This window comes from Triturus cristatus, chromosome 7 (genome assembly GCF_964204655.1).
Source record: "Triturus cristatus chromosome 7, aTriCri1.1, whole genome shotgun sequence".
NCBI classification, from domain to species: domain Eukaryota; kingdom Metazoa; phylum Chordata; class Amphibia; order Caudata; family Salamandridae; genus Triturus; species Triturus cristatus.
Window position 1 is genome coordinate 333,326,940 of NC_140590.1, and position 288,358 is coordinate 333,615,297.

Here is a 288,358-nt window from a genome sequence, read left to right on the forward strand (position 1 = left end):
AGCCTGTTGCTTGCGCGGGCTGTGGGGTGTTCTCGGTCCTCCCCCGGCTGTTTGCGGCCCAGCGGCTGGGCCCCGGGGGCTGAGGAGAGCTCCGGCGGCCGCACAGGACGGAGTGTTGGCGGGACTGGAGAGCCCACGCCTGGCTGTGCCTACGACGCCTGGGGCCCAACTGTGAATGCCGTCCGCCCAGCAGTACGTGATGGGCCGGCTTCGCGACAAATTGCAGCAAGGACAGCTGCGCGCCGGGAGTCTGGATCTTCCGCAGGGGCGCTCGGAGGGAGGCGCGGAACCGCAAACGTCGGCCCTCTCCGCTAAAATGGACACCATGCTCGTGGCGGTGGAGAGACTTAGCACCACCCTGAACCAAACACGGGAGTCCCTCGAAACGAGGATTGACAAGGTCGCATCGGACTTCACGCTGACCATCGCAAACTGGCCGAGAGGGTAGCGACACACGACCAAACGCTTCAGGAGCTCCCACCTGTTGTCCAGAGTCACAGCGCAGCATTGCAGGATGTGCTAGACCGGGTCCATGCGCTTGAAGAACGGGTGGACGATGCGGAGGAACGCTCCCGGCGCAATAATATCCGCGCGGTGGGCCTTCCGGAAGGAGTGGAGGGTAGGCACCCGGAGCGCTATGTGGAAACCTGGCTGCGAGATATCCTGCCTCCAGGGGTACTGTCTCAGCACTTCGTGCCAGCGCAGAAGCCCAAGCCGGGGGCTCGGCCCCGACCGTTTCTCTTCAAGCTCCTCAACTACCGGGACAGGGATGCAGTCCTGAGTGAAACCAGGGAGTCTGGCGACCTGACCGTGGGCAGCAGCCGAGTCATGTTATTCCCGGACTACACTGCAGCCGTGCAGCGGCGCAGAAGCAACTACATGGCGGTGAAGAGGCAGCTCAGGGAGCTGGCGCTACCTTACTCCCTGCTGTTCCCGGCCCGCCTCCGAGTGGTGGCAAAGGAGGGGACCCGCTTCTTCGACTCCCCGGCGGACGTGTGGGACTGGCTGGAGGAGACGGGGCAGTGGACGGGGGTGAGGCCCGATAGTCCGGATATCGAAGGCCGCCCTGGGAAACGATCCAGAAGACGTGGGCGCAGAGGGGCACGGCAGCTGGCACGTCCGGGACCGGTGGCGCCTAGCCCGGAGAGAATGCGGATGGAGCGGCAGGAGGCACTTGAGGCAGTGGCGACGCTTGGTGCATCGCCTGCCAGTGGGCCAATGGAGACTGGTGTGCACAGTGCCCCGGGCACGAGCGGGGCGTCGTCCCCATCCACGGTGGTCTCGGAAGACTTGATTTTGCCAGTGGTGACCCCACAGACTGCCGACCTGATGGTGTGATCAGATGTTGCAATGTTATGGTCTGGGCAGGGGCCATGCATGCGCCTGCCATGGCACTGTGCTGGGTGGCTCTGGGACCCCGGGACCTGTTGGGGGGGAGAGGGACTAGCGCTGGGAGCGACTGGCCTCGCGGGGGCGGGTGGCATATGGCGCGCCCCACCAGATGTCACAGCTGCGGGCTCCCTCCGCCGTGCCTTGCGCTGGGCCTGCGCGGCAGTTTAGTCCCTGCCACGATGCTGCTCCTCCTTCTTTCAGCGGAGACAGGGGAGGGGAACTAGTACCAGCGCGTAGCTACACTCACACGAACCCCATCAGGCACCACCCTGCAATAGCCTAATCTTGCTTAGCGTCTCAGAAGTTTGGACGGATGCTCCGTTGGGAATACGCCTCATTTGTTAAATTGTTCATGGTAGTTACACTGTTTCCATGGCAGCGCATTAACATGCTCCCTCCGGACTGTGGCCCCTGGCGCGGACGCTTTGCCCCCAGCCCGGCTTGCTCGACCGGCTTCGCGATGGCGCACACCAACATTGTGACCTGGAACATACGGGGCATGCACACGCCGTCCAAGCGGTACTCCATCTTTTCCTACCTGCAGCGACATTCCGTTGGGATTGCCCTCCTACAGGAGATGCATATGACCCAGACGGAGCTGGGCAGACTCTCCAGGCGTTGGAGGGGGCAAACTTATGGCACTGTTTACTCGGCGCACGCACGGGGCACGCTGATCTGGGTGCGAACTGGCGTCCCCTTCGATTGCAAAGAGGTGGTGGTAGATCGGGAAGGCAGATACACGCTAGTGCGAGGGAAGCTGAATGGTCAAGAGATGTTGCTGGGCTCGTTATATGCGCCTAACGTGGATCAGGCCTCATTTTTAGTGCGCTTGACGCAGCTTCTACACCCTTATGCTGGGCTCCCCTGGATGTTGGGAGGAGACTTCAACATGGTGTTGGATGTCCAGTTGGATAGATCCTTCCCTCCCCTCCGTGCCACGGTAGCGGAGTCCGGCGCCCGGGCGCTGGGAGACTGGCTCACGCACTGGTCGCTGCAGGACTTGTGGCGCATACTACACCCGCAGGATAGGATATACTCTTACGATTCAGCAGTTCATGACCTGCATGTACGGTTGTATAGGATAGTGGGCTCCCGGTCCTTGCTCCCACTCATCGAGCAGTCGGAGTACCTGTGGCGGACGCACTCCGACCATAACCCCTTGTGGTTTAGGATTGGCTGGGTGGCGGATCGCCCGCCGTTGCCCACTTGGCGACTTCAGCCGAGCGCGCTGGAGGACTCGGAGTTCCGATCCTCCCTTGGCACGGCTGTGCTAGCATATTTCAACGCAAATGAGGGGACAGCAAGCAGTGCCTTGGTGGAATGGGACGCCCATAAGGTGGCCGTTCGGGGGCACTGCCTGGGGGCCCAATGGAACATACGTAAGACTCTTTCCGACTCTCTGGCGCGCCTTGAGGACGACCTCTTGCAGTATGAGAGGGAGGGAGAAGGAGGGGGTAGACACTCCCGTAGCCTGGATGATCTCCGTGGGAAACATGCAGAGCTCTTGGAGCGGCTCCGCTGCCACAACTATGCGGCGCACACAGCCAGAACACATGCTAGAGCAGATAGGGCGGGCCGACTGCTGGCCTGATTAATCCGCCAAGAGGATCGTCGGGACCCGATCGGGGCAATCCGCACGGAAGATGGAGTGGTGGTATACACGCAGCGCGAAATACATCGGGCCTTCACGGACCACTACAGGCGCCTGTACACGGCTAAGGGGACGGGTCCCCGGCACCTCCTTGGGGAGTTTATGGCTTCCATCCACTTGCCCGTGGCCTCCAGGGAACATAACGAAGCGCTTAGTGGGCCCCTCTCCCTGGAGGAAATTGGGGAGGCGATACAATCAATGGCGTCGGGGAAAACGCCGGGGCCGGACGGATTGCCTGCGGAGTATTACAAGGCATACCGTGAGTCTCTAGTGCCGCTGCTGCGAGTGCTCTACAACAAAGCGCTAGAGGACGGGTCGCCTCCCCCCTCCATGCGGGAGGCGTTCATGGTTCCCCTGCCCAAACCGGATCGTGACCGCACATCCCTGGGCTCATACCGACCCCTGGCGATGCTCAACGTGGATTACAAAATCCTAGCAAAGGCACTGGCGGACCGGCTGGCGCCAGTGGTCCCTCATTTGGTACATCCAGACCAAAACGGGTTTGTCCCTGCGAGGTCCACGTCATTGAACCTTAGGAGATACTTCAGGGTGGCCGGCGAGGCCGTGCACAGGTGGCCCAGAGCGGAGTGCCTTCTCCTTGATTTGGAGAAGGCGTTTGATTGCCTGGAATGGGGCTACCTGTCCACGGTATTGTTGCGGTACGGGTTGGATGGGGAATTCCTCAGAATGGTCGACCTGCTCTACAGGAACCCCACGGTCCGTGTCAGGCTGGGCCCCTATGTCTCGGAGGCGGTACCGGCGGGCCGGGGCACCCGGCAGGGATGCCCTCTGTCCCCGTTGCTGTTCGCCCTGGCAATGGAGCCCCTGGCGGCGGCCGTGCGGACGACCCTGGGAGATGGTATACCGCTGGGGGACGCTGTTCATCAGGTGTCGCTCTACGCCGACGACCTGTTAGTATACGTCAAGGATGTGGGATCCATCCCGGAGCAGTTGGCCCAGTTGATGCAATCCTTCGCCACTATCTCGGGGCTCCGCGTAAATGCAGTCAAATCTTGTCTATACGCTTTTAGCGCAGGGACGGAGGACCCGGGTTACCACCTGAATGGCACGCCGGTTCAATGGAGGGAGGGCACCTTTCGATACCTGGGGCTGCAAATATACCGCTGCCCGACTGACTTATTTGATGGCAACCTGGGAAGGGTGGTCACGGCGCTCAGGTCGCAGGTGCACTTTTGGAGCACACTCCCACTGACGACCACGGGCAGGGTGGCACTCGGCAAAATGGTCATGCTCCCCCGCCTCCTGTACTTCTTTGTTAATTTGCCGATGTATGTCCCCCCCGCCTTTTTTGGTAAGCTCACTAGGATGCTGCGGGACTTTATTTGGGGAACCGCCAGACACAGGCTGGCGCTCGCAAAACTATATCTGCCAACAGACAGGGGTGGTCTGGCGGCTCCTTGTTTTGAACACTACTACCTGGCCGCTCAGCTACAATGGGTAGCCCGCTGGCTGGCTGATAGAGGCAGGGACGACACGGCCACGGCAGAGGCACCCTATTCGCTGGAACGTGTGACCGGACTCTTTCACCCCCTAGCTACGGTCACGGGACCGCTGCCGCTCCTCCTAGCTGTGGCACACAGGTGCTTCTGGGGGGCTCTGTACCTCACTCGCACGGTAGTTCCGTACGCGCCGGCAATACCCCTGGAGGGCTCCCCCGGAGGCGGGGGGGTGCTTGCGGCCCCTGCACTGATGGGCTGGTGGGATGCAGATGTGCACACGCTGGGGGACCTATACAGAGACGGTGAGCTTATATCGTATGAGACCTTGGTGTCGGAGGAAGGGCTCCCACCCGGCAGGTTCCTTACACACCGCTCGCTCCTGGCGAGGTTGACCGCCAAATGGGGGAACATGACTACGGAGCCTCACCAGCACCTGACCATGCAATACCTGCACGTCATGGGGAGGGGCAGGCATCTGGTCCGCTGGTTCGTGGCTTCGTTGCGGGAGCACACGGCGGTTAGTCTGAGCCCGCTCCACGTCAAGTGGGAGCAGGACCTGGGGAGGCCACTCGCAGACAAGGAGTGGGAGAGGGTTCTTAAAGGCCCAGTGCGTGTCCCCAGAAATATGCGGTTCCGCCAAATCCAGCTGTTCATAGTACACAGGGCCTACCTCACACCTGAGTTGATTAACAGGTACTTTCGCCGTGATGACGCACTCTGCCCTAGGTGCGGAGAACTGGGGGTGGGGTTTTTGCACATGCTGTGGAGCTGCCCTGGGTTGAGCGCCTATTGGAGAGAGGTCAATGGGCTGCTGCAGGGGAGTGTGGGTCGCAACATCCCATTTGACTGGCCCGAGCACATTTTACACCACTTCAAAAGATCGCCCAAAGACAAGGCAACATCCCGATTCATGGACCTGGGGCTCGTAGTAGCAAAGCGCCTCATCACCAGGAGATGGAAGGCACATGACTCACCACACACACGGGCATGGAGCTCCTCATTCCAGGCGTGGGCTAGGGCGGAGGGGACGGCCATCCGCAGGGAGGAGACCCTGGGGCTGCGGAAGGAACCCATGGCGGATCGCTGGGAGCAGTTGCTTGCTGAGCTCCGGCGCCTAGAGGGGGAGGGTCACACAGCCCACGCGGGGATGGCTGGGAATGCCTGCGCGAGCGACGGCGTGCTATCGGCTGCCCCGTAGCCGGGATAGCATAGTCCCTGCTGCCTCTGACCCGCAGATGGGGGCGCCTGCGGCCACATGGGGACGGTTGCAATCGTGGGGGCTGGGGGGGGTGATCCCGGAAACGACCAGGGGGGGAGGGGAGTCGTGGGTGGGGCAGGGGGGGGAGCACTCTGTGTACAACTGTCCACGCTGCCACTGTTCTGAGTTTTTCTTTTGACTTGTTTGTGACTTATCTGTTCTCAATGCCTAAGTTGCTTGGGCGACATACATTTGCATGTACGGCTAAGTGGCTGATATATGGTGGCTGCTGCCCCTCTTTAAGAGACAACACCAGAACTGATGAGGTAAATGCAGCCGGCTCCCGGGCGGGAGGCGGTTGGCACATTACTTGATTGCGGGGGATATCCAGCTGGCTAGGCCGGGCACGGATCAGCAACCTGCATATGTTCATGTACTTCTGTGTGTAATGTATACTACCGAACCATGTATTTTTCTTTACTATACCTACAAAAGCAATAAAAACAGATTTGCAAAAAAAAAAAGTAAAGTTTCTTCTGTGAAGTTGAGTTGAAATTGTCAAGGCAATAATATTGTGTCCTTAATTATTACCTATGACAATCTCAAAATGTTCTTTAATTCATATATTCTTGAATTCATCTAACTCTACCCTAATAAACCCTTAGTAACTATTACCAATTTTCATCCCTGAACCCTTAAAACTCCGAACTATCTGTTAATGATAACCTTCCCTGAACCCCAATAAACCCTTACTACACTTTAACACTAATCTTCGATGACCATTAAAACACTTAAAGGACCACGTCCAAAACTTCTTTCACCAGATATGCTGGTCTAAGAGGACTTTAAAATACTGCTGGACTGCACTCAGAGGGTTTTCTCTGCCTTTCAGTTTAAACAGAAACTGGTGCTTAGTTTCAAATTAAAGAGAGAATAATGTGATTTGCCAGAGAATAGGAATTCAGGTTCAAAAGTTACATAATCGTACTGTTCCACACTATCTCAGCAGTAATGTTAGCCAAGCAAAATGTATTCAAAGATATCACACTGCATCTCCAAAGGGACAAACTAGCGTATAGTTGAGTATTCTCTATTCGCCTGATGGGAAGCCCCGTGCACTTAGAAGACCTGAAGAGGCACGAGAAGCTCTGCATCTCACCCCAAAACTCTCAGGGTAACACATAGCAGCGAAATACCCAAAGAAAAGATAGCAATCCAACAAGCAGTGATGAGCAGAATACAGACAGAGGTAACGCTGCAACAGAGAACTCCTAGCAAACTCCACAGGTCATGGATCGAAGTGATATCCAGGATGCATTGGAAAATTCTAAGTAAAATTAAACACTTTCCCTCCCTTTGACATAGGCCATAGGTCTCATGCCAAACCACAAAGAGTCAGTGTTATAAATTTTCTGTCTGAATCGCTCACTGTAGAAACCAAAATAAGTAATGACAGAAACTTCTGTGTTAATGTATGTGCCCATGGACACCTCCCGGAAATATCCCAGGAACAGTGGGCCGGGGCCTTGTATTAGCTAGAGGGGTTGCCCTTTCTTCAGTCAAGTACGACACAGTAGATATTTGAACTGCTTTTCTATCCTGAGCGCTTAAGGGTGCCAGATCAGTTTAGAAGATTGATGTTATGTCTGTCCAGAGAGGCAGTAGTTTATGAATATGATCTTGTAAGGTTGCTCAGTCTTTTTCTAAGTGTTCTTTTTGTACTTGTACTGACACAGATTTCAGTAGGCCAACTTAAAGGTGGGATTGGTGAAGACGCTCCATGCACAAACTTTCTTTTCATTGAAATATGCATGCTACGAAGATGGGCCATGGCCCGCCAACTGTCTACCGATACTAGGCAGACAAAAACACATTATTGAGGGACAGTTGACGCGGGGAGAACTAGGTATCAGGATAAGCACATATAATCATTGATTGTATGGCTGAGATTAAAGTAATCACTGTGAATATGCAAGACTTCAACTCACCAATTACAACACCAGCCCTTCTTAGATGGGTACACATTAAATAAGTTGATATAGCAATGCTATAGGTGACACATTTGAGACAGAAAGGCTTATCACAACAAACCTCCCTCAATTTCATGGTAATGCTGCCATCAGAAGGAAAAGGGTGTCCATTATAATTGATAGAGGAATCCTGTTTACAATAGAGGCAACACAACATGATGTGATGGAAGAGAATGTATGCTTCTAATGAAATGAAAGACAAATTCTACAACAAAGAGTTACTCCCACACTTTCCCACTTTAAGTGAAGTCATATTGTAATAGGGAGTGATTTCAATGTAACCCTGAATGCCAACAGAGATCGCTCAACAAACAGTGTTTATTCTCACATATCATGAACACATATGACACATGGCTCTCATTGTTATATGGAGGTCCCAACATTCTATCAAGTGGCACTATAAATTATGCTTAAATGTACCCACCAGCTACTCACGTATATATACCTTTTCCTCACCAATAATCCCTTAGTCTGTAATGTTGAAGAATAAGAAGTCGGTGTAAAAGTCCTATCGGATCAGTCTGCAGTTAGCCTCTGACAATTGCACTAAGTACTCCAAGAGTACCCTCAAGCTGGTAAATTCATGAAAAGAGGTTTCAAGACCCAACCATATGCAACCTGATTTGTGAAGCCTTAGATCACTTTTTTAATCAGAATGCAAAACGGACATGTCCTGGGACATGCCCTGAGATGCAGCTAAGGCAGTTGTAAGAGGTGGACTGATGTCAAATACAACCACCGTCCTGAGGACGTCCAGGTAGAGAACACGTGAGTTAGACAATCAAATACATTGTTTAGAAGCCCAGCTGAAGTAAGAAGGGCCGACAGACACCTAGAGGTTACTCTAAGAAGAATGCAGTGAAGTAACACAAGCATAATGACAAAGCAGATAAACTGCTCACAAACAAATTCAACAAACTCAGAACTACAAACCACATACTGCTTTAGAAAACAAAAGGGATGAGATATCCTACAAGATAAACAATATACAGTAGCTGGTTTCATGACTTCTAATCTTCACTCAGCACTACTCATGGGAGTAACAAACAATTAATTGAGGAGTACTTAGCAGACTTCATTTTCCTGACAATAGATCTTGATGGTTTACAGCAATCAGAAGACCTCATTTCTTCTTTGGAAGTGTAAATAGCCATTCTACAAATTTGCGAGGAGCTCTGTTCTGTCCCTGGCACCTCATCATCCTGTTTTTCTGCAACTTTCTGGATTGTTGGCACTTCTATTTGAATATCGCACAATATCTGGATCTGATTTATTTATCTTGCTAGTGCCGAACAGGATTTATTGCTTATAGAGTGTCTCACCGGCAACTCGGGATATATTTACTTTCCTGCTGCTTTGATGTTTCTCAGCATTTGGATTACAAACCAATTTATATCAGTTTGACTTAACATCAACCATGCACTGCACATCACATCCTGCAGATAGGTTTTCATTGCCAACAGCACAAGATTTATTTTGATAGTGGGAGGGGCACGTTGGTATTTCAATGCTCTATTTTCACAAGAAAATGACAGATTTGTTTTCCTGTTGACCTATGATGATGAGAATGTTTCATCTGAAGTTACCATTTCTATGCGTCTCTACTCTTGATATTGGCACTCTTGACTTCCACTGAGATGTTTTCCTCTGTATTTGTTTTTACTTTATTCACTGCACCCATTCAGCAAGTGTGCATAATGCAGGCATGCAGCCCCACACCACGCCCTCTGGAGAATCGAGGTGAGCTCACAATGAAGTAGGAGACATGGTTTGATTTATTTAAGAACTACTTATTAGCCAATGACGGCAAGGAGTTTCATATTGAAAGGGAAAAAGCTATACTTGTAAATTTGTTGGGCAAGGAAGCTCAAAACGCGTTTAAACATCAACTAAGACATCCTCCACCTGCTGGCCCTGTAGTTTAGGATTATAATGAATCTACAAAAGTAATTGACACACTGAAAGTTCATTTAAAGGATGACCCTTATATAGTCATGTGTCTATACCAGATATCAAATGTCAAATGAACCAATTGTGTTATTATATGTAGTAGTGCGTAGGATCCTAACCTAACAATGTGATTTTGATGGCACTATTTATTTATATGATTGTGACTAAATTGTGCTTCATAGCTTTAACAAGAAAACTTAAAAACAGCTATTAATGAACAGAAATCCTTTTTTGAAGGAAACTATGGGCATTGTTAAAAGCGTAAAAATCTTTATACGTTCTGTGAAAGAGATTACTGATACCAGAGGGAACAGCTAAGTTACTAATTTATGATCTAAAACCCTTATGGGAAGACTTGATGAGACACATAAGGATAAGGCTGAATACCTTACATTTGGTTATAGCAAATCCAAATTTTATAGGTGTATTTTAAAGTTGCATAATGCCAACTGTAATGGTTGTAGGAAAATAATCTATTTTTAAAATGTGTGCTACAGTTCCAACACTCACAGCAACAGAAAAAATAATATAATTCAGGTAAGAAACTAAAATATTACCAGTCTAGATGTTAGTGAGCTCACTTCTCACTATAACTAAAACCATTTGTCAGAATGAGTATGATATGACTGAAACATGTTGTGGTATAGGATGAGTGTAATATGACTCAAGATCTTTGTGGAGTGGATGAGGAAACATATGTTCCACCAGAATGTGACATCCATATTGATGGAATTTCCACAAGAGTTCTGGTTGCTTCAGGCTCTCCATTTCAATTATTTCAGACAATTGTTTTAAATTAAATGGAGGGACATGGATTTGCAGAAACCAAATGTTAAAACATATTCATATGGGGAAGATAGGTTTTCTATCCTATGATCCCACTAAGAATATAGAGAATATCAAAGTGCTGCCACCCACTGCGAAGTTGAGCCCACTTGGTGGTGAGTACCTCACCAGGGGCCATATGTAGGTAGCCTCACATTTACCGATTCATAAATACCGAATTTTACCGATTCGGTATTTATGAATCGGTAAATGTGATGTAGGTAATGATTCGGTAAAGTTTACCGAATCGGAAAAATTCGGTAATTATGAATCGGTATTTACCGATTCGGTGATGAGGCATACCTTCCCATTGATTCCTATGGGCCTGGAGGCCCATAGGAATCAATGGGAAGGTATGCCTCATTACCGAATCGGTAAATACCGATTCGGTAATGGGGGGAGCATATACAAGGGTGGCAGGGTGTCACATTGACACCCTGTTGCATCCCTGTATCTTGCATGTGTGCACATGTGGCGCACATACATGCCCTAAGGGCATGTATGTCTGCCACATGGCACTCTTAAATCAGCAAAATATTGCTTTTTGCAAGATATTCGTTATTTATCACCAACCTGTATTTGGTGGTGAATAACGAATTTCTAATACTAATTTTCACTCTTTAGAGTGCTCCCTACATCTGATTTCAGGATTCGGTATTTACCGAATCGGTATTTTACCGATTTCTTAATTTCCGATTCGGTAAATACCGAATCCAGAAATCAGCCCCCTACATCGCAAATGCCTAAATACCGGTCGGTAACGGGATATTTACCGAATTTCGGCCGTTACTGACCGGTATTTGGCTTCCTACATGAGGCCCCAGGTGAGGACCCAATGATGAAGAATGCCACATTATTAGCATGTGGGTGATGGTTCTATAATAACACAAGTAGTGTGTCCGGTGAGCACTTAGAAGCAGGGTAAAGTGACTGCTTGTTTTGGTAGAGGCCCTCTACTTTTGGTTTATATATATGTTGTGTTATGTCATGTTATATGGTATTTATAAAGTGCTACTTTCACTCCGAGGAGCATCATGACGCTGTCAGTTCATGGCGCTGTCAAATATCAGTTCGGCGAAACCGAGGGCCTTTCCTACATAACTGTTCCTATCCCCTCTCATTGGTTTTGATCTAAATTTCAGCACCCACATCGGAAGAGCACAATTAGAGAATGGAAGTGTTTTAAAAAAATGCAGGAAATTGGTATGACATGACACATTAATAAACTCAAGTTTTTACATTCTGAAGTGGAATATTTAGGGCATAGTATATCTGCTGATGGTATCAAGCCCAGAGAAACTTTGATTAGAACTATTAAAGAAGCTTTCATGCCTATAAAGAACAGCTGGCCTCTTTTTTATGTTTATGTGAGTACTATTCTAGGTTTGTGGATGGTTTTTCTTGGTTACAACTAACATGAAATTACTGATTAAAAAAATAGTAAATGTGTTTGGTCTTATAGTTCATTAAAGAATTTCAGCAATTTCGAAAAACCAGAATAATAGAAGAACCTGCCTTGACCCCATTTGATGCATCTGCAAAATTTACGTTCACTGTGGATGGCAGTAACATTGGTATCGGAGCAATTTTAGCACAACAACTCCAAGGGCATACAAAAAACTACAGCATTTACATATCATACACTTTCCTTAGCTGAACAAACATATTCTACTATGAAAAGGGAAGCTCTTGGCTGTATGTGGGCTATGGACTATTACAAGAACGTTTTGTCAGGTCATCACTTTGTATTAAATACTGATCACCAAAAAAATATTTTTCTAGTAACAGAAAACAAAAGCACTGGTAAAGCTTCTGCAAGACTAATAACAATTTTGTCAAAATTGGCTGCATTTAATTTTAAGTATATTGCTTGAAGGTTTAATTACAGGGTTGATATTCTTTCATGGTGGCCAGTTAAAGAAGATGAAAATAGCTTGCTGTCAGGTGATAAGGATTGAGTTGTAGCGTGCTTTTTGGATGCCATTCATGTGTTGTAGGAGTGCACTGGGAAGAAAGATTGGATTGAAGCAATGCAAAGGGATGATGTCTTAACAAGAGTTAAGAAGTTAATTCAAACAAAATTGGTGAGAGAAGGTGGGTTTCCATCAAAGATCTTCCCACTGAGAAAGTATTTTTGATCCTTTAATATTGTTTTTACAGATATGATTTTCCATTATCCATCACCACGCAAAACGGCGTGCAAATACATCTTAAAAATGAATGAGTTTTTACGTTATGGGAGAATTTCTCACAAGCGTTCACCATTATATTCATTTACTAACAGTGGATTAGTTGAGAGACTTTATTGTAGAACGTGTTCAGATATCAGGTTCAAATGGAATTTCTGCACAAATATTTTAGCAGGAGAGGATGTGTACTGATCATCGTACACCCCATTCTAGAACAGTAGTTTCTCCTTTTGCTTTATTGAAGAATTACTCTCCACATTCAGAGACATGTCCTAGTTGTTTAATACATACACATTATACAGGAGTTGATTAAAAAATTATTGAACTGGCAAGAAGAATTTTTCAGCGGAACAAAAGGAATCCAAGGTGTGGTATAGCAAGAAAAACAGTGGTAAAGAAGTTACTTTAAAAAAGGATGATTGTGTTAAAGTCAAGCAACCTAGGCATGTCTTCAAGGGTTTGTTAAAATATTCTAAAAGTTCCAAGCTAATTCACCTTTGTGAAGCTTGATAATGGCAAATGATAGAATCTCAACAGAGTTGTCAAAACACAAATGGTGAAAGATTACGAACAAGGGAAGTTTTCTGATTTGAGAACCATGACAATTTCTCTATATCTAAAGCATGGAAGGGTCGCCAACATTACAAGATTTGAATATTCCATCTCTGACCAATTTGATCAGGAGATATTGGAAGGATCAATAGTTAATGAGGCTGAAAAGAAGAGCACTGCTTCAGGGTGCAATGAGAATGCAAAAGAAAGTTTAGTGTTGTTAAGTTGCACAACACACAAGATTACTTGTCCCCAACACCCAGAGGACTGCGACTCATATCGATCCATCTCAAAGTTCTTGTTTCTATACTTTATGCACTGATGTGTTGTAATTCACACTTAGTTTAAAGAAATAAATGACTGCCATAGTTCTTTTTGTTTGATGTTCCCCTGTTGCTCATATCCTTTGTTGTGGTCTTTATTCCCATCCTGTTCCTTCCGCTGTTACCTGTGTCACTTGTGAATTCATGCCACTCCTTGTGTGTTTCTGTCATGTGCTGTGTTTACTTTTGTAATAGGCATCCAAACTCATCTGTGTTAGTTTCATGCTAATATGCAATTTGAAGAGCACATTTGGGAGCAGAATTTTCCTAGGCAGTTTGGCTGTCAGGGACTTTCAAAGAAAAAAACACTAACTTGTTTTGGAGAACACTGATTAAAGAAGCCTTGCTTTCTACAACTTTCTATAGGGCTAACTAAGATGTCTAAGCAGAAACCCTGACCAAAGTTTTCAATTGTTTGTTTCACCTGGAAAAAGTAGCTGCACCCTGCTGCTAAAAACAGACAAGGCCCCAACCAAAAGTAGATCTTAGAGGCCAATTGTACTATTAAATGGATATGTTAATCTACTTACCAAAATCCCAGTTAAACTCATTCTGGTCCGCTTTAATCTCGAGATACCAAATGAGATGTGTTCGAAATATATGCTTAGCAGTGGATTTTACAAGCATAGCAGAATATAGAAAACATAAATCCCTCGTCCTCTTATTAGATGATGAAAAGGCCTTTGATAGGAAGAATGGAGGTTTTTTACAAAGACTTTGGTCATGAGAGAGTTAGACAGACAGATGCAAACATATATCCTTGGTAATGTCAAAAACTCAGGGACCAGAACAGAATTAAATGGGGTTCTTTTCCCTTCTCTGACCCTGAGTAAAGGCACCAGACAAGGCTTCCCTTTTTCTACCCTCATTTTTACCTTATCTATCGAGCCGCTTGCCAAACTCATTCATTATAATCCTTACATTATATAAGTAGAGGTCATCACAAGTTGGCTATATTACAGACAATATCCTCTGTTGTATTACTCAGCTGCAAACGTGCATCCCAGCTTTGATTGATGAACTCCAGAGCTCCTCCAAGGTATCCGAGTTTAAGGTTTACTACTCAAAATACAATGGAATGAGCATTTGTGACCTTTCTGGGCTCAACACTAATCCCCTAGCTGAGGATAACTGCAAACATACTAATGATCCAATTAAGTATCTAGGGAAATAGCTCCCACGCCCGACTGACCAGTCTCTATGGTTGTAATGTACAACTAATATCAAAAACACTGAACAAAGATCTGCAAAGGTGGGGAAGCTGGAAATTTCCTGGATTGGGTGAATCTCATCAATTAAAATGAATTTCAACACAAGATTCATGTATATAGCACAGGCACCACTGTTGAGGTTCCTAAGGGAATACATAAGACTATACAGTGGAAATTAATAATTTTATGTGGCAGAGTCCTGAAGTCAAAGTCATTTAAAGCTACAAGAGAAAGCAGAATTGATTTGCTGAATGTGGAAACATATGTCACAGCTGCACAGATCAGATCAGCTTTAAAATGGAATGACAGACAATACTTAAAACCATGGTTATTGGTTGAGTAAGAATGTTTGGAAATGCCCCAACATTACCTTCAATGGATTCCCCATCCCAGATGTCCAGGTGCATATGTCCTCATTTCCACTAGGATTCATTTGGAATACAACAAGTAGTACAACAGAATGAGCCACAAAATACCCTTCTCCAATGTCACCAATAACCCAACAACCCTGATTTTCCACTAAGAATGATGGATGGTAGAGTCTGAGGATGTAGACGGAACTCATCTCTGTTTTTCACTGAGCTATTCAATAATGAGAGTATTAACAATAGAGATAATGTGTAATAGGCTTTGGCTTGTCTCCAGAGGATCCTTTCAGGCTACTCTAATGCTTCATTGGGCTGACTCAGAACCACATAAATCAGAGGGAGGGAGGCCAAGGAAAAAAATCTCTTGGAAAATGTTGTTTTTCTGAGTCTAATATATTGAGATGTATATCACATGTCCACAATGTTTTAATAAGAGCAAGTCAGACCATTAGACTCAAGTACATGGAAAAGTGGTAGCGAGAGCTGGAGGCAGAGATATCAGAAGGCACGTGGGATGTAGTCTGGATCCCAGCCGTAAAATTCTATATGCTCACAGCACAAGGACAACACATATAAAATATTATTGTGCTAGTATTTCACAGTCCTGGAGCATGGGAACCATGAATCCTAATTATTAGAGAAAGAACAACATTGGGTTAAAAATACACACTGAAGGCCTTAACGACAACATACCTTTGGGTCAGTTCACTGATTTATACTCCAATTACCATGTACCATACACACTATTGATAATAAGGACCATCTCCCAAAGTTACACTATACTTGATCAGAAAGGAAAAACACATTCAAGACTAATCATGTTTTCTGCGACGCCTCTATTATGTAATAATTTTAAAATATATTTTTAGGCATCGTTGTCGGACCACGCTCTGTAGTGGACACTGTCACTCTGCCACCCTCCCTGCCCCCCACACGGCAGTGGCGCCTTTGGGACTCTCTCCTGCAGCGCCCTGCCATGGTCGAGTAGATATAGCGGGCAATTGAGGACTATCTCTTGCACAATGTTAATCCTGACACTCTCCTGGCTACGCAATGGGAGGCACTTAAAGCTGTGATTAGGGGCGAGCTAATAGCTATCTCAGCGGCAGATAATGCGGAACACAGGCGAAAGAGGGAGGAACTCACACAAAAAACTAGGGAACTAGAACAAATACATCAGTGGACAGGAGCTCCTAGGATTTGGCGCCAGCTAACTAAAGCTCAGACACAATTAGCGTCTCTAGACCAGGACAGAGCAGAATGCGCGGCGCTATGGCTACGCCACTCATTGTATATGGGGGAGACAGATGCGGGCGGTTATTAGCGCACAAGCTCCGCGAGGGCCAACAGGCGCATGGGGTGCAGCAAATCCGCAACCAGACCTGGAGCCTGGCCACAGAGGACGCAGCTATAGCTGAGACATTTCAGAACTTCTATACCCAGCTGTAGGTGGGCAGAAGCTGGAGGACATGGATTGTGACGCATATTTAACAGAGGCGCACCTCCCTACCTTGGCCCCGTTACACTCAGAGCAACTTGAGGGGGATATCTGAATAGAGGAAGTCATAGCGGCCATATCGAGACTCCAGTTAGCCAAATCCCCCGGACCAGCTGGTTACACTGCATCCTTTTACAAACAATTCTGCTCTACACTGGCACCTCTTCTGATCAAGCTTTTTAATACCTTCACATCTCCGGGGCAAACCCCGAATCAATGCTCAGGGTAGCTATAGTGGTAATTTCTAAGCCTGGAAAGGACAAAACCAGTTGTGGGGCATACCGCCCCATCTCCCTCCTGAACATAGACCTACAATTATATACCGGGATCTTGGCGTGCCGATTAGCCACTCACATGCCAGGAATAACCCTGATCAGACGGGGTTTATCCCACACAGGCAGACAAGCGACAACACCAAAGGGGTCTTGCACCTAATCAAGAAGGCGTCATGGATTCCAGGAGGTTTTATGCTCCTCACCATCGATGCGGAGAATGCCTTCGACAGAGTCCACTGACCTTACTTAGAGCAGGTGTTGACTCACGCTGGACTCGGCGAGAAAATGAAGGCCTGAATTCTGAATTGTTATCACTTTCCTACAGCGTCCGTTAGAGTGAACGGGCACACCTCGACACCGTTCCCGAAAGGCAGAGGCACACGACAGGGGTATCCTTTGTCACCCCTGCTCTTTGCAATGTACATGGAGCCGATGGCCCAAAGGGTTAGGGAGCACCCACAGATCACTGGATCCAATTTGGAGGGGACGTACACTCCATCAGTTTATACGCGGTTGACGTGTTGGTCACCCTCTCGAACCCTGAGGTATCGTTGGGGGCCTTCCTGTCAGAACTTGACTCTTTTGCGTGTGCTTCAGGGCTTAAAGTCAATGTCGGGAAGTCGGTGGCACTCAACCTCTTGCTGTCACATCTGCAGGCCCGCATTCAATGGCAGCACTCCATACAGTGGACAAAGGATACGGTCCCATACCTGGGACTCCAGTTGGCGCCTACCCTCCAAACTACTGCGTTAATTACGCCAAGCTACACACTCAAATTCGCTCAGACCTGAAGCAGTGGAAGCACTACCCTATTTCGTGGCTAGGAAGGATAGCAGCTGTTAAAATGACCAATCTACCCAAGATCCTGTACTTGTTTCAGACGCTTCCCCTACAGCCTCCAGCGGGATGGCTAAATCGGGTACAGTCGGAACTCTCCCTCTTCATATGGCAGAGCCGTAAGCCACGGATGAAGAAGCTCATTAGCACTCGTCCACCTGCCGAAGGCGGGTTAGGGGTCCCTGACTTCCACCTCTACTACAAAGCTACGAAGGTACGGCACTTAGTTGAATGGAATCGCACTGAGTCCGAGAAACACTGGCTCTTGCAGGACAGAGCGGTGGCGGGTAAGTCCCTCAGAAAGATCCCCTTCCTGAAGAAGCAGCACAGGCCCCCTAATCTATATGCTTCCCTCATTACACGATCTATGCTAACGGTGTGCGACCAGGTCAACACAAGACATGGGTTGACTACATTTCCCTCTCCTCTCACTCCACTCTTTGACATTCCAGAGTTCGGACCGGGGCTGGGGGAGACCACCTTCACACACTGGCATGCTACGGAGTGTCATGCCTTAATCCATCTATATGATGAACAAGTGGTGATCTCCTTTCCCCAAGTTCGATCTGGATATTTAATCCCTGAATCAGAAAGGTTGCACTATTTGCAACTCGAACACTGGGTGTCACACCCCAACAACAAATCACAGAGACATCTTACCCCTTATAAACGTTCTCTCATCACACGAACATCGGACAAGAAACTAATCTCAGATCTCTATAAGATTCTCCTCACTCACAACACTTACACGTATAACGCTAGTCACATGCACTGGGAGAGGGACCTAGGTCGGACACTCAGTAGCAAGGAGTGGGAGGGGGCGTATTTTAGGGCACAGCACACGGCCAGCAACATGGGCCTCACCGAAACTAAAACTGTTTAACAATAACCAACAAAACTATACAAGCATTGAGTTTACTACTGTTATAGATATTGGTGTCCTAGACATGATTGTAGATCTCTAGTGCAAGACGGCTAATTTAATGTTACCTGATATTAAAACTTGATTTCTGTTGAATTCATACTCTTGGACGAATACTTCCTGTGAGTTGTCACATTGGTTTTTCTATATATTTTTTAGGCTTACAACCATAAACAAATAGAACTTTGAACTTGGAGAGTGCCGAGGTACAATCTTTTGTATTAATGGATCTAATATGGGAGTTCGGTTGAGCTTCTTTTAGGTGACATCCTGGGTAGTGGGGTGTTTCATTTGTTACCTTGAGGGGCACCTTAATTTAGGATCCAATATTGTCAATTTGTACCAAACTGAATATCTATAGGATTAATGTGTGACTACTTTGACCACCAGTACTGTGTATATTAATTCTGAAAATGTATTGGTTGGTTTGGAAGTGCACCATTTTGAATTTAATAGATACTAGTTTTCTGCCCACTGTGGATTGCACCACCTAATACAAATGTCCCAAAAACGTAAATAGACAAATGTCAATCCAGTAGTTGTCCGTTTTCAAATTTTCTTTATTCTTCTTTAATTTATGGAAAAAAAAACAGGCAGCCAACGCGTTTCGTTCTTGTAAAAAGAACTTCGTCAGAGCGATTCTTCTAGAGGTGATTGTATATTAGTAATCGAACGCGTGTTCAAAGATGGCTTGATTGCGAATTCTCCTGGCACTCCTTTATTATTTCAAGCCAGCTCAGGCGTCCTTACCTAAACTTCTTTTTGAGCACCTGAGAAGAGATATCGTTGTTCTTCGATAAACTTTGCCACGGGCACAGTAGCCAATTATTTGGAAGAAGTCACAAGTTTAAAGGGATACCAGAAATATTGGAATTATAGGCGTAATAGCTGGTAAGGACGCCTGAGGTGGCTTAAAATAATAAAGGAGTGCCAGGAGAATTCGCAATCGAGCCATCTTTGAACACGCGTTCGATTACTAATATACAATCACCTCTAGAAGAATCGCCCTGACAAAGTTCTTTTTACAAGAACAAAATGCGTTGGCTGCCCGGTGTTTTTTTCATAAATTAAAGAAGAATAAAGAAAATTTGAAAACGGACAACTACTGGATGGACATTTGTTTATTTAAGTTTTTGGGACATTTGTATTAGGTGGTGAAATCCACAGTGGGCAGAAGTCTATGTTGATCATTGGAATCGCCCCTTGGGAACAGCAGGGGCAGTGGAAGTGCACACCAAGAGAGCCAATAGCTCGTACACTAGTTTGACTTGGGGAGGGCAGGCGGGTAGTGCCTAGAGAGAGGTGCGTCACATACGCCTTGTTGTGAGTGTAGGGTTGTGTTGTTCCCTTTTGTTTTGTGAAATAGATACTAGTTTGTTTACATTCACAAGATCAGGTTAAAAGTTCTTTGAATTTGATTGGAAGTGCACAAGGTTAGGTTTGGATGGAAACATGTGGGACAGGGTAGATTGGAAATACACCAAACTGGATTGACTTCTGGTTAGATTAGGTTTGGTTTGTTTTGGTTACCTTACACTGAAAGTTCACCCAATGGAAACACATGTTCATGATTGGAGTGAAACAGCAGCAAGTACTGAAGGAAACTCATTGGATCAAGGTTTCAAATGCATAAAGGCCAGCTGGAACTGTATTAGGTTTTCAGAAGTGTATCTGGTTAGGTTTGAGCATCTTGGGTTGGGCTTAATACTTTTCAGGGTCATCAAATTAATTGAATTGTTACTATTGTTGAGGAGGGGCATGTGGTGAATCAGAGTGCGCTCCGAACTGTACAGTTTAGTCAGAAGTGCACCAGGCTAGATCAACGGTTTTCAAGGCAAGGTTAGAAGTGGATCAGAATGGGTTAGAAGTGCATCAGGGTGGGAGGGACATCTAAGACACTGAATTTTAGGAGCACAAGACATGTTGGAAGAGTATCAGTCTGGAATAAAAACTCATCAGTTAGGTTTGGAAAACACTAGTTGGGATGTATATGAATCTGGGTGTGTTTAAATTGCACTTGTTCTGGCTTGGGGTGCAACTGGGCAGACTCAATGTAAACTAGGGATTGTTGACTCTCCATTAGGGTGAATTTTAATGGCATCTCATCAGTCAGTTAGGTAGCTCACATTGTTGATAGTGGAACAGGCTGGGTTGAACAGGCTTGAGAGCTCATAGTTTGAGTTAGAGGTGCATTACATGGTGTAAGTAATTGACCAAGTGTTTGGAACAGTCTAAGAATTAGGCTATGAGAGTTGCAGGCTATGTGGAAAGCATTTAGGGCAAGGTTGAAGTGCAATAGGGAGCACTGGAATCTCACTGGATTGGAAGTGCTCATGGCTGGAAAGAATGCACTACATTGGGTATGACGCTCATCAGAGTTTTAGTATATCAGATTGATATGAAAGACCCTATATTAGACTAAAGATTCATAAAGTGAATTGAATACTCAAAATATTTGCTTAGAAGAGTAGCGGATTGAATAGATATAAGTAATTGGAATGTTGAAAGTGTTCCAGGTTGGGTTAGAGACTGGTATGCATTAGTTTGAATGGCCACACATTGGGTTTGAAATATAACAGGCTCATCTGCAAACACATCACAGATGACTGAGTTCATTGCCAGAGTGATAGCGTGAGTGAAAGAGTTGCTGTGGCTGCCTGTTTTAAATCTCACTTTGCCGAGAGGTGCTGCTCTCCCTTGTTTTTAATTGTTTATTGTCTGCCCTGATATTGTGTACTTTGCGTTTTAATAGTTTTGCCAAAACTGTCACACACACTGCCATTCCGCTTACCTGCACTGTAAAAAACGATATCTCACACGCTGGTTTAGCGTGGTAACACTCGCTATTACTGGAAGCGCCATCTTGGGTGTGGGAGCCTGACATTTTGCCATCCTCAGACGCCATCTTGGGAGGCGTCCTAGCTGCTGGGGAACATCTACACCGACCTATTTAAGTCGGTAAATGCAAGCGCGCGCGCGCGCAGCAGGCGCACCGTTGGCGCGCCGGAGGCGCGCCAGAGGCAAGCCCGTCTGCGCCCGTCCGCGCCCCGGACGCTCCCAGCGCTAGCAACGCTGCTAGCTTAGAAGGCCACCAAGGGCGGTTGACATATGGCAGAGAACAACTACTGCGGTTGAATATATCCGAAGGCTACAACCTCCAGACAATGTGTGCTGAGGTAATAACGGGAACTACCCTCACCTGCGGGGTGATAAATAGCCGTTCGCTTGTTAAGCATTCCTCGGAGATCTTGGGCCTCCTGGAAGACCTGGTGTTAGATGCACTCTTTATAACGGAAACGTGGACCACTGCAGAGTCGACTGTAGGAATGAGCAGTGCCTGCCCTAGTGGATATAAAATCATCCACAAACCTCGAATTACGGGTAGAGGAGGTGGAGTGGGATTGATTTTCAAAGAGACTCTAGACTTTATACCCTTTCAGATTGATGAGGTAGGCGGGATAGAAATAATGGGATTCTCATTACAGTCTCCTAGCGGGAGCATACTCACGGGGATGCTATGCTATAGGCCCCCGGGTGCGACCACACACTTACACCTTCTCGCTGACACTATCATTAACCTAAAACTTGCGCATTCTAATATGATTATACTAGGTGACTTTAACCTCAGAGAAGATGGATGTCTTTGTGGCCAACTGCGGGACCTTCAGTATACATGCACCAACCTGAATCTCCACCAATTGGTGGTAAATCCAACACATCAGAAGGGGCATATCCTGGACCTGGTATTCGCTAATCCAGCGACAACTAGGATACTAAATATAACACCCCTGAATTGGACAGACCATTCTCTTATACGCCTGAACATTATGATGCCTTGTTTGAAGAATAAGTCCAGCCAGCAGTTCTCCTATAGGAAGGATAGAGAATGGGCCAAACTGGCCAAAGTTGACTCCCTAACTACATCTCTGGAAGTCAGCTACTTCTCTTTCGCCAGGTCAGTGGATGAAAACTATAGATCATTCACTGGGCATATAACTGAGATCTTAGATCAAATTATCCCTGTAAAGCTACTAAAGAAGGGGAGAAAAAGGTCAGCACCCTGGTATAACGAGGGGTTGCAACAACTCAGACTTTCCCGAAGGAAAGCAGAGAGGAAATGGAGGAAAAACTATGCCGAGGACGATAAAAAAGATTTGAGACTGATTCAACAACAATACAAAGCTCTAATCTTGAGGTCCAAGGCAGATGTCTATGCCAGCTCAATTTCTCAGGCATCGAACAGGACTAAAGCCCTTTTTAGGATTGTCCGGGACCTCTCTACCCCGGCTTGCATGAATAATAGAGTAGCTCCCTCGCAAGCCCTATGTAATGAAATTGCCTCCTTTTTCCAGGAAAAAATCGCTAACATAGTCAACACGCTACAGGACAACACTCAGGATGGTACGGAGGAGATAGGTAGTTCGGGTGATGGAGATCTACCACTGACTGCGACCCTTGACAGCTTTCAAACTCTATCTCAAGTGGCCTTTGACAGCCTGGTACAAAGTGTGTCCTCTGGCTCCCCTTTAGATCCTTTCCCTCACAAAATATGGAAATCATATGGTCGTAATACCTTTCCATGGTTGAGGCTGATCTGTAACCAGTCCTTGGAGGCTGGATCTGTGCTGGATTGTTGGAAACTAGCAGTGGTGACCCCACTGATTAAGAAACCGAATCTGGACCCCTTGATACCAGCTAACTTTAGGCCTATCTCGCTTTTACCATATCCGGCGAAAATCCTTGAAAAAACAGTGAGCAAGACATTGTCCTGCTTTCTGGAGGAGAACCACCTGCTTGACAGTGACCAGTTTGGCTTTCGTCCTGGCCATGGAACTGAGACGGCTCTGACTACCATGCTGGACAACCTTCGAATGCATGCCGACAATGGGAATGCCATGATTTTAGTGCTTCTCAACATGTCGGCCGCGTTCGACACGGTGAGCCACCCAGTTCTAGTGGAGAGACTAAAGCTGATAGGTGTTAAAGGCAGGGCGCTGCAATGGCTTCAATCCTACCTAGAAGGTAGACAGCAGGTAGTCACCTTAACACCTTTCTTCTCCAGCAGGTCTCCAGTTGTGCACGGGGTGGCGCAGGGATCTGCGATTAGTCCCATTCTTTTTAACATCTATTTGCGGCCCCTGTTCCCTCTAATTAAATCTTTTGGAGTCAACCTGGTGAATTATGCTGATGACACGCAGCTGGCCTTCTCCTTAGAAGGGGATGACGCATTGTCTATGGATTTATTCTAGCAATGTATGCAGCAGACCACGGACTGGCTCAGAAGGAACTCTTTACACTTCAATAGTGGAAAAACGGAGGTGGTCTTCTGCTCGCCTTCCAGGATACCTAAACATCTTCCCTCTGAGTTCAGACTTACTCCAGAGGAAGAACCTCTAATTCCGGTCAGCAAGGTACGCAATCTCGGGGTGATTATTGATGATGACCTCCAGATGGTATCCCAGGCTAATAAGACCGCTAACGTTTGCTTTGCCCTTCTACGTCTGCTACGCAGCATTCTACCCTTACTTCCTAGGGAGTCGCGAGCTACGGTGGTACGCAGTACGGTGCTAAGCAGGCTGGACTATTGCAATTCCCTATATTTGGGGGCCCCGCAGTATATCTTCCAGGGATTGCAAAGGATCCAGTCAGCTGCAGCCAAATTAGTTCTTGATAGGCGACGCAGCTCCTCGGCTACTGGAGCACTGAGGGACCTACATTGGCTACCTGTCAAGGAAAGGGTCTCCTTTAAGTCCCTGTGTCTGGTTTTCAGAGCAGTGCATGGACTGCGTCCAGTCCCCCTACAGGCAAAGTTTGCTCGTCATCAACCCATCAGGCAGCTCCGTTCATCCACAGCTGGTCTATTGGTAGTCCCGAGATTTAAACGCTCCATGGTGGGCGGAAGGGCTTTCAGCATAGTGGTTTCTAGCATGTGGAATAAACTCCCTCAGAATCTAAGGCAGTGCAATTCCCTGCTCGAATTTCGCAAGGGGCTTAAAACCTGGCTGTATCCCAAAGTCTAAACCTGCGCCCTTCCCTTGATTCTCCCACTGTCCCTTGGTATGTTTCTCCAGTCTAAAGCGCCAGGATACCCGTAGGGCGACAGTTGCGCTATATAAGTTTCACATCAATCAATCAATCAACCAGTTTAGCTTAGAAACGCATCTATTTCTCTATTGCTCTCTTACTGTGTTAATAATACGTTGTACACAAAATATGGAGCTTGAGAACTTCTCCGCAATCCTCTCAGTAGAAGACCTTGTTTTAATGTTTTTGGTGAACATACACCCTTAATGAAAAAACATTGTTTTTTTAAATTCGCACTTCAGAACAGCAAATGTAATTATTTACAGACAAATTGTCAAAATACATCACATTTCAACCATGTAAAAATACCGTGAGATTCGGAGCAGTAATACTGCGACTTTAATGGTTTCAGTTTTACATATATTTATATATTTATATTTTTTTAAGTTTGCTTTTTTATTGAATGAAAGAACAAGAATAAACAAAGTCCTTTTTGAAACTTGTCAAATCTTGATATCCTAGAAACAAAGTATCAGCCATAAATTCCAGAGAAGGCTTTTGCCCAGGATTCAATGGGTCACATGTCAAATGTACGGAAAAGATTGAATCTGCAAAAACTGGCAAACACCATTGCTTAAAAGTGAGCTCAAGAAGTTGCTGTTGCATTGTTTCAATTACTTCTTTGGGGCTTGTCGTCTGTGTGTTTAGATTCTAGATCTTGAAATCATTCTCTTCTTGTGTTGGTTCCATATCTTAAAAGCAGTTCCACATTTATTTGTCAGGTTAGTCTCTTCACTGATTTCCTTCTTTCCACATAGTGTATTTAATCTATGGCCCACCCTCATTATGAGTTGACTGATAATTACCCATATGTGCAGTAGCTGCATCGGAATTATGGATTTTGTGTTTTTTATGCCACCCGATATATACCAGATGTGCTAGAAAAACAGATTCCCCCGTAAAATTTTGATAGGTTAAATCTTCCAGAATTAATGGGAGGAAAATACCCCGTAATTATGGGGATATGCGGATTTGGGGCAGTAAGCACCAAAATCCATGTCACCCTCTTTTTAGAGAAAACACTCATAATAGGTGCTATTTACCGCACCCTCCAGTATTGTTATTTATCAGGTGTGAAAAGTATGACACTTAACACCTGGCCACTCATAATGAGGGCTGATGTTGTCTAAGCATGATCTACCTTATATAGTGACTCAATATCTTCAACACAATATCTCTGTTGTGTGTTGCTCTCCTTCGTGGGTTAGCTGGATGTCTTCAAATACACCTTTGCTCTGTATTCATTTGATATTTTCAAAGCATTGTTTCCTTTCTGTGATGGACTAATACCGTAATATGTTATCTTCTCTGGGTGTTTCGTCTGCATCTTCAAAAAATTCTCTTCTTTGTTTGTTGGTTCCAATCTATAAACGACTACCTCAAAGTTAATTTCATTACATTTATCTAAAGCATTACTTTCCCACTGGTGGCTATACCTTCAGAGCATTACCTCTTTCATGTTTTGGCTCCATATCAGATCACTAATGAATGTTAGGTGAAAACATTACCTCTTACCTGTTTAAGGTGCTGACTCTATATCTTTAAAGAATTATGTTTTTGATGACCTGATATCTTTAAAGCATCAGCTTGGTTGTGCATTGATTTGATATCTTCAAAATATTACCTCTGTGTTATTTTATAGCTTTTTAGCATTCTCTTCAGGGCAGAGACTTTAAACCATTATTTCCTTTGGCCTTTGACTTGACATCTTCAAAACATTATCTTCTTTGTCTCTTTATAGAGAGCATCAAAAACATTAACACCTTTGTATATTTACTCAATATCATCACCTTGTTTGCCCTTTGTCTAGGTAATATCGACAACACATTGTCTCATATATTATAGGTAGATTATGTCTTCTGAGCATACTCACACTAGTCTTTATACCTGACTATCTTCTAAGCATCACTGATATGTCTCCGGTATTGGGTAACTACATGGCTCAATATCACAAGGACTCCACGTTGCCAGTCCTTGTATTTCCTTTTTTCATCTAATGTATCTGAATCGTATGGTGTTTGTTCACTTAAATGATCGTCTTGGCTACAGAGCTAAATCTCAATAGTCTATGGAGAAAACCCCAAGACTAGAGGCATAGTGCCTTTGGGAATGGCAATGAGCCGCATGTTCAGCTCTCTGGTATGGGACTTCAATCCCTTATTTGTTCTGTATGATTGATTATATTCTGTATAACCAAATATAAACTTAAGGTCTTGTCTAAGATGTATTTTTTCCACAATACATATGTGTGCTTCCTGCTTCCAGTTTTCACTCCCTCTGCCTACCTGCTCAAGTTGTTCAATGAATTCTCTCATCTGCTGATCTACCACAAAACCTATGTCTTCTAACTGTGTTTATTTGGTATATGCAAATCTTCTCTCATAAATGTCTGTGTGACAACTTAACTATCCCCATTTTGAGCTGTATAACATGTCTGGCATTTCTGTTTCTCCTCTATTAAGTGCATTATGCCTAATCCTTTATTTTAATTTCTAATGTGTTGTCTAACTGTTGGCCTGCAGGCTTTACATCTTATATAATTTGGTTTTATACCCAACGTGTTCCTGCACTGTGGCATAATATTGACATTTCTAATTTATTTTACAATCAAAGCTTTTTGTTTCAGCACATTACGACTGAAGCTCAGTGCTGTCTCCTGAGTGACACAGAAGGGTTGCTATAGGTCGAGTCTGACAGAATCTGAGGTATCCCTATTGATATTTCAGTAATATTACTGTGAGATATTCTACTATACCTATGGGCCAGGCTACCTCTGACCTTTAGATTATAACATGTGCTTAAAGTGCAAGCTTGTGCACCCTCTCCCACCCTCACTCATGGCTATCCCTTAAAGTCACTGGGCTTTTCATCAGATGTTGACAGGTTCTGGATTACTAGTAGTAGGGCTCTGTGCATAACCTATCAGCATAATGTATACAACTCTGGGGGCTTACATCTGGGCTCCTTTCTGCTCTCTTCCTAGACGCACTTCTCTAGAAATATATGTACTCTAATGGATAATCTTTCATAAATCCATCTCTAGAATGCAGATACTTCCAGTGATGCTTTTTCCACATACCACACCATCCTCTGTTTTGAAACTTTCTTGACAAGGCCTGGATGGGCCTATAGGGCAAAGACGCTTTGCTCACCATCAGAGGAGAACTTGATTGCAGTACAATCTGGAGATGCTAAGAGTGGCAGGACCATTAGTGCCACTAAAAAAACTGGCACGCCTTGGGTTTCTTAATGCTGGCAGAGATTACTATCTCCCTGTCAGCTCTCTCTTTCTCGGGCACTGTCTCTGTAGAGGTGTGGGTACTTTTTCACTATCACTCTCTCATTTCTCTCTCATTGACATCCATTCTGACCTTATTTTCTTTAGGTCTCTCTTGGAAAGCCAAGCCTAGAGTTTGTAATGGGAACTCTACTATGAACAAAGCAAGCTATTATGTCAACCACATACCTCTAATCTGAATTATTTCTTGGTAATTAAATAATGGCTGTTATTAATACATAACTTAATGATTCTATTTTAATTTAGGAGCAGAAGGAAGATTCGAACAATGCGTGAGTTCAACCCTTGAAACCTAGATTAAACAAAGATCAACATAGCAGAGGCTCAACATACTGAACAATCTTTCTTACATAATCCAATCAAGATGGGCAGTTTTCCATCTTTAACCCTTACCGAAGAGAAGATCTGACTTCTGGATCTTTGAATCAAAGTGGGGGCATCACTTTTCATATAGAGCTCAGAACTAGTCATAGTGGCATAGCAATGGTGCCATGGGCCATAATGAAATTGGCTCACCTACCTGCCCTACCTGGGTAGTAAAAGGCTGCCAGATTTGGAGTGAAATGGGCCCATCATACCCCTGGGAACTGGTGACACTGTACCTGCTATACTAATGATATCTACACCAAGCTGTACAGCACTAGGCCTCTTAACACATTGACTCCATGGTGGTTAGCTTTACATGCCGTAATCCAGGCTGTCATTATTCAGTTCACGCTTCAGATACCATTGTATGTTTTCCATCCAAAAGTAACCATGACCTTTCTACCACCTCATCTGACTTACTCAAGAAGGTAACAAGACATCCCAGCAGGCACAGGAAGTGTGTAACACAGACGTGTGTGACAGTTCGCGCTTCCTTCGGTGAAGTGTTGATTCAGCTACAATTGTCCAATTCCAAATATGTCAGGTTTGAAATAAAGTGCCAGCATTGTTTCATTAAAAGTATGGCAGGTTCGATGGGGAATGCCGGCATTGTCCTACTAAAAGCATTGCAGGCCTGCAGAGTAGTCCCACTAATGTCCAATGCAGAGCTTGGAGTACCACTGAAAGGTGGCGGTGCTCTGTTTTCTAAAAAGAGAAATGTTTGAAGAGAAAGGCAGACAGCGCCTGCTCACATAAAGGGCTGAGTATAAAGCTTACCACCACCATCAACAACCAGAACCGAGTAAGTGTGATCATGTCAAATACTGTGGTACTCCACTAGCGACCCAGCGATCACCACTATGGAAACCCCATTTCAGAAGGAGACCCCATTCCAGATGCAATTCATGATAGTTCTTTGTGTCTTTCTTGCCAGTGTGGGGCCACAGATATCTGATCCAACCCCAGTTCAACGACTCATAAAATGGCGACTGTTGCAGCATCTGGTGCTTTGTCCATTGTGAGGCACTCCTCAGAGAAAGCAAGGGGATGCACAGAAAACAAGTCACTTTCTGTAGTAAGGGCTTTAGTTTGAGAGTTCATTTGGCAACGAACAGTGGGTTTACATTCCCCAGTCATTGTGAAACATGAGGGATATAGGAAGAGGCTCAAGCAGGTGAGGGGGAAGAGAGATGAGGGAATTTCATGACAGGGACAAGACAGGGACAAGGCAACGCTGGCAGAAGTAGGGTTAGGCAATGGCTCCAGATGGTCATGATGCAGTTGGGTGCAGTCTCTCAACTTCCCTGCCCTGCTCCCACCTGCACTGAACATATCCTAAGATCTACCCAGTGTTTCTATTTCATGCATGACGCCATTCACCACTGATGGGGTTTTACGTAAAATTATGTTCCATTCTGGTCTTGCAGTTTAATTCTAAATGAGGGCTCAAAAATACCAAAAAGCAAAACATTTTTGACTAAAAGGCAATGTCTGGCTGACGGTGTCCCACATTGCACGGGCCACTTCGCAGTGATTTTTCCTAGGACACACAGAGCACTTCTGTCCTTGGGGGTTCTCAGTCACTCTCACTTCCCCAACCCTGACCCAACTTGCTTTCTCCCTATATGGTGATAAACTGAGTGCTTCACTCCTTGTTACAGTTAGTGGCTCTGTAATTTCTTGAGATCTGCTCCCTCCTCACTCTCCATGTGCTGTAATCCATAGAGCAATTGTTTTGCAAGGGCTGTCAGTCAGTCTCCTTTCCACAGCAGAGCAAGTAACCAAAAGAGTCCATGTAAAATTATGCATGCCCCATGTTGCACCATACAAAAATAGAGTATGTTTCTGGCACTCTGTAGTTGTGTTTGAAGGACATTCACCTACATTCTAAAAGTAGGGAAGTGGCATTGTGCACCCTTTGATTCTTAATGCCATCATGATTTAATTTCTTGTCCCACACTTCACCCCTCAATAACTTCAAATGTGTTGTGGAGGGACGAGTTTAATAGCAAAAACTGCAGTCACTAATGGGGTTTGTCAGACCACTTGTTTACTTTCTGTTCCTGATGGTCTCCATGCCTCCGGAGACCAGGACATGTGAGGGAAGTGGCTGGAGTACCAAAGAATAATCCAAGGGTAGCAGGAGAAACCCGTGGCGACCCTTGAGTGATGTCCATGTTGAGAGAGTGTGGTACCCAACACAAGCAAATACTACATTTTGCATCAGGAAGGATTATTTCTCTGCAATAGCAAAGCTACGCAACATTGTTTCATGGCTTGCCCTGTGACAAACCAAGGGCTTTGCCTCTACAAGGTCAGAATCTCTCACCTAGTCATGTACCAAGGCATTTCCATCAAGGGAATGAAGCAGAAAATCAATGATCGGATCACAACGTTTTTTACACTTGTGTGTGTGAGGAAATAAAACTGATCAAATGGTGGAAAAATTCATTATACAGATTCAGAGAATCAGCATCTATTTAGAGCAGATGACTGGAAGTACAATTATGTGTATTATGCCAGTTTGGAGATTTTATTTAAATATTTCTATGAATTTTCTACTGTGTGTGTAATGAGCCAGTTTGGTAGACTGTGGATTTTCTATAGATATATTTTCTATAGGAGAAATCATGTGGGAAATTATGGAGCATTCCTGGGTCATTGTCTAGCCAAGCGTTTGTTCACACTGACAAACATAATTTTCAGGGAATTAACAAAGGTTGTGCATGTTTTGTTCCCACCCTGTGAAAAGAAGTGGGTAAAAAGTAGTAGTAAATACCTTTTCAGACTGGGACAGCCCATATTTCATGAGGCCTGCTACAGTAGAGGTTATGTATCAGAATATCATCCAAAAAACGATCACCTGGGTATAGACTTTCTGTTATTGGCTCCTATGGGGCGATATTTATTAAGGACACAATATTGACGTCAAATCATATTCTAACAACAATAAATGTTAGTACTACACTTATAGTGGATGACTCACAAGGCAAATACTCACTGGACACTAGTATGCCTGGGTAGCTATAGTGTGCATAGATTTTCATGGAGTACTCATCAGTATTCTGCGAACCCCTGAAAATATGTTACTAAAGCAAATTATAAGTGTACATCAATGAAGAGACGATGTACACATTTTCTGCGATTATGGCCAAAAATGTACTTTTGAAAAGTTTGGATGTAGATTTACCATCTGTAATATGTTGCTTAGTTTTTGCAGATGCAAAAAACATCAATGCATTGGAGGTTTTTAGCCGCATGTGTGTTATGGCGCACTGCCATTAGTGACATAGTGCATTTCGTATGAAGTTGGTTCCATTGAGTTACCTTTTCAAGGACTTTGTGAAAAAGTAAAAATAAGAGAGAGAAAGTATGAGAGTATCCCTCGCTAAAAGGTACTTTTATACTTACTGGTAGTAGTACTTTAAAGGGTACGTAAAGTAACATTTGGACCCCTCACAGACAGGTTTTCGGCCCAATAATAGTCTACGTTCTGGCCATACTGGATGATATTGAGTCAGTTGTGGATCAGGGCAAAGCTACAGCCCTGATCCTACATGACCTGTCTGCAGCTTTTGACACTGTTTCCCACAGGCTGCTGATTGATACATTACATGAATTCGACCTACATTCTAGGGCTCTTAGGGTCTGGACTCTTTTCTAAAGGATAGATCACAGATAGTTCAGCTGGGCTCTTGCAGATCCCATGCATTTACATCTAAATGTGGAGTCCCTCAGGGCACACATAATCAGGGGCTTGAAGGCCTATTCAAAAACTGCATTTTTTAGTATGTCAAGTAGTAGCACAGTAGTACTGTTAACATATTGCAACGGGCTATTTACAAGGGTATGGCCAGAGACCTCTGCTCTGCCTCTCATATCTTTTCTGGTCAGCTATCTCTGCCATGGTAGTGGAGACCTCTGTGCAAGTAGGTATACTTTTCAGTATTAAGGGTAGGAGGGAGTAGCTGGAAAATGGAGCATATTTGCCTATTTACTACTAAATGGAAGGGTTTAAGGAAATTTAAGGAGAGGTTTTGCGAGGAACATGCTAATACAAAACACACCCACAAATGAGTAAGTCGATTTTATTCACAAACTACACTTCTAAAGCTACTACAGCTTTAAAGGTGTTCTAACAGGTGTAAATGTACTTCAGTCCAGCCTTTCTCAGATACTGCAACACACTCCCATAGAAAAGAAAGGTGGCAGGGAAATAAAATAATATTCCATAGGAGCTAATGTTAAAATAATGAAAATATTTCAACATTTAAACTATGTACATATGTATGTTATTAAGGTTACAAATAAATTCTGTGTAATTATTTATTATTTAAAGATAATAATAAAGTATTTTTAAAATATAAATAATTTAAATTATTTAAACAATTTGTAACAAATGTTGTTATATATTAAATACAAATCTTGCTGAGGGAGGGATTTGGAAAAAAGTATTTTTAAATTATATTTATAAATTAAATTGGTATATTTAAATGAATTACTTATATAAAATTATAAGTTAATGTGCTATAACATTTTATTTAATTAATTCTAGCTCAAAAATAAATATTTAAAATGTATATTTATATTTCACATTAAAATATTCAAAAACGTTTTTTAAATGAATGATAAACTTTGATAATTTCCATATATTTTACCCATCTGGGGATCTCTTCCAGAGTGCCAGAGAACACCACCTATGTATGCAAACTTACTTGAAGTAACTTGAAACGTAAATCCTGTTGTAGGAGGCTAGAGACATGCAAATCTACACTCGGAAATGATGAATGGCCAAAAAGTGTAGGGTTACACCTAGGTTTAATAGTAAATAAACGTGAGTAAATATACACATTAAAATGTACCTTTGTAAATAGGCCCCTTAGTATTTATCGATAAAAACATGAGTACAAGACTTTGGTGCCACGAAGCAGCAATGACCGCTGCAGAAAAAAATTGAACTAAATTACTCAGCCTTCCTATATGGGCCTATAGACAAATTGGCTTGTAGAGAGGGCCCTATCAAAAAATAAATAAATAGTATGCTATAGTTTAGCATCACTTGGGCACCTCATGCAATCCAGCGCTATTAGTTGTCTTAGAGAGCAGAAACAGAATGTAAGTCACAAACTGTTTCACAAAGCCTAAAAATGCAAAACACTTTGAGTACGACTCACTTTGCGTATGAGAGATTTTAGATCCCACAGCCCCAAATCAGTGACATACAGTGCTCAGTGTGCCCTATGAGAAAATAAAACGAAATAAATATGTGTTTTAAATAAATAAGTAAATGAATAGGTATGTAAAGGTCCCACCAATACTATGCATGCTGGAATGGGCTCTTCCTTGCTTTTGAGACTATTACAGACGGTTTTATGTCACAATAGCAAGTGACACTATATCGTCCTGCCAAAGTATCGAGTGCTGGATATCAATTACTATATTGTGAAAGTATGTATAAATAAGTATAGGTGTACTAGTCCACATCCACATCTTGAAGAATATATATATATATGTGTGTGTGTGTGTATATGTGTAGAAATATATATATATATATATATATAGACATATATATGTGTGTGTGTGTGTGGTGTGTGTATATATACATATATATGTACATAATATATATATATATATATACATACATAGAGAGAGAGTGTGTGTGTGTGTGTGAGAGAGGGAGAGAGTGTGAGTGTTAAGGCACGTAGATGTGAAATTTCATGATAATGTCCTAGGTAATTTTCTGGAAACGATATGCTGGCAGGTCGATATTTAAAACGCAATATTGTGTTAGAATACTTTTATGGATGACCATAATACTTGTGAAGGAGGTCCCTACATGAATCAAACCTCAGTAGGGTCATAGCACTGGGAGTGAAACAAGTGACGAAGGCCAGTGTGCACTGTAGCACGGGTCGGTACTCATTAGGAAGAGCTTCGTATCATTTGCAAATTATGCCATCCCGCCATTGGTACACCCTATGTGCAGAAATATCTTCAAGTGTAAATCACCTCCAAGGGTTTGATGAAGGGTATCCTCTCCCATTTCCCCTTGGTGTCTTCACCAGAAGGGTGCAAGCCTATATAAAAAGACATGCAATCAAGGCACAGACCCTTGCCAAGCCCCATACTGAAAGCCAAGGCAATAGTTTCAATACTGGCAACCCATACCTCCTCAGGCTGATCCAAAATGCAACCTTTCATAATATATACATGTATAAAAATATTATATACACATATATTTTGCCATATTGCTCAGATTAAAAAATCCTGATAAAGGCATCTTATTACGGCAGAATGTGTAAATAAATCTGACTATTGCCTTGTTTCTGGTTGGAACACCTGCGATGAACAGTATGCACCCCAACATGACTCGTGCACTCACTCAAGGCCCTCGTTTCACTGAGCTGTTTTGTCAATATAATGCTCACTGCTGGTGCAGGAGGAGTTTCAAAATGAATCTGTAGGCCTATAGATTGCTTGACATCTTATTTATTGCACTACTAAATGAGGGTGGTCGAAAGACACACGCGTGGCCTCAGCCATGAGACAACCTAAACCTCAATATTCAGCAGTGTAATAGATTTACTGTTATACTTTCTAATGGTGTGTACACTGTTCATGTTGCCATAATAAAAACATCTATCAGGGTGCCTTTCTAAGAGGCAGATACGTAATAGAGAAACAAAGAGACCTGACAAGCTCCGGGGATGTCGGTCACCAAAATGTTGATATCAAGTGCCCTTTGACATCTTATGACATCAAAGGCTACACTCCTTGTCCCACCATTTGTTCCTCAACAGCAGCCTGTTTGCTGCTGAGAGGCTGAGGAAGGGTAAGTTGTTTCCTACCGCTGCCAAGAGACCAGAGTTATCACCGGCAAGACCGCGAGTGCCAAACGGCAAGATGGAGATAGCATGCTACCCCTTGCTGCACCCAAAGGGTGTCGATTACCTCTTCTACATCAGCCATGAATGTCATTCATAGGCACTTATGTAGGCAGATAGCCAACTACGCCTTTCCAACTCTGAGCTTCATTCTCCCCAATATTTCAACACCCCGTATAGATACCTTGAGATGACCAACATTTCCACAGATCTGTGTGGTAACTCTCTTTGGGGTCTGTCTAGATGACCTATGCTGATTAAACCGAGAAACTGGACCCAACTGTTCACTGCTATCAACTGGAAAAATTGGAATTGAATTTGGTGTAAGGGTTGAGATGAAGGTGGGAGGCAAGAAAGAGAAGCGGCATTCTGCATGGTTTGTCAGCATGTTCCTAGAGGTGTGAGTTAAATATCTCCCGTGGGGCAGCAGAGAGGCAGCGGCACCGGTCCGGACAGAATCCTCAGCTTTCGATGGTGTCTGAAAGGCAGCATAGAGAACATGAAGTGAGAAATGAGACACAAATAATTGGATCAACAACTACAAGTAAATCTCACAAGTAATCCTTGGTATATTTTAGTGGAGAGATCTGTAGGAGTTTTCTTTCCACAGTTGCAAAGACAGATAAAGGTAAATGCATACATGAGAGGCGTAACTAGGAGAAATTTCTTCATTTCCCTTTGTTTTGTCCTCTTTCCGTAGAACATAGAAAGATGAATATGCCTATGAGGATTGTTTTTGAGCAGGAAGCTATCCCTTCCAACAAGAAACAAGCTGAACAGTGCCATAACTTTGTAAATATGGTGCTGTTAAGCCCTCTCCTGTTCATGTAGCCCAGCAACTTGCCTTGCTGTGCTATGTTGCATTAACTTTGAGTAATCTGCTCCTTAATTGGCACACCCCTGCTGATGTAACCTTTCACCATTCAGAATGACTGTATGTAGCTATTAATTCCTGTACTAATCTGCTACTGTTCCCATTGGGCGCAGGGTCAACACTGATTTGCATATGGCTGGGTCCAAACTGGAATGGCATGGTGAGCAAAAAAACGATTGATTTAGGCCCAGATCTCTGTACTGGGGTGAATGTGTGACATTGTTCTGCATTCTGTCCATCAATTGTTCTTTTTGCATTTGTCACCCCGAGTGGGACGGGTATGCCCAGACGTGGGCCCCGTGCTCTCCATGCCACTGGAGTCAAGCTATACTGGCTGATGAGGGCTGAAAGCCCGAAACCGGACCTAGGGTGCTTGTTTCCAGTCCAGGGAGGACCTGGCCTGGCAGTTCGGGCTGGACTGTTCCCACTGGGCGCAGGGTCAAGACTGATTTGCATATGGCTGGGTCCAAACTGGAATGGCATGGTGAGCAAAAAAACGATGGATTTAGGCCCAGATCCCTGTACTGGGGTGAATGTGTGACATTGTTCTGCATTCTGTCCATCAATTGTTCTTTTTGCATTTGTCACCCCGAGTGGGATGGGTATGCCCAGACGTGGGTCCCATGCTCTCCGTGCCACTGGAGTCAAGCTATACTGGCTGATGAGGACTGAAAATCCGAAACTGGTCCTAGGATGCTTGTTTCCAGTCCAGGGAGGACCTGGCCTGGCAGTTCGGGCTGGACTGTTCCCATTGGGTGCAGGGTCAAGACTGATTTGCATATTGCTGGGTCCAAACTGGAATGGCATGGTGAGCAAAAAGACGATGGATTTAGGTCCAAATCTCTGTACTCGGGTGAATCTGTGACATTGTTCTGCATTTTGTCCATCAATTGTTCTCTTTGCACTAATCTGCACCTACGCCTGCTTCCTAGTTCTTATCTGTTTCTCTTTCTACATAAACAATGCTTGTCCTTTTTTTGTAAAGTGTGTTTTATTTGCATTATTACAGCATGCAAAAGTAAAACAAAAACTCCCTCCCTCCATCCTGACAGCATACATGATCAACCCTTGAAGCAGGAAAATCTCCCCATCATATATCCCGGTCGTCACCATGGCTGTTGGATTGTTTGTCCAAATCTTTTGTAAATGTCAGAGTTAACTTCACATGGCCGTTGTATCTTGGCCCAGCCCTCACCTGACACACAAGATACCGGGCACTGCACCTAGGCCATGCAACACTCAACCCTCCTGTTTTCTCCACGGACCCCATAGTTTGAAAAGAATTTGGGGACAGACCCGGGCTATGTAAATCTGCTACTCTGTTCGCATACACCAATGCATGTTGGCTATCCATTGGCCCACTGTCAGGGGGTCTACCCTCCCCACCTTTGAATGATGTTCCGCATAGCCACCATCAATGCCATGTTGCAGAAGAGAATAGCAAATCTGTTTCAGTACCTCCCATAGTCCCAGCTTCAGCTGCTCTTCCAAAATTGAAGATAGCCTACTCTGTATCCCCAACCAGAACAGTCTTAGTTTGGGGCATTCCCACACTCTATGCAGTAGGGTTCCCTTTTGGCCACCACCTGGCAGACAGCGATCTGTTTCTATTCTACCCATGCCACACAATCGAGTTTAGTGTAATAAGCTCTATGTAGGAGTTCAAGTTGAAGCCCCAGGATTGCTACTTTCACAGCGTACCTGCAGGCTGTGTCCCAGTCGTCATCCTCCATTTTACCCAGATCTGCTTCCCATTTCTCTTTTAACTTTGCCATTGGCTGGAGACAGTTGGCCAATAATGAGTTATGAATAGTGGATATGGCCTGTTCATGCAAGGGAGCCCCCTGGACCTTATACTCAATAGGGCTCTCGTCAGGGACCTCTGATGAGGTGTCCATACATTGCTGCAGAATGTGACTAACCTGAAAATAGCACAGGTATTGACTACACATCAAATTATATTGTTCATGTAGGTCAATGAAAGTCGGCATGCCAGTGTTGTTCTAGATGTCCTCTAGTTTTGAGATGCCAAACCATCCCATTTTTTTGTAGCATTAAACCCCACGCAATGACGCCAGGGCCTCTGTGTCTCATAATGGTGTCTTTTGGGTTAATGTACCCCACCATCCCAAATTTTAGGTTGCCTTCCCCCAGGCCACCACTGCTGCTGCAGTAGGCATGGGCAGAGTCACAAGTTTGCCCCTTCCTTCTAGGTATCTAAGGAACCCTACTAGGCCTTTCTCGTCAGTTTGGGTAGCACTATTCTCGCCGCCCTCCTCCTCCCATCCATTCCACAGTAGGAGTCGCAATTCGTCATCTAGCCTTGAGAAAAAATGGCCTGAGACCTGAAAGGGAGAGTTCTGGAGTACATAGAGGAATTTGGGCAGGTATATCATTTTTAAAAGTGCTGCTCTGCCCAGCAGGGACAGAGGCAGGTTCCGCCATTGCTGTACTTCTCGTTAATACCTCTACCAGCCGCCCCAGATTCCTTTCATAGTACACCTGCTTATCCCTGGTTAGGCAGATCCCCAGATATGTGACACCCTCCTGCTAATGGGTCTCACTACCCTACTTCATACCCCTGGGAGAAGTTGGCCTGGAATATGCTGGTCACTAGTTAAAGTGGCCGCCTTGCACCAGTCCAATTCGACTCTTATGTTAGATAGGTTTAAGACAACCTTTTAAAGAAAGCTATCCTAGTGGTAGCTGTGGAGAGCAGCCTTCAGGCTAAGTCTCTGAGGAATGTAAAGCAGCTTGTTTTACCTTATAATCTCTTGAATTACCAAATGAAAGGACACCACACAGGTATATATATAAAATATATATGTATTTATTTCTAGACACACTCTACTAATCTCTTTATGAGATTAGAAGTCAGGAACATATGCACAAATCAATGTTTCACAACAAATTAAACACTTATATGGCTGGGACCATATACTAAAAAAGAGGTATAAGAAGAAAGACTTGAGGAGGCAGACGGCCTAAGGTCTTCAGAAGCGCTGGGGCCTAACTAATCCACCCAAGGCAGGTAAGTAAAGGACCCACGGGAGACGCATGCAGTGTGAGAACACAGCCGCGGATCCCAATAGACTTCAATGGAGCAAGTCGCGGTTGGAATTTTAAAGTTCTAGGTTACTTCGGGAGAGTCTACAAGCAAGTCACTCACAGGGTAAGTAGTTCGAGGGCCAACACACACAGGAGTACCGGAGTGCACAAGTTACCTCACCCAGGGAAGCCGGGTGCATAGGTGTCTTTTGGTGTCGGGTCGCGGTGTTGTTTTCAATGGGAGCCAAAGAAGACTTGCTGCTTGTGAAGACAAGAGAAGTGTCCGGTGGAATCCAGGGCTGGATTCTGAAGAAAGAAGACCTGAAAGCAGAGGAGACAGTGTTCAAAGTCACTAGCCAGTGACCAGGGGCCAGGAAGATGGATGCCCACAGTCGTCGGGTGATTTCATGTGATCACGGGTGTCTTGACTCTTCAGCCACGAGGTCCAGGAGGCGTCGATGACAACCAGGAGCTGGATTCGGAGTGTCCCACAAACTCTGCAACTTACTGAGGTGTCGGCAACCGGATTGGAGCCAACAAGCCTTGGCAACAGCAAGTCTAGTGGAATGTGAAGAAAGTCAGCGGTGCAGACCAGCAAGGTCTGAGGGACTCACCCAGCAAGGGTAAGTCAGGGCAGGCCTGGAGCAACCAGGGGAGCCCTTTGGTTTAATGAAAAAGTCTTCGGGGGACCCACAAGCCAACCGGCAAGGGATCGCAAAGATGCCTCGGGAGGATTCACTTCACAGGAGCCGACGGTCACTCGGGACGAGGTAGGCCTCTGATTTTCGGTGGAAATCCTGCTGGAGGCTTGGACCACACGTGGTCCAATGCACAAGTTCGTAGAACGTCGTGAAGTGGTTGCACTCGACAAAAGTGCACGGTACCCAGGTATTGCTGTTCCTCGTCACTCATGGGCTCCACTCGCCTAAGTTTTGCTGGGGACTCGAGAAGTCAGGAAATCCACTTCGGGGCTGCAGGGACTTTGAACTTCGGCGGGAGCGGGAAAGTTTGCAACCGTTGATGCAAAGTTTTGGTGCCTGCCAAGCAGGGGAGTCACTCCTTGACTCCAAGGGAGATTCTTCAGTCTTCCAAAGGTAGTGGTAGGAGGGATTAGCTCTATGACCACTCCTATGGGAGGGTCAGGGGAGTGGGTGGTTACACCCACTTGCCTTTGTCCAGTTCCGCGCCAGAGCAGGGGCCGGTAGCCCCTGAACCGGTTTGAGCTGGCATATGCACAGAGGAGCCTACTGCTCCCCCAGTGCAGGACTTCAAAGCACTCTAGGAGTGCACCCACCCAACCCCAATACACTAAATCCTGTCTGGAAGGTTGTTACACCTCCCTGTGACAGGATGCCTATTGTTGGGCCTCCTCCACTGCGAGTTTCGGTCAGCAGCAGGAGGGCAGCCCAGTGTCTGTGCTGGTGGCATCTATTTTGTGATGCCAGGGCTCTTTCAGGATTCTACCGTGTTTCCACAGCAGGTACATGTCTATCCCTCTAGAAGGGTGGGATCATATTCCCACACCAGTTACTGGTGTGGGGGTATGATTCCAAGGCATTTGACACCAAACACGACATGTTTTGATGCAGCCATCCCAAAGTTAGCATTTACCGCTCGGTTATAATGCACTTAAGAGTATAGGGTTTAACCGCATCCACAAACAGCTACAGAGAATAGACTCTGAGAGCTGCAGAGGGGCCCTGCTCAGGCAGAGGCACCCCCTCACATGGAAACCAAGCACCCTGCCCTCAGGATTGATAGGGCCTGCCTTAGGGGTGACTGATAGGTTTACACGTGTGTGTAAGGTGAGATATAGGGAACCTATACCTCAGTGAGGAGTGCTAACACTACCTCACCCAGGCTGCAGTAGCAGACCTGTGGTGTCAGATTTAGTCTGCTTCCCAGGGGTGGCATAATACATGCTTCAGCCCCTGGTAGGCCTGTGAAGTACCTATGCCCTTGGTACCTAAGGTACCATATACTAGGGGCTCATAAGGTACTACAGTATCCAATCACTAGTGCATCTAATATGCACTCCAAGTTGTTTAGAGAGAACAGAGAGGCTGGGGCACTGATTAGCAGGGACCCAGCCAGACTATAGCCAGAAACCAGTGTAATCATCAGAAAAAAGTGGGGGCAACATAAGTGCAGATCCTACTCTCCTACAACCCCTTTGAAAAACTCGGTGGCAAACCATTTGGGCCTTGGTCCTCCCACTCTACAGTTGAGTTAGGGCCACTGTAATTTCCCCATCCTGAAAGTCCCCCTGTAAAAATGGTACACCGTTGGACTTGTTCCCTCTTCGTCAGCCATGCTAGAAGCTTCTCATCCTCATGGTGCCTGTGTTGTTTCGCCCTGTAGAGCTGTTTCACCTCCTGATGTGTTAGACGCCTATATTCATCCTTCGTGTACACTATTCGGGCAGTGAGGTGTACGTCCGGGGAATGGGCATATTGTGCTTCCCACTGAATCAGCCGCTCTTCTAACTCTCTCCCCTTCCTTTCCTTCTCTCATTTAACCCCAATTCAATTGGCCCCTCACCACCTTTCCGTAGGCCTCCTAGAGAGTTGTTTTTGACTCTATGACCCTTCATTGTTCCTGAAATAGACACCTGTCACCTCCTGGATGAACCGTTTAATCATCTAGCCAGTCTAAGTCTCCAGCTTCCTGTGGGGCCCAGTGTTGGTTGTGACAGTTGACTACTGAGTGAACAGTATTTGGATATACCCCTTGGCAGGTACTTTGGCTCCCTGAATCTATTTATGTGCTGTAATGGTACCAGGAAATAATCCAGGCGCCATAGCGACAGCATTGAGTTGGCCACATAGGAATACTGCCCCATTCCGGGATGCATGGCTCAGCAAGAGCGCTGCACATCTTCTCTGGGGTGCCCTGATAATTCTATCAATGTCACTGTGTAGCATCAAATTGAAGTTGCCCACCACAAACAAAGGGACCTTTGGTATCTTGTTCATCCAATTCCCTAGCTCTGCCAGCCCTATGGACTGTAAGCCCAGTGGAAGGTACCTGGACGCTATTATGAGTTCCTCTCCTTGCTACGTACCCTGCACCGATGCCAAGCATCCGCGCATGTCGCACCATGACCTAAACACCTGAAATCGTAGAGATCTCCACACCAGTATGCCTAAGGGCCCCTGGCGAATGGACTAGAACCTTGTATTTGCCTCTACCAAGGAAGGTGCAGGCTTTGCCCTTTAGAAGCTTTTGCTGTAAGAGAACCACATCTGGAGATTGTCAAGTCAGGTAGGTCATAACAACCCCCTCTTTTCACTTTATCGCACAGCCCATTTACGTTCTATGACAGTACCTTCAGCCTTGTATCACCTCTCTTAACCATATCCAATGTGCCTGTCATGCATGGACCAGTTAGAGCATCCCGTCCATGACCATTTGCTTTCAATTCTTGAAATTCTGTCATATGATCCCCTAACTCCCACCCACCACCTCTTTCAATGGGTTCAGAACTACCCACCCTTCAATGCCCGAGATGCCTGTCACCCCACCCCCCTGCAAAAACGTACACATCACCTAATGTAGATGGGGAATCGTGCTGGGCCCCTCAAGGCTCCACCTCACAGACAGTCCAATCTACAGTCCCACCTGTAGCTCCTCTACAGACTCCCGAACCTTTCAAGACCAGAGAAGTCCTTTCAGCACATCATGTTCCAGGCTATCTTGTCTGCTGTCATTGGTGTTACTTTTGGCAGCTGTAGGTCCTTCCCCCCCCCCCGAGTTCCAGTGCTTTCCTCCAATGCCTTCGAGCCCTCATGTAGCGGCAACCACCTGTTGTTAGCCGACCATGGGCGTCCCTGCTGTACCTCGTCAACCACTCTTGCCCTTTCTGAAAGAGCCTGGTCCTTAGTAAAAGAGTTTGGACCCCCGGCAGCCACACCGTTTCACTTTTACACAAGCCAGGAAGTTGGTGGGTCTTGCACCGGTTTATACGACACTGGGTAACCTGCACTCTCCAGCCACACCCATACCGCCCTTACTGTATTAAAGAAATGCGTTTTCTCCTGGACAATAACCTTCAGCACTGCCGGGAAAAACAATGTATATTTCTGATTTAGAGTACATACATGTTTCCTTACAGCTATTTAGGTTTCAAATTGACACTGGACTGCCTTTGTATAATCTGGATAGATGTTTACTGCACTTCCCTCAATTTGCCAGGGATCGTGTGCCCATGTGACCTGGAGGATGTGATTGCGGTTGCATATATTAAGCAGCCGAGCAATGATTGGTTGTGGTGGTGTTCATGGCAGCAGCGGTCGTCCATGGATCCTGTGGACATGTTCAACAGTATATAGTTTTGAGGCTTGGCCTCCCAGCACCGTGTCCAGCAACCAGCACTCCATATATAGTTTTGTGCTGGGGCCTTCCACTTTTTTCGGGACTAAAACAATAAAAGGGCTTTAGGAGGTTTCATGGAAATAAGCTGAAATAAAAAGGCAAATGTGAAGAATAACACATTTTTAGATTATCTCTATAGGGAATAATCGGGTATATAAGTATGTGTGTGTGTGTGTGTGTGTACGGGGTACATAGATATAGTGGGAGATGCTTTAAGAGAAATCCAAGGAAATTTCATATACTGAATATTACAAGTAAAGCTGAAAATCTCAGAACTGAGTCTCACTCCTTATCCCCATACGCAGACATTGGCTCAGTAACCACAATACCTGATTCAGAATACTCATAGGAGTTTTCCTCAATGGCAAGGAGGCAGAGAGTGCACTCTAACCATGCTCTGGTCTACAATTATGATGGTCTAACAATGACTAGAGAGGCTAACTCTGTCACCATTGCATCCGCATCAGCCTGAGACATTAATGGCAAGGTGAGCTGACTCCTCATCACTCCTTACACACGTTCCCATCTCTGAGGTCTACAAGGAGGAAGACTGGTCAGCAGGAGAACCAGTAGATTTCCAGATAGAGCAAAGGTAGACATGTAACTGATTCTTTCTAGGCTAATGCATGTGAAAAATGGTAGGATTATTAGGAAACACCCACATCTCCAGAGAGGCCACTCTACCACTAAGGTGTTCAGTTTCAGATAACTGGAAGTCTTACATGATGAACAAAAAAGCCCGGAACATACCAGCAGAGGTCTCCAGGTCACCATCACAGGGAGAGAGATGGGGATCCAAGGCAGGGGACACGGTGAAGCGGGAGAATCTCAGGGTCTCCACTAGTCCAGAATCCATCATCTTCCCCTGCAGCGATGGGAGAGGCAAGGCAGGTGGTGGGCTAGGCAAGGGAAGCTGCAGCTTGGAAGAGATGGGATCTGTTACCATGGGCACGAAGGAAGAGTTCTGGGTCATCAGGGGAAAGTCGTCATCCCACTCGAAGCTTCCACCTATGAAAAAGTGAACAAATAAGTACATTGCAATATCCAGTCAAGAGGTCAAAAGCACATAGTGGAATTCTATTACCACCAGCGGTGGAGACCAGAAACACATTACATAAATGTGTTAATGATACACTTGAGAATTTAGCAAGCATTAATTTACTACAGGATTAGGACAAGAAGCATAAATAAAATCAGAGCATTAGCAGTGCACTTTAAAGTGAAAACCGAGCCTCCGAAAAAACAGTGCAGCACAATGACTAGAGTTGCCATCTAGTGATGATGGCTGAATCAACAGCTTAGTGTGGCATTATATTTACAACCACTTTGCTGCAGTATGACAGGACTCTAGTGTGCCAGATCCATGTCATTACCATAACAATAGAAGGCTACAGTTCAACAAGTCCACAGCATTACTAGAAACAAAGAGGGCTATAGTGATACGTATAAGAGCACTACTTAACAATGGGAGGCCATATTGTGACAATTCACACCGTTAATATAACAGCTAGAGGGCATAGTTGTGCAGATCCACCACACTATTGGTATTTGTGTGCTTTTTAAGTTGTTTTAACATAACATAACTTGACGACAAAGCCATAGTAATACCATAAGGCACACTGGAAATATATTAACAAGTCCAAGCCCAAAATTAGGGCAGGACAAAGGGCTGGGGTAAATGAATAATGGCCTTTATTACATGGATAACACCCACTGGAAATAGAATGTAGTAGCAATACAGAGAATGAAAAAATTTTAACAAGTACAGATCCAAACCATTTAAGAAGAACACTCCTGCAACAGTACCCCAATGGAACACATTACTAGCACGTGGCTGTCACTTTATTTTATGCCGTGTGTATTATATTTTCTAAAATCCCCAAATTCTCAGTTCTGAAAAAAACTGATAAGGAAAGAGTACTTACTGAATCCATCAGATGATGGAAAGCCATCCATTCCTGCATCGACGACGGGATCAAGCACTATCTGATCGTTCTCCATAGCAGTCTGAAAACTCAGCTCGTTGGTGGGGGTCTCCTGCAATGGGAATCCAAAAAGTGTCTAATTAATTGTCCAGTTTTTGTAGTGTGCTTGAGACCATGGAAGCCTGTTTCTCATTGTTCCTAATGAAGCAGCATAAAAGCTGATCTTGCTTTGCACAACACTTAAAACCTATCTCGAAAACATACATGTGCACTTTGCACATGTCTAGAATAAAGACAGAAAAAAGTTGATAAACCAGCACCGTACAAGAAAGCTTGACTAGGTGGAAACAGTAGGATTAATCAACTAGTGAATTTAAGGTGTTTTAGTAATAGATTTACTTGTATTCTTAACAAGAGATGTCATGAAAACTGATGATGACTTAGCATTGATATTGACTTCATTGCACAGTGTCCTAATAAACACGATATTGGTGCAATTATGAAACTAAATGCGGTAGATGTCTGAAATTTTCAATATAAGTGTTTAATATGATAAAGAACATTTGCGTTCAAGCACGATTTTACTTTAATGATTTTTAGAATTACGTTACATGGTGCTACTTTCTAAAATAGTAGCAGTAGGCCATATTTGAAACTGAACATTTCTGTGTAACAATTACTGACAACATTACAAAATGCTTATATATGAGATGTGTGATTTATGTCATATGTTTAAACTAAATTAGGAGTTTAACGAACTTCAGGGTTCGCTGCACCATAGAGAATATTCTACTCTCCAAAAAACATTAGTATAGGGAAGTGTGGTACATCTTTGCCTCAACCCCTCTGTTCTCTATTGCATTCTCTAAATTAGGAGTTTGTTATACTAAAATATGAAATGTTGAATTTAAACTTTGATACGTTTCCTCAAATGTTGCTTTATTTGTTCTTGGTTCATTCGTCATTCCTATAGACAAAAAATACTTTTTTTTTACCCCTTTTGTGTGAATGGTAGGGTAATGATTTATCCCCTGTATCCGTGGAAAGTAGCAAAATAAGAAATCTATTTGTCAACTAACCTGTGAGGATTGAAGGACAGCTGTTTCTCATGATATGTGTGAGAAAATATGCTGGAGTAGCAATTTGTACCTGGAAAGATGGAAGGATGATCACATGACGATCAGGCCACTGAGGACCAGCCATTGATGTCATGGTGGCAGATATGAACTATATAACTGCTTCACACAGGAAGAGGGATATGTATCATGCTTTTCACATTGCAATGCTTTTTTTTTTTTTTTAAACTTTGTTTATTGGTTTTTCATTACAGCCACAAGTACAAAACATGGACAACCTGTTCAGGATATACAGCAATTCAGTTGGGCAGTCATAGATGTACAGTACAATTCAGTAGGACTTTCTTATGCAGTATGTCTATTCAGTTCCAGTTCAACTGTAGGCGACACACAGGGCTCTCCCCTGTACTTGTTCCATCGTGACCACTTCTTATCCCATTTTTTGGGGTATCCCCTCATCTTAAAAACCTCAGTTTCCGCAAGCATACATCTGTCCATTTCCTTAGCCCATATGGCAACAAGTGGTGGGTCCGCGCCCCCCCAGCTCCTTGCCAGTTCTCGTTTAATCAATGTGTACCCCAGTGTTGTGAATTGCTGTTCCACTTTCGTGAGGTCAGTCGCCTCCTATATGTTTAATATACCCAATTGTGGCTTCAATACTATTTCTTTCCTTAAAGCTGCCTGCATATGGGTTGACGCTTCCTCCCATAGGGTATGTATCTTTGGGCAACTCCATATCATGTGATAGATTGTGGCCTGTTGTCCGCATCCCCGCACACAGAGATCATCTGGTCTAGCTCCTATTTTCACCAGGACTACCCCTGTGATATATGATCGGTGGAGTATCCTGAGCTGGATCAGCCAAAATCTGAGGGTAATGGCCGCCTCTCGGGGGGACATGAGAGCCGACTGCCAATCTTCCTCATCTATCGGGCCTAGGTCGTCCTGCCATCGCTCTCTGAGTTTTGGAAAGGTGTTTGGTAGATTATTACTTAGCTTCCTGTAGGTCAGGGATATTGCCTTTGAAACGGGGGGCCCTTCCAACAGTCGGTCCTCCAGTGGGGACGAGTATGGTATATCTTTGAGGGACGGAAAGGCCGCCCGTATCGCATGGCTGATTTGTAAATACCTATATTGTTCCCCCTGGGCCAGGTGATATTGCTTCTGAAGGTCCCCAAACGTAAGCATGGCTCCCTTCTTCACCAAATCTTTCACCGCGGAGATACAAATTAGGTCCCATTTGTCGAAGCCGGGCTGATAGCATAGCATGCCCAACTTCTGGGTGTACCATAACGGCGTCAACATTGCAATGCTTTTGATATGCCTTTTTTGAGGAGAGCTTTGACTAAACTCAGATGACACAATTTCAATTTCCTTGCCTCCAACTTGCCTTCTAAACTTACTTTTATGCCCCTTTACTTATTGCCCTTGCTCGTCGGATGATTTAAAGCAGTTTGGTGAAAAAACAGACTTGAACTTTCCTGATTTATGCTCCATTCCCCTTTGCCTATTCCCACAGACGTTTCACCTAGTGGACTTTAACTTGATATTCTTGCCCATGCTCAGAGAACCTTTTAGAACCAACTTCTTGTTTTGTTGGTGATATAAATTGTTTTGCTTACTAAAAAAACATCCTCTTATGGATTCTTTTATTTAGGGATAGATTATTTCAACTAGATGTGCGGTTTTGTATTTCAAACTGTTAGATTCATGACTGAGCTTCTTACAATGCTAATTATATGCATTGATTTTGAATCTGTAATGTAATAACCACAGTCTCATCAGTTGTCTGAGTCTTATTGTGTCTAATGTTCTTTCGTAGAAACTATGCTGATTTCAAATGCATAACAGAGATAGTCACAGACTATCTTCAGAACACCAGGTTCTTTTGCTCTTGTTCTGTGTAGCCAAAGCAGAGTGTTTGGTTTGCATGATTCTTGTTAGACTAACCTTCTTTAAGAGCTTTGGTCAACCAATTGAAATACTTTATTTCTATAGCATGGTTTTGAGAGTCATTTACCTGAACCTGATCTCCAATTTGTGAGTTGTCTACAAATCAACGGTCCTCATTGATTACCTAACAGTTGGACATCCTGTGTCCTCTCCCCTCACTACAACAGAGAAAAGTCCATCAGAGGGCCATCGCCTCTGAGGTGAAGTATTGAACCTGAGTAGAAATCCTACCCGTATGGGCCCAGTAGGAGTGATAAGATTATGTTCATAAGTGTATTGGGCTTCTGCTGCAACAAACCTTGGTAGCAGAGTAGTGGTTCAGTCTAGTGACGTGAAGGATTTAGGGTGTCCAAAATAGATTTCCCTGACCAGTCCAAATCCCAAAAATCCCATGCTTTGGCAGGATTGATGGAGTAACTGACGGATTTTAACGACTTGTAGCCACAAACGGAGTGTGTGTTTTAAAAAGGATGTGTATTGCAATTGCTTTGGATTAAGATTGAGGTGTTTAAAATGACTGTGTGTTGATTAAGCGACGTGAAGGAATGGTTAAAGTTCATGTATGATTGTGGCACTTGATTGTAAAGAATTTGAAGTTGCTAATTGGTCCGTTTGTGGCCTAAGATCCCATGATATATATATATATATACCTACGTGGTGGTCTTAGTGTAGAAGACAGTAAATACGTTGTCTATTGTGCTGTGGTGTTTGTTGTGAGACATCGTCAACAACATCTTTTGGAAACTGACTTCTTTTTGAATGTTAGTGGTGAACAATTGGTGTAGTTGAGCTCAGGTGCACTGGGAATAACTGTATCAATTAAGGGTAAAATTCCACTGTTCGAGATTTAATTTGAAGTGAATGAGAAATATAGGTATAGAAATAAGATTATTTTATATTGTCTTTGAGTAAGAGACATTCTTCATTTAGTGGAAGAGACAGCTTTATGTTGAAACAATTGCATACTATCTTGCATTTGCTTAGAAAAATGCACCAAAGAAAATTGTGAAGGAGGGTGAGTTGTAGCAAGGAGCGAGACTGGCTTCACAGTGTGTTGCGCTGTGATTGGTCAGTTGGTGTAAAGCTGCGCTGAGAATAGTTGACAACGTCATAGAACGTTGTGCTGTTATTGGCTGGGAATGCCAAACTAGAGAATTGTGAGAGAATTTCATTTCCTGGCTTTATGGAAAACATTTGCAAAGTATTAGATTGAATAAAAATGTAGGCTTTTCAAACATTTGCAAAAACTGATATAAGGAGATGTGACCATACCTCTTAGAATAGGAGAAGATACACCACCTGAGGGTACACCAGGATACATCATATTGAATTTGAATTGAATTTGAATTTAAATTATTTTTAAAGCGCACATACACCAGCGGTTTCTTGGCGCTACAACTAACAAAGGACCGGAGCAGAAAAACAAAAACAACCTACAGGAGGGTTAGTTAAAGGACTTCATGAACAGATGAGCCTTGAGGTGTTTCCGAAATTGCGGGTACAGGGTGAGGGTTCGGAGTTCAAGAGGAAGAGAGTTCCAGAGGAGCGGGGCAAGGGTCGCAAATTTCGAGCCTCCCCATTTCTTTCTCCGGTACCGTGGGATAGTGAGAAGGGACTGGGTGGATGAGCGTAGTTCCCTGGTGGGAACGTAAGGGGTAATCTCAGAAGAGATGAAAGCCGGTGCCGAGCCCAGTCGAGCCTGAAAGGTGATGGAGGCGAGCTTAAACTGGACCCGGGCACGAACAGGAAGCCAATGCAAAGATTTCAAGAGGGGGGTAGTGTGGTGAAATTTCGGGAGTTTAAAGACCAGGCGGGCCGCCTGGTTTTGAATCTGTTGCAAACGCCGTACCTGCATATAGGGCGTTGCCGTAATCCAGGCGGGAAACCACCATGGCCAAGATGATCAGTTTGAGAGCAGTGAAGGAAAAAAAACGGGACACCCTGCGTATAGTGCGCAGTGATAGGAAAGAAGAAGAAACCACAGAACTAACCTGAGAGTGAAGAGTGAGTTGAGAGTTGAGTTTTATGCCTAGTGTTTTGACTGAGGTAGAAGGGATAGGTGAAGGGCCAAGAGAGGGGGGCCAGAATAAAGAGGACCAGGGGCTGGATGAACCACCCGTCAACACCAGCTCGGTCTTGTCTGGGTTGAGCTTCAAGTGGTTGTGGTTCATCCAGTCCCGGATATGGAGCATAATAGATTGGAAATTTAGAACAGAAGAGAGGGAAGAAGACAGATTAAAAACAAGCTGGAGGTCATCCGCATAATTGAATACGGCGACCTCCATTTGTTGCAGAGAAAAGATAAGAGGGGCAATATAAAGATTAAACAGAAGAGGGGAAAGGGAGGAGCCTTGGGGGACCCCGCACTGAACTTTCCGAACGTCCGCAGTAAAGTCGCCCAGGCAGACAGCCTGGGTGCGGTCGCTCAGGAAGGAGGATAGCAGACCAGAGCGGTGCCCCCGATCCCCGCCGCCTTGACACGGGAAAGCAAGATGGTATGATCCACCGTGTCAAAAGCGGCTGAGAGATCGAGGAGCACCAGGGCCTGGGGCTGGTTAGTATCCATACCCTCCCTGAGGTTGTCCAGGACCGAAAGGACTACGGACCCCGTAGAGTGTGCAGGGCGGAACCCGGCCTGGCGGGGGGCAAGAGCTCCATGCTTCTCCACAAAAGAGCTCAGAGCGCAGGTGACATGGCGCTCGAGCACCTTTGCCAGGAATGGCAGGAGGGAGATGGGGCGGAAATTGGCGGGGATTGAGGGGTCCGCGCCCGGCTTTTTCAGGATGGGTACAATAACCGCAGATTTTAGTGGGTTCGGTACTACGCCCTGAGAAAGGGAGCTATTGAGGAGGTGAAGGGGGAGGTCTGGGCAAGTGATAAAGATGTGGCGGAGAATATGGGCAGGACAGGGGTCTAGTGGGGAGCCGGATTTGACCAGGGGTATTATGGATGTCAGGGTTTCCTTAGTTAGAAAGGGGAGGGTGGTGAGTTCTCCCTTAGGAAAGGGACACTGGGGGTCAACAAAAGTGGGGGAAGGGGGAGGGATGTTGGCTTTAATAGTGGCTTTTTCTGAATGAAATAGTTATTGAGGGAGTGACAGAGTTCTTTGGAAGGGACGAGCTTTAGAGTTGTTCTGTCCGAAAACGCCAAGTTGTGCACGATCGAAAAGATTTCCTTCGACTGGTTTTCTGCTGCGAGGATTTTGGAGGAGAAGTAGGTGGTTTTAGCCCCCAAGATGTCTTTTTTGTATTGGGTCAAGATGTTAATGAACTCTAATCGTAGAGAGGGGCAGTAATTTCTCCTCCAAGCCCGCTCCGCGAGACGTACCGCTAGTTTGGTGGCCTTGAGCTCTTCGTTGAACCACCGGTTGGCATCCTTCTCTCGCTTGGAGGTAATTTGTTTTAGAGGGGCAACAGAATCGCAGCCTGAGGAGAGCCACTGTTCGATGGCCTTGACCTGGGAGAGGGTGGGTAGGCCTTGCAGGGAAGGGAGGGAAGTGGTAAGTAGGGACGATAAGTTTTCCGGATCAACTCGTCCCCAAGCACGAACCCAGATGTTTTTAGGGCGAGGGGGGTTGGTCGGAGGGTGAATGGGGAGGGCAAATGAGATCAGGTAGTGGTCAGACCATGTGCAAGGCGAGATAGAGAGGGACTCCACAGGACAGTTCAGGGACCAGATCTGGTCTAATGTGTGACCTTTGATATGGGTAGGGAAGTGAATATGAGATGTAAAGTTAAGGGATTGGAGAGTTTCTGAAAATTCTTTTGAAGATGAACATTCCGCTGGATCAGAGGGCCAGAAGTTGAAGTCACCAAGAAGTAGAATAGAGGAGTTGTTAACGGTGATTGTGGCTAGGACTTCCAGAAAGTCAGGGAGAAACAATAAAGTGGATCGAGGAGGACGGTAGGTAAGAAAGCAGGTAAGAGGGGGCGTAATGGATGTAGTGCGGATAGCCAGATACTCGGTATTCGCGATGTCTGGCAGGGACAGGGTTTGGAAAGGAAGGTCGGTACGTGCGATGACCGCCACGCCGCCCCCGGCTCTGCCAGTAAGGCGATCTGCTCGGAGGGCGTAGTATGGAGCTGGTAAAGTGGCCATTAGGGCAGGGAGGGAGTCATCGCAGAACCAAGTTTCCGTTAGAAAAAGAAGATCTGGGGCATGAAGGTCTAGCAGTACCGAGAGTTCGTGTGCATGGGCTACAGCAGACCGGGTGTTAAGGTAAAATGCCGCAAGGGTTTTGGAGGTTGCAGGGAGAGCATTGTCACTAGGGGAGTGGGGAGGAACGACTAGAGGAGGGGGGATGTCAAGAGGAACAACGGGAGACAGACCGAGGGACGAAATGCGAGAGCAGGTGGAGGATGGTAGGGACCATGATCCCTGGAGGCTGCGTAGGTGGTCGGGGGCATAGATGGTGAGTGAGGCAGAGTGACGTGCCCCTAGCCCCGGACAGTCGCGGACGGGCGCAGATAGGCGCGCCTTAGGCGCGCCTTCGGCGCGCAATCGTCGCGCCCGCTGCGCCCGTCCGCTGCGCCTCCGGCCCATACACATCCTTTATGAGTTAATCAAAGGGAGAGAGGGAATGGAAGAGGGCGTGGCCGGTAAAGTGGGCGGAGCTTACTCGCTCGCGGTAGATGGCGGCAACGAGGGAGGATTCCCCAAGGCAGCGCCCAAATCGGCTGTCTAGGACCTCTGAAGGCAGGCAAAGATCGTGGCAAGATGCCGGTGAGTGAGCAAACACAGCAGTACAATACAATTTTAAAAAGCAATTAAAATAAGCAGCGCTCCCGGCTTTCCGCCTCAGGAGTTTGTTAGGAGGACGCGCTAGTAATCAGCGCGCCCTTATAACAGATGGAAGGGGGCGTGGCCGGTAAAGTGGGCGGAGCTTACTCGCTCGCGGTAGATGGAGGCAGCGAGGGAGGATTCCCCAAGGCAGCGCCCAAATCGGCTGTCTAGGACCTCTGAAGGCAGGCAAAGATCGTGGCAAGATGCCGGTGAGTGAGCAAACACAGCAGTACAATACAATTTTAAAAAGCAATTAAAATAAGCAGCGCTCCCGGCTTTCCGCCTCAGGAGTTTGTTAGGTGGACAAAGGATTACATCCATGTGTTTGGCTTAAAACATTGACATGAAATTACAGAGCATGACAAGGGTCTAAGGTTTCCTCGTTGTGGGAAATTTAATTTGAGAATCATTGCGAATTTGAGGAGGAAACTATGTGAAATAAAGCCACATCCTAGAGCAATTACTACTCTTCTTATAGATAAATGACAAAACCCAACTACACACCTGAAACAGACACATTGAACATAACATTAAAAATGGAACGGAGAAGAATCAAAATGTATCAATGTCTTCACAGTTGAGTGAATCTAAATATGAAATCAAAATTGTAATATTTTAAAGTGAAATAACGGTTATTCAATATTGTATGAATAATGTTCTATAACCTTCATCCAAACATCATATTTGTTATTATACCATTCATTAAGGGAGATAAAACTTAAAAACTTAAAACTTTAAATGGGCTGTTCTTGAATCACACCCAGGTATGTCTAAAAAGTCACTGTTCCGCCTTGAACAAAGATGGATCCAGCGCCAGTCCACTGACAAGCATGGTCTCAATGAGGATATACACTGGAGCCTCTTGACGTAATCAGTATCAATTGGTGCTCATACAAGCAATCAATAACACTTGAACATGAACTCGTGATAAATAGGACACTGGCATACCACATGAATGTTAAGGCCACCTTACAAATGTCTTTGGATTGCTAACTAGCAGACATTGTCACTGCTTGATGCACCCCATGCAACCAATAAATTCCCCTGTGTGGGTCAATGAAACCAACCCCACTACCAACTCTCGACCCGCATACTGTCTATATTCCTTGCAAACAACACGAATCCTGGTATTAAATAAATAAAGTTAGGTCACCGCACATCCACTGGTACCTTACCCATGTTTATTCTCGTTAACCTTGTCATACTCGATCCTGCATATCGTTGCCAAATACACTGCCAACGGGGACTTGACGCCCACACAAGCCCGTTTTTGAAGCCGCCTCCATCAGTCCCCGTTACACTCACACCTCAAGTCCCACTACACGTTATAGGGACATTCATGCTTAATTACTGACCTCACCAGGTTCGTAGAGACAGCCGTTGGACTGGACAGGTGATCCATCACTCTCAGCATCGCTCTACTCTGGTGGTTGTTCGTCCTCTCTACATGATAACCCAACATGGCGCCCGCGAAACCGGGTTAGCGGTCTAGCATACTGACTTTACAGAACCGGTAGCTCCGGAAGTTCCACATCCTGTTGCCGGCTCCCGCTGGGTATAACTGCTCCAGTTTCCATGTGAACGGAGCGACCCGGTCTGGAAGCAGCGCAGGGGTAGGGATACGGAAGGTCCTCCACACCTTAAGCTGTAAGTATTGGCGAGCACGCTTTGCCCCTTCTACGACGCCCCGAGCATGGAAGGTGGCGGACTGGTTTTGGATCCTCGAGACCGCCGCACTTTTCGGCTACTTGACCCTTGATGAGAGCAGCGCTGGTAAACATTTAGGGCAGCGGCGACTGCTTCACTGGCATCCCTGTGCCCTGCATGTGTGCTCTAGCCACTACTCTGGTGTAAGGGAGCAGTTCCCACTAATGTGGTTGATCTTGGTTCTGGCACTACGTTCAGTCATTTGTTGATACGAGGCCTTGCACACACCACGGCGTGCCATCAGCTCTCCATCAACCTACAATGTGGGTTGTTGGGACGCGATCGACCACACTGAGGAGGCAGGCTCCCCGTCCTTTCAACATCTGGCCACGATGTGTTTTGACTGTTAGAGGTTTCCACGTACCCGCATGCCCCCGCCTTACATGGCCTGGGGGAGGCCTTGGGCATCATTAGTAAATACCGTGTTGATGAGGACACCACCCTAGTACCATCTTGAGATTTTGGCCTCACAGTCTGGTTGTTACTTTGTTTTTACCCTGTCTCAACACAATAGAACACTTATTTTCAGTGTCTGCCTCTACCAGCACAGGATGTCGTAATCTCATGACTCGAGTAGGGTGAGTTAACCAGAACAGGCCTACTGTTGATACTCCACGACTCCATATGTTGCTAAAATGTTTCTGCTGCTTTTTATATGCTAACCCTTTATTGTTTTTAATGTTGATAGTGTGTATTAAGTAATACACAGATCACAGATGATGCATGCCACAGCTCACCTGTGTTCCGCACGTGTGCTTTACACCATGTTTGTTGGATGGTGCACGTTGCATACGGTTATTAGACAGATATGATATCTAACTACTGTCATATTATGTTTTCTTTTGCGGTTGGGGTTTAGATCTGCCATCACCACTTTTTAGGGTGCCTTATGGGTGGTCACATATGTACTTCAATGAGGTCTTGACCACCACCAAAAAGCGTGGGTAGATTCTTTTCTTTGGTCCTGAAGAATTGCCATCAATACATACACAGGCAAGAAACATGTTGACCTATTACACCAGCATATCCCCACATACCTTAGAGTGGGAGTGTGTGTTTTTCTAGTTTTAACCAGGGTACTGACCACAACTCATTAAAATTGTTCTGAGTGGACCACTATTCCCTGTTTTAAATCACAAACACACAATATCATCACCTACACTCATATTTCACATTCGGGCCCTCACACGCACTGCACCCAACGGCTTAAGGAATAAAGATCTCCACCAAGTAGGCCCCATCATGGGCACCTGATCGGGTATTGCAGGGCCAACCCGAGTAGGAGCAGACCCAATGATGAAGCAAGACACCTGCTTGTTGGGTGTGTGAGGGTCTCTTTCCGATAAGGAGGAATCCCTTCTCCTGTCTCTGTGAACACCCACACACTAGGGTTCACTTGCAAGATCACATACCCCCACCTGCATCTTCTCCTTAGGAACTATATACCTTGTTGGTTACATTAGATAAACTTGTAATCAACTATTTTTACGTTTCATGACTTTTCATATTTTGAAAACCTTTTTACAAGGTCTATTGCATTGACAACTCTTTTATCCCCTTTGTAGGTGTAGTTAAACCCAGCCAAAAGGTAGAGGAGGGCTGTTCAAGGTTAAAGGCGAGGATTCAGGCAAAAGGTGATTGGAGGGGAAGCTAAGTTTTGAGAGTAGAAGTGAAACTGGATTCTGAGAGTGAAGATGGAATGTTACTGTCAATAAGAACAATTGGTAGATCTCCCCAAATTAGGTTAGAATGTCAGTTGCAAATAGAGTTCTCTAATATGTACATTTAAGTTGTTTTCAATGTATCAAAAAGCTGTGACCACAGAAGTTGTGCTTTATAACAGTCACATAACATAAGGAGCCTATTGCTTTATGAGTTTCATGGGCACTTGATATGTATTGAAACTATCGGCTATTGTTGAAAAACATACCGTTATTTTCAAATATGAGGACACCAAAATATAAATATGCAGAGTAAAAGCACCCATGCCTACTGAAGGGCATTGAAATTGTGATGTAGTGCTCAGTCTGGCAGCACAAGTATTTTGCAGGCAAAGCTCACCTGGTCAAACAAGAAGACAGTTACATCATCAAAAAAGGAAACCATTTTCCTCTTCCGGTCATTTTCATCGTCCGCCTCATCTGCCGACCTGGGGGACTTGAGTAAGCTGCGTAGATTGCGAGCATCGTCTGTCTCCGTTACAATGATGGGGACGCCTCCCGTCTCAGCCTCTGAACCTCGCCCTGGATGCTTCACTAGGTTGCCAACTTCCTCCTCCTCCTCCTCCTCCTCTTCCCTGTGGTACGAAGGGTCGGGCTGGTAACGGCCACCGGAGGCCTCTTCTCTATTGTCCCAGAAGGACTTCCGGCTGGTGGGGCTCGGGAATGCTTGAAGGTTCAGCGGGGGAAGGGAGAGTGATAGCCGGGCGACTTTTGCTGTAAAAGGCACAGAAACAATAAATGCAACAAGGGATGTTTAGAAACTTATCATTAAACAAGCCAACATCAATAAGAACTTTCCTTAGGGATGAACTAGACAGAAAAAATACCCGTGTAGATTTCCTCTTGAAGTATATTTTTACCAAAATGTCCTGCTCCCACTGAGCATTAAAATTCAAGTGGCACATTCAAGTACCCACTATTCATTCCCACTAACTTGAATTGCTCACAATACAGTGCCTGCTTCTACGGATTTGATATAATAAAGTATCTACTCCTCTCCACATGAATCTTGAACTGAGTGCAATAATTTACCTGTTCCAAATCACTAGTGAAACACCCAGAGTCCAGGAAAGTCACTGCCATGTCATTTGTCATAACAAATAACTTCTTCCACTTAACACAATAATGTATCTCCTTCAACTTCCATTGACATGGATTTAGCACAATAAAGTCTCAGCTACATATCACCAATGAAATGCACCAGTCACATTAAATTACCTGCTCCAACTCAAAGTTTGGTGACATGAAACTACTAATTTCCACACCCCGTATGTCAGTATGCAGTATTTCTATTTTTATTTAGGAGTTATGTTCAGTGCAAACCAGGCCCAGAGGCATCACAACATTATAAAGGCATAAGTGGGTGTGGCGGAGAGACAGTTTTCAGAATTGCTGTGACTACAAAGCAGATAAAAATGTGAAGGTATTTCAACAAGCTAGATAAAATAAATATTTGTTTTCAAAGACCATTTCAATAGATGACATATGAGATAGAGTTAATTGATGATAGCTGAGTGTAACAAAGGTGGAAGTACCTATAGGTTTTTAGTTCAATAAATAGTTAGGAGTTGAGGTATTGGATATCAATAAACGTTCAAGCTCTCTTCTGAAATACTGATGTGTTGAAATCTTACAGAGAAAATGATGGATTAAGGCTCTGTTGCAACAAATGGCAAAAGGCGTTTTCGCTTTTCTAGTTTGGTGTGGATTGTACTGTGCTAATCCAATATTGAAGAACAGAAAATAGATGCTTGAGGTGAGCGTGCCGCTGGTGTTGTAGAGTGCTCCATATAAGGGAGCTGCTCTCCACTTATAACATGAGAACAATCGAGAATTCCCTACTTCTTTTTTGCATAATTTATGCAGATCACTTAGTCTGAGAGGGGATTGTTTGGATTTATTCAGATTGCTCCCTTGTATCAGGACAAAGCTATGCGTCTCTGGCGAGCTCTAACTATAAATAAACTCATGTGTCAGGAGCTGCTATTATTCATTCCAGAATGGCCTGGAAGGAGTTTTACCATTCTAAATCTGTAATTCTGTGCCTGGTAATGATAAAATAATGTTAAAGACTTTGCCATTGTTAAGCTCTATGTGGATAGCATTACTTAATTCTGTGCATAAAGACTCTGCTGCAAAAATGACAAAAGGCTTTGTCGCATTTCTAGCTCAGCGTGGATGGCACTGTGCTAATCTCAAGCTTAAAAACTCTACTAGAGAAACAGACATTTGAGGTGATCATATTTGGAGTGTCTGTGGGGTTGTAGAGTGTAGCAACACAAAAAGATGATGGACGGAATGCTGAACATTGTCAAACATTCAAACGCAATCACAGATCTGGGTTAAATCTATCGTTGTTTTGCTCGCCATGCCAACCCCAGTTTGGACCCAGCCAGGTGCAAATTAGTCTTGACCCTGCTCCCCATGGGAACAGTCCAGTCCGAATGGCCAGGCCAGGTCCTCCCTGAACTGGAAAACAAGCATCCAGGGATCGGTTTCGGGGTATCACCCCTCATCAGCCAAGCTAGCTTGAAACCAGTGGCATAGAGAGCACGGGACCCACATCTGGGCGACTATAGCAACACAAAAAGATGATGGGCAGAATGATGAACACTGTCAAACATTCACCCCCACTCACAAATCTGTAGATCTTGTAAAGCGTTCCATATAAAGGAGCTACTCTCCACCTAACACTTCGGAACTATCCAGGATTCCTTTTCTTTTTTTAGATGTGCCAATAAGTTTGTACTTCAATACCATGAAATAGTTAGGCATTTAACAATCAAACCTTGTCCAAACCTCGAGCACTACTGAGGCGCAATCCTAAAACTCTTTGATCGCAAATTGTACTTTCAATTTATTGTGGTCTCCCTTCCATTAAAATCCTTTACAGTTTAACGGGCCATTTTAGGCGACAATAAATGCCCCACTTGCACAGCACAGGCAGAAACCTATCCCCATGTGCTGTTTGTCTGGCTCGCCTATGCAGGCCCCCGCAAAGTATGGCTCGCACAGACCTGTAAGAGTCTGGGCACCAGACAATGCAGCATTGCCCTGATAATTAGTGGCCTGATCCATCACTCCGCTATGCAATGCCGGTAGCCAAGTTCTTGAGATGGATGTGGTCTATAAGATCACAACTATTGACTGAAAATCACGGAAATTAGAATTATGCCCACTCTTGGAAGTGATACCAGCATGTTAGTCTCGAGATTTGGCCTTGCCCCATGATTTTAACGTTTTTGTCCACCCTTACCTATCTTTGCTACTGTTTTCATGTCATGAATTTTTCTTATAATGTATTGGGACAAACTGACTTGTATGATTATTTGCACATGTTCTTAAGATATTTTAACTAACTGTTAATGTTTTATATTATATTTTATGTACAGATTGCTTTTATGACGTATTGTCGAAATAAAGCTAATTCATATCAAGTTAGGCATTTAAGTATTAGATGATCAATAATCGTCCAAGCTCTTTCTTTAAATATTGATGTGATGGAATCTTACGTAGCACATGATTGAGAAAGTACCATATTCTACAGTTGCATCCTGTAAAGACTGGGCTTTTTCGAAGCTTCCAGGTGTAGTGTTTCAGTACTGTGGAGTGGATCCTGGGCCTCAGGATATAGCATATTTGTCCGGATAGTGAGCATAGTCAGTAAGGCTTTAATGTGAAGGCAATGAAGGAAAATTCAGATTTTCCACAGCTAGGGTGGGTAGAAAATCATGATTTTATTAAAGAAATGGAGGCTGATATTATCCCTCACTTTGATTCCGCACCCTATAATGTGTCTTATGGTTTTATTCCAGGAGGAGACTACAAGAAGTAATGGAGAAATAGAAGAAGAAATAGTTTGTTGGAGTTGTTCTACGAGATGGTCATTGGACTTGTGTTTTTCGTCACGTTATGATCTATTGGTGTTGTTCGCATCAAAAAGAAGGAAGATGGCATGTTTCTTTAATTGCCAACTGTGGCATCTGAGACTCCCAAGTCTATGATGTCATGGTGCTGCGGTGCCATGGTTACCTATGTTCTTAGTTTCCTGAGTAGAATGCTGTTATTTGAAATACTAGTGAGCTGTTATCCTGAATGGCTGTGGCCTGAATGGGTCTTCCTTCTTCTTAGAATAAACCTGAACCTGTTTCCCACTTCCTTGTGTCCTGCGTTTCCCTTTCCAGCTGCATTAGGATCTTACACTGGCGTAGTCGGCAGCTGGAAAGAGGGAGGACCCAACAGCCTCAACATCAACTACTTTGTCCTTAAATCTGAGTGGAAATCTGAGTGGAAATCTGAGTGGAAATCTGTGGTGGAATCTGTGCCACATCAACAACTGTGGTAAAACGTGTGCCTCTTCTTCAACTATCTTCTGGAAATCAAGGGAAAATCTGTGGTGAAACCGATGTGTCTTCTATGCCTCATCATCAACTGTGGTGAAACCTGTGCCTCTTCATCAACTACCTTCTGGAAATCAAGGGAAAATCTGTGGTGAAATCTATGTGTCTTCTAGCACATCATCCTTAAGGTACTGTACTTTTACTTCACTTTGTGTAGGTGACTGGGAGCGTTCGCCGCGTTTGTACACCTCTTTTCCTTGGTGTGTGTGATTCGACATGAGCTCGTCGCTACCTCTGTTGGCCCCTGTGAGTGCTTCAAAGTCTCTGCTGTATGTGCCTGATTTTTGGATTGGCATCAAATTGACAGCTTTTCCTCCATGTTCTCCTTACGAAACTGCTATTACAAAAAAACAGAGGAAGGTTTTGCTCTAATTCATTATTTGGGGCACAGCTCTGGTTTGTTCTCACAGACTGAAGTTACACCGCATGTTGTTAAACCACAAGTTTTACGATCTGGGCACTTTGTGGAACGACTCTGGTCGAAGCTCCCGGTGGACAGTTGGGCGGAAGAACTAGCTAGAACCTGTCCTCACCCCGTAGATGACCCCAACACCGCTGATCAGCTCTTGGGCGAATGGCTGACTAACTCTCTGGACTTACTGATCCCGAATAAAAGGAGGCTTGTCAGGGAGAGAAGAACTGGCTCTGCCCCCTGGTATACCCCCGAACGTAGGTGCATCAGAACCTCTTGTAAAAGGCTTGAACGTGCTTGGAGGAGAGAGCAGACGGAAGAAAGCCGGGCCAATTACAAAAGGGAGTTGAGGAAATATAAGAGCGCACTGAAGGACGCTAAAAAGATTTTCTTTAGCAACAGGATTGAGAGAGCAAGCAATTCTTCTGGAGAATCGTTTAAAATCTTCAAGGAACTTCTGAAAGCCCCGGTCCCTCCAGTGTTGCATGATAATCCCAAAGAAAAATGTGAGGAACTGGCCAGCTTCTTCCATTCAAAAATAGAGAAAATCTTATCCTCCTTACCCACTATTCCTCAAAGCCATGAACCGGTTACTAGCCTCACAAGTCGCTCGATTGAGCTAGCATCTTTAGGCCCCTTCTCGGAAGAGGAGGTGATAAAAGTCCTGTTGGAGATGAAGAGTGGCTCCCCGAGTGACCCAGTTCCCATAAAACATCTTAAGCTCGTGGCTAACACCTTGTCAACTCCTCTGACTGATCTCTTGAACCTTTCACTCGCTCAGGGCACAGTGCCCCAGAGATGGAAAAAGGCTGTGGTGAAAGCCCTATTGAAAAAACCAGGACTGGATTCATCCAATTTGACCAACTTCAGGCCAATTTCACTTCTGCCTGGATTTTCTAAAATTGCAGAGAAGTTGGTCAACCGTCAGCTCTCTCACCATCTTGAGTCTAACCACCTGCTAGGAGATTCCCAGACTGGTTTCCGCCCCGGCCATGGAACAGACACTGCCTTGCTGGCAGTAGTGGAGGAGGCAAGGAGCACTCTAGATACAGGAGGGTCAGTGGCAGTGATCCTCCTGGACTTGAGTGCTGCCTTTGACACCGTGAGTCATCAGGTGCTCCTCCAACGTCTGTCAGAGGTAGGTGTCTCAGGGACGGCCCTGAAATGGTTGGGATCTTTTCTTTCTGACCGTTTCTACCAAGTCTGGGAAGGGTCAGAGCAATCTGCCCTAATCCCTCTTCAATGTGGAGTCCCGCAGGGCTCATCGCTGAGCCCTACCCTATTTAATATATATATGACTCCACTTGAAAGAGTGGTCGCCCCTTCAGGGGTGAAGATCGTCAGTTACGCTGATGATACTCAGCTGGTGGTGGGCCTCACTCAGCTGGCGGAACAACCTGAGGTGTTACACGACTGCCTTGCCAATGTTTATCGTTGGATGTCTATCTCCGCCCTAAAGCTTAATGGAGGTAAAACCGAGCTGATGCTCCTGGGCAATTCCAGCCCCTCCATTATTGCGAGCTGCTGGCCCCGGTCTCTTGGTGACCCACCATCCCCCAAGAAGGAGATCAAGTCCTTGGGAGTATGGTTGGAAGAAGACCTGTCCTTCAGGACTCATGCCAGGAAGACCGCAGGGGTTTGCTTTGGTTTACTGAGATCAGCCCGAAAGGTGCTACCTCTGCTTCCTGATCCAGCAAGGAAGCTGTTGATACGTGGCCTGATTCTATTGAGGCTCGATTATGGGAATGCGCTGTTTCTCGGTGCTCCTGAAGCGACCTTCAAAACGCTCCAACAGGTGCAAAACGCAGCTGCGAGAGTCCTTATGGATGTTCCCAGAAGGCAGTCTGCTGCTCCGGCCCTCAAAGCGCTTCACTGGCTCCCCGTGAAGGAGCGGGTGAAATTTAAAGCGCTATGTACAGCCCACAAAATTTTACATGGCAAAGGCCCCCCCATCCTTGCTAACATGGCCCGTCCTTACAAACCCCCACGTCTGCTGCGCTCGGACCAAAAACACCTTTTGCAGTTAGCGAGAGTAAGAAGAGCTCGTTCTGGGGGCAGGCGTTTCTCTGTGCAAGTGGCCTCTCTTTGGAACTCTCTGCCCCTCAAGATTCGCTCAGAGCCCAAGATCCTACCATTCAGGAAACTTCTTAAGACCCACTTGTTTCCATAGTAGTGATTAGCTGAGTCTCTCCTTCTGGTCTGTTGCGCCGGGATGCCCCGGGTAAGCTGAGCGCATTATAAATTTCATATTATTATTATTATTATTATTTTAACGGCAATTTACAGTTTGATGGTACTTGAACGAGCTTCTGAAGAAGCTTCCAAGTTCTGGGGAGTCAGGGATGAATTAGCTGTGTTTGATGAGATGCTTGTACGTGGCACACGCCTAATACCTCCTCTTGAGCTTCGCAAGGAATTGGTGGAGTTAGCTCATGAATCCCACTCTGGTAGGTCTAAGACCAAAGAGAGGCTTAGATCTTCTTACTGGTGGCCGGGCATGGACCTATGTGTTGAAAGGATTGTAAGAGAATGCATGGTGTGTGCTACGAGTGAAAAGTCCAAACCCTTGAGGGTCCAACCCATGGTTATTAGGGAGCTGCCATGTGGTGCGTGGAAAGAGGTAGCTCTAGACATTGTGGGTCCTGTTCATTCTAATGGACAGCAAGTCTTCATTTTGGTTCTCCTGGACTTATTTTCTAGGTGGCCAGAAGTCCAGTTTACCTCTAGTGTAGAGACCATTCAGGTAATTAGATTTTTTTTAGAGCAGGGAAGGTTATCCTGAATCCATCCACACTGAAAATGGGGTTCAGTTAGTCTCGAAGGAAATGGAGTCCTTTTTAAAGAACAGGGGCATTAAACACAAAAAGTGTTCTCTTTATCACTCAGAAACTAATGGCATGGTTGAAAGATTCAACAGGGTGATAAAGGAGACCATCTCCTGGGCCAAGAATGCTGGACTTAACTGGAAGGAAAAAGTACTAAAAATGGTGGAGAATTATAGGGTAACTCCTCACAGTTCAACTGGTCAGTCTCCTTTTATTCTCTTCAAAGGTAGAGATCCTTGCACTATGGTTGAACCGTTTTGGGTAAGGCCCCTTGAAGAGTCTGTCTCACGTTCCTCTTCTCATGAACCTGCCTTGAACTGGCGCAAGAAAGAAGAGGACATGTGTTTGGCTAGGAAAGTGAATTTTGATTCCAGGAAATCTGTTTAAAACACTGAAGTTAAAGTTGGTGACTTGGTTGTTGTCAGACTTCCAGGTTATAAAGTTATATTCTCAAAGCCTATGCATGTTATTAAGGTATTTAAAAATGCAGTTAGGACTCAGGACCACAGGATTTGGAATTTATGTAGAATTTCTGAATGTTCTAGTCCGATTCCTCTGGAGCTCTTTCTACTAATAATTCTTTTGCTACCCCACGCATGTCTTCTAGGGCTGTTGTGATGCCTCGTTACTTAAGTGACTATGTTTCATGATTTTTGTACTTTATTTTGTTCTTCTCTTCTCTTCTCTTTTCTCTTGCTAACGGGGGAAGGTGTGTGGCATCTGAGACTCCCAAGTCTATGATGTCATGGTGCTGCGGTGCCATGGTTACCTATGTTCTTAGTTTCCTGAGTAGAATGCTGTTATTTGAAATACTAGTGAGCTGTTATCCTGAATGGCTGTGGCCTGGATGGGTCTTCCCTCTTCTTAGAATAAACCTGAACCTGTTTCCCACTTCTTCGTGTCCTGCGTCTTCCTTTCCAGCTGCATGAGGATGTTACACCAACTCACAGCAGCAACTACATAACAATGCAAAGAACTTAGAATAGGAACATTTTAGTGTTCTGATACCTACTTTGTTCCCTGTGTGGAAGCCAAATTCCTTCTTTGTTGCTGCTCACAGCTACAGATGAGTTTGCTTTTTTCTAACGCTCATTTGGGGTTTGGATGACACTGTGTTTGTGCCTGTGTGCTAGTTTTAGGTCTACATAAGGCTAGCTTGCCTAAAGGATCCTGATTATAGAATCCTTAGCGCTTTAGTATTGTTCGTCTAGTTTTTATTTCCTTTAATTAAACCCCGGGCCTTATTAGCACGTTTAGACAGGCTTTTTTTACCTCAACCGGCTCCAGCATGTCTGGTTTATACCAGAGTCTTACCGTCGACTCCCGCAGGCCTATACTTTTTCAGGCAGCGTGAGCATATGGAGCGAAGGCTCTGGTACGCCCAAGTTGCTGGCGGTAATTGGACCCAAGGACTCCAGAGCCCTCAGAGCCAGAGAGGCCTTCGAGAAGTGTTAGCAGTTTTTGTGCGCAAGCTCTCCCATACCAGTGATCAGCAGCAGGGACTCGCACACCCACACTTTAGGAAAAGCATTTGCTCCGGCGACAGCCAAATTCGCGATCGGCAACTGGCTCTCACGGGCAACCAACAAAAGCACAAGATTCCTCAATTCCACACGGGGAAAACATATTTGGTGTGTACAGCAAATAAATTTCACCTGATTAGGTGTCTTTTAATAAAACAAAGGATCACTCACCCTTTCCGGTGCCTCTGCACTCATGCCTATCATCCCTGGACCATTTTAAGTTTCTGATCCTCTGGGAACACCATTCTAGTGTCAAGTGAGGCAGCAGCCCTCTTGGATTGGTCCTTCATAAGGAGTTAGTATTTTGACTTAGACAGCCATCTTTTGGGCTGTCAAAAGAGGCTGTGAACCGTTTTTTTCCTTGTTAGTTACACTTGAGGTCACAGGTGCAACCTAGCTTCAGTGTTACTCAGCTTAATTCTGAGAAGAGGATTATTTTTGTGGCATTTTGGTAATTTTGACAGGGAAAGAAAGTTTTTTTTATTGTGTGCTAGTTTATCTTAAGGGATATATATGGAGAAGGACAGAGCTGTTGATGGAAACGTTGAGGGGAAAGTTCAAGAGTGTGTTGACAAGGCAGTCTCTGGTTTAGGTACACAGTTAGGGAAAAAATTGGATGACTGCATTGATAAGTTGGAAGGTAGATTTGGAAGAAAGGCTGACAAGGAGCAATTTTGGTCAATTGAAGAGGTGGCAGAAGGTGGCCACGATAAGTGGTAGTGGTAAGAAGTCCACCCAAAAGAGGAAACACCTCTCCAAGGAGACACTCAGCAAGGAACGAGGGGCCTTTAACCAGAAAGGCAAACACAGGCTGGCCTCAAAAGACGCATATGGTAAGGCTATAAAGGCCGCTCAAGGGGATCACAGAGCTATTACCTGTGCTGAATCCTCCAGCAGTGGGGATATTGTAATCTCCTGCTCTTCCAACTTTGATACCTCAGAGGATGAGGGGGTTGAAACGAAGAGGGTTAAGAAAGAGAGGAGAGAGAAGAAAAGCTTGGAGCAGGTCAAGGACTCGCTAGGCGACCTTATGGTCGACCCTAATATGATTCAGCACCCACTATCCCCTCAATGGGACCCAATAAAGCATGTGGCTGAGTACGTGGGATTCTGGTTAAAGAGGGAGATGCCAAAGGAGTTCGTACTAGAATCTGTTCCGAGTGCCGGAGGCCTTCCCTAGCAAATAAGGTGGCCTACACCCCCGAGTTGGATGCTAAGATGTTGACATATCTTAATAAGTTGGGTAGCGACGGGGGCGTGATACAGGCTTGAAGGGCTGTCAGGATCATCTACTAGATGTTTTTGGCCCTCTTACCAACATTTGTGACCTTTGTCAGAAGGCTTACCTCCAAGAGAGCTTAGTAAATGTCTTAGAGCTGAGGCAGTGGGTGCAGAGAGTGGTTTGTTTACTGGGAAATTAAATCGCGTCTCTGTGCTCAGAACGCAGGAAGAGCTTGCTTATGAAGATTGACCCCAAGCTGGAAGAATTGTCAGGAAAGGAATCAGGTCCAGAGGCGAAGGGCCTCCTTTTTGGGGAAGAGTTTCTAAAGGAGATGGCTCGATAAGCAGGGGCATTTAACTATATACAGAAGGTGCAAAAAGATATCAAAAAGGTTTCTGGAACGCCCGGGAGAATGTAGGGTCGATTCCCAGGCCAGGGGTTTGGAATTACACAGAGTTCTTTCTCACATGGTTATAGACCCAGTGGCTACCAGACATCAGGAAACTTTTTGCCTAGTTTCTACCCCCAAAGGCAAAGAGGAAAAGGACGTTTTCCACAAGATAGAAGGCAAAGGCAAGAAGGTATGTTTGCCAAGCGACCATATGTCTATACAGGGAAAACTGGGTGGCAGACTCGCCCATTTTTTAGACAGATGGAAAGAGATAACTTCTGACCCTTGGGTGTTACAAACTGTAAGTGGTTATCAGATAGATTTTGTGGTAACGCCAGTTCAAGTAAGACGACCAACCCCCCTTGAGGTTTGCAAAGGAGGAGAAAAAAATGGTAGTCCAGGAGGTTCAAGATTTAGCAGAGAAGGGAGCAATAGAAAAGTCAGACGATTCCTCTGCAGGGTTTGTGAGCAATCTGTTTATTGTCGAGAAAAAAGACAAGGGCATGAGACCAGTAATAAACCTCAAGGAATTAAACAACTGGGTGGAATACAATCTTTTCAAGATGGAAGAAATTGACCTGTTGAGGGACCTCCTAAGGAAAGGAGACTAGTTAACCTGCCTAGATCTGAAAGATGCTTACCTGACGGTTCCTGTTTCTCTAGGTCAGAGGGATCTTTCGAAATTGCAATGGAAAGGGACCATGTGGAGATTCAAAAGCCTTCCATTTGGTCTAACTACGGCTCGCTGTTGCTTTACAAAGGTGATGAGGCCAATAGTTGCATGGTTGTGTACAAGAGCGGTGAGGCTGAGAGTCTATTTAGACGACATTCTAATTATGCCTCAAAGCAAGGAATTGACTCACGATCATACGACACTGGCAGTTCGAGTGATAGAGGGCTTGAGGTTTGTGGTGAACAGGAAGACGTCTTTTTTAGAGCCAACACAGGAGACTGTGTTTTTGGGGTTCAGATTTGCAGCTCGGGTTATATATTGAGGTTGCCCATGGAGAAAGTAAGGAAAATCTGCGGAGAGGTTCGGAGGGTGCTAGCAAGCGAGTGGTTAACCCTGAGACAAACAGCGAGAATTCTAGGCCTTCTTTCTGCCTCCATTCATGCAGTATTCCCAGCTTCCCTTTATTATCGTGCACTACAGAGGTAAAAGACGATATATTTAAACAGAGGAGTCAGATATTCAGACAGAGTTCAGACAGACTCAGAAACGAGGGAGGAATTAAGGTGGTGGCTAGAGAATATAGAGGCATGGAATGGAAGGGCCATTTTCAGGCCGTCCCCGGATGTAGTCATAGAGTCAGATGCAAGCCTACAGGGTTGGGGAGCAAGATGTGGTTCTTTGACAACCGGGGGAAAAATGACAAGTCAGGAAAGAGAGATGCACATCAACTACCTGGAATTGTTGGCAGGCTCCTTTGCAGTAAAGAGTTTTATCAGGGATCAGGTGAGATGCATTTGAGAATGGACAACATTTCAGCTGTAAGGTACATATACAAGATAGGGGGTCCATGTTCAAAGGCTCTAGCAGATTTGGCAAAGGAGTTTTGGCACTTCTGTCTGAGCAGGAACATTATGGTATAGTCGCAATACTTGCGAGGAATAAGCCACACTATAGCCAAATGGAAGGACAATCAGAACAAAGTGATGTGGTCGAACTTTCAGGTGTTGGAGATAATTGGGATACTGCACATATTACACTGTGAAGGGAAACCTGATCTTAGGAAGACGACTAAGAAGAACATTATCATTGTCTAGTTTGGACAGGATCAGAGTTTCTACTGGCATTTTAAAATCTATTTTTAGATGTTATGAGCATGTAGCTAGAATTGGGTTTTCTTGATTATGTTGATTAATGATGCTGAAAAACACTTGGGGACAAATTTAGCATTATTTTCCCAGCACAACACAGCAAGCCACCTTGCTATGCTGCGCTTTGTGAAAGGGCTGTATTTACCATTATATGGCACATTCCTTTCCTAGTGCTGGCGCACTTTTGGTTTTCTAGCGCCAACACAGGCACCCTTGCGTCATTTTGCAAGGGTACCTGTGTTGTAGGCAGGATTGTTTTGTGCAGGAAGGGCACTCTATTTTATCAGAGTTTAGTCTGGTGCTGTGACATCCAGCGCTGCATAAATGTTAAAAATACCAGAGCTTTGTAAAAGTTCTCTCAGTGGTTCCATGTTTATATTTGAAAGAGCGGGAGCAAGGATAGACCTTGGGGGCCCTAAGATGCAGAGCATAGGGCTTTGCAAGAGAGTCATCAATCTTCTGTTGCTGGGAATAATTTTCAAGGCAAGAAGACAACAGCTGAGCACATGACTTCCTATGTTCAGTTGAATATTTGTGAAAAGGTGATGTGTTGATGTACCATACCATAAGCCTGTGACCGATCCATCAGAATTAGGAGTCAGAAATTACTTGCACTCAGGATACAGCGGACATCATCAACAATATTTATCATGGTTTTCTCATTGCTGCAACTGATCTTAAACCCTAACTCGTAATTATCAAATAGTTTGTTTCCTTGGGTGCATCATTACTATTTAGAGACCATAAAATTCTCAACAACTTTGAATTAAAAAAAAGGGGAAGACCATTTATGGGTATAATTATTTAGGTCCTCAGGGTCAGCACTATTTTTTAAGAGTTTGACATAATCATTTTCAATACAGTTCAGAAATGTTCCTTGTAAGAGAAAGGACCCTTCTATTTTGTCCAGTAAGGAAGAATATATTCACAGATAGTTTTAAGGATGGTGGTAGGGATATGATCCGCATAGTAGCAGGGTAGAGATAGTTTGAATGTCATTCATTTGTTAACTAGTTCATATTCAAATGATACAGTGAGTGTTTTCTTCTGGAGCGAATTTGTGAATAAATTGAGGTAAATGAGGGACTGAAAATAAGACTGTGTATTTTCTCTTGGACACAGCTGTTCAATTATTCATCTTTGGTGAAGAGTTTGCACAGTAAACAAGGGTTGTTAGATTATTGGTTTGTTTGACTGCTTCAAAGAGCAGTCTTGATTGGTTTTCCACTTAGTCAATTTCAACTAAATGAAGGATGTTTTGGCTTTAAAATGTCGTGTAGGTCTTCTGGGCAGCTTTGAGATGGGAAAGGATTAGAGAGTGGGATTACAACACCATGATCTATACATATCTTGTACAACACCACGTTCTCTACATAGCTTGTATGTCCTTTTGCTCATCAATCAGTTCAGGGGAGACCCACTAACCTGACAGTTTTTGTTTTAACTCTCTTTAATTTCATGGGGCCAGTGCATTTATTATAGCACATGCAGTGGAGTTGTATTTTGAAATGAGCAGATTTACATTGCGAAAGAGAAGAATGGCAAAGAAGATGAGCAATTACCTGGAGTATTCATTGGTCAAGTCAATGCTTTTGCCGACATGAATCCAAATGGTTCTGTGTGTGTAGTCTGACCAAAAATTAAAAGAAAGGTTTTTTTGTAAGTGAGCTGATGAGTTAACCTTGACTGCGTCATCAAATTCAATTCCCTCTCAGGAATCAGAACGACCCTAGAATGTTCACAAAAAGGTGCATCGATGCACTCTACTGCATCGAGTTCAAGACCAACTTCTGGTGTAGGGATTAGAATTTCTTATTTGGGAATCAAAGGATGTACGATCATTAATCTAAATTTCATCAGTAAAGAAACTTAAGTCAACATTTTATTGGTGGCGGACATTTGCAACCAAAGCTGCAAAAAAGATAAAGACACAAAAAGCAAAAACACAAAGTCCAAAATATAGCACATCACCCCCCAAAAATGTTTTTTGGAGAACCACTCACAGAAATGAAAAATATATAGCTTGTCTCTTTAAATGATTAGCCCATGCAAAGCCGATCACAGCAGTTGGGCGAAAGCCTTGGCCAAGACCAAGCATAGTAACTGACCTCTGCCGTGTGCAAGACCCTACAATTTGTACACAAATATATTACTACATTTATGGTCATCTCTTTCATAGTGTTATTGGTAATCAGATTTGTAACTATTTTTGTATTGATGTGTTTTTAGTAAACACATATGTAATTTCATCTGAAAGATTATTTCTGACATCTATAATTGCATTTGTCCCATCAAGGCTGAAGTCATGAGCATTGCATTTTGTAAGCGAGGTATTGTTTGCATGGCTGTTGAGTGGGTTACAGAACACAAACTGGAGACTTCCAGTGGTTTTTAGGTTTTGTATTTTGACCGTGAATTCACTTTAAAGATAGCTCAGGTACATGCTGTGAAGTGATTATTATTACAACAAATGTTTTTTAAAATGTAGCCTGCTTCTAAGTGATTGTTTTATGTTTAGATATGATCTATTTTGGTTGTTTTAAATATTTTAAATCCACCCCGTCATTTGCACCAGTTACTGCACTTAGCTCTACTCACTGTTTGACCTGAAGTAAATCACTGAGGCTCCTTCCGCCCTTTTTGAGTTGCGAGCATTTGCACAGAAAGGGGGTGACCGTTTATCCTCTTTCATCAGGTGATCTGTTAGATAGTGGCTGTGTTTAGTGCCTCACTTTTTGCACATTTTTGGGTGCCATTTTTGTTAGCGCAGTAGTTGCTCCACTTCTGACTCGGCCCAGCCCAGCTACTTAATGGGCAGTGGGACACAGACATTCATCGAATGTGGCATAGTCAAGCCCGTCTGCGCCCATCTGCATCCGGATGGGTCCAGGGGCCAGGCTCCCTGCCGGTTTCGGTGTAAGTAGGGTCAGCAATTTGGCAAAGGAGCTTTGCATGTTTAACTCCACAAAGGATAAGGCATGTACACACATTATTAGCCCTTGTAATCATGACCTGACCTGTAGGGAATGCAAAATGACTGTGGTAAATCCTAAACCTACTAAGGCCAAACACTGGCCTATGGGAGAGGAGGAAAACAGCAAAGTCTGGCAGCTATACCTAATTAATAGCAGATCGTTACCAGAACATAGCCTAGATTTCCTCTATGTTAATTCAAAACCTACTCTCATCATACAATCCTACAAGAGCTCTGCGCTCTACCGACCAGCAGTGTTTTTGCAGTACCTAGAGTTACAAGTGCTAGGAGAGGAGGGAGTTCCATTGCATTCCTTGTCCCTAAGTTTTTGAACCCGCTGCCACCGTATATTAGGAAGAAAGAGTCTGAAGGTAAATTCAGAAAACTGCTAAAAACTGCCTTATTCAGTTAAATAAGACCAGCTTGTTCTGTACCTGATGCTGCTTAGTGCTGGGAGGCCCTTCGGGTAGTCGTGCTCTTTATAAAACCTCCTGAATTGAATTGAACTGGTGCTTTACGTGAATATTTATATACATATGGTATATATGCAGATGTGAACTGTGCTATATACTATTTATTACAATGTTGCGAGTGGGGAGAGGCCATGAATCACGAGAAGTGAATCATCAAGTGTATCATGATACCACTCCACTCCCTCAGCAATGGCGATAAATAGCATATTCGGCTCTGTACATCTGCATATGTGGCTTATGCCATGGCCTTTTTCAAGTGAAAGGTGAAAAGGTATTTACTCAAAAGTGGGACGCAAGGGGTTCAATTTGTGCAGCAGGGTAAAATCACAATAAATTTGAAGTTGACCCTGTAGTAATAAATGTGTGAACGTGCATTTATTAGTGCAAATAATTGAAATCTCTAAAAACGTGTAACTTAGCCGCATTCATTTTCACTGCTATGACATATTATATGTCTATACGTACACACATTATCATATTGCTTCTGAGTTGTACTACTGCAATATTGAAGTTTTAATATCATAACATCAACCTACAAGAATACCGACTTCAGAATACGCACAATCGCTATATTGTTAAAATAATTATATTTGGGTAGAAAAACCCAAATGCGCATCACTCCCTGTATTTTTCATTGTTGCTGAAGCAGCAAAGTAGGACATGTGTAGCAAGACATTGAAGATCCACAGAGGTCCTTTTAAGACTTGGACCGCTTAAGATTATAAAGTACAATTTCAGAAATAAAGGAGGAGTTACTCAAATAAAAAGGATAAGGTGTAGGAGAGTCACCCTTTCTCGTTATTACCCTTACATTACAATTATCCACTCAGTTCGAGGCCATCAACAGACACATTATTTTTCTTCACTCTTCCTAGTCTCCTGGTGCTCCAAACTCTCTACACACCAGTCAAAAACCTCTATACCAGCTGGAGTCACCCAGGACTCAACATTTGGTCCTCTTCAGTGCCCATTCTACAGCATCCCTTTTGGAGACATTTCCTCTTTCAATTCCTCATATTATTTTTATGAGGATGGTACCCAGATAATTTTCTATTTTTTGTTACATCACACCCTCCTACTAATAACACTTCAGACGTCCTCTTGTCTGTCAGACTGTGTATGGCAATCTGCTCCCTTATTCTTAACACCACTAAGGCTCAGATCATCCATCCCTACAACCAAATGGGCCTGCTACACCACTTCACCTATGATGTGCTCTGCCAACACCTTGACCACACTGCAACAGCTAGGACTCTTGTGAAACTTGAATAATTGTTTATAGCTGCTGGGTACAAGAGAACTCTAGCATTACTTCCATGCTGCCAAGTCATTGATCGGTACACAAGTTTTCGGTATACTTGGCTATAGCAACAGTCTCCTGTGGGACACCCACAAAATGCGTTTTCCATTTTTTATAAAACTGCAAATTGTGTTGCATGGACACACATTGATTTTTTTCACACCAGTACTAAGATGGATAATGTATGGGGGCAGTTCAAAACCCCATATGTTTAAAGAAATACATAGCACAACTAATCACACATCAGACTCTATCATGATCTCTATGATTATCCAACCTCCACTGCTTTATTACACTGTACTCAATCACCAGTAACCTCTTTGAAACAGATTATTCAAGCTGCTTGGAGCTTGTCTTGGAAATGCTCTCTCTGCCCTAGCTCAGAACCACTCATTTATTTTCTGAGTTCTAATTACACTGCCTCACTCTAGGATGACCAAACCCTGGGATCCAGATAACCCTGTCTTCTTGACACTGCCTGCAATTAAAAAGACTGACAACTGAAAATGTGACTATGGTGTTATCAAATAATTATTCTTGTAGCGCATAAGCCCCTTTAAGGCTTGCCTAATCATAACATCTACCATCACTTCTTTCTGTTATCCAACCAGTCTTCGGACTGTTATCACCTCTGGAAGAAGGGCAACATAATTCTTTCAATAAATATACAGAACTACTTCAAAAAATTCACATTTTAGAACTGTATCAAAGGAAGAAGTAAATCCCTCAACAATTTCTAAGATTTGAGCATGAATGGTCACCACACCAGAGATTTGAATCATCATCAGCAATTGTTTCTCACATTGTACTAAGACACCAAATGGGCATCCACGTGCTCACACACGACATAACAGAATAAGACAATTCAGAACAGAAAGGCTAACTTCACAAAACAGTGAGACCATCTTAGTCTATCGAATGGAGACATTCAAAGGTTCCATATTTTCAAAAATGCATGGAGATAGATAAATTGATCATCTGCCCAATATCGTTTTGTTCTTGGAAGCTCCAGCAGGTGATTTCCGTTTGTTAAATATTCTTCATATGTTTGATTCTTTTCTTTAATGACAGACATGGCCTAAAAATGATGTATCGGGATATGTCCAGAACAATTTTCAGTGGTTCAATTGAGTCCTGTAAACTCTGGCATAGGGTTGTTGGAAGGCAATAAGCAAACTTCTTCCATAAATTTGAGCCAAGTTGGAAAACGTTGCCCTTTGTGAAGGTATAGAGGATAAGGGCAGCCCAATAACACCATTCAAGCTCGGTTATATATAGACAATAATAATAAGGTGCGAACAAGGGGATAATTCAATACGTTGTTAAAAGTCCAACTCATGACATAATGAATCAATCATCTAGTCAAGAGAATGATTAATGAATAGTAAAATAATGGAGGCGGCAGAAGGGACGAAAGATTCTTTACAAGTGGCGTACAAAAAAGAAAATGTTTTACTTCCACAATAAATGAAACAATTCAAGACAAATGGCAACATCCAATGTGTAGAAAAAGGGGTTGTAGGTATTCTAGGATACAGCACCAATGTGACCCTAAGCAGTTTGAGAAAACAAAGTCTGTGATACGGGCCGCAGCAGGGTTGATACATTCTTGCAGAGAAACAGTCCTCTCGTAAGTCTTTTGGCAAAAAGATATACGAAAAAGTTAGACAAACAGTCTTGTTACTAAGGAAGCAAGAAGAGAAGATGCATTTATAACATTAAAATAAATATATTATTCTTCAAAGCTGCAAGAAAAAAGTCTTTACAACTTTGCGCATCCCTAACCTTGAGGCTCAAGCTGCACCTCATTGAAGAGGGCTCATGGTCTAAAGGCATCATGGGATCCTTATGATCTCCTTCTAGTAGAGTTGGTCAAACCCATTTGTTTTTCCCTTCCTTGAATTATGTATGCTCTTTCTTTTAGTTTTATTGTGTATCCTTTATTCTTTGAACTACCTTTTCTTTACTGTTTCCTGTTGTTTTATTTGCCTCAGCAGCACTTTACTCAGTTGTTTTCTTGGTCTGTGATGGTTTTAGTCCTTGCCTTCTTGTGACTCTCCAGGCATTGTAAAGTCCTAGTCTTTACAAAAAGCAGAGTAATTCCACTAGACTGGAGAGCATCACCTTGAGTCCTATAGCATTTTAGCAAAGTGAAATTGAAATCAGAACGTGAAAGCATTATTTGATTTAGTTTTTAAATGATTTTCATGGATTTGAACCACTCTGCTCATCAAACCTACATTCACGTAGGTAGATGGGATTGCTTTTTCACTACAATCCATATCTGGGCCATGCCAAGTGTGCAAATGGGTAGTGCCAGAGATGAAAGTGGGTGGTGCTCATGGTAGATTTGGGTGGCGAACGCTTAATAAAAAATATAGACACCTGCCTAGTTTTGTTTTAACAACTTAAACACTGGGTATTATTATTATCATCCGTTGATTTACTTTTTAAACAACTCTCTAACTCCACTTAACGAGGAAGTGCCTTCACTATGCACAGCTAGCTCAGTAAAAAAACACCTATGACTGCAGCAGCAACCACACCACCAGTCGAATAATGTTTTATAGTTTTGCAGTCATCTACTTTAAATGAAAGATAGGTACTCACACAAAAAAGTGAAATCGAAAGTGCCGTTAAGTGCTGTATTTTTTTAAATTCTTTTTATTGAAAACCCAAAACTTAGGCTTTGCGCATCATATGACGGTAACATGGTTGATTTGCAATACATACACAGTGAGCCTTGATAACTCAAACAACTCCTCTACAATGCCTAAACTCACAGGTACAGCACTTAGTAATGTTTTTAAGACCTTAATGGGAAATCTAAGCACAGATGGGAGCAAAATAATGTAAAGATATGCGTGGTTTTTATTAAACGTACATCTGGAAAGTTTACGCCCCCCACTTTCAAATTTCACCAGCTGAAACTGAGTAAATGAATGGCTCTTCCTGCTGAGGTGTGGTCCCAGGATGCTTGTTTCCGGTCCAGGGAGGACCTGGCCTTGCAGTTTGGGCTGGACTTTTCTCATGAGGCACAGGGTCAAAACTGATTTGCATATGGCTGGGTCTGAACTAAGCTGGTGAAGTGAGCTAAAGAATGATGATGGATTCAACCCAGATCTGTGACAGGAGGTGAGTGTCTGACAAGTTTCAGTGCTCCGTCCATCATCTCTTTGTGTTTGCTTTGTTTGCCCTAAGTTGGCAAGGTATGCTCAGACGTGGGTCCCTTGCTCACTTTGCCACAATTCTGGCTGATGAGGGATGTTACCCCGTAACCGGTCACAGGATGCTTGTTTACGGTCCAGGGACGAGCTGGCCTTGGAGTTTGGGCTGGACTGTTCCCATGAGGCACAGGTTCAAGACTGATTTACATATGGCTTGGTCTAAACTGAGGTGGCAAAGTGAGCTAAAGAACGGTGATAGGTTCGACAGACGACAGGATAGGTAAAATTAAATAAAAAATAAAATAAAACAACTTTCCTTGCGCTCGTCAATGTCCCAGTAGGCAGGCAAAGGTTTATGTATTTTGATTATCAACACTGTGAATTGTGTTTAAGGTTTTGTTTTGAAGCTGCATTGTGATTAGCTATGTGTATTGTAAAGTTTGACTGAGTCAACAAAGGGTGCATATGTGGTAAAATCCAAAAAGTAATACAGTAGTGGAGAAGTTCTGCCTCCAGTGAGAAGTGCTGCATATGAAATGCCGTTGAATCATGGCTTACACACGTCTGTGGCTTAAAGAACGGCATAATGCTACTAAAGGTTACAAGAAGCATTTTCCAGAGAATGCTACGTTTGGTGTGAAGAAACTTGAGTATTTGAGATGAAACTGCAACTGAGACCTGTGCAGATTGAGACATTGAAAGAATGAGATTACGTGGCCAATGAGAAGAAACATCAGAAAAAGCTGAAGGAACAAGTTGGTAATGGCACAAATAATTGGTTAGAAGCAAGACTGTGTTTAGGGAAAAGGAGTGGTGTGAGAACATATTAGAAATTGGTGGTGTGTTTCCTGCGACTGATGCTAATTCAGGAAAAAACAAGACAAAGGAAGATAAAAATACAATTGTAAATGAAACAGAAAGTTCTGAGGGAGAGGCTGAGTTCATGGATCATTTGCTGACTGGAGTAAAAATACCCCGATATAATAAGACTTATGTGCAAATGTAAGAAGTAGGGAGCAGGAGAGTCGAGCATAAGGAGAGAAAAACCATTGCCTGGTCTGTCTTCAGAAAAGTGAGATGAAAACGGTAGACATTAATGTTTTAAACTTCAAGAGGATTTAGGTAAAATGGTGGAAACAGGAATGTATATTGATAAAATGTCATAAAGATGAATTAATGTGATCAGAGACTGGGAAAATGTCACAATGAGCAGAGATGAATAGACCGAAGTTTCTGATAAGTCTGAGAAACTGAAAAGGAGTACATCAAAAAGAGTCACAAGTGTGAGTGATTCTAAATGCGAAGTGACAGTTGAAAAAGAGTTTCCATAAAGAGAAGTGCCTGGAGGACCACATGTGCATCGAAGGATTTATGGACATTCATGATGAATTTTCCAAAGCTTAGCGAGGAGACAGAAAAGTGGCATACTGAGATAAATACAGAATGAATTGTGACCACCTCAAAGATGATTTGGGAACATTTGGATGTGTTATTTTCAATTGTTTTGCCTAAACATTTGTGGAATGAGTGTAAGATGGTAATGCAATGGCCCAATGATGTAAGGTGGAGAATGTCTCCTAGTTGTAAGCATTCACCGAGGGTCATGCAGAAGTATCCTCAGGTTATTGAGCATTTTAAAAGAAAGCTTTTAATAGAGACAGGTTAACTAGTTGAAATTCATGAGAGCGAGGCAAAATGCAGATGAGTAAATTTTTGCATATTGTGAGAGACTGATTCAGATTTATAGGCATAATAGTGGAGGTGATGGCCCAGCAAAAGCAGGTGTGTTTGGATTTGTTTCTGCTTTTGTGGTGGGATTGCCAAAACAGGAGTACAAATCTTCAGCAGAGTTGTGATGTGCAGGCAAGCCAAATCTTTGGATGAGATTTAGGCATATGTGAAATATTGTAATTATTTTTGAGATGTGAGAAATCAATCAATCAAAGATATGTGTATTTAGACCAATGGCCTTTAAACAATACAGCATTAAAATATGGTAACAAATACATATATAGTAATAATTTTCATGTAATAAAACCATAAATAAATTAGTCAGATAAAATATAATATAGATATAAAATCTGCAAATAATTCTGCAAAATACATCCGTACTCCTATCCGTTCTCAATAGACACTGCACTAACTGCCCTCATGAATTTTCCAATAGCACGTGCTATTTGTAAAAAGCGCATCTCAGTTAAAAATTCTGCGGCATGCCCTCGAGTAATAATTTCATATTTCAAGAATACTGGGCGTAACTATTGTCTCCGCTGTTGTTTGAGTTTTAAGCAATCCAACAAAATATGCAACATATCACATTTGGTGTTCAACCTACAAGTACAGTTCCCTCCTATACCAATAATTTTTGCTTTTGCCGTATTACTTACCTTACAAGGGATTTTTTCTTTCTTAAGTATTGGTAGTCACTTTCATAGGACAATTCTTTACCTAGCGCTTTTAGCTCACTCTTGAAGATTTCTATTTGTGAAGACTGTGGAAGCTGCTTTACTTTCATAGCAGTGCAAACGGAAGCCAGGTTAGTCCTAACCTTTTTTTACCCATTTTAGTTCACTTTGCACAATTTCATTCTTGCACCATTGAGAAATTGTTTGTCCATCCTACCCTCTCAGTTTCCCCCAGAATCTTATAAGGGCTTTTGCAGCCAGCATATTCCATGAAATCATGCCAGTTTCTAATCTCATTGCTTGGATCATGGCTGAACTGGGAAGTGACAGTAAATACTTCAGGCATTTCCCCTCTTCAGCATTCCACCTGTTTTACCGCTAATATATAGCAATTCAACTCCATATTGAAGTTGCAGGGGATCATTGCTTCATAGGCTTTTAGCAATGGTCTACATGACATTTCTTCAAAGGCCTTATTACCTTTTTTCAGCCCACTCACCGAGGCAAAAGCCCTAGTCTTTAGGGGCTCTAGGTGAAAATTCCATTTCAGAGACCGCTCAACCCAGACTTCAAGCTAGTTATATTCATTAACTACTTCTAGTCTCTCGGAGCCTAGGTGCCAATTAAATTTGCTTTTAGTTTTCCCAAAGCAAAGCACTCAAGTTTTGTCCATATTTACCACAACTTTTTTCCACCTACAATAGTTCTCAAATTTCTCTAATTTCCTTGGCAGGCCTATTTCAGTCTGGGCTAAGATCACATGATCATCTGCATACAGCAAGCATGCCACATATTTACTATTCCTCTTGGGACTAAATGCATTTGCGGCAGCTAGGGCCACAGGCAGATCGGCAACAAACAAAGAGAAGAGTAGATGGGCTAATATACAACCCTGTCTCAACCCATTATTCACTTGTATTTTTTGTGTTAAGGTCTCCCGGGTATACAAAATAACCTGAGCCCAATTCCTCCTAAACAGCTCCTGAATTAGCCTTAAGAGGTATTTTGGGATATCTAATTTTCTCAATGCCTCCCATAGGCGATTTCTATCTACAAGATCAAAAGCATGGAAGTCTACAAAGCAACAGACTTCACAGACTTCACAGACTTACATGCAATGGACCAGAGCAAGAAACAGTGGTCAGTTGTTGAGTGCTGTTCCTTGAAACCCCCCTGTTCCGGAGGAACTATACCATTATGATCGACTCAATCTTTTAGAATTCTCAGGATTATTTTTGCAAATACCTTTTCGGCCACATATAAGAGATTGATCAGCCTATAGTTTTTTGGGCTTTTTATCTCTCCCTCTTTATGTATCGGCCTGATAATTGCCCCTCTCCAGTTTTCTGGTATAATCCCTGTATCCAAAATTCTATCAAACAACCTGTACAATAACTCTGCCCACCAATCAGGACGATTTTTTATAATTATCGCAGGCATATTATCAGGTCCAGCTCGGGTAAGGCTTAATCTTAAAATTATATTTCTAATGTTTCTTAATACAAACTTAGCTCTTATATCCTTGCCCACTCTCTCCCAAGGGGTTACTTGTTTCCCCACCATATCCACTTCTTTACCATATGTGAGAAAGAAATCGACTAGAGAAAAGTTGATGGCTCAAACAAAATTCTTTCAAAAGGCTGGTGAAGACGTTTTTCAAGCACCATCACTAGGAGGTCTGCAATTTGTGCAAGGTGTTAATGGGAGTTTGTGAGGTACAGGGAAAGGGAAAGGATTTGCTAACAATGACAATATTGTTAATAACAATGCTAAGAATGTGCAAGCAAAATCTGGAACCAAACTTGTAGATTTATTTTGAATGCATTTTAAAATGGAGTTAGAAAGGAGTCCTCAAATGCAGCATAATATAAATCAGATAGCACAGAATAGGATGATGCAGTCAGTGGCCCCAGCCCTAGCAGCGTCTGTGCAGAACAAGCAGAATAGAATGTAAGGCAGTTCAATGGGAATGTGCCTTCAGCCACAATCCTACAACAATTTATGCAAAATAATGTCAGAATTTCAGCCAAATTTAAAATTTCAGCAGCAAACATTCAATAATTTGCAGCCACACTTGGAGTTCCTACAGGACCTAGTTTGACCAGGATGGTCCATATCTAGAAAGATAGGTTAATCTTACTCAGAAACATGAAAATTTGAAAAGACCCATTACATTTTTTTCTGCAACATTAGATACAATAGAGGAAACATTGAAAAGCTGCATGAAAAATATTGCAGCCACTGCTTTCGCTAGTCGTCAGAGTGAGGAAATAGTGATGGGGTACACACTTATTGTGTTGGTTTCACATTCTTTTGAAATATGATAGACTCATACAGATACTCAGCATCTCACAAACAATTGCCTGACAAAGTATGAGCAAAATATTTTGGTGACTGAGAACATGTAAAAAAATCCTGCCACACTCTTGCCTTCGCTAATAAAAAGAAGCAGAGAAAGCTGGTGAAAGAATTAATGACTTTGACCACAATTGTATTGATGTGACAGAATTGTGTACCAAACCAAGACCAATTGGCTGACCTTATTTTATTTGTAAGAATGTTCTTGTTTAAGAGAGCATCATAGAAATCTACAAGCAGCATATGCAGTTTCCACTTTGACATTAATAGTGGATGCATCCTACTTGTGTAAAGTGTTCAGTACAAGTAGCAGAATTCATTGTCATTACAAGAACATGCTGTGTAGCTAGTGAATTTAGTTGTTTGCAGTCTACACTGTTAGTCAACCGTGAACCACAATTTTGGGCAGTTGTGGTTCCAGCAGGGTTTCATCACATCCACTAACTCCCCAATTAAGAAGGGCTCAAAAAAATCAGATCTACTCAATGCCTTGAAATTGGAAAAGAATATTGCTGTTATGAAAGGTTCTGCACATAAGAGTGAAGATAACATGGTTTCATTGGAAGTTAACATTACAGATAAGGATGTAATATGCTGTGCTCTTTGTCTATTACATTGCAATCAAATGAAAATTCTGAAACAGAAGTGAAAACTGTAAATCATGTCTGGTCCATATCAGTTCAAACTCTTGAGGACCTAAGTCAGCTGTAATGTGAAACATCACAGGATGAAAATAAAGTCTGGGGAAAAGTGCGGTGTAGACAAGGTGAAAGTTATATTTGGGGACCAACGGATAGAAGGTTTGTGTTGAATAACTCAATGCTACTGCAGATGGCAAGATATATGAACGCACCTACACAGGTGGGAAGTGACGGGATGGTGGACACATTTAAAAAGTATTGATACAATCCTCATTTTTGAACAATTGCAGAAAACGTTTGTCAAAAGTGTGTAATATGTCAACAGGTAAATGTGGGAAGGAAGATACTAGTGACTATAAATCTTATGGGTAAATCAGAAGGTTCTTTCACACGGCCGCAGGTTTTTACACCTTCAGCAAGCAATTAACCCTGTGATGACCTGGAGCCTGAACACTGGGTCGTTGTGAAGAAAGGTAGGAAAATGTTGCCTTGAGCCCCAGTAGTCAAGTTGGTGACGAACACTGCAGTGAAGTGTAGAGTTAGATCCACACATCTCTTACATAAAGAGTGTGAACTACAGATGAGGAACTAGAGACACAATCTGCTGGTTCACAGAGTCAAGCTCGAGTTTGCTACGTGGATCCAGAGGGGAGGAGAACAAAGAGTTCTAGAAAAACGAAGACAGTTCATGAAAAACAAAATCAAAATCAAGAAAAACAAACTTTTAAAAATCGAAGTGCAAGAATTGGTACTCACATTCAAACCTCTGCTTGTATTAAACTTGTCAACAAGACAAAAATCAAGCCGCAAGAGCAAATCAAACTGCTGAGTTACAAGTGGTGTAAATCAAGACACAAAAAATATGAAAATTGGACAGGTGAAAAAAATTAACCAGAAGATGAAAACTTGATCCAAGCTGAATTTTCCAAAGGTGGGACAGCGTTACAAAGATTTAACAAGTCTGAAATGAAATGAAGAAAAATCATCTGAAGCAGTAACAGACTTGGTTGACAAAGAGACTGATAAATCAGTAATCAGAAGATCAAGTAAGAGTGCCAAACAAGAAGTACAAAGCTCCTGAATGGGCATACTTGACAAGAATAGTGCCATAAGAAGAAGACATTGATGTAAGAGATTTTTTAATTCTGTTTGAAGAACCTCCATAAATTGGCACATGAACTGAGTCTGAAGATAAACAACATACTTTCCTGATGAAGAAATGGATCTACATTTTTTTTAAACTTTGGTTGGTATTTTTTAAATTGAAATGTTTAAGAAGATTAAGTGTACTTGCAGAACTCTCTTAGGTTACGAATTTCTATTTTTGCCCACATTTTTAGAAATACACCTGCTTCTTGAGAGGAGTAACTTTTTTACCATTGTAGATTATAATTGAGGAAAAGTTTCACACTCATAGTGAAACAGTTTCCTGCCCGTATTCAAAAGAAAAATGATGTCCACATACCTTGGAAGATGCTTTTCTACACAGATTTGAAACTTGAAATTTTAACAGACTGTTAGAAAAAGATATATTTGCCTGCGTAAAGATATTGCCTACATCTATTATTTAAAAGACTATTTGAATAATGCCCATATGGTATTAAGTGTAACGTTTTGTAGTAATTTTTTAATTTTTGCATTTTGTTTTTTAGACTTAGATTAGCTTGGCTGCAAAATAATGTTTATGTTTTTTACCTAGCGAAAAATACAAATTCACTAAATGGAATCTTACTGAGACTATATTCTGCTGTGGGGTATGTTTTAAATCCTACAATCATACACATAATAATAACATTAGTGAAGATCATAGTTAAGAATTTTATTAGAGAATGTAATGAAATAAGAGTGCAATTTAGTATGGGTGGGGTTGAATGAATGGTGTTTCATGCAAAAGGTGAGAAAATAATTAAGCATTCACAGATACATTGTATACTTAGGATTTCGCAAAAGAGGTAAGCAGTTGTGTGTGAAAACGAATGAGAGCTGATAGATGGGATAAATCAGCTATGACATGAATAAATTAATTTTCAGTTCTAATTATATAGTTAGTAGAAATTGTATTTTGGGTCAAGAACCTATATTTAGAGGCTTTTATCACATTTGTAACACAACAGCTTGTTTTAGCATTCAAAGTAGTGGGATAGGTTCTTGTGTTCGGTGTGTTAAGATTAAAATGGTGCCTACATTCATAGAACGTTTGGCTTATACTACAGCAGGAGCATTAATTAGAATTAATGTAGGAATGCTTATTATTTGTGCAATTGTGATTCAGAATAGATTTGCTTTAGATATGCTTTTGGCAAAAGAAGGCGGTATGTGTCGTGTAATTAAGGTTCAACATTGCTGCACCAATATTTTGGATGACAGCACGTGTATTAAAGGTATTTTGATAATATAACTAACATTTCAAGTGAAGTTCATTCTTGAGGAGAAACTGGTGTGTGGGAAACTGTTGGTGAATGGTTCAGTGAAACTGGCAAATGATTTAATAAAATGAGTCAATGGATTAGTGAGATTGTTGGGGGTTTACTAGAAAGAGTGTTAACTGGATCTATTGTATTAACTCTAATCATAATGGGTATAGTATTGATATTTAAGCTTTTGGAACTTATTTGTTTTAAAAGAAGTTCAAAGTGTGGTTGTGAAAACAAGAAAATACCCAGACGAAGAAAGATCGACGTTGGCGATTTAAAATGGATGAAGAATTGAAGGCCTTACAGAAGAAGTCAAAGTAGCTAATAAGGATGAATGAACTATTATATTGTAGTATCGTGTAGTAGAATAATTATTTTGATAAAATTATCAAAGTTGGGAGTCTAACAGTGTTTTACTAATTCGAAAATAAAGCTTACTTTAGACATGATTTAGTTAGCCTGACTAGGTCTCAGACAGCTTGCACTGACATATAAATAATATGTGCAGAGCAAAATGTGTACTTTTTTTTATGTGAATGAGTGTTTACACATGCATATCTTTGTGTGCGTTTCCATTTCCATACATCAATGTAATAGAAGCCTATTCCATGGACTCTGTATAAATAAATTGTATAATGTGTGTTCCTCATTCAATGTCCTGTGTTCTAGTTTTTCTAGGGAAGGTCCATTAGCTGATCATTCGATATTAAATAAATGTCACCATTCCCTTCATTTCCTATGCGCACCTCATTCAGTAATATGCAGTTAAGTAGGTGTTCCTAGATGTATCTTATCTGATGCATCTTGTGTATTATAATAATGATGGGATACTAGAATGTTACATTGCTAGTACACCCCTATTTTGTCACTAAACCCAATAAAAGATGATGTTTTAGGGATACGCGCCAGACTTTCTTATGCTTTGAAACTGTGCAGACTCTGTGCTAGTCCCTTTATTTGCTTTATACTTACACTTTCTTTGTCTTGTGGCTGCTTATTTGCTTTGGAATTAGACTTTATGGTGTGCCTTGTGTATTATTTTGATTTCTTATTGAGAGATTTATTGTTAATTCCCTAACAAATTACTTTTTGCCTTCTGTAATTATCTGAATTTTAAATACACCTTTATAGTTTTGACTTTGAATCTTGTCTTCAAAAGCTCTTCTTTGGCTTTGAACTCAGTCTTATGAAGGCTCACAAGGTCTTGACAAGACTCAGAGAGTCTTGATCCTATGGCTCAACCCTCTTAATTATTTAAGAATGTAAATAGGCATGTGGACAGCTTACAAACACCCACTAGCCAAATGAAAGTAATCACGTTTTATTAATGTGAGCCAGATAAATATTTCAAAACTGCCAAAATATGCAACAAGGACTGTGTTTACTAAGATCAAAGAGGTACAGCAGGTTACAACTAACAGCAAGCACAATTCTTTTGAGATTCTTCTATTTTTAATTTTCTTATTAATTTATGATGAATGGTTAAGTTCAATGAATGAAAGTGCCTCTCAAAGAAATTATATTGGATCTCTTCCGGGTCTTGTCTAATTGATGCTGGTGTCCCCATATTTTCTCAGAAGAGTGGGTTAGCCCTTAGACTATAAAACAGTGCGTAGATCAATAGCCTTCAGGAGAGACGGTCTCTCAGCGAATATGAGAAACTACTTGAGAATTGCTGAACTGTTAAAGAGTGTTGTTGTTATGAAATTCAAGTAGGTAAACAGAGTAGAGTTTGATATTAATAAGTACAGTGCTGTTGAAATACCAGTCTTTGTATGAGTCAGGAGAGGAGATGACATACTCGCTCAAACAAACAGTTTACATGCAAAATTAGGAATTGTGATCTGTGTTTTACTATGTTCCTGCTGGGTTAATTTTGGCCATGCCTCCTGTGACTTTCCTTCCCCACACTCTTGTCCTGTTCTAGAGAATCCCTTGTTTAGTTAAATAAAAGACTAATTTTCTTTACAACAAGAGTAGAACTTGTTTTAAGCAAAGTTCACTGGCTGTGGGACCGTGAAGTCTTTTTGACCATGTAAGTCACTTTAAATTGTTTTCTTTTTATCTGGAGGATATTTGACTTCAATGATGGTACCTCAAAGGGGATGAGAAGGGCACAGGTGGAAACAAGAGATTGCATTAGATTCTTTGCAAATAAAGACAGGACTTCCACTACAGCAGCGGCCAATGTGTAACAATGTAACACCATCTGGCAGAACAGCCTGGTGCCCTGGATGCAGCCAAAGACTTTTAAGGAATATTAAGATATTTCATTATTGTTCACAAGTGACCCAATTTTATTTTACATTTAAATATGGCATCATACTCTACTGAGAGGAGAGCAAAACAACAGAAGTAATATAGTCATATTTAAGGCATCCATCCATACCAACCCATGGTCAAATACAAGCTGTGTAACACTCCAATAATGAAGTCTGAATATCGACCTGCACTTATATCGTCTCCACAATGTCAACTATCAACATATCAAAGAAGTATTTACTTGTAGGGATAAGAACAGTATGTCTGTTTTTCTCTTGTTATTCTTCCCTCAATGATATTTTTATAGTTGATTTTGTGGAGTCGATATATGTGCAGATTGTTATTATTGTACTTAATATTGTGACATGCAAACATACAAGCAAATAGGCTTATGCTTACTCCAATCTTAAAAGGAATGGAAATCCTTCTCCAATAATTTGCCAGTCAGGAACTACCTACCAATCCTAAAAATAATTGGAACAAGGATGAATACTCTTTCAACTATTGTACTTATCCTGGACCAGTAGTCAGGAAGCTGGATATCCAGGTGTACATATTACAGAAGTCACTTTTTGATTGCCCCCAAAAGGAAGCACTAAAGCCTTCAATACAATTAAGCAACTTCACCCGTAGAGATAACACAAGGTGGAATTCCACTATATGCAATTCCAATTATCTGCGGGACAGGATTTATATGGACCGGAAAAGTTCAGACCTGATAATTTTGAGTTCGGAGACCACAGACATTTTCCAGGTTGCAGGAGCTCTAGTTCCGGGCTACACCTACAGCACAGCCAGGTCCTCGCCCACCCGCTACAGCAGGATAGGGTGGCTGAAACATGCCCTGACCCAGCATCCCACCAACTCACCTCCTCATCCACTGCCGACCCTCATTATGACATTTTCCGCACTCTCCAAGCCGGCAATACTGGACAGTATTACTAGGCCTACTAAGTTATTCCCCATTCCAGGCAGAAAAGTTATAATCACTGGAGTTTGGTGCAAGGATACAACAAATTGTTTGTTTTTTACACTCTGAATTTAAAAACAGGCAAAACCTCCAAACTGTTCCCAGTGCGACAGACACACAATCAGGAAAAAAGTCAATCATATTACAATCAATGACAGACCTTAATCTTCTGACCAAAACTCATAAGGAAAAAAGTATGCGAGAAAATGCCAATAGTGGGTGAAAACGTTGTTATGGGTTCTGTCTGCACTAGAGATACAGCTGTTATCAATGGCATATGACTAGTGAAGTACCATTCCTCAAAGTTAAGGAGTTATGGTGTTCTTACATTATAGTTGGTCAACAGCTTCACCCAATCCAGAAAGGTACATCTATAAAAATATTGATTCTGGCATAGAACACCTTTGTAAACACAGTATCAAATAGCTTTCATGGGAGGTATAGGCACTTAAGACATTGAAATGTTCCATTCCAGTACCATCATTTCAACAACTATGGGCTAATTATTACAATTTAAAGTGAATGTGCTCTCTGATAAGCAGCCACTAGAGCTCTCTCCTGCACTCATGATACATGATCTCTTATCCCTACAACTCCAGTGCTCTGGATTGCCTGAAGCCAATGTAAATGCTAGAAACCTGCATATATGGTATTACAGTTGTTTGGCATCAAATTTATTTCTGCATCAACTACAAGAGAAGAGTATGTATCAGTAAGTAGATAGATTTATTTTTTAAACAGTTTTTATTAACAGCAGGCCTTAGTTATTAGACTGTCTAATATCACACCTAAACTTTTGACCTTCGTGGAAAGTTGAATAGATTTACCAAAAATATGCAGATGGGGAAGAGCTTGATAAGTCACTTTCCCCTTCAAATAAAGGACCATGGTCCCCATTTTGGCACTGTTTATTTGAAAACATTTCATATTCATCAAGGCCTGATATGCTGGCAGACAATCTTGTTTTACTGAAAGAAACCCTGTTTCATTCGTAGTATTAAAACAGATTTGGATTCCTTAGTTCCTCATACAGAGGGGCTAATATATTTAAAAGAGAACAGGCAGATTGTGATGCTACGTGAAACCCCACAATCTCTGGTAGACTGCTCTCATCAACAGATGCTGCATTCTAAATGTTGGTGTCATTTATGCAAAAGAAAAAACATTGAAAACAAGCTATGGTAGTTGATAGGTATTTGAAACATTGGCAACAGCGTTCAAAAGGACCTGATGATGATCCACTGTATCAAATGCTGCCAGCACGTGTAAAAAGACCAGTGGAGCCAAATGGTCCTCAGTGATCCAACCAAGAATATCATTTCAAAGTACCACTAGCACAGTCTCCATCCCAAGATTGAGATGGACATTTTACTGAAAAAGTTACCGATCAGAGTGTGACTCCTGTGTGAAGGTAACCTATCATTCTATCCTCAGAGTTCCATAACCTTATGAAATAACTCAGCCTTGGTCTCATTCCATTATATGGTCATGAAACTCCTTGGTTACTTGCAATGTCCTTATAATGTATGCTAAGGGGTATTTCATCACATATATCTTTAGTTGACGCTGACATGCATAATCAAGAGATTAGAGGCCCATTCTGCTTGACCAGAAGGACTGTTGCATTTTCAATCGAAGGACAGGCAGATTTCAATTAAAAGGGCCTGCCTGCATTTCCCTCAATTGCCTATGTAAATCCATCTCTGTGTTTTGCTTGAATGCCTCACTACATTGGCCTGCTGATTTTGAGTATTTAGGCAGCTGGTTCTGAAATATAAATAACAAACATTTGTATATACTATAATATACTTTGAGCCTAAACATGCATTATATTAAATGATTCCTTAAATGGGTGTTCATCTCGTTGGTCCATTAGCAGTCCAGTTATTAATCACAAGAGCCTTTTTCTTACCTTTGATGTTCTCACTCTCGTGATTACCCGAAACTGTTAAATCCAAGAAAAGCTTTGGTTGTTGCTGTGGCCTGGTCACTTCCATAGGGGGAGGGCTTGGAAAGTCTGAGACCTCAGTTGAGGAGCCTGTACTGGTGGTTTGCGCTGAACTACCATTCTGGCTGTCTGGCAGTTTGTCAGTCACTTGACCCTTCTTGTCTGCCTCCCCACTATGCTCACACAGCTTCTCAGAGTTGCAGCATGTTAAGCCCTCACTGTTGGTGGTGTCAGGGCATGGATCCGGCCTGGTATCGGAAATGACTGAGGGTGCCAATGACTCCTCTTTCTCTGGGCACAATGTTCCTTTATGTTCTGGGCCCTCACACGGCACCTTTCTTTCTGGCTCCATGGACCACAGTTTCTGTACAGAATGGTCTTTCAAGAAGACATGGGGTCCACCTGCTGCTTTAGAGTCTTTGCTGGACAATACATTTTTGGTGACATTCTCCCTCAACGAAACTAAGAGCTCCTCCTTGGAAATCTGCACCACAAAGCCACTTTCTTTTGGGGGTTTCATGCTTCCTTCTTCTTTGACCTTTAAGTCAATATTAAAAGATTGTTTTTCACCATTCTCTTTCTTTGTCTCTGTACCATGGGGTTCAATGTCTGCTGTCACCTCCCCTAAAGTTCCATCCTTTGTATCCCCTTGAAATTTCAAAGAATGACTTTCAATGTGATTTTCAGAATCTTCATTAGGAAGACCTCCATTCTCTATAAGTGGTAAAACGGCCTCATATTCCTTATTTTCATGGCTGTCCTGTTTTGATGTAACTTCTTTCACAGGATCAAGATGTAATTTCACGTCTTCTACAATCTGCTGCTGAAAAGGCTGCCCATGCTCTAAATTTGCTGCAATTGTCATCTCCTCTTGCAGCTGGCCACCACCCTGGTCCAGTGTTTCAGGAGTTTCTTCATTTATCAAGTGACCGATTCTTGTTGAGTGCTTCTCAGATTCAGTGTCAGCATCTGAGAAGTAGGCAGAGTCTCTGTGGGGGATTCCTGATTCTAGGGGTCTCAGCAGTGACTCATCAATTGGGGTGGCTTGTTCTTCAGACATGTCCTCAGTGAGAGTGAAATCACTAGTTGACTCAGAAATGGGTGTCAAGGTGAGTTTTGGGGTCTTTGCGTCATCCTCCTCCATTACCTTGACAACAAACTCTGGAGAGAAGGTGTTCTCTGTTTCGTAGCCGCTGTCTCCAAACTTTTGCCCTGGTGAGGAGTCATGAGAAGCTGGGCTGCACATATCAGAGGAGCTGGTGTTGGACGGTATATCAAGAGAATCTACAGAGTCCAGTGTTGCCCTCTGTTCATTATGATTGCCCACTGTGGAAGACAGGGCACTATGATTTACAGAGTCTTCTTCTTTTTGCATATCTGGCAGTATCTCTATAGTCTGTTCTTCGGCGCTCTCTGCCAGAGTTGACAGTGGAGTGATTTCTATGGGGATCATGATGCTAGAGTTGGACAATGCGTTTGACACGCCAATGTAGGGAGAAGAGGGATGCTGGAGGCTGCTTTTTTGAAGAGTATCATGGGTTTTTACCTGACCCCTCTTTGGGTAATCCTGGATGTCATAGCTCTTCACCGCAGTACCCATGAGTGGATCAAAAAACTCCTCATGCTCTGATGAGGCCAGGCCTTCGCCAGGGGGGCCTCCAGGCAAAGCATCACCTTCCCCGAACACCCGGGCCTGTATGGAGCACTCTGACAGAGATCCCTGCTCAACCTTGAGAGAGGAAGTGTCATCCAGCCCAAAGTTGTCATGATCCAGATCTTGGTGATGGGCCCAGTCAATGACCACATCCCCTCGAAGCATAGAGCATGTACACTTTTGCAGGCTGCCCCGCAGCCCTCTGTTGCACAGAGGGCAGGAGAGTGAGCCCCGGCGATGCCCACCACTGCTACTGCTGCTGCTCTCTTCTGATGTCTGGTCTTCCATGAGAGACGGCTCACAGTCCCATGGTGAGGCCCTGTCTTCTAGGAACTCACACAACGATGCTGGATCTTCAGCCAGAGTCTCTCCAGCCCCTCTCCCTTCCACCCCATCACAGTCCCAGCCCCGAGGGTGGTCTTCCAGGTCATGGTAGACATTGAGAAGGGAGTTTCCAGAGAACATGTCACCTATAGGCTCCATAAGGGATGTCTCCTGAATGTGCCTCGCAATGTCCCTCTCCCCTGGCCCACGGAAAGGGTTGACATAGCGTGGCAAGTCCCTGGCAATAGTGATGAAGGGGTTTGAGCCACTTGGTGTCCAGCCATGCACAAGGGAAGGCACTTCATGCAATATCATATGAGCAGGGGCCTGCTCTGGACTATCCCTGCTGCTCTCGAGTGGGTCCCAGTCTGAAGAGAAGAGCGGCTCTAGGGGTGAGTTTGGGCTCCCGAGAGACATGTGCCTGTGGTGGCCCCTTTGGTCTTCAAGATCATATTGCCGTTCATATACAGGGCTGGGGGCACAGACTGTGCATTCCACACCATTGTTCCGTTCACTATGCTCTTCTAGACGGATATAGTACTCACTACTTACTGAAGGACTCCGAGCACTGATAACAGGGACTACACTAGGTGTCTCCAAGTTCTGTCGAGAATGCTGGTGGCCAGAGTCAAAGAAGGGATTGGCAGGCACAGTTAGGCCCCCGTTGCTGGCTGGATAATCTGGAGAGTGGGGTGACTCTTTCCAGCGACCCATGCGGGCTTTTTCCCACATGTATTCAAAGTTGAGCCCCCGGCTGCTTTCAGTGACTGTCAGAATGTCATCCATATCAGCGTGGAAGCCATCTGTGGTGAAGTTGTCCAGCAGCGGGAAGGCTGAGATCTCTTCAGAACGCCGGAGCACACCTAAGGACATCTTGCTGGGTCTAAGTTCATTCCAGCGCCACTCGAAGCTTTCATCTGCCTGGTTAGCTCGCTCATTGAGGAGGTACGTCAGCTGCAGGTGGAGCTCCTCAACAGTAGGCCTCTGCTCCACAGACAGCCAGCAGGACTGCATCACCTCATACCTGCAGAGGGCCGGGTGGACAAAATGGAGGGACAAATAAGCAAATTAACTGAATTGCCTCTGAGGTTCACATCAACAAGGGTAGAAACAAGATGACACAAGTTTATGAGGAAAGCCAATTTTAAAAAAAAGCTAATATCTGACAATACAGCGAGTTTGAAATGAAAGAGTTCTTTCATGCTGGCCTTTGCCCTCATAGAACAAGTGGACTGCTCTCCTTCCACTCTTAATCTTGCATAAATCTGGCCAGGTTAAACAGTGTCGAAGGTCCTTGCCTGTTCCAAAAGGTGCTACTATTAGTGATTGCTGGTGAATGTGGAGGTAGTGTGTGAATTTGAAACTCCATGCACTCAGGTCATTTGCTCCTACACTTAGTGGGTGTCTGTGGGGGACCTTGAGGCAGTATTGGATGGTACTGCCTTGCTAGTCTAATTACAGTTTTAATTTGTGTCCTACAATACCGGGGTTAGTTTCCCAAAATACCATGGGAGTCTAAGTTACTGTTCTACCTCCGCTTTCAAATTATTTAGAAGAAAGTGTAACATTTTTCACATATTGCAAATTTTTCATTCAAATGTTGTTACTTAGCATTCCAGCAGCACAAGACTCCACCCGCTGCCGCCTTCACGGCATAAATGATGGAAAAATAATAGGGTCACAAGGAAAGGAACGAGAGTGGATAGCAGAGCATGCATGGTCTTGAGACTGGAGAAGCTCAAAGTCTGCTACCCGATCCTTATCAGGAGTGATCTGTTTTGCTCTTGAGTTAATAAATCTTCCTAATACATTCTGCAACTAGTTCTATGCAAGCGAAACACATTGAAAGGCTGATTCTTACATGTATACATGTTTGTATCCACACTTTTATATGGTGCATCTCGCAGGATCATAATGGAGCACTTACATTTGTACCTGCTGGTCTATTACCCTGAAGGGTTTCCCGATATGAAGGAATTCAGAAAGGCTTCTAAGAGTACCCCTTCCTAGAGGTCTGCAAGGCTTACAGACTGTCAGCAGTACTCCTAATAAGCATTTTTTTTTATCTATTTCTGCAAGAGCATGAGTTGAGGGATTCTGATGGCTCTGGTACAAGGATGACAAACATACATCACTCCCTGATCTTAACATGTCTGGGGACTTCTATTACAAGTCTTCCTTACACATACTAAAACTGCACATCTATAGGATAATTTGCTGTAGGGACTGAACATATTCACCTCCTTGTTAAAGTTGCTAATCTACAAGAGGACTTGTGGCCAAACGTCTAGAGCTGCTACCTTTGGAACAGGGGAACTAGGTTAGATTACTGGCCCTAGCTCAACATTCTGTGATTCTAGACAAATTACGTATTCTTTATGTACCTAAAAGAAAAGAAATGTGTAATGTACTCTGGTTTTGTAGAAATGCAATTTAATGCCCTTTTGGCCATGTTTGCCCCATATAAAGTTACAAAGGTCGATCTGGGTTCAACTAATATGACAGTTCTACTCTATTTAAAAAGAACTATCAGGCATTTGTGTCCTGGCATGCACTGAGACAGAAGGACCTGGCCTTTACAAAAGGCCTGAGAGCAATGGCTACATGGAGAAGTGGGAACAAATAAATAAGGCCAGTGGGTGCGCAAAATGTGTCCATCACTTCAGGTTCAGAAAGGCTACACAGTACGACAGCTTCTTGACACCTCACAATGACAATCAGATATGGGATGATGTTCATAAAGTCTATCCCAGCAGAATTTCACTAATATTTCTCCCCTCAACATATGCCTGCTCAGGACCATAAACTTTAAAGAAAATATCTCAGAATGGACAACCTAGTGAAGTAACCAACTAAGTGGACTATTATCATATGAAATACCATAAAGGAACCTGCATGCCTGCTAAAAGCTGCCAGCTTACTGAAAACCATAAACTGTGCGCCTCGCTCATACCTCTTCATTCATCACACTAATAAGCACTACACCACATAATACCACAACCGCAACTCAGTGGTCATCATGAATGTCATGGAAACACTTCTCACATGGGATCAAAACAAAGACAACGGCACATCCTACACAGTGTAGCATGGTACTCAAGCAGGCAAGCGATTCAGCGCCCCACATAGGGGTAGTAAATGTTGCAATAGAATATAGTACAACAGTGAGTGCCTTGTATATGCATTCAATTAGTCAATCAATCAGTCTTGTAGTCATTATTATGCATGCCCGACACTGAGACCAGTGGAGCCTGGTAAATATAAAGAGTTGTGTGGCAGGCAGACATGTGCATGCTCACTTGAAATGAAATGTGAAGTAGCATTTATAAAGCGCTTGGTTACCCGAAGGCATCCCAGCGCTAGGCCGAACCGTAATAAACTGTAGCAATCAGTGTGGAAAAAGCCAGGTCTGAAGCCTCTAACGGAAAATGGAGTGGTCTGATTCTTTACGCAGCTGCAGCGGCAAAGAATTCCAAAGTTTGGAGGCAATAAAGGAAAAAAGCCGGCTGCTGCTTCTGAACCTCCTAATTCTGGGAACAGACGCCAAATGAAGGTCATTTGAGCGTAGCTGTCTGTGGGCTTTGTAGGGTCGGACAAGAGATGAGATGATATCCGGTCTCTTACCCACAAGCATCTTATGGGTGGTGCAGAGGGCTTTAAAATGAACCCTTTTCTGGATAGGAAGCCAATGTAAGGATCTGAGGGCGGGTTTAGCTGACTAACGGCTATGGACACCCTCAAGTATCTGGGCGGCACAATTTTGCATGGTTTGGAGTTTTTTAAAGACCGCACCAGAGGCACCAAGATAGAGAGCATTACCATAGTCCAGGCATGATAACATAAGCGCCTGGACCACGAGCTTCCTTGCTAAAGGGGGAAGCAAAGGCAGCACCCTGCGCAACAATTTTAGGATGCCAAAGCAGGAAGCAACTGCCTTCCAATTTAAGATGGGAATGGCACATCTATCTCATCACCTCCTCGAGGCAAGGGCCCAGGCAGGTTGGAGGGGCGCTTTTATGATTGAATGCCACCACTTATTGGGTATCATCGGCATACATTATTATATGCACCCCGAATGGTGAAACAGTCTCTGCAAGGGGTGGCCATATAAATATTAAAAAGAGAGGGGCTCAGGGATGACCCCTAAGGCACTCCACAATACAAAGGTCTGGGACTTGAGATAGCCTCACCCCCAAAGACCTGGTAGGATATGTCCTCCAGGAAGGAGCACAACCAATCCAGAGCTGTTCCTGTTACACCCAACTCCTTAAGTCAGTGAATTAAAATACGGTGATTCACCGTATCAAATGCCGCACTGAGGTCTAACAGTATCAAGGCTAAAGAGCCCCGTGCATCGGGGATTCTTCTTGAGTCCTCTACGACAGCCACTAGAGCTGTCTCAGTCCCTTGCAAGGGGCGGAACCCGGTTTGGGATGGGTGTAGAAGTTTACCCACTTCCAGGTGCTTAGAGAGAGCCATGTTGACAAACTTCTCAGCAAGAGCGAAATGGGGCGATAGTTTGCAAGACAGGTGGGGTCTAGGCTGGACTTCTTCAACAAGGCCTTTACCAACGCCTTCTTCCATGAAGAAGGGACCATTCCAGAAGACAATGAGGAATTGATCATGTCTGTGAGGAATGGACCCACCGAGCCGGCTATGGATCTCAGAATTTTAGGGGGGACAGGATCACGAGGGGATCCACTCTTGACCAGGGCAGAGATGGTGAGAAATGTTTCTCTGTCCAGGGGAGGAAATGCTTCCAGTAGGTGAATCTCCCTCCTGACAATAGTTACTTTGGAAAAGGAGTTTAAGTCAGGTTCAGTAAACAAAATTTGAATAGATTTAATTTTGTTATGGAAGTGATCCGTGAGCTCGTTACAACGTTCGTCTGTTAGCTCGAGGACGTCAGGGGCAGCTATGCCTTGTGTGAGTTCCTTAACAATACGGAAGGTTTCACGGGATGAGTTGGCTGCACAAGAGATTTTTTCGCTATATTAACAAGCATGGGCTTTTTTAATTTCAATTTTGTAAACTTTGAAAGTATCTCTGTATTCTTTTTTCCTGGAGGGGGAGAAATCTTTCCTCCACGCTCTCTCCGCTTTTATACAAATCTGTTTTAATTTACGAAACAAAGGAGTACACCAGGCAGATTTATTGAGGCCTACATTCACTTTATAGGTCTTTTTGGGAGAACTAGGTCTAAAGTGTCTTCCATCCAGTGATTAAATTGGTTGTTGGCTACTTCCGGATCATGGTTCATTGAAGGTACACTACCATCTAAGGAGAGGACCCATTCTTCTAGCTGCAGTTTCCGCCAGCAGCGGGTAGTTTTCTTTACAGGCCGAGCAGAAGGGATGGCCACCTTGGGGGACCAACAGAGAGAGATCAAATAATGATCAGACAAGGGGATAGGTGTGGGCTTCAAGCAGTGCAGCTCCTGCAGGTTTGAAAAGAAAGGGTCAAGAAGGTGTCCTTTCACTTGAGTAGCGTAAAGTACTCTCTGCGAGAGTTGGAGGGCTGCGAGATCGGCTGAGAATTCTACGGCACTTTTAGATGTTAGATCATCAAAGTGGATATTCAAATCCCCTAGGATAACAAAATTGGAGACCGTACTGGCTAAATTAGTGATTGCTCCGGGTAAGGAAGATAAGAATTGGGCTGAAGGTCCAGGGGGTTGGTATATGAGAATGCCAGAGAGAGAGAGCAGAGGGGTCAAACCTACTGAGAAATTGAGGTACTTACACTCAGTCAAAGGACCTCCAAAAGTTCGACAGGTCAAATGATTTTTGTAAATAATGGCTACTCCAGCCTGTCCAACCTTTATATTAGATAGTCCGGCGAAAGACTTTGAATGATATCAGGACCAGAGTTGGAATTAGTCCAGGTTTCAGTGAGAAACAAAATATCTGGATTTTCAGTAGTCAATAATATGTGCAGCTCAGTGGAATGCTTAGGTAGAGATCTACAATTAAGTAAAAGAATCTTGAATGTTTTTACGGGCAATTCCACAGAGGTTGGAAGGTGGAGAGATTTCCGGAGCCCAAACGGGCAATGCTGGCAGGTCAAGACGGAGCTGTAAGGATCAAGGGAGTGAAGGCAGTTCATCTCAGGGATAAAGTTGAAGAGAGATAACTGAGCCAGGCTGTAACAGTACCTTACTGGGGCAGAGGCACCAGGGGTCGTGGCCCCTGGACCCGGCCGGGCGCCAACGGGCACAGACGGGCTTGCCTTAGGCACGCCTGCTGTGCGGTTGCTTCATCGGTCTGTTTATCCCTTAGGTTGGGTTTCAGCGACTAGAACGCTGACCCAAAATGGCTGCCGAAGTGGGACCGACTGTGCGTAAAAGACCCCCTACGAGCATTGAACACAGCACGTTACACAGAACACAGAGGGTGAGTGCAATGAGGTTATGTGCCAAAACTATTTAAAACCACAATTATATGCTCATTCAATTTTAAAAACAAAAACAGAGCCCAACTAACAGTTTTAAAATAATGATAGACGCTATATTAAATATTCGGGAGAAGAATCAAGAGTTCCTCCGCTAGCAGGGTAAAGCGGTATCAGAACACTTCCTTGATACACAGACACATTTACTTACACCCATCCATTCAAAAGAACATAGGACTGCACATAATCACACACACAAGGACTGCACATAATCACACACACACAAGGACTGTAAATAATCACAAACACCCATTCAAAAGCAAACACATTCTCACAATCCCCAATTCACAAGCACACACATTCTCCCAACCACACTCCGATTCACAAGCACATACATGCACACATTCACACATACCTATCCACAAAGCCCACATGGGAAAATACACATACATTCTTACATACACACACCGACCCAAACATTCCATGAAACACTTTGTTTCTGGGCCGCAACAGTAGAAGGCAGGACCAGCGGATGGGGAGAGGTAGAAGCCTAATGGCCCAGGAAGGAGCTGTAAGCATTGGCAGGGAAGCAAGAATCTGAAGACCCCGCCAACTCCTCTTGTTGGCTAACATTGTCAAGGGTCAACCAATGAGCGGAAGACCTTCCCTAACTTGTCACAGGGTGTTCGTTGCTAGACGAGGCCTTCCGGGGGGAGCTGGCGGACGACATAGAGTCTTTCTTCGATAAGAATCTGGGCTCGGTACAGAGTTTCCACACGATATGGAACTCATTCAAAGCTTACATACGCGGCATGGCTATGGCCAAACACTCTGGTGTCCTTAAGTGCATCCGACAGCGTATGCGGACCATAGAAACGCAGTTAACGCAGCTCGAAGAGCAACTACTGCGGTCCCCGGCTGACGGGGTTGAAGCAAGGATTTGCGAGTTGGTCGCGGACTACAATAGCGAAGCAGACAGAGAGGTGCAGCACATGGGCAAGTATGCAACTGCCCGTACGTATGGGGAAGGTGAGCACCCGGGCTCGTTGCTGGCGAAGATATTGCGTAATAGCAGACAGCCTCTGGTAGTAGAGGAGCTGATCACCCCCGCGGGCGCAGTGATCACTGACCAAGAGGAGATCGTGGCGGAATTCAGAGAGTACTATGCCGACCTCTATTCCTCTAAGTCAGCGCAGATGGAGGAGGAAATAGATGACTACCTCAGCTACATTAAAATGCCCTTCTTGTCTAACTCGCAGAGGGAGTTCCTGATGTTGCCCATACAACAGGATGAGATCCTGGAGGCACTGGGGGGCATGAGGTCGGGCAGTGCACCGGGCGCTAACGGGTTGACAGTGGCCTTCTATAAGGCCTTCAAGGACGTGCTCCTCCCGCACCTGATCACGCTCTTTGATGAGATATGCCAGGAGGGGTGTATGCCGGATACCATGAGAGAGGCGCTATTGGTTACTGTTCTGAAACCTGGGAGACCCCTAACATGTGCGGGTCCTACCGGCCGCTCTCATTGCTTAACGTGGACGCCAAGCTGTATGCTAAGGTCTTAGCCACGCGCCTGGCGCTGCTGGTGCCGGAACTGGTGGCCCTGGAGCAGGCGGGCTTTATCCCATCAAGAAACCTCACATATAATATCCGTACGGTGTTGGGTGCCATGCAACATGTACGCCCGGAATGTAAGGCCTTGGCGCTCTTTCTGGACATGGAAAAGGCATTTGACTCTGTAGAGTGGCCATTCATGGTGCGGGTACTGCGCAAGTACGGGCTGGGTGAACCCTTTCTACAGATGCTGGGTGCTTTGTACTACCGCCCCACAGCTAGGCTGCGGATCGGAGATCGAGTCACGGACGCCTTTGACATAGGCAGGGGCACCAGACAGGGTTGCCCCCTTTCCCCTCTCCTATATGCCCTGGTGGCGGAGCCGTTGGCCTGCGCCATTAGGGAATACCATAGGTATGAGGGCATCAGCTTTCCCACTTATAAGATTGGCATTTCGACCTATGCCGACGACACCCTGCTGTATGTGAGGGACCCGGAGGTGAATCTCCCCTCCATTCTTAGGGAGGTGGTCAGGTTCGGGGCGCTGTCTGGCCTTAAGGTGAACTGGAGCAAGTCGGTGGCGTTCCCGTTATCGCCGGCGACGCTGCCGTTCCGACTGGAATACCCCCTGCAGTGGACAACGGATTCGGTACGGTACTTGGGGATTCAGCTGCACAGGGACCCGGAGGTGCTCCTCCGGGAAAACTACAGAGTGGCGTACACCAAGTTAGTCGAGGATGTGGAGACGTGGAATCGGCTCCCCTGACATTGTTGGGCAGAATAGCTATCATGAAAATGGTGGTCCTACCGAGGTTCCTCTTCCTGTTTAATAATATCCCGGTCGTGCTGTCTAGGGCCTTTTTCAAGCAGCTAAACCAAACGCTTGTTACCCTGGCCTGGGGTGGCAAGCAGCCCAGGGTCCGATGGGAGGTGTTGACGCTGCCGTACGAACTGGGGGGGCTGGGGGCCCCGGACCTGGAAAGGTACTACAGAATTGCGCAGGCGGCGCACCTGCATACGTGGATACATGCTGACCCGGGGGTTCCCCATGTTATCCTAGAGAAATTGTTCGCGGACCCGCTTCCTTTACCGGCAGTCACCTTTCAGCCGGTAGACCGTCGGGTGGGAAGCTTAGACTCCCTTAAGGCCACGAATCATGCTTGGCGGGAGTTGGCGAAGGCTCGGGGCTGCGAGATCTTGTACTCCCCGTTACTGCCGGTGGAGTGGGCGGTGTGGCTCCCCCCGCTGAGAGAAAAGGGTGTGACTCGGGCGCTGAGTAAGCTGGGCATTTCGCGGATGGCGGATTTGTTCGTTGACGGAGTGGCCAAGACGTGGGACCAGATTGGATCGGTGTCGCCGGCCCCCACGCCTCTACAGCGTTTTCAGTTCCATAGGGTGCGCGGTGCGCTCTCGGCCCTCTTGGGGCCGGATATGGCGGAGCCTCCGGAGGTCCTGGAACTCACTTATGTAATAAAGACCACGGCGTCAGCCAAGCTGGTCACGACACTCAAAAGACTGGGGGACCAGAGTATAGCGCACCGGTGCGACGCGGCGAGAACGGCATGGCAGACGGATCTTAATATGGAGATCACAGACGAGGTGTGGAAATACTGCTGCGCCAGCACCAAGAAGGTATCATTGAACGGCCGACACAGATTGGTGCATTTTAAATTCTTGCAGCGTGTATATTATACCCCGGAACGATTGCATAGGTACGGACTGCGCCAATCTGCGGAGTGTGAGCGCTGCCACTACCCTGTGGCGGATTTCATGCACATGGCCTGGTACTGTCCGGGGGTCGCCAGGTACTGGGCGGAGGTCTTCCGAGAGCTCAGTAAGATACTAGAGGTGGAGATTCTCCCTAGTCCAGCTCTGGCGCTGCTGGGGTATTCCAGACCCCTCCCGCCGGCATTGCACCGCCTGGCGGATATTGCACTGTTGATAGCCAGGAGGGTTGTGGCGATTTGCTGGATGAGAGGACCACTACCTACTAAAAAGCGATGGGCCAGTGACATGCTGTATTGCAGCACGCAGGCGGAGATATATAGTGAACTGCTACCACCTAAAAGCCGTCCCAAGGATTTCTGGGGGCTGTACAGAACGACGCTGACACCCGGGGACCCTGAGTTGGATAGTCAGGGGGGGACACAGAATGTGGAACCCTGTGGGCACGCAACAGCGGTGGGGGACCCTGGACATGATCAGAATACCGCGGAAGTGCGCCTTTGAGGCTCCCCTTTACACAGGGTGGTAGAGGGGGCTGCATGCGGAGTGTGCGGATAGATAAGTCTCTAGTTGGACTGGGTTAGTTTCGTGAACGGCCCACGTTGGGGTATGTGTGCTGCCAGGATAAATGTGGATCGACGGAGGGAGGACACTTGGACTGGGCACGCCGAGATTGTGCGATGATGGATGCGGGAGAATACGGCAGAGGCATGGGAGAAGACAGTGCGTGTGTGGTGGGTGGGGTGGGCGGGGGGGTAGCGATAAGGTTGGAACGTACCGGGGTTATGGCAGATTGGCGAAATGAGGCTGGCGCGTGGGAGCTCCTGCTCAACACGCGTACGCTCCTCTAGGGTATGGGGGTAGATACGGCTCTGGCCGGCGTAGGGACCTTGCTGGGGGCTACTTTCAGCGCAGATAGGTGCAATGCCGCCGGTCCCCTGGGATGTCGGCTAAATGGCTGTGTAAGAGCGCCCTCAACTGCTTGCGCGAGGAGCTGCGCCCTCGTCCTGGGAGATCGATACTGCCTGTATTGTTCCTTTGTGTTAATAAAGGTTTTGAAGAAAAAAAAAACAAAAAAAAAAACTTGTCACAGGGTGGGGTGCGTGGGTAAGTGAGGTGTGCTGATCTCACCAATGCTGTGATGAGCTGGGCGTCAGCGATTGACAATCAGCCCTATGAACTTCAGGGCTTAAACTAAAGGGCTGACTCTATCAGTACTGCTTCCCCTTAATCTCAGAGGGAGTATCCTCACAAGTCGTTTCTGAGCTGATGATATTGCTGACTTCAGGTCTGTAAGACCTTCAGCTCGGCAAACCTTGACTGCAGAGTGGCTGCACATTAGCAGAAGTTAAAGTGCCTGGCTTTGACATGATAAGTGTGCATCAGGCTGACGTTTGCTTAGTCTGACAGACACTCATCATGCTCTGGAAAAATGATGGGAAACATAGTCCTGACACCCACACAGATGGGCCACCACTGATTGAAGCCAACATTTACAAAGATTTGTGTAGGTTCTCATGTGATGCAGCCTAATTTTAAGTTGAGCCTATATGCCATTATAATACATAGTAGATCACTGGGCCTGTTTGCAGCACTTTGCAACACACGAGCAGCAACCGATCCTTAGGACTCATGTGTTTGTGCTATTCTTTATGTTCCACTTTGACTATCTTATTTTGCATAGCAACATATAATATGCCATACATCCTGTTGTCTCCCATGTGGTCTTTGAGGATACACAGAGCTATTTTAAACCAATCAATTAACATATTTATAGATTGCAAAAACCATAAAAGTGAGAAAGCATTTTAAAATGGCAAGCTGCCATCAAGGCAGCAGTTAGACACAAGGCTTCTCATTGGTGACTCTGCTTTCCCTACCCACTGTCCCTTGTAGGGATTTGTGTAATGTCTTAGGTTTCCTCATGTTTTCTTATAGAGTGCAATGTTTCTACAAGTGATCAGACCCTAAGAGACCAGACAATACCTAGAACAGATGTACACTCAATTAAGCAGATGTGAAGAAATACCCTTGCAGTGTGAGTATAAAGGAAAGGTGATCTTAATTAAGAAACTAATTTAATCTGTACAGGAAAAGAATCCACCATTGTGACACCCACAATGAGAATGCATGCCCTTTCCAACAATGTTTCTTAAACATTTGAATACAAGGCCTCAAATTTAATTTTGGTGCTATAGGATCCAATATCGCGACTGCGGGCCCAGCAACACATCATTTTAGTTAGCGACTTAAGTGGTATCTGATGGGGAAGACCCTGTCTGAGGTTCTAAATAAGAAGAAACCCCAAAAATGTACAAGAAGAAGCCAGAGAGACTGCACAACTTCATTTGAGTCTTGTAGCCCCTCAACTACTTCCTCTTGAACTCTCCATAATGTGATTAGGAAAATGTACAAGAGTGATCCAGACTCCTAGGGCCTTTTTAGGAGTGTCCTGAGGTCAGAGTGGATACCTATTGCATCCCATAAAATCCTACACAAACGTGTTCAGAATTTTATTGGTTGTGATAACAATCTCCTACACCGGATTTTGCCTTGAATTTGGCACATAACATGTGCATTTTGGTGTTTACCACACCCAAATCTCCATGCCGGTATATTTTTCACTCTTTAAATCTGGCAGGTTTGACATGCTGAAATGTAATGAGGGATGAGGACAATATCACTCTTGGTAATTACCCATCAGAATGTATTGGGCCATTGTTAATCAGGCTGTCAGAGAAAGTTTATTAGGGAGGAAGACACACCATTCTTCTCATTAGACCCTAAGAAGGATGTGGCACAGTAGATCAGGATTATTTTTGCAACACACTCTGGTGTATGGGATTTCATCATCCAGACGTTTCTGGATTTATCTTCTCATTGAAATCAGGTTCCCCTAATGATACCAACCTGGTTAAGGTTTTAAATCTCCTTCTTCTGTTACCATTCTAGTGATTACCTCTATTCTCAATTTTTCCTTTGTCTCTGGCACATTCCTGCAAGGTTGGAAAGAAGGAGTATTGAAGCCCCTTCTATAGAAAACTTAGCTTAGATCCCAAAGTCAAAGCCAGCTACAGGCCCATCACCGTTTTATGTGCGGTATCCAAGACTCATGAAACGTTTCTAGCTGGCGGGCTCGCCAAATATCTCAAAGCTCAACATCTACTACACATTAGCCACATGAGCTTTGGGTTAGGCAAGGGGACAGAAGCCACTCTGGTCTCCGAACTGAATGATCTTACACTGGGTCTGGATCTTGGCATTCCCACCTGCCACATTTTCCTGACTTGCCAGCCACATTTGATACAGTTGGCGCATTATCTTATCTTAGTCAAATGCAAGGGTTTGTTGTGACAGGCTTGTTTCCTTTCTCTCTGGAAGAAATCAGTCTCTAATTCTTCCTCCTTACTGATCCAAATCTTTTCTGGCACACTGCATTTAGAGTAGACACTTACGCTGATCTATAGGACGGCCACGGTCCTATTTGCTCCCTGGATACATGCATATCCTTTCCTTCTCCTACCTAATGGAACAGCCCATGAGGCCAGTCCTGATTCACCTCTTCATTTTTGGGATTTTCGTCTTTGGAGCAGTTAAAAGTCTGAATTGGTGAGAGCTTTAAAAGACCTGCAACCCACATCTCTTTATCTTTGCCTTACTTGCCTTTAAAATGCTATTTGAGGAACTTAGAGTAAATCAAGATCTATGAATTGTTCCTCCCTCCTTTCCTTCATGAGTACCAGGACAATTGACCTCCGTGCAATTCAGTTCAAACGACTGAAAAACTGTCATTATATTGCATCACTGGTTATTTTGTTTGGTTCTGATGAAGGTGGAGTTTAAATTTGGAGTTTAGCCACTGAAACATACGTCGATGCTTTTTAAATTACTCACTGCTGCTGGCCATAGAAGATGTTTGGACTTTATGTGTACAGCAGGGGCCTTGTGTTTAATTCAACTGGACTTGACAGTAGTTTGAGTAATTCTGGAATGTTGATAGGAGGCTGAATCGATTGTGCCATATCTATTTGTCTCTGTACTAGATTTAAAAAAAATCTCTTTAAGTACTGAGGTATATGTCCATTAATTAAATTTGTATGAATAGAAATATGTATATCCTAAAATAAAAACGGTTGAAGAAACATTTAGTGTTGGGGCTTAGAAGAGATGTGCGTTTGGTGTGGCATGATAAGTGGGAACTCTTTTGCCCATTCAAAACCCTATTCTCTGCTTGGTCTGTTGTAGTGACAATTATGCTGATGTCAGGCAGCTTATTTTGAGATTCAGCAAATCGTTCTCTGACATCCAAGAAGCAATGACAAGATGTATTTTGCCCAAGTTTCAATGCATGAATGGCAATTTCTTGAGACTTAAGTGATCAAAATCTGAAATGCTGTTGCTAGGAAATGACACCCACTGGTCACCAACTTTTTAGCCCTCCACGTTGAGAAATGCACCCATACCAGATGAAACGCACAAGAGTCTAGTCTTCTGGGTGGAAAAGATTCTCACTCTAGCAACAGAAATCAATGGAGTGTCCTCTGTCTACTTAGCGTTTCATGCTACTTCAACACGGAGACTTCAAGAGGTCCAGAACATGGCCAGCAGGCCTTCTACACAATTTGTGGATGTATGACGGGATCTCTGAGGCTCGACAAACCCTCAACTGGCTCGTAGTTGAAAAGCTAACTTAATTTAACGTGCTGTGCTTCTGTCATAAAGTCTTTTATGAGAAAGGTCTTACCGTCTTCAGGAAGCAGCTACCTAGACACTCTCCTTTGTCTCTCGTAGTCTTTGCTATTGTTGACATATCATTGTTTTGAAAGAGCAAGACTAGGAGAATAAGCCTTTTTTGTGGCACCAGCCCTCTGGGATGCCCTTCCACTGTAATTTTGTCATAAAAAACCTGTTAATTGTTTAGAAAGGCTCATAAGACCCAACTTTTTTTTGCCGAGTCCCCTTCTTATTCTCTATTAGTGTGAGTGCTATCCGGCCCGAGGTTGATCGTTTATGCACGCTTTAAGAATGCCATTCATTCATACTGTATTCACTTGGAACCCTATGTTTTATACTGAGCCATTGGCAAGAGTCAACATAGGATAAATCAAATCGGTCGCACATGCAATGCAGTACCAGAGAGGGATGCACACTGTCAATCATCAATTCAATTTGCGCAGGCAATGGAACCACTAGTCTGAAAAATCAGGAAATGCATGTTGAAACTAGGTATGATTCTAGGGGGTGATGAGCATCCAATAGGAGAATCCTCTGAACAGGGGACTGGGAAGAGAGGCAGACAAGCTGTCACACTTTCAGGAGATTTGGGAATAGTCAGTTTATCCTTTTTGTCAGCAGGGATGTTTATAAGGCTAGGAGACAGACTTGTTTCACCCTGACAGAATTTGCCATTCTCCTGCCAGAAAACTGATCCTAATAAATCTAGACCTGTTGTTCTAGAATACCCCCCATCTGGTTCCTTAGTGGTGGCCCTAAGTTTATACATATAATGTTTAGTTTAGACGTTAACAAGGGAGAGGAGTTCGCCATGACACCAAACATTTTGTTCATTTGGATAACCGATTTCAAAATGGAGAGACCCGATCATTCTAATCCTGCTGTGGGATTTTCAGACTTCCCTGGAGGACTTTACTCTCCTTAAGGGAGTGGCGGGTTTCCATTAAAAGTATTCACTTAAAATTCAGTCCTTCCTTTTGGCCTCTAATTAACATAGCAGTTATTCACAAATGTCTATTGGTGGGCATCTTGCGGCCCAGCTCTTTCTGATTGACTGAATGGTTCATTCTTTAGTCATTTAATAACATGAAGGTCGTGTGCAGCCTTCCGAACTCAAATTAATCAACCAAGCATACCTCAATAAAAACCTTCCCAAGGTCTATAATTCATTGGTACTCTGTTTCTCCAGGAGGTTGTGGCAGAGATACAATGGTAACAATTCTCACCCCTGCTATGGCATAGAAATCAGGTAATAGCGAGAGACACTAGGGCACATGATGAGAAACCAGGGGTCAAAACCTGTCAAGCTGGACCCAGCTGCCATGTCAGTGATTATTTGTGCCATGTACATCTAAGACACTTCTGGAAGCTGAGGTAGTCTTGCTTTGAGATATTGATCCTATTGTCTGGTTAGATCTAGAAGGTTCTCCAAGTCTGATTGATACCAAGAAACCTAGCTCAGATGTGAGAATATCTCGTCCCTTCTATAGCAATTCTGTCTTGAGTCGGTGAAGTAATTCTGAGCAAGCCCTTGACCAAGAGGACCGAGGCCTGAAGTCCTATAACTGGAAAGTGATGTTGATGCTTCTTTTGGCCCTGAAGAAACCTTCTCCAGAGCATTGTTGATTTGGTGTTCCCAGTGGCATCCTGGTAGCTAGGGGTTTCCTGTCTTTATCAGCATCAACATGAGGGTAAAAAATATTGTGGTGGAGAGGCTGACTGGGGTCCTACCATCCTCACAGAGTTATTGTCCGTCCAAAAAACATACTTGCCGCAATATGACTAGGAGTTGGGGCTCCCTTCGCAGATCTAATTGCAGACTGAAAGCGTGCAATGCTACCATTGTTTTGTGCCAAACTGCAGGTGGTTAGCAGATGAGTGCATAGTTGTTTCCCTTGTCAAGAGTCTCACTAAATGCCCCAAAACCTGATACCCCTCATTGCAGGAATACCAGTGGATGGAGCAATGGTGATTCTGGTGTCCCTCTCTGGAGGAAGAGCCCTGTTTTTCTCTTCGAAGGTAGATGGTATTTAATAAGGCACTTGGTTCTGTTCATCTCCTATCCCTTCAAGTTTCCATTGCCAGATCTTGTTCTGGAATTTTAGAGGCTGGCATTACAGCAGAAGAATTTACATAGACGTAGCAGTGGCAGTTCAGGTAATTTGCAAGTCACCTATGTTCAAATCCTGTAACCATTATTGGGCTTGGTGTGTGGCAATGGAAGTTCATCTCTTGCATTGTGAATCTTCTCTACATTATGATTCTCAGGTGGAGGCTTAACTTTGGAGTTGGCCACTATCTGGAGTCAGTGGGAGAATATGGGTCATGAGTGAGCAATGGTGTGGATTCGGAATCAATCAAGTGGCATGCCTTTAATCTTATTCATGGTTTTATAGTAGCCCATCGTGTAATTTTGCATCAGTTCCATCTTGAGATGTGGCTTTGGTGTTTAATTCTCTTCACTCAGAAGAAACAGAATCTGTCTTGGAAGAATCTTCACGGTATGTGTGTCCAATAATGTTTTCTTCCTGGTGGTCATTACTGATGCAAGGCATTTGGTTTTTTAGGACACCTCATGTGCAGTGCTCCTTTCCTGAACAAGTTTAACATAGGCTGGTACTGAAGCACATTTTGCCTTTGAAGAGGCTGTGAATTTATGCAGATACCAGGAACAGCAGCATAAGATGCACTGTCCTGCTGGCTAGTTATCAGGTGTGCAGTAATTATGCACTTGGGCCAGTCTGCTGAATTTAGTAGGTGAGGCAGTGTCCTTGTTAGTTTTAGGTCAGTCAAAAATACACTTAGTCCATGGGTGGGTGGATTTCCTTGGCCTAAGATTTGCCTTATAAAGATTCCCAGGGCAAGTCTAGGTATGCTATAATATTGGTAGAAGGTCAGGGGCCTTGATTGGAGGGCATTTGTAGGCCTGACCTGTCAAGCTTTTTCCCCAGAATCAGTTGGAGGTGGAAGATGACACATCCTTGGAGTCTTTGTGTTCTGGATTTACTGTGGAAAATTAACTACATTTAGATGTTTAGCATATGCTGGTGTGTTGCATTGTTTGAATTATTACTAGGAAACAACCACAACCTCTTCATCCAGGTATATTATCTTTCTGGTATGAATGACTAAGTCATGGATGATGGTCAATGCAATAATGCTTAGATGACCTAATGGTCATCTCAATACTTTCATATCAAGTTGATTAATCAAAGTTCTTGAGGCGTGCCACCCCTCCCTACATTGGCTTATGACTTAGTTCTGATGATTGGGTAAAAACAACGCTAAAGTTTGGAGCAATGCAACATTTAGTGCATTCCCTGTTGTAATCATGGGCATGAAGGGACTTTCACTGCAGAAATCTGATTAGAAAGATTATGCTCTTATATGAAGCATTAGGATAAGAAAGACAGAATTGGAGTGATGGCATTATCAGTAAGTAATCAAAGCTGTCATTTAAATACACACCCCTACATACGGGGAGAACTTTCTGAACACAAATGCCCATCCCTCCTAGACTGCTCACCAGTAGTCCGAGTGGGGCAGCTTAAGCCGGGGCTTGGCAAGCTTCATCTGCTGCTCCTTAATGACGAAGGTCAACACTTCTTCATCCGAAAGGTGTCTGTAAGGTTGGCTGCCAAACTCAAAAAGCTCCCATATAGTCACTCCAAGAGACCTTAGGACAAATAAATAGGCATGTCAAGGGCATGACATCAGGGAGACACTTTCATGTGTTCAAACTGGACAAGAGAATCATTATACAGATGTGGAGTGAGGTGAAGGCTGGTTGTAGGAACAGATGTGAGGACTGGTGATGTAAACAGAATCTAGAGGTGAGAAGTGATATGAGACGATGTTTAGATGTGAGGAGTGGAAAAGATTGAATGTATTCAGATGTGAGGAATGGTGCTGGATGCAGGTGTTCAGATGCTGAAAGTGGTGAGGGAGGCAAGTGTGAAGAGTGCTGAGGGAGGCATGTATTTCATTTTGAAGAGTGATGAGGAATTCATATGTTCAGCTTTGTGAGAACGAGGAACACAGGTGTGATGGTGAGGGAGGCAGGAGTTCCTGTATGAGGGAAGGTAAGTGAGGTAGAGTTTTGGTGTGTGATGTACAGAGGAAGGCAGCCATTTGTTATGAGGTGTGGTAAATGAGGCAGGTGTTTGTGTGTCAAAAGTAATACGTAGGCAAGTCATCAGGTGTGAGGAGTGAGAGAGTATGCTGTTCAATGTGTGAAGAGCATTAAACAAGACAAGTGTTCACATGTGACGAATGGTGAGGTTTACAGGTTTTTAGGTGTGGGAAGGGGTGGGGTTGTAAGTGTTCAGGTATGAAGATTGGTGAGGGAGGCACATGTTCATGTATGTATCACTGAGTAAAGCAGGTAAAGCAGTGAGAAAAGCAGATTTTCAGCTGTGTGGCAGACTTGAGTGATATTGAGGGAGCCTAGCATTTAGATGCGTGCAGTGTGATAGAAGCTATGTTTTTGGATGTAAAGACAGGTGAGGGAGGCCCGTGCTGATGTATGAAGCGTGGTGAGGTGTACAGATGAGAGAAGTAGGTGATGTAAGCAGGTGTTTTGGAGTGAGCACAGGAGAGGATTCAGGTGCTAGGGTGTGAGGAATATTGAGGGATGTGTTTATTTAGGGGTGCGGTGAGGCAAGGAATGCAAGTGTTTAGCTGTAAGAAGTGATAAGCAACGCAGCTTTTGAGATATGAAAATTAGTTATGAAGGAGGCAGTTCTGGAGATGTGCTGAAGGATAAATAAACATATAAAAACAACAGCAAGCAAAGAAGGAAGATGGATTAAAGAAGGAATATAGGGCATGAGGGTGTCACACAATAAAAATAAGCAAGGAACACATTGAAGGATAGGGGAAATCATTGCGAACAAAACGATATGTGTGTGTGTAGTACTTTTCAGTATTATTTTTTGTTCAGGCAACAAAAAGAAAGCATCAACAACTCAGCATTCAAATGCTGGCAGGTACAATGTCACAATGCCACTTGAACTTTATAACAGCAACTTTACCAAACATTGGCAAAGCCAATAGCTCTACCCTATGCGAGAGCTATTGGCTTTGGGACTCTGCTTTAGACATGTTGTACACCAATGTGGCTGCTGATTAGCATGGCTAAAAATCAATGGTGTGGATTGGGGTTGGGAGGGGTGTATTGGTGTAGATTGGAGTGGGGCAGATTACAGTGGGGTTAGATTGGGGTCGAGTGGAGTGGGGAAGAGTGGAGTAGAGTTGGGTAGATTGTAATGGAGTGGGATAGATTGGAGTGGGTAGCAAAATGCCCTTCCTTTTTCCATTTAAAAAAAAGCCACAGCGCAATATACTTATAAATATTAATTTCAGCAGAAACTCTAATGGTACTGCCGTGCCTGTAGCACAACACGTCCTTCAGGGGTCTGTATTGAAGCATCTTAACCAACCCAGGAAACCGCAGAGGCAGAGAAATAAAAACCCATATAAGTCACTGAATGCAATTGTGTCTACTGATAATATTGGCATACTATGTCACTCCAAATAGTCTGCACATCATGCAGAGAGGAAACAATATATTCTTGGATATGGCTGGAGAAGAACTCATCTCTTGGGAACAGAGTCTTTCTGATGAAGTTAACCTTCAGTAAAAGAGGGCAATGAACAATGTCCTAGTGGCTCTTGCGAAGCAACTCCTTTTATTTGCTTCTTGTCATTCTTCTTTAAATCTTTATTTCGGCAATGTTTCAGCCATAAAAGAGTACACAGCATATTATACACATTAAAATTACAATATTAAAAAAGAGCACCTAAAATGACATAGCCAATGCAAATCAGGAATGTAAATCAATGTCTGTGTTAATATTAGTGTTAAGACACAGCATTGTATCTGAAACTGAGTTTACACAAGCAGAAAACATGCCCGGCTACTAGGCGGTATTAGATAGTATAAAACTCCTTTTAATCCAGAAAGCATGCAGATACTTGGCTAAGGCAAATACAATGTGACCTGCAGTTTCAGTCTTAAAAACCCTTAGTGCGTCGGAACATTTCCTAAATCCAAGGTTCCTACAGATAGGTACAATCCAATTCTGCCTCGCTCTGGTATAGAGAGGACAGAAAAAAAGGATGTGGCTTTCATCCTCTTTACTCATACCACAGCCAATACAATGTGAGGACCTAGTCGGGTACCATTTGCTTGTTAAACACGCTAGGGGAAGTGCACCAAACCTCCATTGTATATATAGCTTCCTAGCCATAACAGGGAAGATTACATCCATGAAATCTTCAAATGAATAAACAGATTTGATCTCAATGAATGCTTTCACCATGGTACCATTCTTTGAATCATGGAGCCACGCATTAGAGCATCGAAATCGATATAACTCAGTGAATGTTTTCCCTGAGATCTCTCTGCAAGCTATTGCTGGGTTCACCCACATATCTGCAAGACCCATGTTCATAAATTCATCTTTGATATAGGAAAGCCAGGGGATATGTGCTGCCCTACCTAATCTCAGTATTTCTTGGAGCTCTGTTTTATACTGCTCCAGCTCAGGTGTCAGCCAGATCCTCCTCCAAAACCTAAGAGGTTTGATAGCTAGTTCCTCCTGGATGGGAAGAATACCTAAGTCAAGCCTCAGCGGTAGTAGGGGTGTACTTTGGGGGAGCGCGAGCAGTTGTCTCAGGAAGTTGTTCTCAACTTTAGACAATCCTGGTCTAGTAACGTGCCCCCATAGTTCCCCTCCGTATAGTGCAGCCGCTCTGGCCCTCATCTTGTAGATTTCAAGACTAGGGCTGATGGGTTTAAAAGTAGAGGCGTTTGTCATCTTTAAGATTCCCCCAGATATTTGGGTCAGTTTAAGTTGGGATTTTGCAAGATGTGGGCCCCATGAAAGTTTTTCACCTAGGGTAACACCAAGATATTGAAAGGTGTGAACTCTCTCAAGTGCAACTGAATCAAGGGTAGGTGGTGGCCTAGTGTGTGTTGGGGGATTAAAAATCATGTATTTGGTCTTATCTACATTGATCTGTAGTCCGTGCTCCCTACAGAAGTTGCTGAATCCCTCCAATATACGTTGAATGCCCATTGGTGTTTTGGAAAGGAGCAGGGTGTCATCCGCAAACATTATAGCTGCTACTTTCCTACCTGCCAACCTGGGTGCATCGTTGTTAGGGACTGCGTCCAGGCTGGCAATCAGTCCATTCACATAAATACAGAAGAGAGTAGGGGCCAAGACACACCCTTGCCTGACTCCCTTGTTTACAGCAAACCTGTCAGACAGTACACCTCCTCTTGCACACCTGACCTGGGCAAAATTCTCGGTATGTAGCCTCACCAATATACCCAATAGGGAGATGGGTACACCTAGATCGCGTAAAACAGCCCAAAGTTTGCCCCTAGGAACAGTGTCAAACGCAGAGCGTAAATCAACAAATACCATGTGGAGACTGCCACCCTCCAACGCCACAGTCTTCCAATACAACATTACTAGGCGGAAGATCTGATCCATGGTAGATGTTTTACTTCTGAAGCCAGCCTGATAGGGAGAAAGGATATCATTCTCATTGATCCAGTCCTGCAAGCGATCTAAAATAAGTCTTGCCATTATTTTTTGGGGGACGTCAATGAGGCTGATAGGCCTATAATTAACGGGGAGCAAGGGAGAACCCTTCTTATATATCGGTACAATTTCCGCTCCCAGCCACGAATCTGGGACCTCCGTGCCGTGCAAAATTGAGTTAAAAAGTGCACAAAGGTACGGTGCCCATATCTTAGGCTGATCTTTGAGCAAATCCCCGGGTATCTTATCTATGCCCGGTGCTTTACCCAGTGCCAGTTTCCCTATGGCAATCAAAACATCATCTACAGTGAATTCCAAAGCTTCGGCATCCCCCGCAGACGGAAGCCGAAAAGGCAAGAGATCTAGATCAGAGGTGGCAGCGTACAAGGTTTTAAAATGGGATTCCCACACCCCCGGGTCAAGATTAGCTTCGATTGCATTGCGGGGTTCCGCGCACCCAGAATTCACAATGGCCCAGAATCTGTTCAATTCCTTATTAGCAAGGGCTGATGATAAACTTTCCCATCTCTCCCAATCCCAATCTATCCTTGCCTGTTTTAAGACTTGTTTGTGGGCAGCCCTAAGTGAGCAGATTGTTAGCTTATCACTGCCAGTTTTAATAGCAATAATCAAGGCAGTTTTAGCACTCCTGCATGCGGCATTATACCAGGAGGGCTGGGTAGTCCTTGGTTTCCTGTCGGAAACTATGGGGTTTAAAAAGCCTGCAAGGGTATCAACTAATTCCCGGTGGACAGTGAGGAAGCGTGCAGAGTTATCCTCAGACTGCCCTTTGTCCCAGATGTCACTTGCCATCTTGAGCAGGGGGAGAATAGATGAGTATAAGCTTGGCAGTGCATCTCGCCTTTCACATAGGGTTTCCCACTTAACCCTCCTCCTATTGTTGGTAAGAACCAATCCTAGATCGGCGGTTGGTTCCGTGTGGGCTATAGCAGAGTTTGGCATTTCCATTCTCATCAGTAGGGCGTTATGATCGCTGTCTGTTCTATTCATGACCTCCAAATCTATAATTTTGGACCATAACCTAGTCTGGACCATAAAATAGTCCAGATGGGATTCATGGTCTTTTTTATTATAGGTGCATTTGGATGGAATGTCCGAAGGCATTCGGCCATTAACCGCCCTAACTGAAAACTGCAAGGTTAGAGTCATAACCTGGATAGCCAGTGGGGTCCATGCCTTTGCATAAGTGGACCTACACTGTGGGATACCCCAAAACTCATCTTCTTCCTGCAATGCCCCCTCACCCAGCCCTGGGAGGGGCTCAAAGTGGCAATTGAAATCTCCTGCGATCACACAGTTAACATCATAGTCCAAAGATTCCAGGAAAGATGATAGTTCCCATACGGTGTTAGATTCCTTAGCCATAGCAGTAGGGCGTGAATATACATTCACAACTGCCAACTTATATGAGTTGGGCCAGGACAGTTGGACACAAAGGATGTCATCCGAATTGGTCTGGATCAAATCCACACTACAACCCAGGTGTACACCTATCCATGTTGTCAGGCCACCAGAGGGGCGGCCCTTGCCTCCCCACCGAGCTGCGATGTTAAAGGAAGCAAACCCGGCTCTATGAACCACCTCCCTGGCCCAGGTCTCCTGCAATAGAACCACATCAGCAGCGTCCACAAAAGAGCCCCATTCAGGACATGCCATCTTATTTGCTAAGCCTGCCACATTCCATGACAGTAAGTTCATATGTTGGTGGCGAGGTGTGTGCTGGGATGGGGGATCTAGTACAGAGGAAATGCTACTCTTCTGGGGAAGATCAGTTCCCCCTATAAGGGTGAAAATAGCACTATGGGAGGTGGCTGGCATTGGAAGGGAAGCAGAAAACTGCAGGGAGTACGCTTGGGGATTGCCATTAATACTGCTGAGTCTGGTCTCCCCTGTACTAGTGGTGCACCCCATGGTGTCAAGAGTCAAATTCCCTTCGTCATGCAGCCCAAAGGGCTCTAAACCTAGAATACTATCCCCCATAGAATCCTGAGCTACCTGGGTTGGCTTGGCCAGTCAATCGACCTGGTCGAGGCAGCTAAACCTGTTTGAACAGACAGGATAAGCCCAGTCTGCATCAGAGGGCAGATGCCTTGATTTCCCAGCACCTCCCCTTTGTAAATGCGGAATATATATCCAACCGCTCTCTTCTATTCTCATACGATCATTTGGGTAGAAGTAGGAGAGGGGGCGAACCCCAATAGTGGTGTCTAAGCGTGGTTTTTTCCAGTTGCAGATGTAGTCTGCTATCCTGGTGTGACGGATCCTTTCCCCCGGTCCCCAATCCCTCACGCCCACCACCCGGATTACCTCCTCTCCGGAACTGTCCCTTCCCGGATTCCCGATTCCGAAGGATCTCCAAAGCGTCCGTGACAACGGAATCCCCACCCCTCTCTCTCTTTCAGGGTCCAATCAGGAGTGACGACGGTGCGGAAGGAGTCGCCCGATGCCCCGGAAGTCCCGCCTACCTACAACCAGACGCCCACAGAAAAAGCGGATCCGAAGAGACTGGAGGAGTCGAAAGATCGTGGCAGGAACTCTCGGCTGGCGAGCACGTGGAGAACGAAGACGGAAGTGGAGAACTCGAGGAGTGGTCAGAAGAGTGGTGGAGTCCCACGGAGGAAGCTGGAGAGCGGCCGTAACTCGGAGGAGAGTTACGGCGGAGCGCGTGAGTACCTTCCACCATACCCTCAGTCTGTTAGAGTACTCCATGTACCCATATAATCTTCCCTTATATATAGCCTCTCTCTCTTCACCATCCCGTCCCGCCACCTTGTAACTTATGTACAGCACCCTACACCGTGTACAGACCCTGTTCTCACGAACCTTCCGAGCACTCTTCCTTTACCAACCCCTGCCTTTCCCCCTCTTACCCTTTCCCCACACAGTCTGCTTACTCCTCTTCACCTTGTGGTAACGGGGCCAGCGTCTTCATCTGAGTCCCAGCAGGACTAACGGCTCCTCTTTCTTTCTCTTTCGGTCCTCCGAGGAACTTCCACACTGTCTAGGGTCGCCGATTACAACCCAGAACGGAGACGTCCCTGAAACACCGACCCCGACGACCCGACCGCGACGAGGAGTTCTTCCACAGCTACATCAAAACCCTACACCTGTGTAAACAGAACTTCTGTTCAATAAAACAACACTATAGCCCACTATATCTGGCCTCCTCGTCTGACTTTCCGGCCCGCAATACCCACACGCCGACAGGTGGTGTCAGAAGTGGGATCAGCTGGAGACATGGAGGCCGTACTGCAAAGGATGGCTACCTCCCAAGAACAATTAGGGACATTGATGGAACGCTTCCTGAAAACCGCCGAAAACGATCGTGGGCAACTCCACGATGTCCTGAAAGGCCAGGGAGACACCCACGAACAAGCCATGGGAAAATTGACCACCGCCCTCGAGCAACAGAGACCCACAACCTCATTACCCTCGGTGGTCCTCCAGAAGTTCGTGCCGGGAGAAGATCCGGATTTCTTCTTTACGAATTTTGAAAGGTTAGCCCAGGCTGCGTCATGGCCTGTAGACCGTTGGGGCCATTACCTGGGCCCTTTACTGACTGGTGATTTACAAGCCGCTTACCAACAAGCCAACGTGCAAGGCACCACTCCGTATGCGGATATCAAAACGTGCATATTGGAACGATTGGGCATCGACGCAGAGGCCTACCGGGTGAGGTTACGTCAGGTCAAAGAAAGACCACAAGAGACTCCTCGAGCACTATCGTTCCGAATCAAGGATCTGACATCTCGGTGGCTGAAACCCGAAACGTCCACCAAGGAAGAGATCCTGGAAAAGATCCACCTAGAACAATTTCTCTCGTCTCTACACCCCGGTACCCAAAGGTGGGTACGTCAACATGCCCGTCTCACCTTGGATACCGCCGTGGAAATAGCCAGTGCCTACAGTCGAGCACAGGAGACCCCACGAGGCAAGGAGGAACATCCCCAGAAACCTCCTCTCACCACCGGCATCAGACCTCTCCGCCCTCTTCTACCTAAAAGACCCGTGATGACCCATTTGTTTCCCACACCGGTGCCTACGCGACCTACCAACCCTGGACCCCAATGTTACGGGTGCGGAGGTTTTGGTCACATCGCTCGCATGTGTCCCCACAAAGAAGAACCCATGGAGATTGGTCTGGCCAGGAACTACGTTTGTTCCGTACCCGGTTCTGAACCACCCTCCTTCCACCGACCCGTAACCATAAATGGACAAACCCTCACAGCGTTGGCAGACTCTGGATGTCGACAGAGTGTTCTCCGACCCCAGGCCCTGCAGACACCCGCCGAACCTCCCTCTGGAACGGTTGCCATTCAATGTGTGCACGGCGATACGAGAAGATATCCCACCACCCAAGTCCAAGTCCAACATCCAAAGGATCCGGGAACCACCCTCACCGTAGGACTTATTCCCTCTCTTCCCGAAGAAGCCATTTTGGGGAGTGACTATCCCGGATTACCCGGACTTCTTCAGGATTCAACGGATTCCCTCAACCAATGGTGGGAAGAAGCACCCTTTCCTCAGGGGCCATCCTCTCCAACAACACAACCCAAGCTCCTGAAAACCAAAGCACAGAAAAAGAAGGAGAAAAGGGACTATGTCGACGTCTTCCCAGCGATCCCGGACGAACATCCATGGCAGACAGACCAAGAATTTCGAGCAGCCCAACAAGAAGACCCCGTTCTGCAGGAAGCCTGGGCTAAGGCGTTAGAAAACGAGGATCCTCTTACCGTAGGTCCCTACTTCTTCAAGAAACAGGGGTTGTTATACCGAAAGGGAGGGGCCCAGCAAAAGGCCCAACTGTTGATCCCCGGCCCTTTCCGCGAGAAGGTCCTGTTTCTCGCACATAGCCATCTGCTCGGCGGACATTTTGGTGACGAAAAAACCAGCCAAACCATTCTAGAGAGATTCTACTGGCCCGGGGTCCACCAACAAGTAAAAACATACTGCCGGGAGTGCCCGGTGTGTCAAAAAAACAGTAGATATCGACCCCCTCGGGTACCCCTACAACCTCTCCCTATCATTGACATCCCGTTTAGTAGAGTAGGGATGGACCTCATAGGCCCCTTGTTGCCCTCTCGTAGCGGCTGTCGATATGCCCTGGTCCTCGTAGACTACGCCACACGCTTCCCGGAAGCTTTGCCCTTACGACAACCCACTACCCAGAACATAGCGAAAGCCCTCATCTCCGTATTTTCCCGAGTAGGATTTCCCCGAGAGATCCTAACCGATCAGGGCACCCCCTTTGTATCAGCCTTAATGAAACAGGTTTGTTCACAACTAGGTATCAAACAAATCCGGACCTCGGCTTACCACCCCCAGACCGACGGGCTGGTGGAGCGCTACAATGCCACCTTGAAACAAACACTGAAGAAGTTACTGGGGTTAGAAGCCAAAAGATGGGAAGATATGTTGCCCCTAGCGTTGTTCGCTATACGTTGCAAAACCCAGAGTAGTACAGGCTATTCACCATATGAGTTGCTATATGGCCGGCCACCACGTACCCTGTTAGATATGGCCCAGGAAGCCTGGGAAGCCGAGCCTAACCGCACTCGGCCCCTCCCTGAGTATATATCCAACCTACAAACCCACTTGGCAATGATGAGAGACATCGTCCACCAAAACCTGGAAAATGCCCAGAATAAACAGAAAGTACAGTATGACAAGGGGACAAAAACCCGGAACTTTGCCATCGGGGATTTGGTACTGTTGATGATGCCATCCTCTGATCACAAACTCCTAGGGCAGTGGCAGGGCCCGTATACCGTGCTTCGACAGGTAACCCCTGTCACATATGAAATAGAACTGGATCCTACACGAGGCACCAAACAGATCTTTCATGTGAATCTGCTTAAAAAATGGGAAGGCCCCCGTCCCGTCCTCTCTACCACCGTAGAACAGGTACCCCTTTCCTTTGCCCCCTGCATAGACTCGGGGCTAACATCCCAACACTGTCACGACCTCAAAAATCACCTATACCCCTTACGGCACGTGTTCTCCTCGGTACCAGGTCATACGACCTTCACCGAACACACTATACCCACAATACCCGGGAAGGTGGTCAGGCAAAGGCCATACCGAGTTCCTGAAGCCCGTCGGGCGGTAATAAAAAAAGAAACCGAACTAATGCTGCAGATGGGCATAATAGAACCCTCAGTAAGCGACTGGAACTCTCCAATCGTCCTCGTTCCTAAACCCGACGGATCAGTCAGATTTTGCATTGACTTCCGGGAAGTCAACAAAATTTCATCCTTTGACACGTATCCCCTGCCGCGCGTCGACGAGATGATCGAACGCATAGGGAATGCGCAATTCATCTCCACGCTAGACCTCTGTAAAGGGTATTGGCAGATACCCCTCAGGCAAGAGGACAGAAAGAAAACAGCGTTTTCTACCCCTGAGGGGTTGTATCAGTTCCTTGTTCTCCCGTTCGGCCTTCATGGGGCCCCCGCCACCTTTCAACGAGCCATGAACCACGTCTTAAGACCCCACACCCAGTACGCGGGGGCATACCTAGACGACATAATCATCTATAGTGATAGCTGGGAACAACACTTGGACCACCTGTACAAGGTCATCACCTCCCTGGGGTCATATGGTTTCACAATCAATCCCGCCAAAACCACCCTGGCCGCACAAACGGTACAATATCTGGGTTACCTCCTGGGGGAGGGCCTCATCCGACCCCAATCTACCAAAACCGAAGCCATCCGTTCCCTCCCCTTCCCGAAAACGAAAAAAGACCTCCGTGCGTTCCTAGGCCTCCTAGGGTATTATCGGAGGTTTGTACCCAATTTTTCACAAAGAGCAGCCCCTCTCACAGACCTGTTAAAAAACTCTGCAGCCACGGAGACATTGCTCCAAAACCCAACACCCTTGTTATGGGAGGCCTTTTCCGACCTCAAACGTGCTTTGACCTCCGGTCCCGTGCTTGTGAGCCCTGATTATACGCGACCCTTCCTTTTGCAGACTGACGCCTCAGAACAGGGTTTGGGGGCAGTATTATCCCAAAAGGACCTGTTTGGTAACGAGAAGCCCATTCTCTACCTCAGCCGGAAGTTATTTCCCCGAGAACGCAACTACGCTGTGGTAGAAAAAGAAGCCCTGGCTATTAAGTGGGCAGTGGACAGTCTCCGCTATTACTTAGAGGGTCGTGAGTTCACTATATACACCGACCATGCCCCTCTGGAATGGATGGCCCGAAACAAAGGACATAATGACCGAGTCCTCCGCTGGTTCCTTGCCCTCCAACCCTATCGTTTCACCACAGTACACCGAAAAGGGGCAGACCAAGGGAACGCGGACTACCTGTCCCGTTATCCCGTGTCCTCAACAAGTACACGAAACATTCCTAGGGGAAGGGGATGTGACGGATCCTTTCCCCCGGTCCCCAATCCCTCACGCCCACCACCCGGATTACCTCCTCTCCGGAACTGTCCCTTCCCGGATTCCCGATTCCGAAGGATCTCCAAAGCGTCCGTGACAACGGAATCCCCACCCCTCTCTCTCTTTCAGGGTCCAATCAGGAGTGACGACGGTGCGGAAGGAGTCGCCCGATGCCCCGGAAGTCCCGCCTACCTACAACCAGACGCCCACAGAAAAAGCGGATCCGAAGAGACTGGAGGAGTCGAAAGATCGTGGCAGGAACTCTCGGCTGGCGAGCACGTGGAGAACGAAGACGGAAGTGGAGAACTCGAGGAGTGGTCAGAAGAGTGGTGGAGTCCCACGGAGGAAGCTGGAGAGCGGCCGTAACTCGGAGGAGAGTTACGGCGGAGCGCGTGAGTACCTTCCACCATACCCTCAGTCTGTTAGAGTACTCTATGTACCCATATAATCTTCCCTTATATATAGCCTCTCTCTCTTCACCATCCCGTCCCGCCACCTTGTAACTTATGTACAGCACCCTACACCGTGTACAGACCCTGTTCTCACGAACCTTCCGAGCACTCTTCCTTTACCAACCCCTGCCTTTCCCCCTCTTACCCTTTCCCCACACAGTCTGCTTACTCCTCTTCACCTTGTGGTAACGGGGCCAGCGTCTTCATCTGAGTCCCAGCAGGACTAACGGCTCCTCTTTCTTTCTCTTCCGGTCCTCCGAGGAACTTCCACACTGTCTAGGGTCGCCGATTACAACCCAGAACGGAGACGTCCCTGAAACACCGACCCCGACGACCCGACCGCGACGAGGAGTTCTTCCACAGCTACATCAAAACCCTACACCTGTGTAAACAGAACTTCTGTTCAATAAAACAACACTATAGCCCACTATATCTGGCCTCCTCGTCTGACTTTCCGGCCCGCAATACCCACACGCCGACACCTGGCATCCCGGAAGTTAACTATGACACAATCGCCAGTTAAGTTTTTAGGAGTGTGCCCTACCCACCCCACCCTTCTAACCATAATGACCTCACAACTAACCTGCGGTGGCAGGGGCCTGTGGTTTGAGAGCCAGTGGATTGCCTTGTTTTTTAGGTTCGAGAACTCCTCAATACTATTATCATTCATTTCAGGAACCCCTGTTAGGACAACCATATAAGGGCTAGCTTCCGGAGGCAAGTCTATTCTAGAAGTCATCCTATTAGCCTTATCCTGGGTTCGCTTTCTCACTGTCCTCATATTGTCACTATTATTACCCAAAGTGGCCTCTCCCAAGGTGTTACTGTCTGCGTGGTGGTCAGTAAGAGACCTAACTTCATGATGTTCTAGTGAGGGAGCGTTAAGTGTGGATGGAATTGCCAGTGATGTAGCTTTCGGGACAGATGGTAGCCGTGGAGCTGCGCAGTGGGCCGCCGGGACTGGTAAAGCCCCGGCTATGGTGGGACAGTGGCAATTGCAAAAGCATGCGGGGAATACTTTGTTATTGTTAGCACCCTCAGTGTGTTCCTTAATTCCTTGTTCAAGCTTGGTAATAAGGGACGCTATTCCCTCCAACCTGGATTCCAGGGGTGCCAGTAGCGCGCGCAGCATTAGATCTAGTTGTTGCGGTACTACTACATCCTCTTGTGACTGTGTCACCAATGCAGGAGGAGCTGATGCCTGAGCTGAATGATCCCCAGGAGACTTAAACGAGGAACACGAAGCTGGAGGGAGGGAGCGGCTGCCCTGACCATCTCTAGCCATCGAGTCGGCCACCAAAACTGCACCATGATGTGCAGATTTAGCTTCCCCTGGCTTAGAGCGAACTTGCCTAATGGTTTTAAGCTTGGAGTTTGTGGACAGCCCTACCTTGGTGGCCCTTTTTTCCCGTAGGATCGGTCCCGACCTAGTCACTGGGGGGGATGTAGTTCTAGAGTTGACCCCGGGTTCATTGTCACTAGAAGTTTCACTGCTTGAAGTCTCATCAATGAATTGAGTAAGAGGAAGGGCATTGCTACCAGTGCCATTAGGGGTACGTGCAGATGCAAGGAGGCCCAAAGAAGATCTTCTTGCTAGGGCCAGATCCTGCGACACTCTGCGCTCCATAAGGACAATACCCTGGTCAATCACCGAGTTGGCTCTAACTATGAATTGATCTAATGTACCAGTGAGATTGCTTTTGGTCGCATGGTTCCTACCCTCTTTAGCTGCCATGCTTAATTAGGATGCAACACAGTGCGCAATTACTCTGATTTAGCAGCGATATGTCCTCCACAAGACAATATAAACGGTACAACCACATGCAATAGAAATGACATGTAATAAGCCCATACGCGCTGGAGCCGTAGGTGACAGAGGGGTAGCCCGGTCCGGTCTCTCTCGGTCTCGAACGGGCAACAACGGGCCCGCCCTTGGCCCGGGCTTCGCCCGCGCTGCGATCCGCACTGCGGATTCACGTGGACATGGTTAAATAATAAGAGAGGGGCGGGTCGTTAGGAAGAGGAGCAGGTGAGCCTGATTAGCGGAGCGCAATGCTCCCCGGTCCTCGCAGTCCCGATGTGTTCAGGCGATTCTGGAGCCCCACAGCAGCGTAGCGTCCTTGCACAGGGAGCAGAAGGGAAACCCAACCTTCGTAGCACAAGCCGAGTTTTTAAATGTTGAAGGAGCCTTCGAGCGGCACCCGCGCAGCGGGGGCCGCGAGGCGTGGCGTGGGCGAGATGGTCAACGGGAAGAGGAGCAGGTGAGCCTGATTAGCGGAGCGCAATGCTCCCCGGTCCTCGCAGTCCCGATGTGTTCAGGCGATTCTGGAGCCCCACAGCAGGGTAGCGTCCTTGCACAGGGAGCAGAAGGGAAACCCAACCTTCGTAGCACAAGCCGAGTTTTTAAATGTTGAAGGAGCCTTCGAGCGGCTCCCGCGCAGCGGGGGCCGCGAGGCGTGGCGTGGGCGAGATGGTCAATGGGAAGAGGAGCAGGTGAGCCTGATTAGCGGAGCGCAATGCTCCCCGGTCCTCGCAGTCCCGATGTGTTCAGGCGATTCTGGAGCCCCACAGCAGGGTAGCGTCCTTGCACAGGGAGCAGAAGGGAAACCCAACCTTCGTAGCACAAGCCGAGTTTTTAAATGTTGAAGGAGCCTTCGAGCGGCTCCCGCGCAGCGGGGGCCGCGAGGCGTGGCGTGGGCGAGATGGTCAACTGGAAGAGGAGCAGGTGAGCCTGATTAGCGGAGCGCAATGCTCCCCGGTCCTCGCAGTCCCGATGTGTTCAGGCGATTCTGGAGCCCCACAGCAGCGTAGCGTCCTTGCACAGGGAGCAGAAGGGAAACCCAACCTTCGTAGCACAAGCCGAGTTTTTAAATGTTGAAGGAGCCTTCGAGCGGCACCCGCGCAGCGGGGGCCGCGAGGCGTGGCGTGGGCGAGATGGTCAACGGGAAGAGGAGCAGGTGAGCCTGATTAGCGGCGCGCAATGCTCCCCGGTCCTCGCAGTCCCGATGTGTTCAGGCGATTCTGGAGCCCCACAGCAGGGTAGCGTCCTTGCACAGGGAGCAGAAGGGAAACCCAACCTTCGTAGCACAAGCCGAGTTTTTAAATGTTGAAGGAGCCTTCGAGCGGCTCCCGCGCAGCGGGGGCCGCGAGGCGTGGCGTGGGCGAGATGGTCAACGGGAAGAGGAGCAGGTGAGCCTGATTAGCGGAGCGCAATGCTCCCCGGTCCTCGCAGTCCCGATGTGTTCAGGCGATTCTGGAGCCCCACAGCAGCGTAGCGTCCTTGCACAGGGAGCAGAAGGTCATTCTGATCCCCTCTGATGGGGGAAGGACCACATAACCGCAAACCGTAGCGCCACAGGGTCAGACCCCTGCCAAGCCAAAAGCTAAATGAAATAAACATTTGCAATGCGATAGGTCTTGCATTAGTGAAAGTTTGATCTATGGGAGATTAAAATGATAATGTTTGTGAAATTTTATTTTTTTTGCCAAAAAATATTGCAGCAGTAGCATAAGTAATAAAAGAAAATTCACAAAGCAAGAAAAGGGTGCAGTACCACAGGCTGTTACTAGGCGTCCCTGTGGATTTGTAATGGAACTTCTATTAGCCACATAAGGTACGGCATTCTTATCGCAATTATAAAGAGAAAGATTGCAGCAGAGCATACGTTTCCATTGGTTTTAATTTGAAGTTAGATTTTTGTTATCTTGTTTTGATAAAAGGCACTCGGCCTCTCTGACAACAGGATGGCAATACAAACCCTCCGGGCAGTCATTTTTCTAACACCTACTGCACAGGGGGCTGGGGTTGGGGACTACAATCTGCTGAACAAAAAAAACTAGTGACATGTCAATCTATTACGCTGGGCGACATTCAGCCAGGAGCACCAGATCATCGTTTAGTACCTGGGCACATACACAAGATCAGCCTGCCAGTGCATGGCTGTCTGACTCTTAATTGGGCTTTAAAGTGGGCATCCAGACACTGATATATTGCACTAGTGTTTGAAATACTGGAGACATGCATATCCGAGGGGCCGTGCACCAGACCTCACTGCAATCATGCCATTCCGCCACGTACGGGGTGCAGTTGGAGCTTCAAATCAAACATTATGGGACCAATGGCACATGGCTATTTCCAGTAAATACTATATTTGCATGAGTTGAAGGATGGGCCGGAGCCCTGCACCACTGAGACAATCTGGAAAAAAACAGGTATGTCCTTGCAAGTTTTATTTTTTATAAAAAGATTGTCTTGTCTGTTTGTTAGTGTCAAGTTTCCTTGTAAAAAACAAGCACTGTGGACGGAGTAGCAGGCAGGGCGAGTGGGAGGGGGGAATAAATAGTACCATCGAATCGTGAGCGGTGGACTGGCACTGATTAGGTTTAATTAATCTGTGCTTGGTCCCCGCCCTACAGAAAGGATCGGAATTTACGTTTGGCCAGCACTGGCCAATTAAGGAGGCTACAAAGTAGAGGGACCCTACAGCCAATAAATGGTTAACAATGGGAAGGCTTCAACCCCTTTTTGGAAAGAACAATTTCTAGCAAGATCCTAAAATGGAAATATAAAATAAATCACTGCCTAACTGGGCAACAACAGAGCAGGCAAAATAACTGACAGCATTAAAAAAATACAATTTAAAAAGCACACTATGAAAAAAGTTTTGGGAGTAACGAGAAATAACTATTTTTAAGCTGAAGTCAACATTGCGTGCAACTTTTTTGCAATTTCTTAAAGTGAATGAAGCCAATGGCTAAAGACAACTAGCTTGTTGCTCATGCTGTATGATTTATTGGGTGGAAGCTAAATATGAATGGCAATTCAACGACGAATGAATGAAGCCCACTAATCTAAAAGCCCCTCTATGTATGTATATTATGTATGCATTTTTGGGGGGAAACAATAGAATAGCAAGACAGCTAAAACTGTCTCAAAGGTCAGACCTAAAAAGGAAAAATGGTGGGAAGAATGAGTGTAACTATGGTTGTAGAGAAGGATGTAGAAGAAAAGCAAAACGGGAAGGGGTAAAGAACAGGGTGGAGCAAAAAGGAATGTGCAGTGTCCAACCAGACGTTGCTCTCCTTGCTCTGATCCACGACCACAAGGTTCCCATGCACTTCATCCAACAGCTCTGGAGCCACCCAGCGTAGAGGAATCCAGAGGCGGTCTGGGGTAATGTAATAATCCTCCTGAAAAAAGAGACAACAAAATAATGACTGCTACTAAAACAGTACACTTCAATGCAAAGCACACGCAAACAGAGGAAATATATATTACAAAATATGAAAAACATAAAAGCAAACACAGCAATATAACAGGATCCTTGAATTAAGCACGCCATATACTAAAATATATAGGAAGAAAACACAATAAAATCAGACACAGCAAAATCACAGCACTGTCAGTGTGTCAGTGGCGGCTCCTCCGTTAATGCAAAGGAGCGTCGCCTCACTACTTTTAAGCAGTGAAATAAAGGGAAAATAAAATTATAATAACTTGTGTTATTATCATTTTATTTGGTCCTACTGAGGCAACTTTGCGGGGCTTGTCTGCTCACAGAGCAGGGCAGGGGAGGAGTGGTAGTACCCTCCTAAGTGCGCAATGACTGTTTGCCCAGCCCTGTCGGGCCGGCCAAACAGTCATGTGCACTTTGCATGTTCTACATGCAGACTGTTCAGGCTGAGCGAGGGACTACGGAGGAGAGAAGCAGCGAGGAAGCAGCTAGAAGGTGCATTTACACTTTTTCTTTTCTTTTTTATTATCTGCTTCCCGTGTCTTTCCCCCTGCTCCCCTACCTCCGATCCGTGCCAGCCTCCGCTGACTAATGTATAGGGCACTCCAGTCTAAATCACACCCACTTCATGATACACAGGAACTTAAATACTGACAAACATTTTAAACAGAAGAAGAGCAAAATCACGGTATGCTTCGCACAAGTACAACATACACTGGGATAGATTAAAAAAGGACAATTCACCAAAGACCCACCCACACATTGACACAAAGGAAGCAATACAACAGCATCCTGTCTCTGCCTGAAGATCCCTCCAACACCAAAGCTAACTTCTACAGATGCATGATGAACATGGTGGCCTGGATGAAGGATAACTGTCTCAAACTCAACTCGGACAAAACTGAAATTCTCATCTTTGGGAACAACACCTCTCGCCATTGAACAACTCATGGTGGCCAGGGGAGGTCAGTACACCCCCCTTTCCAACAGACCACGCCCAAAACCTCAGTATCATCCTAGACGACAAGCTATCCATGAGGAAGCAAGTCAACGCAGTATCTTCAGCCTGCTTCCACGCCCTTCATATGCTATGGAAGATCTTCAGGTGGCTCCCGATACACACCAGAAGGAACGTCACACAAGCCCTCATCACCAGCAGACTGGACTATGGAAATATGCTTTACGTGGAAATCACTTCACGCCTACCGAAGAGACTCCACATAATCCAGAATTCAGCAGCAAGACTCATATTTGACGTCTCAAAAAGGACCCACATCACACCGCGTATCATGAGAAGAGATGCCCGTTTAAGCTGCTGACCCACACCTTCAAGGTTCTGCACAACGAAGAACCAGCAAACATCAACAAATGCCTAACCTTCCACCAACCGTTCAGACTCCTCTGATCAGCCTCCCTCTCCATCGCAGACACCCCATGTATCCGTCGAGCCTTTAGAGAAGGACGCTCCTTCTCGCACCTGGCAGCCAAAGCCTGAGCAAGCTCCCCCTGCACCGTCACTCCAACAATTGAGACGAGACCTAAAGACCTGGCTGTTTGAGTAATCACCACTACACAGCAGCGAACAGCCCCAGCGCCTCAAGACCCTCAGGGGTGATTTAATAGTTCTCTATAAATGACTGATTTATTGATTGAACAGCAGGCATACCAACTTGAAACAAATCAAAATTACAACACTCATTCTTCTCTACAATAGAGCACTGCAGAACACTTTGACTCAAATCACACACTCACACTTAGGCACCAAGGAAATAATACATCAACAGTCATTTGAAAGAAAAATCACAGCAGCACATCCAAAACAAAGACAGTACATATATCTATATAGATTGAAACAGGACAAGCTGTCCCAAATCACACCCATACGCTGACACAGAAGGAATAATATACAGGCATACATACTAAACAGACACAGAACAAATCACGACACCAATTACTATTGGACCCCGATATAGTGGCAATCGTTTTTAAAAAGGCAGCGTATGCTGGTACACATTGAAACATGACACTCTCACCCAATTCATGCCTGCCTCCTAACACCAAGAAAATATCATAACACCCATAACGCAATGACATAACATACTGTGACACCTCCAAACAAAACACACCGTGATGCAAATTATAGAATAAACTAGGTATGGACTTAAACACCAGGCACAAATGAAAATATCTCACGCATCCCGAACACAAAGGAAATAGCAGAATTGACACACATACATCTAAATCGGACACAGAACAAAATCAAACCTGCGCCATTAAACAGAAGAAATACCATGTCACACACTTGACCAAGACAGGCAGATCAAAACCATGCTGGTAGCCTTGAGAACAGGGCACTTGCATGATTTCTAGGTTTAGCCTGCACAGCGCTTGAGCTTTTGAAATCTATTGAATTTAATATATCCCGCCTTAACTTCTTATTGGTTCGTGTGCTTGCCACTTTACTTTTACTCTGTTTCTATTGGCTATAGCATACTATTTCCTGTTGCTCCTCGTGTGTTTCTCTTATCAGTGTCCTGTGGCCCAAGTACTGTTTTCATCTGCTTTTGTGGAACTTTTTTTTAATGATTTGCCAAGTTTCGCTGTCCCTCGTTCTTATGCACTTTGGCCAATGTCTCTAATGCAGCAGAGCTGTATTGCTCACTTTTAACACACCTACTACTACACATACTGAGTTGTTTTATTTTTAGTCTGTAAAACAAGATCGGTATCTTATCCTGTCCCTCTTCTGTGTCTCCTCTCCCTTTGACTATCCCCTTTTCTTTATTCTTTTGGCCAATGCCTTTAATGTATAGAAGCTGTATCGCCCGCTTTTGCCAATTACAACATGCTTAATTTTCTTTGTTAGTCTATAAAATGGGGCCACTACAATCTGCTGGCCTGCCCCAGACTACTTCTCTTATCAGCCTCTATACCTCAATGTGATTGAGGACTGCTGATCAATCTTTCTGACGGTCCCAGAGACTCAATGCCCTTGTCGGAAGACATTCTCTTGCTGAACTTACTACAATGCCACGCTTTGAAGTAAGTAAGTAATGTGTACATGGCTTACTGACAAAGGGGGGCTTACAACTGGAACATGAAGCCTGCACAGAGGCGGCTAGAGGGGGTACACCACACCCATACATGCACGGTAACCCCCACCTGTATTTACTCCTCATGCCCCTTAACATACACTGGTTCTGGTCCCCGTTTGGGGCATGGGACTTTTGGGAAGGTCTTAGCCAGCATGATGGTGCCACTCGGGGGAGAGTGAAGGACCGGAAACGGGTTTGTGTTAACTCCCCATTCACGATTCTGTGCTCCCTCACCTCAGGGCTTGATAAACTGTATTGTCATAAGAGTAAGCGTATCACTCTCAGTGTTATTGGAGGCAAGGGTGAAAGTGCCATCAAACAGCCGTTGGTGTTGACACCCACCAGTTATCATCATAGATATGTTTTTTCTCCTGCTGATGATGTGTGGGGAAGGAGGGTCTTCTCACTTGGACCACTGGTGCCTCTGAAGGGCCTGACGTGCATCCTTCTCATTATCCTGCAGCCTCCAGAGAGGATGAGTTCCAGGCAGGATTAGGTTACCCCGGAGCCAGGGATTTGCCTTTGCTCTGCCTGTTGACCCTTCTAGCCCTCTGGTGTGTTATACTCGTTTGAGCAGACTTTCACTCTTGACTGGCATCATTAATTGTTCTGCCTATTTAATTTACATTGCTCTGAGAGTTTACGCTTCAAGGAGCCAGTTTCCCATTTCCAAAAAGAGGATGCTTTGGAGTTCCAGTGACGTGGGAGAATATATATCTGGGTGCATTTAAACAGTGAGGATTATTGTGGTTTGCCAATCCCTCGCTCATGATCACCTTTACATTGAAGCAAACATTTTTTTTTTTTTGCTATATTCAGCTGCTACCTTCACGTGTTGTTCCCTAATATTCATATGTCTAAAATGAGCACAAATCCATGTGTGCACCAGGTGTAAACACAATTTTTGCATGGGATTTGTTTTTCTCCGGAATCGCACCAGTTAGGTCTAAATGACTACGTAAGAGTTTTATGTAGCCATCTAATTCAATAAGGAGGAACCTAGTCCTTCTGAAAGCATTATTTTATTGAAAGATGAGGTTTATTGTCTAGTACTATGATGCACTGCTTTCACCTGTTTGTTATGATCAGGCCACTGGAATTATGCATCGGGGGAAAAACAAATTATCTGTCATTGTTGACTAAATTATGCTACAACAAAAGGCTAATTCTGTCGTGTAATGCAGTACATTTTCAAGCAGTACTTCTCCATTTTGTCATTCTTACTTGATAGCTCTGTTTGGGCAAAGTTTTCACATTATTAATATGTTGTTTAACACCTAGATGCAGCAGTCAGCATCTGCACATCAAAAGACCTGACCGTGCATGGCAAAACATGTGGTTGTGTAATTAGTCATTTTTGATTCATTAGATCTACAATATGTTTTTTGTGGGGGCGTTGTTAAAATTAGCAAATTATGCAGAAGATGATAAATGATGTGGCCACTGCAGCAAGTATGCAATTATGTGGGGAATAAACACAGTTGCAGAATCACATAATCCTGTGGCCCTGGTTATGATACATGATGTAGTGTTCTAGATTAAGCTTATGTCATATGTCTATGTCATACATTCCTATTGTGTTCTTTCTTAGAATGTACTTTGCTTAGAATGTTACTCCTTGAACTAAGCTTCAGTTGTATCTGTTTGCTGAAGGATGAGGTCTCTTGATCACCAGCTATATTAAAAGACCTTCAAGCAAGTCCTCTGCCTCTTCTCTTCATTTCTGCATGCCCAACACCTCATTTTGGCGACGAGTGGAAATCAACCCAAGGGACAAGAGACCTCAACTCAACATTCACTCTAACTTCAACCTTATAAAACTATAACAAGCTCTGACCTCTCATACACTCCTTCTCGAAAATTTGGCCTTCAACTAGTATTCACCTGTCAAGACGGACACCCCTTCGCTGTTCGGAGCTCGAGGCCTGCGATTCTACGGCGCTTCACTGTTCCTGCTTCCTTCGCGTGTCTCCGACGATTCACCCGACGTTGGTGGTCCGAGACACGCATTTCTCTGCTTCTCCTCCACACTACGGGGTCGTGTCTGAAGTCTCCACACAAGTATCGGCGTTGAGACCCAGCGACCCGGCGTTGAGACGCGCAGTCATTAAAAGAGGCCTACCAGTACTCCGGGCGCTGTTGCCTAGCAACCCGTGTTGCTTGAGGCCCAGCAGCCCACAGTCATCGGAAGAGGCTGGGTGCTGTTGCTTGGAAACCCGCGTTGCCTGACCACGTCTCATTTCAGCGTCGCTTTTCTAACGCCTCTGACGCGACACTGCATTTCCCTACCAAATGAAGCTCCCGCAGTGGGAGGATGGACATTGACACGGTGAACATCTCCTGCAAATTCTTTGAAAGGTACTGTTTGTTTCACTAATTTTATCGCTGATCTGCACAGCTTTATTTGTTTGATCTACAGATCATTTCAGGAAGAACCTAAAGAACAAGGCTGAATTAGCTCATTTCCAGTACGATCGCCTCGCTTAAGAGAAGATCGTTATACTTTACAAGTGTATTTTACTCATTTTATAACACGCTGATCTGCACAGCTTTATGTACTTTTCAAGAGAAGTTAGAAACTGCAGATCGACGTCTTCTCAACAGTTTACCTCCCACGCTGCTTGATTTCTTCACTTTTAGCTTATTAGGTTTGTTCTCCAGAAGTAATCTTGAATTTGTCATAATTCATTGCAACTTTCTTTTTGTCTTTTAAGCTATTGCTTTCTTCTATTTTTACGCAAATAATTTCCCTCATGCACTAGAACCAGCACTTTTGTTCAAGGGATACTGATTTTAAATTAATTACTGTGCTCCTCACTCTTGCTTGTCGCTGTCATGCAAAACGTCACCTCTCCTCCTTTCTTTCTTTCCGCTCCAGGTGAACCACTCATACCCTGGCTAAAATGGAAAAAAGTCTTTGCTAATTATGCTAGGGTCTGTGGTATGCCCCTGAGTGGGGAAAGAAAGTCAGCTCTGTTCCTACATTGTCTAGGTTCAGAGGGACAGGAAGTTTTTGAGCACCTCCCTGATTTACCAGATGGGAGGACAACTCTCTCAACAAATTTGAGATTTGCATTAAGAAAATGGACTTACATTATCTTCCCAAAATGAGCATGATACTAGAACGGTTTCACTTTGGAAAGAGGGTTCAAAGACATAATGAATCAGTAGAGCAATATGTCACGTCCTTGCGCAAGCTTGCTTCTACTTGCTCGTTTGGTGGTAGTTTAGATGAAAGGCTCAGAGATCAACTCATGTTGGGTTTGTCTATAGATAAAGCAAAAGACGCTCTTTGGCAAAAGGACAATCCGTCCCTAGAAGATGTCATCACCACATTGAAATTGCACGAGCATTCCAAGGCGTGCTCTGAAGCCATACGCAAAGTTGCAGACAGTGACAAGGGCTCTAACTCTGACGTTAAAGAGATAAAAGCAGAATCATCTGAAAATTCTGATAAACCTTCCAAATCGCCTCTACAGAGTGCTTCAGCTTCCTCCAAAGTCACACGCTCAAACTGGAATACTAAGACTTTCCCTGTAAAATGTTTTTGTTGTGGGAATGCAGGACATGTAGCTAACTTCAAAGACTGTCCTGGGTGGAAAACCATCTGCTCTATTTGTAAAAAAAAAAAGTCACTTTTCTAAGTGCTGCAGATCCAACAAAAGCCCCAAAAATGTAAGAGAAGTAGACGTTTATGAGCAAGATGACGATAATCTGATTGTATCTCAAATTTGTTGTCAGGTGATGGAGGGAACCATGGAAAAAGTTTCAATTAATGACAACCATGTTGACATGTTGTTCGATTCTGGGGCGAAAATTACTCTAGTCCCCAAAACATTTTACGAAAAACATCTAACCACCAAAGTAAAGTTGTTTAAGCCAGATATTACTCCAAGAGGTTATGGTGGTCAAATCATAAATCTATTGGGATACTTTATGGGAACGATAGTCTTTAAAGGGAGGATTACTGCAGGGAAGATATATGTCTCGATGAAGGGAGACTCCCTGATCAGTTGGTCCCATCAACGTGATCTTGGTGTTTTTCTAGACCCTAATGAATCTCCTTCAGTGCGTTTAAGAGACCTACCTACCATCGTGTCGATCTCTGATCGCAGCACTTGGATAAACAAATTTCCGAAGGTTTTCGATGAAAAACTAGGGTGTCTTGAAAAGTACTTACATCTTATCAAATTGAAAAGGAATTCCATTCCCATGGTGGCCGAAGTCAGGAACGTCCCTTTGTTAGTCAAAGAAAAAATGAAAGATGAATTAAAAAAATTGCTGGACAATGGGGTCATTCAAGAGGTTGAAGCTACTGAATGGGTCTCTCCTGTTGTTATGGCTCAGAAGGCCAACGGAGAGGCCAAGTTATGCATTGATATGAGGGAACTGAACAAGGCAGTGGTCGTTGACCGTTATCCTCTTCCAAATATAGCGGAAATGTTGTCCTCCTTAGGAGGGGCCACACACTTTTCTACGTTAGACTTATCTTCAGCCTATTATCAGGTCAGACTCCCTCCCTCGTGCCAAGACTTGACGGCTTTTATCACACCTTTCGGCACCTATAAATTTCTTAGCATGCCGTTTGGCTTAATAGCAGCCGCATCAGTGTTTCAAAGGGTAATGGAGAATATCTTACATGATGTTAGTGGAGTTAAGGTCTACCAGGACGATGTCCTTGTTCATGGTTCAAGTCTGCTAGAACACAATGAGAGAGTTAATCAAGTTCTATCTAGATTAGAAGATTCAGGTCACACTCTCAGGTTAGACAAATGCAAATTTGATGTAAAAGAAATCGAGTACCTTGGGCATTTGATCTCTGGGTCAGGGATCAAACCTAAACCTTCCTTAGTAGAAGCCATTTCTAATCTGAACTATCCTGCAAGCAGAGACGAACTCACAAAAGTTTTGGGGATGGCAGAATTTTATAATAAGTTTGTTCCTGGTTTTGCTCAAAAAACAGAAAAAATCAGGTCTTTATTAAAGAAAGGTAGTGAATTCACATGGGATAAGTATTGCTGTGATGAGTTTGACCTGATTAAAGATTGCCTGAACAAAGCACCAAACCTTTCTAGCTTTGACCCAAAGAAAGACTCGTACATTATGACTGATGCCAGTTCTAAGGGACTGGGTGCTGTGCTGTTACAACCTGGTGAAAGAGTAGACAACACAATTCTATTCATCTCGAGACCACTCGGGGGGCAGAGTGTAACTACTCGGTTGTTGAGAAGGAGGCCTTGGCTGTATATTGGGCTGTTTGTAAACTCAAGAATTTTTTGTGGGGTAAAGGTTTCTCCGTAGTCTCTGATCATAAACCCTTAAAAGAAGTATTTGAAAAAAAGGGGATTGATCGTGTCTCGCATAGAATAAGAAGATGGGTAGTTGCTCTACCAGACTTTGAGTTGGCTGTTCGTTATTTGCCAGGAGCTAACAATATTCTCGCAGATTGTTTGTCGAGACTTGGTGGCACCACTGTCTCTGATGGTGGTGATGATGACTCTTTTCTTGGAGAAGATTCTGGAGAAGATTTGAAAGTGTGTCTGGTCACTGAGTAAGAATGGAATGCAGAAATGAGAGATGATGCCATTCTTCAACGTGTCATATGCTTTGTGCGTGACGGTTGGTGTGAAAAGCGTCTGTGTGATGAAGAGATTAGAGGTTTTTGGAACGTTAAAGATGAATTGTCTTTCTCCAATGGTCTCCTTTTCAGGGGAAGTAGACTAATTGTTCCTGTGGTTGTACGCCAAAAATTAGTAGAAAATGCACACGCTAGCCACATGGGCATCGCTAAAACAAAAGAAAGGCTCAGGGAAATCTATTGGTGGCCTGCAATGGACACTCACATTGAAAGATTGGTGCGCTCTTATCCTCAGTGCGCTAGTAGTGACAAAGTTCTTAAATGCAGAACTCAACCCATGATTGTCAGAAAACAAGCAACTGGTCCTGTAGTGTCGCGGTCTAGTCGACGCGCACTACGTAAGGACGGCGAAGCGCGTAGCGGCCATTTTGGACGCTACTGCGCATGTGCGAGCATTAGCGTGTTGCGAGAGACGGCGATCGGAGCGTGTTGCCCGGCGCTCTCTCGGAGTAGCGATATAAGTGTTAATAAAGGCATCTACTTACCTCACAAGGCCTCCAGCAAGTTATTGGGGAACAGCAGCAAGCAGGCACAGCACCTAGCATCATTACAGTGGCGACGAGACTGGGCTGGTGAGAACCCTGCGTGGCACAGGAGGAAGGTGCCCCCAACTTGCTTCAGAGAGGAGTGCCCACAAGGAGGGACGTCACCCCACACGGTAAGAGGACCGAGGGGGTCGAGGACAGATGCCTACGCACCGGGAGAGCGTAGCAGTGGCAGACAGACGCCAGAGAGTGGCACGTGGGCAGTAAAGGAGCCGGCAACGAGGTGGAGGAACATTGCAGGCGGACCGCAGGACGGCAGAGGAGACCCTGGCGGAATCGGGTGACGACGGCGCAGGCAGCTCGAACGTAGTCCCAGGCACCCGAAGAAGGGGAGCGGGGACAGACGCGCCAGGTAGCCCAAGGAAACAGGCGGAAGCCAAAATGAGTGCACAGCCATCAACGTTAACGACGCCGATCCCGTTCCTTCCACGTCCGGGAGAACCCCAAATGAAGTGGGAAGACTGGAGGGAGTACTTCAAAAACTACCTAGAAGCGCTGGAAGATGAGAACGAGGAGGCGTTCTCCAGTGCCAGGAGGAAGAGGATACTCTTACACAACCTGGGACCAGAAGGAATACGGGTGTTTCAAAACCTCACACCGGTCGCCAGACAGGTAGGGGACACAGATGTGTTCTCACACGCCATAGAAGACTTGGACAACCACTATCGGCCGGCAGTGTGCACCTCTATCGACCGCTATAATTTCCAGCAGAGGAAGCAAGAAGCGGGGGAATCTATAGACGACTACGTGGCGGCACTGCGTAAACTCGCGGTAACCTGCAAGTATGGAGGGTTACAGGAAGAGTTCATCAAGGACCAGATCGTGATGCACACGACAAGCAAGACGGTGCAGGATAAACTGTGGGCGAGTGGGGATGCGACGCTGAAAGACGTGATCGCCATAGTAAAAAGGGCGGAACTGACCAGGCGCGCTGCGCGGAGGCGGCAAAGAGAGACCCAGCCCCCAGACTCACGGTCAATAAGGTGGATGATGCGGACCAGCACGGATGAGGTAAAACAGCGCCGGGGGAGTACAGAGGGAAGGCCAAACCAGGACAGGCATGGAAGCAAGAAAAGGGTGAAGCGATGAGGTGCTACAGATGCGGAAGCTCGAGCCACGCAGCGCACGACAAACGGTGCCCTGCCTTCAGGGCCAAGTGTGCGTTCTGCGGCCTAGTAGGTCATTACGAGAAAGTATGCCGCAGGAAAGGGAGACAGCATGCGGTGAAATTTGTGGCGCAAGACGCAGGGGAAGAAGCAGAAGGTCTGGAGGAAGATGATGAAGTCCTGTGTGTAGAGGACCAGGTGCTGGGCATCGATGGGAGGAGAACACGCAAGCCCCAGTGTGACATGATCATTGGAGGAGTAAGCATCACCATCGTGGCGGATTCAGGGTCTCCGTACACGATCGTCCAGAGATCGGTGTGGAACGAGAGATTCAGACCCACATGGGGCGCACAGCTAGAACCCCCCGACATTCGACCGGTCACCTACACAGGGGAACCCATCCCGATGGTGGGGTTCAAGAAGCTGTTGTTCCAGTTCAAAGAGCGGAGTGCCCACTGCAAACTGTACGTCGCGGAGAAGGGGCCGTCAGTCCTGGGCTGGATGGACCAAGGAGAGTTGGGCGTACAGCTGAATCCAGGAGGGGACAACCAGGTGATGGTGACCCTGGACGGAGAGGAGTCGACGGCGGAGAAATGGCGGAGTGGGCACCCGAAGGTTTTTGGCGGGAAGATCGGGAAACTAGAGAAGTTCTCCCACAAGATCGTCCTCAAAGAAAACGCCCGTCCGGTAGCGCACAAGGTAAGGAACATACCGATTGCGGTGAGAGAGGCGGTACAACAGGAACTCCACCGACTGGAAGACGGGGGAATCATCGAACCCATCGACAGCGCGGAGTGGTTGGCGCCTCTGGTAGTGGCCATGAAACCGTCAGGCAAGGTGCGTCTATGTGTGGACCTCAGAGAGTTAAACAAGTGCATCGTGGTAGAAAAATTCCCCTTACCACGCAAAGAGGAAATGTTGGCCCGCACGAAAGGCGTGAAATGGTTCTCCACCATCGACCTGCAATCGGCATACCACCAGGTAGTGCTGCATTCGACAAGCAAAAAACTGACATCGTTCATCACGCCGTTTGGCTGCTACCAATTCTGCCGCATGCCCTTCGGTCTTGCCTCGGCAGCTGCGGTGTTCCAGAAGCTGATGGCCCGCCTATTCAAGGACATCGAGGGAGTGCAGTACTTCCAGGATGACATCCTAGTGATGGGGACCGAGCTGGAAGACCATGACAAGAAACTGTCGGCGGTATTGAAGATCTTGGAGGAGAACGGCCTGACGGCGGAGTGGGAGAAATGTCACTTCGGGATGACATCAGTCACATACCTGGGGCATGAGATAGGAGCGCAGGGGATAACACCGAAGAAAGGGAACGTGAAGGCCATCTGCGACGCACCTCCGCCCACCTCCAAGGAAGAAGTACGGTCATTTTTAGGGATGGCGGAGTACTATAGCAAGTTCGTCCACCACTTCGCCACGAAAACTCACCGTATGAGGCAACTCACGAGGGACAAGACGGCGTTTGTATGGACTGAGGAGACGCAGGAGGAGTTTGACACGGTGAAACAGGAAATAAGCCAAGCGATCCCGCTGCAGGGGTACGATCCCCAGGGGCGGTCCATATTGATGACGGACGCGAGTGACAAAGGGCTAGGAGCGGTGCTCATGCAAGAACGACCAGAAGGAGGGACGGAGACGATCAGCTTCGCGTCGAGGACGTTGACGGCGTCGGAACAAAAGTTCAGTGTGATCGAGAAAGAGATGCTGGTGGTGGTATGGGCCATGGCGAAGTACCGTCAGTTCCTGTGGGGCACCAGATTTCAAGTGAAGACGGATCACAAGCCCCTAGTGAAGGTTTTGACATCGGATGGTCATGCCAGCGCCACACCCCGGATTGCGACAATGACGCTGAAACTCCTGGAGTATCGGTACGACGTGGAGTACATCCCGGGCTCAAGAAACAAGATAGCGGACTACCTCAGCAGGGCGTCCGCGATGGACAGTGCCTCCAATGGCAGGGAAGAAGAAGACGAGATGGTAGCCCTGACAGACGACCCGGAAAAAGCCATCAGCAGGCAGGAGTGGACAAACGCGTATGCGGCGGATGAAGATATGGAGGACATCAAGCTGTACATTGTACGAGGGTGGCCAGAACGGAGACGACAAAGTCCCAAAGCCCGGCAGTTTTACGAGGTCAGAGAAGAGCTGTCGGTGGGGAATGACGGGGTGTTCGTCTACAGAGGCCACAGAGTGGTACCACCGGAGACCATAGTACCGGCCCTGCTATCCATACTACATGAAGGTCACTTGGGAATCGTGAAGACAAAGGCCAGGACTAAACAAACGTACTGGTGGCCAGGAATGGACATGCAAGTAGAGAGGCACGTGAGAGACTGCGTGCAGTGCCAAGGTGCGGACAAGATACTGAAGCCAATGAGACCACCCTTAGGGAAGTTCACGAACCCCAGTAACCCATGGGAAGAGGTCGCAGTGGACATATTAGGGCCTATACTAGACGATCAGGGGATCCCCAAATACCTCTGTGCGTTAGTAGACAAGTACTCGAAATGGCCAGAAGTGCACATTAACGAGATCATGGACACGGACGAAATACTGCGCTTCCTCAAGGCAGTGTTCCTCAGGGAAGGCATACCCAGGACCATAATCAGTGACAATGGCCCCCAATTCACCTCGGACAAGTGGGTCACGTTTGCAAACAGGAATGGCATACTACTTCGGCACACCTCGATATATCATCCGGCCAGCAATGGACAAGTAGAAAGGTTCAACAGGGTGCTTATGGGCTCCATACAAGCGGCCATCACGAGGGGCAAAGACTGGGAGAAAGAAGTGCAAAGCACGATATGGGCGTACCGCATCACCCCCACCGGTACGGGGTACAGTCCCTTCCAGATCTTACGAGGAAGGCAACCCTTCACCAGAGACAATGTTGCGTGGCAGGAGAAGACCATCACCAGCAAATGGTCTCCGGCGGTGGTGCAACACAACCTGGAGAAGGCACAACGCATTTATACGGAACACTACAACCGCAACAAGAGGGTGAAGGAGACGGCGTTGGAAAAAGGGGAGTGGGTCAGAGTGAAGCTGGCAGTCCTGAAGCGGAAGGGAGAAAGCAAGTACTCCCCACCCCTAAGAGTAGAAGAGGTGTACGACCGGGCAGCGTTGCTCAGCGACGGAAACGTGTGGTCTCACGATCGCATGGCCAAGTGCAACAAAATCATACAATGGCCCCGTGAGGACACGGAAGGGGAAACCCTGACGGAAGGGCCGACAAGGGATTCAGGTACGTCCAAAAGAGAGCGCGGAGAGAACATGAGCGAAGAGCTGGAGAGAGAAAGAGACACACCAGGTGGATGGTCCCCGGGGGAAACGACCCGGGAAGACGGTGAGAAAGAAGAGAGAGAGGGCCAGGGCACTCCGGAAGGAACCGGTGGAGGCCCGGTCGCAGAAGGAGGCCGAGAAGGACATTCCACACCGGTAAGACACACCCGGGTGGGGAGAGCGGTGGTGAGACCATCCAAGTTTAGAGACTATGAAATGGACTGACCACAAGGTCGGGGTAATTATGTTGGGTGGTATGAAAAGGGGGAGATATGTAGTGTCGCGGTCTAGTCGATGCGCACTACATAAGGACGGCGAAGCGCGTAGCGGCCATTTTGGACGCTACTGCGCATGCGCGAGCATTAGCGTGTTGCGAGAGACGGCGATCGGAGCGTGTTGCCCGGCGCTCTCTCGGAGTAGCGATATAAGTGTTAATAAAGGCATCTACTTACCTCACAAGGCCTCCAGCAAGTTATTGGGGAACAGCAGCAAGCAGGCACAGCACCTAGCATCATTACAGGTCCCTGGATAGATATAGCCATTGATATTCTAGGGCCAGTCAAAGTAAAATCCCAAGATCAATACGTTTTGGTTTGCTTGGATATGTTCTCAAGGTGGCTAGTTATTAAGATTGTAAATTGTGTAGATTCATCTTCTGTTATTAGCTTTCTTGACGAACTCTTTGCGTGTGAGGGTTTGCCAAGTTCTGTTTTGACAGACAATGGAGTGCAATTTGTCTCCAGAGTGGTGGAAGAATTCTTCAGGGAAAGAGGTATTACCCATAAACGTGCAGCGTTATACCACCCAGAATGTAATGGTGTAGTTGAGAGGTTTGTAAGAGTTCTCAAAGAGGCCATGCAATTAGCCTTGATGTCTAATTATAACTGGGAGGAAGCCGTCAATAAAAAAGTATACGAGTATAGGTTCACCCCTCATTCCTCTACTGGAGTATCTCCTTTCACATTGTTCAAAGGAAGGGTACCTAGCACGCAAGTGAAGCCTCTTTGGGTGACTTCAAGAAGGTTGGAAGTGGGTGGTGTTGTTGACCAAACTATGGGTTGGAAAGATCGAGAGTTCGAAAAAATGATAAAGAGGAAAAATGTGTAAGATATAAGAAAGGCTGTTAAAAGAACGGTTGTTCAGGTTGGTGACTGGGTCAGGGTAAAACTTCCTGAAAGAAAGTTTGGTAAGTCCAAGTTTGGTCAACCAATCAAAGTAACTAAACTTCTAGGTAATGCGGTCAGAACCCAAGATCATAGAGTGTGGAACCTTAACAGAATTGCTAAATGCCCTCCAAAGTGCACAGAAGAGAATTCCTCTGACTTTCTGGCAGCTCCCTCACTTTCTGATGTAACGAGGCCGGTCAGATTGAGGAAGGTTCCTCTTCGTCTTCAAGATTAAGTGTTAGATGTTGATCCTATGTTTCTCTCTCTTCTTCTGTTTCTTTTAATTTTTTTTATTTAGTAGATGAAAAGAGGGAGGTGATGTAGTGTTCTAGATTAAGCTTATGTCATATGTCTATGTCATACATTCCTATTGTGTTCTTTCTTAGAATGTAGTTTGCTTAGAATGTTGCTCCTTGAACTAAGCTTTAGTTGTATCTGTTTGCTGAAGGATGAGGTCTCTTGATAACCAGCTACATTAAAAGACCTTCAAGCAAGTCCTCTGCCTCTTCTCTTCATTTCTGCATGCCCAACACCTCGCATGTTTTTTTTCCAGATAATCTTTGTAATGGCTACATTTAAAACTTAAACAAAGACACCCAACTAGCTCAGTGGGTTGAGCGCCTGATTTAGAGATCTGTGCGCAACATTTAATTCACTGGTTTGAATGCCTCTCAGCCTTGCATGTTTGAGAGGTTTATAAACTAAGCACCAATATGCAAGCTTGATAACAAGAGCATCCAATTATTTAAGGGACAAGATACATTTTTTGAATGTGTAGTACTCTGTATATATATATATATATATGTATATGATTAATATTCTACAATACAACATCTATAGCTATTGTTATTGCATGAATTGTAGTGGTTTAATTTACACAATTTAATGGAATGCTATCATCAATAGTTGCATAGATCTCCTACACCCCCCAAATTGCCTCCGAATTCAAACCAGCTTTTCACAATTTTATTTGGGGCTCTGTTTTATATAGCGCCAACATCACCCGAAGGTACAAGAACGCTTTATATTACCATCGGTTACTTCATTCAAGAACACATGTAACTAATCGTCTCCTCAATTAAACCTGTTTTTCACAATTTTATTTTAGTGCCAGTTTTATTTAGCGCAAACATCAAACGAAGGTATTGGAGCGCTTTATATTACAAACAGTTGCTGCACAATATATTGCCTTTCTAAAAGAAAAAAAGCATAACACCTTTACGGAGTTTCTTTCACTTATATTGCACAACTGCTCACCAAACTAAACCTTACAACTAACAAAAATTATAATTAATCACATAGGCGAAACCTATTGCATTTGCAAATGCAATACACTGTAAATCTGTATTTAAGTATCTCCCCTCCTAATGATGTATGCACATTTAGATATCTTGTCATTTAATTGTCAGATTCCCTGTTTCAGTGTGTGCGAGTGCTATGTAGGTTGTCCTTTATTCTTACTTCACACTTAGCCTCCTTGTCTCATTGTATGTAAGTCTTTGATGCAAGTATTTTTACGTCTGTTTTTGTAGGTTACCTCCCTGTGTCAGCATACATCAGTATCCCTCTCACGGTGTATGTCAATTTCACTGTCTCACTGCATGACTCCCTCTTTGGCTTAGTGCATGTCTGTCCTCTATGAATGTTAGTTTCCTTGTCTGAACACATTACTTTCCATTAGTGTAGGTTACCCAGGCTTCATCTGTTAATCTAATTCTGTCTTTGTGAGAGAAGATAGAGTGTAAATTGAAAGACTGGCCAGATTGTCCTCAGAAGACCAAACCCTGCGTAAGGTAAGGAAAATAATGTTGTTGCATCAATGGAGGAATGTCAATATTGCAAGTCAACACTCTGTATGGAAACATGGGAAGAACTCTTAGGGCCTCATTACGATGCGGTTCGGAGTACAACCGACGGCTTGTTGGTTGCGGTCTGAACCGCATCTACTGTTGCGGTCCGACCAACGCATTAGGATAGAGGGACCGACGGACACAATCTGACAGGCTCCTGAAGCCCGTTGGTCAGTCGGAAAGGCCTCATATTCCCTTAAGGACGGCGTTTCCGCCGTCATGATTATTATGTTGGTTTCTGACAACCTTTATATGTCAGCCTCTCTGACATGGAAAGGCTGTTGGAAAGTGACACTGGGGGTCTCTAGCAGGGCCCCCTTTTCCTCTGGCCCTCAGCATTTGGGCCTTGGGGGCACCTATTGTGCCCCCATCCCTGCACTTTGTGGCAGGCACCTTGAGGTGCATGTCACACGATATAGGTATGTTCACAAACTCCCATTTCACAATGGGAGCTTGTGCTGCGGTCGGGTCCACCTGCCGCACAAGCTCCTATTGAGAAATAGGAGTTTGTGATCACACCATGTGCAGTTGCATCCAAATAATGTGGTCGGTATCGCCAACCTGAGGTCGATCGGTTCCCAATCTGCAGCAAAGTCAGTCGGAGGCAACTCCGACTGACATTGTAATCAGGTCCAGAGTGTTCAAGCAGATTAAAAACTGAAACAGCCTTACGGATACATGGGTCCAGTCAGCGCCAGGTGGGGCACACTAATTACGAGAGTCAGTGGGGAAGAGCCACCACGAACAAACTGCTAAGTTAAAACTTGTGGCTCCTCAGCCTGGATGCTCTGGTTTACATAACTATTCAAGAGTGTCACTTGTGCCTAAGCATTGGCAAAACTGTACTGCCTGGTTACTACTAGTTTCGGAAATTCCCAGAGCTCTACGATCTAAATGAGTTTCAGATTTCTGGTGACCCTTAGACTCAGGGCACCATTGCCTGCAAGTCACTGACTACTCACAATTACCATTAATCTGCCAGATCCCGCTGTTTGGCTAATTTTGTCTAATTTCCCACAGTTGTTTATTAATTTAATCTACATAAAAAATGACTAATACCTGAACGCCCAAGCTATTCTTATTGCTTTGAGTGGCCTGAAATAGTCTGAATCATCACACTTGTAGGAGTGCGCTGGTTAGTAGTTGTGTTGATACTGCCACTGGCAGCACTCGCAGGAAAAATGGGTAGATCAAGCTGTAGTGGCCTCCTGACAAGGGCCCTGACACTTATATTTTTTTTTTACAAATTAAGCACTGCTGTAGATTCATCACTGACAGACGTGTAACAATTAAACAAACACAATATAAAAATAAATATACCATGCCTTTATCTATGGGTTATTTGTTTCAGTTGTAGTATGGAAGATCGATTATGAAATATCATGAAACCTTAATATAGTAGTCAATATATCAACGACATAAATATTTACAGGTAGCCTATGGTTTAATGGAATACACTGGAGTGGTGTAAAGTGGAGTGGCGTACAGATGAATAGATTAGAGTCTAGTGGCATACAGTGGAGTGGCATACAATACAATAGCCTGGATTGGGGTGGAGTGAGTGTTGTAAACTGGAGTGCTGTTCACTGTGGTAACAAAGTGGAGAGCCATACAGTGGAATAGTGTACGGTGGAGTGGTGTACAGTGTAGTGGTGTAGAGTGGAGTGGAATAGAGCGGAGCGGTGTAAAGTGGAGTGTAGTAGAGTGGAATAGCGTAGAGTGTAGTAGCGTTCAGTTTAGTGGTATACAGTGCAGTAGTGTACAGTGGAATACCATGCAGTGGAGTTTGGGAGAGTGCAGTAGCATACAGTGGAACAGCATAAAGTATAGCTGTGTACAGTTGAAAAGTGCATTATGGATTGGCGCAGACTACAGTCGGGTAGACTGGAGTGACGAACAGTGAGGTGGCACAGAGTGTAGTTGTATGCAATAGAATAGAAGACACTAGAGTGTTGTGGAGTGGCGTAACGTAGACTGGTGTGGGGCACAATGGAGTGGTGTAGAGTGGAGCGTGGTAGATTGTAGTGCTGTAAAGTGGAATATCATACATTGGAGTGGTGGAGAGTGGAGTTGTGTAGCGTGGAACAGCATACAGTAGAGTTGTGTATAATAGAATGGAGTAGAGGGGAGTGAGGTACATGCAGTGGCGTAGAGTGGAAGTGCATACAGTGGAGTTGCATAGAGTGGAGTGCCTTAGAAATGAGGGTCATAGAGTGGAATAGCGTTGAGTGTAGTGTCGTAGAGTGGAGGTGCGTACAGTGGAAAAGTGTAGAGTGGAGTTGTATACAACAGAAGGTTTTTGTTGGACCTGGCCCTCCTTGCAGGGTCACCCCCAAACATTTTGCCTTTTACCCTCCACTTTTTGCTGAATTCCTTTGTGTTGGCTTTACCATTGCTAAAGTGTTTGCGCTCTCTCCCCAAAACATGGCCAAATTGGTTCATACAAAATTGGCATATTTTATGTGGCATACCATATACTCTGGGCCTATAATTTTAAATGCTACCAGTGGGCCTGCAGCACTTATTGTGCCAACCACTTAAGTAACACTCTAAAACATGTCCAAGGCCTGCCATTGCAGCCTGAATGCAGTATTACACTGCCATGTCAACTTGGGATTCAAACCCCCTTGCCAAACCTTGAACTCCCCTTTTATTACATAGAAGGCACCCCAACGGTAGGCCCCTAGGTAGCCTATAGGTCAGGGTGTTTTGTAACTAAAAGGTTGGACATGTAGTTTAAAATGTTACTTGTCCTGGAAGTGATAAACTCTTAAACTCATTTTTCACTACAATGATGCCTACCACTCCCATAAGATAACATTGGGGATTCCTTATTACATTTAGTAAGCTGTAATTCCCAATTGGGAGCCGGTAGGCATGTGTCATGTTTGCTACGTATGAAATTTTAATGATAAATCCTATTTAATGGTAAAGTCGTTTTTTTCGTTACAATTGTGAAAATGCTACTTTTAGAAAGTTGGCATTTTCCTGCCCTTATCCCTTTGTGCCTGCAGTCTGGCCTGGGCCATGTGACTGGGAGAAACTGACAGTAAGAATTTATGAATTCCTACCAGATATATACACAATAAAGGAATTAGGTGCGCCTGAATGGGCCATCTGCTGACAGGACGGGGGAGGGGCAGAGATGAGTACAGCCCCTGAATAGCCTGTGCTCTGCCTTCACACAAAGGTTTTAACAACCCTGAATTGTCACTTCATCAAGCTTGGAGCCAGGACAAAGGAGTCAGGAAATTCCAAAGAACCTTTGCAGAAGCTTCTCCTACCTTCCAGGTTTTATATTTGTTTCTTACTTATTACCTCTTTACAAAAGTGATAATAGTGAGAGAAATAAATGTATGCTTTTCTATATATTTTTCCTGCAGTTTAGGGAGAACAGTATTTAAAAGAAATACAAAATATAAAACTACGTTAAAGATTTCACAATAATGTGTACTACGCTATATTTTACAAATATAATGTACTACAGTGTATTTTCAATTTTTAACATTAAATCTTCACAAAAAAACATCTGCGGAGTACCAGAGTAAAAACCTAAAAATGACTGCGCTACTTACAAAACGTTTTTTAAAAGCACAATGCTCCCAAAACTGCTATAAAAAAATACAGAAAATTATAAATACATTTCTCTATTATCAATCTTATAAAGTGCTATATTTCTGGCACATTACAGCCACATTCATTCACTCGCTTTAACGCTATATCTGTTTCAAGTGCCACACTCCATGCTACGTCACTCCAATCAATGTCACACACTCTGCGCTATTACACTATCTGCCACTCCACGTCTCTAGATGATACGCCACTCCACTCTATGCTTCCACTGTATGCCACTCCACTCTATGCCAATCCAATGTACACCACTCTAATGTATGCTACTGCAGTCTACGCTATTCGACTGTACAACACTCCACTCTACACCACTCCACTCTATGTTATTCCTCTATATGGCAATGGACTCTAAGTCACTCCACTACACTCAATGTTATTTTACTCTACACCACTTCACTGTATGCTGCTCCACTGTATGCCATTTCACTGTACACATCTACAGTCTACGACGTTCTGCTCTACAATACTCCACTCTATGCCACTCCATTGTATGCCACTCAAATGTACGACCCTCTACTGTACGCTCCTCCACTCTTCGCTATTCCACACTACACAACTCCACTCTACGACACTACACTATGCTATGCCGCTCTATGATATTGCATTCTATGCCACTCCACTCTAAGCCACTACACTGTATGCAATTCCATTCAACACCACTACACTGCACCTCATTCTGCTCTACATCACTCCACTGTGCGCCGTGCAATTATATACAACTCTCTTTTATGGTATTCCACATTACGCAACTCCACTCTACACTTCTCCACTCTACACCACTCCACTGTATGCCCATTATCCATGTACTGGCGATACCCCTGCATATTATATAACTTATAACATGTGAAGTCATTGCAGCCATAATAACGTTTATTACATCTTAAATGACATAAATGCAAGTTATAACCGGCGATGCCCAAATTAGAAATGTAAGTTATAAGTATAACTTTAAAATTTCTAAAGTTTGTATAGTTTAAATTGGGTTTGTATAGATAGAATAAATAACACTTTCCTAGCTATAACATAGCTTTAACCTGTTTTTTTCATTATATATAGCTATATATATATATATATATATATATATATATATATATATATATATATATATACATACATACAGGGTATGTAGATGTGGCATTACGTATAGGAAATCTATATATACCTATCAATATATTTGTCCTCAATATTTTGGCTTTAGCATTAAGGTAGAGTGATATTCCATACTCGATATCCCAGACCTATTCCCTGATCCAATGCTGTTGTATTTGTTTCGGTCTGGCTTGATTTGTTACTCTTTGGCAGTATTTGTATCTCTCTACATATGTGTCTTTCTGTTTGGTTATCTTCTTGTTTGTGACTATGATCACTTATCTGGGTGTATGTGATAGAGTCAAAGTGTGTGTTTGCCTGTTGGGTATGTAATTAGTTTGAATGTAATTAGCTCATATGTAATTATTCCTTTGTGGCTGGATGTGTTTTGTGTGGGTGCCCTTCTTGCTGTTTGGATGTAGGAATTCACATTTGGACATATTGCTTCTTTGCTTGGTGTACTTGTTTCTGGAAAAGGGACTGATTACAAGTGGTCAGTTAAACTCTGATGCCTGCGCAAAAAACCTGTTTTGTTTGCGAAGGGATCGTAATTACAATTGCTGCCAATTACAGTGTGGAATCAAATCGTACCCTTCATTAAACTTCAACAAGTCAAAAATGGTTGAATTAAACAAGGGGAAAAGGCCTGGTATTTATATTTACATGTCGATTCTGGTGCAGTAAGCACCAAATTCCGCATATAATCCCCCCACAACTCGAATATGCTATAATTATCTCATCTGATAAATTGCATACACCTCGATGTCAAATTTTTATCAGCTAAGATAGGACCTAAGTGTATTTGTCCTGTATGGGTTCATGTATTTCAATATGTTTATATTTGTTTCATACCTAGGTGCATTTCTTATAGTCCGTGTGTATTTCCTTTGGTCTGGATGTGTTTGGTTAGTGTTCTTATCTCAACGCACAAAAATAATATCTGAGCATATTGCTTCCTGAGTAGAGTTACTGTGTATTTTTTTCCTGATGTATTTTTCTGGCATTGAGTATATTCGACTATTTGAAGGCATTTATTACAGTCTGGGTATATTTTATTCTGTCTTGTTATATGTTTTGTTTAATGTCTTTGTCTCTGTTTGCATGTTTGTTCTTCTTGTCTGGGGGTTAGGTCTCCCTGAATGTAATGAGTTCTTATTTGGTTATATATATTCCAGTCTAGGTGTGTTTGTTGCTGTATGCGTGCAGATCTTAAAGCCCAGGAGTACGTATTAATACATCCGAATTGAGCAATATCTATACTTTTATTTCTCATTAGGGATATTTATTCTTATCCTAGTGTATGTATTCCAGCAAGGGGACATTCATTTCTCTCTAGGTGTATTCATACCTGTTTGTGTAAGTGCTACTATCTGGGCCTATCTATTTCTGTCTCCTTATATTTTCCTGTTTTATGGTGTATCATCTAATAAGCCATATATATATCTGCTCCTATCTTGCTTTATTTGTTTCATTTTAAGTCAATGTGTTGATTACTAGATATATGTGTTCTTTTGCAGGTATATTGCTTTTTTGCGGACCTATTTCATCCTGGCTGACTAGATTTCTTCCTGTCTGTATGTATGGGGGAAAGACTGGATATATTCGAGCTGTGCTCTATGCATTTATACCTAGACATGTTATTTCTGAATGACTGCTATCAGTGTGTCTTCCTTCGGTCTTTCTGTCTTGTTTGATTTGAGAGCATTTGCCCACATAAGGATACAACACTTCATATCTAGATATTTATTTTTGGTTCAACTTTGGTATATTTATTCCCTTCTAGGTGTAGCTGTTCATATTTAGGTGTAATTGTTTCAGTCTTTGTGTGCGGAAATTTGTATTATTTCAGTTTGTATCTCTAGCGGCCTTGGCATGTATTAAAGTGCCTGGATTATGTGTTTTTCCTGTCTGAATATATCTTGATCTGTCTTACTGTGGGGCCAATTTATGGGCAGGTTTGCACCACGTAACATTGTGCAAGAGCAACGCAAACCTTAAGACAGATTTTTGAAGCCAGGAAAAGCCACTTTGCATGGCTCTGAGCGGCTCCAGAATTCGGGAGTAAAGCAGCGCAACGCAAATCTCTGTGTTGCATTACTCTGCCCTGAGAAGGCATTCCATGAGCTATGCGTGGATGTACCCACAGAACTCCCATGGCTTTTGATGCATTCCCAGATTTACAAGAGCAAGTAAAGCTGGGAATGCACCAACATCTTACACCTTCCCACAGGAGGAGTTCTTCTCCCAGCAGCAGCCTATGAATTTGATGGGAGAGCACCTGATCTAGATTCTTCGAGGTCTACTTGATTAGGGCCCTCCACATACTCTGAAACAGGGGAACTAAGAGAGAAAATATACAAAGGCAACGTGGAACAGCTACAACATAAAGCTGCAGACTACTGCCAATACACTGTGTGGGTGACTACCTGCCAATCTTTGTATGTTCCTATTTGTATATGTGGATTGATGTCAGCCTGAATGAGTTCCCTATACATTACCATAGGAAGATTTCCACACTTGCGGTGAAGATCAAAATATGGCAAAGTATAGGGAAAATGTAAAATGTTTATTAAACTTCGAAACAGTTTGCAAACTTTTTTTAGGTTAAATATGAATGTAAATTAATTTATATATGTATTGTAAATTTAGAAAGAAAAGAAAAAAGTGCTAACACACTATTAACTTTATTTTTAATTAAATCTTTAATAAATGTAAATGAATTAAATTACATGTATTTTTCTTAATTAACAAATTAACACCTAAACTAAAAAATATATGTTTTAATGTTCATTAAAAATTATTCAGAGATGTATCGAATTAATGAAAAGTAACTTAATTATATTTAAAAACATTACTGTTACAATATTTTTTCATAATAAAATGTTATTAGAATATTTTATAACTAAATAATGAATATGTATTCTTTTTACATTATTTAACTGTTTTAAATAATTTTATTTCATTTAACATTATTTCCAATGGGGTCCGTGCCTCCATTATTTTCAATGTGTGGGTGTTGCAGAACCAGTGCTTGGTCATGTATGATGCTGAACTTACTACTGTCTTTTTTTCAGTAGGTATTTACACTCGTTAATCATTTTTCAGGGTGCGAAGACGTGTAAGTCTAGACTTTCTAGTAAGGTTACACTTGGATTTTGTGACTATCCAAAGTAGTAAAGTTTGTACAAAGTATAATAGTAAACTCACACATGTAAATTACTCACATTAGTAAGTAAGTTACCTTTGTGAATTGCCCCCAATGTGCCTTAATTGCTCTTAACTAGCTGCTGCTATATTTTGAAATATTTGTACAATTCATTTACAAGTATTTCAATTGTCTTGTGTGTTAGAAATTATTTGACATAAAGCAGCATTCTCCATTTAAACTCTCTGTACACCGGAAGGATTGTCACTTGGTTGCAAAATTCTCTCACTTTGCCATAAGAGAAGGTAAAAGTAAACACTAGTCTCCATGTTAGAAAAATAATAAGGATAATTTTGTCAGAAGATGATGTTGCCGGCATTTGATGTTTGACTTTGAATGGACAGCAAATGCTACAAGACAAAAACAATTTTGATAGGCCTCTTCATTGATCACTCTCCTTTTGAACTCTTGCAAGGTTATTCTGGGGGTGCTGTAGCGCCTCCCACACCCCTAGATCCAGTACCCCTGACCTCACCATCGCCTTTCCTATTTATATATTCACATAGTACATGACAATGTAAAACTCACCTTGTAGTTGTTGTGGGAGATACCATAGTCCCCAATGCGGACTGTCAGGTCAGAGGTCAGCAGGCAATTTCTCAGGGCCAGGTCACTGTTGCACAAAAGCATTAATAGAGAAATGTTATTTTGTTATGTATTGTTAGTTTATTTATATAGCATGGTTTATCAACTGTGAGGGTATCAAGGCATTGTCCATGGGCATGGGGAGATTGAGTGATTTGCCTAGAATCACAGGATGTTGTGCCAACGCCAAGACTCGAACCCAGATCCCCAGCTACTGAGTCGGCAGCTCAGGCCGCTAAGCCACATCCTGTCCCAGAGTGGTCTTCAATCATTAAGGTTTTTTTGTGAGACATTAGGTACTATGCTTCCAAATAATAGGTAGCTATATGGATAGGTGAAACCTTCAATGAGTTCTGAATGTGTCGAAAACAGAAGAGCACTGTACACAGCATTTTTGTTGTCTGTAATACACTATGAAAGTGAGGGGTAAGCACTATATTTTATGTTTCCACCGAATAACAGTTTTATTCTATGTATGACCACAACATCCCTTACCTTTCCCTAAAATGTATCTATGTATCGATGTACTGGGGAAAGTCAAGTTAGTGCAAAGCAAGCAAGGTGAAGTTAGCAACATCAGTTTGTTCGCATGGACACCTCCAGCGCCCAAACGATCCCCATCAACAGTGTCCCAGAGGGTTCCAAACTGTCCCCTTTAATCTTCAGTCTCTACAAGGGGATGCTTGGTGCTCTTCTCACAGATAACAGCATCAAGATTCATCACCATGCTGGTGACACGGAATTCTACCTAAAAGTCTCATCTCCTTCGTACATGCAACTCCTCAAACACTGCCTGCACATCATCCAGACCAGGATGTTGAAGATCAACCTACACAGAGAAAACAAGAAACAGTACAAACCTGGCTCAATGTCATGAACCTGAATCAGAATGCAAAGTCACTTGAACTCACCCTGAATGCCAACCTCACTGCCAAAGAACACCTTGCCAAAAAAAAAAAAAAAAGGAGGCCTGGGACCAGCTCTCATCAAGAAAAGTAAAACTATTTCTTCCAGAAAGTGACCACAGAATTGCTGTCAATTCCTCGTACTCATGCATGTGGATGGTGGCAATGCTCTACTAAGTGGTCTCATAGACTCCACACCTGCACCTCTATGGGCAGCATTTACAAAGCTATCACGACATGTATCCTTCAGAACCGCCCCAAAGCTGCTCCAATTTAGGAAAGAGTTGAAGATGCACTACTTTAAAGAACTAAAAAACATTGCATTAACAGCCTACAAACCAGCTATCTCTCCTATTACTCATTGACTTTATGTTGGGCTTTGACCGTGTACCATGCTCCACTGCCTTTTGGCTAGGTTCGCACCACACACATTCAAACATAAAAGAATGGAGTATAATCGCATGGAAAACTGTCCGACTGCTCACCAGAGACTAAAAAAATCCCCTTGGTCTCCAATGAAGCTACTCTCTCTACTTCCCATTAATGCCCAAAATCCCTTGTACACCTGCCCCCTCTAGATACAATACCCTAAAGGCAGTTAATGTGATGCAGCATTTCATTTATAACCACAAGTGAGATATGAGCGGTTATACAAGCAATTCAAAAAGGGTCTTTGTAGATAGGAATTTGCAAATGTGTTGATTACTAATTTGTCCACTAAACAGTCAGGGTGTGGGGATGCACTGATTAAATGCCAAGACAGAGAAAAACACCAGGTGTTGTATTATAGTAAGTGCCCTGGGGGACCGATAGGGTTTGCTTTTGCTTCTTTACCCCAAAGTACTTTGATATTATTGAATGGCATAGATGCTTGTGTAGCTCTTTCTATTATGAGTATTGCACCAGTGCACTATTTGCAAGCTCAAACGGGCATTTCCACATCCCCATGAAGGCAAAGCATTTGCATCTGTGCTGTATTACAGATGCAGACCCTGAGGCATAGATACTATTATAAGGCTCTATGACTATGCACCACATAGAAGTGGCATACAGTCAGTGCACCCCTCGAAAAGGCAGTAGGGTGTCTCTGGTACTCTACAGGCATACCCGTGCAACAGATTGCAAACTCTACTACAGCCACCTGCAGGAGGATTTTATTCCCACTTTGACTAGCAGGATGGGTTTCCACCCCCACGGTGAAAGGCAGATCGGAGACTTCAAACAGTCCCTTTGCCTTTCACAAATGTGCTCTTTCTAGTGCAGGAATGAGTTTGCACCTGCACTGGGAATAGTACACTCATTGCTATAGGGCGCTCTGTTCTGATCTGCACCTATTGTAAATAATTAAAGATGCGCGGCTGCGTATGTGGGAGTAGCACTCCCAATTTGTAGTATCAGATCCCTCCAGGACTTAGATAGGGAACCAATGCAAGCCTATACCTGGCATCTGAGGTGTGCCCATGCCTACAATCTGACGCTGCTCTACTCATACTGGCCTTCCAACCCATCACTATGAAACCTTTGATGCATCAATGGCATCACGGTGGTATAACCATGCCTCTACCAATACAATACAAAATTGGGCTGAATCCTGGTCTCAGCAATGTCACTCAGCGCCAATCAACAACTGGCTTCAACTTATTTTTGTGCCACTTCAACCAAGGGCAAGCAGACAATGCCTCACCTGTGAATGTAGTTGTTCTTGTGCAGGAACAGCAGCCCCAGGGTTATCTCGTACGCCATCCTCTGCAAGGTGGTAAGGTCACGGGTCAGGAGGTCAGGGGTCATGCCATCTGCCTTGCGCTGGGCACGAAGATATCTTTTTAGGTCTCCCTGGGTGGACCAAAAAGAGACAGGCTCGAAATTATGGCAAAATACCAAGCAACACCTCAAGGTAGTCACTTTCTTGTGAGAATTTACGGTTCACTGGTTATCACTGTCCAGTTCTGATCTTCAGACGGGACTGGTCCCTAAGTGCATGGCACTGTACTAGGGACTGGTTAATCCTGATTATAAAGACATCAAAACGATTATCACAAGTTCAAGCCATCAAAATACAGACTAGTGAGAATCATCTCAGGACAACTAGCAAAACTGCCCCTACAAGAAACAATTAGGGGAAATCAATAAGGAAATGACAGTGCACAAAGATTTCCTCACTCTAATCTAAAAGACAGAAATTATAGAAAGACTTAGAGCGTTGCTCACATGATAAGGTGTATCCAACTCAGCCAAAGATTATGTAGCACCAGGAACACAGAAATAAGGCAGATCAGGGGAACTCCTCAGACTCAAACGCTTGGAGTGGAGAGGGGGGAACAATTTCGAGGCAAAGGACATGGTAGCCAAAGAGGTATAGAGCTTGGAATCAACAAGAAAGTAAAACTGAAACAAGTTTGATCTGTGTTACAACATACAATACCATGTCTAACCAAGTGACAAGAATCATTTAGAAACATTGGCATCTCCTGGATACAGGGTCACTAAGCTTTGAAAAGCCCCTTTTCTCACATAAAAGGAGTAGGAACCTTGGAGACATTCTAGTACACACCTGGGATAACACAGAGAGAAACCCTAGGATAACAGAACACCGCCCATGTGGTCAATGCATAGTGTGAAACTTAACAACACACACAACATCCCTGGATCTAGGTTTACCGAACCCTTGGGTACTGAGTAACACATGATCTGCAACTTAGCCTGTGTCATATACATGATAACCTACCCCTTCAAACTGAAGTATGTGCAGATAACACGTAGGAAAGTGAAGACCAGAATAAAGGAGCTCAGGAGTAATATGAAGTGCAAGGAAAATACAACAAAAATGGCCAATCACTACATCATCAAGGGCCACCAAATGACTGCCCTGAAGTTGGTTATGTTAGAACAAAATGTGCCCACTCCCTCTTGATTACTTCACTGCCCAGATTGTCTTACTATTGACTTTTGTGCATGTGCTGCAGCCCTTAGACAAGGATGAGTGAAGTTTCATAAAAACTATCTTAGAACTTCCATGATGCGATTGTGCTAAATAAAGTTTGAAAGGAAATATTTTTTAAGTAACTGAAGTCATCAGTTTCTGAATTTCACTAACACTGTAAATATCAGATGTAACTATTACTCCTCTCAATTGGAATCAGTTTATCAACTTGGGCTGGTTGAAATGCTAAGTTTCTGAACTCTGTCCTGTATGTTTGTATGTAATATATTTGCATAGTTCAACCCTAGGTAGATAGTAATGGAGCCCTGACCAATGGGTGAAGGCTTTGGGATAACATAGAGGATTCTTTACAAGAGGCAGGTCTCTATTATGTGGTAGTGCTCTCTGAAGAGCTGCGTCTTCGATTTCTTTCTGAATGGCAGGAGGGCCTGGACAGATCTAATGTCAACTGGTATGTTATTCCAGATCCTGGCTAAGTAGCTGGAGATGGCCTGCATTTTCTTCCTTTATTTCTTCTTCTTCAGTCTGACAATGGGTTCTGGCGTGGCACTGTGCACTTGAGGTGATTATGTTCTCAGCAGATATGCATGGGTATTGTTTCTGATAGCCTTATAGGCGATGCAACTGGCCTTTAAGTTGATACTAGCCTATAGGACGAGCCAGGATAACTCGTTCAGTTTTTGAGTGATGTGTTCAAACCTCTTCAAGACTTTAATAAGGTGTATCACAGCGGGTAGGATGCCTTTCAAGGGTGCCAATGTGGTGTGAGGGAGGCCATTGAGCACAGCCTTGCATCTAGATGGGAGAAGACCAAGGTTCCACTGTCATAGAGTCGACTTATATAAGGAAGGTTTCACTTTTTTTCTAAGAAAGTAAGCTTTTTTATGCTGCCTTAATTTTTTTAGGCCTGTGATCTTTGAGGTAGAGATCTGTGTCAAGAGCGATTTTAATATATTTTACATTTGCTGTCAGCCATCTAGGTTCACAGCCACACTTGCATCTGAGATTGTGTCCAGCAGGGATCAAAAAGGAGGAATTCAGTCTCAGTTGGGGTAAGTTTTAGGTAATAGATTGAGCTTAGGATACTAGCTCGGTACACGTTTTGATACACTGAATTTTCTTAGGTGGTGAGATTTTGAGGTAGAGTTATGTGTGGCCAGCATACTGATGGAGCTTGGTGTTATTGTGAGCTAGCCTGGATCTGAGGTGCTCCATGCAGAGCTTGAAGAGGAAAGGATAGAGGACAGAACCCTAGAGTACTTTGCAGAGAATTGGGAGTTTCTGGGATCTTCAGCTTCTCATCAAGATGATCTGGCAAAGTAAGGGAAGAACTATTAGAGGGTTTGTGGGGAGGCGATCTCAGGGGCTCACACCTACCCGAAACTACAGCGACCAGGATCCCTCACGATAAAAAGCTGGAACTGTGAGAGCAGATACAGACATCAACCGACCCGGAAAAAAGACACACCCACCTGTCCTGTTTCCCTACAGCACGGCCCGGAGGCGGAGAGGGGAGGAGTCGACCCCAGAAACACTGCAGCCTCATCAGTAAAAGAGAGGCAAACCCAAGCGGAAGGGTCGTCATTGACCTGCGGAAGGAGAAGACTTTGTGGGTTCCCGGAAGCTCAGCAGGACGTGGAGCAGAACGCTGGGAGAGAGAAGAGCGACCAAAACGGAAACGAGTAGGAGAAACCAAGCTCAGAGGTACAGCCGGATGTGGAGCAGAACCCCAGGCGAGAGGACGGCATCCACCGCGAAGGAGGAGAGGAAGAGGAGACAGACGACCACTGGACGGAGGGGTGGTGGCGTCCACCGGAGGAAGCGGAAGAGCGGCCGCAACTCCAGGGAGTTGCGGCGGAGCCAGTGAGTGATAAGGGACCCGGGGAAGGAGGGTTGTTGATGAGGGAGGAGGGAGGGGAGAAGGGTTAAAATACGCACGGGCACCACAGAGTTCTCCACAGAGATACGCCAAGCCCATTGCTCTTTACACTGTTTTGGTTGACCACCCCGTACCCTGAGCACCGTTACTGCGCTATTGTTTTCATTTGGCACCCTCACTCCAAGCCCTGAGATTTGTCACGTTTTCCCCATAGTGGCTTCCTTCCCCTTCCCTGGATAAAAACACGCCCATGATATCCTCCCATATTCCGTGAAAACCACCGGGTGTAGGTGACGGGTTATTATAAATGTCGCAGCGATACTGACGGCCACCATTTCTTTCCTCTTGGCGAGCCTCCGGGTGAATCTAACAAGACGGACGAGCCAACACCCCACCCCCTACAAGCCAGATCTGAAGAAGAAGGAGTGGATCAAGCGTCTGGATACTGTCAAACTGGGAGAGAGAAGACCACCCTAGAGGACGAACATGTCAACCCTATTGTAAAGCCAAAAACTGCGACTGCTGATCATAAAACATTCATTAGACAATATATCCAGCCTCCACGTCTATATATCCGCCCTGCACTCCCACAGGTGGTGTCAGAGAGACCCATATCAGTTTCCATGGTATGGATCAGTGAATGTGGTTGACTGGGTAGACGGCTGTAGAGCCGATCAGAGATCGGTCAGGACTGGGAGGAGGGTATCAAAGACTACTTAGTGGACTTGTAGAGATTTATTCGTGCTAATGTGATCCTGGGGGTTGGGTGGATGATACTTTCTCAATAAAGTTTCCAATGAAACACAGGATAGTTCTGGGGCACCAGTTGACAGGATATTTCTTGTCTAGGATAGATTTCCCGGGCAAAGGGAGAAATGGAACTGTCATGAGGTTGTCCGCTACACTTGCTTCACTAAGAGAGAAGTTCATGGTGTTGAGGATGAGGTTGAATGCATCTTCTTGATGAGATTTCACAAAGAGTGTTGGAAGAATCTAATGTGGCTTGAGAGTAGCGGATACTGGTAAATCCAGCATGACAAAGAAGGGTGAATTCAGTCCACTTGGGTTGGCAGGATTGGGAGATTGGAGACAAAGTGGATGTCTGTTTCGTTTTGGCTATGTGCAATGGGATCATATTTTGCCAATTGTCGCAGTGAGAAAAGTAATTTATGGCATTGCTCCTGTCAACTGATTGTGGTCTGGAGTATCTGCAATTGGATTGAAATAATGCTTGACACCCAGAGTGCTTTGATTCTGTAAGTCACTTGGTTAGTGGCAGTCTTGTAAAAGATAGCCTTGTTGTTAAGTGATGGGGGATCTCTGTGTTGATTAAAGTGCTCTGAGTTGCTTGAGGTTGTCAAGGGAACTGGCCCACCACATTTTCTATTCTTATCTGTGTTCCTGGGTGTACATTACTGTTGAGGGTCTCAGTCTAGAGTCTTGTATTTTCAGTGTTGAATTTATTTTTATATGATTTGTTCAAGGTTCTGATGCATGTATCAAGGGGTGTGTTGATATCTTATATTGGCTAATGTGGTGCCCCTGGGGAGATATTTGAGAAAGCGAGTATGCTTTTCTCCTTTCAATTGGCCTTGATGTCTAGACATGGTGAGAAAGATGGATAAGAATATTGAAAGTGCTCAGTCCAGCCCAGGGGCATCATGTTCTTGCAGTAAATTAAAGGTTTTGGCTGTGAAGATGTGTATCTTTGGAGTGGGTGGTTTTGGTGATGTGCTGCTTGTTATCCAGAGTATTGTGGCACGTACTGAACAGCTTTTTCTGTTTTATGCTCTCTATTAATATATACCTTATGCAATAGTTGTTTCAATACATTCCGGTAATATTCCATTTGCTTTCCATAACTTATATTACATATGTTTACATTTCTTAAATATCACTGAGTTCCACAGAGATTTGGCTTTTATTCTGGTGAGAGCTTTTGTAGCCTTTTGTGTTTGTGATTGCTGATCAGCATTTTTGGGTTTTAGTGGATTTTGTGGATGCTGGGCATCTGTGACCATTGGACATTTTTGGCAGCATGAACCCCAAGTTGAAAGTTGACTCTGTCAGTGTCAATTCAAACTATATCATTGGCATTCTCTGGCAGGGTCTGTCAGGTCAAAGCCTTTGCTGCTTCACAATCAAAGGTGGCTATTGCTTTAGTCTATTTCTTCTTTTTAGTAACCAAGTCATGACCCAACATAATATCATCAACCATCAAAAGAAACACAGAAACTCTCATAATAATAATCAATCACTCAGCCGCGTCCCGTGCAAGTAAAAGCGATGGGGCTGTCAGGCTGGGTTGTGGGGGTGGGGAGTATTTGGCAGATTACCACGAGGGAAAATTAAATAAATAATTAATTTCCCCTTGTTGTCGGTTGTCGAAATCCCCGTACCCAGCCCTACCGCTCTTACCAGCAATCCCTTGATGCAACAGGATCCAAAATGGGAGTCCAACATGAAGTTATTACTGAAGATGGAACTTGAAAGTGTCAGCCAGGAACACGTAAATAGTGTCAGCTGCTCCTTAGCGTCCTTTTTCTGGTTTAAAACATCAGTCGCTGCAATTTATGCAGGCCTCGTTTTAAAAAGCACAAAAGAACTGTACGTTGAATATTCCATGATTATGAAGAAAATGTGGCTCGACGAGTTATGGTAGGCCTGTTTCACAGACCTGTGTCAATGTTCAATTGCTTCTGAATTGATCAAAAAGTCATCTCTTCCTAATCTTCTGTCAAATTATAATTTTTTGCTCAGCATAAAATCCCAATGACAGGTTTGTAGAAGTTTTAGATTTTGATAAATGACAATTTGTATGCTAAATTCAGCACGTCCAGGAGTGTCACATTTATGATACCCTTTCTACATATCCAAATATAATAAATGTTGCTATTATTAATCTAAATGGAACTCTTTTACATAGTTACTCATTGTCCTGAATTTCTGAGATGATATGACTTTCCTGGAACTACACTGAACAATCTAAACTAGATTTTGTTATCCACAGCACACCTGCAGTTAGATACTTTAAAGCTTGAGACCTTTTTTAACCATATAAGGTTACTGCAGCAAAACATAGTGCTGCTTTGCTGGGTAAGGTGGACTAGATGGTGTAAAAGATACAGTCTAGAAAGAGCAATGCCTGAATTAGTAACTTTCTGTGTCTACTGACAAAGGGGAACAACCTCTCAAATAGGCTAGAGGTGAATATCTGACACCCCCAGTTACGCTACTGTCTCCACTTGACACTGAGGTTTGCAAGAATGCAGCCCTTGCCCCTGACATTACTGACAGGGGCGTAGCTTGTTCAGTATGATTGGGGGGGGGGGTGAGCTTCAATCACACTGGCATATAATGTTTACATGCATTATAGGACAAGCAAGGTGCATGACAGGGGCTTAAGAGGCAGTGGAAAGGGAGAGTAATGCGGATTGGTATGTAATAACTGAGAAAACTACAATATTTTGTAAAATAATCAAATACATTTGTGCTTTCAAAAGAGAGATGAGAGAGAGAGTGTGTGTTTTTGTCAGTGTTTGCATGCAAAAATCCCAGGTGAAATTCGACAGACACCTCACCATACCCGAAAAAACCACCTGTACCCAACTATTCATCAGAAAATACATTTATTGGGGGGGGGGGCGTATCACCTAGAAACACATCCCCTGAAGCAACACCCCTAATTACAGACTATCTGGACAGGCAAACTTATTACAAATATTTGCTCTCAAATTCTTCATGAACAGGTATAAAACACTTTTTTAAAATTTCCTGCAGATTGCGTGTGAAAAATAGTGGTGTTGCTGCTCTCCAGTCACTTTTTAAGCAACTGTGCAAATAAACTTTTGTTTGACTTTTATTTCTATTCTGAGCATCTGGCTCCAAACCTTTACCAAGATAAAGACATTCTTGTAGAAAGGGTCTTTTAAGATATGAAGGTGGCACATTATGTTAACTGATTGGATAGAGAGACTGGGACAAACATGCCAATGAAGTCGGTCCTTTGTTGTGTTTAATGTTCCATCTGTTCAGATAAGGCTTTTTATTTCTGTTCACTCCTGCCACATTAGTTAAGGAGACCAGCCAAATGCAATCCCATAGAGATTGCTTACTGTTTCTGAACATGTGTGGAGAAAGAAGCTTTCACGTCCCACGTCTGCTGCCAGCTCACCTCCGTCACGCCTGTACGAGGTCAACCAACTTCAGAAACATAAGTAGGCCCCTATGACTCAATCACATCACCTCTTTCTTGCAATATCTACCTGATCTGATTAGGACGATCAATCCAGTTAACCACTGGTATGTGATAACACAGAAGCACGGAAGCTGAAAAATGGGAGTGAGCCTACAACAAACAGCAGGGTGTCCCGCACTAGCCCAGATGCGGGTGCATCAGACATGACTCTGCCTAAATGCTGCAGAGGCAGTCATCCTGCTCATCGGCACTGACATCAATCCATAATAGAGTTAAATTCTAAATCAACCATGGGACCACCATGAACCCTAAAGCAAAACATATGAAACATAGGGCCCTAATCAACACCACTCTATCCTTCAACCCCCAAGTCAATGCAGCAACAAAAACTGCACTCTACCTTCTAAAGAGCCTGCCATCTATGTTCCCCCTATGTTCAACATGCCTCAAATGACAACACTAGCCATTGCAATAGTAATATCCCACTTGGACTTCAACAGCCTCTAAAAAAGCTCCTAGCTAAGGCACTGAATAAACAATCAGAAATCCAAAACTTTGTGTGCAACGCTTGTTTACCATAATGGCTAATTTGAAATCTATAGTCATAAATCTGGCTAGAGTACAAAGCAAAACATAGTGCTGTCTCTACATATATCAGTAAACTGTAATCCTGCTCCAGACCAGCAGGCATCTTTTAGTCAGTCTCCCAAAGTAACCTTTTTTTTCATCCTGTGAAACAATGAATTCTGCAAACAGAAGACTTACACACATGGAACTCTCTCCAGCTCACCTCCTCACTGACGTGAGCTGGGAGGGCCCTAAAACTTCAATACGCTTATTTCCTGTAAATGCACACTATGCAATTATACAGTCTTTATGTCCTACCACGGATAGTACTCAAGCATCCTGGAATGTGTTTAGAAGAGGACAATGGAACAGCAATAAAATATTAAATGTGCACATAGTAGCATCTACTCTCACGATTTCACAATTTAACGTGAAGAGCTGGTTGACATTTTTTGCAGAGGTTTTCATGCAAATGTAGAAACCACTACTGTGACTTCTGGTTGGTCCAGTAAGTCTTTGATCTTCAAAGATTGAAAAACACAAAAGCCACTGAGTTAACTGGATAGATAATGCCTTCCATGTTTATTAATGACCAGGAAACTAACAAGCCTAAATCCAATAAACGGTGCCAAATGGCCTAGCTACTTGTCTCTTCTCTTTCTTGCAAGACATGCTTTTAACATAGAAACAGGTGCTGGTCATATGAGAGGCCTCTCTCAGGTTGATGGCCCAGGAAACACTTCTGACATGGCTGCCTGTGTTGTGAACTTAGGCCAGCAATGGCAATTTGAGCTTTTTGGAGATGACATAGAAGAGAGGCAGTGCAATAGTTTCCATGAGAATTAATGGGGGCTCAATAACTGATACCCAGTGCTACTTGGACAGCAATGAGAAGATGAGCTTCAGTTTCCTAAGCTGAAAATGACAATTGCTGACCACTCTCCTGATTGATGGTGTTAAGGTAGCGTTCGGATCCAAGATAAAACCAAGATTCTTAGCTATATCTGCTGAATGGAGAATAAGACTGAACATTTTAGGAGATGTAACGGTTGAAAGTCTCCATTTGTGACCGAAATTAATCAATACAGTTTTTGAGCAGAAGATAATCGTCCAACATCCAAATCTGATCTTAAAATAAGAAGTGTTCAAGATCCATGCCTGGGTTGGGGTTGGTTGAAAATGTAATATTTACTCAGGTGTGATAGGCATATAATGTACAGACGTGTCACTTTTAAAAGAGATCTATGAGACAAAGGAGGTCTACATTGAAAAGGGCGGATGATAAGGCAATCCCTAGCTGGACTCCACGGTAAAGCCTTAATGCTAAAGTCAGAAATGAGATGGGCTAGTTTCACTCGGTGGGAAAACAATTCCTAATGAATTGGGTGGAACCGCCTAGCAGTCCATGTGAGACTCCAACTATAGTGTACTAAGTGCTCTACTAAAGCGTGATGGTCCATTGTGTTAATGACTGTAGAGAGTACCAAATTCATGAGCAGGGATGCTGTATCATTGTCAATAAAGCAAAGTCTCTTCATAACATAAAATCAGCCCTCAAAGCAGTTCACTGGCTTCTGATGGATGCAAGAGGAAAGCTAAATGTTCTTTGCACCATGTACAAGGCCTATTGAGGCAAAGGACTGGGTAACTGCAGAATAACCACCAACTATACATCCATTCAGCGCCTGCACACTTCATCAGCCAATACAATCTCAAATGGATAAAACACATTGGTATGACTCTGGGGGTTAAGGGCTTCAGCATGTAGAACACAATAAAAACAAATCTTGGGGCAGAGACAACGTATGTGTGATTTAAAAAAGCCTGAAAAACAAATTCTTCATGTTCGCACACAGCTGAACGTGAATGCAGTGGTGGCGGCCACAAACGAATATTGTATGGGGGACTTTCCCACGTGACTGGACTCTTTTAACACTGTTCAGGCACAAGTGCAACCACGGTGTACTGAAATGACCACAAAAGCAATATGCAGATTCTAGACAATCTTAAAATAGGTAAATAAATAAGTAAACTCTACCGTAGAAGCATAGACAAATGATTGAACACACTCAGGTGTTGTTTTGCTTAAAGAAATATGGTCTGATTACTACATTTTCTTTTCTTGCAGCCCCTCTGTTTTCAGCACAAGGGCAGAGAAGGCACATTTTCAGACTCCTGATAATAGGCTTATCCAATCTTTATCCCTAAAAATGCCTTAGACTAGTAATATGTGAGTGTATTGCGGGGAGAATAGTGAGCAGAGGAGTACTGGCTAGTAAAGACACTTAGACCCTTAACGAAAACAAGTTGGAACTTCTCAATGTTAGTTTTGCACCTGATTTTCACTGCTCTCATCTTTTTCGGGACCCAAATCTACAGAAAACGCCATCAAGAGGTTTGGACTGCAGATGCCCACTTAACTAGTTGGATTTAAAAGAATGATGTACTAAACTTCCCTGGTATGTAAAGCAGCCAAACTCTAATGAGAGCGTTCGTACTTTCATAGTTCAACCACTGTAACTCTGAGTAGTTTTGACTGCCCAAGAAACCGTTCAGAACTCATGAGTTGTTATGGATTAATGCTAACCAAGACATATTCAGACTAAGACAATAGATCCAATGCTTAACAGTGGAACAGGTAAAAATCAATAGACCATGCACAGACAATCAGGACGATAGAAGAGCAATAGAAAGTAAACCAACTGACCATGCACAGACCAATAATGAACCATGTGCAGGTAAATCATGCATAGGTCCGAATAACATGTGCACAACAGTTGACCATGTACAGAACAATAAATCATGCACAGACCAATAGCCCATGCACAAAATAGCTATGCACAGATCAATGGGATGTGATCAGATTAACAGACCATGTGCAGACCAATAAACCATGTGCAGACCTATAGGTATGTTCAGAGCAATAGACAATGGACAGGGTAGTAGAACATTTTTGTACCAATAGACCATATGTGAACAGTAGACTCTTCCCTGATCAAAAGACCATACAATGGTGAAATGTGTCAGTAAGTAAATCTCCATCCTACAAAAAATGACTCCTCTCTTGCAATGTCTCACTGGACTGTGCTGACAGGATACATTATTAGAGGTTATCTAAACTATTGCAGTGTGCTTTCTATAGCCTTTCCAGAGAACCTGATACAGCTGAAAGACTTCAAAATCACTTTGTATTTAAACTTGTGGTGCCATGACTATGTCAGAAGTGCACTGAAAAAATGTTATCCACTCCCAGTGCAGTCAACGTCAAATGTAAGGGGCACAATATCACCCATAAGCCTTACTAGAAGGAAGGACTGCGATATGTTCAAAAGCTGGCCCCCTATCACGCTCCTCCATGATGTGTCATGCCCCAGGGCGCTTTGATAGACAGCAGTCTATGCATGTGCTGCTTCCATTCCCCTCCAGCTCCAGTCAATCTCCCAGCTGCCCGTCGACCCACCATAGGATCAGCAGCTCCTCCAGTCAGCCAGTAAAAGCACATGCTTGCAGCCCATCCCTACCAGCTTATGCTGAGGGCATCCAGCTTACAGTTGCTAATCATGGCACTGCAGTGCCCCATCTGAAGCATCCCAGAATGGCTGGAACTCAGCTCGGCATGCACAAACCATCAGGAGTCTCCAGTGCCTCTCTCTGCTTCTTTGGAACCATCTGCATCCTCCCCGGTAAACCAGCAAGGATGGTGTAATGAGGACGGTGGCAGGATGCAAAATAGAATACAGGCTTGGGAGCTCTGTAGAGTGACTCCTACCCCACCACCTACATCTTGTCTCTTCATCATGTAAATTCTTTGTTAACTAGGTGCACATTTCCCATTTTTTCAACTATCCAGGTATTTTTGGTGAGCTGTGTGGCTCATCTACTGCCAGTGAAAAAAATCGAAATAACTTAAGACCTTTGTTAATTAAACTCCTACAAGAGAACTTGCATTTCTGGCTTTCTTTCATCTTTGGAATAGAAAAGAAGACAATCTGGTAGAGGATGAAGTCACCTTGCACCACACACTGGCAAGTGACCAATAAAACTAAACAAAGGAAACCATCATAAAATCTTCTGTGACATATTTATGTGAATTTATTTTTTTTAAAAAGAGTGATAGGTGGATTTTTCCTTGGCTTCCAAATATAATTTCTTCCTATGTTATCCTAAATGTAAAAAATAAATATGCAGACTAATAAACAATGCACAGATCAATTAATCAAGCAGGCCATGTCCAACACAGTACAATGCAGGCCATGTCCAACACAGTACACCATGCACAGAACAGTAGACCAAGCATGTACTGGTAGAAGATGCACCTAGAGTTAGACCTTGCACTGATTAATAAACCATGCAGACCAATAAACATTGTAATGGTCAATAAACAATGTGCAGACAAGTATACCATGCAGAGAAAAAACAGAACATAAACAGACCACTCAATCATGCACAGGCAAATGCATCATGCACAGACTACTGTATCATGCACAGACCTTCCTAGACAAAATTAACTGTCTGAAGTCAATAATAGTATGGGTTTAATAGTTAATCTGTATAATAAATGTTGCACTACTTAGAATTGCAATATATTTAAAAAGTGGAAGATAATGCGTACAATACTCAGAATTACAATATTTAAAAAATATGGTAGTACTCAATTAGTACAACGAGTATATTTTTATCCTAATATGCTTTTACTCGCAATGTATGTGTTATAATATGAATTATCATTTTTTATCTATTGTAAGATTTTACATAATTAAACAATATAAAAAATAATAATAAAAGGATCAAGGTCAAGAAGATCCACCTTCTAATCCGAAATGTCCTCAGGAAGATAATAACGAAATATTTTCAAACCAGGTTGGCGGAATATATGCTGACCAGAAGGCCATGTCTCTGTCTAGGAACCCCATGGTTGTCCCTCTCTTTAGCAAAGAGCGCTTTGAAGTAGGGAACTTTATGGGATCTTCCCTTGGGGTGCCATCTGACTGGCTTTTAGAGACATCAAAAACTATCCATATTTTAATAAAGCACAGAAAACACAACTGCTTCCCATGTCCTTAAGTCCAATTATCCTCTCTTTAAATTTAGAGATTTCTTGAAGGGCCGGTCAGCTTCAGGTAAGATTTACTACTGTCTCGAGGTATCAGATAAATTAAGTTTACTTGGTAAGTGCAAAACTAAAATACGAACCGCGCCTCCTGTTACCCGCTCCAATCCCAAAGAGACGTTTCTAGCACACTCACCAGCTGGCAGAACTCCATGATGAGCAGGAGGGGTACAATCTCGGTGCACAATCCAAGGCATTGCAGAATGTTAGGGTGCTGGAGGCTTCTTGAGAGCAAGGAAAAAGAGGACATAACAAGACAGACATTGTAGGAGATTAAGAGAGCCATGATACCATGATAGACCAGACTTTGACTAGTTTCAAACAGAGGTGGTCTAATTCTTTAACATGACTGAATATTAACTTCATTGAAGATATGGGAGACATGGGATATCACATATACAGGCAGCTAAACTCGCCTGCACAATGTTACGCTGGGCTTTCAAAGAAGAATAAGTGTTATCATGACTTTAAGGAGCTCACAAAGTATGAAAAGGAAGGTCAATGTGCTGCTAACCAAGGCCTCATCTGACCACATCTCAACTATTCTGTTCAAACATGGAAGCCATGTTTAAAAAATGTTATTAGTAAATAGACATAGGTTCATAGACCACCACAAAGCTCAACTAACGACTAGAATATTTAAACATGAATAAACTCAATGAATAAACAGTACTTATTGCATCAATATCTTTCTTGAATTCAGGATCGAGTGACTTCTTTGTAAGGCATATTATATTGAGGAGGGAATATGGTATCTGGGGACAGGTGGTAAATAAATCAACTGCATTTCAGTAAATAGACAGTTACCACAATTGTAAACCTTAATAATATTATTTAAATGCATATTATTTTAAAGGTTGAAGTGCAATGCACTCTCACCACATTCCGTTTATATCACATTCTGTATTTTTCATATTACATATCATTTACATTCCTTTTTACAATAGTGTGATTCTTTCAATTACAATCACCCATAACAGAACATGTGTATATGTAAAGCTCAAGTTCACCCAAGGGTATCTTGGCGCTGAATAACAGATGTTTGATGGTACTCATTTTATCAACCTTAGAAGGATGAAAGGCTGACTGGACCCAAAGGGATTTGAACCTGTGACCATGAGGTCAAACGCAGCCCCTACAGAAGCGTATTAGTCCACTAAACCAAAAGATTCAGCATGACCTATGAAAAATGCACTGCCACAAGACCCCTTTTATCCACTCTTGCTTCAAAAGGGACAATGCGTCCTGACAGTTTCATACACCATTCTCCAAAAAATAAAGCTCTGCCAAATTTTGTGTAGGGTGAGGCACTCCGGACAGAAGAGGAAAACAAATTAGTCAGTTTCAAGACAGGTTATTCCCAATCTACAGATTCTCTTTAATTTTGGGATATTCCATGAAGCTTGGAATTCCCTGTGCAGTAATGAACCAGGGACTGTAAGTCCTCTCCATATACCTTTTGTAAAGGAAGACTGTCAATGGCTGACTTTAGATTTTTATTTTCTTCTTCTTCTGGTTAATCTACTAGATACATGTGATGGATTAAATGACGGAATACAAGGGGAGCTCACTGGCACAAGTGCTTTCTTTCAAGCATACTATTGTAATATCTATGCAACGTAAGTTGCGTGTGCGCTGGGCACCAATGAGCAAATGCACACCCAAGGTTACCAGCTCTGGGCTTAAAATGAGCACAAGAGGCCTCTTCAGACCAGCATTCCATACACAACAATGTCTCTCTACCTAGACCAAGCTGGCCAGCTACAGAAAAAAACACACTCACCAATGGCGTTGTGAACCAGCAGCAGCAGCGGTGGGAGGTTTGATTGCTTCTGTTACATTAAATGGTTTAATTGCTATTTGTTGCCTTCTTGTCTTTGACAAGAGATTAGGCAGTCCCCACACAGAAGCTCATACAAAAGACAAATGAAAGGCAATTGCACATAGTGCTAATGGTGGGGTCTATTCATGCCAAATAAGGCAAACTCTGCCATAAAGAGAGAGCAGAAATAATGGAAATTGGAAAGATAAACAAAAGAGAAGCAATGACAGAAGCCAAGAAGAAAAGAAGTAAATAAAAAAATTCATAATAAAAATGGATAAAGGCAAAAAGCAGAGAAAGAAGGAAAAAGGGAAGAAATACAGTGAAAGGATAGAACAATGACAAGGAAAATGGAACAATAAAGAAGGAAGGTACAAGTAACAAGCATTTGTAATGAAATAGGTCTCGCATTTCCGAGAGTTTGAGCTATTGGCATTGTAAATGACAATGCCTTTTATTTATGCGTTGTTTTTAAAATAGATAAATAAAACGCATTGTCATTTACAACGGCAATAGCTTAAACTCTCACAAAAGCGAAACCTATTGCATGCAAATGCATTCGTGCTATAAAAATAAATAAAAAGTGTTAGGATTGAGCATGTCCTGCCTGCAGCAGGCAGGACAAAGCTATTTGAGAAAATAGTGCTTGGGGGCTGTAATTAAAGCCTACTGAGTAACAACACACGTAACAGGGGTTGTCACCATGGGAGGCTACAAAATTAGACAAGGCTACTGACCAATGAACAGCCACGGTTTACAGTGGACAATGACACAAGCCAATGAAAAATATTGGCTGAGAGTGGGTGGAGCTTCAAGTCCCTACCTGACTACAGTATGCCTCGCAGAGCAGCGCATGCGCTGCCGAGGCTCGACGTAATAAAAACGAAAGCTGAAAACAAAAGATAGCTGGAAAAAATAAAAGAAAGAAATACTTAAAAACGAAAGCTGCAAACTCAAGATAGCTGGAAAAAATAAAAGAAAGAAACACTGATGGAAGCTAGGTATAAAAGGGAAAGATGGTATGATGAAGGAAAGATGTTAAGAAAATGCAATGACAAAAACAAAGAAACAGAAAGAAGGAAAGAAATATAAAAAATGAAAATAGTGAAAATAGAAGGAGAAAATTAAGATGGAAAAAAATAAAGATTGAAATAAAAAAAAATGGGGGGCCAAATTATAAATACTAAGAAACTCAGAAGCAAAGAAAGAACCCCTAATTCAGTGCTCTTCCTCGCTCATTTGGGATATAGTTTAAAGTGGTGGGGGTATTTTATTTTTCTGGTTGCTCCCTTGTCCCTCACACCCAGCAAGTCTCCACACCCGTCTCAATTTCCACTCACCAAAAAAGGCAAACCCAACTTCTGAGAATGAAACTCTCCCGCCTAGATGTCTGCACCATCTATTTTGTCCGCATGCAAAAAGCCTCCGAGAACCTATTCTTTAACAGATTCCTGTTAGAGAAGAGGGAACCCAGACACTAGTGGAGAATGCGACTTCCACATATATCCCAACCTAGTCCCATTCCTTTCCATAACCCCATACCCATGTACGCCTCACAGGAGTCTGCTGCAAAGTACACAAGGCTTGATGCACTAAAGCATCTTGCAATGGACAGCCCCACAATGCACAAAATAAAAACATATGGTATGCCACTGTAAAATTCCTTTTTACAATATACAAAAGCTCTTTTATGAGTCGAAAAGTGTTTTCCACTCAAAAGGATTGTTGTGGCCCTATTCGAACCACAAGTAAGATGGGGCATGAAAGGGGAACCCCATTCTATTTCTTTCAAAGAGGTCACAGGTTTCCTGCACTAAGAGAACAGCCACACATGAAGGAACAGACTTCAGATACATCAAACATTTCTGTATCTTCTGGCGTGTCTAGTGGAAATGTAAATATATGAATTGTTGTCTTTTCGGACCTTTCATGGCTTCGTGCAGGTCCCGTGGGGACTGTTAAGAACCTGGGGTTTACCTCGATGATATCCTGCGTTCTGAACCATAAGTAAACAGAGTGGTTAAGGTTTCACCATTTACACATTTTGTATTTAACAGTTCCTGGGAGCAGAATACAGCCTCGCATGTTCGCTGTCCCTTACTTCATAAAGACACTCGCTATCTTGCATAAACCGCTGAAGAGTGGGCCAAATATCTACGTTTTATAAAAATAAACTTAAAGGGCGATGCTAAATCCTTGACATACACAGGGGAGACTGCATATGTTTACTGGTGGTGATTTCATTTTAGACCGGTGAAAGGGAGTTTTACCAAGACGGATACATGCAGCCCTCCTGCCTTCTGCATCTCTAGTAAACGACTTCACGGGTATTTACCCACACTGAAGGTGTGTCTGATGCTTTGTGCATGGCCGGAGGTATGCAGTATGATTCCTGCATCACCCAGATGAAAATAGCGAGGACTATGACCAGGATTTCTTATTGTTCAAGATAAAGCGCCAGAGATAAGAGTGTTGGGTTTGCAATGGAAATAGAGAGACTTGGTTATCAAAGGTGACATTGTTTGCTATAGACCCTGTGGGCACAGCTGAGGACAAGGTCATTGCTAAATGCCAACTCTGTTGTTCCTTCGTCTCTCTGTATTGCTGTTTTTCTACCATTGTGCGTAGAGGAAACGATATATTCTGTACGGCCTGTGTTGACATTAGTAACTTTAATGACAGAACTGTGCATTCTCTCTCCAATGTCTAAACAGTCACAGAGCTAGGCATCACTATACTGGTTAAGCAAATCTCTCACCTACCTCACCTCACTCATCTACCTACACTAAACATCCTATATGATCTTCTACACCTTGGACCATCACTTTACACCTTCACCACATACCGGTATACTACTGCTTATGCCACCTACACTCATTGCCACAACCTATTTGTTTTACTCCACAAGCACTGTACACTAACACATATATCTTACACACTCATGCTCTAGCCACACTACTTACAATTATACTGCAAAAATGAATCTAAGGCAATACACCTTTCACACTACTACTTTACACCTCCATCATCTTACTCCCTACACATGCACTCTAAACTGCAACTTGCACCATAAACTACACTCCATACTTTATGCCATACCTGGTTTTTAGGATAACCCCAATTATGTAAATTACTACCATTCAAAGCAATTTATCTTGACTTTTCTCTAGCAGATATCCTGAAAATTCAGCAAATAACTAAGACTCATAAACCAATTCTAGGCAATCCTAAACTGCACACATTAAAATGCCACCACCATAAGCACCAACACACCATCACCAGAAACTACACCCTACATCAAGTACACCATACTCCTCAACCTGCAAGACAACATGTCCCTTACAGCACCACACATATCCAGTGAATGTTGCTTCCTCCTCTTCATTCCCTAGAAACACTAAGCCACATCACCTTCACCTGACCTCAGCTGCACTCTACACCCATACTACCACGTACACCATGGACCACCAGGTTACACTTACACCACCTATACCATACATCTAAACCATATGCTACCTATGTTACAACTTTCACCAAGACCCGCACCTTACTACACCACTTATACCCTCACTTACTCCAGCACCTTCACCCTAATCTGCCATCTATACATTCACATACACTCACAAACTGTATCAGCCACTGCCTAATCCACTGCTCCAACTTTTCCCACTTGTAACTCAATGCCTGAAAACCCTGCACCATGCACCGCAACCTTCATTCTGCATCCTGCATAGTACACTACCATCTATACACCAGCAACACAACCCACACTACTTACACCCTTCTCATGAACCCTGCAGCCAACTATACCCTACACCTTCAGCAAACCACCTACAACGTACACTACCAAAAGCATGGCCTCCAGCTGTTGAGGTCCCTCAACCAGCAGAGTTTTTTTTTTATGCACATGCAGTATGCCACATGCCATCCCCACACTAAAGAGGGTGAAACAGGAAGCACAGAAGAGGAGCCGACATACGTTTACACTGCTCTGGCTCACTTCTGGAGGAAATGCCACAGTTCAGGGGTTCGCCAATCCAGGCATGGACTACTGCGTAATCAACCTATGCAGGGATCATGTTTTGAAGATGTTTCTCTTGGTTGGTTTCAGCTGGTCCATCATGAAAGTGTGTCACTTCCAGACATGAGCTCATATCCCAACAAGAAAAGGTAATGGAATGTGGTACTTGGAGGATCCCCAGTCTAGAATGGATCCTGGGCAGCTTTTTACAATGCACTATTATTACACTGCCACCACGATCAGTCAATCACAGCTGGCTAGAGAGGGTAGAGAGCTACACTTTGAGTGCCTAACTTGACATTAGACCCCAGCTCAGACGTCTCAGGTCATGAAATGGGAGAACTCTCAGCAAGTCTGCACGATTGCTGGGCCGACTGAGTGATGAGCATAGGGCAGAGTAGGGAAGGGCAGCACAGCTCTGAAGAAAAAATTAAGCACCAACATGCCACTTAACAAACGGGACATGGCGTGCTGAACACTTTGTAATCCAACAACAGAGTGCACATGCATAAACTTGAAGACCAACCTCGGTGTGATAAAAGTCCTTACTAGTTTTAAATTCAGCTCTGACGGTGTGGCATAAGTATATCATGGACTAATTTTGTTTGATAAAACTATTGCATTCTAAATAGTATTTACAAAGATGCAGTCACATTAGGATCAATAATAGAAACTCTACACCCAATCCCTCAATGTTATTTGTAAAGGATATTTAGGATATGATATTGATATACGACAATATTTTTGTCAATTATATTATGACATACACCATACGAAACTCAATTTGATAAAAAGCACAGTAGACACGTAATACTGAAAACACTTCTGCATCATTTGATGTTTAGTAATGATTAGCGATCTAGTCGTATGCTACCACTTACACCTCTTAAGTACGCACCAACATGGATCACCTCCTCAGCCTCTCAACAATTGCAACTGGTGCAAATAACCTGACCCATCAAAAGTCTTTCTTAGGATATCTTTGCACAACCATTCAAGTACTGTTCTCCTCAAGCCACTGGTATTGTCATCATCCTGGGCACTTGGGCATGCATTTTGAATAGTAATTGTTATCAGCATGATTTTGCACACACAACATTGATTCTATCCTTGTTTATCTGCAAATACACGATACACATCTGTATTATGATACAGAGAATACCCAACTTATGTCATATACCATATGAGCAGTAAAACTGCCAAGAAAGCTTCAAATTACCACTTCTAGATCATTAAATTTACATTATCCAATTACTATTACTTGCAATACCTTAACTTGCGTCAATTAACATTTGTTACTCTAATTATCTTATCATCTTGTGGTTCAAAGGTAGAGCTTTGTCTCAGTTATCTCAACAATGTTGCATCTTTGATATCAATGATTTACAATAGTTGAATATACTCTCTGTAGGAAGCCTCTAAACATGCCCTCTTATTTTGAAATAACTTCAAAGAGACCTCAACAGCTCCCCAGTTATGTAGTGAAAGCACAATCCATTAAAACAGAACACCACCTCAGGCTCCCTAACTGTGAAGACATACGTCAGTGCAGCGCAAGTTGTAGACTGCTTTGTAGGGAAACTGGGAGTTCTCAACTTTTCATTGTTGGGTTGATTTAGAGTTTTTGTAGTGTTAAGCCTGCAAATGTGTCCTTATCGCTTGCAGCACAATCTGGCAGAGTACACTCTATGTACCATCCTTGAACTTCTTGACTAGCTGCATTGAGTAGCAGAAGTGGGTAAGTGTGATTAGTTATTGAACGTATACTGAGACTAAACTACCTCTTCTGCCTGGCTGTCGAATTAACTTTAACTTAGACTTTGTGGGAAAATCAGTGGCTTTTCATAGAAATGTGAAATAAAATATGCCTAGCAGAATACAAGTAAAGAGAAGCAGAAGATTCCACTGGGCAGGGCTCAAGATCTGAAGCTGCCGTCTTGTGGGTTATAAAGTAGACTGGGTAATGGAGGGAATTTCCAATGAGGCTGAATCTGGTGCCCTCTGAGCTGATGCAGGGATGGGGTTTCTGTAAAATAGAGGGTGTTCATTGGTAAAGGCACTTAAACAGAAGGAACATAACCTCTACCTTGATCAGGAAGGCCTTTAGGAGCACATGAAGGAATGTTCATGTCAATTACATTGTTGCAGACTCGAATTCTCCTTGCTAGCATTGGTTACATGACTGCGATTCTCTCAACTTCTTTCCACAAACAGCTTGGGAAACAAATACTATAGCCTCATAGCCCGTCGTAGCGGGCTATACCGGCTGTTAAAGGCCCGCTGCAGCGTTAAAGGCCCGAGCCGAAGGCGAGGGACTTTAACAAAGCAGAGGGACTTTAAAAGCCGGTATAGCCCTGCTACGAAGGGCTATAAGGCTATTAGAACATTCTGCCACTAGAGGGCAGAATGTTCTAACAAAACAAAGCCTTCAGGGAGCGCGAGGGGTTTAAAATCCCCTCAGGCTCCCTGAAGTTTTTGTTCACAGCCAGAGCTGTGAACAAAGACACATTGGAATGTTGGTGCTCCGGGCTTATACCAGCCATTATAAGCCCGGAGCACTCCATTGTTTTCAATGGAGCTGCCAACATTCCAATGTTCTAATGTCTCTTAACATGTTGTTACAACTTTCTGTTTACATGAGCAGTACATGTTTGAGCTGCTAGTGAGACATGAGAATGCAAGGCTGAGGGAAAACTGCAAAGGATGAATGGGTAATATGCTATGAACTTAAACTGCTGGGAAAGCGAGGGCTGCGCACAACCTGAAAATATGTGGAGATTGGGTGTTTGTTTTTATTAGCATTAGCTAGTAAATAGTTTCAATACGTGCTGTCCATTTTTTATCATAATAACTTATATTAGAACGTTGGAATGTTGGCAGCTCCATTAAAAACAATGGAGTGCTCCGGGCTTATAATGGCTGGTATAAGCCCGGAGCACCAACATTCCAATGTGTCTTTGTTCACAGCTCTGGCTGTGAACAAAGACTTCAGGGAGCCTGAGGGGATTTCAATCCCCTCGCGCTCCCTGAAGGCTTTGTTTTGTTAGAACATTCTGCCCTCTAGTGGCAGAATGTTCTAATAGCACTATAGCCCTTCGTAGCAGGGCTATACCGGCTTTTAAAGTCCCTCTGCTTTGTTAAAGTCCCTCGCCTTCGGCTCGGGCCTTTAACGCTGCAGCGGGCCTTTAACAGCAGGTATAGCCCGCTACGGCGGGCTATAATAAAGATTTCTAGATACCATTGTTGTGTTTCGTGACTTCTTAGAACTTAGTGAGAGGTTGTCTAAAACATCTAAAACAAGCTCTCTGGCAGACCTAACAGAGTCTCAGGCCCAGCCTGACTCCGTGAAATAGCCTATGGGCGGGTCGGTGAGACTAAGTGGCGCCCTCGGTCTTACCGGTAAGGTTGCGCTTCACACAGAAACTTCCTCTGTTCCAGAGGGCTGGCACTGACCCGTAGCTCCTTTACAACCACCTGGGCAGGAGTGTAGTCTGAGAATATCTCACCAAGAATCACCTACAAAGAGAAAACAGCCAACAGGATGAAGTAACAGCCATGAGGAGAGAAGGCACAATATCTTGAATGGCATACTCCCTCCCACTGAAATAGTGTTCCCTCAATCATGTTTGGTAGAAGGTGGTTGTATAGCAAAAACAGGAGAACTTAATAGCGCTAAAAACCAAAGTAGAGTTTAGCTCTGGTAACACTGTCTTTAAAGCTAAACAGCTCGTAAAACAAGAGCCCACTAACACTGAGCACAGAGACAACGTATGTTCCACAAAGACAATGCAGAAAAATGTGTAATTGAAAAACAGTAAATATCTACTGGGCTACTATTCCAAAAGGGATGCCCATTCCAGAGTGGGCCATATTGCCATTGCATATCAGACTAGTCTCTACACAACCCTCTCATATCTTTCATCTTCTTACTCTATACCTGATATTTCAATTATGTCCCTCTATCTCTATACCTCTCTCTGTCTCTATTTATCTCTTTCCCCTTCTTTCTATTTCAAGCCAGCCTCTACACTTATGTTTCTTTATTTGAAGACTTTTCTGTTTCATTGGGATCTTGGGCGCTGCTCAACCACTTTCTTGTTCTGCATTTAAACAGTACTTCCACCCTCAACCGGCCCAAAACAATCCAATGGCAAGAGCCGAGAGTCCTTAAAGGATGTACAGACCTTGCCAAACCAGCCGTTCCCAATCTCCTGCAGATAGCTGAGGTCCTGGCGACTGAATCCTGGCTGCTTCACCAGACCTGAAAAGTTAAGGGACAGCTTGTTAATAGAACCACTGGACTACATTAATCTGTTTGATGGGTGTCCACAGACATGATGAACCACCATAAAGTGTCCTTGATCATTGATGGGAGCAGGTCGATGATGGTGTGGCCATTTGGGACAATTTTCCAACCGCGCCCTGCTCCTGAAAGGATTGGAGATCTACGGATGAGTAAATCACTTGTTGGACCGGGTCTGGGCCTGATGGGACTGATTGCCTCTATTTCAGCCCTCCAGGCCTTTTAGAGGCATCAGCCTGTGAAAAACTTCCCTCAATTTACCAACAGGCCAACCCACCTTTGACTTAAGAGGTTTTGAGGCTGTGGCTATCCTACGGAAACTAGCAACTATTCAAAATTAGCATTAATATGCAGATTGATGAACATGTAAGGTTTTCTATAGAGCATGTGGTTGTGGTCTTTTGTGAGTGAAACACAGAGTAAGCTCATGCTCTCTTAGTAGTTGGAGAGATTTTCTACTCGTAATAAGGTTACCGCCCTATGAGCAAATAATGGGGACATAATATATGCTTCAAGTGATGTGATGCCATCCTATAAAGAAGGCTCAGAGAAGTTATCTCATTTAAGTGATGGGCTACCATCCTTCAGTGTAACTTAAACTGAAGTAGCATTCTTCTCGTGAAGGGAAATGGCTACCGTCTTTTCTTCCTCCAAGCAATTAAGTAAGCTTAGGCTCACCTGCTTCTTTTCTGAGAGAGGTAGTGTTTTTCAGCTATTGATGATGAGTTTTTGCTTATGATAAGTGCTCTTGCAGACAGCTCCAGTGATTGTCTCTTTCAGTGGACAAGTGTCCATCCCCTGCTGCCAACTACACTTACAGTGGCTTTCTCCTTTGAAGGGTGTGTTTACCTTTTTGCTTGTCCATATGGGTTAAGGAGTGTTTAGAGCAGAAGAACCTAGTAGATTGTATTAGCGACCATACGACAACAAGAAAAACAGAAATCTGGGCCTGTTTCACAGAAGTTGCTGCAGAAGCTTGAGCAGGCCCTTCTTTAATACAGATAGACCTGGTGCACATGATGCGCCAGCGCTATCTCAAGAGGGGGGGGTCCCACGTTTGCATGGGAGCGTAGCTGCATGCAAATGGGGGAATCTCTTTACCCCTGCGCCCATGCTGTATTATGGGTGTAAAAAGAACAATTGATAGACAGAATGCAGAACAATGTCATACATTCACCCCAGTGCAGAGATCTGGGCCTAAATCCATAGTTTTTTGCTCCCCATGCCATTCCAGTTTGAATCCAGCCATATGCAAAACCTATGGGAGCAGTCCAGCCCGAGCTTCCAGGCTAGGTCCTCCCTCGACTGGAAACAAGCATCCTAGGACCAGTTCGGGGTTTCCCCCCTCATCAGCCAGACCATCTTGACTCCAGTGGCATGGAGAGCATGGGACCTAGGTCTGGACAAACCTGTCCCACTCGGAGTGACAAATGCAAAAAGAACACTTGATGGACAGAATGCAGAGCAATGTCATGCATTCACCCCAGTTCAGAGATCTGGGCTTAAATCCATCGTTTTTTTGCTCCCCATGCTATTCCAATTTGAACCCAGCCATAAGCAAATGAGTCTTGACCCTGCTCCCTATGAGAGCAGTCCAGCCCGAACTGTATTATGGATGCAGGCGCAGAGGTGAAGAAGCTGTCAGGTGGCGCGCTGACAGCACACTACAAAAAGGTGGTGCACTGTCAGTGCACCTCTTGATGGTCGCCCTCTGGAGAGGGTCATGGTCCTATGGAGCCCCCAGACATCTCCTTGCAGGTGGATACAGTCACTCACTGCACCCACTGACGGGGATCTCTCTCCCCTCCTTAAAGTGCAGGCCGGGCCACCTGTACAGTGAAACACGGAGTAGCTTTGAAGCAGCCCCTCCGTATTTCACTTGAATGCACTGCCCTCAGGGCAGCATGAGTTTACGGCTGCCTTCAGGGCAGTGAGTCCAGCATAGTAGGGCGCACTTTCCCTGTTTGTACATGGTGCACCTGTTTGAAGGTGTGCCGTGGTGCATATAGGGAAAGTGTACCCTGTACGTAATAGGACCCCGGGTGTCTATTTGTGAGCTTTCCTCCTTTTACAAAGCACTGTATTGCAGTGCAGTTGGTTTCATTGTTACCAATGAATAAATACCAAAGAAAACACTGGTTCGTTAAACGAAAACCAGTGGCTGAAAATATGGTGTCGTGCTGATATGGAGCACTAGTCTCCTTGTGATTCAGAGGAGCTATATTACCCAAGAGAATTCCTAGCAGAGAAGAAAAGGGAGGAAGGGAGAGGAGTTGGCCTAACGCCTAGGGCGGTCAACCTCTAATCTGGGGAACCGGGTTTGAGTCTCTGCAATGATGCTGAACAACCTGTGATTCTGGGCAAATCACCTAATCTCCCCCCTTGCCAAACAATAATGAATGTGTCCTCATGTAACACAACTGGTGCTATGTAAAGCGCTCTGATACCCGATACCTTCGGGTCAAGTTCGTGCTATATAAAACTCCGTTAAAAAAATAAAGAAGCATTGTGTTTCCAACCATTTATGATAATTTCATCGAGTAACATGATCAACATACATGTCAACTCCCAAGTTTCATTCTGAACAGATTCAATGCATTGCACTGCTCATCCACTATGAAAGAACTGGCATTAAAACTGCCCTAGTCAGGGAACCATACCGACAGAACTTCATTTATTCACAAAATCATGATGGAAACTCAATGTTGACATTGGAAAGGATGCCAAATATGAAATTTCTACATTTGGAGTCTGGTGAATGAAGACATGGAAACAGGACATGAAGGATAGATGACTTCATAAAGCTGTCTATATGCATTTGAACTATGTGAGAAACAAGATGTAGCAATAAGATGTAGAGGGATTCAGATGATGAAAAAGAGATGCCATTAGAACCAGTGAAAGATGGAAAGACAGAGAAGATGGAATCTCTGATGGGTACAGCAAGCGATGGGCAGGAGAAGGACAAACAAGGGTGGAGCTGCTGGAAGCGAGTACCTGACTTTGGAAGCTGAGGGTTGGGGTCAGGAAGCGACACCTCGGAGAGGGGGAGAATATACACATCAGGAATGGACTGTGAAGAGGAGGTCTCCTCTGCAGGCGGGGTGTACTCCCCTGAGAACTCCTCCCCATCCGGGTTCTCAAATTCCTGGAAGATAGAGAGGAGGTTCGAAAGAATGTCCACTCCAGGAGATGATGGGGGAAAGGTAAGCAAGGGTGCGAGGGAGGGAAAGGCAGAGGGTGGCAATAAAGGGAAGCAAATAACATCAGAGAGGGTACAGAAAAATAGGACACTAGAAACAGTATCCTGAAACGGCAAGAAAGTAGAAGAACTGAAGCACCATCTCAAGAATATAACAAGAGAGTAATAGGACTAAAGTAGGGTAAGAAGGAAAAGAAACAAGCACATTGAACTGCATGGTCCAGAAACTTAAAGAGAAATCGGTACACTTTTCTTGTGAAAGCAGCAACATTTTGTATGTAAACGAATGCAAGCCTTTTAAATTAGATTATGTTAAGCCTCAAAATTCAGTATGTCTTGGTTAGTTTAGCCAGTGGTGAAAATATCTAATTTGTCTACACATAGATCAACCACCCCTTTTTTGCCTGAGTTTTATTAATCCCTCACTCATTAAGAATGCAAATTACTGGTGCTGTTCATCCACTGTGTTTAAGGATGGCAGAACAATTAATGCTTTTCATCTGCTGTCAACATCAAGAATGAACCTCAATATTTACATTGTGTCCCATAACTCCCTAACACTTGCGTTTTAAAGATTAATTTATATCCTGAAATGAAAAACAAACACTCATTTCTTTCTACAAATCCTGGTTTATGAGAAAGAGAGTAAGAAAGATATAAAAAAAGTGGGACATGGACGCACCATAAAATAAAAAATGAAAGATAAAGACGGGGAATAGAAAGAAACAAAAAACAAAAAATAGAAAATAGACATAAGAGAAATAAACAAACAAATATATATATATATATTCACTAAAAAACACAAAGGTTAACGTGACATTAACAAGTGAAAGTTTAAATGACAACGTGACATTTTAAACTCAAAAACCCACTGAAATTCACCAGTTACACTTATCTCAAGTAACTATAACTTGTGCCCAGCCCTGACTAGAAGCTTCTTTGATACCTTGCATAGTATGGTCACCCGGTTGGTCTGGGTGGTCAAGCACCCTAGAATTAGTTGGGATACATTGACTCTGCCCTATGGTTGTGGTGGGTTTGGTGTCCTAGATTTTTACATTTATTACCTCATTGCCCAGGCACATTTTGCATATTTTTCGTATCATCCAGATCCCTGACTCCAATATATTAAGCGAGAATGAGATCCAGGCCCTCCCACTGTCCCTTTCGACTATTATACCACAGGATTTGCCAGGAATCCTTCTTGAGATACAGACGCTTACCACTACGTATTGGGCTTGGACAAGACTATTTGGGCTTCGAAATGTTATATTCCCCCCATATTTCCCTTCCCAATAATTCCTAGCTTTCATTGACTGGCAAGACATTGACCCAGCGTACTCTAGCCACATGTCAGCTTCACACAATGGGGATCTATTTGCAGATGCTGAATTGTCGTCTGTTTCTTCACTGGCTGAATGGTATGCAGTGTCATATATGGACAGATTTATTTTATACCAGCTGCACAGTACAATTCACACTGCAATTCTCTCTTACCCTAAGGAGCCTGTTGACTTTCCCCACTCACTATGATAATTACGGCCCTGGATAATGCTCATTTAGTCTCCTGTTTATATCATACATCTATCTGTTTGAGGCCCATCGCGGTGGAAAGAATGAGGGCTGCCTGGGAGGGGGATTTAGGGAGACCTTTGTCGGACAAGGTGTGGTACTACTGCTGTGAGCAGACACGGCTGATTTCCAATAGCCATCGCCACAAGATGTTACATTTTAAATACCTGCACCGTGCCTGTGCTACCCCGACTACTGGCCAGAGCTGACCCTACCACGTTGCACTGCTGCCCAAGGTGCACGGTGGAGCATGCTGATTTTATTCACTGAGCATGGAACTGCATTCCAATACCCACTTTCTGGTAGGTAGTCCATCCTACATTGTTGCATATGACAGGATTTACACTTACCCCAGACCTATTGCGGGCCCTGTTGGGTTATGTTAAACTGTTGCCAGCAAATGCCAGCCGTTATACTGCCCTCGCTTTGTTGTTGGCCAAGCATCAGGCGTCTCTGCACTGGTGTGGCGCCTCCAGCCCTAATGTAGAGGCATGGATATGAGACTTGATATACTGTGACACCACAAGTAAAAAATATGCGTCGCTGCAACCTCCTGCCTCAAGACCACAGGACATATGGCAGCCACTAAAATACTATCTGCTACTTTCAGCCTTAGATACTGAGGTAGCTGGAGAAGATTAACTTGCACCCCGAGATTAATGCTCCAAAAGGCTTGTACGCATGTGCGCCTGTAGGGTGCCCCTACTATGTATTGAACCGTGGTCCATGCACATGTACTGTTTTCTCTTCCTTACATGCAAAATTATCTTTCCCTCTGGCATTTCCCTCCTTTTTATTTCATTTTCTTCTTTTTTCCTTTTGTGTTGGAAATGTCTTCTTACTGTACAAATTGGAATGTATGATACATATTGGTGGGTTTATATTACATATGTATACAAGCTCTGCACCCCCTGCTTGTTTCTGTCTCCTCTGTAGGGTTATTGTTGATATTAAATATCACAAATAAAGATCTTTTTTTAAAAGCTATAACTCATGCCCTAGGTAACTATATCTTGTGCCCCCACCATGCACAGTCTTGTCATATTGATTTCATTTAACCCCTTGTGTGCTGCGGACGGACCCCAGCCGTCCGACGTCACGGTGGGCGTGTGCGGAGGACGGACGGGGCCGTCCAAAACCCACACACTCATTAAAACGCCCACAAAGCGCGAACATTCGCGCAGCACGGAAGTGGTTAAATGATGATGTCATGACAATGATGTCATAGAACATGAAATGAGAGATGTAATATGTGGGAAAATTTGCAGTGCATGGTGAGGGTGTGAGTTATAGTTACCTCAGGGCACAAGTTATAGTTACTTGAGATAACAACCCACACATGCAGCGAACCTTGCAATGCTCACCACGCCAGGCCCTGCGTCGAACCCATTGGCGCAGGCCCCTTCCCCAAGCTGGGAGTAATGCAACCCCTCCCCGAGCCAGTAAGGGCCCCGGGGACCCCTCCCTGGGGCCTTTTTTTAAATTAAGGCACGCACCCCTCTCCGTAAACCAATAGTGGCCTCAGGACCCCATCATCATGGGCCAAAACATATATTTTAAGGTGAGAGGGAGTGCAGCCCCCCTACTTGGGCCACTATGTGCCCTGGGGACCCCATCCTCCAGGGCCTTCCTTTTTAATAAAGGTGAGGGCACACATGGCCCCTCCCCTATTATGGCAAATTTGTGTCCCCAGGGTATGGGGTCCCCAGGGTACATTAGTGGTACGGGTTGTGGGGCGCATGCCCCCTCCCTTCTTTCAAGTATTCGGCCCTGGGGGGATGGTATCCCTGGAGCCAGAACTGGCTCAGGGAGCGGGGACACACTCATGGCCCTTCCCCACATACTTTTAAGAAAGGCCTGGGTGTCTCCTATTAAACTATAAAATGCTGGCTGGCGTTTTTTTTTCTAAGCAGTGATCCCGTGAAAGTCTAGTGGGATTGTATATATATATATAAAGTTCCATTGAGAAATACTCGGATCGGTGTGGTTCGTGCTTGATAACAAAAGTAAGCTTGGTGGTGGATATATCTATATACCGTCCCTTTCTTGATCGATGGTGAAGACGATCGCTTGTAGGAATGGTTTGCTGCAATATATATATATATATATATTCACTGAAAAAACCATAGGTTTCACACATGTTATAGTTAGCGGAAATTTTCCTAATAAAAACCAATGAAATTCCCCCGTTATAGTTAGTGCAGGCAACTATAACTCACGCGACCGCAATCCTCTGCTGATGCTAATACTGTATTTAGACACTTATTTGCCCATGTCTTCTTCCATACATTTTTAGCTATACATATATTACAAATATTTTTTTTTCATAAAGACACATATGTCATCAGCAGAAGATTGCGGTCGCGTGAGTTATAGTTGCCTGCACTAACTATAACGGGGGAATTTCATTGGTTTTTTATCAGTAAAATTTCCGCTAACTATAACATGTGTGAAACCTATGGTTTTTTCAGTGAATTTGCAAGGTTTTTTAAATGCTAATTCCTAACTATAACGTGTGTGAAACCTATGGTTTTTTCAGTGAATTTGTACGGTTTTTTAAATGCTAAGTTACATTACGCCATTCGTGGCGTGCGCGCCCACTTAACGCAGTTCGTTCCGTGCGCGCACGGTGCGCTTCGCGCACCGTGTGCGCACAGTGAGCACGCGGTGCGCTTCGCGCACCGCGCGCCCACTTTACGCAGTTAGTGCCGTGCACGCACGGTGGGCACGCGGTGCACTACGTGCACCGCGTGCCCACGTTACGCTAGATGGGCCATGTACGCACGATGCGCTTCGCGCACCGTGCGCACATGGAGGACATATGATGCACTTCGTTTTGAAAGGTAATATTTTAATTTTTCGTATATTTTATAAGCCATGCACAAATGGTGCCCTTCGGGCACCATTTGCACACGGGGTGGAGAGAGTGTGGATAATTTTTTTTTTTATTAATATTTTTTTTAATATTTTAGTTTATCTCATCTCTAATAAGCCATGCGCAATTGGTGCCCTGCGGGCACCAATTGCACACGGGGTGGAGAGAGTGTGGATAATTTTTTTTTTTTTTAAATTTTTTACCGTACGCGTAATCGGCGAAATTACCGAAAAAATAAAAATTCCGTTTTTGGCCTTGGGGGATCTTTGGGGACTCCCTCAACATGGCTATGTGTGTGGGAGCTGTCTAAACAGCCCCTTTACATGTTTTTGGGCTTTATATTTTAGAAATCACTCTCAGTGCGAGAGAGAAAATGGCGGCCGCCGCTTCCTGGTTTCGGCCGATTCGAATGTTTACTAAGATCTAAGAGCCAATCAGAATCGCGCTCGCGCACGCCACCGTACGCGTACGGTAAGCGTACCGTAAGCGCACCGTAAGCTGGCTCAGATATATATATTGATTTAAAGGCTATTTTCTCAGAATCTACTGAACAGATTTACACCAAACCTACAAAAGGCACTTCCTTGACCTGAGGACTACCTCTCTGCCAAATTTCTAGTAATTCTGTTCAGCCGTTCGGGCTGTAGCCCTGTCTAAAGGTCCTATGGAAAAATGCATGGGAAAAACGCGTTTTGGGACCCCCCTTTTATCTCAGCCCCCGCTTGACGAATCCCCCCGAGACTTTCAGGGTAGGAGCGGAGCGTAGCGCCCCACCTATTTTGAAAAATTTGCGAGGATTCGTCGACCGGCGCCAAAGTTATTCAAAATAGAATGTTGCGGATTTCCTATGGAAACGTGGTCCTAACTATAACTACCTACTGGCGACCGCCAGTAGGTAATATATATATATATATATATATATATATATAGGGGCCGGGGGAATCACTCAGGCCTGGGCGGCTGGGTATCGCTACTCTGCCCCCTTATATTTTATGTCAAAATCAAACTCAGTCGAGTGCAAATTGCCCCAAGGGGATAAAAGCCCAGTGGGACAGTCATAACGCTCTATTTTTTTAATTGGGTTTGAGGCACTCTTGTGAGAATCCCTCTAACCCAACCGTCAAGATATACAAATATTTTTGTAACTTCATTTCTCAAAAACTACTGAACAGATTTACAACAAAACCTAAACTGTACGCTTTCTGGACCAGGACATAGATTCCTTCCCAACTTTGGTGTTACACCGTTCTGCAGTTTTTGTGGTATCACTTTCCAAAAAGTCAATGGAAATTGCATGGGGAAATTTTGTTTTGGGACCACTATATTTTCTTGGCCGCCACTTGATGGATCAGCCCGAAGCTTTCCAGGAAAGAGATGAGGTGGATGATCCTTTTTTTAAAAGTTTTGTGAAATTTGTCCAACAACGCAAAAGTTATAAGCAAACCAAAACCTAACTATTACTACCCAGTGGCGACCGCTAATTGATATATTTATATCTATTACCTACTGGCGGTCGCCAGTAGGTAGTTATAGTTAGGACCACGTTTCCATAGGAAAACCTCAACATTCTATTTTGAATAACTTTGGCGCCGGTCGACGAATCCTCGCGAATTTCTCAAAATATATATAGATATATATAGATATAAATATTTGATAGGTGGCAAAGGCAATCCACCATCTTAGGTGTTTATATACAAAACACAGCAACTGTAAGTTATAAAACAACACTAGGCAATGGTCTTGAGCAACATTCCTGCTTAAGAGGCATCTACAAACAGTATTAGCCAGACCAACACAGAAGAAAGAGACAGAAAAACGGCACTGGAATCCTGAGACAAGGTCAACAGACAATCCAAGCGGGTGGTAGAAGAGTAAATGTAACAATTGGAGAGGGTACACAATGTCAGAATTTTGTGAAGTTGTAAAAGGTGTACAGTTTACCTTACTTCATTTCAATAGACTTTTCTAGCGCGGAACATAAAATATTTTTGCCGGAAAACTTTCTGGGAAAAATCTACAATTTGGAGTTTATTCACCTTTCTTTTTAAACTTTGAAATTGTCGATATCCTGAGACTTGGTTGACAACCTTACTTGTTATACTCACATGTACGGGCCTAGTACGATCTAGTTCACCCAATCCACACCTTCTCAAAACAAGCATTGGCATAGCCAATAAGTCTCGCCTTTGGGACCTTATAAGAGATTATTAAGGTGATGTATTTACCTGTATTTAAAGGTGCTGTTTATGCGTTAACAACTTTAATAAAGCGTCCTTAATTTTAGTTTTCGTCCTGACACAATAATGAGGTAATACTATTATAAAATGTGCTGGATTATTTATGATGCATAATGCATAAGACCTGTCCGTACTTATTGGTTAACTGGAAGTATGTGGTTAGTAGAGGCCTAGATTTCAAGGTACTGAAGGCACAAATATACCACTACTATTGACTCCTGAAATGGAAAACCCTGGAAAAAACGAATAAAGTACTGTAGGCCCTGAAAAATGCTTGTGCTTAGAGTAATAAATGCTGAGCAGAAATGCTATGCAGACTCTTACCTCCTTGCGTGCACGTTATCATATGCACACACTATTAGCACATGCATCATCAAATACATAAGTCACAGCCATGAGCCACATTCTCCATTACATATAAGTAAACGCACGCTTTAAAATGCACGTGACCGAGAAATACATTACAAAAACAAGTCACGGCAGAACTCAGCCTAACACATACAAAATACTGCCACAAATGTCATCCCAAACACGTCACACTGTGACTTAATCACCACGACAGGAGAGAGTGAGACGGAAATAGAGAAAGAGTGGAGAGGCCAAGCGGGAGACAGTGAAGGAACAGGTGGAGGTAGTGTGAGGGTCGGGAGCATACTCCACCTTGTTGTGATTGACTACAACAGTCAACACACTGTTTTCAACATAGATCACAACAAAGAAATTTTATAAGCATCACAGCAGGCTGTTGCATTAGTAGCGCCATAACACTCCGCAAACTTTGTCTAAACCTGCCCGACGCGCAGAGTGCAACATTACTGTCAGATCTTAAGGGGTGTAAAAGTGTAATTTCTCGGCAGAACAAATAACCTGGTGTAACAATGCGCATGAAACCTGGCTCACAAGCAACTGTAAACACAACTGACCTTCTCATCTTTCCACAACAAGACAGATCAAGTATATGGTTTTTTAAAGCTAGTTGCTAATCATTACCTTCAGGCACCATTTTAACTGTGGTCAATTATTCCCCTGGGCACTGGGATACATTACACTGATTTATGAATGTGCTGCTAGATCGGAAACATTTTGCATGCCAGTCGTGACGTGTTTGTGATATACAGTGAATTAATAATGTAACCACTTATAATCTCAACTGTTTCCTTTCATCTATGGAAACTATAGAAGAGAAAAAAAGCACGAGGTAAAGCACTCAATACTCTTTTTGTAAAACACATGCAGAATACACGTGCATGTTTTACTTGTTTTAAACAACTGTAAAATTATTTATTATTCAAACGTATGTTATCTAGTTGCCACGTTATTACTCGTACAGTGGAGAATACAGCTCATCTGGGGATGGACCGGGTGCCTGGAACCTCTGGAGAGCTGCCTACGTGGAGCACCACACTGGAGAAGACGCTGCAGCAGAGCACACCGCTGCAGCAGAACACACAGCTCCAGCCAGCGCCGCGATTGGAAATAGCAGTACCACAAGGAGGACTAGTGAACCATTGTGGTAGTAGCTAGCCCGGGGTGACCCCAGCACAGAGGAGCATCCTACGCATGAAGAGAAGAGTATAAGCGGGGAGATGTGACCTAACGGCCAGAGCTGCCGGCCTTGCACTGTGGAACGAGGTTCGGGTGGTGGCCTCGGCTCAACATCCCTGTTCTTAGAAAAAAATGACTCGTCACCCGTGCTAATGAGAAACGAACTGCGCGATGTAACCTGATGCTTGTGTAAAGCGCTCAAATGTCCTTGGGCTAAATTTGCGCTATACAAAAAAGACTGAAAAACATAAAATAAAATCCAGAGTGGAGATATGCACATAGTGTGGCGAACATGTGTGGGTTGTGCATGCGTGTGTGTGCGTGAACAGTAACCACACATTTGCTGTGTGAGATTAAAAAACAAGCACAAACATGAAAGCAGGTGCCGTGCTAGGCGCCACACTGTTACAATATCCCTAACACTAAATAAAGGAAGTAGTCCCTAACCAAACCCCTAAACACCTAGTAGCGAAAGATAACTGTAGTTGGTCGGTGCTGCTTTAGAGAAAACGGAAGTGATATATAGGGAACACCAACAAATAACGAGCTTGGACACAGGCGCAACATAAGCGTGAACCAATGGCAAGCAGCAGGAGGGAAGCAGGTGGGACTAATCTCCGAATACTGTTTACTCTAAGTCTTACAGCAGCGCATGCGCGCTGCTTAGACTCGACTTAAAAAGGAATGTGGGCATTATTTAACATTAGGGGAAACAAAAACCTCCTCAGCAAATCGGAAGATTTCCATTGATTTTTTATTCTAAATTAAGTCTACACTCTCTATAGAATGCTGGATATATCACTAGTCTGTGTTACTCATCTTTTCACTATTGAAGTATGAATCGGTCTACCCTAAAGATTCATGAGTCATACATATTGGGCGTTATGTATGAATCTGGTTCTTCAGCCGCAGAACTGGCTCTGCCAAATTTGCAGACTTTGTACAACGAAGAAAGAGAAATCCAAGCAGTGGCGGCTCCTCCGTTATGGCGGAGGAGCGTCGCCCTACTACTTTTAAGCAGTGCGAGGAAGAAGAAACATAAAATGATAACAACTTTGAGGTATTATCATTTTATGCTTCGTGTTGCTTTGCAGCAGGTGGGTGGGGGCGATTATTGCGCTCTCGGAGCTGAGCAGGGGAGGAGTGGTTTGCCCACTCCTAAGTGTGCAATGACTGTTTGGTCAGGGAAGCCGGGGTGCTTACCAAACACAACGCTGCGTTGCAGCGCTGTGATTGGTCAGTAGGGCATACTTCCTGCTCCACGAGTTCCAGGAGGAGAGCAGGAGTAAAGACACGGGACCCGGCGGCAAGGTAAGTTTATTTTATTTTTCAATCATTTTTCTTATTCTATGAACCCCCAACACCTGCGAAACCCCCCCAACCAGCGTGAACTGCCCACCCCGCCACCCGCAAGCCATGCTGGCCGCCACTGAATTCAAGTTTATTTATGCATTTTTACATAGCCATACCCAGAGGTGTTTGAGCGTTTACAATAGAACAAAGTAAATTACATAAGGAGAGGTAATGAAGAAAGAGGGGGATTGGTGAAACATAAGTTTCTTTAGATCACACAGTTTGTTTAAGCGGGGGAGCCGTGATTAAACCCATGTTATCTAGTTTCACATTGTACAAATCAGCTACTAAATGGGTATCTATTTGTCTCTACTTTTTACCTCATATGTTAAAGCTTCATTTTTCACATTGTGCACGAGGGTAGAGTGAGGGTGGCAGTCGGAAGCCACATGAAAACTCAGCTCTCTTTAGGTTGAAGTTCTAAGTGGGCCTCGTGCCCACTTGGAAGTTCAACTCCAACTTCAACTCCAGAGCCCAGTATCTGACATGAGCTGGCTCGAGATTTAAGCTGCTCACCCACCTCTATAGCAATGTATAATCAATACGTTGTGACCATTGAATAATTTCTAGGCCATTAAGGTTGATGAGTTTCTAATTTTCGATTTCACGATGCATCTAGGTTTTCATCCATATCATGTTAACATTATCTATCAAGGCCTCTCTCGCTCTCACTATATGATCCTTCTTACTACTGTAGCCCAACACAATGGCTGTGAAACAGACAATATGTGGACAGCAGTGCTTAATTTGAGCCAGTGGTTTCCAATGCTCCGCACTGGCAATTAATCACAAACACCAGCGCTTTTCAGGATTACCAGTTAAGGACACATTAATTTAAGGGGAGATTAAGTGATTTGCCTAGAATCACAGGATGTTGAGCCGACGCTGAGACTTGAACCTGGTTTACCAGCTCTGAAGTCGGTAGCTCGGGCCATTATTCTACATTCTTTCCCCACTTTCATTGTTAATAGTTGGTTTTGTCTAAGGCGGCGCTAACAGGAGAAATGAGTGGGTGCCCCGGCCCTTATTTTTTTTTTACAAATTAAGCACTGGTGGGCAGCCTCCTTCCTCTGTCAACTACATACACACTGGCTGACTTTATTCCAAAGTTTTTTTTCAGCAAAGGTGTATAAAGTGCGTGTTTTTAGCCCTTGGCCAAAGTTTGCCGGTTTACATTGGTCCTTGGGGTACTACCAAATATCATAGCCAGAAAAATCGAAAAACAGCAAAGTATAGAATACAAAGGTAGGTATAGACAGGGCTTTAAGTCTGCCGGAGCACCGGCAGTTTTTTTAAGGGGGCCTCAAAACGGGTCGCTATCGGGCTCTGTTTTGTGCCCTGGCACTGGCAGTCCGTAACTAACAATTATTGACAAAGCTAATAGTCCTGGCTTGTTGTAGGTTTGATGTTACTTGTTGTGTCATATATCTGGATGCAATGACAGAAACAGCAAAATACAAGTCAGGCGGCACACTATGCTAAGAACAGATTTTTAGCTTAATTTTTTAAGCCACGCCCTTAATTGTCTTGGCCACGCCCCTTTGAGAGACCACCCAGTTTTCTCATCCCACTTAAAGCCCTGAGTATAGATTTACTATACTTAACTCCACATACATGTGCACTGACAAAATATACATCTTCAAGGTGCACAGATATCAAGTTCAAAATAGTAAATCTGTGTTTATATTTTGGAAGTGGATATTCTGGCGAGGGTATTTTGTAGCATGAGATTTTTGTGCTCACATTCTGTAGGCAATCTGGCCTTCGTCCGAGCAAAGTGTTTTTTATGCATTTTAAAATAATTTTGAACGCATATCACAACAAATGTCAGTCACGCTGAAAAAAGTATGTCGATTTATTCTCTGAAAGATAACCTTTTGCAAATCTTTTCTGAATACATTGGCATTGGGCGGATTTGTTTTTTTCCCCCAAGTACGGCTTACGCAAAATCATTTTGTTAATGTTAAATACGATATGGGTGACATAAATTGCCACAAAAGTAACAGAAATAAAAAAATTAAAATTTCCCTGATACCTTGACGAAGTTGCAAAGTTTCCCACTGATCTCACCGAAATTTAAAAAAAGAAAAAAATCCACAGTCCTAATACACATTTTATTTTAAGACCAAGTTTGAAAAAAAAAACACATATCAAATGCAAATAGAACTTTTTACTCTACTCTTATCTGTTTTGTTTGAGTCGCAGCGTACCAGTGACTGGCCCACACAAACGTATCTGGATTAGAGCTCTGCAGAATTTCACGGTATTATTTCATTTTGGCCCTAATATAGTGAGAAACAAACTTTCATTTTCACACTGTATGCTTGTGCGCAGAATGATTTTTCTAGAACCACTTCACCAACATGGAAATGAATGAGATGATTGTGACGTCTGAAGCCTCATTCATAGAATGTGATCGCTGGGTTTACACAGCAGATCATTCCCTGTCCCTCTCTATCAGTGGGCCACTTCCCAGCTAGTGCCATGTTCCTCAGTGGCTGTGCCGCCAAAATATTGGAAGACGGCTGATATAAAAAATATAACAAACAGGCAATTGTATTTTCATTACTTGTTGGTAGTCTCAGATAGGAGGAGAATAACAGAATGGTCATGCCCAGTCAACTCCAGCTTTACCTTCCGAAGCTCTGCTGTACATTTAATGGCATGGTACCAGTACCGCTCAGAAGGGCTACTGTACTTTTAATGGGGTGAAATATCCTTCTCACTGGGGTCGCAACAGTCCAGTCTACTCTTCATGCTTTTTAATGAGAGAGCACCTAGCAAAAAACTGCTATGCTTTAAACGGCACATTACCACACGTTCCCCACATTGCTGCCACACTTATTTTATAGTAATTTTCTGCAAGAAAGCTATAGTTTTAATTGGAGGCTTTGGATTTCTCAGGAGGGCTTCAATACTTTTATTGGACAGTATAAACACTTCTCTCTGCGGATGCTTCTCTTTTAACGGGCAACGCAGACTCATTCACAGGCACACTTTTAACAGCTGTGTGTCATTACTTTAGGTTTCGCCTGAGACGTGTAGTTGCTTGCAAGACATTTTTTTTACATACAGAGGGTTCGGAGGCCGCCAAGTGCTTGCCATTGGTTGGCTTTATTGTCACATTCATTTGCTTGCTTTTCATAAGCTGGCGTGCGCAACATTAATTTCTGCTTCTTGTGTTTGCCTCTACCCTGGAGAATGGCCCAAGTTCTTGTGTCCTTCAACTGCTCTCTTAACGGGCTCTACTTTTTTCATTTTGTCTAAGCACCTGACTTGGGTGGCTGTCTTTTACAACAGTCTCCCTCATGTGCTCATCCTCCGTGTTGGTTCAGGTCCCAAATTCCCGGCTCTTCATGTTGCTTCACCCTCCGTGTTACGTGCTCTCTCCCACTGTTGGTGTTGTTGCTTGCCCCCACCCAATGTTCCTGTTGTTGCTTGCCCCTCCCACTGTATGTGTTGTTGCTTGTCACCACCTGCTGTATATATTGTTGAATCAATCAATCAGGGAATTGTGAGCGCGCTACTCAACCATGAGGGTCTCAACGTGCTGAGGGGGGTGGGGGGTGACCGCAGATCTGTTTAGCCAAAGAGCCAGGTCTTGAGGGTCTTCCTGAAGGTGTTCAGGGATGGGGCGCGTCTGATGTCTGCCAGTAGCTTGTTCCAGGTCTTGGCTGCAAAGCGAGAGAAGGATCTTTTAGCCTGCTCTGGCTCTGTGGATGCGCAGGGTTTCGGCCAGTGCGAGGTTGGAAGATCAGAGGTTTCTTTTGGGTACGTGGAAATTGATTCTGTCATTAAGGTATTTGGGTCCATTGTTGTGTAGGCATTTGTAGGCGTGAGTGAGGATTTTGAAAGTGACTCTTTTCTCCACGGACCCAGCGCAGACTTCGTAGGTGTTGTCTGATGTATTCGTGTCGGAAGATGCCGAGGACGAGTCTGGCGACGGTATTCTGTATTGTTTGCGAAGTAGGGACTTGTTGATGCCAGCGTAGAGTGCTTTCCCATAGTCTAGACTGTCTTCCTTGACTCAGGGGGGATCCACTTGAAGGTCTTGCGGAAGATGCGGAGGATGTTGAAGCAGATGGAGGTGACGGCGCTGACCTGTCGATTCATGGTGAGTGATGAGTCGAGTACGATGCCGAGGTTCTTTGCGTGGTCTGAGGGGGTAAATGGGCTTCCGAGGGCGGTCGGCCACCAGGTGCTGTCCCATGCAGAAGGGGTGGTACGGAGGACGAGGACTTCTGTCTTCTCGGCTTGGCAGTTGGGCTGACTGTTCCCACGAGGCACAGGGTCAAGACTGATTTGCAGGTAGCTGGGTCTGAACTGAGTTTGCAAAGTGAGCTAAAGAATGATGATGGATTCAACCCAGATCAGTGACTGGGCGTGAGTGTCTGAAAAGTTTCAGCGCTCCGTCCATCATCTCCTTGTGTTTGCATTGTTCACCCTAGGTTGGCAGGGTATACCCAGACATGGGTCCCTTGCTCACTTTGCCACTGGATTCAAGCTAGCCTGGCTGATGAAGGGTGTTACCCAGAAACCGGTCCCAGAATGCTTGTTTCCGGTTCAGGGAAGACCTGGCTTGCAGTTCGGGCGGAACTGTTCCCATGAGGCACAGGGTCAAGACTGATTAGCATATAGATGGGTCTGAACTGAAGTGGCAAAGTGAGCAAAAGAATGATGATGGATTCAACCCAGATCTGTGACTGGGGTGAGTGTCTGAAAAGTTTCAGCGCTCCGTCCATCATCTCCTTGTGTTTGCTTTGTTTGCCCTAGGTTGGCAGCGTATGCCCAGATGTGGGTGCCATGCTCACTTTGCCACTGGATTCAAGCTAGCCTGGCTGATGAAGGGTGTTACCCAGAAACCGGTCCCAGGATGCTTGCTTCCGGTTAAGGGAAGACCTGGCTTGGCAGTTCGGGGTGGACTGTTCCCATGAGGCACAGGGTCAAGACTGATTTGGATATAGCTGGTTCTGAACCAAGGTGGGAAAGTGAGCTAAAGAATGATGATGGATTCAACCCAGATCTGTGACTGGGGGTGAGTGTCTGTAAAGTTTCAGCGCTCCGTCCATCATCTCCTTGTGTTTGCTTTGTTCGCCCTAGATTGGCATGGTACGCCCAGACGTGGGTCCCTTGCTCACTTTGCCACTGGATTCAAGCTAGCCTGGCTGATGAAGGGTGTTACACTGAAACCGGTCCCAGGATGCTTGTTTCCAGTTCAGGGAAGACCTGGCTTGGTAGTACGAGCTGGACTATTCCCATGAGGCACAGGGTCAAGACTGATTTGCATATAGCTGGGTCTGAACTGAGGTGGCAAAGTGAGCTAAAGAATGATGATGGATTCAACTCAGATCTGTGACTGGGGGTGAAAGTCTGTAAAGTTTCAGCACTCCGCCCATCATCTCCTTGTGTTTGCTTTGTTCGCCCTAGGTTGGCAGGGAATGCCCAGACGGGGGTCCCTTGCTCACTTTGCCACTGGATTCAAGCTAGCCTGGCTGATAAAGGGTGTTACCCAGAAACCGGTCCCAGGATGCTTGTTTCTGGTCCAGGGAAGACCTGGCTTGGCAGTTCGGGCTGGACTGTTCCCATGAGGCACAGGGTAAAGACTGATTTGGATATAGCTGGTTCTGAACCGAGGCAGCAAAGTGAGCTAAAGAATGATGATGGATTCAACCCAGATCTGTGACTGGGGGTGAGTGAGTGTAAAGTTTCAGCGCTCCGTCCATCATCTCCTTTTGGTTTGCTTTGTTTGCCCTAGGTTGGCAGCGTATGCCCAGACGTGGGTGCCATGCTCACTTTGCCACTGGATTCAAGCTAGCCTGGCTGATGAAGGGTGTTACACAGAAACCTGTCCCAGGATGCTTGCTTCCGGTTAAGGGAAGACCTGGCTTGGCAGTTCGAGGTGGACTGTTCCCATGAGGCACAGGGTCAAGACTGATTTGGATATAGCTGGTTCTGAACCGAGGTAGCAAAGTGAGCTAAAGAATGATGATGGATTCAACCCAGATCTGTGACTGGGGGTGAGTGTCTGTAAAGTTTCAGCGCTCCATCCATCATCTCCTTGTGTTTGCTTTGTTCGCCCTAGGTTGGCAGGGTATGCCCAGACGTAGGTCCCTTGTTCACTTTGCCACAGGATTCAAGCTAGCCTGGCTGAAGAAGGGTGTTACCCAGAAACCGGTCCCAGGATGCCTGTTTACGGTTCAGGGCAGACCTGGCTTGGCAGTTCAGGCTTGACTGTTCCCATGTGGCACAGGGTCAAGACATGATTTGCGTATAGCTGGGTCTGAACTGAGGTGGCAAAGTGAGCTAAAGAATGATGATGGATTCAACCCAGATCTGTGACTGGGGGTGAGTGAGTGTAAAGTTTCAGCGCTCCGTCCATCATCTCCTTTTTGTTTGCTTTGTTTGCCCTAGGTTGGCAGCGTATGCCCAAACGTGGGTGCCATGCTCACTTTGCCAGTGGATTCAAGCTAGCCTGGCTGATGAAGGGTGTTACACAGAAACCTGTCCCAGGATGCTTGCTTCCGGTTGAGGGAAGACCTGGCTTGGCAGTTCGAGGTGGACTGTTCCCATGAGGCACAGGGTCAAGACTGATTTGGATATAGCTGGTTCTGAACCGAGGTAGCAAAGTGAGCTAAAGAATGATGATGGATTCAACCCAGATCTGTGACTGGGGGTGAGTGTCTGTAAAGTTTCAGCGCTCCGTCCATCATCTCCTTGTGTTTGCTTTGTTCGCCCTAGATTGGCAGGGTATGCCCAGACGTGGGACTCTTGCTCACTTTGCCACTGGATTCAAGCTAGCCTGGCTGATGAAGGGTGTTACACCGAAACCGGTCCCAGGATGCTTGTTTCAGGTTCAGGGAAGACCTGGCTTGGCAGTACGAGCTGGACTGTTCCCATGAGGCACAGGGTCAAGACTGATTTACATATAGCTGGGTCTGAACTGAGGTGGCAAAGTGAGCTAAAGAATGATGATGGATTCAACCCAGGTCGGTGAGTGTCAGAAAAGTTTCAGCGCTCCATCCATCATATCCTTGTGTTTGCTATGTTCGCCCTTGGTTGGCAGGGTATGCCCAGACGTAGGTCCCTTGTTCACTTTGCCACAGGATTCAAGCTAGCCTGGCTGAAGAAGGGTGTTACCCAGAAACCGGTCCCAGGATGCCTGTTTCCGGTTCAGGGCAGACCTGGCTTGGCAGTTCGGGCTTGACTGTTCCCATGTGGCACAGGGTCAAGACATGATTTGCGTATAGCTGGGTCTGAACTGAGGTGGCAAAGTGAGCTAAAGAATGATGATGGATTCAACCCAGATCTGTGACTGGGGGTGAGTGTCTGTAAAGTTTCAGCACTCCGTCCATCATCTCCTTGTGTTTGCTTTGTTCGCCCTAGGTTGGCAGGGTATGCCCAGACGTAGGTCCCTTGTTCACTTTGCCACAGGATTCAAGCTAGCCTGGCTGAAGAAGGGTGTTACCCAGAAACCGGTCCCAGGATGCCTGTTTCCGGTTCAGGGCAGACCTGGCTTGGCAGTTCGGGCTTGACTGTTCCCATGTGGCACAGGGTCAAGACATGATTTGCGTATAGCTGGGTCTGAACTGAGGTGGCAAAGTGAGCTAAAGAATGATGATGGATTCAACCCAGATCTGTGACTGGGGCTGAGTGTCTGTAAAGTTTCAGCACTCCGTCCATCATCTCCTTTTTATTTGCTTTGTTTGCCCTAGGTTGGCAGCGTATGCCCAGACGTGGGTGCCGTGCTCACTTTGCCACTGGATTCAAGCTAGCCTGGCTGATGAAGGGTATTACCCAGAAACCGGTCCCAAGATGCTTGCTTCCGGTTAAGGGAAGACCTGGCTTGGCAGTTCGGGGTGGACTGTTCCCATGAGGCACAGGGTCAAGACATATTTGGATATAGCTGGTTCTGAACCGAGGTGGCAAAGTGAGCTAAAGAATGATGATGGATTCAACCCAGATCTGTGACTGGGGGTGAGTGTCTGAAAAGTTTCAGTGCTTCGTCCATCATCTCCTTGTGTTTGGTTTGTTCGCCCTAGTTTGGCAGGGAATGCCCAGACGGGGGTCCCTTGCTCACTTTTCCACTGGATTCAAGCTAGCCTGGCTGATGAAGGGTGTTACCCAGAAACCGGTCCCAGGATGCTTGTTTCTGGTCCAGGGAAGACCTGGCTTGGCAGTTCGGGCTGGACTGTTCCCATGAGGCACAGGGTCAAGACTGATTTGCTTATAGCTGGGTCTGAACTGAGGTGGCAAAGTGAGCTAAAGAATGATGATGGATTCAACCCAGATCTGTGACTGGGGGTGAAAGTCTGTAAAGTTTCAGCACTCCGTCCATCATCTCCTTGTGTTTGCTTTGTTCGCCCTAGGTTGGCAGGGTATGCCCAGACGTAGGTCCCTTGTTCACTTTGCCACAGGATTCAAGCTAGCCTGGCTGAAGAAGGGTGTTACCCAGAAACCGGTCCCAGGATGCCTGTTTCCGGTTCAGGGCAGACTTGGCTTGGCAGTTCGTGCTTGACTGTTCCCATGTGGCACAGGGTCAAGACATGATTTGCGTATAGCTGGGTCTGAACTGAGGTGGCAAAGTGAGCTAAAGAATGATGATGGATTCAACCCAGATCTGTGACTGGGGGTGAGTGTCTGTAAAGTTTCAGCACTCCGTCCATCATCTCCTTGTGTTTGCTTTGTTCGCCCTAGGTTGGCAGGGTATGCCCAGACGTGGGTCTCTTGCTCACTTTGCCACTGGATTCAAGCTAGCCTGGATGATGAAGGGTGTTACCCAGAAATTGGTCCCAGGATGCTTGTTTCCTGTTCAGGGTAGACCTGGCTTGGCAGTTCGGGCTGGACTGTGCCCATGAGACACAGGGTCAAGACTGATTTGCATATAGCTGGGTCTGAACTGAGGTGGCAAAGTAAGCTAAAGAATGATGATGGATTCATCCCAGATCTGTGACTGGGCATGAGTGTCTGAAATGTTTCAGCGCTCCGTCCATCATCTCCTTTTTGTTTGCTTTGTTTGCCCTAGGTTGGCAGCGTATGCCCAGACGTCGGTGCCGTGCTCACTTTGCCACTGGATTCAAGCTAGCCTGGCTGATGTAGGGTGTTACCCAGAAACCGGTCCCAAGATGCTTGCTTCCGGTTAAGGGAAGACCTGGCTTGGCAGTTCGGGGTGGACTGTTCCCATGAGGCACAGGGTCAAGACATATTTGGATATAGCTGGTTCTGAACCGAGGTGGCAAAGTGAGCTAAAGAATGATGATGGATTCAACCCAGATCTGTGACTGGGGGTGAGTGTCTGAAAAGTTTCAGTGCTCCGTCCATCATCTCCTTGTGTTTGGTTTGTTCGCCCTAGTTTGGCAGGGAATGCCCAGACGGGGGTCCCTTGCTCACTTTTCCACTGGATTCAAGCTAGCCTGGCTGATGAAGGGTGTTACCCAGAAACCGGTCCCAGGATGCTTGTTTCTGGTCCAGGGAAGACCTGGCTTGGCAGTTCGGGCTGGACTGTTCCCATGAGGCACAGGGTCAAGACTGATTTGCTTATAGCTGGGTCTGAACTGAGGTGGCAAAGTGAGCTAAAGAATGATGATGGATTCAACCCAGATCTGTGACTAGGGGTGAAAGTCTGTAAAGTTTCAGCACTCCGTCCATCATCTCCTTGTGTTTGCTTTGTTCGCCCTAGATTGGCAGGGTATGCCCAGACGTGGGTCTCTTGCTCACTTTGCCACTAGATTCAAGCTAGCCTGGATGATGAAGGGTGTTATCCAGAAATTGGTCCCAGGATGCTTGTTTCCGGGTCAGGGTAGACCTGGCTTGGCAGTTCGGGCTGGACTGTGCCCATGAGACACAGGGTCAAGACTGATTTGCATATAGCTGGGTCTGAACTGAGGTGGCAAAGTGAGCTAAAGAATGATGATGGATTCAACCCAGATCTGTGACTGGGCGTGAGTGTCTGAAAAGTTTCAGCGCTCCGTCCATCATCTCCTTTTTGTTTGCTTTGTTTGCCCTCGGTTGGCAGCGTATGCCCAGACGTGGGTGCCGTGCTCACTTTGCCACTGGATTCAAGCTAGCCTGGCTGATGAAGGGTGTTACCCAGAAACCGGTCCCAAGATGCTTGCTTCCGGTTAAGGGAAGACCTGGCTTGGCAGTTCGGGGTGGACTGTTCCCATGAGGCACAGGGTCAAGACTGATTTGGATATAGCTGGTTCTGAACCGAGGTGGCAAAGTGAGCTAAAGAATGATGATGGATTCAACCCAGATCTGTGACTGGGGGTGAGTGTCTGTAAAGTTTCAGCGCTCCGTTCATCATCTCCTTGTGTTTGCTTTGTTCGCCCTAGATTGGCAGGGTATGCCCAGACGTGGGTCTCTTGCTCACTTTGCCACTGGATTCAAGCTAGCCTGGCTGATGAAGGGTGTTACACGGAAACCGGTCCCAGGGTGCTTGTTTCGGGTTCAGGGAAGACCTGGCTTGGCAGTATGAGCTGGACTGTTCCCATGAGGCACAGGGTCAAGACTGATTTACATATAGCTGGGTCTGAACTGAGGTGGCAAAGTGAGCTAAAGAATGATGATGGATTCAACCCAGGTCGGTGAGTGTGACAAAAGTTTCAGCGCTCCATTCATCATATCCTTGTGTTTGCTATGTTCGCCCTAGGTTGGCAGGGTATGCCCAGACGTGGGTCCCTTGTTCACTTTGCCACAGGATTCAAGCTAGCCTGGCTGAAGAAGGGTGTTACCCAGAAACCGGTCCCAGGATGCCTGTTTCCGGTTCAGGGCAGACCTGGCTTGGCAGTTCGGGCTGGACTGTTCCCATGTGGCACAGGGTCAAGACATGATTTGCGTATAGCTGGGTCTGAACTGAGGTGGCAAAGTGAGCTAAAGAATGATGATGGATTCAACCCAGATCTGTGACTGGGGGTGAGTGTCTGTAAAGTTTCAGCACTCCGTCCATCATCTCCTTGTGTTTGCCCATAACAGCCCTTTGAAATGTTGGTGTCGCTTGTTCTTGAGAGTGGCAGCTAGGCAGCGCCTGCCCTTCTGTTGGACGGCAGCACTGACACCCCTAGAATCAATAGCCTCCAGAACTCCTGTGTGTACAGCCTCCACCCTCTCTGGGTACAAACACCAGTGCTCTGAACCTTGTGTAGGTATGCATTAGCCTTGTTTAACTTTAATATACTACCTTTTGAATCTCAACACTCAGAGTGCCCCATCTGAGTCCTGGGACAGATCAACCATTGTGCTGCTAATCGAGCAGACGACATGGAATCCAACACTATTACCAGAGCACAAGGGGGCCTGGAGAATCCCAACATCAACTCCGGATAGTGGATCTATGCAGTGACACGCTGAGCACCACCTATGTGGAGATGAGAAGCCCCATGGCACACACAGAGGTCTGAGATCACATCTACGGGGAAGATCTGCCTGTAACTTATGAGGGTTTTCAGTAACCATATATGATCGTAATTTTGTTGCAAGTGTGGGATAAATAAGTATACTAAAATAACCAAGCACATCATTGTTAACATTTGATTATTTAATTTCTCAAAAGACAGACTGAAACTTAACCGCATGTTAAAAGTGAATCCGTGGCGCAGGAACTGTAAAGACATTGCGTCAATTAGGTCAAGTAGTCAGCCACCCCCCTCTGGGGGCTTTTCTGTCAGTGGGTTTTAGTTTCTACTGTCCTGGATAGGGTTAATTGAGCATCCTGCTATGGGTAATGGGCCGCTTTCTAAACTCCCACAATAACAAACAAATAATTTACCAATAGTACCCGAGGGCAAAATATATCATTACACTTAGATGTATGTCTTTATTTATTTAGCAGATAAGACAAAACATCCCACCTCAAGTAGGCATCAAGCCTTCATACTGCCAAGTTACATGCATAAGAAACCCAGAGCTTCCTAAAGATAATCACGTATGTCACAGAATCCAACAGATGTTGCTTCTCCTCACCTAGCAAATCAGTGATCAATACCGTGCATCATAATACGGTAGAGATCGATGCAGTCCGAATGTATAATTAGGATGTGTCTGCTTCCATGGTTGTCTCCAGTATAGTTTCAACCAGTTGGACTCCTCAACTGCACTCCTGTGGCCAAATGTGTATTCAGAGCAATCTGCAGGTAATATTCTGATAAGTGTGCAAGATGTCTACCTTGTTTTCGTTGGGTGATTCCTTCCTTATGAAACTCAATGAAATCCTCCGTTTGGCCAATAACTCCAGACTCTGAAACTGTAACTGAACTAGCAGAGGTTTCAGAAATTGAACTGGCTCAAAAGGCACCTCCACTGCCACCAGGGAGAGGATGTGGCCTAATGTCTAGGGCGGTCGACCTTCAATCTGGGGAACCAGGTTCGAGTCTTGGCGATGACACTCAACATCCTGTGATTCTGGGCAAGTCACAAATGCTCCCCATGCCAAACAAAACATTAATGTGTCCTTGTGTAACGCAACTGATGCTCATGTAGAGAACTCTGATGCCTTCAGGTCAAGTTCGGGCTCTATAGAAACATTCTGCGTATTTGCCCTATTTTGTTAATCACTTTGCTCCTAAATGCAGCAATCACAGGACATGTCATGGACCATGGACAAAAGCATCCGTACATGTATCTTTTGGATATCTACAGCGAATATTGTGCTATACTTAGTTATTTTGCTTGGGTTTATGTAGTACCTGTGTAAATATGTGTATCCATTTAACAACAAATTATTTTTTTTAAATGCATGCTTTACTCTGCTGATTATCTGATAACTGAACTCCCAAATCTGACTCCTATTTTGCCCTATCACGCATACAGATTATTTTATGCTCCCCTACAGTAATGAGAAGATGTTGGCGATAACCTAACTTGCACCCCCTGCTGTTATATAATATAGGAAGCATCACAAAGTCCTTCATCTATTGTGTGCCTAAAGACCATCTTGCTCAATCTAACATCTTTGCCAGTGCATAAGCTAATGTGAAGACATGGTCCACCACATGACATGCTCCTATTCACCTACTGGTGTTAGTTTATTAATTGTAAATAAATCCAGAATTGTTGGTTTGCCTCGTTCTAGTTATTTAATATGTTGCTTATGCAACGAGGACACGCCGTGGAACACTGTGTAGCAATATGCAGAGTAAGCGGTCTGTACACCTTCAAAAGTGCAGAACATCTCATGCCACATCTGAAGGGTACAGACCACAGTCATATCCGTTCACCATCGACAGTTACAAAAGATACACCGAAATTATCAACTCAGTTTACAATATTCGTGCAGATTGGTGCTTCGTTTCAGTGTTTTCCACAGAACTGAACCGCCGAGCACAAGAAAAAATGCTCCTCCGCCTTCACCCTCATACCTGCCCTTAGGTTGCCTGTTTGTCCCTCTTCTATGTTGCTGACAGCGAGATGCTGCTTTAGGCCATGCTCGCGTTTCAGCCATAGCTTGACTCATTTTAGGATCTCGCTTGCAGAGTCTCGTCGCTGAGGGTGAGTGCACTGGTGCTTGCCTGCAGCACTTTGGACCGATGTTAAGGCAGACAAATGGCTACATTATAACTGACGTGCTATTACAACTAGCAATCATAGTGCTTTCGAGCCCTTACAGTCTTACAGATTAAAAATAGATTTCCTGACGTTTTTTGTCCAACGTTGATTTAAGTCACATACTGTTCACCTGTGTGTTTCTCACATTGACAACACCGATTGCTCTGGGCATTACCGAGACCAATTGGCTTTGTCAATGCTTGTTTTTTCTGTCACTTCTATTAACACCACCTCATGCTTGACGTTGGGCTGTCTCTGACCATCGCACCCATTCCCATGCCTACTCCCAACTCTCCCTTCACTCACCTTGAAGCCGACATCTCCCCTTTTGCAGCACAGGCAGGTGAGGAGAAGAAAAACAAAGGCCAGGAGGCCTGAGCAGGAAATCAGGACCACGGCATAGGGTGGAGCAAGGGGCACCCGCCCTTGGGAAGAGCCATCTTGAAAGAGGAGAAAGGGGAAAGCCATGTTTATACAATAAAGCGTTTATGGATTAGGGTTTATTGCACATTTCCAGTCAGTTTGTCAAATCTACACGCATGATGAGTAAGCTGTCACTTCCTCTCACATGTCTTTACCTAGAAATTCGATACAAAGCTAGATTAATTTATCTGCAATTACTCGAAAACATTAAAACAAACGTCGTGTTAAGAACAAGCCACGTCAGTTTCTATGTGATTTCCCCCATTTATCAAGCGGTTTTAAGTTTTCAACTCATTTATTACTTCAACACCTGGCATCCCACTGTACCGAGTATGCCCAGAGCTTCCAGACCATTTGTGGGCATGACCATTTCATACAGGGTGATACAGAATTGTTAGCCAAGAGTTGTTGATTGTTTAAAGGTGTGAGAAAATACCTATACACTGAGCAACGGAAATGAATTCATCTTTACACATTCCACACACTGATTGGAGTAGATCACCCTGACTAAGACCCTCACATAGAATGTGGAGGTCTGGCCACTGTACTGTTGGAATGGCAACTCCACCGTCATGAAAGTCACCGCGCTCTAAATGAAGCGGGGGTGCATCTGTTACCACCCAATGGCAAGTGAGGCCCTAAGAATAACCAAGTGCCATGCCAACACTGTTATATCTCAAGTACGGTGGAAGTATGGGAAGAGGAACTGGATAAAAGAGAATACGGGTATGAAATACGAAGTATTGGCTCTTTTAGGATTACTTAGAGAGGGATTCCTTACATCTGAGACTATGAAGTCTCTTTGCACTGCGCAGTTGATTATATAAGCCGTTCTTTACCATGTGGCTTTAGTTCAATTTGTGATTCTTGAAAGTGTGAACATTATTTACCAATCTCATACAAATATTTTTTTTTTGCTCATACAGGCATGAAATTCATGGAAATGTATGCATCTGTTGTCACACTATAAAAGAGGCGTCTAGTCTCCTCCCATAGAAGTAGGAATGGCCAGGAGACCCTTGTGATGCGTATAATCAGATCTTGCCTTATCTTACATACTACTGATTAAAACACTAATTAGAGCTATACGAGTCTGCTTTTCACACTGTAACTTGGGAGTACACCTTCTCTTACTACTATCACTACTACAATTATCATTACATTGGGTAACATTAACATGTCATATTTATGCTACTCAGAAATGGCAGAAGTGTGGGATGAGGTGCTATACAAAACAAGTTATGTTTATGATGGTATTATTATTACTATTATTAAGATTATTATTTGCTATTATTTATTATTATCATCATAGTCGTCATTATCATCATCATCAATATTGTTATTAAGTACTTCTTCTATAATTCTTCTATAATTTAAATGTCTCCCCTTTCACAAACTTCTAGCAGTTTGGAATGCAAGTAATTTTGATTGTGCCCAACATACATGTTACCCACAATAACTAAATTGTGTTGATCAAGAGAAAGGTCACTCAAGAGGTCTATAATAATAGTCTAGCCAATAAGTAAAAACATAATTTTGTTATAGTATATGTATGATCAGTTACTGAAAAAGAGGTAGTATGGAACTTTAGTATTCAATAATCTATCTGCAAATGTTTTTCTTAGATAAGATTGTTTCATTAATATAGGTAAGAATGTTGTCATAAATGTGAGGCTGTAAAAAAATGACACACAGGCTATTAACTTAAGCAGTGATCAATCCTAATAGATTGCTTGACAGGACAGCTGACGAAGAAACTATTTTATTCGCAAGTTTTTCCGTTCCAGGGAGCAGGTGTCAAGAGCATTGGATTTAGACCTTTTTATATCAAGAATGATAGTGGGACCGGCACTGCATCATGTGCTACAAAAGTTAATAAATAATTTATCATTTTAAATACCCTTGTGCGAAGCACTAAATTCCTTTGAATTGTGCAAGTGTCTGTGCAATCTTTAGTAAATTAGGGCCTGAAGATATCAAACAAAGAAATGCTTTGTTTAGAGTTTGGCAAGCGGGATACTTCTTCACTAACGTGTAAGATGTTTTGTCCGCCATATTACAAGTGCATGATAGCCTTTGAAACTAGTAATGTCGCAGACAAGATGTTTGTCACATTTTGATGTCGCATATTGTCTACCAAACTCTAAATAGGGCCATAAAAATCGAATGCTGCACAGACAAACTAGCACCGGGAGATTTCCATTTCATTTGACAGGGTATCTGAGCTGGAAGGTCTTTAGGCTGGGATTGGAAATGGCTAGTAAGTATTCGCCGCAACAAGGGCAATATCCTTTTCACTTTAAATGTCTTTTTTCTGAATAATTCTTTGCATAAGCAGTTCTTTTTATAGACAGTCGGACAATTACAGTACTAAACATTAATGTAACATGAGCAGCATTAGATGAAGGCTCTCTCTACCATTGCAAGGTCCTGTACAATTATACAAAATATGAATAATTACATCATCAAATCAAAATATTGTGCCAAATAGTCAAGGCGGAGACTATAGTGAAAGTGCTGGGAAATAATGGCATGGAGGTATGGAGGAGGTTTATGACCCAAAGAAACTTGAGATGGACATCAGAGGAGCAATCTAGTCACCCTAAAGAAGTTGTGTTTCTGACTTCTTTCTTTCAGTGGGGGGATCCTTACTGGAATTACACTGGCTAATTAACCATATCATGTAAGTGAAAACAATGGACAAGTGTCCGTGCATCTGTGTAAAGAGCAGTGGGGTCAGTTATCACCTTAGCAAATGTTTAATAGCAGATGTGATGCCGTCAGGCTCCTAAACAAGTAAAAAAATAAAACAGTGTGTGGGCAGACCAGAAGAGGGCTGTCAGGAGTTTGAAAACATTTAGTGCCTACAGGGCAACAGTAGGAATAGGATAGACTATTGCCAAGAGTTTTCAACAGTACCAATTTCAAATATCAACATATATGAATAGTGTAGGAGAGACCGCTGCCCCCCCCCTGACGCGGCCGGCCCCTCATGGGGTTGTAGGCGGCTTGCTGTGTATTCTACCTCCTCCCACATACCACCCAGCACTGGTACTTTAGCCCTGCCGGCCCGACGGGATGTAGGCAGTGGATGAGTTGTATGGCCCGCGATACTAATAAAGATCTTGTTTGTTTAAAAAAAAAAAATATGAATAGTGTAGGAGAGGATTCACTGGTGAGTAGGTATCAAGGCAGAGCAAGCACTGCACGAGGGAATGTAGTCAACTGCGTAGTAGTCCAATATGTGTTGGGTTTGTCAAGGTCAGTCTATTATTGAATATGCAAGTGGACTATAATACAATTACAACTATATTGTCAATAGTATCAGTAATGTAACAAAATGTGAAGGAGCCCCCCTGCAAGATATGCTGAATGGGCTCCTCACACTCAAATCAGTAGGGGCTTAGGGGCCCCCTATAGTATGGGTAAGCTTGGGTAAGTACGTCCCTGAACAGTACTTGCAAAATGGTGGCGGCAGGAAGTGACCCCTTAAATTTCTTTAAAAATATATATCCTTGATCATTAATCCTGTAAATCAGATGTTCACGACTCACCATGATCAATATTTTTTTTTATGGTGTCCTCATTCATCTGAGCCATTGGAGATTCCCATTTTCTTAGGATGTAAATCTTTACAATAGCTATGGAGATGAGGACCATCAACATGCCCGGTATTTGCATTACATTATATTGTATGGCATAAACAGCTTTTTAAAATGCAATATTCATTAGAATCTATACACTAATGATAACTGATCTTGTACCTTTTACAGAGTGAGAGAGCCACTGTTTGTGGTGTCGTCTCCAACTATTAGGTGCAGTTTATCTTATGTATAGTATTCTTTCATACCTTCTAGTTAGGGACTGGAAAGTTTCTGTACAGCCTTAAAACATTCCTGCTTTTTCTTGGTCACCTGTCTTAATTATATATTCACAGAACTGCTTAGTAGTTATTTCAAATTGAATATTTCATCTGTAAAACTACTAGAAATAAAACCTTCTAGATAATGCATGTCGATTGTTGTATATTTTGACCTAATTACTGAATGAAGAGGAACGTTGGTCCCAGCCAATTCCACCAATTGATTCATTTCTCAACTTAGGTTTACTTTATTAAAGTATTGGGCACTTTTATGTAGCTAGGTTCAGCTAGAACGGACAGGGCACCTGCACCCAGTAGGCTAAAATAAGAGTAACATATCCATTCCCAGTAGATTGTGTGTTTATAAACGAGAATTTTAATTGGCGCTTTGTGTGCAAGATGTAATTAGCACATACGTGTTGGTATTTTTTTTAAAGGTGGGAATAGCTGCTTCGGGTCTTTTGAAATGTATGCTTTTAGAATGGTAAAAATGGGTGTTTGGATCATGTCACGGTGTCTAAGTAGGTGTGAGTAGGTTTATAACAAGAATACATGCACCTCAGCAATCAGATTTAGATCCAATGGGGCTAAACCTCTCCTAGGCAGTTCTCTTAATTTCTATTCTTCATGTCATTTCAAAATACAGAACTTGTACATGTGCATTCATTCCTCATCAAAGCGCTTTGGAAATGGCAAAACTAACTCAAAACCTATTGCCTACCATGGGCACATTTTCTCTTTAACATTCAGAGAAATCCAGAGCATTAGCCAGAATATGAAAATAACCTTCGGCTGTACTATATCCATGCCATTTCCAGTCATGCCCAGCCAGCACATATGGCACCCTTCTCCAGCATCAAAAACATAAAAACACACTGGACTGACGTTTCCTGATTAAGATGAACTGTCTCTTCTCATTCTATGCAGTATTGTTATATGGTTACATAGGCATCAGGCGAGGAACATCTCCATTTTACATGTTGCGTTGAAAGTTGACATCTTTCTTAAACGTTGACTCTTGACACACACCTCCATGCGCGCACATATAGGATCTCTGAAATGGTTTTGCTTACATTTACACTTCTTCTTAGGCATCAGGGCGTTGAACATTCTGTACCAGGCTTCATTTCACTTCGGAAAATGTTGATGTTTGTTGTTGTCCACTTGGGGACAACCCTGCAAGGGTAGAACCAATAATAGCGGCCTGACTGGGACTCCAGTATGGTAGTACGTGTGAAGTTTATTATATAAACAACAACAATCCTTTCTTTAGACAGAGTAGCATTTCGCTGTCACTGCTGAGGTCGCCCCATGCCGGAATTCCAGCCCAGCTGAATCCTATTTAGCTTCCTGAGAAGGATGATGGTCTACTCTGCACAAGACCGGGCTCCTAGGTGAAACATACCCACAGGTAACTAGGAAATTAGATCACCCTAGGGCATGGGCATTCTGGACGATTTGCACCACCTAATGTTAGGAAGCACTAGGTAGGAGTATAAATGTATGCTTTTGCCTAGGTATCCCTGACCTCCAAAACTACTACCAAGCAACGCAGATCCGATACTTAGTGGAGTGGTACCAACCAGAGTCAGGGAAACACTGGCTCTTCCAAGACAGACCAGTTGCAGGTACATATCTGTGGAAGGTCCCCTTCCTCAAGAAACCAAATAGACCCCAAAACCTCTATCTTTCCCCAATCACACGAGTAAGCATGGAAGCATGGGACCAAACAAGCACCAAACATGGACTCATCTTTTTCCCCTCACCATTGACCCCGCTATTTGATAACCCAGATTTCACACCTGGCCAAGACTTCAAAGCATTCACCAAATGTCAGGCCATGGGACATATATTAGATAAAGCCTGAGTGATATAATTCCAACAACTACGTGACAATTTTAACCTACAAGAATCAGAATGATTGCACTACCTTCAACTACACCACTGGCTCCTACACCCTAGCAATAAACCATTCATACAGAGACCTCACACGGCATATGAACACTGGCTTATTTCCTGCACTACAAACATCTAATTTCGGGGATCTACAAGTTCCTAATACAAACTCACAAACATGTCTACAATGCTGGGCAACATAAAAGGGAGCAGGATTAGGGAGGCAGCTAACTGGGAAAGAATGGAGCGACATACACCATAGAGCCCAACACACCGCCAGTAATACCTCCCTCAAGGAAACATTAGTTAAAATCACCACGTACTGCTACCTCACACCCGCCAGGCTACATCAAATGTACCGACTCCAGCCGTACTGGACACAATTACCAGATGAGATGGACACCCATCTCAAGACAGAGATACCTAGATTCCCGGCTTATGTTTGACTAGGACTACCCAACCCTCTAACCTATCCCTTTAAATCTAAACGTGGCAGACAAATCGGCCTTGCGCTAGGAGCAGCGACACATTCTAACACAAATCTGTATCACTACTTTCAACATCGCTTCAGACCAAGTAACAAAAATAATAATAAAACATTGGCGTATCCTAAATAGTGGTGGTCTGAATTTAGAAAAACCTATGTTCAGTCACAGGAAAGCAAAAAACTTGAAAAACTATCTGGTACACACCAGGCCTAACCCTGCAAAGACTGTCGGACCTGTACGCTTGCTCCACCCATTACCAGAGGGCCATCACCCATGTGGTAACTGTAGCGTATGTCACCTAACCAGTGTAACCAAAACTATCACTTGTAACAATGGCATAACATGGAACCTCCGATCATTCACTAATTGCAATACGACAGCTGTGATATACCTTATCACCTGCATATGCAACCTTCATTATGTGGGGATGACCACAAGAAAAGTGAACACAAGAATGACAGAACACCGAAGCAATTTTTTGGTGTAAACGAAACAATACAAAAATGACCACGCATTTCCTTGAACAAAAACACACACCTAATGACTTCAGCTGGGTGATCATTGAACATGTGGAGAACCACCCCAATTTTGAAAGAAAACTACATGAAAAGGAACAACGTTGGGTTTTTAAGTTACGGTCCGACATCAATGGGCTCAATGATGACATACCATGGGGACATTTCACCACAAATTAGAGTTGCAATAGACAATTTTTATCATCCTTACCATTTCCTATTTTTATTTTTTTCATTTTTTTCATTTCCTGAATCATGTAACTTTATTGATAAGTTTTTTTCTTATATCATTTTTTTCCTTACATCGTTTATAAACCCATTCCTGGAATAATTTTTGTTCCACCACGCAATAGGGCGATGGATTTTTACCTTTACACAGTTTTCCCACTCTAACTTTAGAGTTATTGCAGAGGATCACACTGCCGAAGAATTTACTGTTCCAATGCATACAGTACCTCCGATCCGGCTTTACCCTGATCCATCATGGCCGCATTTTTCGTCATATCTTTTGACATTTGGCGCGCATGGCCCATTGACCGAAATTTGGTTTTACTATCTCCCATTCTTTCTCATTTTAATTTTCACAATATTGTCTTATAACCAATGACATTGCCCAACGACCTATGAGTCTTCTGCCCACACTCATAAGTGTTTCCCGTTTCAATATGGCCACCACAGACAAGGTCCTCCACCGCTAAGTCCTTCCTTGTTTTCTATGCGGAAATGCCAACAGATATCAGACACCTCGCCCGTAACCAAGTAGTATGCGGTCCGGGAGGCTTGGACGCTAGTAGGTGTGCCAGAGTGTGGTTTTCAACGTACAAGTAAGTCAACAGCCCCGTGGGGAAGTCCTGCACGCCCTCCAGTATTACGGAGGTCGTACTCTTTACCTTTTTACCCTAACTCCGTTTTCCTTCCTTCCGATGGCTTGCAAAAAGATACGGAGCCCATCCTAATAACGATCAAGCCTATTAACGACCTGATATATCATCCTTCTAGGTGTACGAGATCTCCACACCCCCTCCGTTGACCATGAGGCATATTGTTGCTTCTAAACATGTATGTAATGTCGTGCATTTTGTAAGTCTTGTATGTGTTATATGTTGTGTCAGACGCATGATTTTTTTATTTATTTAAAATATATGCATTCATAAGACGTTTTACTCACCTTGTAGCACAACGCCTGCATGGAGCATTTATTTAACGCCTTTTTGAATATCCACATAGCGGCACATTAGAAAACAGAGTGTACTATAGACTGGTGTATAGTGTGATCACCAATGACTCTATCGACTTTGCATATTGACTGTCTTTGATCCTTTAATATATGTGTTCTTATACCCTACAGATATCTCCAGACGTATACTTACGTATGTATTAATTCTAACGCATGCCTATTAGTTGCAGCGTCTCACTGTCTTCACCTTATTTAGGTCTACTAGGAGTGGTTTTGTACACTGGGCTGGTCCCGGTGCAGTCCTGAAGAAGAGCTGGGGAAGCTCGAAACTAGTTGACCATATGCTAGGTACACCTATCCATTATAGTTAGGGCCTTTAGCATATTACCCCGTTTTTTAACCAATTAGCTAGGAGCAAGAATAAAATATATTTGTCCCACTAGTTGATTATTTTAAATCACTTTGTCCCACTCCATTTCACTACACTTGCACTACACATAATCTGTTTTAAGTGCTCCTACGTAAATTCGCAAGTTGCAGCACGCCTCAGCCCGTAGAGGACTGAGAGGACCCCAAAGATGAAGCATGTCACCGTGGGGAAACCCTGGTGAGTGAGGGGACTCAAGAAAGGAAAAGTATTGCCCCTTTCTTCTCTATTTGGGTGATTAGCGGAATCCAATTGTTTTTCCGGCACCCCCAGGTTTGGTTCTTTTACCTGTTCATTCAGGTTCTTTTTTGATTTACGTACAAGATGGAGGGTGAACCTAACCTCTAGAAACCTCTAATTCCCCCCTTTTTGGTAACCACTATCTACAGCGCGCAGCTGAGGGAAACCTATTTGTAATTAAATCTTTGTCTGACATTTCACTACACACATCCTTAGACCACTATGACTGAAGTAACAGGTCTCACCTACTCACAAGATGAGGTAGATAGAATTATAGCATCCATGCTTCCCCTGGCTGGGACCAGTACCAGGGATACCAACGAAGACAGCCAATGCTGGGATGAGTTAACAGAACTCAAACGTGAACAGATAAACACTTTAATACACGGAATCATGATGACCGAGTATGTAAGGGCCAACATTGCGCCACGGGGTCTGATAGTCAGAAATGAACCCTTCATTTTTCAACATGATAAACTTTTTAAGAAGGATTGGTCATTGATATCCTGGCACTGTACCAGAGATTGGTTGGTGCTAATCATAAAAACAGCTACACGTCTATCAGAGGAGATGAAAATTGGCATCCATGATCTAGAAATTCGTCTGAAAACTTACCAGAGTACAGCAGAATTAAAAAAGCGACTGGAAGAACTCAATAAAACCATGACGGAATTTGAGATTGGCTTGAAAGACGCAAAATACATAAAACTAAAAAAAGACCAAAAAAATTTCTCGCAAGAAAAAATGTATCCTTACACTAAGGAGGACTATATTCCAACGAATCGCAATCCAGGTTATAACACGGACAGCGATGGCTCTGACACTGGCTCAGATTTTTCTGATCCAGGTAATAATTATAACCCTACTAACAGGAACAGACGACCAAGAGGGGGACGTTCAAGAAACAGGGGCGGACCAAGATTCGGTTGGTCCCCATATCAAAACATTCCACCATACGCTCCTCCCCCTCAGTTTTTCTATGGACCACCACCATTTCATCAACCATATCCACCACAACCCTATCCCTATTGGGAGGAATCTCAGAACCAGGAACAGAGTCAGTCTTTTTTAGGGAGAGGAAGGACCCCCCTAAGAGGAAAAAACAGACGAGGACAACAAGTACAATGGGCCCAACCCCTGGAAACGGTGAGGAGCCACACACGGAGTATGGACCCTCCGAACATGCCCTCAACGAGCAGCAACCAAGCCTAGTAGTCAATCTATCCAATCTCACTCTTACACCGATCCAAAAAAATGTATTGGATAAAGGACTAGGTTTTGTTCCAACAGCAACATTGGACAAATACAAATTGATCTGCGAATTGAAAGAGTTTATTCGTAGGATCAAATTGGCAGTCTATTTCAGAGACAAAGAACCCAACATTACCACTAGGACGGACACCGGATTACACAAAAAATCCAACTTCACACCCCCACCTAATACCCTTCCCATTGAGCTACTAGCTTTTGAGAAAGCTGTAATGAAGGAAATCACTGAAATGGATCCGAAATCTATAAGGGTCTTTCACAACACTAGCAAAATCGAACAAGAGGCCATCCATGAGCTTTCAAATGATAAAAATCTCACCATAAAACCAGCTAATAAAGGTGGAGCAATAGCCTTACAAAACACACTTGACTACCAGACAGAATGTCTTCGACTGTTGGCTGATGCTAGAAACTATTTGCCTATACCAAATGATCCCACAGAACGTCTAAGGATAGAGATCGGAAACTTGGTTGAGGAATCTCTGATCAATGATTGGATAAGCAAGAAGGAAGCAGATTTTTTGGAAAACAAGAAACCCGTAATTCCTTACTTCTACACCATCCCTAAAATACATAAATCTATGGTGACGCCCCCCGGCAGACCTATAGTATCAGGGATAGGTTCAATTTTGGAACCTTTGTCTAAATTTGCAGACGCTTTCTTGCGACCATTGGTCCAAGCCACAGAAACGTACCTACAGGACACGAAAGCTGTCCTATGCTTGATTCAGAATCTGGAATTCGATCCCAGAACTAGCATACTTATCAGTTTGGACGTGGAGAGCCTATACACGAGTTTACCACACAAGGAGACGCTAGACATCCTGGAGGAAGTACTCTTTCTAAACAATTGGGAATACCACACACCCAGACATGTGGTCCTTGAGTGTTGTCGCCTGGCCCTGACTGAAAATTTCTTTCAATTCAATAACTCCCTGTATAAACAAACGCACGGTACCAGCATGGGAAGTACCGTTGCGCCGAACGTAGCAGGGCTCTGTGTACACCATCTAGAGAAACACAAGATCCTCCATGACAATAATCCGCACATCGACCAGATAAAATTATGGAAAAGATACATTGATGATGTGTTTTTGATCTGGGGAGACGAGGCGGGTTTTGAGTTGTTCCTAATTTGGCTAAACCAACAAGACCCTTTTTTTAAATTTACCTACACTATGAGTAGGTCAAATTTGTTTTTTCTTGACCTTAATATAACAGCACAGGAAGGTCTACTGATCACCACTACACATTTCAAGCCTACGGCAAGAAACCGCCTCCTAGTTTATGATAGCTTTCACCCAAGAAGTTTAAAAGACAACCTTCCATTTGGACAATTTTTGCGCCTAAGACGCAACTGCACCACACGGCATGATTACAACATCCAAGCAAAGGACCTCTCACAGAAACTCATCCAACGACAATACCCACAACATTTAGTGTCTAAAGCACAGAAAAGAGCATCCAACAACAACAACAACAGGGAAGCCCTCCTTGAACACAAACCTGAGGATACAGAAAAGAACCACAAAAGACAAATCTGTATCACTACTTTCAACATCGCTTCACACCAAGTAACAAAAATAATTTAATAAAATTGGCGTATCCTAAATAGTGGTGGTCTGAATTTAGAAAAACCTATGTTCAGTCACAGGAAAGCAAAAAACTTGAAAAACTATCTGGTACACACCAGGCCTAACCCTGCAAAGACTGTCGGACCTGTACGCTTGCTCCACCCATTACCAGAGGGCCATCACCCATGTGGTAACTGTAGCGTATGTCACCTAACCAGTGTAACCAAAACTATCACTTGTAACAATGGCATAACATGGAACCTCCGATCATTCACTAATTGCAATACGACAGGTGTGATATACCTTATCACCTGCATATGCAACCTTCATTATGTGGGGATGACCACAAGAAAAGTGAACACAAGAATGACAGAACACCGAAGCAATTTTAGGTGTAAACGAAACAATACAAAAATGACCACGCATTTCCTTGAACAAAAACACACACCTAATGACTTCAGCTGGGTGATCATTGAACATGTGGAGAACCACCCCAATTTTGAAAGAAAACTACATGAAAAGGAACAACGTTGGGTTTTTCAGTTACGGTCCGACATCAATGGGCTCAATGATGACATACCATGGGGACATTTCACCACAAATTAGGGTTGCAATAGACAATTTTTATCATCCTTACCATTTCCTATTTTTATTTTTTTCATTTTTTTCATTTCCTGAATCATGTAACTTTATTGATAAGTTTTTTTCTTACATCGTTTTTTTCCTTACATCGTTTATAAACCCATTCCTGGAATAATTTTTGTTCCACCACGCAATAGGGCGATGGATTTTTACCTTTACACAGTTTTCCCACTCTAACTTTAGAGTTATTGCAGAGGATCACACTGCCGAAGAATTTACTATTCCAATGCCTACAGTACCTCCGATCCGGCTTTACCCTGATCCATCATGGCCGCATTTTTCGTCAGATCTTTTGACATTTAGCGCGCATGGCCCATTGACCGAAATTTGGTTTTACTATCTCCCATTCTTTCTCATTTTAATTTTCACAATATTGTCTTATAACCAATGACATTGCCCAACGACCTATGAGTCTTCTGCCCACACTCATAAGTGTTTCCCGTTTCAATATGGCCACCACAGACAAGGTCCTCCACCGCTAAGTCCTTCCTTGTTTTCTATGCGGAAATGCCAACAGATATCAGACACCTCGCCCGTAACCAAGTAGTATGCGGTCCGGGAGGCTTGGACGCTAGTAGGTGTGCCAGAGTGTGGTTTTCAACGTACAAGTAAGTCAACAGCCCCGTGGGGAAGTCCTGCACGCCCTCCAGTATTACGGAGGTCGTACTCTTTACCTTTTTACCCTAACTCCGTTTTCCTTCCTTCCGATGGCTTGCAAAAAGATACGGAGCCCATCCTAATAACGATCAAGCCTATTAACGACCTGATATATCATCCTTCTAGGTGTACGAGATCTCCACACCCCCTCCGTTGACCATGAGGCATATTGTTGCTTCTAAACATGTATGTAATGTCGTGCATTTTGTTAGTCTTGTATGTGTTATATGTTGTGTCAGACGCATGATTTTTTTTTAATGTAAAATATATGCATTCATAAGACGTTTTACTCACCTTGTAGCACAACGCCTGCATGGAGCATTTATTTAACGCCTTTTTGAATATCCACATAGCGGCACATTAGAAAACAGAGTGTACTATAGACTGGTGTATAGTGTGATCACCAATGACTCTATCGACTTTGCATATTGACTGTCTTTGATCCTTTAATATATGTGTTCTTATACCCTACAGATATCTCCAGACGTATACTTACGTATGTATTAATTCTAACGCATGCCTATTAGTTGCAGCGTCTCACTGTCTTCACCTTATTTAGGTCTACTAGGAGTGGTTTTGTACACTGGGCTTGTCCCGGTGTAGTCCTGAAGAAGAGCTGGGGAAGCTCGAAACTAGTTGACCATATGCTAGGTACACCTATCCATTATAGTTAGGGCCTTTAGCATATTACCCCGTTTTTTAACCAATTAGCTAGGAGCAAGAATAAAATATATTTGGCCCACTAGTTGATTATTTTAAATCACTTTGTCCCACTCCATTTCACTACACTTGCACTACACATAATCTGTTTTAAGTGCTCCTACGTAAATTCGCAAGTTGCAGCACGCCTCAGCCCGTAGAGGACTGAGAGGACCCCAAAGATGAAGCATGTCACCGTGGGGAAACCCTGGTGAGTGAGGGGACTCAAGAAAGGAAAAGTATTGCCCCTTTCTTCTCTATTTGGGTGATTAGCGGAATCCAATTGTTTTTCCGGCACCCCCAGGTTAGGTTCTTTTACCTGTTCATTCAGGTTCTTTTTTGATTTACGTACAAGATGGAGGGTGAACCTAACCTCTAGAAACCTCTAATTCCCCCCTTTTTGGTAACCACCACAACTCCCCACGCATACAATTTGGCTTCACAGGGCATGGTTCATTATGGGCATGGAAAGAATATCCATGGCACTCGCAAATCAAGGTGACAACTTTGGGAAACTTTGGCGTCCTTATTGGTTGTCCTAACGCACGATTTCAAAGAACTCACTTGCCCGAAATATATAAGACTTTTACGTTTACCAGAAGCTGCCATCACCACATGAGTAGATATATGTATGCATATGAGGTAAATCAACTATGTCTAAATCATTTAGCAAAGGTGATCTGGACTTTGGGGTTGGGAGGAGGGAAGGCTTGGTGTGGGAATGTGCTACTCCTGTTTCCGTTGTCTCTCGTCTTTCCCCTTTTCCTTATGTTGGTTGAGATGTTTCTCATTTTCTCTTCCCCCTAACAGTTGAATGCTGCCAATTATTTTACTAACTGTGTCAATGTTGATGCATATAACGATGTAAACATTACTCTGGCATGACCTTCAATGAAAAGATTGAAACCATAAATGCATGCTTATAATCAATGTAACAGCACGATGGCTGAAGTATTCATCTTTTTTATGATTCTAGTAATGCTGATTACTCTGTTCTGTTTCTTCTATTAATCATTGCAGCGCACACATTTTACACAAGAATCATAATGCTTCAATAACTAATTCAAATGCCAATTCAAGAACTTCTTGTGTCTCTTTGGGCCTGCATGAGTTACTAATTAAAGAGTCTCATCTGTTTCTATGATTTCCTTGGGGAGTTAGAGTTGTCATGTTCTGAGGTTGCACATGCCCTCCGGTACCTTGTAGGGATTAGCGGTCCAGAAGAGGCACTATGAGCTAGACAGGATAAGGGTTAACATATCATAATGGTGAGCGTGGAGTCATTCTCACAACGTTTTGACGTTTATGTTGTCCAAACTGACAATTTTACTGCTATAGTATGAACTGTCCAACAGTATGTCTGATACCTCTGGTTTACCTGAGAGGTGGAATAGGGCACAGCAGTTCCAGGCCCATCTGTGTACCGTGTAAGGTACATCATAGCTTGTGCCACCGAAGCCACCTGAAGGAAAGGGTGTGCTGGGGTTTTCATATCTCCTGAATAGAGGGAGGCAGACACTCTAGTTTAGGGGAAAGATATAGTGTACTGTCATGCAGTACTCTGACGTGGGTTGTCTTGAGCCCAATATGGACAGATCACAACTTTAATAACCGCCTAGCTGCACCGATCCTGTTAAAATTCTTTGTTGACCGCTTCAAGTGAGCTTTTCATTGGACCCATAACGCATGACCAGTTACCGAAATAGAGGGATTATGGAACTCTCGTATTAGGTGTTCTAAGAGCAAAGCATTTGCTTAGACAACAGGGTTTGACACATATTGGTAATAATGTAATCATAAAATAACAGTGATACTGTAACGAAAATGACACATGATTTATTACGCTTAAAAGACTCACCTAAGAATCTGGTCTACAGGCAAACGAGGCCACTGTTTTTTTAAACTGTATCAAGTAATGATCATTCCCAATAGATTCTTTGACAGAATATCCAGTGAGAGAGCTACTTTATTTACACGGCTTTCTACTGTGGCATAGCATGTGGTATTGACCCTTTGTAGGAACTGGATATTATGAATTTTGAAGACATCAAATTAATGCTAGCCAGAAACGGGACGGATGGCCAAATTAGGCACACTACTGGGAACGGACAGTCTTGCTTCAGGGAGACTGCCTAGAGTGATGTGAACAAAACGGATAAGGGGAATCTGAAATTCTGGATTTGGTGACTTGCGTCTTCTTCAGAGACTATCACAAGCACTTATGGAACTCCTCCCTAATACGATACCACCGTGTGACACACGATATCAGCTCCCATCACACGGCCTCCGGTGAGGAGCCGATATCACTCTGTGGCAGGGAAAACGACTGAAAACCACTGTAATTAGTGTTTTTCCAGCTCGTTTTCTCAGGCTTTGAACTGCCGACGCCCATTAAGGGGTCAGAAAACACTCGGGAAACTCAGCACCAGCCTCAGCAAGCAATTTTTTTGGGGGGTGGAGGGGGCTTGGGAGGGGGACAGAGGGGGGGTTCAAAAGTGCCTCATAGGTACTTCTTGGCACGAGGCCTCGCCCCTTTCAAGGCCCCGCCCCTCCTCACGCAATGAAATTGTTATTTAAGTTGGCAGGTATGACTTCTATCTGTGATCTCATGTGCAAGGTCACGAGCAAAATGCATACAGAGTCCCAGGCACATACTCACCGTTCTCAGCAGGCGCTGCCAAGGCCTTCTCGGGGTTAAAATACGACATGGAAAAGAGCACGCAGAGCAGGGACTGCCACCTGAGCATCTTAGGGCGCCAGCCTCGAGGTTACGGGGAGATCAGGCCCTGCTGAGAAAGCACGGAGAGGTTCAGCATGGGGTGAATAGAAGCACATAAATACAGATACACACACGCGCACGCGCACGCCGCACACACACAGTGGGGCTGCTCCCTGGCCCTCCTGGGTCCCAGCCTCAGAGTTCAGTGGCATCCCAGGTCCCTGTCCTTGTACCGGCCTGCTCGTTTCTGTCTGACTTGCTAGGTTAGAATGGTTTTAGTATTTCGTTATCATAGGGCGGGTGATGTTTTTAATGCCCCTTTCACCCTCTTCCTTTCTCTCCCTTCAGCCTCTCACCCCTACTGGCACACATCAAGAAAACCATCACTCCTGTGAGGGAGCTACGGATGGGTGAATTGGGTGAGCTGGGGAGGTCCGGGGCTGCTTGTGTTCAGGGGCCAGTCTCTGCTCATCCATGCGCTGACCAGAGTAAACAAAGGGACCCCCTGTTGCCTCGTTTAATTCACTACCATCAGCAGGGGGGGGGGGGGCAGCATTTCTCTCTGCCCAGGGCCCCGTTTTAGCGAAGGCCGGCTCTGGGCACACATATATGAACACCACACACCTCAACAACACACATACATACACACACAGTCGGGCTGTCATCTATGCATCTTAGGGAGCAAGCCTCACGGATCCGGTGGAGGCCGCTGCTCAGCAGGCACAACGAGGCTCATGACGTGTGACCAGATACACACCAGGGCACACGGACACACCCGGCCGAGGCGGCCTCCTGCGCGTCTTAGGGCGCCACCCTTAGGTATCCAGGCGAGATCAGGCCCTGCTTAGGACGGACACACAGGCTCAGGGCCTGCGGCAATGGATATACATCAGTATAAAAGCACGCACACCTAGCCGACCCAGCACACACACCCGCCCGCAGCTGCCACCCCAGCACCTAAGGCCCCGCCTTCCTTGTTTTGAAGGGTTCAGGCCCCGCTCAGACAGCAAAAACAGGCTCAGGGCCTGTGAGAATGGATACACATCAATAAAGACATTCAGAGGGGAGGGCACGCGCAGAGAAGATTGGCTGACGCGTGAGCACCTTACAGCGCTGGCTCCAGGGTTTTGAGAGGGAGAATGATGCCCTGCTCAGAAAAGACAGACAGCCTAAGAAGCTGTGAGAATGTATGCACACATCAGCACAGAGCGGGGATACTCACGCGCACACACACGGCTGAGTCAACCTCTTATGCATCTTATCATTGTACAGCGCCATCCTCGGGTTTCAGGGGAGATCGGGCCTTGATGCCGCGGAGGAAGCACGGGCGGGTCATGGGTGAGTAGAACCGGATACACAACGGCACACATAGACACAACAGCCGAGAATACAACCTGAGCATCTTACGTCGGGTTCAGCGGGAGGTCAGCCCTGCTGAGGAAGCAGATATGCTCGGGTCGCGAGCCAGGATATACACAGATGAAGGCAGCAAGGCACACACGTGCAGAGCTGGGGCTGGCGAGTGGGAGCCTTCGGGCACCAGCCTCGGGAGCAGGTAGTAGCCAGGCCCTGGTGAGGAAGCACGGATGGGGCATGGATCTGTGACTCCACACACGTGGACTACACACATGCATACAGAGAGGCTTCCGCCAGAAGGACTGTGACTTCACGCACATACAATACACACATACAGAGATGTTTCTGCCAGCCTCGGGAGCAGGTAAGTGGCCAGGCCCTGGTGAGGAAGCACGGATGGGGCATGGATCTGTGACTCCACACACGTGGACTACACACATGCATACAGAGAGGCTTCCGCCAGAAGGACTGTGACTTCACGCACATACAATACACACATACAGAGATGTTTCTGCCAGCCTCGGGAGCAGGTAAGTGGCCAGGCCCTGGTGAGGAAGCACGGATGGGGCATGGATCTGTGACTCCACACCATGATCATAGAGAGGCTTTTGCTAGAAAGCCAGGACTGTGACTCCATGCACATACAATACATACATACAGAGATGTTTCTGCCAGCCTCGGGAGCAGGTAAGTGGCCAGACCCTGGTGAGGAAGCACAGATGGGGCATGGATCTGTGACTCCACACCATGATCATAGAGAGGCTTTTGCTAGAAAGCCAGGACTGTGACTCCATGCACATACAATACATACATACAGAGATGTTTCTGCCAGAAGCAGGTAGTGGCCAGGCCCTGTAAGGAAGCCCAGATGGGGCATGGGTCTGTGTAATGCCACACACATGCAATACACACATGCATACAGAGAGGCTCTGCTAGAAGGCCAGAAGGACTGTGACTCCACGCACATATAATACACACATACAGAGATGTTTCGGCCAGGAGCATGTGGTGTCCAGGACCTGCTGAGAAGGCACAGGTGGGGCATGCATATGTTAGACTCCACACACATACAGTAGACATATGTAGGGGCAGATGTACTTAAATTTCACGTAATACAACGCAGCAAGGCATCTCGCTGCACTGCGTTGCGTAAAATGAAGCCAACAGAAATGCAACTAAGATATGTTGAATTTCTGCTGTCTCCTAGTGCTGGCGCACTGCGTGCTGATTAATGCCAATGCATTCACCCTTGTGCAAGCAGAATTGTTTTTGCACAGGAAGGAACACCGTCTTGCACTAAAACAATCCTTAACTGTGTTTTCCTCTTTCTTTGAGTGCTGCAAAATGCAGCACATGTGGAAAGAGAAAATAAGGAGTAAAATAAAGATATTTCTCCTTGTTACGCCTCGCTAGGGAGGCATAGCATTTTGACACATTCCCAGTTTTACCAATAATGATAAATCTGGTAATGCGCCAAAATCCATGGGTGGATGCATAGGAGCGCTCATGCACCACCCACTGAAAGGCTTGCCAATGCAAAGGAATGCATGGCAGCACTTTGCAATGTCTTGCGATACTTCGTGTTTACTAAACCATGCAAAGCCACGCAAATTGGTCTGCATGGCTAAGTAAAAAATAAAAATTATTTTGCATCAGGGCTGGGCCTCAAAAGTAATGCAAAACAGATGCAAAATCTTAGTAAATCTGCCCACAGAGAGGGTTCTGCCATGAGCAGGGGGTGGCCATGTCATACTGAGGAAGCTCTTGGATTAGAAGGGCACCTCTCGCAATTTTGTGAACCATGGGTGGGTCATGGAATGGTTAGATTCCACACATATGCAGTCACACAGCGGCAGCTCCTTCACTAAGGCGGAGGAGGGTTGCCCGACAGGAAACATAAAATGATAATAGCAATATGTTATCATTTTATTTTTCCGTACCGGCTCTGTAGGTGCGGGGTGGGCGGGGCTGCCCACAGAGCAGGGGGAGGAGAGATGGACACTTCCTAATTGTGCTTGATGGGTTGGATGGCTGCCTCGGACCGGCCAAACAGTCATGCACACTTAGCCTGCTTTCTACCTGGCTGTTTTGCACAGCTTGGGTGGAGAACATGCACAGCCTCTCACTCCCTGTCTTAGCGCCGAACCACGATGTTCAAACCAATCAAAAAGCTGCTGTCATGCTGGTCACAGCAGCGTCATGATTGGATAGGGGAGTCTGGAAGCCTATGTTGTTCCTTTTTCCTGCGTCGGACAGAGGAGAGATGACGGCTGGCAAGTAAGTGGATATTTCATTTTTTTTCACCCTTCCCCTCTCTACCGCTACTGCCCCATAGCAGCCGCTACTGATATACATACACACAGAGAAGGTTCTGCCACTTAGGCATCTCGGTCTGGTGGAGACTATTACATGTCGACGATGCAGAGGCAGAGGTAGAGTCAACAGGACTTCACACATAGACACTAAGACACCCACACAAAGAAACATCAGTACACTCATACAAACCTACAGACACAACATGTACTCATACAGAGACAAAGACTACAGACCAGTGCTAATTCTCTCTCTCACATACACAGAAACATACATAAAGATATGGGCAAACACAGACACTAACACACGCATAGGATAGGATAGGATAGGATATATATTGTTTAGGCGCTCGAATGCCGAGGCGTCTTGGCGCTGGTGTAAATGGAAGTATTGCAGCCTATATCACAAGCCTAGGTTAAGGCGAACAGCCAGGTCTTTAGTTCTTTCCTGAAGGATTGTCTATTTGACTGAAATCGCATGGCTGTTGGCAGTTTATTCCACAGCTTCGCTGCACAGTTAGAAAAGGTTCTTCCACCCCATCGTACTCTCCTAATCCTATCAATGTGGAGAAGACCCAACGTGCTGGATCTTAATGAGCGGACTGGGATATAGGGCCTAAACATTTTTTGAATATCTTCAGCACTCCCACCATAGAATGATTTGTGGACCAGACACAAGGCCTTAAAATCCACTCGTTGCTGAATGGGAAGCCAATGGGGAGCTCTGATTCCAGCAGAAGTTGGTTGACCTCTCGGTATATTTAAGAGTAACCTTGCGGTGGCATTCTGCAATGACTGCAACCTACTCATCTGGAGTTTGTTAATCCCCAGCAGCAAGCCATTGCAGTAATCCATCTTAGATAGTAGGAGAGCCAGTACCACTGTCTTTTGTAATTCCTTCTCAATGAAAGGAAAGATCTTTTTCAAAGTTTTGATTAAAAAGAAACAGGAAGAGGTAAGATTATTTACCTGGGCGGAGAAATTTAGTTGGCAATCAAAAATAACTCCAAGGTTTCTAACCTTAGAGACAGGGCTGGGACATTCTCCTGCTCTCATTGGCCACCAGGAATCATTCCACAGGGGTCGCCCCTGGCCAAACTCAATGACCTCCGTCTTATCCGTATTAATTTTTAGGAATCTACGGTTCATCCAGGTCATAATCTCTTCAAGACACGTATGAAACCTGATAGCTGTATCTTCAGGCTGTTTGGCTATCGAGATTATGAGCTGGGAGTCATCTGCGTATGACACTAGAGCAAAACCATGCTTCCTAATGAGTCTGGCCAGTGGCAGCACGTAAATGTTGAACATTGTTGGTGACAATGCTGATCCCTGTGGAACCCCACAGGGCAGATGGAATCTGTCTGACTGTATGCCCTCCCAATGCAGGCTCTGCTCCCTCCCCTCCAAAAACGAGGATAGGAGGGACAGAGCCAGACTCCCAATCCCTATCTCCCGCAGCCGCTGTAATAACACTGTGTGATTCACGTGATCGAAAGCCGCCTATAAATCTAGTAATACAAGAACTGTTTTACCCCCTCTATCGACTATTCCTCAAATCTCCGCAGCTGCTACGATCAAAGCTGATTCGGTAGAATGGTATGATCGAAAGCCATGCTGGGTTGAGTCCAGCAAATCATTGGTGTCCAGATATTGCGTTAGTCCCTTATTCATCGAATTCTCTAAAATTTTGGTCGCTATGGGCAGACCGGCAATCGGACGGTAGTTCTTAGGCTCCATAGGATCTAAGGTAGGTTTTTTCAGAATAGGCCTAATCATAGCATTCTTCCAGCAAGCTGGATAGCTACCTGACTCCAACACTTGGTTTATTAGCGGGGTCAGTTCGTCTCCGATTATACTAGCGGCCAGATGCATCACCGTGGCAGGGCGGGGATCTTTAGGTGAGCCCGATTTTATAGAGAGGAGGAGTTTATGGACCTCTTCTTTTGTGATTGCTAGAAAACTGGTTAGCTTCACATCTAATGTGTCTGCCTCCATTTGTGATAGATCTGGCTTGTCTGGGCCCATTCGAACATTCAGGAGGTTATTATATATTATTTGAACCTTGTTCTGGGAAAATGTGGCTAGTTTGTTGCACATACTTTGATCTGGTTGAAAAGTGCTTGCCTGCTGAGATTTAGAAAGCAGACTAACCGTTTTAAAAAGCTCCTTAGAAGAGCTACCAGATTCCTCGACTTTAGTAGTGTAGAATTATCTTTTTGCAGCAATAATTGCCTCTTTATACTGTTGGAGAGCAAGATTATAGATTATTTTCTTATCTTTACCATAATCTTGCCTCCACAGACACTCCGCACTTCGACACTTTACTTTTAAACCCTTCAGTTCTGAGTTATACCAGGAAGACGAAGGCTTAAGTCTCCTGACTGTTGACCATTTTTCCGGTACCACACAATCAGCCGCTGTCCGGAGCCATTCATTGAACCCGGAATCTGCCTCATTGTTATTTTTAGCCAGCGACAAGGGGACTTGGCCAAGAGCTGTTATCAGGTCTTCAGCTTGGATTTTGTTCCAGCGCCTGGTCTTTACCTTAACTTGTTTTGTTTGTATTTGATGAATTAACAGCGAAACCCTAATATTAAAATGAATCGCATAGTGGTCCGTCCATGGAAGAGGTACCACTCTTGACATAGTCGTCTCTGCATTATTAGAAAAGACGCCGTCTAAAACGTGGCCGGCCTGGTGGGTAGGTTCTAGAACTAACTGGGTAAAACCAAAAGCTGCCAGATTATCTAATAATCTGCCTGTGTCTGAGTTATCAGTGAGTTCCAGGTGATAATTGAAGTCACCAAGAATGATAAAAGGGTGAGGGTCTATGTAAGATTCCAGGTGTGTCATTAAAGCCTGTGAAAACGAGGCCTTAGGTCCAGGAGGACGGTAGATTAGGAGTCCCTGGAGGTTAAAAACGTTGTTAGAATTAATAGTAAAATGCAGTGCTTCTGCCAGCAAATCTCTAATGATGTCTACTCGCAAATAGGCACACACATAAACACGGGAACATTCACATACAACACATACACAGGTCCACATCTCACTTTGGCATAAGCCCACAGAAGCAAATACAGGCAGGCACTCAAACACATACACTCTCACGCACCAAGACAAAACACCCCACAGGCACACAAAGAGATGTAAATATAGACATACACATGAAAAACGTTACACATATTTGTGTACAAAATTATACTAGTTTTCCATTGAGTTGGTTAATATTAGTTCAAGCAACAAGAGCTGATTTGGTTATTGGCTACATATACAACTAAAAAATCAATATTACAAAATCCAGATGTATATCTCTATGTGTCTAAATCTATTATGCCTATACCTACTACTGTGTGTATGTGTGTGTCTGTGCATATAATATACGCTATGGTGCTTTTATTGCACAAAACACAGTGATATAAAACAAATATTTCACATGAAATATGGAAAATATTTTAGGGTTCCCTCTGAAATATGGATTTCATCATTAGTATGAAGGTTCTAAAACCACTCTGCAGAGCTTTACCATTGGCAGAGCTACAATAATTATCTGGCTTGGAAGACCAAATTGTGTGGCAAAAATAACCCACAAATTATGCACCACAATCTCTGGCAGTATAATATTCATACATTTGAGCTAGAAGCAATACAAAGTTTGGTGAAAAATGCAAGTTATGCAAATTATATAAATTATATGGCAAAGTACGTGGCGAATGCAGTAATTGTGCACTAAACTTTGCAGCTATAGTCAAATAAACACACTGGCCATCACATTGTCCACAGGATTAGCAAGTTTATTTATGAAAGTTAAAACAGAAATTAAACATTCTAGCTCTAATTAGTACCCAATGTTGCTGTACTTTTAAGAAAACAGCTTTTTCAAGGAAAGTATACCAAAATAAATGTAATATAAAAAGAAACATAACAGGTAACATTGACAGTTCATCGGTTATTGCCACCCTTGCGTCCTTGTACTATTTATACATTACTCAGCCCTCGGCCTCGTGGTTTATGATGTCACCAGAACTCCTCAATGGCAACATTAGACCACATTATATGTTAACCCATTATGTATCATCTCGCTATACAATATATATTCCCACTTAAATCTACACAAATGTAAATATGCAACAAAACATAACAAAGGGAAACTAGGATTCAAGTGCCAAGACTGAATCCGCAGATCGATGTGCAAGAAACGTAAATGACTCCAATTTTAAGAGTACACACACGGACACGTAGAAACCAGCGGACACGCACTCACGCGGACACTTACGCACCAGCCGTGGCCATGGTAAAAGCCAATGTTCACCTGAAGGGACTGATAAAGAGGGAGGGGTAGACAGGTGCAGCGTATGCACAAGAGGCCCCGGGCCTGCCTTACCTGCGTCCCCCGTAGTCCAGCAGCATGGTGGTCCCCGGTTCTGTCTGCCGTACTTGTGGGGGCATGCCGTCTTGGTCCGGGAAGTGGGGAGGCGAAGGGCCGCGGAGCCAAAACCATCCGTCGAGCGGAAAAGCCCAAAAGCATAGATGAATTAAATAAACCTGCCCCCCTCCGTCGGTTTTTTCTCCATCCCACAGGGAGATCGAAAAGGCTCACAGACATAGGGGCCCGACAGCAACGGCGGTGGACGTCCCCTGCATCGCTGTTCGCGGACATAAATTGACTCGAAGGCGGGATGAAATAAAGGTTACAGGAACAGAAATAAATAATATGAAATAAAAAGGTGGGACGGGTCTAATGTCTCCGGTGTGTCGGTGTGTGTTGCAGGGCCTCTGCTAGCTGATGGATGGAGCACCGCCCATTTGCCTTGGACTGCAGAACCTCCCATTGGCTGTGTGCTGCGTCCGTCAGGGATATAGAGACGGAGAGGGTGTCGCCATGGAGACCTTCTCGTGGTAGCAACCTCAGCATCAGCATAAGCAGCAAGAACAGAGGATGGCCTAGGAGAGGGAACGGCAGGAGCAATTATTCCTCCGCTACCATCCACGGCATTTTGAGGAATGGGCTGGGAGAGGGGGGCCAGGGGCGCTAAGGGGTGAGGAGGTTGGCACGACCCTGACGCAGGGGGCGGGGGACTAAGTCTCGATAGGAGGTCGTCGGGTCTGCTACTGAAGGTCCATAAATCTGAAGACAAAGGGATGGAGTTGTCACAGCGGGTTTTCGAGTCGCGAGGACCCACGGTTTTCTATGGCCACATTTCGTGCTCACCTTGTCATGACAAGCAGTAGGAAAGATGGCATCTCACGTGTTCTTAGGGAAGTCGTCTCAGTATAGCTTCCAGCCCCACACTTGACTTGACGCTCCTAAAGTTTGCAGATAAGAGGCACAGGGGGATACCATAGGCGTCCCGGAACCACGAAATTTGATCTGAAGGGGTAGCAGGGACTGAAAGTCAGTCTTCTGGTTTTAGTTACTGCACTACTTGCTCGCTTGTGTGTTTGTGTTTTGAGGCAATGCGCCTCGTGCCTGTTGCAAGGTTTGGGGGCACTACAGTTGTATGAGAGGATTTGGACTGTGTGCACGCGCTCTCATTTCTCGATATTGCACTTCACACCACCCAGTCTGCAGTGGTATCTGTCTTCTGTAAGTTTTATTGCTATTGACTTTAGTGATGTGCTTTGTGTCATTCTTGTTCCTGGGAGGTGAATTTGTGGCTAGGAATGCAGCCCAATAAGCAGGGCATAAGTCCTAAAAAAAGAAGCGGGGGGACAAACCAAATTAGGCAGTATGCCAGTCCCATCATGGCGCGTGACATCACATATTGCCTCACAGGAAGTGGTTTTACAACCCATGACCTCACCGGAAGTGGCATCGCAAGAAGTGATATCAGATCTTAAGACCTCAAACATACGTTTAGCAGGTCTATCATGAACACATTTGAGTGCTTTACAATATTTAACAAATTCTATTTTGCGATGCAGTTGTGCCAAACAAGTGACACAAATAAGTCGCAAAATCTGAGCCTCAATTTATACTTTTTTTTTTTAACTGTGCCACAAAAAAATTGGCAACAAGGAGAAACATGGCAATAAATCTGTTCTGCTTAATTGTTTACAAAGTCTGCATTTTAAAATATCTTATGGGGTTAATGCACCTGCTGCAGAGATCTCTGTGTTCCCAGTAAATCACAGGAAATAATATTTGTAAGATAACTCTGGAGATTAATGTACCTGCTAGAGAGATCTGTATTTTGTCTAGTCCCAATTTTAAATTCAAGTAGCATAGAGAGTTAATATGTCTCCTGCAAAGCGCGTCATGTGACACGCAGGTGACAGATTATTTTTATGTAGCTGGGCAAGTGGGCTACTACTTTAAACACAGATATCCTTTTGTTACTTGCAGTTCATAAATTGTAATCCTAATATAGTACAGTGAGTTATGAAAGACGTGACTCTTACACCTTGTAACTCTCACTGTCCTATGTAACGCATCCTATACACTGATTTACACACATATGATTTATTGTCAATGTGTACGTATGATGTATAGCACTCCTACACTCTGGATTGGGATGTGTGGTGCTATAAAGGAAATAAAATAGTGGCATTTAAATTGTTATTTGTGTAAATACTGGGACAGACCAACACATCTGAAATTCTTACAGTGCCTACATATGTCCTAAATACAGGGACTGGAAAAAGACAAAAGCATGCCTCTCTTAAGTACCTGTGAAGTAATAGCAAGCAGTAATCCTTTGTCTCCCATCCATTGCATTTGCAGCTGGGGTGAGGATTCAGATAGCCAGGATACTCAATCAAACGGAGGGCCGATGGCCCCTTAACTTTGCCTTTGTTTTGGGTTCAACTGGAATTCAAAATGACAAAGCAACCTTGCTGCCTGAAATGTAAGCAAACAACGTGCAGATGCTGCCAAATGTGTCATGGGGACTAAAAATTACACCAGTCCGAGTTCAGCATATTTTTGAGGGGCCCAACTTCTTTGCAGGGGAGACAGCATCCACTCTGTTAAAAGAGTGGGTAGATTCCGTCTATCCACGTGTACCTTCGACTTGTGCCCTGCCAATAAGGCTTCTGTCAGAAAGACCTGTGTTTAACCAACAGTGAACGGGTTCGAATTCCAGCAAACCAAGTTCTAAGTTTCATCCTTCGGAGGTCAACAAAATGCCCACCATTGACTTGGGGAGTAGACCGCACCAAATAAAAACAGCGCTACAAAGCAGCAAGACTTTGGCAGCAAGCCCTCTTTTATAACACGTTCATCTCAGTGTTACGGGATAATGCTGGGATAAGTATTCATGGGAAGGAATGTGAGGGTATGCGAGGTGGCATGGACTGTCTATCGTGGATGAGCTAAGTCACAGCTAAATATGTGCTGTTGGCAGGTTGTGGGCACAGTCACATGTTTTTGGAGACTGGAACCATGATTTTATTCTCAAACTTTGCACCAGGGCAAGAGAGCTAGGTAAGAAAGAAATAATGAAGGAGTAAGAGAAAAATAGAATAGGTGATAAAAGGGGAATGTAGGAATGAAAAAGAACCAACAAGAATGAGGTAAAGAAACAGCAAGTGTAGAGTGGTAGAAGAAAGAGGCATTAGGTGGAATTAAAATTTGGCAGACTTGTTATTCACAACGCCAGCATTCGCCACTGCTGTCAGGATGCTAAGAAAAACGTTCAGTCCTGCTCTTACTGAGTAGGTGTGGGGTTAACCAAGACCTTTTATTTTATTTCAATAAATGTATATGTATAATATACTTAGATCTCTTCATCCATTGGTGTTTTCCTGAGTCACTCACATTTTGCTTCCACCTACAACAGCATACGTCATAGGGCAATAGGTGAGCCTACTTCAGTCACTGGCTAAAGTCAATTTGAGCGATTTCATTTTTCTCTTTCACGAGTACATCCATACACAAGGGTATTCCTTTCATTGCTAGTGTTTTTGCTTTTTCCTTTATTACTTTAGTGTTGCCTTTGTGGTTAAAGTCTGATGTGACAGCAAAATGCTTTGTACCAGCTCTTTATGCTGCTTTTGATGTAACCGCAGGACACATTCCACATTTATCAGGTTCTGTCTCCTGCTAATGCTCTTGTAAATTTCCTTTAAAGTGGCCTTTGTTTATGTGGCTGTTGCTATTTCACAACATACCAAACTGTGCCATTTGAAACTGTTCTTTATAAAGCTCTCTTCGTATTATATGCCTGATGGGTGTAAGGGAAAAGCGAAACTAGCGCTCCAACAGGAATTCACATTAATATTTGAGAAATTGCGCCAAATATGTGCGGTGCTATCAAGATAGGGAAAAACACCCAATCCCCTAAATAACTCAATCAAAGGATTGATAAGACTAAAAAACAGCTGTTGATGCACACGCAATCAATTTAGATGTAAGTACACAAATTAGGTAACAAATGACATAGATTTGAACTCTTATTCTTCTTTATTCTTGAAAAAAGATCTTCCACTCCCAACGCGTTTCGTCGCGAACGGGATTAACCCAAGCGACTTCCTCAGGGCTTAACGTATCCTTGGTTCATAAATTCCTCGTTAATCCTTAGATAATCTGTCATTCAACATCCATGATTCATTTGAATTCGTATTTCACAAATCGCTAAGTTCTCCCTTCAAATAAAGATGTCAAAATTCATGCCAATATACATCCACAAATCGTCAGACACGAACGATATTTAAATCCGAGAATGCTTCAAGTTCAGGACCTTGTATAATTCATTTATTCAATCGTAATTATAATCCAATTATTCACAAAGTCTCGAGGTACCCTAGAGTACTGGGACCTTCAATATGACCAAACGCTGCCCGAATACAGGCTACACCAACCGCTGAACTTGAAGCATTCTCGGATTTAAATATCGTTCGTGTCTGACGATTTGTGGACGCGCGCAGCGGGAGCACCGATTGAGTGCCGAAGGTGCGCCAAAGGTAAGCCCGACCGCGCCCAGCGCCAGACCCCCTGGCCCCCACAGACGCCAGCCCAATCGCCTGACCTACGATGCCACCGCACTCCACGCACTCAACGCCGACCGAACCCCGGGTTGCTACCGAGCCACCCCGAGACGCACCCACGGACCCTTCTGCTGCCACACCTGCAAGTTCGCCTGCATCAGGACCTGCACTACTCCAGCACTGACCAAGACCACAACGCGCAACAGCGGCAGCCACCTCAAGTGCATCCTGCTCAACACCCGCTCCGTCCACAGACATGCCGTCGAGCTCTGGAACCTGCTCAACATCACAGCCCCAGACGTCGCCTTCCTCACGGAAACCTGGATGAACGCCTCCTCAGCGCCCGACATCGCCATCGCCATCCCAGACGGCTACAAGATCATCCGGAGGGACCGCGTCAACCAGACTGGAGGAGGCATCGCCATCGTCCACAAGAACACCATCCGCATCACGACCAACACCGACGACACCCTCGCACCCGCCGAGCACCTCCATTTCCAGATCCACACCGACCCAAAGACGACCCTCAGAGGCACCCTCATCTACAGACCCCCGGGACCACGCACACAATTCAGCGAAGACATCGCCGACTTCGTCAGCCCACACGCCCTCCCCTCCGCTGACTACATCCTCCTCGGGGACCTCAACTTCCACCTGGAGAACAACAACGACCGCAACACCACCACCCTGCTGGACAACCTCGCAAACCTCCGACTCAAGCAGCTGGTGACCACCCCCACCCACTACGCCGGACACACACTCGACCCCGTCTTCTCATCCAGCAAGGACATCACCTTCAGCCACGCCACCGGACTCCACTGGACGGACCACAGCTGCGTCCACTTCAGCTTCAGAAGGACCAATATCCACCACCACCAGCAACAGGTTGCACGCAGAAGCTGGAACAAGATCACAGCCGACCAGCTCGCGACTTCCCTGAGCATGAACCCACCCACCAGCGCAACGAACCCCAGCGAAGCGGCCACCAACCTCACGAAGTGGATCAGCGACTGCGCAGACGACCTCGCCCCTCTGAGGACCCCGCCTAGCAGACCCGGCAGCAAGAAAGCCCCTTGGTTCACCGACGAACTCAAGAGCTCCAAGAAGAACTGCAGAGCCCTCGAGAAAGCCTGGCGCAAAGACCCAACACCGGACAACATGACTGCCCTCAAGCTCGCCACCCGAAAACACCACCAACTGATCCACGCCACCAAGAAAACTGCATTCAAGGAACGCTTGGACAACAACGCACACAACAGCAAGGAACTTTTCAACATCGTTAAAGAGCTCTCCAACCCCAACGCCGGAAACAACGACATCACCCCTTCGCAAGACCTCTGCAACTCCCTCGCCGCCTACTTCCACAACAAGATCGCGGACATACACAACAGCTTCAGCACTCAACCGACGCACGCCACGACCGAACCGACGCACGCCACCTCCAACCTCCGCGCATGGACCCCGATCAGCACCGAAGACACCGTCCGCACGATGAACTCCATCCACTCCGGATCTCCGTCCGACCCCTGCCCTCACCACGTCTTCAACAAGGCAGACACTGTCATCGCACCCTACCTGCGGGACATCATCAACACCTCCTTCAACATCGCTACCTTCCCGGAGAGCTGGAAGCACGCCGAACTCAGCGCTCTACTTAAGAAACCATCAGCCGACCCCACCGACCTCAAGAACTACCGCCCCATCTCGCTGCTCCCGTTTCCTGCAAAAGTCACCAAGAAGACCGTCAACAAGCAGCTGGCTGCCTTCCTCGAGACGAACGGATCCCTCGACCTCTCGCAGTCTGGCTTCCGGGCCAACCACAGCACCGAGACCGCCCTGATCGCAGCCACGATGACATCCGATCCCTGCTCGACAACGGAGAAACAGCGGCCCTCATCCTCCTAGACCTCTCCGCGGCTTTCGACACTGTCTGCCACCGCACCCTAGTACAGCGCCTCAGCAACGTCGGAATCCAGGAGAAGGCACTGGAGTGGATCATCTCCTTCCTCGCCGGAAGGACACAGAGAGTCCGCCTCCCCCCGTTCAGATCAGAAGCCACCAAAGTCATCTGCGGCGTTACTCAAGGCTCCTCGCTCAGCCCTACCCTCTTCAACGTCTACATGAGCCCCCTCGCAGCCATCGCACGCCAGCACAACCTCAACATCATCTCCTACGCCGACGACACCCAGCTGATCCTCTCCCTCACCAACGACCCCGTCACCGCCAGAGCCAACCTGCACGAAGGGATGAAAGAGGTAGCCGAATGGATGAGGAACAGCCGCCTGAAACTGAACTCGGACAAGACGGAAGTCCTCATTCTGGGATCTTCACCCTCCGCCTGGGACGACTCCTGGTGGCCCCCCGCCCTAGGCAGCGCACCCAAACCGACAGACCACGCACGCAACCTGGGCGTCATCCTGGACTCCTCCCTCTCCATGACCAGACAAGTCAACGCCGTCTCCTCGACGTGCTTCAACATCCTGCGCATGCTACGAAAGATCTTCCGGTGGATCCCCACCGAGACCAGGAAGACGGTCACCCAGGCCCTCGTCACCAGCCGCCTGGACTACGGCAACTCCCTCTACGCCGGAACCACCGCTAAACTCCAGCAGAGGCTCCAGCGGATGCAGAACGCCTCAGCACGACTCATCCTGGACATCCCCCGTCGCAACCACATCTCCGGACACCTGAGAGACCTGCACTGGCTCCCGGTCAACAAAAGAATCACCTTCCGTCTCCTCACCCACGCACACAAAGCCCTACACAACCAAGGCCCAGGATACCTCAACAGCCGCCTCAACTTCTACGCTCCCAAACGCCAGCTTCGATCGACCGGCCATGCCCTCGCCGCCGTCCCCCGCATCCGAAGAGCCACCACAGGGGGAAGGTCCTTCTCCTACCTCGCCGCCAAGACTTAGAACTCCCTCCCGACCCACCTCCGCCTGACCCAGGACCACCTCGCCTTCAGGAAGCAGCTCAAGACCTGGCTGTTCGAGCAATAGCTGACCTCCCTCCCCTTGCGCCTTGAGACCCTCCGGGTGAGTAGTGCGCGATATAAATGCTTTGATTGATTGATAAATGCTGGACTTCAGCCACCAACTCTTCAGTACACTTCTGGACCTATGGATACTCTGCCAGGAAGAAGGGTTGCTGTGCTGCTGAAAGGACGGCCACAATGTTAGACTGCTGCTCTGAAGGAACTGCTGGCCTGCTGTGTGATCTCTTGCCTGTGTGAGAAGGACTGGAGCTGCATCTCTTGAACCTAAAACCCAGAGTAACTCCAAGATCTTGTTGGCTGTCCTCCTGATTTGAAGCCTCAGGGACATAACAGGATGTTTCTCACAACCAGTAATAAGTAGATCTATGGATGTTATTGAAGGCTGCATTTGGAAGTGCTTTTGGATCTTAGACACTATACACTGCTTGAAGTAATACGATTAGATTTGGTCCTTGCCATTTCAGCAATATTCCTATAGTATACTATGTAATTTATCACATGCCATATTGTACTGAGTAAATGTTGAGCTCTTGAATTGTAGGAGTGGCAGTTTTTTTGCATTTACTATTCCAGGTTGCACATGGCTGTGGCATTGAGTGCAGGGGTATTATTATATTATTTTGTATTTTAAGTGCATTTATATGGTGCATAAAACCCCAATGAGGCATTGGAGTGCTTTATAGTTTGGCAGTATTATCTGTCAGCAAAGTGCAGTTAGACATAAAACTACTTCTGCTGGAGGCGAGGCCAATGTATAATAAAAAATGCACACACACTCTGTCCTGATCCGGCTGGCCCACTACTGGACTCTAGTATGGTAATCTTTGGCGCTTCCAGTGGATATAACTTTAACCAATAGGAGGAACTAGCATTTATCCATGGCATGTCCAGCATCCCTCACATGACGTAACACTGAAAGTGAACGTTTTCTGCTGGTGTGGTAGTTTCCAAGCTCTGCATAGTTCAAAAGGTGAAATCAGGTGTTCCCTTGACTCAGGAGGAATGGCTGACAGAACCAGTTTCAAAGGATATTCATGCTGGTGACAGATTTTTCATCTTATAACTGGTCTGCACTTTGAGGCCGTTTAGTCCTTATTCTGAATACCTATATATTGATTGATTATCATGTGTTGAGAATGCGCTCACCTCTTTCTGCCTCTGTTGTAGGTGCTCTATCCTGGAGATGACCCTGCTGTGAAGCCATAGGCTTAGTCTGAAGGACAGCCTGAGAAGAGCACATGAAAACACAATGAGCCAAACCAGTTCTAAAAGTGCATACTAAAGATGCACACACTCTGTGCTATGCACCTTTATAAGAGTGAGAGCTGTTGACCCCCTTGTTGTTTCAATTCCAAGTTTTCTATGACCAAGGAAGGGGTGCTCCACGGAGTATACCATATAATTGTTATGTTGTTATTTGTTTTGTTATTTATATTTGTAAAGCACACAGATGCCGCAGCCAAGTGGCGTCCCGGTGCTATAGAGGATCAGGTAACATAACACAAGACGCGTGGTAACCAGCCGCAAAAACCATTAAGCCAGAGGAAACAAAAATGTTTTCACAGCCTTTCTGAACGGCAGCAAATCAGGAATAGAACGAATACTAACAGCCAGTGTGTTCCAAAGGTTTGCTGCCAAAACACCAAATGAGCGGCCACCCATCCTGGCTTTTTTGAAACGAGGGACATAGCCAGAAATTGACCCGTTGATCGTAATGCTCTTGCGGGGGTATAGTAGGAGATGGTCTGAGCTAAAATGGGAGGAGAGGCAAACTTTAGGATTTTAAAAACCAGGCACAAGGCTTTGAACTTTATCCTCTGCCCGACAGGCAACCAATGAAGGTCCAGAATGGAACGCCTAGCTGAACAGAATTTGGGCAAACCGACCAACATTCTGGCAGCCGCATTTTGCACACGCTGAAGGCGTGGAAGCTCTGCTTGGTTGGTGCCCAATAGAAGTGCACTGGCGTAATCCAATCTGGAAAGAATCATAGCTTGGACTATGAGTTGCCTAGTGGAGGCATCGAAAAATTTGAAGATGGGCCTAAGACTTTGAAGGGCACCAAAGCAGGTACCAGCCACCTTTTTTGTATGAGGGGTAAATGATAGATTGGCATCAAGCCAGACCCCGAGGTTCTTTACCTGTGTCACCGGGATAGGGGCTTGGCCAAGCTCTAATGGCCACCAGTCGCCTCCCCAGAGATGAGCCTCTTTGCCCAAGACTAAGACTTCAGTCTTAGCGGCATTGAGTTGGAGGCGGTTATCCGTCATCCAGCTTGCCACCTCCTTGAGGGCCCTCTGAAAATTGGAAGCATCCAACACAGTGTTCCCGTTTAGAGCAACCGCTAGCTGGGTGTCATCGGCGTAGGACATCATAGTTAGGCCCCATTTATTGGTGACCACCGTCAGCGGTTGCACATACAAATTAAACAGGGTCGGGCTAAGTGCCGAACCCTGCGGGACTCCTTGGGAGATGTGGCGAGGAGTAGACTCATAGGGAGGTGTAGACACTTTAAAAGTGCGCTCAGCCAAAAATGAGCGAAACCAGTCTAGAGCTGCACCCTCCACTCCGGCTTCTCTTAACCGCTGAAGCAAAATCTGGTGGGAAACAGTGTCGAAGGCGGCACTGAGATCCAAAAGGATCAGTGCCGTCGTCTGTCCAGAGTCTAACATCCTCCGCAGGTGCTCAACCATAGCCAATAGAGCTGTCTCTGTGCTATGGCCAGCACGAAAGCCGTTCTGGGAGGGATCAAGAATGCCTGTATTTAGAAGGTGACCAGTTAAAATATTATTGGCGTGAGCCTCAGCAATCTTAGAGATCCATGGAAGCAGAGAAATGGGCCGATAATGTTCTGGTTTTGTTGGATCTAGAGTAGGCTTTTTTAATATCGGCATAACCGTGGCTTGCTTCCATTTTATGGGTACCGTCCCAGATGTGAAAGATAACCTGATGAGATTATAAAGAGACGGGAAACAGATCTCGGCGGATTCCCTAAATTGTGCAGGTCTCAGAGGGTCCGCCGGAGAGCCCGATTTGACTTTCACAACTAAGGATTCAAACTCTTCCTGGGATGGCACAGGAATCACTAACAATGGACTGGAGATGACATGCATAGGTCCTATGTTGTTATTAGATGTAGTAAGAGGAGGAAAAGACCGATAGATCGCGTCCACTTTCTCCACAAAAAAAGATGCTAACTCTTCACAGTGGGCCAAAGAGCCGTTCCCCATCACTGCGACTTTCTTATTGGTCAGATCTTTAAAAACCTTGAAGATTAGTTTAGTAGGGTTAGAACTGCTCTTAAATTCTAAGGAATAAAATGAGGCCCGTGCTTTACAGATAGCTCGGTGATACAGCTTAATGCTGGCCTGATATCCCTGTTTAAGAATGGGATCATATGCCTTGTGCCAAGCTCTTTCTGCCCTCTTACAGGCGACCTTAAGGAGCCTAAGGGAGTTGTCATACCATGGGCTTGAGTGGCCCGGCCGGATCTTACTCCAACCCGCTGGTATTAAAGTGTCTAATGCTTGGGTCAACCACTCGCAAAAGTGGTCATACCCGGAGGCGACGTCTGTAGGGTGTTCTGGAAGATGTTGTAGCAAAAGGTGGTGGAAATCTTCCAGATTCATATTCCTCCAAGGGCGTTTAAAAACGACGGGTATAGTACTTTTAAAAGGAGAGACAGTCGAAGTAATCCGGACTTCGACCAGGTAGTGGTCTGTCCAAACCATAGGTTTAGACGGCGATACACTCACATTATACAGATTCGTCAGAAAAGGGTCCAGAATGTGACCCCCTACATGGGTCTGACAATTAATGTGCTGATATAATCGTAGCGCCTCAAGATCTGCAAGAAAACTACTCACCACAGAGGATTGAGGAGCATCCATGTGGAGATTAAGATCACCTATTATACTAAAGTTTGCTGATCTGAGGGCTAGAGAAGAGACCACCTCTGGAAGAGCAGTTCGAAAGGCAGCATCAGAGCCGGGGGGTCTGTAGATAACCAGACCGGAGAAGGTAAACTGTGGGGTCATCGTGATTGCAAAATGAGCACTTTCGCAACCCACTATACCTATGGCATTCCATGAACAAGGATAACATGTCTTAACTACGGCCGCAATCCCGCCACCTCTCGAATTACGATGTAAGGTATACATAGTATAATCCATAGGTAGAGCAAGATTTATCGCCGCCGTGGCGTTGTCATGTAGCCAGGTTTCCGTTAAGAAAAATATATCCGGTCTTTCCTCTGTAAGTAGAGTAAAAACATCTAAATAATGGCAGACCAACGATCTCACGTTCAGATGGAATATTTTAAATGTACTTTGCCGGTGAGAGACCGCAGAGCGGTCTACTACATTAAAAACACTTGGTGGGGGCTGTAGGGCCCTAATAGGCAGAGACAATGGGAGCTCAAACCTACACCGAGAACACTGAACAGGGCCGGAGAGAGGATCAAGGGCCCCATGCGCACATCCACCCACCCTATTCCGAAAGCTGAGTAGGTAATTGGCCGCAAGCATAGTCAACCTCCAGAGAGTCCTGCCCTAGCCCTGCCTTAGCGCTGACGAGCGCAGACGGGCAGGACTCTGGCGCGACTCAGGCGCAGAGAAGGCGCTTCCGCTGCGCGTCACCGCTGCGCTAGGAAATAATATAGGCTAAACCCCCAATCGAGCACTAGAGCGCTCGGGAATGGTGGCTAGAGCGTCCCTTCCCGCTCCAAGATGGCGATCATAGAAACGAAGCAGCCCTGTGAGCCCGGACCCGCAAAATAGCGGTGAGTTTGTTAAATTTTACAGTGCAAGTATAGGCCAGGAGGTGGGTAAGAACAATTAAAACCAGGGGATAGAAAATAAATCAAACAAAATACAACACGCGGAAGTTTGAAAATTCCAAGAATGAGGCTTCGGCTACTGCGGAAGCACGCTGCAAGCTCCGTGGTACTCGTCCAGTGGACAACCTTTTCCAGTCTGACCCGGCGAGTACAGGCGTCTAATATAGGCTAAACCCCCAATCGAGCACTAGAGCGCTCGGGAATGGTGGCTAGAGCGTCCCTTCCCGCTCCAAGATGGCGATCATAGAAACGAAGCAGCCCCGTGAGCCCGGACCCGCAAAATAGCGGTGAGTTTGTTAAATTTTACAGTGCAAGTATAGGCCAGGAGGTGGGTAAGAACAATTAAAACCAGGGGATATAAAGCAAACAAAATACAACACACGGAAGTTTTAAAATTCCAAGAATGAGGCTTCGGCTACTGCGGAAGCACGCTGCAAGCTCCGTGGTACTCGTCCAGTGGACAGCCTTTTCCAGGCTGACCCGGCGAGTACAGGCGTCTAATATAGGCTAAACCCCCAATCGAGCACTAGAGCGCTCGGGAATGGTGGCTAGAGCGTCCCTTCCCGCTCCAAGATGGCGATCATAGAAACGAAGCAACCCCGTGAGCCCGGACCCGCAAAATAGCGGTGAGTTTGTTAAATTTTACAGTGCAAGTATAGGCCAGGAGGTGGGTAAGAACAATTAAAACCAGGGCATAGAAAATAAAGCAAACAAAATACAACACGCGGAAGTTTTAAAATTCCAAGAATGAGGCTTCGGCTACTGCGGAAGCACGCTGCAAGCTCCGTGGTACTCGTCCAGTGGACAACCTTTTCCAGGTAATTACTGAGCAACCTGAGCTGCGGTCTGCATGACAGCCAGTTTCCCAAAGGTGAAGGGACATCACCTGTAGTTTGATCTGAAGGAAGACCTGCTTTCCTTGTCATTAAACTGCCTGGAAAGTCCTGTCTGAATGAAGTGGGAAAGAGTGCGCCCATCCTTCAGGAGCAGCAAACTGTTGTGTGGACAAGAGCAGTTGAGGGTGGTGCTGTGGTGCATATACCAGAGACTCGAGGTGAGTGACCGGCGTGTTCCCAACTTGGAGCTAGTTACTGAACCCAAGCGTAGGATCTGCAGCACTGTTGATGTGTGCCTGAGTGTCACACCAAGGGCCACTCACCTGAATTCCTAGGACTTCTGCAGAAGCGAAGATTTTCCACCATTTTCCCTTAAGGTTAATCCTTAGCTTAAGAAGAGATGACTGATACCAGTGACTAACCCTGAGAGCAAGGGGGCATTGGAGAGAGATATATAGAGAGAAAGCGGTTCTGGTGTACCTGGAGCTCCTGTGAAAAGGATCGCAGGTGGGTGTTATTGTTTCTGAGCAAACCTCCTCAAGTTCTAGTGGCCAAGGGCATTCCTTCAGGAGAGGTACTTTGCAACAAGAACACAATTTCAGAACCCTACATGAATTCTTTACAATCAGCCTGAAATGCGAGTCCTAATGAAGAATACCGAACAAGAATTAATGTAAGAAATTAGAGTCCATATGAAGGACTCATCAGCACTGACCCCTTTACTGAATCCTGAGTGCATATCCTTTAGCTTCTGCTCTGATGTATCAGAAATCTTTCTGTCATTAATGTTGTGTAACTTCACAAAACGATACCTTTTCCTTTAGTCAAGTCTTTCTTATTCAAACTCAAATTGCTATAGTGTCCTTGACGAGAAAGAGTATACCAAAACGAGAAGCGGCAGTTAGCGCACTAACCTGAGGTCTGTGTGATGGGCCGGAAGAGCTGGAGAGTTAAACAGAAAAAAGATGGTCATGGTAAAGTTGATGGGGGCACAGCAGCGCCAACTGATCGACCAGGTTCCAGGGTTTAAGATTGTTGGAAGCTGTCTAAAAGGAAGGCATTTCGAAGAAGGAAAGCCGGCCCCCAGCTTTCATGCGAAGATGTGTAGGTTATTCTTGTCGCATGTGGCGGAGCTTGGAATCCTAGTCCAGCGCTGATTCAGGACGCAGCTCTCTCTCAAGATGGAAAAAAAAGCCAAGCAGGTGGCTGAGTTTGAAAGTAGTATTTATAGTCTGTCATGCAAGTTTAATCTGGAGCCTTCTTGAAGATTACTAAGCATGTCCTGAAAATTAGAAGGCTGGTTGACTCATGCAGGAGACTGGGGAAGGAAATAGAAGGTTGAATAAACAAACACATTAGGCACTGGTGTCTTCCTGAAGACTACTGGCTTTCCTGTCAATTAGAAGGCTGGCTCTGGCAGGAGACTGGGGCAGGGAATGGAGGCCTATAATTAGAAACAGAGGGTATTAACTAATCAGCACATTTGTTCAAACAGAAATTCCAAGCATTTGTACTTAGTTATACCGATCTTGAAACGGTGCACTCAAACTGAAGTACATAGCATGGATAAATAAAGTACACAGAGGAGTACACAACACCTGCCCAACTAGAAAACAGTGAAAACTGCACAGCAGAGTACATAGCACCTACCCAACTAATTGACAACAATGGTGAACAAACAGCATAGGTAGAACGCGGTATGACACTGAGCGAATCCCGTTGTCACCCCAGACTTTGCACTGGTTGCACTAGTTTGAGTGTGCCCAATTGGCCTGCACAGCTGAAGAAGAACTAGGCATTGACTTGTGGCATTGGTTTGTGTGCCCAATACGACTGTTGTCAGTGTGCTGTGGCATTTGTTGAGCTGTGTCCAAGCTGACCAAGTTGCAGAAGAAGAACACTGAACTCTTGGCACCCGTTCCAGGTTGTCCAGTATGGACTGAACGTGTCAATAGTCCTGGCACTTGCCACCCAAAAGAAGAATCTGCTGCTTTGAGGTACTTGGTCCCCATGTGCTGAAGCAGTGATTGGATGCCCTTGGCGCTAACTCTCAGAGTGCCTGTTTGGAACCAGATGTTGCTGTCAAAAGTGACTCAAAGCTGCCTGAAAGGAGTACTGCATCATCACTTCATCCCAGGGAGACCAAGCGAATATCACCAAGATTTAAAGGTCTGGAGAGGGGAAGGGCCGCGACTAATTCCACCCGCTATAACCGCGAGGCTCAACTACTTACAATATTGTCAAGCCCAGAAGAAGGCCACTGTCTAAAGGCAGACGCTGCAGCTACTGCCTCCGGTACACTGCCATGAAGCCTCGGCCTGCCCAACCCAAGCAGGGAAGCCACACAACTCTACCACAGTTAGCAAGTCTGCAGTGAACTTGGGCTTAAAGCAGGAGGCCAACCCGTGGTCTACTGCATCACAGAGAATGGATGAGGGACTGAACACTAATATGACTCTAAAGAGACTAATAACTAAAGATATGAAGCACTGCACCTGCACTGTTTTCTACACCTAAAAGACTGTAGTATACAAGAGGGGCAGAAATAGTGGTAGAGAGAGGGCCAGTTCTCATAGCTGCATTAGCCGCCCATCCGAATATTGGGTATTGATACTTTTGTGTTACTATGTAGCTTTGTGTCTTATTGTGTAATAAAGACCTTTTCATTTTGCTAAGAAAAGGTCTGGACTGAGCAGTCTTGTTATTGCACTGCAAGAAGTATGTTGCATGTTATCCTGCATTTTTATATTTTCTACTCAAATATGAATGTTGTTTTCTTATTCATTTGAAGGGCCCTTTAGCCTCAACATGCCTGCTGTTTCCTGGTTCTAGGATGCCTAGAAGCCATTTTATTTGAGGTAGTATATTTGCAGATTTCCTGCATCTTGTTGTACAGCATAACCTTGCTTTCGATATTGGCAACCTGAAGCACAATTTTAAGGAATTAACAAAGTCAATAGTGTGTTCATGTATTATGTCTCTATTTCAAGAGCATCTCACGTTTTCTAAGTGAGGGGATCCTGCCACATGCTCCTTACATATGTGTTGCTACAAATAACACGTTTCTGTCACGTTTGCACTCCATAGACTTGTAGTGAAGGAAAAATGTTCATAAACTATCGAAATGCGCATGCTTTTTAGCATTACATACTCCTGCACGCTGTTTTAGTTGAGATCTCTGGTTGGTAGAAACGACAATTGTCTCTTGAATATTTGCTGTGCTGGTCACTGTGCATTAAACACTTGAACCGTCCTGGTGCAATTTATTTCAACACACCCTGAGAAGTATTTGACTGCTCACCATTGCTAACATTGACAGCAAGTGCTGAAAAGGGGTTTTACATGGCCCAGTTGGCAGAGTCATAGTAGGACAGACTCAGGGACAGTAGAGGCAAACTAATCCAGTCCACACATCTATTGCACAGTAGCCGTTACTGCCCTGTGGACCAACAAACGGGGCCTGACACTGCTTGACAGTGTTTTTGTTTTTTTAGCAAAGGTGGCCTGTCGTCTTTATGGCAGACTGAGGCTATTCACTAATCACCCTTGAAAGTTCATTGTTGTACTTTGCTGTCTTGATAATAGGTTGTTGGATTTACTGCTTCATTGTTTACAAAGTAAAGACAACCATACACATAAGCTTTCTTATGGCAGCCCAAAAATGTTTCTGCTAGTGCTTGGCATCCGTAAGCATCAAACATGTTTTGTACACTATGATAGGGCAGGCTTCATTGCGCTAATGCATACAAACAGCAGGGTCCATGCGGTGCTTGAATGGAGTATCACACACAGTATCACAATGGGTGTTGTGTGTCTTACACATGCAATAATGCTGGCCATGCTAAGATGTAGCAGTTCGGGCCATCTCAATCACTGAAGAAAACAGGCTGGTTAATGAAGAGCCTTTATTGTGGCGTTAAGGAACACGACCATTCAGTTTTCCTCCTCAGGTGCAAATGATCAATGTTCAACCCTGCACCCCAATTGCATTTTGACATTCTCCGTGCCTAAGCAAGTCTCCGTTAGAGAAATGACTAAGCACAGTGTAAAACACATCTCTGCAAAAGAGACATCCAAATGGCTGTTTTTGAACGCTTTATATATTTACCATCAAATTACATTGAACTACATGGTGCTTATATATATGACTAAATGCTGCTTGCATTTTGGCAACGTTGTGTTTTTTATCATACTTTTAAACTCCTGTGTAAGTAAATGGGAAAACTCCTCTTGTACAGTAGTTCTAAGTATCATTTGTCTAAAATCGCTTACATGTTACAGCGAACGTCTCTTGCAAGTTTGTTTCTCCAAGTCTTTGCTTTTAATGCAAGGTAATGTCATACAGAGTTACTTAGAGGTGGAGAGGAGTGAGAGTTTTTGTCATCTCAACCCAGATGGGTACTCTGTATGTGGCTCTGTGAAATGGCTCAGGAATTGTTTGCAAGAACAGCATTTTTAGATCGCCACCTACCAGACAGGGCAGCTGTCTGGTATACGAAAGACATCTTAGGGGCTTTCAGAATGTTGACCTGGGAACTCAGTTCACTGGCTTTATTTGCTTTAGGATGTGCAGCTTGATTTCGTACCTCCCCACGCTAAAGCTGTGTTTACACTATTCTTCCACAAACTTGATTTTCTGTAATGGCATTCAAAGACTGAGGTCAAATGTCAAGCTATGTTTTTGTGGGAGCCTGGAGCTTATTTTGCTTTCAGCTGACTTCAAAGTGAGAACATTTATAGGAAAGAGGAATGCAGTGTACTTTCTCCATGGAGCCTGCTTGAGCCTTTTAAAAAAAATTTTTTTTTAGACATAGCCATCTCCAAAAGTATCTCGTTCTTCATCTGCACAAAACATTGGCACCTTTTTTGCAAAATTCCTCTTCTTTGGTGAGTCCATTTAATTTGTGAAACTGCTTTTTTAGGAAAATATTACAAAGTTGCATTTCAGTCTCAGCGTCAGCCTAACATATGGTGATCTTGGACAATTTACACTGTTTATGGCCCATTCAACATCAAGCACAGGATATGATCTTTTCACAGGAAAGAGCCAGCCACAATTCATCAATGTTTGTTTTTCACTTTGCTATGTAAATCATATGCTTTATTAATCACATCTGTGGCAACTCGTTTTGGAGAGTTGGATACGTTTAAAGGCACTTTTTATGGAATCTTTTGTGTATATGTTTAGCTACACAATAATTATGTACTCCGTCTGCAACTGTGTCTTTTTCGGAACACATATATTACTGGATATACATGATGTCCTCATTTGTCCTCGCAGGCACTATGGTAATTGTTGGACAGGCCACATGAAGGGCTTGCTCCCTCCCCGCATGACAGGGCCCGAGCCCCGGCCCTCCAGGTGTTACCCACAGAAACAACCCACACCCCGTCTCCAGCCGGGACTCCTGCCCCCGGACATCTCTGTATCATGGGGCCGAACCACTACCGGCTCCCTCGCCCGGCCCGGCCGCCATCTTGGACACTGCACCACGAGGCCGCGTGGCCTCAGCTCGACCCTAACCCTGGGCCTGGCCAGGCCCCGACATCCCGGCACCACCATCCACCCAGGAGGTGAACGGACTACTTGGCAGGTCGATGGGAGAAAGAAGTGTCGATGGCTCTCCCCCGCCAGGTGCCGATCGCCCCCCAGCTCCCCCGGGTGCTGGCTCCACCCCCCTGCTGGGTGTCTGGACTCCCTCATCCCGGACCTCCCGACCTCCAAGTGCGAGGGTCCGGACATCAAAGGGCGCCAGACCTATAACTAGGGCAGCTCCAGAGCAGGAAGGCAGTTGTATCCTGGAGTCGAGAGACACCGAGAAGAACTCATCCTTGACGGACTACCGGCGCTGCCGTAGCCCTGCCTTGTGAACTATCATCCTGCCTGCTGGCCCTGCCGCGGCCTTCTGCATCCTCCATCCTCGTCGGGACCTGCTGGCGCTGCCGCGGACCGTTGTACCTACCACCTTCATTGGGACCCGCTGGCGCTGCCGCGGACCGTTGTAACCACCACCTTCATCGGGACCTGCTGGCGCTGCCGCGGACCGTGTAACGACCACCTTCACCGGGACCTGCTGGCGCTGCCGCGGCCCGTCAAGCTAGAACACCGAGCTCGAGGATTGTGAGCTATCCATCATATCATCGCATCTACCAGATTGATAACAAGACTGTCCCGCTACCCCCTTTCCCAACCAAGAGACTAGAATCGAGGGGACCCCTGAGTCCTGACCTCCTTGTACCATTCTATCGTACCTAAAGATTGCTTATAAAGAACGTTAAACCTTATCTTGGTGTGGTGTACATCTGTGGGGGGGAAGTTACTCGTCTGTACGATCGCTGGAGACGGCTCTCCCCGGAGACCTCTCCCCTTGTCCTCGGCCGACCCTCCCGGTCCGTCTAACATTGGTGGCCAGCGGCGCGATCCGAATCAACGCGTAATCGTACAGAGAGTAGCTCACCCCACGACGAAACCACAATGTCAACCAAAGAGGGCGGATCCACCGAGAAATTCCAGATGGAGAAATTGGAAGAGTACAGCCATCGTGAATTGAAACAATTCTGCATTGAACTAGGCATTGCTACCACCGGCCTGAGTACCAAAGACGATTTCAAGCACGCCATTGAGTCGTGGGCAGAAACCGGGGCCGCGAGATCCCCGGACCAAAACATTGCAGCATCAGAGAGGAACACCACGGCTCCCGAGGAGCGAAGAACGGGTCTCTCGCAGGAAGAGATCCAAGAGAGAGAGAAAAGCAGACTACATGAGCTAGAAATGGCACGGCTCAAAATGGACGGTGAACTAAAATTAGCCGAACAAAAACTGAACCTAGAACATCTGCGGCTCCGAGAAGAACGGGAAGAAAAACAGAGGCAGAGAGAGCTCGAAGAAAAGAGATTAGCGTACGAACACGAGCGCAAACTGGCAGAAATAGACCTACGGAAGCAGAACAAAGAACTGGAGGTGCCCGAGCGACCGCGCACCCCGGGAGCGACAGAAAAGAAAGTCCACATCCCCAAGGATGTCGTTCGAGAGTATGTCCGAGAGGACGACATACAACAGTGGTTCAAGGCCTACGAGATCGCCATGACCTCCCACCGGATCGATCGAAGTGACTGGGGAGCCGGTCTATGGGGGAGGTTCGTCAATGAAGGCCGCGATGCCCTGTTACAGCTCCCAGACCATCTGATGTCATCCTATGACCACATGAAGGCTGCCCTCCTCACCCGATATGGGCTCACACCCGAAATGTACCGCCAGAAGTTCCGAGACTGCACCCGAATCCCGGTTACAACTTGGGTGGAATATGTCAACTATTTCAGCCGAGCCTTCGAGGGTTGGATCAAGGGAAGCCACGTAACGACCTACGAGCAACTTTTTAATCTCATGGTGTGGGAGCACCTCTCTAACAACTGCTTCGTCGAGCTCAGGCAGCACCTCCTCGACAGTAAATTGACTGACCCACGGCAACTCGCCGCTGAAGCTGACCGGTGGGAAAGCACCCGAGTGGGCCGGAGAGGGCCGCACGAACAGAACCGGAACAACCAAGGTCAGCACCGTCCCCGAGGAGGAGGAGGAGGCCAGGGACGAGGAAGAGACACCGTCCCGGCCGCTCCCGCTGCCAGCACCCCGCCCCCGGCCAGCCGGGGCAACCCCCCGATGCGGCCGGGGTTCCGAGCCAATGTCACGTGTCACCGATGCCAGCGAGTCGGCCACTACGCCAATGACCCGAACTGTCCACAGAACCAAACTCCGAGACCCCGCCAGGTAGCTGCCGCCGCCCTGGGGGGAGAACAAATCTCCGAAGAACAGGAAGAATACGAGCAGGGACAACAAGAGTGGGAACCGGCCGCCATGGTTTTAGCGTGCCTAGGGGGAAGAGACATGGTCCCGCGGGCTCCGCTACCCGCCAACACCAGAAAATATAGTCAGTGGGTGAACATTAATGGACGCCGGGCCGAAGCCCTACGTGACACGGGGGCCAGTGTGACGGCCGTCCGCTGTCACCTGGTAAAACCAGAGCAGATCCTGCCGAACATTCTCTGCCCCGTCCGTTCAGCCGACAATTCGGAGAGTCTATGTCGGATGGCCTGCGTCCCCTTCGAATGGGGAGGAGTCTCCGGCATGTTGAAGGTGACGGTCCGAGATGATGCCCCCGTGGACTGTCTCCTGGGGAATGATCTTGAGAGTTCCCCGTGGGCCGCCGTAGAAAGAAAAGAGCACCTGGGGATGTTGGGCCTCCCGGACTGGGCGTGCGTAACCACCCGGTCAATGGCCGCCCGTGCCATCCCCCGACCAGAAGAACCAGAATGGCCAGCACCTCATCCCCCGATCGCTCCAGTAGAGGACACCGACCATACCAACCCCCCAGAGCAAACCCCCGAAGGGCTCGCTCAGCCCCAGGACCTTCCCAACCTGGCTCAGTGGCATCAAGAAGGGGGGCCCACCCAGGAACAGTTCCGTCAAGAACAGAAGACCTGTCCCTCCCTCGAGGGACTCCGCCAGCAAGCCCTCGCCCAGAGCGCAGGGGACACCACCGGAGCCCATTGGATCTATTGGGACAACGACCTATTGTACAGTGAGCAGAGAATCGCGGAGTTAGGGGCCAGTCGAGTGCTGGTGGTGCCCCTCCGTTTTAGAGACTTCCTGTTAAATTTGGCCCACGATGTCCCTCTGGCTGGACACCTGGGCCAGGACAAAACCTACAGTCGCCTGGTGACCCATTTTTTCTGGCCGAAGATGAGAAACGACGTCCTCAACCACTGCCGGTCCTGCCCCACGTGCCAGGCCAGCGGGAAGAGCGGCCGCAAACTCAAAGCACCTCTGCAACCCTTCCCAGTTGTCACCACCCCGTTCGAGAGGGTGGGAATAGACATTGTGGGGCCCCTGGATCCCCGTACAGCACAAGGACATCGGTTCATCCTGGTACTGGTGGACCACGCCACCCGCTACCCCGAGGCTGTGCCCCTGCGAACGGTAACCGCCCCGGTGGTCGGCCGGGCCTTAATGGGGATCTTCTCCCGGGTGGGCTTCCCCCGAGAAGTCGTCAGCGACAGAGGCACAAACTTTATTTCGAAGTATATGAAGTCCCTCTGGCAACAGTGCGGGGTCACCTACCGGTTCACGACCCCCTATCACCCTCAAGGAAACGGACTAGTCGAGCGGTTCAACCGCACGCTCAAGGGAATGATTGGGGGATTGGAAGAGCCCCTCCGTCGCCAGTGGGATGTACTACTTCCGTGCCTCCTCTTCGCCTATCGAGAAGTTCCCCAGAAGTCCCTCGGCTTTAGCCCTTTCGAACTCTTGTACGGGCACCCTGTGCGAGGGCCCCTCAGCCTAGTCAAAGAAGGTTGGGAGATGGCCCCCCTAAAGACCCCTCCAGACGTCTTCAAGTACCTCCTGACCCTACGCAATCAGACCAGGCGATTCAGAGAAATGGCGAAAGCGAACCTTGAGGCCAGTCAGGAGGACATGAAAAAATGGTACGATCAAAATGCCTCCTCCATCGAATTCGAACCTGGCCAACAAGTGTGGGTGATGTCCCCCACCGAACCATGTGCCTTGCAGGACAAGTGGACGGGGCCCTTCAAAGTGGTCGAACGCAAGAGCCCCGTCACCTATCTTATCGATATGGAATCTCCCCGGAACCCCCTCCGGGTCCTCCACACCAACAGACTCAAACCCCACTTTGTGCGCTCGGAGCTCAGCCTCCTGAAGGCTACAGACAGTGGAGCGGAAGAAGACTCCGAGCCTCTCCCTGATCTCCTGAAGACTCGTGAGACAGATGGGTCCGTGGACGGGGTCCGGCTCTCCGATGCCCTCACCCCGGAACAGTGCCAAGGCTGCCGGGACCTCCTGCTGCAGTTTGCTACCTTGTTTTCCCTCACCCCAGGGGTCACCCCCTGGTGCTTGCACGACGTGGACACTGGAGACAGTCCCCCTATCAGACACCGGGCGTACCGCGTACCATATCGGGTACGGGCCTGCATCCAAGAGGAGGTATCAAAGATGCTCACGCTCGGGGTCATCGAGCCCTCGGACAGCCCCTGGGCCAGCCCGGTCGTGCTGGTCCCCAAAGCTGCTGCCCCCGGCACCACTCCTGAGCTCCGATTCTGCGTCGACTATCGGGGCTTGAATGCTGTCACCAGAACCGACGCTCATCCCATCCCCCGAGCGGATGAACTGATCGACCGCATGGGGGCTGCCCGCTACCTCAGCATCTTCGACCTGACAGCGGGCTACTGGCAGATCGGTCTCACACCCCGGGCCCAAGAACGATCCGCCTTTTCTACCCCCGATGGCCACTACCACTTCAAAGTCATGCCCTTCGGCATGAAGAATGCCCCAGCTACCTTTCAGCGACTGGTGAACCAGGTCTTGGCGGGGCTCGAGGAGTTCAGCGCCGCCTACCTGGACGATATCGCTGTGTACAGCCGCCACTGGTCCGACCACCTCCACCACCTCCGAGAGGTCCTGCAGGCCCTCCAACGGGCCGGCCTCACAATCAAGGCCAGCAAGTGCCAAATTGGTCAGGGGTCCGTGACCTATCTCGGACACCAGGTGGGAAGCGGTCTGGTGGCCCCTCTGCAACTCAAAATCGCTGCCATCCAGTCCTGGCAGCCTCCAGTCACGCAGACCGAGGTCCGAGCCTTCTTGGGGCTCACCGGCTACTACCGGCGGTTCGTGAGGGACTATGGCAGCATTGTGGGGCCCCTCACGGGACTCACATCCAAAAACCACCCGAAGAAGGTCAACTGGACCCCAGACTGTCAAGCGGCCTTCGAGAAGCTGAAAGCCACCATGTGCACGGCCCCTGTGCTCCAGGCCCCCGACTACAGTCGGGAGTTCATCGTACAAACAGATGCCTCCGACCACGGCATCGGGGCGGTCCTCTCCCAGTTGAACTCCGAGGGACTTGACCAACCGGTGGCCTTCATCAGCAGACGCCTCCTGGCCCGAGAACAGCGCTGGAGCACCATCGAGAGGGAGGCCTTCGCAGTGGTGTGGGCCCTCAAAAAGCTCCGGCCCTATCTCTTCGGTACCCACTTCCGGGTGCAAACAGATCATCGACCCCTGCAGTGGCTAATGCAGATGCGGGGGGAAAACCCCAAACTATTGCGTTGGTCCATCTCCCTGCAGGGGATGGACTTCACTGTGGAACATCGACCAGGCCAAGACCACGCCAACGCAGATGGCCTGTCACGCTTTTTCCGCCTCGACGAGGAGAGTCCCCAAGAGGATGGGTGACTCTCCCCGCCTTCAGCTGGGGGGGACGCATGTTGGACAGGCCACATGAAGGGCTTGCTCCCTCCCCGCATGACAGGGCCCGAGCCCCGGCCCTCCAGGTGTTACCCACAGAAACAACCCACACCCCGTCTCCAGCCGGGACTCCTGCCCCCGGACATCTCTGTATCATGGGGCCGAACCACTACCGGCTCCCTCGCCCGGCCCGGCCGCCATCTTGGACACTGCACCACGAGGCCGCGTGGCCTCAGCTCGACCCTAACCCTGGGCCTGGCCAGGCCCCGACATCCCGGCACCACCATCCACCCAGGAGGTGAACGGACTACTTGGCAGTTCGATGGGAGAAAGAAGTGTCGATGGCTCTCCCCCGCCAGGTGCCGATCGCCCCCCAGCTCCCCCGGGCGCTGGCTCCACCCCCCTGCTGGGTGTCTGGACTCCCTCATCCCGGACCTCCCGACCTCCAAGTGCGAGGGTCCGGACATCAAAGGGCGCCAGACCTATAACTAGGGCAGCTCCAGAGCAGGAAGGCAGTTGTATCCTGGAGTCGAGAGACACCGAGAAGAACTCATCCTTGACGGACTACCGGCGCTGCCGTAGCCCTGCCTTGTGAACTATCATCCTGCCTGCTGGCGCTGCCGCGGCCTTCTGCATCCTCCATCCTCGTCGGGACCTGCTGGCGCTGCCGCGGATCGTTGTACCTACCACCTTCATTGGGACTCGCTGGCGCTGCCGCGGACCGTTGTAACCACCACCTTCATCGGGACCTGCTGGCGCTGCCGCGGACCGTGTAACGACCACCTTCACCGGGACCTGCTGGCGCTGCCGCGGCCCGTCCAGCTAGAACACCGAGCTCGAGGATTGTGAGCTATCCATCATATCATCGCATCTACCAGATTGATAACAAGACTGTCCCGCTACCCCCTTTCCCAACCAAGAGACTAGAATCGAGGGGACCCCTGAGTCCTGACCTCCTTGTACCATTCTATCGTACCTAAAGATTGCTTATAAAGAACGTTAAACCTTATCTTGGTGTGGTGTACATCTGTGGGGGGGAAGTTACTCGTCTGTACGATCGCTGGAGACGGCTCTCCCCGGAGACCTCTCCCCTTGTCCTCGGCCGACCCTCCCGGTCCGTCTAACAGTAATGATGTCAATGGTTCAGCAGGTGCAGAGCACAGGGGACACATGGTTTAGAAAACCCACTGATCACTGATAATTGCGATATTTTACTACTAAACAAGCAGTCACAAGTGCAGTTAACTTGCAGGCACTAGGGTCATAATTTGAATGGTGCAGCAGGTGCAGTGGCACAGGGGTCAAAGGCTCTATGAAACCCACTGAACACCGATCATTGCTATATTTTACTACTAAACAAGTAGTTACAGGTGCAATTACATTGTAGGCACTAGGGCCATGATTTGAATGGTACAGCAGGTGCAGTGGCACAGGGGCCAATAGCATTATATCAGATTTGTTTCCCATGCAAAGAGTTACTAAGAGGGGATGTCTCATATTACCAATGCCCTTTGTTGTTACCCTGGTGCCCCTACTTGAGGCTATCCTGACAAATCCTAGCACGCCACCTGGCATGTCACCATGTATACATAACAAAATCTCAACCATATATCAAAAACCTGTTCTCTGATACAAAATGTAGACGGTTCTCTGGTTCTAGCCTTACCACAGATAAAACCAGGATTCTCAATCTTATTCTGATACACTTTTAAATCAACATATTTCTACAGGGTAGTGGTGGCTTATTGGGTTCCGATGTAGGTTCTGTGCTCACTTCGCTATGAGACTCAAGTCATACCTCAGTGACAAGGCCTAAGTAGGCCGAAACCTGGGGGTGCTTTTTTACCAATCCGAAGAGGAGTTGGCCTGGCAGTTGTTGGAGAAGGGCAAAGACTTATTTGCATAAGGTGGGTCTCTGTATAAAGTGGCACGGTGGGTGAAAAACAAGGGGCAGGAATGGGGCCGAGCAATCGCCAATATCTGAGATTATTTCAAGAATTCCTTTCATCTCTTTGATGCACCAAGTGAAATCTGGGCACTCAACTACCTGTCTTATCTTCGTAAAACAGAGACTTGTCTAAAGAATTGGGCCAATTTGCCAGTCTCTCCCCATGGCAATAGTAAAACCTTTTAAATCAATATTTTGCCTACATTTTTGTACTTGATCTGGTCTTTATTTGTATTGTCTCTGACCCTTGTTTATGCAGCTACGAATCTATTCACTTAGCTTTATTTAGGAAAGAAAAAGCCCAGACAGACAATATTTTGTCTCCAGAATTAGGAGAGGATTAGCGGCCCAGAGTTGCCAGACTTACAATTTTACTGCGGGACGTTAAGTGATTACTCTTGGCATCTGAACTGGGTAGAAATATGAATAGTTGCTGGACAGTAGATGCACAAAAAACTACCTGCATGAATCCAGCCATTATCGCTTAAAGAATCGAGGTTCACACGTACCAACCTAGTGCTTAATTTGTATAAAAAAATTAAGTGCCAGGGGGCCCGAGTTAATTCTTAGGAGTGCTCTATGGCTGGCACCACCCACAGCTCCTTCCACTGCTGCCAAATGCTAGCAACAACTGTTCCATCGTTGTAACTTTATCAGTTTTTTAAAAGATTACTAACCCGTTAAGTGCTGCACTGATTAATTCTGATAAAAATATAGACACACAGCACCACCACGTGCTGGATTAATATGTGTTTAGAAATAAGTGCCAGTGCCGAGTACCGGAAAGCACTGGCACAAATTAAGCAGTGTAACAGTTTTTGGGTGGAGCATCTGGAAATATCAGAATTCCTTACATCTCGTTTTGTACAGACACTTGGAACAGGCCAAACCATTCTTCAATAAATAATAGGGGCTTCTTTCATTAAATTATGCAAGCATCATTGATCTGAATGGCTTTACAAGCTTCAAAATTATGACGTTTATCATTGATATGCTGAATTTTTTTTTTTCCAAATCCCCCTTTATCATTCGATCTACTTAAAGTTGAATGCAGCTGGATTGGCCAATTTGGACTCTATAAACCCCCCTGTAAACATGGTGGTCACAGAGTAGTTTTGAGTACTATATGTACTGTTACTTTCCTTGACCAGGCTCCCCACAAAAAAGCCTTGAGAGACTCCTATCATTTATTGAAGTAGAAAAATAATGCCCTGAGAATTGTGCCTGGCACAGACATTTTGGAATATTTCATGAGTTTCTCTTCAAAAGTGACTATAAGACCTATGTTCTCTATCGTGGGATATTTATTGTATTTTATCGTCAGGGGGAATCTTGTTCTAGCATGTGCCAGACCTACACCAGTCCGTATCACGTTATACAATATTCTGTCATATGTACCCTGCTTTTACTATGGTGAAAAACCAAATAAAAATATTTTTAATTAAAAAAATATGTTTTCAGGCACTATAATAAGAAATGTGTGTTGTAAGAGACCTTGGACCCGTTTAAAAAAAGTTACTGAGTGACAAATCTTATCCAAAACCCTCAAGTAATGTTCTTATTACTAACCGGTAAACTTGATAATCCTTAGTCCATAACATCCTTGTTCACAGGCATTACTATTGAGGTGATCTCACCTCATGACAGGAAAAATAAATCAGTAAGTAGGAGTGGTTGTGCCTAGTGCCCACCCACCCTATTTGCTCCGATAATAGGCTCGACTACCCACAGATCGTCCTGATCATACCACGCACAAACAGGCCAGCAGAAAAGGAAGGGTGGGCGGATCGCAAGGACTGTGATGAGGATGTTATGCGCTAAGGATAATGAAGACAGCTAGTAAGTTATAGGAGCATTAGTCCTCTGTTCAACATAGTTATTACTATTGAGGTATATTTAAAAGCCTTGATGGCTGTCAATTTTTGCAAGTAATATTGAAATAGCATAAGCAAAGATACTGAAACGTGAGTAAGCAAAGAAATCACAGTCGCCTCTAATATTTAGATCTAGCTACTTGAAGCATATTATGAGCACAATTCCCATCCGCTATCCCGAATCTTAAAGTGTTTCAGAAAAGTGTGTGAAGACGCTCATGTGCCTGCTCTGCATATCTCTGTTATGGAAACTCCATTCAGTTCCACCCAAGATAAAGCTACGCCTCTATTAGATCTCCCAGTAGCTACTTCTGGAAGTGGCGCCTTCGCCAGATCATAAGCTGACATAATAGTGTCCTTTATCCATCTACTGATAGACATTTGTGATGCTCTATTTCCCTGATTAGAAACACCAAAAGAGATAAATAAATGGTCATATCTCCTGAAACACTGGGTTCTTTAGTTGAAACCGCCAAACCCTTAGGAAATCCATCATATTGAAATTGAAGAACAACATCAATTTCTACATCAACAGGAGAGAAAGACCAAGACTTGGAAATGGTTCCAATGCTTGGAATATGCATCAAAGTGTATGGACGTCTGGACTGGATACCCCGCTCCTTTCAACTTCCATACCGACATAGAAAGATTGTGAAGTGGAAGAGTCCCCAAAGACAGCACCGGAGATGGAAGCAGAGGGATCTTGCAGCGAGGAGCTATTGACATGGATAGATGAAGAGGGAACCAAGACCTCCTGGGACAGAAAGGTACTATCACAATTATCTCTATTGTCGCCCTCTGAATTCTTGCCAAAAGGCAAGGAAATAAGGGCAAGGGATAAGAAGAGTAGGCAAAGGAGTAGACAAAGTATTCACTCCCCAAGTACCAGGTTTTGGAAATCGAGAGCAGAACGAGGCAAAAACATCTATATGAAGAGTACCACATCTGTGACAAATCTCCTGAAACACAGACTGCGGTAGGCACAGATTTTGACCAGTATAAAACTTCCGGATGAGAAAGTCTTGCAGCAATGTTTTCCTTCCCCTTTATGGTTTTGGCAGTTAAAAAGAAAAGATGACGCTCGATCATGCTCCTATTCCTACACTCATCGCAAGAGAATTCAGGGAAGAGGATCTTGACCCCCCTTGTCTGTTGACATAGGACATTGCCACCTGCTTGTCTGTAAGAATGAGAACATGATTGTGCAGCAGAATGTTCTGAAAACGAAGCAACGCTTTCCCCATGCCCGTCAGTAGTCGCTAATTCAAGGTTTGTTGGTACAAGATTCTATTTTCACTGTGTCGATTGATGTGACAAAGTTGCACCACATCCCAGTAGACTTACATTTTACAACGGGAAAAACTTTTTCCAGTGACTCCAACTTTAGCCTCCACTGAAATTGTTGACGATTGAAAGTGGTCATTGAAATTTGGCTTTCGAAAGTCACTGAAGAAGGTTTCCAATACTTCAGGAGTTATATTAAGAGGTGTCTTAAGTGTAGAGTAGCCCAGGGCACCCTAAATACACAACAAGCCATGTGGCCTTGAACTGTTAGCCAAGTCCTTGCCGGTGCTACCTTGAGAGATAAGCAATATGTCAGAGCATGCTGCTGTCTGATTGCTCTCTCTTGAGGAAGAAAACACCATTATTAGATCCGTACTTAATTGTGCCCCTATGAAGTTCTGATTTTGCCTGAGAATCAGATGCCACTTCAGAACATTCAACAGTAGACCATGTTTGGAAAGACAATGCATCATCACGTGGGGACCCTTCCAGGGCTGCTTCCTTTGTTGGAGCTGTCAGCAGGCCATTGTCCAGGTAAGGGAAACACGTCAAGCCTTGTAGATGGAGAAGAGAGACCAGTGGCATCATCATCTTTGTAAAGCCTCTCAGGAGAGATTGAATGCCAAAGGGCAAGACCTGGAACTGATAATGTTTTCCAAAAATGGCAAATCGTAGACATTTCTGATGATACACATTTATAAGTATGTGGAGATAGGCGTCCATGACATCTAAAGAGATAAAGAATGCTCCTGGTTGAATTTGGGGAATTATGCCCTGTATTGTTTCCATTTTCAAATGTATGTCTTTGATTCATTTGTTAAGGTTCCTCAGATCTATGGTCAATCTGAACCGTCCATCCGGTTTCGGGACTAGAAAGATCCTTGAGTAAGTTTGTCTGCCCTCCTGATTCATGGAAACCCAAAAAATAGCTCCTTTTAGAATGAAGGAATGAATCGCTGATTTCATGGCTTTCAGTTTCGCCAGATCACGAAGATTTGCCGAATGAATGGTACCAAATGGAGAGGGGTTGACGAGAACCCTTGTTTGACAACTGACAGTACCCCAGAGTCTGACCTGGATTTCACCCATTCTTGAAAGAAATATTTTATCCTTCCCCTAACCTGCCACTATATGCCATTGCCGGCATTGTCAGAAAAAGCCATATTTTTCTGGTGAGACTTTCCTTTTTGTTTTCTGAAGGAAGAAAATGAGGAAGTTTGTCGCCTAGAAGGTTGTCTGAAGGAAGGCTTGGAGGCACTGAAGTTTGAAGACGAGGGTGATGTTAATGACTGCCTGAAAGAAGAAGGATGCCCTTCTCCTTAAATAGCTTAAGGAGTTTGGCCTACATCCGGTCTCAGTCATGAGACAGGAAAAAGAAAAACAGAATGATCTATGGGTAGTGGGCCTATTATCGGCACCCATAGGGTGTCCCGGGACTAGCCAGGACCACTGCTACTTTCTGATTTATTTTTCCTGTCATCAGGTGGGATCACCTCAACAGGATTGACTGGTTCGAGGATGTTAACCATAGGGATAGTGGTTGTGTTGTTCGGTGCAATAGGGGGCTGGTGTTAAAACATTTCAAAGGCTGTTTGTAACTGACAGGCCAGTCCTGTAGAAATAATATTTTAATCTGAACAATTTGCTGTATATCAGCAGAAAATAATACAACTGGTGGCAGAACCGCGTTTGCTATCTATTTTAGGCGTCCGATATTAAACGTTTGTAAATAACTGAACATTTTGTTGCTTTAAGCACTTGCAACAAAGGTCAAAGGCCACAGCTTCCAGGAACTCACTCCTTTCTGTCCTCACTCTCAGAGCCTCACTTCTACCAACCCACGCAGCTGTTCCTTGTCGCCAAGGCTCTTTCCACTTTTAATGTTATGTCAGGTAAGACTATAGAGTCCATTAAGAGACACATACAGCCTCTTTATGAGTTCCACGCTAGAACCGTGTGATGAAAACCTTCTAGGGTAATACAACTGTTATCGCAAGGTGTTTTTTTAGCCCCTGATTCTGAGGTTTTGCAGTGGGAATGGACCATAAACTGCGGGGCTTGTGCATCATGGCTTTCCTCATGACGCAGACAGTATTCCACTTGAAGCAATACATGTAGTAAGGGCCTCCAAATGGGAGGTGGAAGCAGGTGAGTTTACTCTTAAAACAAGCAGCTGCACCGGAATAAAGGACGAACAAGCAGGAACTCCTCCGCTTCCGGCACCAGTCCCAACTGTCACAGTCAAGCCTCATAAACATTCTCTTACGCTACATCTTACGCAACCTACTACTTGGAATCTAGAGAACTGAAGATTCCACACAGGAACAAGTCATGGCTGCAAAAGAGCAGGCAAGTTACAACAATATGCTAGGCCAAATACCCAGGACTGAAATGAATTTGAAATTGAAGGCAAAAACCAACCTCACCCGAATAACTTTAATTCTTCGAAGAGGACCTTTTTAAATAACTAATATTTTTCCTTTCTGAGTTGAAACATTTAATTTGTCCTGTCAACCTGCGGCGATGCGTTGTGAATGTGTATCTTTGTATATTCTGGGTATTTTAACAAATGTTATTTACTGTACTCTTTCTTAAAAAAAAAATGAAAAAAAACCGAAAGAAAAGCCAATAAATCATACTGATTGAAAACATATCAAAACAAACCCTGTAGAGGGAGTATTTTGGTTACATCTCCACCTGTCGTGTTTTGACAGACACTTCTGTCAGTCAAGCATTTAATTTCTGTCTGCAGTTCATTATGATGGCATACAAAAAAATTACTGAAAACAACGATAATACCTTTCGTTTCCGAGAGCGGCTGGAATGGTGTAAAAACACTGTAGAGCTGTCTTGATTTGTGTGCATTGGGGTGGTCTCTGGGGGTCTTGAGCTAATACTGTGGTGTGTTCCCTATATAACCCATTGTCATTATCCCTATGTTAGAAATGTTATGCTTGTTTTTGTGCCACATTGTATTTTTCACTCATAGTCAGCACATGTTTTTGTATTTTGTTCTCTCCCTGGGATTTAGTCGGAACAGCCCATGCAAGGTCAAACAACATTGCTCCTTGTTATTTTCTGTGGTCTAACCTAGACATAACGGAGAAATCCAGCTGCTGTTTTTGAACACACATGTTTTATCATATAATCCGGGACGTGTCGTTTTGGAAATACACATAGCGAACACACATAGCGGAGACTTACAGGCAGAGTAAAGGTCCTGAAACGAAAAGGCTGCATCAGCTGGGATGTAGGACAGCTATCTATGTATGCCGAGGTATGGGGTCCGCCACTACTCCCAGAGGTCTCTAATACAGCACTTCGCTTCAATAGTGGGAGCGGGTTAAGGCAAATTTGTCAGCTAATATGACAGGGCTTTTCATTTTATATTGTCTGTTAATCCTGCGAATGACTTTTTTTGACCCGCATATGTTTTCTAGTTGTGGCACAGTGTAGGAAGGTAGATATCTGACTATGGTTACCCCCAAATTTTTGCCTAGTGTCTAGCTGGTTTTTCGACTTAGTTGGCCTGAGGTCCTGCTATTCAGGATCTCAGCCTGGCTGTTCTCTCTTTAAAATGGACTCCATGTACCCTAGGTACATACCCAATTGGTTAGATTACCCTGTGAGCCCCTGTACCAGTGTACACTAGGTACCCAGGGCATTGGTGTACCCAAGGCCTGCCAGGGGCTGAAGCATGTATTATGCCACCCCAGGCTTGGCCTAACAATTTGACACAACTGGCTGATCACTCAGCTGGGGTAAGTTGGTGTAATCACCTCTTACTTAGGTGTAGTATACCTATACCTAACCTTAAATGGGACACCTGGTAACCTATAAGTCACTCCTATGGCTGGCCTTAACAATCCTGAAGGCAGAGTGCTTGGTTCCATGTGAGATGGTGCTCTGGCATGAGCTGAGCCTGTCTGCAGTGGTCGGAACAACTTCCTTCTACTGTTTCCAGATATCGTCATACCATATACTCTTAAGTGCATTATGAACCTCGCGGTTAAATGCTATCTTTGGTTTGGCTTTATCAAAACATGTCGAGTAAGGTGTCATACGAATTGGAATACTAACCCCTCGCCAATTCTGGCGACGGGGTTAGCATTCCACCCTTCTAGAGGGACACGACATGTACAGTACCTGAAACCCGGGTAAAATCAGACATAGCCTCAGCTCCACAAAATGGATGCTGCCACCACAGACACAAGTCTGCCCTCCTGCTGCTGGGAGTCCTTCCAGCTTGGGAGGTGTGGACAAAGGGTTTCCTGCCAGGGGAGGTGCGTGCACCACCCCAGACAGGATTTTGTGTATTGGTCAGGTAGGGCTTGAAAGAAACCAGACATGCCTGTGGCTCACAAGGAGCCTCGGTGCATATGCCAGTTCAAACCGGTCCTGGGGCACACCAGTCCTGGGCCTGGGGCGAGCTGGACAAAGGATTGGGGGTGTAACCACCCCCCTTCCTGGTCCCACCCATAGGGAGGGACCTAGCAGGTAGTCCGGCCCCTAGAATCCGCTTAAAGGTAGGAGCTGTGTCCTAAGACTTCAGACATCCTGGAATCAACTTGAAACTAAGAAGAAGACGGGAACTTCGACATTCTGCTGCACAGAAGACTGAAGGAAATCTCCCCTGTGGTCAGGGAGTGACCACCTTGCTAACGCAAGCACCATCCAGCGAATCAACGTCTGCTTTGCCGCCGCCTCCCGCCGGAGCCCGAGCCCAGAGACTGACAAGACCTGGACCTCCAGACCTCTCACCGCCCGATCCACAGTTCCTGAAAAGAGGAGACCCGTGGAGGCACCGAGACACGTGGAGCCAGCCATCTTGAAACAACCATGACAAGCTGACAAGTGCAACAACCGAGGCTTCCTCCAAGTTGTGCTTTGGGATCTGAGAAGCCCAACACCCGAGCAGCATCTGCACCAAAGGTGAGCCCTCCAGCATCTCCACGATCTGCGTGGGGCCCTTCTGCATTTTGCCACTTGACGCGCCTAACCGGTTGCTGGCCCGCTGGCTAGTAGCCATCTTGGCGACGAACTTTACAAAATACACCGCTGGTCTGGTTGCTCCAGACTGGCCCTTGCTCCCCTCCAAAGGAGCAGTCCCTCTGACCTTGCTGGTCAGAACCATCAGCTTATTTCATCTCCTACAACAATTGCTTTTGCCAAGGCTTGTTTGCTTCGATCAAGTCGCCGACACCGCCGACAGCGAGAGCCTGCATGGGACAGCTCGTGAACCGACTCCTGGACGTCGTCGACCTCCAAGGACCACGTGGCTGCAGAGACAAGCTACACCTTTCTTCCTGTTTGCACCCGACATTGCCTGGTACCCACCTGGTGCCACGCTGGTCACTGGCTAGTGACTGTGAACACTGTCCCCTCTGCTTACAGGTCTTCAACATCTCCGATCCACTCTTGGATCCACCGCATCTCTCCCGGACTGACCACCTGCAGCATCTTTGTCTTCAGGCTCCACGGAACAGATAGAAGAAACCCGACGCACTTCGAGGCCCATGCACCCGCTTCCTGTGGGTGAGGTAAAGCTGGCACTCCTGTGCCCAAGTGTAGTATTACATCTCTAGTGCCTGTGTTTCAAATCCTGAGTTCCTAGTCCATCCGGAAGATCCTTTTTGCAGTAACTTTGTACTTTTTACGCACCCATTGAAACCTATGGGAGCACGCGTGTGACTATTTGCTCTGCACACGCCACCCGTGGACCTCCTGGTCACTAACTGAAGTTAGCTCCTTGTAGGCCCAGCGATTCTAGAGGCCCTAGGCCTTTTCCCCTTTCTGTTCGTGGTACTTATACCACTATTTTAGTATATGGTTTGAGCGGCCACCAGGGCCTATCCATATAAAGTGCAACTTCTGTGTATTCTACTGTAATCTTGTTTGACGATTTGTGCTCCTGTGCTCATAAAGAGACTAGGGGTTACTTTGAGAAATAAATACATATATATTTTGAATATATATCTGTGTGGTGTCCTTCCATTGGTATAAAAGGGGGTTGCATTTGGTAAAACAGCTGGCTTAACACGCTTCACGAGTTTAGCCTCAAAGACTGCTTAGCCTACGCTACCACTAGGGCAGCTAGTCCGAAAAGGTTGACTTACAACCACACCATAAGGGTTGCTTGGCATGGTACAAGGTGATCACTTTAACTAGTGAGCATCATATACCAGGCCAACTTCTCACACACAGTTATTGCATATTAGAGGAAGATAGTTTCAATAAATATTGTAAGCTTCCTCCATGTTTTTTTTTTATATATTTCAGACAAGTACGAGTGGAAGAACAAAAGGGTGTGTTCTGTTACCACGGTCCTGAGAGGGTCGAGAGTGTTGTGTTCTGGGGTGCTAAATCACTTGTCACTCTGGAAAGGTTAGGACAACAAGTGGGCAATATAAGCTAGTCCGATTCAGGCCCATAGGTACTGATGTGGTATGGTGACTCAGGCCCTACATGCTGATGTTCTATGGTCCCAAGCATACTTCATTTCCTAAGTGGGATCCCTGCAACAATACATATGTGACTCTCTGAGCTTAATTATTGAGGAATCACATCAGTGTTTCTAGCAGAAATTATAGCGCAAGGACATCAAATGTTTGTGTGTTTGTTGCAGGGTGTGAAACCGTCAAAATGAAAAAGCAACAGGGACACCTTTTTGCAATGAAAAGACAGTTTGTTAGTGTCGCAAAAGGGAGATTACCCTCCTTACACACAGGCAGGATGCTGGGCTCTCTCTCAAACTGCTGCTTTACAGGCAGCTCTTTTTATTCACAACTTTCACAAAAGTTTATTACAAATAGTAAATAATAGATTTGCAGGTTATACATTGGGAGATGGAAAAACACTCAAAAGAATTGTGAGCCCATAATCCCAAATTCTGATCTAATCCTCTACACATTTTTTATTGCACTTCCAACAATACTTAACAAAGAAGCTTTCTTCTCTTTGTGTATGCATGTGTGTTCATGGAAAATGCCAATTGAATGGATTGTCTGCTTTTATCATTGTGCACCCAAGACCTCCGTGTGTTCTAAGCTAATTTGATTTTCTGCGCTCATTGTGTAATCAGGTTACAATCTCTTTGAAAGCATGGAGTGTGTGCTGGTGATCTTGTGTGCTAAACCCATAAATATTTTCATGCTTGCTAAACACGAGTTGGCCTTTAACCCCTTCAGCGCGGCGCGGATTTCCGCGCCACGCTGAAGGTTCTGAGCGCGGGCGGGGCCATGACGCAACGGTTCCGTCATAAGCACAGCCCAACCGACGTGCATGACGGAACCGTTCCGTCATCGGCGTCGAAGGGGTTAATTGAAACCCTTTCAAGTTACTTATCCTATTGTGTCCACGAAGGAACTTTTCACCTTACTCTGGCCAGCTGAAGACCTGGCCCTAAACTGGTTTTTAATCACGTACAGCTGTGTGGTTTAATGTTGCTCTGTGTTTTCGGGTTTTACATTTTCTGCATGTTTTATATTTTCTGCTGTGTGTTCATATTTTATATTTCCTACAACATTCCCCCCCTCTAGTTGATGTTTCAACTACTTTATCCAGACCTTGGTTTGTACTAGGCACTAGGTGATGCAAGTTGTCCTGTGAATCGTCTTCCCGCATTGGTGTCCTAAATGGAAACATCCCTCCCGCCTTTGTTCCTATTGTCCTATAACATGCTAGGGTTAACTGTACAACACAATATATTAGCAATAAGACCACAATAGTTGGCAACAAGGCTCCCAACAGTCCAGACATCCAGGATTGCAGTGAGTAAAACCAACCACTTAACCATTTTTCTGGGGCACCTCCTTCATCTATCATTTTCTTTTATAGATTATGCAGTGTCTGTATAGCTTCTGATAAAGTTCCATTGTCCGCATCATTTGCTGAAATAAAAGTGCAGACTGCTGTCCCAATTTTCATACATACCCCTCCTTGCATGGTCGTCTTAAGATCAAGTACATAACACTGATGCATTACCATCATTTCTATGGCCCACAGTTCTTTCATCATGTTGTTGAAAGGATGTATGACGTTACAACGCACACTTTTACAATGCATGCACTTACAACGCATTTTTTACAACGCATAATCCATTACAACGCACTACACTTACAACGCATGACACTACAACGCGCATTTTTAAAAACTACCATTACAACGCATACCATTACAACGCATAATATTTAATTGCATTTAAGGTAAGTATTAGATAGTATAGGGGTAAAAATTACTTTTCTAACTCCAGGGGGTGCAACAGTAGGGTAAGTGTTGGATAGTATAGGGGTAAAAATTACTATTCTAACTCCAGGGGGTGCAACAGTAGGGTAAGTGTTGGATAGTATAGGGGTAAAAATTACTATTCTAACTCCAGGGGGTGCAACAGTAGGGTAAGTGTTGGATAGTATAGGGGTAAAAATTGCTATTCTAACTCCAGGGGGTGCAACAGTAGGGTAAGTGTTGGATAGTATAGGGGTAAAAATTGCTATTCTAACTCCAGGGGGTGCAACAGTAGGGTAAGTGTTGGATAGTATAGGGGTAAAAATTGCTATTCTAACTCCAGGGGGTGCAACAGTAGGGTAAGTGTTGGATAGTATAGGGGTAAAAATTGCTATTCTAACTCCAGGGGTTCAACAGTAGGGTAAGTGTTGGATAGTATAGGGGTAAAAATTACTATTCTAACTCCAGGGGGTGCAACAGTAGGGTAAGTGTTGGATAGTATAGGGGTAAAAATTACTATTCTAACTCAAGGGGGTGCAACAGTAGGGTAAGTGTTGGATAATATAGGGGTAAAAATTACTATTCTAACTCCAGGGGGTGCAACAGTAGGGTAAGTGTTGGATAATATAGGGGTAAAAATTACTATTCTAACTCCAGGGGGTGCAACAGTAGGGTAAGTGTTGGATAGTATAGGGGTAAAAATTACTATTCTAACTCCAGGGGGTGCAACAGTAGGGTAAGTGTTGGATAGTATAGGGGTCAAAATTACTATTCTAACTCCAGGGGGTGCAACAGTAGGGTAAGTGTTGGATAGTGTAGTGTAATATTATGCGTTGTAATGGTAGGCGTTGTAATGGTATGCGTTGTAAAGGTATTTTTTAAAAATGCGTTGTAGTGTCATGCGTTGTAAGTGTAGTGCGTTGTAATGGATTATGCGTTGTAAAAAATGCGTTGTAAGTGTAGTGCGTTGTAACAGTTGCGTTGTAAAGGTTGTTCCCCTGTTGAAACCGTCATTTGTAGTGTTAATGACTCTAAGCAATTCCCAATGTGTGACTTGCAGCTACCAAGCTGTTTCTTTAGCTTAAACAAACCACAGAATGCTCCCAAAGAAGAGCTGAGCATTATTGAACAATTGATACTCCTGGGGAACTTCATTCCAAGTGCTTACACCATAATACTTTGCAGTTCTCTTCCTTCGATTATGGTGTAGCAAGGTAGTTGGACGGCTCTTGGGGTGTTCATGGAAAGCAGAGATATTGATTCCAGACATTCCCAAAACTGGAGCATGCAAGGTCACAATGGTTCAGATTCTACCTCAGTTTGGTGGTAACTGCCAGTATTAATCCATGAGACTTGAGGTACCCCCACTGCATGTCCGATTGGTAAATTGTGGTTTTACAGCCAATTTTCTGGCCTACATTAACTGTGCCATTTTCTCTGAAACATAAAGAAACAGAGGCTATTCTCATGACAATCTGAGGACTTATTGTGCTACCTACCCAACTGTAACAGGAATTTTTTTAATCCCAGATATATGTACATTTTCCTATTGCATCCTAGCTGACATCTGTGCCATTCCATAAAGACATATCCCTACAGGAAAATTCAATATTGGGATGCCATTGATCATGGGCAAAGACTGACCTGGTAACTCCTGGCCTAAGAACACAACAGAATCTGGGGGTAAGAGGTTTATAAAATAGTAGTTAAACTCGGTTGGCGGGTGTGTTACTCCTAAAAATCCTAAAAGTAGAACCATCTGGGTCCAATCTACAGTGGTCTGTCTTCCTCATACGTGATAGTTCATCCCTGATGTCTTATCTATCCATGAGAATATAAAATAATTCTGCTAATGAGCCATATTTTGTGGCGTTAACTATGAAACATACTAGGGGGCGCTAGGTGGCGCCAGACCAAGATGGCCGCACCGCTGTGAGGCTCTGGCTGCCTGGCCCAGTAATCCTTCATTAATCTGCACTTTCGCGCGTTCCCCGTGTGGCATGCTGCCTGGATTGTTGGGCGGAGTGCGGTGACTGACATTGATGAAATTTACAGCCCGCTACGAGGCGAGACGGCGGCGCGGCGACCTTGACAAGCTGCCCGGGAGGTTGCCTGCGGACGGCGCTGGAGCTCTGGGGCGGACACTGCCGGTACGCGAGCTCGGCGCGGCCACGAGGCGGGAGGCCGCGGACCGCTAGAGGAACTGGTGGGGCTCGGATTGATGCTGCGGCCGAGTCGCGCCTGAAAAATAAAGCTGCACCTTTGCTGTGGGGCGCCGTTTGCGCCGCGGAAGAGCGCCGCTGACCTCTGCTATCCTACTTTGGCGGGCGCCCGGATCTGACCGTACCTCCCGCGCTGAAGTGCAGATCGCCGGAGCGGCGGCGGGGCTGGCGTCCTCGCTTCAGGCTGTGGGGGCTGCTTGCCTCTATGGGACTCACCTTGCGCAGCTCGGCGCTGCGGAGGACAGACCACCCATCCTGTGACCCTGGCTGGTGGGTTGGGCGCCTTCCTGCCCGCTGTCGCTGCTGCCCGTGAGGGGGCTGAGGTTGGACCGGGGGCACGCTGTGGGACCCCTCACCTGTACTGCCGCTGCATAGAGCTGACCGGGGGGGGGTCCATTGGGGTGCTGCTGGCTACGCTGCAGGCCTATCGGGGACTATCCTACGGACTGCTTGAGCTCCTCGGCTGCCCCCTAGCCCTGTGTGAACTTGTGGGGGAGATTGCGTTACAAAGTGGGGACAGCTGGCCCTTAGCCGTCCGGGAGGAGGCCCGTGGGGCTGGATCGGCTGTGCGCGAGGAGCTTGCCCCGGGGCTTGCCAACTGGTGGCGGAGAGCTGCCCCGATTTCCCCCCCGCTTGGATATTGACGTGCTGATCCCCTCAGGGCCGTGCAGGCGGGGGCACTGGGATCGAGGCTGCCGGCTGTAGTCTAGGGGCGAACAGACCCACTGGTGGTGCGTGGACGACCCCGCTGCGTAATGTGCCACTGCGTATAACGCTGGGCCTGCCGAGATGGGGAAATCGGATGGGCGCCAGCAGAAGCTCCACTTTGAGTCCAAGAAGATGGGCACTCGCTCGGGGACGGAGGAGCCCCCCGGGCAGGAGCGGGAATCACCACCCGTTCCGGTGGCGAGCCCGCAAAATGAGGTCAAGGAAATGTTGCAGCTGCTCCAGCAGAGTGTCAACGGGCTGTCGGGGAAGATGGACACCATGAACACCAGGCTCGACTTTCTCGATCTGAAGGTGGATAAGCATGAGGATCAGCTGAAGGAGATGGAGCAGCGTATTTCAGACAATGAGGATCGCACGGGCACCATGGATAAGCAGCTGACGCAGATGGATCGCCTCCTGAAGGTAATAGCGGCAAAGAACGAAGATTTGGAGGCCCGCAGCCGCAGGAATAACATCCGCCTCACGGGGATTCCGGAGAGTACCAATATCGGACGGATGGAGGACTACGTTGAGAAACTTCTCCTGACGACCTTTGGGGCTGAAGCATTCTCGTCTCATCTGATAGTGGAGCGGGCCCACAGATCGCTGGGGCCTCAGCCGCCGCCGGGAGGTTCGGCTCGACCCATCGTGGCACGACTCCTTAATTATAGAGACCGTGATGTGGCCTTGCGGCGGGCAAGAGAACAGCAAAATTTACAGTTTGAAGGCGCAGCGTTCTCCATATTCCCGGATTTCACGGCGACTGTGCAGGAGGCGAGACGCAAATTTGTGGCTGTTAAGCAAAAACTACGCGCGGCTGGCGTGTAATACGCCCTTCTGTATCCGGCGAAATTACGCCTCCGGCATCAGGGTCGCACGATCCTGTGTGTGACCCCACAACAAGCGGAAGAGTTCCTCAAGACGCTGCGACGTCGCTCGCCCGACCTGTCGTTGGGAGACGGGGGGCCGCGTTCCTCTTCGCCTGCCCTTGCGGAGCGGGGGGGGGGGAATGAGCATCTCCGGACCCGGACATTGGCACGGACTCTGCAGTTGGCCTGACTATACCATGGCGGCTGGAGGTGAGAGATTTATTCTGGGGTGGTGATGTGAACCATTAAATGTGTGCTGCATGGAATTGTCTCTCATGCGGATAAGCGGCCTGTGGGGATGTATAAGGCATGATTACACTTGATCCTGGCAATGGCTGAACCCGTAGCGCACACCTGCTTGTGCATTTGCTGAGTAAGGGGATACGTGCGAATTTTGATGTTTAGCCAGGCTCCCTCCCAATGCTCCCTCTCTAGGCTCCTACCTACTGGGAGGTAGTTGAACACCAAGGGAGAGAGGGGCGCAGGAGGGTTCTCTGGGTCCACAGGCGCCCCCATCATGGGAAGTCCCCCACGGGGTAGAAATGTTATTGACTTTCTGTTGACCCACCTGTTGAGGTCGCTAGTGGGATGGGTGAGGAAGGATTGTAGGGATACCGGCACGTTTGGGGTGCTGTTGTGGGTGGGATTGGGTGCAGCAGTGGGTTGGTTGGGTTTTTTCTGGGGTGGGTGGAGGGGACGGGAGGCATCGACAATCGTTTTGGCAGCTGTGAACGTGGGAGGGCATTATCCTGCGGGCACTTTTTCACACAGAGAGAGGGAGACACTGGAAGGGTGGATAACACATGGTCATTCGCTAGGTATGGCTTGTTCGGCATGCACGCGCAACCTGCCCTAACCAAATTGAAACTCCTGTCCTGGAATGTTCGAGGGCTAGGGGACCCCCGTACGCGGCGGCAGATCCTCACATACCTTGATAGGCATCATATCAGTGTAGCGCTCCTCCAGGAAACACACATGGCCCCGGGTGAGGACCCGGCGTTTGGGTGTAAGTGGGCTTCTGTGCGAGTGTTTTCGTCCTATTCTACTTATGCCAGAGGCACCGTCATCCTTGTGAAGCGGGGTACTCCGTTTGTATGTGCTGGACAGAAGAGGAGTAGGGATGGGAGGAGTTGTATGCTGTGGGGCACGCTGGGCACGCAGTCTGTTGTGCTTGTAAATTGCTACGGGCCGAATGTTGATGACCCGGATTTCCTGCACTCCCTCTGGGGACAGATAGTGGGGGTGGGGGCCACACACGTCCTATGGGCTGGGGACTTTAACACAGTCAGTGACCCCCGGGTGGACAGATCTGAGGCACTCCCGCATCATTACACCCGTAGTCAGGCGGCGATGGCCGGGCTCCTCGCTCATGAGGGGCTAACTGACCTTTGGCGATATACGCACCCAGGCGACAGAGAGGGTACATACTATTCGACGGGACAGGCGACCTGGTCGCGGCTGGATTATTGGCTGGGGTCTCGGGGGTTGTGCCACTGGGCCTGCGCGGTGGAGCACCTTGCCCGCACTTTCTCTGACCATTCGCCTGTGTGCCTCACGGTTGAAATACCGAACCTTATTGCCACTCCTCGCAGCTGGAGACTGGTCCCGGGGACCCTTCTGGACGAAGTATTTAAAAAGGAACTAGAGGAAGAGATTGTTGATTTCCTGGCCCGCAATAGGGGGTCTGTGGCACAGGTGGGTACGGTATGGGAGGCCTTGAAGGTCACCATTCGGGGCACCTGCATGGCGAAAAGCTATGGAGTGTTGCGTGACTTGCGCCGGCGACTTTGCCTGCTTGAGGGCCAACTGAAGGTGCTTGAGGGGGAGTTGTGGCGCGGAGACTCTGGTGAGGGGCGGGCTAAAATGCGAGACATCATCACTGACTACACCTCCACGGCAGAGCGGGAAGCCCGGTTTCGGGGGAAATATATTACTGCCCGACGCTATGGCGAGGGAGGCAGGCCGGGGCGCGCTTTGGCTCGTGACATTAGTAAACCACGGTATACGAACTACGTGCTGGAAATCGAGGATGCCAATGGGGACAGGCACAGGGATGGCTTGGAGATTCTGAATACCTTCACCGACTTCTATGAGTCACTATATTCCTCCAAAGGGGTAAACTCTACTGACTTTGCTGCCTTCTTTGGCGACATCACATTGGGATATCTAAGTGGGCGGCAGAGGGAGTTCCTTGCTACCCCGTTTACGCTTGAGGAGATTCGGGACGCTATTGCCCAACTGCCAGCGGGGAAGGCGCCCGGATCCGCCGGTCTGCCGGCTGACTTCTATAAGTTATATGCTGAACACCTCGCGCCAGTGCTGCTGGAGGTCTACTCGGAGGCGCTGGAAGCGCAGGTATTGCCGGCCACGATGAGGGAAGCCCTTATTATCTCCCTGTTGAAACCTAGGAAACCCTCCGATAAGTGTGATTCCTATAGGCCTCCCTCGCTAATCAACGTGGATATTAAAATTTTTACTAAAATGATAGCTAACAGACTAAATCTCCTCATGGATAAGCTGGTGTTACCGGACCAGGTGGGTTTTATCCCTGGGAGAGCGACGTCTCATAATTTGCGCGCTCTCTTTTCCATCATGCATCAGGTGGCCCCGCACCTCCCGTTGGCCGCTGTCTTCTTGGACGCCACTAAGGCATTTGACTCTATCGAGTGGGAATATCTTCATGCGGTCTTGTGCAACATGGGGTTCCCGGTAGGTTTCTCAGCTATGATACGGCTGCTATACACTGCATCAGTGGCTAGGGTGATGGTAAATGGCCACACCTCTGCTGCCGTGGCGCTCTCCCGGGGTACCAGACAGGGGTGCCCGTTATCGCCTCTATTGTTCGCGTTGGCAGTGGAACCCTTGGCGGCTCGGGTGCGGCAATATCACCGGGACAAGGCGCTTATCTGCCCTCTACGCCCCATCCTTATTTCGCTTTACGCGGACGAAATCACCCTTTATGTCATGGATCCGGAGACGAATTTGAATCCATTATTGAGGGAGTTTGTGCGTTTCGGGGGGTTCTCGGGTATCCACATTAACTGGGCCAAATCCTAGATATTCCCCCTTACTGCGGCGGTGTCACGTTTTCAGGCTGACTTTCCATTGGAGTGGTGCGCCACTACGGTGCGATATCTGGGAGTGCATGTTTCGGTGGATCGGGAGGAACTAATGAGAGACAACTATGGGCGAGCGCTCGATGCCATGAAAGACTCTATCACACGATGGATAGCCCTGCCGCTGTCTCTTGCAGACAGAGCGTCTCTGATAAAGATGGTTGTTCTCCCGAAAATGCTCTACTATTTCATGAATATTCCCTATCATCCGGGCAGAGTGTTCTTCGCCGCCCTGCGCACTGAGCTCTTGCGGCTGGTGTGGGGAGGGAAACAGGCCCGCATTCGGTGGGATGTGCTTGCTCGACCGTACGAGGCGGTGGGCTTGGATCTGCCAAATTTTGAACTGTATTATCAGTGCGCCCAGGCCCACTATGCGCACTACTGGACGAGCGGCCCGCGGTACACGGCGCATGTTGCCACGGAGCACTGGCTGGCTGATCCCGTGCCGTTGGGTGGGGCATTGTGGAGGCCCACCTCCCGCCGAGAATGCAGTCCCGACACTGTGGAGTGTACGAATCGTGCTTGGGAGTGGATCATGCAGCGGACGGGGCTGCCTTTGTTGTATTCCCCGCTGCTCCCGCTTGTGTACCATCCTCGCATACCACTGTTGCAGGAAGGTATTTTCACTAAACTGAGGCAGCACAGGGGGCTCCGTACCTGGGGTGATTTATACAGGGATGGCAGGTTCATTACTTTACAGCAGCTGTGTGCTGACCCTGCCCCCACCGTCATAGAAACCTTCCTGTACATTCAGCTCCGAGCCGGGGTTCAGGCTGTCACATCGGACTATCCGGCAGAACCGGAGACTTCGCCCCAGCTACATGCGTTGCTACGTGCTACTACTGCCTCTCATCTGGTATCGATACTTTACCGATCCATATACTCTGGGTCGGAATATGCGCACTGTGCCGCACGGGGCAAGTGGGAGGAAGAGTTAGGACAGCCATTGACTGACCGTGACTGGCTATTTAGTTGCAGGCAGATAGAGCAGATTGTGGCTAATAGCAGGCTTCGGGTCACGCACTACAAATTCGTTCAGCGATACTATTACACCCCCATGAAGTTGCATAGGTTTGGGCTGAGGGAGGATACCAGGTGTGCTCGGTGCGGGGCCGAGGGGGCGGACATGCTCCACCTGGCGTGGGCCTGCCCCTCAGTGCATGCGTTCTGGCTGCTTGTGTTTGATGCGGTGGGGAAGATGATTGCGGCCCCCTTGCCGCCGACCCCACTAATGGGTGTTTTAGGTTGTACGGAGGGCATACCGGCTCCTCACAGGAAGTCCAGCTCATTTTGCCTCCTCCTGGCCAAGCGTAAGGTAGCCTGCAGATGGGGGAGAGGACAGGCCCCCAAGTTCAAGAACTGGCTGGAGGACCTGATTAGATGGCAGGATCAATTGACTCTGTACGCGGACCTCCTGCCGACTGCTTCCAATCCCAGGGACATATGGGACCCCTTGAGGGGGTGCCTGCTTCAGTACCCTCAGGCACATGTTGGTATGGACGCTATCACTTCCTAAGCTGGCCGCACAATGGGGATGAATGGGGGGCGCTGGGTGAGTTCGGAGACTCTGGTGCCTGATCTCTCCTATAGGCGTGGGCTGTCTGGCCCCGAGGGCCTCTTATTGCCGTATTATGCAGGGGGCGGCGGGCGGGGATGTGGGGAGGCCGTGGGGCGTCCCCGTAAGTATACTGCGTTTGGAGTAGTGATGCCTGGCCTGTCGGGGGGGTCCTCTTTGAATGCGTGCTGGTGAGGGTTGTGCGGTGTGAAACATATGCTAGCCTCCCACCTTCTTATTGCTTCCCTACTATTTATTTTGTCCTTTAATACTGAGATGCCATAATTGTTTTTTGACTGACTCTCGGGTTGCCTGGAGTTGCCTGACATATATGTTTTTTTGTACGCGGCTGGCCCTGATGGGTTGTAGGCGGCATGCTGTGTTAAATTTGCACAATGTGTAACTTCATGATGTTCCTATGCTGCTGCCGGCCCGACGGGGTTGTAGGCGGAAGACTGCTGTGTCAAACTGTGTTTTTTTTTGTTTTTTTGGTTCAATAAAGGTCTTTAAAAAAAAAAAAAAAAACTATGAAACATACTACTTTGACACGTGTCAGTTGCATTAGGGCCTTAATCCTCCACAAGTAGAGATGTAATAAACATTGAGCTGTACTTGGGGTTTTTCTGAGCATATGTCTGACATATGCTGATACCACATATTATCTGTGTTAGACGTGGCATCCTTGGTGTGGGTTTCGCCTGTATTTTTGTCTTTCCCTACTGAGTTTTTACTGTGTGTTGGACTTCGTTTTTGTTGGTCTAGATCCTTTGGGCACTTTGCCACTGCTGTTCAGTGCCAAAATGGAAAGTGCTCCCTTTGTAAATTGTTGTCATGGATTAATGTTTCCATAATTGGCTTATTTGGTTTACTATTAAGTCCATAGTACAGTGCACTGTGTGTGCCCAGGGCCTGTAAACCAAATGCTGACAGTGGGATTGCAGCACTGATTGTGCCATCCACACAAGCAGCCTTGCAAAAGGGTCTCAGGCCTGCCATTGCAGTCTGTGTGTAGTTCAGTACTGCTACGTCGACCTGGCCAGTGCACCCACTTGCCAGGCCCCAACCATTCCTTTTCTTACATGTGAGTCACCCCTAAGGGTAGCCTGAGGTACCCCTGTGGGCAGGGAGCAGTGTATTGTGAAAGGTAGGACATGCCCTGATGTGTGTGGCATGTTCATTTAGTGAAATACTGCCATTTTCGTTTTTCACTATTGAAAGGCTATCTGCCCCATAAAATAGAATGGGAGTTTATTTATAGCATCTTATAAATGTACCTATCCTTTGGGACAAGATAGAAAGTTGGAGTTTAGTACGCCTGAACTCAGAATATGAAGATACATCTTTTAATAAGGATGATTTTTACGTTCTGGGTTTGAAAATACTACTTTTTAGAACGTAGGTGTTTTCTTGCTTAGGCATCCAGTGTGCCTCTGATAGGTTTGTGGATTGACTGTCTGGTTTTGGACTGACGGGGCTGGGGATGTGAATTCTGTTCAGACAGCCACTAGGGGAGGGAGGGGTTGAGGTGTGTCCTGCCTTTCCAGAGTGAGTCAGGGCTTGGCTGATTAGACCTAGGCTGCATTCAGAGTAGGGGGAGGAGATTTCATTCACACCTGAATGGGCCTGGTCTGCCTTGACTATGCTATCTCCACCTCCTGCCAGGAAGCTGGGCCAGAGAGGACAGAACTGGTTTTTGCTGAGCACAGTCACTCTCTGCCTCCAGAGAACAAGGGATTTTGTACTACAAAAAGTAGGGCCCAGACCTCTGGACTTTAGATTACTTCTGGAATTCAGGAGGAACCTCTGCCACGGAGAAGAGGTGGGAGACGCTGGAGGAGAAGTACTGCCCTTTGCTGTATGCTGTCTGGGGTTGGCCTGCAGTAGCTGTTTCTGCCAAGTAGGGGAACTGAGTGTGTATCCTGCTTGACAAAGTATCTCCAAGGGCTTGAGGTAGAGCTTGCCCCCTGTTCAAGAAGTCTCAGGAACAGCAAAGACTTCAGCATTCTTATGGGCACCGTCTCTGGAACTGCAGGTTTCAGTCGCCGCAAGAAGAAAAGAGCAGCCAACTCTGTCACTGAGTCCATCACTGGTTCCGTGTCCTGAAGGCGCAGAAGAAGGCACTGCTGCACTTCGTACCACATCCTTGGTGTCACCGATGTTTGCTGGGTGATCATCACTGAACCGTTGCTTGCACAGAGTCCTGTGGGCACTGCACTCCGCACCGCCTTGCTTCACTCTGCCCAAACGTCACCGACACCATCGCTGCCCGACCCTAACATCAACTGGCTCCATCGCCTGCACCGCATCGAGCACCGCCTTATTCCGCATCGTAAGCTTTGGCCTCACCAATGCCGTTGGACGACCGTCACCAAGCCACTGCCTGCACCGTGCCGTGAAGGCACCGCACGCTGCATCGATTCCACTTCACATCGCAACCGCGACGATTGCCCCGACCGGCCTGTATCAGCATATTGGCTGCAACAAGAAAGGTACTGTCTACGAGTCCGTCGATGCTTAAGCTGGCCCCGTACTGACGCAGTCAGCTGGAACTGTTAGACTGTGTCATTTTCAGCATCGCCGTAGCCCTGGACGGAGCTACTGACTCTGAAGAACTGTGCTTTACAGCTATTTTTGCAAATTGAAGGTTATCTTGCAAAGTAACTGTTTTTACAGTAGTGCGTGTTGGATTTTTGTCGTATTTGGTCTTGTTGGTTTAGATAACGTTTTGCTTACTTTTTTAAACTAGTGTAGTGTCCCTTTGTAGTGTGTTCACTGTGTTACTGTATGCATGCACAAATGCTTTACACACTGCATCTGAGATAAGCTGGTCTACTTGTGTCAAGCTACCAAGGGGGTGAGCAGGGGTTATTTTAGAAGTGTATCACCCCTTACCCTAAATAGGAAGAAGGGCCCGTACTTGGACAAAGGTGCAAACCATTGCCAACTAGAGACCCCCATTTCTAACACTGGTGGTCAGCTGCGAGGACCCGGACTTGCATTTGTGCCTTACGTACTGTAATTGGTGTACACTACTAGTATAGTGCAGACCATTACGCAATCACATAAACTAGTGAACTTTTTCCTTTTTGAGTTTCTGCAACTTGAGAACTGCCATTTTTTTCATCATGACCAAGCCAGCATCTATTGCATCTTTTCACATCGAATTGGAAGATAGGGTGGATACCTACACTGTGTCTCGACTAAAAGCCATCTGCAAGAAATTTAAAATCTCTGTAAGAGGCCTTACCAAAAAGGAGGAATACCAAAAGGCACTGAGGGCCTGGTTGAAAACCACAAATGCCAGTAGGCAGGATGAGAATCCTATGGGGGAGGCAGAGAATTTGGATGGGCAGTGGGAGGGGCTGTTGAATCTGTCGAAGGGGAGGGTACCTTCCAAGGAGGGCAGCGGTGTGTCTTCAAGAGGTCTGTCTCCAGAGGAGCTTGAGGACACACAGAGAAGTATAAGGCATAAATTGGAGCTCACGAAGCTCAGGTTGGGCAAGGTGGATAAGAAATTGGAGTTGGAAAGGCATAAATTGGCTCTGGAGGAAAGGAGGATACTCTTAGAGCAGGAAAGAGGGTTAAGGGAGCAGGACATAAAAGCCAAAAGGGTGGAGACCAGTTACAATGGTGGCAGCTTGTCATAAGTGCCTGAAGAAGGGAGAGTGTACATCCCCAAGGAGGTAATCAAAGATTACGTGAAGAGTGATGACATTGGTCAGTGGTTCGGTGTATGAGTTAGCAATGAGATCCCACAGAATCCATGAGAGAGGCTGGGGAGCAGGGTTGTGGAGCCGCTTCATGTCAGAGGGAGGGATTCCTTGCTAGCCTTATCAGAAGAGAAGTCATGTTCTGCACCTATGAAGGAAGCCTTAATCAGGAGATATGGCTTAACCCCAGAACTGTGCAGGCAGAAGTTTAGTACCTGTAAGAAGCTTGAGTCAAGCACTTGGGTGGAGTGTGTTTCCTATTTTTGCAGAGCACTGGATGGTTGGGTGAAGGGTAGCCAGGTAAATGATTTTCAGGGGCTCTATCATTTGATGGCATGGGAACACTTGTTTGATAGTTGTTTTCAAGAGCTACCCCAGCATTTGATTGACAGTAGGCTGACTGACCCCAGGAAGCTTGCTGTGGAGGCGGACTGCTGGGTCAGTACCAGGGTCAACAAAGGTCATATGGGAGACTCTGCCAAGAGTGGGCAGGGCCCCAGCAGAAGAGTGGGGGGGGGGGCAAGGGTAAACAGAAGTAGTTCCAAAAAGGACCCCAAAGTAATTCCTAAGGGAACCAAGGGAAAGGTTCCCAGTCTCTCAATAATTAGAAACCATGGGTCTCTGCAGAGAAGGGTCCCCACAAATATTTTGCTTGTGGTCAGGTGGGTCACTTCATAGGGGATCCTAGGTGTCCAAAAACCACCACTGCACCCACTGGTGCACCGCCCCGTGGGTTGACTAGTGTAGCCTTGAGGAAGGAGTTGGATTCCCAGGTAGGTGGGAGCCCGCAGAGTTGAACCTGGTCTCACTAGGAGACAGTGAGATGGTCCCAAACACCCAACTGTCTGTTAACACTAATAAATATGGGCAGTGGGTGACCATTAATGGTCATAGGGTGCAGGCTCTCAGAGACACTGGAGCCAGTGTGACAGCTGTCAGTTGTCTGCGAGTGTCTGAAGAGCAGGTGGTCCCCAACGTACTTTATCTAGTAGTTGCAGCTGACAACTCAGAGTGCCTCTGCAAAGTGGCATAGTTTCCCTATGAGTAGTGGGAGGAGTCTCAGGTACCTTGAAAGTAGTTGTGTGGCCAGCCTTGCCTGTTGACTGTCTGCTAGGTAACAATCTGGAAAGTTCCCCTTGGGAGAAGGTGGAACGTAGATCTCATTTGGAGATGTTGAGTCTGCCTGAGTGGGCGTGTGGGACCACTCGGTCTATGGAAGCCGGTAAGGGCAATCAAGAGGACCTGGAGCCTGTGAAAATGACCCGGGTGCCTGCCAAAAAAAGAGGAGGGAGGGGTCGTGGGAAACCGGCCCCCAAAGTTTCCAGGGTCCAGGAGAAGGCAGATCTTGAGGGCAATGCCCTGGAGTCGACAGGGGAGCAAGTGACCGGACTGGGGGACCTGCCTGTGCTGACCCATTGGCAGCAGGAAGGGGGCCCCTCCAAGGAGAAATTCTGCAAGGAGCAGCAGAAATGTCCCTCTCTTATTGGTTTGCAGCCGCAGCCTGCAAATCAGGCAGCAGGTGACCAGTCAGGGTCACACTGGATCTACTGAGAAAATGGTCTCCTGTATAGCGAGCCTAAAGTTGCTGAGCCTGGGTCAGCCCATGTGCTGGTGGTACCCCAGCACCGAAGAGCCTTCCTACCGGGTCTAGCTCATGATGTGCCATTGGCAGGGCATCTGGGGCAAGACAAGACCTTTGAAAGACTTGTCACCCCCTTTTACTGGCCCCAGATAAACAAAAACTCTGACATCCATTGCAGCACTTGCCAGGCAAGTGTCAAGAGTGGGAGGAAGTGCAAGGCTCCTCTCCAACCTTTCCCTGTCGCCAGCACCCCCTTTGAGAGGCTGGACAATGACATTGTGTGGCCTCTGAACCCTAAGACAGCCATGGGCAACAGATTCATTCTGGTCTTCGTGGACCATGCCACCCAGTATCCCGAAACCATCCCTCTCCGGACTGTGATGGTCCCCATGGTGAGTCAGGCGTTGATGGGATCTTCTCCCGTGTGGGATTCCCCAGAGACGTGGGCTGGTTAAGAGGTTCAACTGGACCCTGAAGGGCATGATTATGCGCCTTGGTGAGCCCATGAGGCATAAGTGAGACTGTCAGGGCTCATGTAAGAAGGGTCCAAGGAACACTGACGACCCGCGCGCGAGCGCCGCCAAAGAAACAGAAACTACGATCCCCAAGAGCCTTCGCGGGCTGCAGACGGCGGTGACGTCATGACGCCCGGTAGCGGAAGCAGACATAGGGCTTCCGGGACACCTTCACGGTGCCGATTACTCCATGCCGGGAGCTGAACCACGAGCGAGCAGAAGGCTGGTAAGGGTGCTTGGGGCACCGCGCTTTCTAATCCGAGGACTTCTTCAGCTCAGGTATTGTGGCCAAACCTTCGTAGTATTCCCAGTTGCTTCGTTGGCGGTTTCCCAGGAGGGTTTCCATGCGAAGTAACCGTTGGTAGCCTTTGAGGTTCCGTTTCCCCGTGATCCCTGTACGCCTTTCTCCCGCATTGGCGAACCGGTATTTCCACGGTTCATGCGGGGAGAAAAAGGGCGTAGTACATTTGGCCTATTGACGATTCCGTGAGGTTACGTTTCCCCGTAATCCCTGTACGCCTTTCTCCCGCGTTGGCGAACCGGTATTTCCTCGGTTCATGCGGGGAGAAAGGGCGTGGTACATTTGGCCTGCATTACGAGAGGTTATCCGTTCTTGCAGGAAACATTGTTATTGCTGCTGAACTCACTGTCATTGAAACGCTGGGTATGCTCCAACATGTTCTCATGATGTAATGCTAATGTGTACGCAATCAACCCGTGTGTGATTCCTGAGACAGTGATTATGCATTAGGCCAGAAGGCTTACTATTTTCTTTCTTGTCATTTAGCAGGGGTTTTGAGAGTGAGCTGGAGGTCCGCTCTTCCGCTCCCCTGTATTGCCCGAAGACTCTGAGTGTATGGTATGTTACCACCCCTCTGCCGTTGTCAGTCTAGTGCGAGTGAGGCTCCTGGGTGGTTGAAAGCTCTCATACCACTTCATATCTTTCTTCTAGATCTCAGAGAAGGCTTCCCTACGTCTTGTAGGTGCAAACCAGCGCAGCGCATTCTTTTCCTTTACAGGTAGGGCCAGGGCGCTAGAAGTGGGAAGGGGCAGGGACTGAGCAACAATGATTAGTAGGGTGGGGGAGTACTGATCTTTCTCTTCTTTCTCGTTCCAGGTCTCCCTCCCTGCTGTCCCCATCCTTTCCTTCCCCCACTGGACCACCTCATTGAGTCTGTGAATATCTATTTCAGACCTTGAGGGTGTCGAGAGGTGGACCCCTATAGAGCAACGCACGATCCTGAGGATTCCAGGTCACGACAGAGTAATCGGCCCACGATTTCTTATCCTCCCGGTTGTGCGTTGGTTGATAGGTACAATGGCGACGTTGGAAAACGTCCTCGTTGCCTTACAGTTAGTACAAGCGGAGTTAGCTGCCTCCCGAGCGGAAACCGCGGCATTACAGGCCACCGTAGACCGAATACAAAGAAACCCTTTTAGTATCGGGAACCCTGGAGCCTCTCATTCGGCTCCGTTAGTAGTAGAGATCCCCACCCCAGTCCCCTTAGCCACCCCGGAAAGATTCCATGGAGAAGGGAGCAAGGTTCAAGTGTTCCTTACGCAGATAATGCTGCACTTTTCTTGCAAACCCAAGGCTTTTTCCTCCAATCATGCGAGAGTAGCCTTTTTGATCTCTTACTTGGCAGGGGACGCAGCACAGTGGGCAGTTCCTTTGGTGAAACGCGATGATCCCTTATTATATAATTGGGACCTGTTTATCAGGGATTTCGAGAAAACCTTTAACCGCCGAGCTGCCACTCTGTCGGCGGATAAAGATCTGCTAGAACTGAGGCAAGGGAATCGCGATCTTATCGCTTATCTAAACGATTTCAGGCGTTTAGTCGCAGAAACTGATTGGCCCGAAATAAAGCAGTTGGCAGTATTCCATCGAGGGCTCAGGGAGGAGATGAAGGACATCTTAGCTCAAATCGACCCCCAGCCAACTACTTGCGAAGAGTTGATATCTTTGGTTCTCCGCTTGGATCATAGACTCAGCGAAAGAAAGGTGGACACTAGAAGAAAGGACCGTGGGTCGTGGAGGGCGGAGGTTCCCCGTAGTACAGAGATAACACCAACTACTAGAGCTGAACCTATGGAGGTAGGCACAGTCCGTTCTGCCCTCACGAGTGAAGAGAGGGACTACAGGAGGAAGAAAGGCCTATGTATATACTGCGAGAAAAAAGGGCATTTTATAAGGGAATGCAGCCTAAAAAGCAAAAATCCCCGCGCAGAGCCCCGCAAACAACTCGCGGCTACTTCAGAAGGAACCCTGGGAAACGAGCTTGCTTAAGGAAGGAAGAAGGGAATTCTTTAAGCCAGTAGTACATCCCTTCCTTGTGTGCGAAGACACCGATCCCTAATTCACACTTCACTCGGGTCCTCTCACTATTTGTAAAAGGAAAACCCTACAACGAGACGGCCATGTTGGATTCTGGAGCCACGGGTTGTTTCATCGATCAGACCGTGGTATCTCGTTTAGGCATAACCCTTGACACAAAGAAGACACCAGAAAACGTCTATGCCGTAGATGGAAAACTGTTAGCGGACGGACCAATTCGGTTTCAGACGGAAGCCTTGGAAATACGCCTAGGAGAGGCACACGTCGAAACACTGGTTTTTAATGTCATCCAAGCGCCACAATATGGACTGATATTGGGGTTGCCCTGGTTACAACAACACAATCCGCACGTGGATTGGGTGAACCAAGAACTGCGTTTCACATCGGAATATTGTAGGATGCATTGCTTCCCCCAAGACCTCCACCCGGCGAAGACGCTGGCAGTCTTACACCATGTAGCCACCGCGGCGGAACACCCGGTTACGTTACCCCAGGCGTACCATATGTACGAAGATGTGTTCAACGAAGACAAGGCTGAAAAGTTACCCCCTCATAGGCAATACGACTGCCAGATTGACTTAATCCCGGGAGCCGTGGTACCCACAGGGAGAGTATATGCCTTGACAGAGCCGGAGAACACCTTTCTGAAACAGTACTTGGACAAATATCTCGCCCTTGGCTTTATCCGGAATTCTATGTCTCCTGCAGCCTCTCCGTTGTTCTTTATTCCCAAGGCTAACGGAGAACTAAGAGCATGCATAGACTTCAGGGCGTTAAACGCCATTACCGTCAAAAACCAGTATCCTCTCCCATTAATACCGGTGCTTCTGGAACAAGTACAGAAGGCCGTCATTTACACCCGACTGGATCTGAAAGGGGCCTACCATTTGGTGCGCATGCGCCAAGGCGACGAGTGGAAGACCGCGTTTAAAACGCGGTACGGTTCATACGAATATCTCGTCATGCCCTTTGGGTTGTGTAACGCGCCCGCGGCCTTTCAGTTCTTTTTAAACGACGTCCTTCGCAAATATCTTGATCGTATCGTAGTGGTATACATTGACGACCTTCTCATATATTCCCCCTCTGTAGAGAGCCATATACATCACGTGCGCGCCATCTTGCAAACCCTACAGGAGAATCACCTCTATTGCAAGATTAGCAAATGTGAATTCAGTGTTTCCACTGTCGAATTCCTGGGGGTGATGCTCACTCCCCACGGCCAGGAGATGTCAGAACGAAAGATAGCGGCAGTAAAAGATTGGCCCATCCCCAAGACCGTTCGGGATATCCAATGTTTCCTCGGATTTGCCAATTTCTACCGGAGGTTCATTGGGCATTTCTCTGGATTGGCAACCCCGTTAACACGATTGTTGCGAAAGAAGGTACCCTTTCAGTGGACAGAAGAAACCCAGAGAGGGTTTGAGGAACTAAAGAAGGCGTTCGTGTCGGCTCCAGTGTTGGTCCATGCGGACCCGGACCAACCCTATATCGTAGAGGCGGATGCCTCTGACTATGCGGTGGGCGCGGTATTGTCGCAACGCCACCCCTCGACGGGTCAGTTACACCCTGTGGCCTATCGGTCCCGCAAGCTGAACTCTGCAGAAAGCAACTACACCATTGCGGAGAAAGAACTTCTAGCCATTAAAGACTCCTTTGAGGAGTGGCGACATTACCTCCTAGGAGCCAAACACGTGGTAACGGTGTTCACAGATCACCGCAATCTCCAATTCATGAAGGCAGCTAGACATCTCTCACCCCGTCAGTTGCGGTGGACACTATTCTTCGCAGAGTACAACTTCTTGGTCACCTATCGTCCCGGAAAGGACAATAAAAAAGCAGATGCCCTAACGCGACAATCCGGCTCCGAGACCACAGAAGAACCGCTCAAACAGACCATTATTGACCCAAGCAAGGTCATATGTACCACGGTTACCGAACCTTTCTTACAAAGCGTAGCAAAAACGATGACAACGGACAAGTGGAAGTCATGGTTGACACAACATTCAGAGTGGGGAATGAAAGACGGGCTACCTCTTCGGGGAAGACAGCTGTTGGTTCCTGTCAACACCCTCAGGAAACAAGTGTTTCGCTGGTGTCACTCTCTCCCAAGCGCTGGTCATACCGGGGTTGAAAAAACCACTAAACGTATTCTTCGCCAGTTTTGGTGGCCTTCGATTCATGCAGACATACGTCAATGGGTCCAGGAATGTGTGATCTGTGAACAAATGAAGGCCTCTCACGCCCGTCCGGCAGGACTGTTACAACCCCTGCCCACTCCAGAAGGTCCTTGGCAGAACATCTCACTGGATTTCATCGTTGGCATGCCCAGTGATCAGGGGCACACGGTGATTCTGGTAGTAGTTGACTACCTGACCAAGATGGCACATTTTGTAGCATGTAAAAAACTCCCCACCGCCAGTCAATTAGCACAGTTATTACTGACACACATAGTCAGGTTACACGGGTTGCCTCGGAGGGTGGTTTCGGACAGGGGGCCCCAATTTACTGCAAAATTTTGGAAAGAATGGTGTGCTTCTCTACAAATCTCCCCGGACCTTTCCACCAGTTTCCACCCCCAGACCGACGGTCAGACGGAGAGGGTGAACCAAACACTCAAACAGTATTTACGGTGTTACGTAGATCGCACAACAGAAAGATGGGTAGACTCATTATGGTTAGCAGAGGTTGCATATAATGGGGCAGCACACAGTTCCACTCAGGTTTCCCCTTTTTTCTGCACATACGGGTTTCATCCACGGTTTATCCCCTTTTTACACCCTGGGAAAGCGGGAAACATCCCTGGAGTACAGGAACGAGTTAGACACATTCAGAAAACTCTAGAGTTCGTGAAGAACAGGTTGAGAAAAGCAAAAGGGCAATATAAAGCTTATGCGGACAAACACAGACGCCCAGGGCCAGTATACAAAATAGGAGACCACGTTTGGCTTTCCACCAAAAACATCCGCTTTAAAAAATACAGCATCTTCAACCCCAAATATATTGGTCCATATCGCATTGTAAAACTCATCAATCCCGTAGTGGTCAAATTGCATCTACCCTCTTCTCTACGAATCTATCCTGCTTTCCATACATCTTTGCTAAAACCAGCGCGTTCAGCTAGGAAGCAGGGGGCTCCCCCGGTGGTGGTAAACGAGGAAGAGGAATACGAGGTCAGGGGTATTCTTGATTCCAAGATCCACCGCTCTAAGTTGTGGTATCTCATAGCTTGGAAGGGGTATGGTGATGAGGAGAACTCCTGGGAACCAGCGGAAGGGGTTCATGCCCCACGGTGTGTTAGGTTGTTTTATCTACGTTATCCCAGGAAACCCTGCCTCTGTCAGTGTTCTTCGGGAAGGGGATGTACTGTCAGGGCTCATGTAAGAAGGGTCCAAGGAACACTGACGACCCGCGCGCGAGCGCCGCCAAAGAAACAGAAACTACGATCCCCAAGAGCCTTCGCGGGCTGCAGACGGCGGTGACGTCATGACGCCCGGTAGCGGAAGCAGACATAGGGCTTCCGGGACACCTTCACGGTGCCGATTACTCCATGCCGGGAGCTGAACCACGAGCGAGCAGAAGGCTGGTAAGGGTGCTTGGGGCACCGCGCTTTCTAATCCGAGGACTTCTTCAGCTCAGGTATTGTGGCCAAACCTTCGTAGTATTCCCAGTTGCTTCGTTGGCGGTTTCCCAGGAGGGTTTCCATGCGAAGTAACCGTTGGTAGCCTTTGAGGTTCCGTTTCCCCGTGATCCCTGTACGCCTTTCTCCCGCGTTGGCGAACCGGTATTTCCACGGTTCATGCGGGGAGAAAAAGGGCGTAGTACATTTGGCCTATTGACGATTCCGTGAGGTTACGTTTCCCCGTAATCCCTGTACGCCTTTCTCCCGCGTTGGCGAACCGGTATTTCCTCGGTTCATGCGGGGAGAAAGGGCGTGGTACATTTGGCCTGCATTACGAGAGGTTATCCGTTCTTGCAGGAAACATTGTTATTGCTGCTGAACTCACTGTCATTGAAACGCTGGGTATGCTCCAACATGTTCTCATGATGTAATGCTAATGTGTACGCAATCAACCCGTGTGTGATTCCTGAGACAGTGATTATGCATTAGGCCAGAAGGCTTACTATTTTCTTACTTGTCATTTAGCAGGGGTTTTGAGAGTGAGCTGGAGGTCCGCTCTTCCGCTCCCCTGTATTGCCCGAAGACTCTGAGTGTATGGTATGTTACCACCCCTCTGCCGTTGTCAGTCTAGTGCGAGTGAGGCTCCTGGGTGGTTGAAAGCTCTCATACCACTTCATATCTTTCTTCTAGATCTCAGAGAAGGCTTCCCTACGTCTTGTAGGTGCAAACCAGCGCAGCGCATTCTTTTCCTTTACAGGTAGGGCCAGGGCGCTAGGAGTGGGAAGGAGCAGGGACTGAGCAAGAATGATTAGTAGGGTGGGGGAGTACTGATCTTTCTCTTCTTTCTCGTTCCAGGTCTCCCTCCCTGCTGTCCCCATCCTTTCCTTCCCCCACTGGACCACCTCATTGAGTCTGTGAATATCTATTTCAGACCTTGAGGGTGTCGAGAGGTGGACCCCTATAGAGCAACGCACGATCCTGAGGATTCCAGGTCACGACAGAGACGTCCTCTTGCCACGCCTGTTGTTGCTTACAGGGAGGTACCGCAGTAGTCCTTAGGGTTCAGTCCCCTTGAACTCCTGTATGGGCATCCTGTAAG

At 45.5% G+C, this 288,358-nt stretch overlaps 1 protein-coding gene across 2 annotated transcripts; it reads right to left on the bottom strand.

Moving 5' to 3' along the window:
* Nucleotides 1-32,708: 32,708 nt before the first annotated feature.
* On the bottom strand, nucleotides 32,709-229,603 carry LMTK3 (lemur tyrosine kinase 3). Of its 2 annotated transcripts, none has more exons than XM_085616455.1 (16): nucleotides 229,225-229,603; nucleotides 221,113-221,239; nucleotides 204,891-205,024; nucleotides 181,259-181,409; nucleotides 178,143-178,219; nucleotides 177,356-177,474; nucleotides 168,252-168,336; nucleotides 155,105-155,253; nucleotides 152,459-152,543; nucleotides 127,147-127,268; nucleotides 110,187-110,336; nucleotides 90,244-93,281; nucleotides 57,114-57,487; nucleotides 45,535-45,646; nucleotides 44,360-44,617; nucleotides 32,709-35,791 (listed from the first exon to the last, which is right to left on the bottom strand). In XM_085616455.1, exons 2-16 carry the CDS (start codon nucleotides 221,198-221,200, stop codon nucleotides 35,775-35,777), a joined length of 4,959 nt encoding a protein of 1,652 aa, XP_085472581.1. In that variant the 5' UTR covers nucleotides 221,201-221,239; nucleotides 229,225-229,603; the 3' UTR covers nucleotides 32,709-35,774. The 2 variants fall into 2 exon arrangements, with proteins under 2 accessions (XP_085472581.1, XP_085472580.1); XM_085616454.1 differs by having other exon boundaries at nucleotides 221,113-221,242.
* Nucleotides 229,604-288,358: the final 58,755 nt, after the last annotated feature.

Coding starts and splice junctions, on each gene's coding strand:
- LMTK3 (XM_085616455.1), bottom strand. CDS start 221,200: ATGCTCAGGTGGCAGTCCCTGCTCTGCGTGCTCTTTTCCATGTCGTAT. Junction 177,475..178,142: donor GGAACGGCTGGTTTGGCAAG/GTCTGTACATCC, acceptor TTCTCTTTGTAG/GTGATTCTTGGTGAGATATT. Junction 168,337..177,355: donor TGTGAAGCGCAACCTTACCG/GTAAGACCGAGG, acceptor GCTCTCAAGAAG/CCTCCAGCACCCTAACATTC.